The sequence below is a fragment of the Neolamprologus multifasciatus genome, chromosome 7 (assembly GCF_963576455.1).
Source record: "Neolamprologus multifasciatus chromosome 7, fNeoMul1.2, whole genome shotgun sequence".
NCBI classification, from domain to species: Eukaryota; Metazoa; Chordata; class Actinopteri; order Cichliformes; family Cichlidae; genus Neolamprologus; species Neolamprologus multifasciatus.
This window is the reverse complement of record NC_140445.1, coordinates 35,457,026-35,745,383: the sequence shown is the minus strand read 5'-3', so window position 1 is coordinate 35,745,383 and position 288,358 is coordinate 35,457,026. Positions and strand designations below refer to the sequence as shown.

Here is a 288,358-nt window from a genome sequence, read left to right as displayed (position 1 = left end):
CCTTGAAAGAGTAGTTGTCAAACAGCTAACAGATCATCTGCAGAGGAATGGTTTATTTGAAGAGTTTCAGTCAGGTTTCAGAGTTCATCACAGCACAGAAACAGCTTTATTGAAGGTTACAAATGATCTTCTTATGGCCTCTGACAGTGGACTCATCTCTGTGCTTGTCCTTCTTGACCTTAGTGCAGCATTCGATACTGTTGACCATAATATTCTATTAGAGCGATTAGAACATGCTGTAGGTATTACAGGTATTGCACTGCAGTGGTTTGTATCATATCTATCTAATAGACTCCAATTTGTGCATGTAAATGGAGAGTCCTCTTCACACACTGAGGTTAATTATGGAGTTCCACAGGGTTCGGTGCTAGGACCAATTCTGTTTACATTATACATGCTTCCCCTAGGCAGCATCATTAGAAGACATAGCATACATTTTCACTGCTATGCAGATGACACCCAGCTCTATCTGTCCATGAAGCCAGATAACACACACCAATTAGTTAAACTGCAGGAATGTCTTAAAGACATAAAGACTTGGATGGTCACTAACTTTCTGCTTCTTAACTCAGATAAAACTGAGGTCATTGTACTCGGCGCTGAAAAGCTTAGAAATATGGTATCTAACCAGATTCTTACTCTGGATGGCATTACCTTGGCCTCCAGTAACACTGTGAGGAACCTTGGAGTCATTTTTGACCAGGATATGTCCTTCAACGCACATATTAAACAAATATGTAAGACTGCGTTCTTCCATTTGCGCAACATCTCTAAAATTAGAAATATCCTGTCTCAGAGTGACGCTGAAAAACTAGTTCATGCATTTATTACTTCCAGGCTAGACTACTGCAATTCATTATTATCAGGATGTCCAAAAAACTCACTGAAAAGCCTTCAGTTAATCCAAAATGCTGCAGCAAGAGTACTGACAGGGACTAGAAAGAGAGAGCATATTTCTCCTGTTTTGGCTTCCCTTCATTGGCTTCCTGTTAAATCCAGAATTGAATTCAAAATCCTGCTCCTCACATACAAGGTCTTAAATAATCAGGCCCCATCTTATCTTAATGACCTTGTAGTACCATATCACCCTATTAGAGCACTTCGCTCTCGCTCTGCAGGCCTACTTGTTGTTCCTAGAGTATTTAAAAGTAGAATGGGAGGGAGAGCCTTCAGTTTTCAGGCCCCTCTTCTGTGGAACCAGCTTCCAGTTTGGATTCAGGAGACAGACACTATCTCTACTTTTAAGATTAGGCTTAAAACCTTCCTTTTTGCTAAAGCATATAGTTAGGGCTGGACCAGGTGACCCTGAATCCTCCCTTAGTTATGCTGCAATAGATGTAGGCTGCCGGGGGATTCCCATGATGCATTGAGTTTTTCCTTTCCAGTCACCTTTCTCACTCACTATGTATTAACAGACCTCTCTGTATTGAATCGTATCTGTTATTAATCTCTGTCTCTCTTCCACAGCATGTCTTTATCCTGTCTTCCTTCTCTCACCCCAACCGGTCGCAGCAGATGGCCGCCCCTCCCTGAGCCTGGTTCTGCCGGAGGTTTCTTCCTGTTAAAAGGGAGTTTTTCCTTCCCACTGTCGCCAAAGTGCTTGCTCATAGGGGGTCATATGATTGTTGGGCTTTTCTCTGTATCTATGAAGCGCCTTGAGGCGACATTTGTTGTGATTTGGTGCTATATAAATAAAATTGAATTGAATTGAATTGAATATTCAGTACTTACTTTTGACAGTTCACTGTTGGCGGCTCCCTTCTGACGTATTTTGCGGCAAAATTATCCACACCCACTGCCGCACTATGAATTGTGGGATATATGGGACCACGAAGCGTGCACCGGACCACGCTTGATATTTGGGGAAATCGACGGCACATTTGGAGTATGCATTTGAAGTACACTTCAAATTGGGACAGCCGTCGTCGCATAGCGGTGATGTAATAGCACTTAAAATGCGTACTTCAAGCGTGCAGACCCTGAATTGGGACACAGCCTTATATTGCCAACTGTTGCTTTGGAGATGTTTTTTTAGATGAACTTTGGGGGGAATGACCTTTCTTGTGATCTATGACCTTAGCAGAAGCATTTGGGCTGGGTTTATGATCTTTATCAATGGTTTCATATCACATTCTATTTAATAAGATATGCCTTTCATTTTGGACTGAAGCTTTACCTACATATGTGGTTGCAGTACTGTCACAATGCCACAGCTACAATGGCTTCATGGTGTTATGCTTAAGCCCTGAATGTCTTTATCTTTAAATTAATGCTAGAAGTATTAATTATTGTTTAACCTGCAAAATTATTTCACAAGTAATTGAATAATCGGCCAAAATTAGTGAGATGCTACCTGGTCTCATGGGTGGAGGCCACAACGCAAGCTCAGAGAAACAACACCTATATATCATGCGTAAGCCTCAGAGAACGTAGTGCCTCTTTAGTATAAGAATCGATGTTAGCCACAATCATTAAAAACGGCAGTACCCAGCAAGGAGTTCCCCATCATGAGAAGTTGTAATCCTGGTATTTATGAGCAAGGATAAAAGTGGCAGCTGCAAGGAGAAAATGTACCGCCGAGCTGATTTACTGTCCAGAAAAACAGTCTTCATTATTGATTCTTCCTTGCTTTCAGATCCTGCAGTCAGCCAAAGATTTCCTGTTCTTACCCTTTCAGTCTGTACAGCCTCCATCTCTCTGCCTAAAGCAGAGAAAAACTTTTTTTGGGCTGTATTTTAATGTGTTAGGAGGAGAGCTGACCAGCAAGTCAGTCCGGCACTAAACACTGTCACCAATAATTCAGCTTTTGCAGTCAGGACCATATAGTTGGACAATGGCAATAGTTCCAGATTTTGACCTCTTTACACCACCGTGAAAACTGGATAAAAATGGAGCAACTAAGATGTGATTGAAGAAAAGTCATAACCCTGAAAAGTAAACTGAAAACTAACTGATAAGTTAGTTACAAGCAAGATGTGGCCTGCTCTCTATTCATTTAGAGGAAATTAAGGAGATAAAAATCGAATCTGGAACCTTTAAGTGTTGAATCTGTATCAGATCGCTGTTCATCTCAATAGAAAAGACTCACAGGTTCCACACTTAAGAAAATAAACCTTGCAGCAGTTTGTGCAGTTACTTTAATTTTTCTGGTGAGGACAATATTGTAAAAAAAATATTGTTTTTAAAATAGCATTGTTAAGATATTATGAGATTCTTTGTATGTATGGTAGTAGTCCATGTTTGGCATCCCATGCCTTTGAAATCCCCCTTCTCTCTCAGCCACCCTCCTGTTTATCCAGCTGTAAATTATACAGACTGACTGGCTGAACAGAGCGAGACCCTTGAGATCAAATCGTTAACCTGAATGTGTCACAGCATCTTTATCCTCAAACCAAAAAAAAAAACTCCAAAAACTACAGAGAGTTTAACTATACACAGGTTTTTGACTGGTCGGTGGCACTAGTTTTCATTATTAACCAATTTACTGTTTTCTCTTTCATTTGTAAAGGCAATTTACCAGTTATTAAACTAACTGCATCAGTTAACAGTCTAATAACTGTGTTGATAATTGTAAAATATGGCATTGTAGGGAGCGCTGTTTTGAATTTAATCAAGTGAGCTCAGTCAGTCACAAGAGAGAAAAAATGAGAAAATGTTACATTTTGAGGATGTTTTGAACCAAAAAGCAGATTCACTTGGGTCCCTGACAGCTGCTAATCAGTCACAATACAACAGCTGCAACCAATTTTAAAGTATAGCACATCCAACTCATGTCTTAATGGAAGACACATTAAACATTTGTTAATATCTCACCAAAGTAAAAACCAGCCTTCAGTTACTTATAATATTTCTCTGTGATCAAGCTATGAATACAGTAGGGGTGGGCGTTATAAATGGTATATGGTAGAAACTATATAAATTTGGCCAACGGTAGAGATTTTGACTATACCGCTCTACCAGAAGCCTTGGATGAACCGGGATGTTCGTCTCCTCCTGAAAGCCCGCAAGACCTTTAGGTCAGGAGATGCACACGCCTACAGTACAGCCAGGGCTAAGCTAAAGAGGGTATCAAAAAAGCCAAACACCATTACAAAAAGAAGGGAGAAGAACACTTCTCCAACTCCAACCCCCGACACATGTGCCAAGGACTCCAGACCATTACAGACTACAGGACCACCAAACCCTGCCCTGCATCCTCTGATGTCTCCTTCCTCAACGAGCTCAACAACTTTTATGCTCGTTTTGAGCGAGGGAACCCCACAACCACAACCAAAGCAGACGTGACGCCAGACCACCACCCACTGACTCTCTCCCCCACTGATGTAGGAGTGGTGCTGAGCAGGATTAATGTCCACAAGGCTGTAGGTCCTGATGGCATTCCCGGGCGTGTTCTCAGAGCGTGTTCTGGGGAGCTTGCAAGAATGCTGACAGACATATTCAACCTGTCCTTGGCCTACGCTGCGGTACCGGCCTGCTTCAAATCCACCTCCATCGTCCCGATACCCAAAAATTCCAACCCATCAAGCCTCAATGACTACCGCCCAGTAGCCCTCACCCCCATCATCACTAAGTGCCTAGAGCAGCTGGTCCTAGCAGACTTCAAATCCTGTCTCCCCCCCCCACCCTGGACCCCCACCAAGTCGCATACCGTCAGAACAGGAGCACAGAGGATGCAGTCTCCATCGCACTGCACTCTGTCCTCTCACACCTGGAAAATAACAACATCTATGCCAGAATGCTGTTTATAGACTTCAGTTCAGCATCCAATACAATATTCCCCTCACAACTCATCAGGAAACCGACAGACCTGGGCATCAGTTCCCTCATGTGTAACCGGCCCCAACATGTCCGGCTGGATAACCACTGCTAATCTACAATCACAATGAACACCGGTGTACCACAAGGCTGTGTGATGAGCCCTTTCCTCTACTCCCTATTTACCCATGACTGCAGACCTGCCGATGGTTCCAACACCATCATTAAGTTTGTAGATGACACCACGGTGATTGGCCTCATCAATGACAATGATGAGGCCGCCTACAGGGAGGAGGTGGATCGTCTGGCTGATTGGTGCGACACAAACAACTTGCTGCTCAACGTCGAGAAGACCAAGGAGCTCATCGTGGACTATAGGAGGAATGTTGACCCACATCCACCCATCTACATTAAAGGGACGGCTGTGAAGTGTGTGAGGAGTTTCAAGTTCCTGGGAGTCCACATCTCCGAGGATCTCATCTAGATGACCAACTGCTCCAAGCTGGTCAAGAAGGCTCACCAGCGCCTCTTCTTCTTGAGGACTCTGAGGAAGAACCACCTGTCCTCAGACATCCTGCTGACTGTATAACAGTCTGGTACGGAAACTGCTCTGCCTCGGACCGGAAGGCATAGCAGAGGGTCGTGAAAGCTGCCCAGCGCATCGCCGGAGCACCACTTCCTGCCATAGATGACATCTACAGGAAGCGGTGTCTGAAAAGGGCTGGGAAAATCATCAAAGACCCCAGTCACCCATCACATTGACTCTTCACCCTCCTGCCCTCTGGGAGGCGCTACAGGAGCATCTGGACTAAGACCACCAGGTACTGTCAGACTCCTGAACTCTGCCTGGACTGAACATACACACACCCACTAGCACTTTATATAGCCTCTGTACAAAGTAGCCACATATTTCACTTATCATAACTGTACCATTGTATAAACAATCATTCTGTACAATACGATAACTATAATTCTACAACTGTTTATAACTTGCATATTTCTGCATAGTTTCATATCCTGTTTTTATATCCTGTTCATAGCTTGTATACCCACTGTATATACTTATAGCATATTCATAACATACCTTCATAACATACCTACTGCCACTTGTACATTGTAACATACCTATAACAGATCCATTTCTGTAATATATCTATATACCTATATCATTGCTAATATATATTTTGTAATATATCTATATCATGGCTAAAGCACTTCTGGATGGATGCAAACTGCATTTCGTTGTCTTGTACTTGTGATTGACTTGAACTCTATTCTATTCTACCACGATAGCGCATGTTGATGGTGTCATCAAGGTGCACCTGTTTTGGTCGAAAGCGTGGCAGCGGCTGCAAACAACATCATCTGCAAATTATGCCGGGCGACAGTAATAGCAAAGAGACGAAGCACTTTTGGAATATGGGGAAAGCCAAAAACTGCGCTTCCTCCACTTACGTACCATTGATTCATTAAAGCTGAATTCTCTCGCAGCTGCTCTATTCCCATGTTGCAGTATATTAATGACTAACCTCGTATTGTGGATGGATTATCTCAGTTGTTCTCCTGATTGAAGTTTGGTCAGTTTATAGCATCCTGCCATGCAATTGCATTTGCCACCAGAAACCCTCACGTTAACTTTTATCAAGTGGAAAAAAGTTAGCGTTCATCCTCCAGTTGCACTGTGCTAATGTTATGCTAACGTAGCTGTTTTGCTAGCGATCACGTAGCACATCATTATATACCAGCTAGTCCAACTTCAATAACCCTACAAAAGTCACTGCTGTTTAGTTTCCTGTCTTCATTAATGTCGGAAGTGAGAGCAGAGCTGTACTTTTTAATTTTTTTCAGAAATCTCTCAGTCAGAACATGGCATATCATGTTTAGGTGGAAACAAGCGAGCTAACTTCCTGTTAACTTCTAACTGAATTTAGACAGTTTTTAACTCTCAGTGATGCTTCAGTGTTCATTTGACTTTGGGACCTGAAGAAGACGGAGTTTTGGACCCAGATTACTCCACAAGGCTCCTGACTACGGCAGCTGTAATGCTCCGGCAATCCATCAAGCGGTGCGGCTTCGTAGCTTACCAAAGTTGTGCTAAAACATTTGACGACAGATAATAATAATAATAATAATAATGGATTGGATTTATACAGCGCTTTTCAAGGCTTTACAATGCCACTATTCATTCACTCTCACATTCACACACTGGTGGAGGCAGCTACAGTTGTAGCCACAGCTGCCCTGGGGCAGACTAACAGAAGCGAGGCTGCCATATCGCGCCATCGGCCCCTCTGGCCAACACCAGTAGGCGGTAGGGTAAAGTGTCTTGCCCAAGGACACAACGACCAGGACAGAGAGCCCGGGGAGTGAACCGGCGACCTTCTGGTTACAGATGCGCTTCCCAACCCCCTGAGCCGCCCCAGATTTCTGCGCGTCGTGTACTACAGCAAGCACAACCAGAATTTATACATAAGGCACTGTCGATTTTTAGAAAATGGGGGAAAAGTAAATAAATAAATAAGTGTAAAATATGTTATACAGAAGAAAAGACTATTGCGATATATATCGTTACTGCACACGCTTCAAATTATACCGTGATATGGATTTTAGGCCACATCGCCCAGCCCTAGAATACAGTCATTAAAACACCCAAGCAGAAAGATTAATCGCGTGTACTGCTTTAACAAACTATTACTTCAATTTCTGAATATGTTAATTTGTGTTTAATATGTGAACATTTTCAGTCTGTTTCAAACCACAGATCGGTGTTTAAACTCACCAGCATTTAAAATAATGGTCATGCCAACCAATATTAGCACCACTAAAACATCAAGCTAAAGAGCTAATGATTTAAAAAAAAAAAAAAAAAAAAAAAAAAAAGGGAAACTTAAATATTAGCAATATTAGCAAAAGCGGGTTCCTATTCAATTAAGTAAATCAAGTGTATTTCACTATCAATTAGATTTCACAACACACAGGAAGTTGGTGTTTTTTGAGACACTGAAAACACAGAACTGTTTATACCAAGGTTAAGTAAAGCTAAACTAAAAACTAAAACTAGATGTGACAACACAAGTCTAGTCAACTAAAATAAGAGACTTTAAATGAAAAATAGACGTTGTCACAGAAAAATGTGAAACTGAAATGATTTTGTGAACTTGAAAAATTAACTAAAATAAAAATCAGTCAATGAAAAACAAAACTGAAAATAATTTATGAAGCTTTAAGCAGACAACCATTGGATAGGTTTAATGGGAGACAAGCATTTGTTTGTGCGTGCATGTGTGTTATCTCTTGAGAACTTTCTTGCCACATTTGCCATTTTGCTTTGCTTTAATGCTCGAAACTTTGAGCCATCACCGATTCATGGATCCAGATAGAACATTTTTCAGGCTGGCTGATCATTTCGATGATCATTTTGGTGGCATCTTCTTCAGTGGTTTTCTACACATTTTGTGCCCAAGCCACACCAAAGGGAAAGCTAAATGGCTTTTAGGCGCACTTTTTCAAATCTGCGCTTCAATGGTATCGAAATCAGCCTTATCAGACACTTTCACATAACGTTGCCGCAGCACTCTTTTAGGGTTTTACTCAGTAGGGATGTTTGGGTTCCTAGTGCCTCTTCAGTTTGCTTCCTACCATGATACCATCAGCTCCTCTCAGCAGATGATACACTTGGGCTGAGAGCTTTTGACTTCCAATAGACCAGTAGCTTCACAATGTTTTTTACTGACAGTTTCATTTTCCACTCCACTCATACATTTTCTATCCTTGTGACCATCTCTCAGGGTCTTGATGTGTCACACTTTAATATTTTCGCCTCTTGAGTCACTGCACAAAAGAACATGGGTTCCTTATGACAAGGTTTTTTTTTCTTTAACAGCTTGCAGGCTATTAGCAAACGAGTGCCTGCAAAATACAGTACAGTAAATGAAAAGTTCCTTCATATCATTTTGTGCAATAATGTATGACTTACAAAATCCCACGGTACACCTGGACTCGCGTCAAGGCAGACCAGTGTGCCATAACACTCCATTTGGGAACTATTGTTGTACGATTTAAATGCCTTTTGAGTCAGTAATTAAAAGATAAAAATGTATACAGTGAAGGCAGGTTCGGCATCCCAAGGATATTTAACAGTAATCACTTTCAGCCCTGTGCTATCTCCACCTCAAGCCTTGCAGCCCTTCGGTGCGAGTCATTTAGTCTCTGATATGCAGCAGATGACTTATGCAAAGGAAGGTCCAGAGAACGAACTGGAATTCTAAAGTAAAAATAAAACTGAAGTGCTTCTGCGCATCATAAGCACATAAATTTGTGATAAATCACAGAGATACACTTAATTATTCATAACAGGTCTGGTGTGCCAGTCAGCTCTTTAACGCTGTAAAATAAACGTGGGATCTTTGGATCCAGCCAGCAATTGAGCTTCAACTCAACTCGATTATTTCTGCCAGGAAACATTTGTATAACTAAAAGTTAATTCTCCTGACAGACCATACTCTCAGGAAAGCCAACACGCAGACACCATGCTCGACCTGAAGAGGAGTGTTTCTGCAGCAAGGCCCTTGCTATCAAGTGGAAATCTTATCTATGCATTAATCATCTTAGGAAGGCTGAATCCTGCTGTTTCTGGTCGATACACTGCAGGTGGGTGGCAGGAGGGAGAAGAGGAGGAGAGGGAGGGAGTGACAGAGACAGAGAGCCAGAAGGAAAGGGCAGAGTGGTTAGGGAGGCTGTCTTGGAGGCAAAAGGTCACTGTGAATCATCACAGCAAAACACCTAACGTGAGCGCCCCTATTCTTCCTGGATAAACCTCAAAAGGTACCAACTGCATTTTCAGACTTTAGAACGGAAGCTGCCAATACAACTCGGGAAATGGCATGAAACTTCCATAAGCCTGTATATCTTGAAATCGGTCTAATCCAACTGTGATTCCATATGATTGCTACCTCAGAAATTATGGAGGACCAGAGAAAACTGTTAGCCCTCAAGTTTTTTCAAAAGCAGGACAAACTGTAAGCTTCCGCAGAAAACCCTTCCAAGCACCAAGAACACTACAGATAGAAAGAAAGATCCAATATCTAAGTGCCTTAAACCAGCACTGTTTTTAACTGACACCAGGTGGCAATGCCTGTGGTTGGAAAGCGATTTCTGGTGCTATTAAAGCCTACAGGGAAACTGCTTTAACCTCATTGACTCTCTTGACTGCTGGTTGGCACTGTGCTACTTTAATCTTAAAGTAGAGTTAGGAGTGAGAGATCCAGATCATGGAACCTGCAGATCTCAGATACCTCATCTTTGGTAAAACTGAAGATTTTGAGCCCCTGGGAATGAGAAAAGTTTGATGTTGCATGAACCATAAAACAGCATTTATAGCCCAGCCTAATGCACATTTCAGATGAGACTTTTAAATAAAGAGAAGTTAATGAAGGAGAGTACAAAACACAAACATGAAAAACCTGATTATTTATGACTTAACTCACTTTAAAAGCATTTCTGCTTCAGATTCAGTTGGGATAGTGTGAGTTTGCCCAGGTAAGAGAAATCATTTGTCCAAATTAGGATTTATTGACACCTTAAAAATTCCCACTGGACTCTCCTCATGTTACTGACCCAGAAACTGTGATTAACAGGTGAGCAACCAGGTCACTGACAACAAGATGAATTTAAAGGTTTCTGCACACAAATCTACAGACCTCTATGCTTCAGATGCATTACTATACTTAGAAAAATAACACTATGCGTGTGTCCACAGAGAGTGTCAAATGGATTCGGGCTGGTTGATATGTTCAAGTTTTCCAGTCAGCTGCTGTGATCCAAATATCCAGAGATTATGACCATTTTTCAAAGACGACAACCACGGAAAAAACTTTATGGTACAAAAATATCTAATGTCACCAGTTTATGATTATTATACATGGACCTAACCAAAGGCACTCAGAAAAAGGATGCCTTACAACCTCGAAATAATCAAGTGGCAACAGCACAGGCTTTTAAATGGAGAGGAAGTACAACCACACAGTTTTCTAAAATTGTTCTCAAACAAGAACTTTTCAGAAACGCTCACATTTTCCATTACATGTTACCTGGTATTTATTTAGCAGGCTAAATTCTGAAAAGGTCAGGCCATTAAATACAATAGGAAAAAAATAACCAAGCCTGCTGCTAGCAGCAGATAGCTTCACCAAAAAGTGTTCAACCCTAGCACTGAGTCTCATGGTGACAAAATTTCATGTCATGTGAGCTTCTTTAAGACAATGAAATGTGATGAGATTCTCTCTCTTACCTTTATTGTGACCTCATGTCTAAAGTCTGAATTGTTCATTTAAATCTTTATAACTGGATGATCGTCATAGATGCTGCTTGTGATCAAGAGGTTATGCCACAACTCGATAATGGAGCGTGAAATAGCAAAATGCCTCTAAAACACATGCAAGTTTGCTTTTACAACTCAGATGTGCCAGATGATCAATCTTTATATTTAACTCATTAGCTTCTGTCACAGACGAATCGCTGCACAAACGTGAAGTGTAACGCACGGGCTGTCATGTCATCTTCCCATGAACTGTAAAAGAGCCCCGTTTTACTCATATCCAGTAAATGGAATTTAACCATGTCCCATCTCAGAGCCTCCCTTTGTGGAAGTATATTTCATGCACCCACATGTCACACTGTGGCATTTCTGTGACTCACGGCTGATCTGTGGTCACATTTAGGGATTAATATTCAGTGAAATTCTACACGTTGTAATTTACATTGCACATTTTACCCCTCAGCTGAATTACTGAAATCTAAGAAGGATTTTTAGCTAACAGACATACACAGGCATTGCTTGGCTTTGTTGAAGATTAAAAATTCACTGACCAGTTTTTCTGTATCAGTAGTTCACATCACAGCAGACCTGACAGCACAAGCAAAAAGCAACTTTTCCCTTCGCCTCATTCGTCTTTATTAATTTGTCTTTTTATGAAATTTGACCAAATGAATAGCAACTCTAAGGAAGCCGAGGCCTTTAGTGTGCACACTAACACTAGCACAGATAACAGGCCGGCAAGTCAGATGTTATTTGTAATTTCCATTATGAGCCTATCAGCAAGAAATCAGCTTGGATTCACTCTGCAGAAACAATAAAGCTGCCAGCAGCTCGGGGGATGGCGACCGCATTACCCATCCAATAAAGGCTGCTTCCACTAATTACCTCTGCTCCTTCCATCTTTGTTTACAAACTGATTTATGAGTCAACAAAGACTCCAAGTCCACCTATGGGACAGAAGAAAATACTCATTACTGTCACACCTCCTCATCTGTGTGTGGACATGAAATATCATTTGCAAATTAGGTGAATTTACCTGGATTTAAAGCAAATGACAAAATTGTAATTGTTTGCATAGGTCAGCAAGACTTCTATTCCCTTTACCTTATTTAAATTATGCACATTGACAATGAGTAGGTAAGTCATTTTCATATTTTTGTTTAATAAGAAGATCTCCATTTGAGCCCTGGGAAGAGAAATGAATCTTTTGGGGTTGCATCAGGAAGGCGGAGGGTGTAAAAGTCTGCATAATCAAAAATGCGGAGCCACCCACTGTGGGGACCCCTTGTGAATAGAGTACCCACTGAAAGTGGCTTCTAAATTGTAGTAAAACTGAATATTAATTACCTCACCGGGACGTTTAACGCAGTTTGTCTGCGCTTGATTATGATGATCTTGTTTCTATGCATGCTTCCATATCGACATTGAGACCTCGAGTCTGTTTCACAATGCATTACAATTCATCACAGGTGGTTCTTTTCATACTCACCATTGTATCTTTTATGAAGAAGTGGGATGATGCTCCCTAGCAAACTGAAGAGAGGGTGCTTGTCTGCTTACCAGAGGGGCCGATGGCGCGATATAGCAGCCTCGCTTCTGTAAGTCTGCCCCGGGGCAGCTGTGGCTACAACTGTAGCTTGCCTTCACCAGTGTGTGAATGTGAGAGTGAATGAATAATGGAATTGTAAAGCGCTTTGAGGGCCTCGAAAAGCACTATATAAATGCAATCCATTATTATTATTATTATTATTATTATTACCTCAACTTGTAAAGTACCTACAATGTCAGGTTTCAGGACATTTGAACATCATCTGTAGCTCGTGTTCACACTGAACTTGGGAAAACTGGATTCAGATTCATTGCTGCCTATAAATGGAACAAGCTCCAAAGAGCTATTAAGCTGCATTCTCTGTAGGGTTTTACGTTTGTCTATCTGCAACTGTTCTTGTATGAGTTGGTCTTCATTTGTGTGTATAATGCATTTGTCCCTTAACTGTGCAGCTCTTTGTGTCAGTTTTTGAATGTTGCATGTGTATGTTTGTATGCAGTCCTCTCTTGAAAAAGAGAGATCTCAATCTTAGTTAGCTTACCTGTTTAAATACAGGATTTAATAATAAAAGGTTAACTTTTATGTTTAAATTCCATTATGGAAAAAGAGAAAATTTTTATACAGAAGATAAAAGGTAAATGGACTGGTATTTGTACATCACCTTGCTACTCTTGATCCCTTTGAGACACTTTCTTACTACATGCATGATTACAGTGCAGCAGGCCAAAGGTAGGAGTACACTTTAGTTGAGGTCGCCAGTCGATCACACGCTGATATAATTCCCATAAAAGTTTCTGATACCGATTCCTGCTGAGACTGTTGTTCTTCAGCTACAATGGTACAATTAGATTTAAAGAAATACATTTCTAAATAGTATTTCAGGGAGACAGAGGAGATGCAAACACATAACCTTCCAGTTAATAATGGCTGTCTATTGTTCCATGTTGATTCTAATAAGTAAATAATGCCAGGTTATCTTATACTTTCTGCTTTCTGACTTTAGCTCATATTCATTTAAGGCCACCCTTACCTCTGACTGAGTGCCCCTGGCAAACAGAAGGTTTGAACAGCAGGTGGGTGAGGTTTCTGTGCTTACAGCCAAAAGTAACATCATACAGAGCCAAGAATAATTCATTAAAATAAACTTTCGGAAACCGAGTCTTCTCTGCAGGCTGCACCAAACTGTGGTTCGCTTTCTGGTGGCTTCAGCAGGCCACTGCTTTGTGGAAAAAACAAAACAAACCCCACACATGAAAGGTTCAAAGCAAACTGTTGCCGTAAAGTTGGAGCACCGTTGTGCAAGACATCGCTTTATCTTTCGCATTTACCGGAAGCACAGCTTCAAACCTGAAGTTTAACGCAGCATTACTGAATTTCACTCTCACACACCTGACTGTCAGGTGAAGCAGCTATCACGTCACTTATATGCACGTGCGTGAACACCCACGCAGACTCCAACTACGATCACAGTGCACGCGGACTCCAAAGAGGAAAATGCACGAGAGTCGTTTGCGTAAATGGCGTAGAGGTGCAACGCTTTGCATGTACAGTGGGCTGATAAGAGACTGTTGGTCTGGAGGCTGCAGACACTTTGCTCCGCAGCAGATCCTCCAGCAGCCCTGCGCCGGGGCTATGACTCATACCGCCTGCCTTCTACCGATGCTGGACACGACAAGTAACACGCACCGAACACCAACAAACAAACACGCGTCTGCGCCAGGCACCAGCCGAGCCCGCAGGAAACATTCCGCTCTTTTCTTTTTGCCACTCACCTTTCTTTGACGTTACAGAAACAAACTCAGATCCTCCTCTCAGGTGTCTGCTTCTGCCTGGCCAGTTCGTCTCCTCCTCCTCCTCCGAGACGTCGCATCGCTCCCACAGTCCTGTTCGAGGGGTAAATCCGGGCACAGATTAGCAGCCTGCCCGGAGCGCAGCGTGATGTCCCAGCGGGCTATTTGTTGGAGCTACAGGCTGGGGACACCTCGAGAGTACCTCTAAGAGTCCTGCGAGTCTGATGGATGTCGCACGGCTTCCTTTAGGGTGGAGAATAGACGATCGAGCTGCTTTCAGGGACTCTCTGTGACCTCGGATTTTTCATCTTTTTGGCTAAGACGTGCATCGATGTGCCCATACTGTGACTAAATATCAATAAGTTTTTGTGTTGATATTATTATGTGATACGTTCTATATAACAAGCACGTTATTGGTAGCACACTCAATAATAAAAATACAACATATTGGTTTCATTATATGGAATGCCATTTATGCCAATTTAAAGGCATAAATACACAATAAATATTAGGCAAATAATTCTGGAACTGTGCTACGAAAGTCCACTTTGATAATGCTGATATAAAAAAGATACTTAAAGTGTAAAAAAAATGCTTGTATGAATGGGTGTAAATAGGTGAACAAGGTAAAGAGCGCTCCAGTAAAAGTAGAAAAGCACTACATAAAAACCAGTCCATTTACCGTACATTCAGTGCCTTCACACACACACGCATACCTTCATACATGTCACTACCAAGCACTTACGTGCAGAATCTCTCTCACACACACACACACATCTTTATACACCAAGTGACTTTTTGCATAATACTCCGTCTTTTGCACATTTCTATTGCACTGTAGTGTAATTGTACATTGCATTTTATGTAGTCCTGCGTTGATTGTGTGTTATATGTCATATGTAGCACAATGGTCTTGGAGGAAGGCTGTCTCGTTTCACTGTGTACTGTACCACTGCACATGGTTGGAATGACAATAAAACCACTTGACTTGACTTGTATTTATTCCAGGTTTTGGGGGTTTGTAAATGGCAAAAACTACAGTTTTTTTTATTCCATTTGAGAATGAATCCAAAAGCAAGTAAATTCCCAAAGATAAAGAAATCCCAAAGAAAAATCGTAACTTTACATCATTAAAAAGAACACCTGTGGAGGTTTAATATTTGTAAAACTTCCGAGTGTGCTGTCAATACAAGTGAAGCTGAACTTGCTGCGGATAAATATCAACCTACTTTACAGAAACACAGGAAGGGGATGATACAGAGCCTGCAGATGTTTGATTAGTGAATCATAAAACATGTTTTTGGGGATCATGTGACCTTTAATTAAACAAGAGAGGCCACCAAGACCACGCTCACCTTTAAAGGAATGCCATGATAACAATACACATCAATCAATGAAAGCAAAAACATAAAAAGCAAAATCAAAAGAAAACATCAACATAAGGGACATTTAAAGAAAACACATGCGTTCACACTGCTCGGTGCCCCACATGGGATTTCAACTGATTAAAAGGGATTAGCATATCTAATTTTACAAGCTTCTCCAGATTGTTCCACTTGTGTGAGGCACCGTAATAGGAAGCCAATTTGCTGCTCATAATGTGAACAGAAAAGCTTTTGAAACATAAGTTTGGTTGTTGTTGTTGTTTGTTTTTTTTCTTTAATCTACCAGTTCTGCTGTTCCTAAGCTTTTCTGTTGTCCCTTGATGTTTGAAGCTCTTCTACATAAAATCCACCGTCTTTATCAGGAAATGTAGCAGATGCTGTCATCTGACAATAGAACCAGGTTTCACGATTAGGGATGGGTATCGTTTAGGTTTTATCCGATACCAGTACCAAACCGGTACTTTTGAAACGTTGCTGGTGCTTAAAGAATAGAGAACACACACTTTGTCCAAAAACCTCTTATATTTAGCTGGTTTTTTTTGTAAAAAGATAACAATGTTAGCCTTTTCTGCAGCTATAGGGCATATATGGTATCACGCTGGGCTGGAAACAGTGCTTAATCAATGGAAAAAACACCAATTTTGTCCAAAAAACTCTCATGTTTAACTGTTTTCCACTTTTTCTTTGGTCATTTTAGGCTTTTTGGCCAGGGTGAAGGGAGTATCTGCCATCAAACAAGAAGACAGCCGCATGTAACTACAACGGTGTTTGCTAGTTCACCTTACGTATAATAACGTGGTTAGCCTACTCAACGTAAATTATACACAAACAACATTAAGCTACTCACTCAGAGAAGAACGGCTGCTGTAGCCTCATCATCCGTCATCATTTCTGCTACACTGGCAGGGCGAGGGGTCAGGACTCTCCTCTTCGGGTTCTTGGGGGATGTTGCTAACTCCGGGTCTGATAACAGGCACCACACCCACAGTAGATGTGCTCGGTGTGAGGTCTCGCAGCAAGCTATCAAATACGGCGCATTTCTCGGCTTTTAAAAAAAACACTATGCGTCGCAGGTGTTTCATCAGATTCGATGTGTTACCTCCTTTGCACAGTGTCACCTTAAAGCACTTGTTGCAGGCTGCTGAGTTTGCATCTTTTGCTGTGAAGTACAGCCAGACTTTTGACCGCTTCACCTTGGGCATTTTTAATCTGTAGCTCTAAAAGAATGTACATACCTGGGCCTGCCTACTATCCTTAGAAAGGTAAAATGATTGCCTAGAATCCAAAGTGTATGACATCTCAGGAAAAAAAGCACCGAAATAAAGCACCCATCCCTATTCATAATTACTATGCATTCTTCAATCCACTGCATTACATAAGGACCATAAAGGACCCTAATTGAACCCCGTAAAACTGCCCCCTGCTTCATACACCATAAAAAAGATGAATTGTTCAAGCTTAAATGCATATATCACATTGCATTTATTGTTTGAAGTATCTGTGAGAAAGCGGGTTCTTACATTTCCAAACTCAAAGCACAGATTAAAGAATCATCATAACCGAAAATAAATAAAATTTTAAAAATAATTAAATTTGACAGGAAACCTTTAGAAGTGTAAGGTTTAAAATTCCTACAGTACATGAAGGCACCTTGGTATGAGCGTGGTTGATACACATTCATCCCACCAGAAAATAGATGCGTTTGCAGGGTCCTAGCGCCTACATTTACTTTCTCATTCACTTTGGTATTAATGTTCAACAGGTGGAAACACATTTATTCTACTAATTTGTTTTTATTTTACATAACAAATAAAACAAAGACGATTCAGTAATTAGTGGCAACTCTTTTTACAAAAATGTTTGATATGTTAACCCACTATGCCGTATAAATATGGGATTATATCAAAATATGTAATTTGATTTAGATCTCAACACAAATCAGCTATGAAGGAGATGCTGCAATTTTTTTTTGTTTGCAAGCAAAACAATAAAATAATAATAAAGAATTTAAAAAAAAATTGGTGCACCTAAAGGGCTGTGCAAAAGTTGTGAGCCATGCCTCATTTCTTTATATTTTGATTCCAATCAGCAAGACTCTCTCGTAATCTTTTAAAGGGGTCTTGAGGAAAGTTCTCCAGGTTCTCTGAAGGTCTTTCATTTCTTCTTTAGACATTGGCTGCTTTTCACTCATTTTGTACCTGACCATTTTCAGCTATCTGAGGACTTTTTGTTAACTTAGCAAAGAAGAAATTTTAGCCTTTAACCAATTTTAGGCACTTTGTTACTAGCAGCCTGTCTCAAAAGATGTAGTTTGTTCCCATTTTCTTAGCTCACTCTATGGAAAATGCCAAAGACATCACAATTTGTCCAGATGCATCTGGACCTTCAGTTGATCCATCTACTGTTCAGGGAAGCCTCATCAGAAATGGTCTCAGTGGAAGGATGGCTGTCAATAAATAATTAAACACAAATTTGAATTTTTTGGCTCAAATTATTATCAATATGTACAGAGGAGGTCAGAACTGAGTGTCTACAGCCATATGTAAAACATGTCGGAGATGTTGTGTTAGGGAATCCTGACCAAACTGATGGAATTCCAGAAAGTACCGTCAGATTTTTATCCACCATGTGAGGGACCAAGCAGCCAAGGCATAGAGGACACAGGCAAAAAATATCCTCAAAAGGGGGTTTCTTTATTTTAACCCTCAAAAAGTTTAAAAAATGACAAAATTCAAAAACATAATTAGCAGGCCCATAAAAGAGGTCAACTATATATAACTCTAAGAAAAGCAATTTCCAGAAACTTAAACAAACAAAGTGGACACAACTTAACTCACAAACTGACCTAATTACAAAGACACATGAGGGTAGCTTTTATAATGATTTGGCCAAACCATTTACACACAATAGGGGGGAAACAAAAACACACACTAATATTAACTAAGCACAGAATAACCTAACTAAACCTAAAACACCCCTGCTCCTGGTAAGCCCATGGTTGGTCCTGCTGAGCAGGCATTTTGTTCCCAGAGTCCTCAGCCACGCCTTTTGCCCAGACAGGAAACAGCCACCGCCCAAACCCAGGTAACTCAAAGAAAGATAAACATAATTAATATAACAAAACATTTTAGAAAAACCACACAATGCTACTATGTGCGCGCCTCATAATATCAGTGTTAGGTTTAACCAAATGATTAATGAATTATATTAATGAAAAAAAAACTGCAAAACAAACTAATAAAGTGAACAAATGGACTGATTTACCCCTGTGTGGCTGATGCCATCACACACCATGAGATACCTCCTGGAAAGCATCTGATTAACAATATCAATTTCCAACATGGTAATCATCCCAAACAGTGTGAATGCAGTATAAGCATACCTGAATTTTTTTTTTTTTTTTTACAAAAACAAACAGTATAGAAAAACAATACATTTTATACATTTTTAGAGTGTTTTAGTGCAACTGACAAAGTAATTTTTTTAAGGAGAGAAGCTCAGGCTGCTTCCTTTCACAAATATCTAACACATTTAACTTTTTTACTGGGCTTGACTTTAGTTTTTCCTCAAATCTTAGTCTCAGCATCTACGTTGTCATGGATACCACATGTCTCTGTAAACGTGTGAGGTGCAACGTGAGCTAGGGAATTAAAATACAGAGACCTTTGGAGCGAGCTTTCAGTGACTGTGCTTGACATAGTGCTCAAGTGAAAGAGAGTGTGTGTGTGTGTGTGTGTGTGTGTGTGTGTGTGTGTGTGTGTGTGTGTGTGTGTGTGTGTTTGTGTGTTTGTGATCATGCATGTGCTGACTGAGTTCATGATTAAACTTTTTACCACCGCAAATTGTTACCATGGAGATGTGATTCAGAATGTCACGTTTCTCTGCTTAATTAGCTGGTAAATATGGACATACTTGGATCAGAGCCTGGTCTTCCATCAAAGTCAAAGAATAGGAAAAAAACAGTGAATAAAAGGAGAACTTGAATAGGTTCTTGAAACATCTGCTCATCTCCATTACCAGCACTTCTTACATAACCTGCAATAACTCCCTGCTGAATGATAAATTAAAAGAAAGACCTGCATAAAGAGTTCTAAGCCCCTGTTATGGTCGATGCCATAAGCACCTATACTCGAGTGTAACCTGTTGCAGTCCACAAAAAGAAAAAGATCACAGCTTCCGATTCCTTGAAAAATAACTTAGTGAAGATCTAAAGATCTAAGACTCTAAATTTACATGTTTACAAGTTTGGAAGGTCTCTTAGAACCATTTTTTAAACAATTGTAGATTCCAAGATCATCAGTTCAAACAACCGTACATAAGTATAAGTTGTTCATATGTGTCACCACCAGTGTTGGGTAAGTTACTTTAAATTAGTAACTTAGTTACATTACTAGTTACTTCTATCAAAAGTAACGCAGTTACTTCAAGTTACTCGTTACTTTCAGAGTAACTACTTACTAGGGAAAGTAACTTTGGTTTTACTCAGAATTCTCTTGTTAATGTGTTGCTTCCGTAACTGGATACCCAGCAAGATTGCCAGTCTTCTAGCTTGCTTACTTGCCACAAGTGCACTGTGTCACCTACCAATAGAAAGGAAAAAATAATGTGGACATTTCCACGAGAGAAATCCCACACCTGATTCTATCCTAGCCTGCTTTTTACATCCAACACAAAAACTGCAGTCGTGGTGCTTTCGATTGTACTCAGAACTCTGAAATTCTGCCTTCTGAATAGGAAGATGTAGGTAACACCAGACTGCAGATGAGCTGCTTACAGGGCTGGACTGGGACAAAAAAATCGTCCCGGGCATTTTGACTAGAGACCGGCCCACCATTATAGGAAAAATCATAAAGCCTTTGAATGAAAATAAACACTGTTGTGACAGTGATGTACACTGTTCTGATGGTATATATGCATCAATCTATCAATTGTTTGTTGTAAGACTCAGATAATTATTTTTTTAAAAGTGAGACATTTTAAATGAGAATAAGAAAGTATTTCCTTGTGCCCCCCTTTCCCCCTTAATGCCCTACATGGAACCCTGGCAACACTTTGCTAGACCCGCCCCTGCACAGTTACCAGCTGTCAGCTACTTAGAAAAGGATCCTGGTGTTATTTGTCTCTCAGAAACAGTTCATAACTTCAACTCATTCATGTCACCTAAAAGGTAAACCTGTTTCTTCACACAGCTCTGATGATTCAGTAAGGACGTCTCCTGGTTTCATCTTTATGTTTCCCTCTCACCAGATAACCAAACCGACATCATGACCAGCAGCTTTACAGCGGTGGCTCCAGCAAACATCAGCTGATACTAGAAATTAATATTAAATAAATTCTAACATCAGCTGATCAAGCTTAAACGTGCTGCCGTTGTTTAGCGCGACATCCGCTGGTTTCCTCTTTCTGGCGCAAAGTGGGCGATAAATAAACAAGAGAGAAAAACCGATCAGCTGATCATTGATCAGTTTCACGATTGAAGTAGAAACAGGAGACGGAGGGGAGATAATGAGAGAAGAAGAGGCAGCTGCAGCGTAAAGACAGAATAACTCCAGCTTTGTGTGTTTTTCCATTGTAGCTGAAGTCCGAGACAAACTGTGTTCCTTTTCACCTCAATAAGAAACGCGTAATATTTTCTCTGAATACGAGACGATTCCGTTTTTTAAGGGACGGTTGGAAACTCTAATAATTAACCTTATGAACAAAATAAAGTTCAACATCTTCATAGCACCCACCCAGCTGTATAGAAACTTCATGCTAGCTAGTACGCAGTACGAAAAAGTCAGCATAACGAATATAAACTCCACCTAAACTTGGTTTATATCTGACTCAGATACACTGCAGGTCATAACTTCTTACCTGAAGTTCAGTTCACCTGACACTCTCGGACCAGCGGCCGCTTCGGGTCTCTCCTCTTGCCTCCCTTTTCCTTCATCCACCTGCTGCTTCCACCACTTGCTAATGTTATTGAATCTGTGGAAGCTCCGCGATAGCCGCCACACGAAGTAACGAATAACGAGCCTATCTAAATCCCAGTAACGAGTAACGCGTTCCTGGTTTTGGCATAATAACTAGTTACCGTGCTCGTTACCACAATAATAACGTAGTTACTGTAACGCGTTACTTAATAACGCGTTAGTCCCAACACTGGTCACCACTATGGAATGAACTGTCACCGTCAGATGAGTGGGAATTGGTTAGGATGTGAAAGAACAACCAAGTAGCCACCAGTTCTCAAGACTGCCATGGACTGGAAAGTGCTGGAATGCCAGCATCACTGTGCACAGTGAATTGGGTTTCACATCACCGTGGACTGAAAGGGTGCTGATGAAGAAGTGCAGCTCCAACACCTTCAAGCTCGACTGAAATTTTCAGCATTCCACGTGGACAAGCTAAATGTGTTCTGGAGAAAGGTTTTTTGGTCAGATGAGACAAAGACTGAGATATTTGGCCACAATGACAAAACGTATGTTTGGGGGAGTAAAGGTAGGTCTTTCAAATCTATAAACGCTATACCAACTGTCCAGCATGGTGATGGTAGCATCATACTCTGGGGCTGTTTTGCTACAGGTACATTGCACAACGTGGATGGAATAATGATGCTGGACTGCCTCCAATTTTCTTTTTTCTTTTTTTACTTCACCTGAAATCAGCAAAATGTTTGAAACTTGGATACAGTTAAGTGTTTCAACAGATTAATGGTCCCAAATACACATCAAAACTGGGTTTGGAATGGATAAAGAAGGCTAACATTAAGTTCCTAGAATGGCCTTCGCAAAGCTGTAAGCATGGCAGGAAACCATAGCGTTAAATCTATCAATCTACCAAAAAAATGTGTTTAACTGTGCCAGGATTGTGCCAGAGGCTTGCTGATGGCTTCAAACTTTTGTGCCCAATTCTTGTTTTATAAAGTCATTAAAGATGCAAGCTGTAAAATCATTCCACTCTGAAAAGAAAAGAGTTAAATGAAATCATTAAAAGCCCCAAATTACCACTACATTAATGCCCCTGATGAGTGTATGTAAACCTGAGACCACACCTGGATATAAAAGATGGATGTGGCCTCCATGATGGCACTTATTTGTTTGAGGACTTCCAATTTGAAACCTTAAGTCGAGCATCTTAGCTGTGACTATAGTAGCTTTTTAAAACAAGATGTTACAAGCACACGGATCTCACTGACAAACTGTTAGACACTGAATGGTTATACAATAGATACTTGACAACTGACTGCAGGCCAGCCCTAAACCACACCCAGCTCATTTTTGACTATAATGGGTATCATGATTTACAACCTGAACACCATGCTGTATTCAGTGAGATTTAATCTAGCAACGGAGACCATATACAGAGCATGAATCAAGGAAGAAAGGGCTATTTTCCCACAGATTTCTATTCAGCTTAGTTTTTCAGCCAGAGAACATTCATCCTGTTGACTATTAGAAAGGATGCAGGATGAGATACTTGTAAATTGGTGTATGTGAAGACCTAAAAATTTTCTTTTTAATACATAGTAGCAAATTGGTATGAATGCATAAACGAAAGCAAACAACACATCTAATGTGTTGTTGTTGTTTTTTTAAGCAAACATGTGTGTGTGTGTGTATATATATATATATATATATATATATATATATATAAACCATTTTAGGGAAGCTATTATAGGGAAAGGGCCAACCTCGAAGAAATGTTGGTCACCTGGGAATTTATTTTTCATGTTTCCAGATTCTCAGAATAGTAGTTTAATGTACTGAGCTTGGTGACACTGTTAAAAACACATTTAACACTGCTGATGTTTGCTTTGAATAACTCAGAAAAGGATCAAAAGTGATAACGTGAATGACACACGGTGAAACTTAGGCAATGGGGACGCCTGGTGGTGAAACACGCAACATAACAAGACTCCACACCAAATGGATGGTCATGGTGTGGAGTCACAGAGCAATGAAGCACCCACCACAGACCATGACAGCCCTGACAAGATGTAAAAGGAATGCAAAATTGTGCCTACATCGGAAATCGCTATTTGATATAATACAATTTGTAATCTCATCCTTCCTAAAGTCTCTGTTACAATATATTTTTTATACTTAAGTTAACTAAACTAAACCTGCAAAATGTTGACCAAAATTAACTGCAGTTCTCTTTCAAACATTCGTTTCGGTGTCTCACTATGGGGAACGCTCTCTCAGCGTTGTCCTCAGAAGCCTCTATATCATTACTCCAGCCAGTATTGGCTGGCAGTCGTGACGCTTGCGTCAGGGAGGGGCCACCCTCCTCCCTATAAAAGGGTGTGACGCAGCGTCACCCGTCATTCAATTTCCTCTTCTCACTTCTTAGAAACCTCATCTCTCCTGACTGTGAATGTGAGTACTAGCTTAACTGCCCACACGAGCAAGCTAACACCTTGGTCACCGGGCGCTAGCACAGCTCGCGTTTCGAGTCGCCTGCTCTTCACCACAGAGCCAGGTCGGAGAGTGTGTTAGCTGCCACCACGCATCTAGCACAACAGTTAGCTGACCAAGCTAACTGTCTTTGCTACACACGGTCACCAAGCCAAGTAGCACAAGCGCTAGCCACCACATTAGCTAGGTCATACTAGCTCACCATAGCTACCCGACCGAGAGAAGAAAAGAAAAAAGATCAGCGTTAGCCGTCCAGCCATTCCAAGCTAGCTACACCAAGCTTCCTTAATATGGCAGACTGCAAACCGCTGCCCAGAATTTGCCCCTGGGGTTGCAAAATCTCAGGTTCAGATACACATGACGCGTGTGTGATGTGCCTCGGGCTGCAACACGCCCAAGCGGCTATTTCCACACCGGGTATATGCGAACACTGCGCTCGCTTCACCCTAAAAAGCCTTCGCCGAAGAAGGACCCAATGCTGTGTCCAATCGGCCCACCGATGGGCCACGCTGAGTCTGCCACACCAGGCACCAGCTGGGGCGACGAGATGGATATTGTCCTCCCGCTGGTGGATGATGCCGAGGTCAGCTGCGAAGCTATGTTGTCTGATTCCCTCGAGGCTAATGACGAGCTACTCAGCGAATCCTCTGAGGGAGCGTCGGAACATCTCGTCTTGGACGAGGATGACGACGTTTTCTTTGCCCCCTCTGGTCGGAATTCTGCGACACACGGGGCCGATTGTGATAACCCCGGCACACAGTCCCGGGCATGGAGCTATCTGACGTTGCAAAACGGGCAGCTGAAAAGCTGGCAATCCCATGGCCCGCGGTGACAACGGAGACCTCCACCTCACAATACGAGGGTGAAAGGCTCCCCAAAACAAAGCGCACTACTAAGCAGGTACTGCCGCTTTTCCCCGAATGTGTGGACAAGGTCACACGCTGCTGGGCAAAGCCATTTTCGTCACCCAACCCCGTGCTGGGAGCGGCGGCGTTTGACTGCTCTGGAATGAAAGAGAAAGGCATCTACCAAATTCCCACAGTGGAGAATCTGGTGGCTTCTCATCTCCACCCAAACCAGAAACTTTCCATGTCATCTGGTCCGTCCCTGCCCTCCAAGGCCAAACGCCTGCAGTCCTCCCTGGCTGACAAGGCGTATAAATTGGTTGCCATCACCGCGAGGGCATTGAACGCCTCATCGCTCCTGCTAGCCTACTCCGCGGAGCTCCAGGACCAGGCTGCTGCAAACCCGGATGCTAGCGAGCTGTGGGAAGAGCTGGGCGTAGTTACGGACCAGTGTCTCCACCTCACTAGAGCAGCAGTACAAGCGGCGGGCAGAGCCCTCAGCATCATCGTCCTACAGGAGAGGGCAAGATGGCTGAACTTGTCGGGGCTTTCGGACAGAAAATAACGTGACATTCTGGACGAAAGCATCGACCCCGCTGGGGTTTTTGGGACCGCCGTTGCCACCATGCAAAGACGGTGCGAGGAGAAAAAGAAAGAGGGAGAGGCCCTGCAGCTGTGTCTCCCTAGGAAGACCAAGGCTGCGCCTCCACCCAGTCGCCGCACGTTCGCTCAGGTCATCAGCCGTCCAGCCAGCGTGCCGACGTTTAAAATCCCTCGCCGCCCAGCCCCGCAGGTCACGGCCCAGGGTCCCCTAGCATCGCAGAACCCTAAGACCCACTGGCCCAGGAAACACATCCCGCCTGCTGCCGCTCAGGGTGCCCCAACACCAGCCAAGCAGTCAGACCGCAAAAAGAAGCGGACTGCCTAACATCCCCCACGGGGAGATCAGAGCCGGACCAGCCCGGGCTCCAAGTTCACTCCAGGGCTCAGTTCCGGAGCTTGTTCGGAGAAGTGTGTTCTGCCTCCACCTTTCAGCGCCTGGGACTTGAGTTGGATCCCACAGAGCGCATTTCAACAAAGAGATGACGAGACACTGTTCAGCTGAATCAAGCATGTCTGTCTCACAAAACACACTGTTTATTAAAAAACTCACCCGTTGCATCCAGGCATATTGCCAAGGGCACGGGAAAAATGTGTGAAAAACACAGAAAGTATGTTGAAAAACATAATGCCCCCACGCACCCAGACACCACCGGGGTTGATTCCCTCAGTGGTGTCCAGCCGCATAAGCGCTGGTCAAGCACCCGCGCATGCGCAGTCAGGTCTGGCCCGAAGGACCAGTTTCCGCCACAAGAGGGAGCCAGAGCTCCGTCTACTGTGGAGCGCCTGTCTTTGGGGCCGCTGTCAGCAAGAATAGAGAGATGGCGAGCTCTCGCTGTGCCAGAATGGGTTGTGAGGACATTAGAGCGAGGCTATCGTTTGCAATTCGCAACCACCCCTCCCAGATTTCACAAAGTGATTTTCTCTCTTGCAAAAGGCGAATCAGCCAGGATCCTGTAAGAAGAAATAACTACCTTGCTATCAAAGGGAGCAGTACGAGAAATACCCCAGGAGCAGAGCCAATGCGGCTTTTACTCAAAGTATTTTCTTGTGCCCAAGAAGGGAGGGGGACTGCGTCCGATACTGGACCTTCGGGCTCTGAATCAGCATCTGAGGTCATACAAATTCAGGATGTTGACGACCACCACTCTGCTGCATGTAGTGCGCCCAGGCGATTGGTTTACATCAATAGACCTGAAGGACGCATATTTTCACATCCCTATTTACCCGCCTCACAGAAAATTCTTGCGTTTTGCGTTTCAGGGCAGAATGTACGAGTACCAGGTCCTGCCGTTTGGTCTCTCACTGAGCCCTCGGGTATTTGTGAAATGCACAGAGGCAGCCATCATCTGTCACAGCCAGAAAGGTGGTGACCACGGACACGAGTCTCACGGGCTGGGGTGCCACTCACGAGGGCAGAGCAGTGAGCGGCAGCTGGGACTCACAACAGAGGGGTGCTCACATAAATTGGCTAGAATTGTTAGCAACATTTCTAGCACTGAGACACTTCCTTCCCCTGTTGAGAAACCACCATGTTCTGATCAGAACAGACAACACCACTGTTGTGGCATACATCAACAGATAGGGCGGGTTACATTCCCGTCCTTTGCACATGCTGGCTCGCAGACTGATCATGTGGAGCAGCATCAATCTGTTGTCACTGAGAGCTACTCACATTCCAGGAGCTCTGAACTTGGGAGCAGACTTAATGTCCAGGGGAAACCCACAGTACGGGGACTGGACCCTGCACCCACATGTGGTGACCCAAATCTGGACCTGCTTTGGCCAGCCACAGGTCGATCTGTTTGCCTCGAGGGAGAACGCTCAGTGTCCACTGTATTTCTCCCTGAGGGACCAGGAGGCTCCGCTAGGGGTAGACGCATTAGCTCACAACTGGCCACATGTTCTGCTTTATGCGTTCCCTCCGCTGGCCTTAATTTCTCCCACTCTAACCAGAGTGAGAGAGAGAGGTCTAACAATGATATTGATTGCCCCAAGGTGGATGAGGTCCCATTGGTTAGCGGAGATTATGCCCCTCTTGTGGAGCGAACCTTGGCCTCTCCCTCTCCGACGAGACCTAGTCTCCCAAGCCAGGGGGGAGATTTTTCACCCTCACCCCGAGCGCCTCGCCCTGTGGGCTTGGCCCGTGAGAGGTTGAATCTGAGTATGGCAGGACTCCCCCAGGGTGTTATAGCCACTATTCAGAGTGCTAGAGCCCCCTCCACAAGATCATTGTATGAGAACAAGTGGAGGGTATTTGAAGAATGGTGTGGAAAGTCTCACACTCTCCTTTCAGTGCTCTGTGACACAATTCTCTCCTTTCTCCAAGAACTGTTAGACAAAGGAAAGGCCTTTTCCACAATTAAAGTATATCTAGCAGCCATTTCAGCCTGCCATGTGGGCTTCGTGGATGGCCCGGTGAGCCATCACCCGCTAGTCTGCCGTTTCATGAAAGGGGCACGACGGCTCCACCCAGTGTCTAAACCTCTTGTTCCCACGTGGGATTTATCCCTGGTGCTGGGGGCAGTTTCCCAGCCACCATTTGAACCACTAAACCAGGTGGAAATAAAAATCCTGTCTTTGAAGACTGCATTGCTCCTGGCTCTCGCATCTGCGAAGCGTGTCAGTGATATTCATGCGCTGTCAATACACAAAGAGTGCACCCGATTCACGCGGGATAACTCTAGAGTCACACTCAGGCCAAATCCGGCCTTTGTGCCCAAAGATCCTTATTTCCAATGCACCCCATTGGAGCTGGAAGCTTTTTGCCCTCCTCCTCTCTCCTCCCCAGAACAGGAGCGCCTACATGCTCTCTGTCCAGTTAGGGCTTTATGTACCTATATAGAGAGAACGAAGGCTTTCAGGAGGTTGGATCAGCTGTTTGTTTCCTGGGCTAAACCACATCTTGGCAAGCCCGTTAGCAAACAACGCATTTCCCACTGGATTGTTGAGGCGATCCAATTGGCTTATTCCAGCACGGGTCTGCCCCCCCGGAGGGACTTTGTGCTCATTCTGCCAGAGGGATGGCAACCTCTTGGGCCCTTTTTAGGGGTGTCTCTATAGAAGAGATATGTGCAGCTGCGAGCTGGGCTTCACCTTTGACCTTTGCAAGGTTTTACAGGTTGGATGTCACTGCACCGTCTCTAGCCCACACTGTGTTAAGTGTGGGTCCCCACGAGACCTCCTAAATTGGCAGTCAGTCGTTCAGATGGGCTTATCTGGCAATACGGGAGTCTGCATATCCCCATAGTGAGACACCGAAATGAATGTTTGAAAGAGAACTTGAGGTTACTCTATTCCGTAACCCCCGTTCTCTGATAACATGAGTGAAGTGTCTCACCAGATCACCCTCCTTGCACGAAGCGAGGAAGAGGTGAGCTTATCTTGAATGATGGGTGACGCTGCGTCACACCCTTTTATAGGGAGGAGGGTGGCCCCTCCCTGACGCAAGCGTCACGACTGCCAGCCAATACTGGCTGGAGTAATGATATAGAGGCTTCTGAGGACAACACTGAGAGAGCGTTCCCCATAGTGAGACACCTCACTCATGTTATCAGAGAACGGGGGTTACGGAATAGAGTAACCTCAAGTTCTGTGTTACCACCACTAAATGTCAGCATACAACCATATTTAACTCTACATCAAAGCAACAGACACAAAATTTACCATAAGATTTCATTGGTTATTGGCTTATTCTGTTACAAGAATCATTATTTGGAAAATAAATACAGTGTTTAACCTTTTTTTTTTTAAATTTATTTTATCCACCTTACAAAATAGCCTCACCTCCTTTTAGAAAGACTTACAAAAGAGAGAGACAAAGAGCGAGAGAGGGTGGAAGGGTTGGACTTCTGTGCCTCCGTCATCGCACAAAGAAAGCCAAGTGCTTTCACAATCAACATTTTCACTTAGGACCACTCACTTCTCTTTCTTTGTCAATACTAGATGAAGACTTTATAAGGCAAAGACATGACTCAACAAGCTGAATTAAAATCTATGTAAGAACTTGGAAGATCCATGAATTTAAGTAAAAAGAAGAAGAAGAAGAAGAACTGCCCAATAAGAGCACAGCAGTGTTTCAAGATAGCTGTTTAATAGGGACTTGATTATTTTCTCTGTCGTGTCTTACTTTCTTTTCATTTTATGCACCACATTCAAGAGTCTTTATTGTCATTGTGGAAGCATAATGAAAATATAGTTATAATCCCTCACATGGTGCTACTCCAAACTTTTTTTTTTTAATTTAAGTTTGCATTCAGAGGCAGACATGCTGGTGTATTTTGGATCATTGTAATGTTGTATAACCCTAGTGCACTTCAGGAAGTGATGGTCAGAAATTTTTCTTCAGGAGTTTTTGGTAGAGAGCAGAATTCATGGTTCCATTAGTTATGGGAAGTCATCCAGGTCTTGAAGCAGGAAAGCATCCCCAGGCCATCACAATACCACCAACATGTTTGCTGTTATGATGCTCTATTTTTTTTTTATGCCAGAAGTAACAGGACATAAAACCTCCCAAAGTTCAAATTTTGGCCTGTCAGTCCACAGAATATTTTAAGTCTTGGAGATCATCAAGATTTATTTTTTAAAATAATTGTGTTCTTTTTGGTAAGCAGCGAATTTCACTCTCCCATGGATGCCATTTTTGCCCAGTCTCTTTCTTATTAGTTAGTTATTGAAACATGAACACTGACCTTAAGTGAGGCAAGTGAGGACTGCAGTTCCTTAGATGCTGTTCTGGGTTCTTTGTTGACCTCCCGGATGAGTCATTGATTTTCTTTTTGAGTTTTTTTTGTAGACTGGCCTTTCCCGGGAAGGTTCATCATTGTTATAAATTTTCTCACCAAGGTTCGCTGAAGTCCCAAACCCTTAGAAATTGCTTTGCAACCCTTTCCAGAACTAATAAACGTCAATGATTTTATTTCTTAGCTCTTTCTTTAGATCATGGCAGGATGTGTTGCTTTTTGAGATCTTTTAGTCTACTTCACTGATCTTGATTTCTTGATTTATCAGGCCTGGCAGTAATCAGGCCTGTGTATGAATGAAACTGTAGCTAATTCACGATTTAACAAGAGGGGCAATTACTTTTTCCACACATGGTGTTTAGGTAGGTGTCTCCCTTAAGAAATGAAATTATCATTTAAAAACTGCATTCTGTATTTACTTGGGTTATATTTGACTAATATTAAAATTGCCTTGAAGAGCTAAGAAGATCCAAGAAATCAGGAAGGTGTCAAATACTTTTTCACTGGAGTGCATCGGAGGGTGTAATGTTTCTTAATAATCTAAATTTCTATCTTTATTTGGGGGCTTTTGTCAGTCACAGGGCCTTAGTATTGTCCCAACTTCCCCTAAATATGGCACTCCTGTGTGGAGTCAAATAGCTTAAAGTTTATTTTAGAATAGTTTGATATGGCTGACAGGCTGTGAGATTAATCTACATCTAGTGTAGCATTAACATAACAATTAAATGGGCAGTGAGTTCATAAGGGTTCAAATGGATTATTTGAGCCCATCACACTGTGGCACACGTGGCAAAAGTAAAACATGATATCATGGCAATATTCATGTAAGTCTGACATAACTGGCTAAGTCCTGACTGGAGTGTTTAGGCATCATTGGCAAACTTGAACAGCTTCTATAAAAGGATAAAGTGTATTGCAAAAAATGAAACAAATCATGATGAATTAATTTTATGCGACAGGAATGTAAACACATGCTGCCCCTTCCAGGAAATGGATGTGACTAACTCCTTAGTCATCTCTGGATTCCTGTTACAGCCTCCCCCAGTGCAGACAGACCTTCACACCGAGGCCTGCTCTGGTGAAAAACACTGTCTTGGCAGAGTTAGTAGAAGAGCTGCAGATGACTGAACTCCAAGCTGATCACTGCTGCGCTGGACCTGGAGATGTGACCTTTGATGTCTGCACTAGGAGGAAGCTGAAAGCTACCAAATCCTGTCTGGAGCGTCTGGTCTCTTACTGTGGGCAACACTTCCACCCTCACTATGAATCCCCTGCCTATAAAAAACACAAGCTCATCAAACAATCAGGGAAGCTCCAGGGGAACAGCTGCTCTTGTCACGGTAAAGAGTTGAAGCTTTTCTGCCGCACAGACCAGAAGTGCATCTGCCTTCTCCGCACAGTGTATGAACACAAACACCACGACATGATCTTGGCCTCGGAAGAACGCAGTAAATGGGAGGGGGAGCTTGTTTCAAGTCAACAAAAGATTAAAAAGAGAATCCAGGACCGAGAGAATGATATGAATGTGCTTCAGCATGAGATGGATGCCATCAATTATTCTGCTGATAAGGCTCTCAAGGAAAGCCAGGAGATCTTTACCCAGTTGCTCTATCTTATCAACAACATGAGCTCTGATGTGAAGTTGCAGATTAAATCCCAGCGGAAGACAAAAGTCAGTCGAGGCAAAGAGCTTCGAGCCAAGCTGCAGCAGGAGCTCAGGTGGCTGAGGAGGAGAGATGTTGAGCTGGAGCAGCTGTCACACACAAAAGATCATGCAACGTTTATTCAAAATTACTCCTCTTTGACATGCATAAATCAGGGAACCAACCCACACAGGATTAACATGCATCTTCTGCAGTACTTCGAGGACGTGACACTAGCTGCGCACAAGGCCAAAGAAAAACTACACGTGATTCTTACCGATACTTCCACCAAAATCTCACTGATAGAGAAAGAAGTTAGTGTCTCAGTACCATCAGGAGAGCCTAAGACCCGAGCAGAATGTTTACAACACTCACAAGTACTCACACTGGATCCAAACACAGCAAACACACACTTGTCACTATCTGAAGGGAACAGAAAAGCAACTGTGATGAGTGAAAAACGGTTATATCCCAGTCATCAAGACAGATTCACTGACATGTTTCAGATCCTGAGCAGAGAGAGCCTGAGTGGACATCATTACTGGGAGGTGGAGAAGAAGTCATTTGAAGTTTCAATAGCGGTTACCTACAAAGATATCAGAAGAACAGGGTATGAAAGTGGATTTGGAAATGATGACAAGTCCTGGGCTTTAGAGTGTTTTCATAACAGCTATCAGTTCAGACACAATGCCACCAGCACTTTAATCAGAGGCCCTCAGTCCTCCAGAATAGGTGTGTACCTGGATCGCAGTGGAGGTATTTTGTCCTTCTACAGCGTCTCTGACACGGTGAACCTCCTCCACAGAGTTCAGACCACATTCACTCAGCCACTGTATCAGGGTCTTGGTGTTTTTGCTTCTTCTGATGCTGCTGCTGCTGCTGAGCTGTGCGAGCTAAAAAAAAAAAATACTAGTGCCTGTAAGTCCTGTGTAAGTTGTGCTAAAAATCAGTGATTTCCATGAGAGTAACTGAGGGACAGGCAAAGACTAGGCAGTAAAAGATGTATTACTATAAAAATTTAAAAAAACAAACAAAAAGCATCTGAAGATTATAAATAAGGATATGTAACAATAATCATGAAAAGCATAACTAAACTTGAACAAAGACACAATTTGGGGACATAGCAGTTCAAGCTACTTGTGCTAAAAGTCAGTGATTACTGTAAAAAGAAATATTTGTGGACACATATGGTTGTTTCTATGGTAGAAGAGGGTTAATGGCATAAAGAAAGCTTTTAGAAATAATTATTTGACCGTTTTATACAAAATACATAGATTCTGTAATGGGGACTCAAATGGCACTAAATAGTTTGAATGAACCAAACATAAAGTTAAATATTTTATTACCCATCACTGCCTGCATTGATTTAAATTTAAATAGTAGAAGCCTCACAGTGGGTCAATACAATATTTCTCTTTAAATTGCATCAAAGGTGATCCATTAGAGTCCAGTCAGGTGGCATGTTGGCCAGTTTTCATTGCTGCTTATCACAGCAGCTTTATCTGATTTTTGTCTTTGTTCCTGTTGTATAGCCACTAAAAGGGTGATGCTTTCAATGAACTGAAACAGAGGTAGGACAATTTTCTATGTAACCATGCTTCTGTGAATAATTTGACACAAACATATATATTAGAGTTAACACACTAATCTCCTAAAGAGAAGAAAATTCAGCAAAGCTTCTTCTTTAAAAAAAAAACAAAAAACTTAATACATCCCACCTTCATATTTTGCAACACTTCTGCTCTGCCTAAACAGAGTTGTGCTGTCATCTCCTGTTTACATTAGCAGGCATTCCTAAATCTCCAGAGCAATTAAATAAAGCAAACATGGAAGTGAGTCAACTAAAGTGATAGTGGGTGTGGAGGGGGTGTCAGCAGGTTTACAGAGATCAGTTTGTTTTGTGATATGTTCTCGTGCCTCTTTGGATTTGATAACTAAACTGTTAAATCATGTTTTTTGTTTGTTTGTTTTAGTTTTTTTAAACACATGTCAGGTTTATGATCATTATTAAAAAAATAGAAAAGCACATTTAAACTTGGACTGAGCTGAGACCGGTTTTAAAACCAAGTGTAAAGAAGATCCAGTGATTTATTTCATAGTTTGCTAAAGCACAAGACTTTGTGTGTTTTCAGACACAAGTCTTTTTTCACATGTTTACACTCCAGTATTATTAGCTTAAAATACAAACTCTGTAGTCAAAGAGCAGTTACTTTCAAATGTATTTTAACATTTGCACAGTGAAGAGACATTGCTTGAAATGTTTAAACCATGTGTTTTGTTGTATGTGAATATTTGCACAATCCTTGTTAAGTGTGTAACATCTTTTGCAATTAAAACCGTGATTTATAATCTTTATTTTCAATACAGAAATATGGATCTATTTTAAAGCACACAATTTGTGTTTGTGTCTTTGTGTTTGTGTCTTTTACTGTAAAAACGATTTTAATACAGTTTTGTTTTTAAATATTTGATTTTGTCAATTCTTTCCCTTCAGTTAACCATAAAGATGTACAAGACAGTATAGTTTTTATTTTTATTATTTTATTATTATTATTATTTATTTTATTTTATTATTTTATTATTTTTTATTTTTATTTTTATTATTTTTTATTTTATTATTTTTATATTCAAAAATTTTTTTAACAATTGCTTCTTATATTCACCTTTATATTTTTGATGGATGGGTCAAATGTTTAGCATGCAGGACAAAAGAGATGAACAAATTTGTTGTGTCATTGTATGCAGGGCTGCTTAACGATGTGTGGTTTCTCTTAATGTCACCCCAAAGACCAAGTCAGGCAACATATTTGACCAGGTTTTATTTTGGTTTCTTCAGAAACTTGGGGTGTGATTTTGTGTGTGCTCTGGACACCATTGATTGTGTGGAATATTTCTGCGCTGCTAAGACAAAGTATGTAAGAAACACAATAAAACTTGGAAGTGTCACAAAGTGTAATTTCTTTACTGGCCACACCAAAAGTCCCCCCCCCCCCCCCCCTCCCGCTTCTTGTTCTTTAATAAATACTCTAAGATTTTTAATAAGTCATCCATTTGAATTCTGTTTATCCAAAAGCTCAGTTCATATTCTTAAAGAACTGTAATGTGATTCTTCTTGCATAAGTCATGCATTTGGTTAATACGTGGTATTAGAAGTGTGGCCACTTTGAATGATCGGTATGACTATGGCCCAGGGAGCTGCCGGTGTTAGGTGTCTACAAGGCTGTACTCTACTAGTTGGAGCCACTGAACTAGTTAAGCTAACCGAGCATTTTAATGCACCTATCTTACAAAGAATATGGATTATTTGAGGCGCGTTGGATTCATTTTTCAGGGTCAGGGGTTGATTGGCTGCAATGGTCTCTGCCTTGGGCCTTCCGTTTTTAATATAGTCTTTATAAAAATAACCTAGTATTACACATTGGATTATTGATAGGAGTAAATACAGCAACTGCATTTAGAACAATGGCCTAAATTGAAAAAGTCCATTTCCACACAGGCGTCAATTTTCGCAGTGAATTACGTTTCGAAAGACAGAAAATGTCAGCAAGAAATGAAGAATAAATGAATATCTGACGTTTTGTTTTTCTTTTTTCTTTCAATCGTCAATTGAGAATTTTAAAACATTAAGCTGCTGGAGTGGGGACCTTCATATTGAAAGTGACAGAAAAAAATGTATTTCCGACATTTTCTAGGTCGCATTTATTTAAACTTTAGAAGCCCTAATTTACCGTAATAATTCTATGCATATGTCCTCCGCAGATATTATTAACTGTACAATGGAGTGCCTCATTAGTTAATCGTGATAATAAAATAAACGTACCGGAAGGCGGAACCCTTGTGTAAGAGGGCTGTTGCACTTACACGGAATGTTTTGGCGTGGCACGTAAGAACGCGGAAGTACGGCTGTGTTTCTCGGATTTGTTTATTTTTTCCTCTTTACCGAATTTAAGGGAAAAGTAATGGCGGTGAGCGCCGTCCACCTGGAGTCCGACGCCTTTCTGGTGTGCATGAACCACGCGCTGAGCACAGAGAAGGAGGAGGTGATGGGTCTGTGTATCGGGGAGGTGGAGGTCTCCCGTATTGTCCACATCCACTCCGTCATCATCCTCCGCCGCTCCGACAAGAGGAAAGACCGGGTGGAAATCTCCCCGGAGCAGTTGTCGGCGGCCTCCACGGAGGCGGAGCGGCTGGCAGACATGACCAGCCGGCCGATGCGGGTGGTCGGCTGGTACCACTCCCACCCGCACATCACCGTGTGGCCCTCCCACGTCGACGTGCGCACCCAGGCCATGTACCAGATGCTGGATCAGTGTTTCGTGGGCCTCATCTTCTCCTGCTTCATCGAGGACAAGAACACTAAGACGGGTCGAGTGCTCTACACCTGCTTCCAGTCCGTGCAGGCGCAGAAGGGCTCCGAGTACGAGCGTGTGGAGATCCCCATCCACGTCTTGCCCCGCGAGGCCATCGGAAAGGTGTGCCTGGAGTCGGCCGTGGAGCTGCCTAGGATCTTGTGCCAGGAGGAGCAGGACACCTACCGCAAGATCCACAGCCTGGCGCACCTGGACCCCGTCACCAAGATCCACAACGGCTCGGTGTTCACCAAGAACCTGTGCAGCCAGATGTCGGCGGTGAGCGGGCCGCTGCTGCAGTGGCTGGAGGACCGGCTGGAGCAGAACCAGCAAAGCATCTTGGAGCTGCAGCGGGAGAAGGAGAAGCTAATGCAGGAGCTGGCGGCTCTGTGAGGCATAGGACAGTCCGGAGATTAGTGCCAGCTGTCTGTCCCAGAGGACAAGAACAATGTGCTGCCTTTATTTGAGCTTCTTTTCTGTTTTCCTACCATCCAGATAGTGTCTGGGTGTTGAACCTCAATACTTTGAGTGAAAAGTTTCAAACTGTTGACATTAAATGTCTGCTCACTATTGAATTCTGAGCTGTTTATTTATAATTAGCTATAATTTAAAAATTTCTTCAGAATACTGACAGGCGTCCCACTTGATGTGAGACTGCACAGCATTTTAAATGCTTGTCTCCATGCTGCACATGTTGACACAGTGTCTCACATTTTTTTGATTGGCTCCAATCAAAATTAAAACATGCGAGCTGCATAACATGTTGCAGAAAAAACGTGTGTTCATCTCTGGATAAATCCATACTGAAATGAGACAGAATGAATTGGTTGGTTTTTGCAATGGAAAAAAGAGGAAGGCTATGAAAAGCAAGCAAACTTCTTTTTTTGATTTTATGGTTACTGTATTAACTCAGAGAGGAAGTCACGCTGAGTTTTTTAAGTTATGGGTACACAAAACTTAAAAAAGTCCAGCAACACTTTCTTTTGTTTTTGATGGTTTCTCAAGCTTTTCTAGTCACTGGGCCAAGAATGTGTATGAAAGGAATTAATACACACTTTTGAATGCCATTTCTTTTTCTGGGATTTATCAGATTGATCGGTTTGGATCTACTGATCTTATTAATATATTTTTAATATTAATATATTTAAAAATATATCATGCACATACAATTTGATGACACAGGAGGAAATAACTGTGGTTCAGTGTCTTGCCCAAGGACACTTCAGCATGTGGACTCTCTCTACAGTCTCTATGATGTGCAGGCATGCACACTAAATGCAAATCCACCCTCTCTATTCGTATTTCTATATCTGTCTCCATTTCTCTCCATGCTTTTCTCTCTGTCTCTCAGAAGGGGACCTGATTATCTTTAGGTACTTGTTAAACAAGTCTCCCAGCGAGACACAAAGAAAAAAGTCGGAGGTGAAAATGAGAGAATAAAAAGAGATAAATAAATGCAGATAAAGATGAGTGGCAGTCGAGAACCAGATCACTCTTAAACACCAGCTTAAATCTGTTTTACGTACGTATATACTCTTAAAACATGTAACCAGGCTTTCAGTGTTGCAAATTTCCTTTTTCTAGCTAGGTCAAATCCAAATTTAGTGTACAGGTCATACGATCATATAGAGGCTAAATCATGATACATTATGAATCATTTTCACATTTTAGTTGTAATAATTATATATTTCTTGTTTATTTTAGTTCTCATGTGGTCAAAAAGTCTAAGTCAAAATTCTCAGCATTTGCCAATTACAGCTTTTTAAGTTATATAGATATTTTTAATATTCTACTTCTCAGAAATGATTTACGATTTCCAGCTGTGAATTACATCTTATTTACATTTTTTAACATTATATGCTAGATGGAACTTGATGAAATGACCAATATAGATATATGCCCAGTAGCAGAATATCTTGTAGTTATGTTTTACTCCCCTCTGGTGGCCAAATTAAACACGAGCGTGCATATTTAATTAATAGTTTAATTTGTTGCTGATTAAAGTATTTTAGAGTTCATTTGGTGTTAAAATGACACTAGATGATCAATAATTCTTTTTAACTGCATAAAAATGAATGAAAGGTTTAATGAACCTGCCGCACAAAATGAAAACAGTATATATATGATAAACACAAATTATGCTGTTTTTAAATCTATTATGTATAAAATATAATGACCTAAAAAAAAAACCCAAAAAACAGTCATTTTAATTGCTAAGTCGTTTGGTTACTTCAGGGTTAATCTGCCTGATCACGTCTCAGTTGCTAGAGATTCCATAACATGTCAGACTGCACTAACCACTTTTATGCACTGTAAAATCTAATTAGTTCCCAGAACTCAAAAAAATTGAGGAAACTCGTTGCCTCAAAAAAATTGAGTAAAGCTTAGCTAAAAATGACTAAATTAGGACAACTTATTTATTTTGAGTACTCTGTACAAGCTCATTTGTTCCCAGAACTCAAAAAAATTGGATCAAGTTTACTTAAGATGACCAAGTTAGGGCAACTTACTCATTTTGAGTATACTGTACAGCCTTGTTAGTTCCCAGAACTCAAAAAAATTAAGGAAACTCGTTGCCTCAAAAAAACTAAGTAAAGCTTACTTAAGATGACTGTTAGGACAACTTATACATTGCAAGTCTGCAGTATTAAGAATAACTTGATATTTCTGACTGTACAATACTAATTGTTTACTTACTGACAAACATTTCAAGTTCAACTAAATGAAAAAACAATTTGTGGTAACCTGAATATGATTAAAAATAATTAACAACACTTTTTGTAATGATGTTAAAATCAGCCCAACTTTTATTTTCAAACACAACAAAGTATAACAGCCAACATACTGGACACTGTTCTGCTGAACAACAAACAATTATATTGCCATCACTGTTATAATCTTACAATGAAACAAAGTCTCAGATGTAATTATTCTGAAAATAAGTTTAGGCCTACCTCAAGTTTGTTTTGTACTTACATTACTTATATAATCAAAATAAAATATTTGTTGTTCTGTAACAAGTGCAGTCTCTAATTTAAACAACACATTTGTTTTTCATTCCAACACATGAGCTGGAATGTTGTAATATTTTAAGGATGGCTTGTTTCCAGTCCAGGCATTACTGCCTGAATGACTGTCATGGATCGAGGTGATCCAAATGTAGGTGCAGAAGAAAGTCTTTAACTTCCCTTAAGTACAGTGGCAGTGGATGTGGGTTGGAGATGCAATGAGCTTGAACCTGCAGGCGACCATCTTCACTGACCACACCATCTGTGACGGAGGACTCATCTCTCCTGTTGTCCTGCAAGCAAACAATCATATTTTTTGGAACATGAACTTAATTGCTTTCTTAAAACATTTTTTTCTGCATTTGGTATAAAACAGACTCCAATTTAGACAATCTCAGGCTCCCTCCCCACCGGAGAGGTGACATTCAATGTCCCAATTGTCAGTCTGGGTAGCCCTGACCACCACCCAACACACAATAATGTCATGAAAGCATCATTTTAAAAAGGGCTATGCAAACATGGCCAATAACTTTCATTCTAATGATGTGCAAAATGATTTGGGCACAAAACAAATTTTGCTGTTAGAAAACTTGCAGACTTCACTATATACAGTGTAGACCCTCTAAACTAAGTTTGGGGGATGTGATCTTTCAAGAAATGCAGACCAAACTGTTGTTGTTTGTTTACTTACACAGCATGTCTTGTAGAATTAACTGGAGTCACCAGCAACAGCATCGCGCAGTCATATCTCAAGTCTAATAACAGAAGACAGGAAAAAATCAGTACAGAAACAACTTCCCCAAACCAAAGCACAAATAAAACAATAAGTAAAACAGGCTGATCTAAAGTATGATTAAAGTTCAGCCTGATTAATATAAATGTCACTGACAGTGACCTAATATATTAGGTCCTAATATATTAGGACCTAATATATTTTGGTTTTCCAATATATTCCTAATATATTGGAATTAGGAGCACCAGCACTCCTGTTGTTGGACCTCCACTGTCCAACAACAGGAGTGCTGGTCCCGAGCCTCAAAGACAGTAAGAAGCAAGCAGAGGGAGAAAAAGCAGAACATTTTTCAGAAACCAATTTGATCCTTAATGGCTGTGCAATCATTGTAACATAGAGTTTGGTTATGTTGTTAAAGAAAGGCTAGATTTGACATTAATAGATGCCACAGATGTTCAAAAGCTGCCACAAAGCATGAAAAAAATGGACGTCTCCGAAAACGTCAGCGCATTTTTGCAAATATGTGATGTCTTGAAAAATCGAGCAGATATTTGAGCTTTACTCAGCTACATGCAGACAGACCTTCATACCGAGGCCTGTCCTGAAGAAAAGCACCATGTTAGCAGAGTTGGTGGAGGAGCTGAAAAAGACTGGACTGTATGCTGTTCCTGCTGATCACTGCTATGCTGGACCTGGAGATGTGGCCTGTGATGTCTGCAGTGGGAGAAAGCTCAAAGCCATCAAATCCTGTCTGCAGTGTCTGGTCTCTTACTGTGAGCAACATCTCCAGCCTCATCATAATGTAGATGCATTAAAGAAACACAAACTGGTTGACCCCTCTGAGAAGCTTCAGGATACCATCTGCTCTCGCCACAATGAGGTAATGAAGATTTTCTGCCGCACTGATAACAGATGTATCTGTTATACCTGCTCCATAGATGAGCATAAAGCCCACGAGACAGTCCCAGCATCAGCTGAAAGGACTCAAAGACAGAAAGAGCTCGATCCATGTCGTGAAAAAATTCAACAAAGAATCGAGAATAGAAAAAAAGAATTTGCTTAAGCAGGAAGTGGAAGCCATCAATCAGTCCGCTGATAAAGCTAAGAGGGACACTGAGAAAATATTCAGTGAGCTGATCCTCCTCATTGAGAAAAGAAGCTCTGATATGAAGCAACAGATCAGATTCCATCAGGAAACTGAAATAAATCGAGTCAACAAGCTTCTGGAAGAGCTCGAGGAGGAACTCAATGAGCTGAAAAGAAAAGATACTGAACTGGAGAAGCTCTCTCACACAGAGGATCACACCCAGTTTCTGAATATGTTTCCACTGCTCTCAGATCTCAGTGAATCTTCAGAGTCACGATGTCCCACAGCCTGTCCTTTGCTGTATTTTGGGGATGTGCCAGCTGCTGTATCAGAGGTGAAAGATAAGCTACAGAGCGTTCTTCAGAGGGGATGGCAAAAGGTTTTGCGGACAGTGATTAATGTGGATGTGTTGGTACCACAACCAGAGCCCCAAACCAGAGCTGAATTCTTAAAGTTTTCAACTCAGCTCACACTGGATCCAGACACTGTAAACACGAGGATGTTATTATCTGAAGAGAACAGAAGGGCAACATTTGTGAGTAAAAAACAGGCATATCCTGGTCACCGTGAAAGATTCATGAACAGGTCTCAGGTCCTGAGCAGAGAAAGTCTGACTGGACGTCACTACTGGGAGGTAGAGGGGAGTGGGTTTGATATGTACGTAGCAGTCGCATACAAAAGCATTATGAGAACAGGAGATGAAAGTGAATTTGGAAATAATGATAAGTCCTGGGCGTTAAGGTGTTCTTCCAGTCACTATGAATTAAGTCATAAAAGAGTATGTGAATGGTTTTCAGGTCCTCAGTCCTCCAGAATAAGAGTGTACCTGGATCACACAGCAGGTGTTCTGTCTTTCTACAGCGTCTTTGACACCATGATTCTCCTCCACAGAGTCCAGGCCACATTCACTCAGCTGCTGTATGCTGGACTTAGAGCTTATCATTTCTTGGGTGCAGACTCGTCTGCTGTGTTTAGTGAGCTGGAGCAGATGGACACTGTTACAGAATGAAGAATCAAATTACAGCATTTACATTTATGTTAGACTACTTTTAATTAACTGCTTTAGCCCACTTACAATGAAAATTTAAAAAAAAATCTAGTCATTGACCTTGATTGATTGCAGTATGTTAACACTATTGGAAGTAAAAATAACTTGAACTCCAATTTCGAAAACTTAACTTACTTTTTTTTTTTTTTTTATAAAGCTCTGACTTGTATTATGAGTCTGAGTCTGTGGTCTGGGAGAGAGTCTGTAACTCTCTGTCTGCAAAATACAGGATATAATGACCAATGTTGGGCAATTAATTATATAGTTACTTCTTCAAAAAAGTAACTCAGTTTTGCAAACAACCTAAAAATGAAGCCAAGGCGTTTTTAGAAATAAACATTTCAAACTATTTACAGAACAATCAGCTGTTCTGGATCAAATTTGATGCCACACAAATGATTTGTGCCACTCCAAAAAACAATTTCTGTCCACTATGAGATGAAGGAGAACAACAGCCTGATACCTGCAGGCCTGACAACAGGAGATGTATCACTGCTGTAACACCTGTAACATTCAGCAGTCGCCTCATTGTTCTGACACACACAACAAAACTATTGACTACACTACACACTAACTACACAAGATTTGCGCTAAACGTCTCAAATCTCTCACATCTCAAAGCACCGCTGTCACTCCTAAAACTTCCTCCCGTTTCTTAACAACTAGATGCCACGTTGCCATATAATTTTTTGATTGGTCGACATTGTACTTTTTTTGGACGAATAGGAAAGGGAGAGGGGGGTGGAGTTTGTTTTTGCTCTCAGGCTTTCAAGCCTTTTTTCTTATAAAACGCTGTTTTTACCGTTTCTTCCCGCAGTAAATATAAACAACGACAGTATTCAGCAAGGAAACCAAACAGTGCAGATATTTTTTATCGTAACTCGTTTTACGTGGCCTATCAACACAATTTAAAAACTGGTACAAAGTCCACACTTTTTCCGTCTATTGTTCCCTCTGTCCTGCTCACATCTCCAATGGTTGTACACGTTGTCATTAACGTGGCTTCACTCCACATCAGCCACGCCGCTTTGCTCGCTAAAACACCGGTGTCGGCACATAAGGACGCTGTCATAGCCCGTCAACGACGTTGATTAGCTGCGTATATACGAATGTGAATCGCATTATTGGCTGGACTATGGAATAAGGTGGCATCATTCTAATCCCATACGGGAGCAGCCAGTCACTTACTGACTTAACACTGCAAAACAGAATTGTTAAAGTTTTAATTTTAATTTCAATTCAAGTTAAATTTAGATTTTTTTTGTGCGCAACGCAGATTTTCTGTGCGCAGAAACCGTGCCAGCAGTGCGCAATTGCGCACGTGCGCAGCTCAGAGGGAACATTGTTCGTCATTAATTCATGCAGTCATAAGCAGTCATGTATGACTTCAGCATGACTTAAGTATATGATTTGCATACTTAATATAAAGTGTTAATATTTATCAATCCAGCGGAAAAGTTTGGGAAAATCACGGACAGGTCACCAGTCTATCACAGGGCAAACCAGGGGCGATTCTAGGATCAGAGCTTTGGGGGTGCTGAGCACCCAGAGAGCTGCACACCCAGGCAAGGTAAACTTTACTCATCACGATGAGACTTCTTCCCCGTCTCTGTCAGTCCCTGCATCCCTAAATGCCTCCAGTTGTCCCGAGTTCTCTCTGACTGCCTCCTTGGTGCATTTAAACCCCTGTTCCTCCCTGTCCTCATCGTCTGTTGTCTTCATCTCCATTATCAGTCATCATAATTTTACCATCTCTGTGCAAGTCTGCAAATTTCTTTATTAAATCATAAGATTCTTAAATTCATCAAGTCTCTCTGTGCCTGGGTCCTCATCACAAAACATGACATCACTGTTTTGTACATTTTAACACAATTTAATCCCCACATTTTTGAAAGAATAGCAAAACACTTTTTTGAAAACTCTGTAACAAAACCATCAAATCTGATCAAGGTTATTAAAATGCTGCCAAAGAAGAATGGATTGGAATTAAAAAATAAATAAATACATATCCTAACCTTAATTACTGGGGGAAAATGATGAATGATGCTCACATTGAGTAAACTGAGTGCATTTTTTGGACAGAGATTCACTTTTAAAGTGTATGTATAATATAATTTGGATACATAAAAAATACATTCCAAAAATAGAAGAGTCCTTGAAATATACAGAATATTATTAAAAAAATAGAAAATGGAGACACCTTGGCCTTTGGTACAATGTATACAATGTATGAAAAGATCTTTACTGCAGATACTACTATGGCTCTGCAGTTTCTTTCTTTTCTTTTAACCTATGTCGCCTCACCTTGAGGTTGGCAAATCTGTCTATCACATTTTGGTGGTCAAGTCTCTCAAGCATCTCTTTCTCAACTGACATCACAGCCAGGTGCTGGAGTCTGCTTTGACCCATGGTCCTTCTCAGCCAGGTATGGAGCTGACTTAAGACACTAAAAGACCTCTCACAGATACAGCTGCTAACTGGGTTTGTTAGGGCAACATGAATAACAGTTTTCAGTGTGGGGAAGATCTGATTATCCAGAAGATTGTACAATGTTAACATATCTGGAATGGCACCAGCCTCACTCTTGAGCTTTATAAAGTCTTTGGCAACTGTGACTTCCTCTGACTGAAGCTCAATATGGTAATGCAGTGCCAGGGCTGACAACCCAGTTTGTTTTGCAGATTCTGTTTAGCAGCTCTAATATAGGGAGAACACAACTTCCAGATTGTATGAGTAAAATTAGTTGTTTGGTTTTTTTTCTTTGCCAGTTTAACAGTTCCTGTTTTGCCTGTTAGTACTCCCTGTCTGTTTTCTTACCTGGTTCTTCCTGATTTTGTACTTTGTCCTCGTGTTCCCCTCTTTCCTCTCTTCCTCTTTGGACTGACAATCATACACAAATAGATTGTACTCAATTAGATTAAAAAAAATACTATTAAGATCACTAATAAAAAAGTCCTCTCTCAGTGTACTTTCAACTGAAAGGCAAATAACCAAACCACATGTACATCTAATAAAGGATACAAATATTGAAACACTGATCCAACATTATCCTTTAGTGATTCATTTGATCTTACACTTTTACCTGAATGTGGCTCCTTTTTTTGAAAAAACTTCCTCATATCCATTATGAACCTGGCTGTCTCTCTGTACACACACACACACACACACACACACACACACACACACACACACACACACACACACACACACACACACACAACAGGAGTTATAAGGTTAATGGGCATTCAGTCAGTTAGCTAGTTAGTACCTTGGGTTCAATATCAGCACATACACATATGACAAAATAACCAGTTTCTGTCATTACATTTCAAACAGGACAGTGGTAACAACAGCAGGCTACGGACAATGTTAAGTTTTAGATTTTAAATAGGCTGTATACATTTCAATGAGATCAACAGGGCAGTCAAATATCGCTGATTTTACTACAGAGCAAACATCGTCGGAAAACACATTTTCAACACAGCAGGTTACACGGCGTAATGTTTTTCAGCTAAAAAGAAACATGGTCTGACTCCTACCTAACTATATAAAGAGTAACTGAAAGTTAAATGCAGCTAATATGTCCTGTTTTAAGCCTGGCACGTACACCTCCGCTCTGCTGCGTCTCAGCCACTATCTCTCTGGCAGCTACAGCGCTAGAGCCAGAGCAGGGGAGAGGCGAGCTGGAACAAACCATTTTGGGAGGGGGGAGGGGTTATCTATACTTTTGTTGTTCAAATGTTCCATCTCAATTAAGTACTGTATGCTTTTTATACTTTTAGTAGTATGTCCCACAAGCAGCAAATATTTTCAAAAAAAGTAAGAAATCTTTGGGGGTGCTTTGATTCATTTTGTGCTGAAGCACCCCCAAAACTGGGTTTTTTTTAGATGGCAATTTCATTTTTATCAGTGTAGGAGGAACATAGGCATGCACAAATGCACACGAAGGTGATGTGATGCCCAGTAATAAAAATAGTTTCACATGACTGCATACCAGAGAATAATTGGTGTCTGTAAGGCATTTAAATGTGCACCATTGTGTAACCAAGGGCTGAAGAAGATCTCTAACTTGTAAATTTGGTTGTGAATGAAGCTGTTGAACCTGTGGAAAACCCCAAGGACACAAAAAGTACATAATGGAAAGTTGACACTAAAAGTTACCTGTTAGGTAACTTTCTTGTACAACTAAACCCGCTTGTACAGATTTAATAGCCTACCTTCTTTCAGTCATTTTCCTAAATGTGCTACTGCCTGGTAGCCAACACTGGTAAACTACAGAGACACCTAATGCTAATTACTACTAAGTCATTTATGCTAAGGAACAGGTAGCTTTCTTTGTTATAATCACTTTGAGGTGAGCCTGTTAACTGATGTGAAAATGTAATGTTGGTTTGTCTGTTATATATATATATATATATATATATATATATATATATATATATATATATATATATATATATACCTCTGGACATTAATAAGTAATATGCATAAAATTAATGAAGGACATTCTCCGTTTAATTTGCTTAAATGCAACTGCATATTTTAATGCCTGATTATTTTAAACATATCTCCAGTAAATGGTTGCCATAATAATTTGTATGTAAACATAGCCCTTTGTACAAAATAACCTTGGATGTACAGTTTATTAGATTTGACAGCACCCTCAAGTGGTCAGATTAGTTATGACAGAAGCAGAGATGAGGAAACATACTCAACATTTTTCTAACACTGCTGTTACATAATATTAACCATGTCCATGTATAGTTGCTGTTTTGTTTTGTGTGCCAGTTCTACTAGTGAATGTCACAGTTGCTGCAAAAAAGCTACCAAAGGCAGACTGCAGTGTAAACGCTGAGTGACACACCTGCTGTCAGACCTGCAGGTTTATCCCTGTGCTGTTCTCATCTGTGTTATAGTGGACACAAACTACTTTTTTTGGAGTGCCTTCTTATTTGATGCAGAACACCTGATTGTTCTGTAAATAGTTTTAAATGGTTATATTACAATGTCTAAGCCTTGGCTGCATTTTTAGGTAGATAGTACCATATAACATTGTTGTTTGCAAAACTTGTGCATATTTTTAAAAAATGTAAAATTTCTATTTGCATTTCAAGTTATGAAAATGATTTGTTAAACATGCTTGTGGTTTTTACGGTCAAAAATATCACTTTCTACTCGTATTTTAAATTTTGTCTGAATTTAGATAAATTGTGCTGATACAGTATGTCAAAATGAGAAAATAACAGATTGGCAAGATAAACAGTTTTTAAAGGTGAAATATAGAGGCCAAATCAAAAGTAGTCAGAAACGGCCAATTATACCCTGGACCCCAGAGGGTTAAAGGCTAAAAGCAAAGTTGTCACCAAGTACTGTTTATATTTGTGTGTATTGCTGCAGCTTTTTTGAGTATTGACTTGGTGCCTTTGGGTGAAATAATGGTAATATGAGGGACTGATCCATATGGTCACAAAGAATAGCCACTTGTTTCTGTGCTAGCAAAGTTCCCCGGCTTTCATTCAAACTGTGTTTATTGTCAGCACCTACACATTAAACTACTTAAACATTATAAATGTCTTCAAGCTCACACTAAGGCCTGTGGGACACTATCAGCCACTGAGACCGTACACACATATATGTGTATTTGTATATGAATATTTCATACTTTAATGCTGCCTGTTTATCTAAGGGAGATGAACAAAATACATTGGAATTGTACATAATAATATCATAGATGATAAATTCAATAGATTTTAAGTAGATGCTTGTGCATTCTTAAAGTCTTATATGTTGAATTGAACTACGTGATCTGTTCAAACCTCTCCCAATCAGTGCTGTTCTCCATGCCTGTCTGACTGTACATGATGTTATTAGCGCAAACACTTTAAAGGTGATCATTTAGGACTTCAGCAATAATACAGACAGCAATGTACAGGGTGGTCCATTTATATGGATACACCATAATAACATGGGAATTGTTGGTGATATTAAAGTCCTGTTTGTGGCACGTTAGTATATGAGAGGGGGCAAACTCCTCAAGATGGGTGGTGACCATGGTGGACATTTAGAAGTCGGCCATCTTGGATACAACTTTTGTTTTTTCAATAGGAAGTGGGCCATGTGACACATCAAACTTATTGGTAATGTCACAAGAAAAACAATGGTGTGCTTGGTTTCAACCAAGCCCCCTTTTGTTCTTAATTTTTATAGAAACATTGTCAGTGAGTATCAGATCAAACAAGGAGATTAAAGGTGTCATAGGTGGGCAGCAGGAACACAAACTCCTCCTCTATGCTGATGATATTCTTGCCATTATAACAGACCCACTTTTATCAGTGCCACATTTAATGGACACCATAAAGGCATTCTCTGAGGTGTCAGGTTATACTATTAACTGGGGAAAGTCTGAAGTAATGCCATTATCCCCACTATGCTATCCGTACATGGTAGAAAAATTCAATTTTAAATGAGTACCTAGAGGGATGAAGTATCTTGGGATTAGGCTAAGCCAAGATATGGAGGACCTACCCCCAACTTAATTTTGACCCAGTCCTTCTAAAAATAAAAACAAATATAGAAAAATGGGGCAAATTAAAAATCTCATTGTGGGGCAAAATAAATATTGTAAAAATGATCATAGCTCCCCAATTTAACTATGTAGTAATGATGTTACCAATTGCGATACTGCCTGGTTTCTTTTTTTTTTTTTCTTTCTTTTTGTGCCTGTCCCGTTTGGCTCTTTTGCCATCAGAATTGTTGTCTAAAGGCAAAGAAAGATGCCCAACGGATTTTCTTTACCAAATTGACCATCCCAGCTTTGCCGTAATGGTCCATTTGATTCACCTTTTATTATTTATTTTATTTTCACTTGCTGAATACGGGACAGACTTGACTGGGGGAAAGAAAAGGGAGAAAGAAAGAGGGAAAGAAAAACAGTTGAGAAGAGGGACGGGGGAGAAGGGCAAAAAACAAAAACCAACAGAATAAGCAGAAAAAAAAATACATATATCGATCACCTGGATTACCTGTTGAGAAAGAAAAAAGAAAACAAGCAGAAGAAAACGAGAGTAATAGAATAAACAACATCACAATGATATATGGGAATATGACAGTAAATACTAAATATTAAACATTATTGTGCAGCACGTAAGATCGACAGCACAGTGTGCTTTGAGGTAGGAGCCAAAAAGGGTGTAGTTTGTGTGTGATCACCTGTGTGTACACCTGTGAGCATGGACGCGCTTGTTTTTTAAAAGGTTCCTTCATGTAATGATCTGCTAGAGGGTGTGGGGGGCCACTGCCAGGGCATGAAGCAGGTATGGAGGAGATCAAAACTCCAGACATCCAGAGGCCCCCAGAACACAAGAGACCAAGGAAGACCAACAGAGGGGCAGCCGTGCCACTGTCCCAGAAAGAGCCGAGGAGAGTCCCAGATGAGGGGTAGCCACGGAGCAGAAGCCAGGGGGGGTTGCAGTGACGTGCCCGTGAGCTCCGCCGGCAGCCAGCTGTGCCTGAGTGACCGAGCCCCAGGCCGAGAGGCCGGGGGCACCCCACCTCCAAAGTGGCCCGAGCGAGCCCCAGGCTCCAGGCCCCGATAAGCAGCCACCAAGGAGTGAGCCGGTGTGTACCCGGACGCCCATCCCCGGACACAAAGAACCACCAACGCACCTATGTCTGAGGGAGTCCGCCCCTGGCAGGGGAAGTGGTGGGGGGAGATAGGCCTCCAAACCTTGGAGGGCCTGAGATGTCCACAGAGAGGTGGCGTCTGATACCCAACCTGACATATAGACACAGACATACAGGCACACACAGATACAAACATCCATTCCCACCCTCATGCTCTCATATGCACTTACTCCACACTCAACCAACGTGGAGACAGACATAAAGAGACGCTGTACACACAATCACACTCCCCAAGCGTACTCTACGAACCGGGTCTAGGTACCCTTGCCCCTGGAGGGGGGAACTGCACCCAGACCCAGGTGGTGCTACCCTTTTCCCTGCGGTGGGGAGAAGCAAACACACAGGTCCACATTCCGGACCCCAGTCGGACGGCCAACTCCTCCTCCTAGCCCCCCCGCTCCAGCAGGCCGCAGAGAACGGGGGTGAGAGAAGACTCCTAACCTCCCTCCACCCGCTCATTGTAGTGTTGATGTATGTGTGTTCTAAGGTGCATTTAAAACCCAGGAGGGCATGGAGCTACCTGCCAGAGAGCAGCAGGTAAGCGCATAGCCCCTCCTGCTAGCCCTCAATGTCTACGTGTATTTAAAATTGAGAGGTGGGCAACGACGCCAGGGGTGAGGTGTACACCCTGATGGTAATTTGGATTCCGTGTAGCGTGCCCACCCCCAAGATCCTATATGTATGTGTAATGAGAGTGTGAGTAATGTGAGTGTCTAAGTTGTGGGATAAAATTGAGGCAGAGGCAGCCAGAAGGGGGCGATACTGCCTGGTTTCTTAGTAGGAACAGTAGGAAGACTTAATTAAGCAGTTTCTATGGGATGGCAAAAGGGCAAGAATCAAGCTAAGTAAATTATATGCTCCTAGAGAGAAGGGGGGTTTAAGTTTACCCGATCCAAGATTATATTCAGTCTCATTCGAGGTGGCAAAATTGGTTAATTACTGGGGAAAAAATCAAGCCAGATAGGAATGGCTAAGTATAGAGTCTGAGATTTATACTCCTTTCGATCCAAAAGGTATGTTGTCTCAAAGCTGCACTTCAAAGAACCCAACTTTGCTTCACTCTACCCAGGTATGGCTCAATATACGTAGAATTCTTAAAATATCACCTCATGTGCAGTTTTACTCATCTATTTGGAACAATCCAGCAATTCGTATAGGGAAAAAATTGTGTTTTGGAAATTGTGGCAGTCTCATGGCATAAATGTTATTAGCGACTTATTTAAAGATGGGGAATTTATGTCCTATAGAGACCTTGTTCAAACATACAAATTGGAAGGGAAGGAAAATGTCTGGAGATATTTGCAAATTAGACATCGTGTGACGTTGAAGTTCAGAAGGGGACATGAAAATCTAGTTCTAAATTTTATAAATAAATGATGCGGAACCTTCTACCAGATTGCAGAAGTTGGAACAGTTTGTTGCCAGGATGGGACGGGTCCTTCAGTATCTGCGATGCTCTAGTCCGGCATCTCCTGGTGTAGGTGTCCTGAAGCGGGGGGAGAGCAATCCTGCAGCAGCGTTCTGCTGTACGGATCACTCTCTGGAGAGCTTTTTGGTCCTTCACACAGCTGTTCCCAAACCACGATGTCATGTTCTGTGTGAGGATGCTCTCCACAGCGCCTGTATAGAAAATCCTGAGGATCTTTGGAGAGACCCTGAACTTCCTCAGTTGTCGTAGGTGGTTCAGGCGCTGCCTAGCCTTTTTGGTCTGGAACTGAATGTGGGCAGACCATGTCAGGTCTGAGGAGATGTGGACACAAAGATACTTGAAGGACTGCACTCTCTCCACTGGAGCTCCATTGATGATAATGGGCTTGTAGTCTCTGTGCTGACTCCTTCTGAAGTCCACCACCAGCTCCTTGGTCTTGCCGACGTTCAGCTGGAGGTGGTTGTCCTGGCACCATGATGCCAGATTCTTCACCTCGTCCATGTAGGCCGCCTCATCGTTGTTGGAGATGGCACCCAACACCACTGTGTAGTCAGCAAACTTCACAATGGTGTTGGAGCCATGGGTGGCCACACAGTCTGAAGTGTAGAGGGAGTAGAGCAGTGGTGAGAGGACACATCCCTGAGGTGCTCCTGTGTTGATGGTGATGCTGTTAGAGACGCATCTACCCACCCTCACCACCTGAGTTCTGCCAGTGAGGAAGTCCAACACCCATGCACACAGACGGCTGTTAAGTCCCAGATCCCTGAGCTTTGTGAACAGTCTGCAGAGCACTATTGTGTTAAACGCTGAACTGTAATCAACAAACAGCATTCTCACATAGTTACCCTGTTTCTTGTCCACATGGCTGAGGATGGTGTGCAGGACATGGGCGATGGCATCCTCTGTGGATCTGTTGGATCGGTAGGCGAACTGCAGCGGATCTGTGGTGTCTGGGATGGAGGAGGAGATGATGTTCTTCAGCAGCCTCTCAAACACCTTCATTACTACCGAGGTCAGTGCAACTGGCCAGTAATCGTTCAGGGATGAGTAGGGATGGGTATTGATAAGATTTTCACGATTCCGATTCCATTTTCAATTCTGTTTAACGATTTGATTCTTTATCGATTCTCTTATAGATTCTTTTTAAAAAAGGAGAACACTAAGGTCGATTAGCTTAGAACTTTGTTTTATATCTTCTCTTTGAACAAGATAGAAATTTAGGAGTGTAGAGGAATTTCTTTCACTAAGGTATTAATCACATTATTTCATTGTTTTAACATGTCTGACACTCATACTTAAGACAAATGGTAGGGGGTGTAGCAAAGATGTTGGGGGAAAACAGGAACTCCAGAGGACCAGTCTTTTGTCTCTTGAGGACTCTGGGAAGTAGCAAGGGAGTGTGAAACAGCTGTGTACTGCCTTTTGTTCCTGGAGAAGGTATTTAACTGAGAGGTTGACTTTGGCTCAGAGAGACTCTGCTGACCCTGCCCCGTGGTCATGCAGGGGCTTCACAAGCTTGTTTATATGTTGTGTGCATGGGAATAAAAGAATGCTAGCTACCGCTCACCGCTCGTCTGCAGACTTTATTTAAGTGGAAAAACTTCCACAACAAAATGGCGCTGCGAGCAGGGTGGTCCGTGTGGTCGCTGAACAACGGTTCCGTGGACGGGCTGATCACCCCTGAGGGAAAAGGTACCTTTGTCCTACCAGCTGTTGAAGCAAAGGAAATGGAGGAGTCACGGAGCCGTGTGTTTCGGTCACCACCGAGACCATCGATTTTGAGGGGACTTCTGCAGATGGGTGAGTTGTAGCTAACTTGTATACAGTCATGGAGAGGTTTTTGTCTGGCCGAGGGGGGGAACGCTGGCCGACCCCGGAGTTCGAGTCTCCGGGAGGAAAACCTGGTGGTTTGAGGCCCCAGGCTTGTGTTGGGTACGGCTCATCACAAGGACAGTGGCTCGCGCACGTTGTTGGGGAGAAGCCGGCCCAGACCTGTGTTCAGTCCAAGTACGTCACAGGAACGGCGGTCCGGGTACACTGTCGGGATCCATCTCTGTGTACTATAGTGCACGGAGTGGCGGTGTTCGTTCCTTGGTCCGTAGAAGGCAAGGGCCTCACGGGGGACGCCTCGTGTAGTAAAATGGGATCTAGATCCAGTAGATCGGCAGACGTTCCACCAGGCGGCCAGAGACAAAACTCAATACGTGACTGTGGTAAGAATTGAGTAAATGTGTGGTGTGTAAGATTGCAGAGAATGGTTGTGTGGGAAACGTTGATGTGTGTGTAAAAACAGTGAGAAATGGGGTTTCAAAATGTTGAAAATGGGGAACAAAGAAAAAAAAAAAAGAGAGAGGAGTGTAGAAATGTGTGTAACAGTTGTTTCCAACTAGAGGGAGAAGGTGGTACTGCAGGCCACCAGCTCCCCTAGGGTGGACACACACAAAATTAGCAAAATTGTTGATAAAAATAAGCAAAATAGGAAGAGGGTTTGGTGTTTTTCAACGTAGAACAACCACACTCTCTCTGGGTTTTTAAGAAAGGGGAGTTCAGAACCAGAGAGGGGAGATGTGTTGTTTTAAGCAATGAGAAGAATGATCAAAATGTTTCAGTGTGTCACTTGCAGGTGAAGAACAGACCTGGATAAATTTTCCACGTGCAGCAGTCGGAAGAAAATTATAGGTTAACACCATTAGAAACACTCAAGCCAAGTTTTGGCTGAATTGTTTTCCAGCTTAACTTCCACGTGTTTGTCACCCTGAGAACACAAGCTCCAAGAATCTCTCCCTGAAGACAAGAAATGCAGTTTCAGAACAACGAGATGGATCTCAAGAGCTCACAGCAGCATCCTGAGCAGTGAAGAAAAGGTCCAGCAGCAACAGCTGGGCAAGACAGCAACAGCAAGGAGAAAAATGGCATCATCATGACTGGATGGATGGATGTGCATTTCCAACGAGCTGCAACTTCACTGTGTGAATGGACTTTTGAAAAGACTGCTTGAGTTGGACATTTGCCACTTTCAGCGCAAAAATGGCAAAATGAGACCGTGGAAAACAGGACAAAGCTGAAAGACAACTGACTCTCACTGGACTGCTGCAAGGGGGAGAGATGAGATGAGACCACAGTCAAAGGAGCAGGGGACAACATGGAGGAATGCTGTTGTAGTGTGGGAATGAAATTTGGGTTTAGGAAAATTGGGAAGGAAAAAACGACTGCCTTGCATGGAGAATTGAAAAGTGTCTGGAGCACCTCAAAAAGGAGAGGTACACAAAAATAACACAAACAGAAAAATGCATTAATCCTACTAACACAAACACACATGCAATGAAGCTCATGAAGACCAAATAGCATTTTAAAGCATGCATTTCTGTTACCGTCATCTTGTCCGGTTCACTTAGTGGGTTAAGCAGTGATACATAGACTAGTGAACTAGTATTATTTTTGGGGAAGGATGATTGAATCATTGCAGGGGTGAACAGAATGCTGCGGGAGGGTCAGATGAGTGGGGACTAATAGATTATTGAGTTTCTGGTTTCTGATGTGTGAGGGAGGTCTTATCATGACACACATCTGGGTACATGGGGAAAACAAAAACTCATTTTCTAATAGAATATTGCTGTTGTGTGAGGTGTGTGACTGGTGGATGAAAGTTTTGGGGATTTACTGATGCATTTTCTTTTGGTACCACTTTGAACCTGCCAATTAGTTTTTTTTTATCATTCTAAGGGAGTATGCTTAGACAACTTCTAAACTAGGCCTTCATATTTTTTGATTTTTAACAGTGCACTGAGATTTTGTTTGGCAATTTTCTCTTTTTCAAGCAGGCCTGCAAGATCGGGATCGAAAGCGCTATACAACATGTTGAACAATCGCAAGTGAGCTTCTCCAAAATTAAAATGGGCTCAGGAGAAAGCCACTTATTTGGGACAATCAGAAAACAAGTCCCTGGCAAAAAGGATTCAGCGAGGTAATCCAGTCTAAATTCTTTTTTATTTCCTTTTGAAATGACGTCATTGCTGGCAGTAGAAACTTATTGCGACACAAGAGGTTCTGCTATCAGCAATAAACACGGGGACTGACTGGACTGACAAAAACCTGACTGACTTGACACCAATATGCAAGATTGCACCTCCACCCAGAGAGACAAAAGGGTGGATGTATGTATGTATGTTTCTTTTTACAGGAGCAGAAAGGTGACAGCAACATCCTGGGTTGCATGGGCTTTTGAGCCGTGCTGACTTAACCTTTAATTGCCACTTTCTGTGTCTTTGTGAATTTACCAGCGGTGTGTTATTCATGACCTTGTATTGTTTACAGTGCAGAGGTCACTGTGAGAAAGTGTGCATACAGACGCGCTGCGCTAACATCTATATCACTTTCTCCACAGCAGAGGGCTAATCATATGATCTGATCACATGATTTACAGCAGGACACACCACTGGCTAATGTTTTTTTTTTTCCTTACAACAGGGCCTGGAGTAAAGCTACTTCAGGGGAGAAGCCCTGAGAATTTTTAAGAGACAATGCACAACTTTATTGTGCATGTCTAATTGTGTTAAGCTAACATAGGGCAAAAGAGGGTTTTTTCCGGGGAAGTTTTCATTTTTAAATTGCAGGAACCGTGACATGAGGGATATGGAAGGATTGACTGAGGCGCAGATGCAAACTGTGACTAGGAGACAACACTTCAAGTGGACCAGTGAGAAGCAGGGACCATCTGCAGGACAACAGACAAACGACAGTGGGCTTCCAAAGGATTGTCATGAGGAGATTTTGAACAGCAAAATCTTAAAATAAAATGAAAGAGTTTCGACGTTGACGCTGAGGAAGACAACTAAGGTGTACGACGTGCTCTGCCTTAAATCTACAGCCGCGTTGGAACAGAAATCGAGGGATGGAGAGAGCGTGCCAAGCTCCAAAAGTGACAGCGCAAGGAAGATCAGCGTTGGAGTTATGACTCTGTAAATGGCACAGACGCCAGGAGCCATGACTGTGACAGAGAATGACCACCTAATGCTGTTTCACTTTGCCATGCAAAGTACTTTGACACTCTGGAGAAGACCTTTCCTCTGTATCATTGTTGTTTCCATTTGCATGTGGGAGCTTAGATTGTGGGGAAGATTAAAGATGAACAAAGGGTGGTGGGAGAACAGTGAAGTGAGGATACACAGTGTGAAACTCCTTTAAGTGTACAATAATGTTGATGTAATATGCAGAATGTCAGGAAAGAAATTCTGGTTTAATGTGATTCTTGATTTTAGAATCAAAGGGTGGGATTGTAGAGGAATTTCTTTCACTAAGGTATTAATCACATTATTTCATTGTTTTAACATGTCTGACACTCATACTTAAGACAAATGGTAGGGGGTGTAGCAAAGATGTTGGGGGAAAACAGGAACTCCAGAGGACCAGTCTTTTGTCTCTTGAGGACTCTGGGAAGTAGCAAGGGAGTGTGAAACAGCTGTGTACTGCCTTTTGTTCCTGGAGAAGGTATTTAACTGAGAGGTTGACTTTGGCTCAGAGAGACTCTGCTGACCCTGCCCCGTGGTCATGCAGGGGCTTCACAAGCTTGTTTATATGTTGTGTGCATGGGAATAAAAGAATGCTAGCTACCGCTCACCGCTCGTCTGCAGACTTTATTTAAGTGGAAAAACTTCCACAACAGGAGTAACATGGCCTTACAAACCCAACAGTGAGATCTTAAGAGATCCAGCCTACGGCTCTTCAATGGGGTGTCACAGGGTCCCCAGGAAAAAAAATTGTAAATGTAAAATAATAAAATAAATATTATTCTGTAGCAATAACAAAGTATAACATAAATTATTCTGTAGCAATTACACAAGAATATCCAGTAATGTCCCTGCCTACAATTAAACACATTCACTTACCGAAAATCGGGGGCATCTGCTGTGGCAAATGTGTTCAAGCCTTTGACCACAAACTTAGTCACTGCTCGGTGACATTCGTCTATCCTGGCCTGAAAGGAGACGCTACCGGTAGACTGCAGCGAGAACTGCCAGCATCTGAGCCAGACTCTGTCTGTCTCTCTCATCATGGTCACCTAAATGCACAGTAATGGCAGGTTTTGTAATAAGGCAGATTGCGCTAACATAATATGCACTGTTAGTTGATTATTTACCTGCCGCATTAACGGGAGAGGACGTGCAAACGTTACCGCTGCTGCTGGGTTGAGATTCACGAGTTCGGAGCGGAATTAAAAACATGACATTCATTTAAGGTTATTGCGTGTTTTGTGAGCAAATGCTTTTGCATATTCGTAGTGTTTCCTCCCTTAAATGAAATATCTACTTTTCAAGTATTGCAAGTTGCCCTGTTGTCATCCGTTCTCGTAAAGTATAACCAAACTTTTGAGCGTTTGAGCCGCTTAGGCACCGTGTTTCCTGCCAGGTAAATGACGCTCCGCAACGTGGTGACGTCATTCGGGGCAAGTGGAATCGATAAGGGAATCGTTTGCAAAAATGGCAAACAATTCCAAGGAATTGAAACAGTGGGAACCGGTTCTCAACAAGAACCGGTTTTCGATACCCTTCCCTAGGGATGAGGGTTTGCTGTTCTTGGGCACAGGGATGATGGTGGATCTTTTGAAGCATGTGGGGACCACAGACTTCGCCAGGGACTCGTTCAAGATGTAAGTGAACACACCTGCTAGCTGGTCAGCACAGCAGCGCAGCAGACGGTCGGTGATGCCGTCTGGCCCCGCCGCTTTCCTTGTGTTCACTCTCCTCAATGCCGCTCGGACATCATGCTCCGCGATGCTGGTCACTGGTCTCTCGCTGATGACGTCACTGTCCTCGGTAGTCAGGCAGTAGATAGCATTAGCCGCCTGGCTAACCTCGAAATGGGCGTAAAACTGATTCAGCTCGTTGGTGAATGCAGAGTCGGCGTTGATCGGCGCAGTGTCCCTGGCTAGTCCGTAATGGTGCGTAGTCCGTGCCACATACTCCGTGTGTCGCCCTGGTGGAAGCGGGACTCCACACATTCCCGGTACCGGCGTTTGGCATCTCTCACCGCACGCCGTATGAGGCCGCTTTGTACGCGCTCATATCGCTAGTGGCGAGACCCGCGTTGTAGGAGGTGGTCCTGGCGTTTTCTGCAGTAAACTATCTGAAGCAAATTACTATCTGAAGCAAACAGGAAATCATGACCATATTATCGTAATCTGAAGGACTATTAACTGTGACCACCGGTCCAAATGTTACTTTACCGTCAATTTTATTTGCCCATTTCTGTGTTTCTTCTCTTGGAACCCACTGTTAGTTAGTTTCTCTTTTCTTTCTTTTAGACTTGTAAGGGCAGGGGTGCACACCAGCAGTTTTCTTGTTTTGTTTTGTTTGTTTTGTTTTGTTTTTGTTTGTTTTTTTTGTTTTTCTCCCTCTTATACAGGTTTAAGTATATGATGCAAAATCAATAAAAAACGTAAATGTCAAAAAAAAAACCCCGATAAGTTCAGGCTCCATTGTATTGCTATGTGTTCGCCAAACAAGAAACCACTATGCTATGGAGCAACTAGAAGCATGAATAAAGAAAATGAAACAACAAAACTCCACTGGTTATTCAAAACATGGAACAAAATACTCATGGTTCTAAATAAACAGACACACATACTTCATTTAAGAAACACATTTTTAAAGCAAATTTATTTAATGATGGTGATCAACTTGTGGATACATTACTACAACATTTTATGAAAATATTTACGAGTATTTACAAAATAAAATGAACTGCATTTCATCAATGAAAAACTGTAATGTTTTGAACAAAATGTATCTTTTGAACAAAATATTGTTCAAAAGATACAGAAAATGAAATTTAAATTTTTCAATTTAAAATCTCTGGTTAAAGCATGACATTTTTGTTAATTATTTTATTGCATGCAAATGTATTTTGTCCATATCCTCTTTAACATTCCAGGGTGCAACCAACCAAGGGCTATATATTTAATTTAAAACACACACACACACACACACACACACACACAATAAAAGCACAAAGTAATTACTTGATTCTCCCTACACAAACACAGCAGAGGAGTCTGATCCTAAGAAGTGACTTGCCCTCAGTCCAACATAAAGTGGCTGAGTGAATGTGGTCTGGACTCTGTGAAGGAGAATCATGGTGCCAGAGACACTATAGAAGGACAGAATACCTGCTCTGTGATCCAGGTACACTCCAATTTTGGAAGACACAGGGCCTGTAAACCTATAACAATTTTTGCCATGACTGAGTGAATAATTACTACTGTAACAGTCTAATGCCCAAGACTCACTATTGTTTCCAAATTCACTTTGATCTCCCGTTCTGCTTATGCTTTTGTATGCGACTGCTATGTAAATACCAAACCCGCTCCACTCTACCTCCCAGTAATGACGTCCAGTCAGACTTTCTCTGCTCAGGACCTGAGACCTGTTCATGAATCTTTCAGGGTGACCTGGATATGCCTGTTTTTTACTCACAAATGTTGCCCTTCTGTTCTCTTCAGATAATAACAGCCGCATGTTTACAGTGTCTGGATCCAGTGTGAGCTGAGTTGAAAACTTTAAGAATTCAGCTCTGGTTTGGGGCTCTAGTTGAGGTAGCAACACGTCTACATCAATCACTGTGCGGGAAACTTTTTGCCATCCTTCCTGAAGATCATCCTGCAGTTTATTTTTCACCTCTAATACAGCAGCCGGCACATCATCAAAGTACAGCAAAGGATGATGTTTAGTAAAAGGTATCTCTGTAGATTCAGTAAAATTTGAGAACAAAGGGAACATGTGTAGAAACTGAGTGTGATCCTCTGTGTGAGAGAGCTGTTCCAGTTCAGCATCTTTTCTTTTCAGTTCACTGAGCTCTTCCTGCAGTTTTTCCACAACCTGTTTAGCTCGTTTTACTTCAGTTTTCTGTTGGCATCTGATCTGTTGCTGGATATCAGAATTTTTTTCTTTGATGTGAAAGAAAATTTGTTCAAATGTCTTCTCAGTGTCCCTCACAGCTTTATCAGCAGACTGATTAATGGCCTCCATTTCCTGCAGAAGCACCTTAACATGTTCTTCTCTGTCCTGAATTCTTAGTTGAAAATTTTCCAGACATGGCTTCAGCTCTTTCTGCTTTTCAGTTCTTTCTGTTGAAGCTGGGACTGTGTCGTGGCCTTTATGTTCACCCATGGAGCACAGATAACAGATACACTGCTGATCAGTACGACAGAAAATCTTCATTACCTCATTGTGGTGAGGGCACATGTTCTCCTGAAGCTTCTTGAACGGGTTGACCAGTTTGTGTTTCTTCAATCCATGTACATTATGATGAGGCTGTAGATGGCGCTCACAATAAGAGACCACACAGTGCAGACACGACTTGAAGGCTTTCAGTTTTCTCCCACTACAAACATCACAGGCCACATCTTCAGGTCCAGCATAGCAGTGATCAGCAGGAACAGCATACAGTCCAGTCTGCTTCACTTCCTCCACTAACTCTGCTAACATGGTGTTTTTCATCAGAGCAGGCCTTGGTATGAAGTTCTGTCTGCACTGAGGACAGCTGTGGATGTGCTTCTGATCCTGTCCATCCCAGTAAATTTTAATACAGTCCCTGCAGTAGTTGTGTCCACAGGGAATAGTCACAGGATCCTTCAGTAGATCCAAACAGATCGCGCAGCAGAGTTTGTCACCAGCAATTTTAAATCCTTTCTGTGCCATTTCGCCCCATAGACAACGTGTCAGTGAATGCATGTGAATGTTTTACAGTTTTGACAGAGAGCAAAAGAAGGAGGGGTTTACATATTCTGATAGATTCCAGAAACAGGATCAGCAGGTTTGAATGTGTTAAGTGCATTGCTATGCACTCCTGCCTCAGTAACTGGAAACGCCTGAGAAATCATCTTCCACCAAAAACAAGAGGAAGCTTTGCTTATATTTTATTTAGGTTATTGTAATTGCATCTATATCATATATCATAATAATATATCTGAGAATGCTTCGGAACTCTCTTGCCCTCCTCATGTTACTATTATCATTATTATTATAACAGTGATTGAAATGCACCTAATTTCAAACATCAAATAATATTTACCAGGTGAGCATTTTCCTTTTGGTTTGAAGTCTAAGACATGTATAAATGTTACATATTTGTGAAGACTAACATTGTTTAAATATGTCAGGGCATCGCAGCAATGCACAGTTAGTCCCGTAGAATCAGCTAATGTCGGATGTCGGAGTGGAGGATCCCATCCTGTACCTCCTACAGAGAGCCCATTCACACCTGAAAAAGGGAAAAGGCACGGTCAGGATCCTGTTTCTTGACTTTTTGAGTACCTTTAATGCAATCCGGCCCTGTCTACTTCAGGAAAAACTAAACAGGATGCAGGCGGACCCCTGCCTGGTCGCTTGGATCTCCGACTACCTCACTGACAGACCACAGTACGTCAGGCTGAAGGTCATCACATCTGACACTGTGGTCAGCAGCACAGGGGCACCACAGGGAACTGTGCTTTCCCCTCTTCTCTTCACCCTGTACACCTCTGACTTCTGCTATAACTCTGAATTATGCCATATTCTGAAGTTTGCGGACGACACGGCCATCATGGGGTGTATCTGGGATGACCAGGAAGAGGAGTACAGGAGTCTGGCGAGGAACTTTGTCACATGGAGTCACTCAAACCACCTGCAGCTCAACACCTCAGAGACCAAGGAACTGGTTGTGGACTTCGGGAGGTCCAGACTAGGTCCACTGCCAGTTCAGATAGAGGGAGAGGAGGTGGAGGTGGTCAGCACATACAAGTACCTCGGGCTGTGGGTGGACAACAAACTTGGACTGGTCATACAACACGCTGCACCTGTATAAAAAAGGCCAAAGCAGACTGTACTTCCTCAGGAGGCTGAGGTCTTTCGACATCTGCACGAAGCTCCTGAGGATGTTTTACCAGTCGGTAGTTGCTAGAGCTGTTCTATGCTGTGGTGTGCTGGGGGAGCAGCACAGCAAAGAAGGACTCATCCAGGCTGGAAAAACTGATCAGGAAGGCTGTGGTCGGCATGAAGCTGGATGATGGGTCTGTCTAGCACAACCCCTCGCTGCAACGAGACAATTCTACTACAACAGCAGAAGGAAGACGCAAGTCACCAAAGTTCTTTGTGTTACTCGTGCACGAGGGAGAGAACTGTGACAAGTGTGTTCCTGTAGCTCACCCCAGTCTCTCTCGTCTGCTCCCTTGTAACACTGCTCTTTATTGAGGTTACATGAATATGCATAGGTTCATTAACATAGGATATCTTACATAGGCGTACATGTGAACAAAGAGTACCTTGTCTGTGTGTACGTATAGGCATGCGTGTGTGTGTGTGTGTGTGTGTATGTGTGTGGGGTCAAGATGTGACCCTGTGAACGACTTCCCTAAACCTGCTGGCCTGGAAGTCCAGCAGTTCATCTAAACAAAAGGCACTTATACTGAAACAGATATAGTTGTGTTTACCATACCATAAAACAGTAAGAGAAGGTATGACCTCTCTCATGACACCAGGATGTGTGTGTGTATGCCAGAGTGCTCTGGGAGGCACACAGAGTCTTTGCAGACTGCTAAGGATCAGACATCCTATCATTATGCAATCGATTATAAAACTAAGCATATATGAGTAAATATTTCTAAGCATGAATGACGATCCACAATATAAACCTGACATTGGACACTGGTGACAGTGGCAGAGAAAAGGACACTAAAGAAACTGCTGGACATTATGGACAATGCTGAGCATTCTCTGCACACTCGTAAATAATCAGAGGAGCCTATTCAGCGACAGTTTGCGTCTCCCAAAGTCAAGAACCAACAAACTTAAAAACTCCTTTGTCCCACACGCTGTTACGGCCCTGGGCTCGCTGTGTACCTCTGTTGTGCTCTGTGTCTTTAAGAGTCTACCCAACGGAAAAGTTTTCCCAATCCCTGAGGTAATTGAAAACCCCGTCAATGATTCTGTTTTTGTTTTTGAACCTGCCACTGACAGTCTGCCCTCTGTTTTTCCTGCCTGCGTTGTCACGCGCGCCCACAAGCGCAAATACGGTGATGTTGACTTGTCTGACTCTTTTCTATGTTCTGAAGCTGTTCCTGAGAAAGCTGAAAAATGCGTGTCTGATAGAATGCTACCTGCTACACCTGACCTGTCCTTTGAGGTAGACAAAACAGATTTTGTCCATGTGCAACAGAATGATCCATCTTTGGCCAAATGTTTACTCGCCGCCAGTGTTGGGTAAGTTACTTTAAAATAGTAACTTAGTTACATTACTAGTTACTTCTATCAAAAGTAACTCAGTTACTTCAAGTTACTCGTTACTTTCAAAGTAACTAGTTACTAGGGAAAGTAACTTTGGTTTTACTCAGAATTCTCTTGTTAATGTGTTGCTTCCATAACTTTGCCAGTCTTCTAGCTTGCTTACTTGCCACAAGTGCACTGTGCCACCTACCAATAGAAAAATAAATAAATAAATAATGTGCATATTTCCACGAGAGAAATCCCACGCCTGGACCGTCATTGACTGCTGCCATGATTCTAGCCTACGTCACAGCGTCATGTGCGCCTTTTACATCCAACACAAAAAACTGCAGTCGTGGTGCTTTGATTGTACTCAGAACTCGGAAATTCTGCCTTCTGAATAGGAAGATGTAGGTAACACCAGACTGCAGATGAGCTGCATACAGGGCTGGACGGGGACAAAAAATCAGCCCGGGCATTTTGACTAGAGACCGGCCCGCCATTATAGGAAAAATCATAAAGCCTTTGAATGAAAACAAACGCTGTTGTGACAGTGATGTTCACTGTTTTGATGGTATATATGCATCAATCTATCAATCGTTTGTTGTAAGATTCAGATAATTATTTTTTAAAAGCTAGACATTTTAAATGAGAATAAGAAAGAAAAGTATTTCTTTGTGCCCACCTCTCCCTGTTAATGCCCCACCTGGCGCCCCTGGCAAAACTTTGCTAGATCCACTCCTGCACAGTTACCAGCTGTCAGCTACCTAAAAAGGATCCTGGGGTTATCTGTCTCTCAGAAACAGTTCATAACTTCCCTTCAACTCATTTATGTCACCTAAAAGGTAAACCTGTATCTCCATCACCTGTTCAGCTCTGATGATTCAGTAAGGACATCTCCTGGTTTCATGTTTCCCTCTCACCAGATAAAAAAACCGACATCATGACCAGCAGCTTTTTTGCAGCTGTGGCTCCAGCAAACATCAGCTGATACTAGGAATTAATATTAAATAAATCCTAACAACAGCTGATCAAGCTTAAACGTGCTGCTGTTGTTTAACGCGACATCGGCTGGTTTCCTCTTTCTGGCGCAAAGTGGGCGATAAACAAACAAGAGAGCCGATCAGCTGATCATTGATCAGTTTTCATGATTGAAGTAGAAACGGGAGAGGGAGGGGGGAGAATGAAAGAAGAAGAGGCAGCTGTGCAGCAAAGACACAGAATAACTCCAGCTTTGTGCCTTTTTCAATGTAGCCGAATTACGGGACAAACTGTTCCTTTTCACCTCAATAAGAAACGCGTAATATTTTCTCTGAATACCAGACGGGACGGTTGGCAACTCTAATAACTTATGAACAAAATAAAGTTTAACATCATTAACATCATAGCACTAGGGTTGCCAACTCCCTGAGAAATAAATAAGGGACACCTGGTGGCCAGGGCCGGGCGACCCAGTTGTCTTCACCCTTCCCAGTGTGGTGAATTTTTTAGCTCTTTTTTTGTGTGTGAAATTATTTTTTTAACCATTTGACTTGAATTTGATTTAAGTAGATGCATATTCTTTGTGATATCAACACATGGGAAACTAAAATCATTTAGCCATTTATTTTTTAGCTCAAAATGACAACATTAACACAATAAAACAGGTCTCTTTCTTAAACAGAAGCCTGTCATACTTAACTTTTGAGAATAAAAGTAAATCTTTCTTTAAAAGAACTCTGTCCTGCTTAACCTAAAATTATATAAATTAATAGAAAACAATAGAAAGAAAAATATTCTTGTAACAGTGCACATTTAGTGCATTTAGTGCAATTGGCTTCAGTAGAGGCATTTTTTCAGCTTTTGCTCCCATTTGTAAACCCACTTGTTCCCATGATTACGCATCATAACTCATCATCATTATTCATCTATGTATTACTTTTATGTATTACTCATCTATTTGTTGTAATCATCTATCCTTGCAGTTGTTTATTACACAAAATAAATTATATTATCACACTTCTGGCCACATAGCGCTGATATTCACTGCACATGCCCATTTTAACCTTAACCAGAGGGTTTAAAAACAAACAAACCAGTGTTTACATACCATATCTGCTTCTGCCATGGCCTGGTGGACAAAAATTGGTTAAGGGTTCCCCGAGCTTTCACGCCCCTCATGTGCCCACCATTAGAAGCATGCCTATGGAAAAAGTGCGCCGGCACACAGTGCAGTGCGCTTTATTGGTGTTATCGTGCACTTTTCCAGCCAGGTGTTTTCCTTTTCCCATTCTTTCCTGTACTTTTGTAGCCTTTTTTTCTTTCTCTGAGAGGAACAAACATTGCTGGTCTAATGCTGGGCTTACACTGTGCGATTTTTGGCCCATTTTGAGCCGATTTTTGAGTCGTGCGACCAATTTGGTGATCGGCCCGATTTTGGCCTTCATCGTGCATCGTGTAGTATACGTGGGGTAACGAGAAGCGATTAACACCTCACGACCAGCTCCCGATCATCAATCGCTCGTGAGGGTGTCACCGCAGCCGCTCACACTGCTCACACGCAAACACGTAAACGTCGGTGAAAAAGACGGAGCAGCACGGCTGTGCGGCGTGTGATCTGGACACAAGCGATGGAGGCACAACTTGTAGAACTTTGGAAAGCTCATCCGAGCCTTTTCGAAGTGGCATCACCAAATTATCACGACCACAACAACCGTGAAAATAGTCGGATTTACATTGCTGCTCAATCACAGCTGCCTGATCAGTGTTTTTCATTAGCAATTTAGCAAAGTTGATGGTGGTGTGTGTCTGTGTGAGTGAAAGACAGAGAGGGAGAGCGAGCGACAGATTTTCTGTTATAACCTTCATTTTATGGAGGCACAGTGTGAGCACTCAGGTCGCATCAGAGCATCGGGCGGTATAGTGTGAGACCCTGCATCGTGACCTACGAACTTATAACCCATGCGAGCCAATCGTGCAGTTTGAAAATCGCACAGTGTTTGCCCAGCTTCAGGTGTACTGTCGTCTGAGACCGCAGTGTCGGCGTTTGTTTCCCTGTTGGCCATGCTTTTTGTTGTGGTCATCTGTTGTCTTCCGGTATTTTCTCTGCAAGCGACCTTTCCTCAACCAATGAGATGAGCGGTAATCTGAATTGTCATACTCGAATTGTCATAAGTGTGCTGTCAGCTCATTGGTCACAAAGCAGGAGCGGGGCTGGGAATTATGTTTTCAAACAAAGTGTTAATTACATTAAAACTTATAGACTACTTTTGATTCTCACTGTATTACGGGACAAAGTGCGTCCCTTTTCAGCTCAATACGGGACGTGTACTTTTGTTTCTAAATACGGGACGATTCCGTTTTTTAAGGGACGGTTGGCAACCCTACATAGCACCCACCCAGCTGTATAGAAACTCCGTCATGCTAGCTAGTACGCAGTACGGAAAAAGTCAGAATAACGAAAATAAACTCCACCTAAACTTGGTTTATATCTGACCCAGATAGACTGCAGGTCATAACTTCTTACCTGAAGTTCAGTTCACACTTGGACCGGCGGCCGCCTTGGGTCTCTTTTCCTTCTCTTCCACCTGCTGGCCTCCACCACTTGCTAATGTTATTGAATCTGTGGAAGCTCCGCGATAGCCACCACACGAAGTAACGAGTAACGACCCTATCTAAATCCCAGTAACGACTAACGCGTTCCTGATTTTGGCATAATAACTAGTTACCGTGCTCGTTACCACAATAATAACGTAGTTACTGTAACGCGTTACTTAATAACGCGTTAGTCCCAACACTGCTCGCCGCAAATTCCAGCGATCAGAATCCCCGTGTTTACAGTGTTAACCATTCATCGCCGTCAGTCCCCTGACCGTGGTCGGGAGACACGAGGGGAGATGCTTCCTCCAGGGCCAAAGTTTGTCCTCCTTCGGGGTTAACTCCCTTCACTTTTGTGGAGTAGTGAGGCAGACAGAAATCAGCCGAGGCACCGGAGAGTACTGAAGAGATGAGGCTTTTAATAACAGTACTGCACACTTCAAAAACACACTGCATAGGCTGTAACCCGTTAGAACGCTGCTCCCGGTCGCCCTCTCTACCCATGACACGCACTCTCTCTCTCTTTTTTTTCTTCCGCTCTCCGCGTTTCCTTCACGCGCATGCTCACACACACATCACATACACGCCTTACTGCACCCAGCCACACACAAGACAGCAATTCCCGCAACACTACCCCCACTCTGGATGGCAATTAAACAATAATTCCACTCCAGCATTGTAATGCATAAAACTGGTACACAATCCCCTTTACCACTTGGAGCCCACAGGAGATAAAAGTGTTAGCCATTACCGCATATAAGGTGAGGTATAGTATCAACTAGTGCACTTCAGTGACAAAGACGTTGGCTCAAGTAAGGTGTACATACATGTGCAAAATAAAGCATTTCAAGTGCTGTTAAGTAGAAAAGAAATTACACAATTGTAACTATTACATGGCGACCGGGAATAACTAACTTATCCTAGCATCTAGGAAGGCACAAATACAAATGGATGAGTGCATGTAGATAACCCCGTAGGTCCTTCAGATACTTTACTCACTTTTTTTCAAATGTAAACACTGGAACAATGAAAAATATAGCTCTCTTAAGCCATTGTAGCTAACAGTGTAGGAGGCTGAAACAATTTAAACTTGAACTGAATCTTCAGTCCTACTTGGAACTGTCCATGGTAGGTAAACCAAGCTAAGTGATCCACACCCCATACCGGTGTGGAGCTCTGCGCCGACGAGACGAAACTGCTGGCCCAGGTGGTCTGGCTCACCCACCACACCCCCACCATTCTCATGGTCTACATGGGAAGGGGACGATGGGATAACCACAACCGGAGCGGGATCAGCTGCGACTGAGACAGATGGCTGAGAGGAGCTGGGGCCATTGCCAGTTGCAGTAGAGAACAGACTGTGCAGACCCAGATCACGGTCTGCTGGGTCATCCTCTAAAGCTGGTGGTGGGACCTCTGTAGGTGACCACTGACGAGCTTGATCAAGGACCCAGGTATTGTCCAGGGGCTCGCGGCAGCGATAATGCTTTAGCTGGTCATGGTGGACAACTTTCACTTTGATTGATTGATTGAATCTTTATTTTGAACATGTTAAAAAAGTACAACAACATAGAATTAAAAGAGACAAATAAACAAAGCAAAACAAAAAGAAAACGAGCAACCACAACTACAAATATATTTTATGTTCAAAAAGGAGCAGGAAGAAGCATGATCTTATTTAATCCCACCCCTTTTCCACTATCTAGTAATTTATAGACTACCGAAATACCTCCTTGCAATCACATTATATGTCATATGTATTTTTTTTTTTAATTATTATTCTTTTTTTTATTTATTTATTTTATTTTATTTTTTATTTTTTATATATACATATATGTTTCTATCTATCCATACATACGTATTTACACATACGCACATATACACATTTTCAATAACCCCATTAACACCTCAAAGGATACACAACCTACAAATATATATATACCCATACCAACATACCCGTGCACCCGCACACACATGAAAATATTAGACAAGAACACCTTATCAAATCTCTACCTCCCCCCTGTACCCTGTAAAAACCATCTCCTTAAACCGCTTTTTAAACTGTGCCATGCTCGGACATTGCTTTATATCTTTACTTAGTCTGTAGGTCACTTTAGACCTTGGGTTCTTCTGGATCCGATAAACTAGGTCATCCAATTGCCCCAAGGCAAAGAATGGTCCTTCATACGATGGGAGGAACTTTCTGACCTTGTTCTTGATGTGACGTGTTCCTTTGATGAGATACCACACAGGATCTCCAGTCTTATACTGTGTGTGGCAACAGTTCTTGTCATATTGCCTTTTTGTGCACTTGACTGACTCACCCAGTGCTTCCCTGGCGATGAGGTGGGCCAGCTCCAGCCGCTCACGCATTTGCCGCACATACTCTGGAGCTGAGGGCTGGTTGTCTGGATCAGGAGGTAGACCTGCGACAAGGTCCACTGGCTCACTCAGTTCTCGGCTAAACATCATGAAGTTTGGGGTGAAACCTGTAGCACTGTGTTTGGTCGCCCTGTAGGCCATAACAGCGTACGGGATCATCAGGTCCCAGTCCCAATGGCAACGCTCTGCTGTGGAGGCCAGGATCTTCTGAAGAGTGGCATTGAAACGTTCAACTTGGCCATCTGACTGGGGTCGGAATGGCGTTGTATGAGTCTTGTCTATGCCAAACAAACTGCACACCCCCTGGAACACATCAGATTCAAAATTGCGTCCCTGGTCACTGTGCAGTGCTTGAGGTATCCCGTAGCGGCACACCCACTCAGATGCAATGACCTCGGCAACGGTTGCAGCCTGTTCATCTGGGATAGGAAAGGCTTCAGTCCACTTTGTAAAGTAGTCTTGTATCACAAGCACATATCGGTTTCTGCGCTCCGTCTCATTCAGTGGTCCCATAATGTCCAGCGCAACGCGCTCCATTGGGGCTCCTACCCGGACAGTTCCCATCGGAGCTTGCGGTGTCTTCTGGGGTCGGGCCCTGGATGCACAGCTGGTACAAGTACGGCACCAAAGAGCGACGTCTTCCCTCATGTGATACCAATAGAATCGGGTTCGTAGTCTGGCCACAGTCCTCTCAACACCAAAATGTCCACCCACTGGCCCTTCGTGCATCTGGCCCATCACTTCTGGTTGTAGCTTGCGTGGCAGTACAATTTGGGGATAGAACTGGGTCTCGTCAAGGCAGTAGAAGCGACGGACCAGAACTCCATCTCTGAAGTAGAGCCGTTTCCATTGAGCCCAGTATGTCTTAGTGGCTGGGCTGCATGGTGAAACAATAGTCCATGGGGGGCGCTCACTGCTGGCCTCCATCCAGGCGCGTATGGGTGCAATGTCTGCATCAGTGTTCTGGGCTTGGCTCAGCTTCCCCATGGTCCAGCCGTGAAACAGAGAAGCAGTATAGAGGGTTTTAGCCACATATACTTTCTCAGTCAGCTTTACAGTGTGTGTATTAGTGGAAATGTTCTGGTGTGATATGTCTGTTCTAGTGTGAATTATCTGTTCTGAGTTGTCTGTGTTGGTAGGAGTGTTTTGACATAAAATGTCTGACATAGTAAGAGCAGTTTGGTCTAAAGTCTTTGTTTCTGGTGTAGTGGTGTTATGACCTACCCCCACTAGGCACACCGCTGTAGTAGCCGGTTGTCCCTCCACCCTCACCGGACTCAGCAACAGGGAGCTGGTGTCAGAGTCCAACTCGCATTGGACCGCCTGAAGATTGGTCCCCCCGAGATGCTTGGGGGGGGGGGATCCTGCACTCTGCATGGACAGGACTGGCGATAGGGTCTTCTGGAGAGGCTATCAGCATTGGTGTGCACTCGACCTGGACGGTGAATGATCTCAAAGTTGTACTCGGCAAGCTTCTCGAGCCATCGAGCTAACTGTCCCTCTGGCTCTTTCATTTTTGTTAGCCAGCGCAGGCTGTTGTGGTCTGTGCGCACTTTGAAAGGCCGTCCAAGGAGGTACTGGCGAAAATGGGACGTGAAATCCACGACGGCTAGTAGTTCACGTCGTGTTGTGCAGTAGTTTTGTTCAGTTCTTGATAGCTTACGACTGCCATATGCCAGCACACGTTCCACGCCCTGTTGCATCTGTGACAGCACCGCACCGATGCCAGTGTCGCTGGCATCAGTGTCTAGTGTCATTTCTCCATGGTCAAGTGGATAGCCAAGAACAGGAGCAGAGGTGAGTCGACACTTCAGCTTGTCGAAAGCTGCTTGGTGCTCAGCATGCCACTGAAAATGTGCGTTCTTCTTGGTCAGGTTGTGCAGGGGTTCGGCTATGGAGGCAAAATCTTTCACGAACCGGCGATAATATGAGGCCAGGCCGATGAAGCGTCTGACCTCCTGGATGGACGTAGGTGTGGGCCACATCTGAACTTTTTGAACTTTGCTGGGGTCGGTAGCCACACCATGCTCGGATACCACATGGCCAAGATAAGCAACTTCGCGGCGAAAGAGGCAGCATTTGGCAGGTTTCAGTTTCAAGTTAGCTTGTTGAAGTCTATAGAATACCTGGCCAAGCCGTTGCAGCATCCCCGACACATCCTTAGCCAGCACGATGATGTCGTCCAAGTAGACCAGGCAGGTCTCCCACTGCATGCCACCCAGGACACGGTCCATCAGCCGCTGGAACGTCGCCGGGGCATTGCATAGTCCAAATGGCATGACGTTCCACTCAAAGAGGCCTGTCCTAGTGCAGAAAGCGGCGGCCCTGCATGCTCTAGGCGTCAGCTCAACCTGCCAGTAGCCTGATGCGAGGTCTAATGTGCTGAACCATCTGGCAGTTGAGAGCATGTCCAGCGTGTCCTGGATTAGGGGCAGCGGGTAGGCGTCTGTTATGGTGCGGTCATTGAGAGCCCTGTAGTCAATGCAGAGACGGTATGTCCCATCTTTCTTACGCACCATAACGATGGGCGAGGCCCAGCTGCTGCAGCTGCGTTGGGCAAGACCGCTCTGTAGACTGTCGTAGATCTGCTGATCAGCATTTTGCTACTTTTCCCCTGCCATTCTTCGTGGATTTTGTTTGACTGGGGCACCAGGACGGGTTATGATGTCATGCTGCACAAGGCTGGTTCGGCCCAGGTCAGCAGGCCCTGTAGAAAACACATGTCCATAAGTGCAAAGCAAGCATTTCAGTTGGAGCTGTTCATAGTCATTGAGGTCTGTGGAGCTCTGGGCATAGAGCTCCTGCAGGTGCAGAGGAACCACGGGAGGGCTGGTCAGAGAGTCTGCAGCTGGGGAGACCATGGAGGGTTCCACGGCCTCAGCTGGCTGGAGGAGCCCGGCCATGGATCCTTCCTTAATTGTTACTGCTTTACTGCCAAGGTTAAAAAGGTGAAGTGGGACAGCTTTAGAAGGCTGTGCGTTGACTAGGACTCTGGCGATAAGTACTTTGTGCTTCTCAACAAAACCTTTGGTGGGACTAAGCAGCATGTCACCTCGAGCTGCTGCACCAGGATGCACATTGCCTTTCACCATATACTCTTGCCCCAGTTCCACCACCACAGTTCTAGCTATTCTCACTGCGTGTGACTTTGTATTGGCTTCGGTTTGGTAGTAGAGCACCTCTTCACCGAACACGATGATGCAGCGTTTGCCGAAATCAAGACGTGCTTCAGCTTGAGTGAGGAAGGGATGCCCAAGCAGCACCTCATTTCCTGCTATATCTGCCACCAGGAAATCAACATCCACCTGTCGATTGTTGATATTGACAGGTATCTGGGCTTCACCTAGCACCGGCACGTCCCCAGGTCCCACACCAAGCAAGGTCTCAACAACTGAGGGCTGTAGTGGTGGCCTCACGTCTGGGTGGATGGAGTTGTAGTAGGGCAGCGGCAGCACGCTCCTCCGGGCTCCACTGTCCAAATCAGCACATACCTCCACTTCGTAGAGGCGCATGGGGATACTCATTTATTGGCTTTGGCACTTAAGGTGGAGCACGGTGGGTTTTGGGCTGTCCCAAGGGCTACTGTTCAATGTTAAGGCCTTGGTGGTTTTGTGAGGGGAAGGGCACTACTTTTGGACATGGTTGTGGCAGGTTCGCTGCCACAACCTTGACAGTTATGGCAGCGAACCCCACTCCTTTTAAAGTTTCTGTGATTGTTCGGTGTTGTCGAGGGTGTGTGTGGGACAAAACGATTCGGTGAGGGGCTAGCTGCAGGTGCATGCTCAGCAACAGTCTCCTCTTTATCTTTTTCTCTGACGACGGCAACTCGGGGCCGGCGTTCAGCTGCGTTACGGGCTCCTTGCTGCATGGCACTGGTTACATAAGACGCAGCCCTTTTAGTAGTTTCATGTCGGTGAGCTATTTCGTATGCACAGGCTGTGTGGCTGGGTGCCTCTCTAACAACTTCTGTACTATTTCTGCATCACCCAGCCCATTGGTGAAAACTTCAACAGCTATAGAGTCTTGTTCAATTTCTGCTCTATCACCATATGCAACAGCCACTTTCCCATAAATGTCATCTCTGAAAACATGCAGGGCCTCACCAGGTTTACGCACTCGCTGCCTCAGTTCTACAGCAACAGCAGCTGCATGGTCAGAAGAAGGGCCATATGCAGTTTCCAGTTCATCCACCAGGCGGCGGTAATCCCATTTGGATGAGCGGGGATTTCTGTGGATAATGGCCCCTGCTGCTCCAACTAGGCAGAATTTAAGCTGAGTTGTCATTGTTTTTTCTGACCAATAGTTGGCTTCAGCGCAGCTCTCAATCCTGTGCAGAAATTCCTTCCACGGTGTGGTGCCGTCATATTGGCCCGGACGTAGGGTGGGGACTCTCTCTCTCTAGGATCACCATCCTCTTCACTGTCAGATGGGGGCTGACGGGGCACACAGCGGGTCTTGCCTGGTTTCGAGCGGGGTTTATGCTGTGCAGTGGTTTGCCCGCAGCTTATGGCTTCATTAAGGCTACTGGAAGGCATGCATTGCATGGGTGTATTTAACATTGCGTTAAATTGAGCCGGTGTGCTGTGTACAAAACTGTCCATGTGAGCGGAGGAAAATGGGTTTGAGTCTGGATAGTGGATTTTCATTTGGGGAGTAGGAGCTGGATAATAGTTCATGCTGTTGCCTGTGTTTCTCTCACGGCCGTAGCTGCGGCATTCAGCATCAACGAAGGGATTCGTGCGGGAAAACTGTGGCTGGGCAGGACCATCGGACGGCGCGAATACACCCTCTCCATTAGCATGTGTGTTAGCACAACTTTCGGCACACGGGAATGGGTTCATATGTTCACATTCAGTCACAGCTCTGTCTGTGTTAGCTTCCCTAATGCTCGCGGCACCCTCGGAGACACTGGTCAGCGATATGAACGGGTTGGAGTAATTGGTCTCAAGTCCGTAGTTTTCACGAGAATGGCGAGCAGCGGCCATCGCGAGTTAGCTTAGCTACGGGCTAATACACTTGTAATTATGGTCACTCGGCTTTATCGCTAGCCGCTTTAGCCTGTCGGTTTTTCTCAGTGCTCACCACTCCTTTAACAACATGAGAGGGTCCCTTCGTGGTCGCCAGTGTTAACCATTCCTCGCCGTCAGTCCCCTGACCGTGGTCGGGAGACACGAGGGGAGATGCTTCCTCCAGGGCCGAAAGTTGTCCTCCTTCGGGGTTAACTCCCTTCACTTTTGTGGAGTAGTGAGGCAGACAGAAATCAGCCGAGGCACCAGAGAGTACAGAAGAGATCAGGCTTTTAATAACAATACTGCACACTTCAAAAACACACTGCATAGGCTGTAGCCTGTTAGAACGCTGCTCCCGGTCGCCCTCTCTACCCATGACACACACTCTCTCTCTTTTTTTCATCCCCTCCCCGCGTTTCCTTCACGCGCATGCTCACACACACATCACATACACTCCTTACTGCACCCAGCCACACACAAGACAGCAATTCCCGCAACACTAGCATTGAAAATGATTAATGCGTACATGGCATCCTCTCTCATCTAGTGATCTTGGCTGGAATGTATTTCAACAGGTAGTTGTAAAATTCCGACCTCAAGTACTCAGCCTCGCACATGACAGTTTCTCTGGACATTTAGGAATTAGGAAAACGTACCAACGCATTCTGCGTCACTTTTTCTGGCCAGGTTTGAAGTCTGATGTAACCAAGTACTGCCATTCATGCCACATTTGCCAGGTCAGTGGAAAATCCAACCAGGTTATTCCTCCCGCTCCATTGCATCCAATCCCGGCTTTAGGGGAACCGTTTGAGCACATAATCATTGATTGTGTAGGTCCGCTTCCAAAAACTAAGTCAGGACATCAGTACATCTTGACTTTGATGTGCGCCGCCACAGGCTTCCCCGAGGCGATTCTGCTACGCACTATCAAAGTCAAAGCCATCGTCAGAGCATTAGTAAACTTTTTCTCCACTTTCGGGTTGCCTAAATCAGTTCAAACGGACCAAGGGTCAAACTTCATGTCCAAAATTTTCGCTTAGGTCTTAAAATCGCTCGGCATAAAGCATCAAAAATCCAGTGCGTATCATCCCAAATCACAGGGTGCACTTGAGCGTTTCCACCAAACATTAAAAGCCATGATGAGGAAGTTCTGCCTCGAGTCAGGAAGAGAGTGGGGTGAGGGTCTGCCACTTCTCCTTCTAGCGGTGAGAGAGAGTGTGCAGGAGTCCACAGGTTTCAGTCTGGCGGAGCTGGTGTTTGGACACACAGTGTGTGGTCCCCTACGGCTGCTTAAAGAGAAATATCTGTCCGACACGGCTATCCCCGAGCAGAACGTATTCAATTACGTAAATTGTTTTAGGGAGCGTCTGCATAAGGCCTGCGAAATTGCACGCTTTCCGTGTCTCAGGAGAAAATGAAAATGAAATTTGATTAAGAAGTCTGTGCAGAGAAAATCTGAGGCGGGTGACAAAGTGTTGACTCTCCTACCCGTTCCTGGATCCTCTCTCCAGGCAAAGTTCTGTGGGCCCTATGCTGTTCAAGAGAAACTGAGTGACACAGATGATGTTATAGGTACCCCAGACCGTAGGAGAAAGTGTTGTGTGTGCCATGTTAATCTGATGAAGCCTTATGTTGTTTGTGATGCAGGTGTAAACTCCTCTTCATCCCCCTCTTCATCCACCTCTTCATCCCCGCTGCGCTGTGCTGTGTTCCTCCTGAAGGAAAAAAGAGGGAACACGCGCATGTAAAGGAAGCACTCAAAACGTGCAGCTATCCTAAATGGGCGTTCTTAAAGTCAGCAAAGAGGCACAGAAAAGAAGATCAGACACCAGCGAGGGAGGATAAGAAGGACAGACGCAACAACATTGTCATCCCCTATGTAGCCGGTGTATCAGAAAAACTCAGGAGAGTTTTCTCCAAACATGACATCACGGTGCATTTCAGACCCAGCAACACACTCAGACAAAAACTGGTTCACCCGAAAGACAAAACGCCAAAACACAGACTTAACAATGTGGTGTATGCCATACAGTGCAGCGAGGAATGCCCAGACCTCTACATTGGAGAGACCAAACAGCCACTTCACAAGTGCACGGCACAACACAGAAGAGCCACCTCCACAGGACAAGACGCAGCTGTCCATCTACATCTTAAGGATAAAGGACACTCTTTCGAGGATGCCAATGTTCACATTTTGGACAGAGAGGACAGATGGTTTGAAAGAGGAGTGAAAGAAGCCATCTATGTCCACTGTGAGCGACCATCTTTGAACAGAGGCGGTGGTTTACGACACCAACTCTCTGCCATCTATAATCCAGTTTTGAGATCCCTTCCCAGACGCCTTAATGCCCACTCACATCCTGGGCCATCTGACCTCAGGAATTTGCATGATAAGGTGGGGCCAGGTTTCACAATGAACTCACCCGAAACTCTGGCTGATTGGGACCCACACCCAGTTTCACACCTTGGCTCAGGCGATTAGAGGATCATCAGGGGGTCCTTTTGTCCCTCCGTGGGGGGATACTCCCACTAGATTTATATCTGGGACTCTCCACCATTTGACCTTAGAACTGAAGAAGCTTCTCGGATGAGAGGTGAAACGTCTTCAAGTAACTTAAAGAAGTCCAGACGCTTTTCTTTGCAAGCTCCTTTGACTACGATGACCTGGATGACTGAGAACCTTCACAGACATAATTGTATGGTGAAAATTATACTTTTAGTTATCTTGATTGGCAAAAGAAAAGTAAATACAAAATCTGCTTCTCACATATAGGGCATTTCCAAGATTTTTTTTTAAAAAACTTCTTCAATTTCTTTCATTACAGCTGTCCTGTGCCAGATGTTCTGTTGACCCACAGTGAGAGGCATCATTTCAGAAACACCAGGAAGACGGAAACTCATTGCCGGGATCAAGCAGGGCTCGTGATCTTCACCAGCAGCTCCCTCACAAGAAGGATAAACCCAGCATTTCATGAACACTGATGGAGACCTTTGCTTTGTGTAATGTTAGAAGTACTCAGATAATCCTCAGAGGGTCTGGACTTTTACATAATAGAATAGAATTCAACTTTATTGTCATTGCACATGCACAGGGCAACGAAATGCAGTTTGCATCCATCCAGAAGTGCTTTAGCCATGATATAGATATATTACAATGTATATTAGCAATAATATAGATATGTAAGTATATTACAGAAATGGGTTTATTATGGTATGTTATAATGTACACGGTATGAAGTATGTTATGAATATTCTATAAGTATGTACAGGCTGTAGTGAGTACAAGCTATGTACAGGCTATGAACAGGATATAAATATGAAATAAAAAACTATACAGAAATCTGAGATATAGTTATACAGAAATGTGAACTATGCAAGTTATAAACAGTTGTAGGATTAAAAATTATCGTATGTACAGAATGATTATTTACACAGAACTATAGTAGTGCAGTTGAGTAATAGCTATAGCTATAGTAATAGCTTTAAGTCCTGTAGAAAGTTAAATATATGTTGTGCTCTCTGGTTACTCTGGTATGAATGACTCTGAATTACTTTATGATGAATAACACACTATTGTCAAAAAAAACAGTGAAAGAATTCCAGATCACAAGTTTTTAGTTCAAATACAAGTAACAACCTTTGACTTTAATCAGGTTTTATTTAATTGCGTCAGAGAAAACATCATGTGCTCTTCATGTAGCTGAGTACATTCAGTGTTTAAAACAGAAGTTGTGCAGGTCTGAGATCAGCAGTTTTCTGAAACACCAAACTGAGGTACTGTTAATGCTGATGTATAGTGACACAGTTACAGGGGTGATTAATCCTTTTGACTTTTTGTCTTTAAATTTATCAATAAAACAGCTGCAGCTTTCACTGACAGCACATGTGGTACTTTAACCTTTGTACTGTTTTCTTCAGTTAATTTTGGAGTTACTACAAAGATTGAAGATATAGGATGATCTGTCACTGGGTGGTGCTGAGGTCTGAATCTGAGACAGCTCCTGTAATCACAAACAGAACAGAATCATCACAAACTGAAATATAAAGTGTATCTCTCAAATCTGAAATAGAGCTGATCCTTCTGTCCTCACACACTCGGAATCTGAAGTTGTTCAGTCCTACAGTTCTGCCGACAGCTGTTTATTTTTTATTTGTTTTAAAGGCCTTATATACTAACACATTTTCTAATATCATGTTTACCTTTGAGTTGTTGATGCTTTATAAATGGACATCTGCAAAGATGAGATGATGGAGCAGGTTTCAGTCGAGGTTCAGTCTGCTGCTGCATCCTGGTCACAACATACAGAGGTGTTATCAGCTCAGTATTGAACAAGAAATATTAATGTTTCAAATTATTTGTCCTAAAGGATGCAAGCTGTACAGAGTACTGCACATGTGACTTTGTGAACATAATTCATTAAAAATAATTTTTTAACCTGAATATTTGTAACAAACTCAGTAAAAAAAATGCTAAAAAAAAATAATCAGAGGAAAAATGTAACATTTTAACTTAAGCTGACAAGCGGAAATAGTTGGTTTCAGTACATAAGTATCGGGCTTTGCTATTTAATCCGTAGCTATTGACTAATGAGGGGTTACTGAAGTGCCAGGTTTTTAAAATTGGCGTTAATGTCGTTCCACATGTGGAAAGCGACAGAAAACATGCTGCTGTTTGCACATATTTAATAATCAGCTCTGCACAGGAGCAGAAGCAGAGTCCAGCCTGTTGCTCTTACAGTATAATACTCATAATAAAAGTACAGTAACCGTGGCTGGTCACTAAGCAGCCCGGTGCGTTTCTCTTGATTTCTTTAGTCAGGGTAAATTCATTCACCTGCACGGGTTAGCTACACGAACTTTACAAAACAAGTTTCCCCGACAGCCGAGTTCTCGTCTTAGCTAGCTAGGTACCCGCGTTGTCAGTGTTTTCTCCAGTCATTGGTCAGCATTATAATATATGCAAATACATGCGGGTCGGAATCCCCCCCCCAGCGCGCCCCCGGACGCCAAAACAGAGCCAGCAGAGTGAAACTGAAAAATGGATTGAAACCGGAAAGTGGGTTGAAACCGAAAAAAAAATGGATTGAAACCGAAAAAAAATGTAAGCGAAAACAAAAAAATTACAGTTTCAAATAATTGTTTTTCACTATCAATTTGTTTTTTCGGTTTCAATACAAGATTTTTCGGTACATTTATTTCAGTTACAATATTTTTTTTCGGTTTCGTTTCAAGGTGGCATCATTCTGATTCCATACTTATCACCTATTCAGGTTGTAAATCGTGTTTTTAAAAAGTAACTAAGTAATTAATTACTTTTGAAAATAAGTAATCATTAAAGTAACAGGATTACTTTTTTGGGGGAAGGAATCCGTAATTAGTTACTGATTACTTTTTTCAAGTAACTTGACCAACACTGATGACCAACACTTACACATGTGCTTAACAATAATTAATAATCTTCGACTGCTTTTTCATTGCACAAAGATCCTCCACTCAACATGATGTGGAATGTTCAGTGCTTCTGTTTCACAGTAGAATATTTAGATTGTTTCAACATGAAGGAAATAAAGACATAAAAAGAGCTTTGTTCATCAGCTGACTATGAACTAACAATCTTACAACATCTTATTTTCAATTTCACATTTTTTTAAAACTCTGGTGGAATGCATAATCTCAGTCTTTCAGGTTTTTTCTTTACATCAGGCTTTTCATGCTGACAGTTTCTATTTAATTGTTTTTACATCTTTCAGTTTCAGCTCTTTTTACTGTTTCTTTGTGTTGTACACTAAGGTTAGAGCAGCACAATAAATAAATCACACAGACACAGAGATTACTATTTGTGTTTGCGTGCCTCTGATGGCCAGCCAGGTTGTAGATTATATTTATTCCCAAACAGGAATGACCTTTACACATGTATGGATGTAAGCATCATCATCTCATTAAATTATCCTTTTGAATATTTATTGAGTGTAAACCCTCCAAAGAGCATTCTTTCACCACCAAAATTTAATCACCTCATCTCTATATAATATGAAAAATATAATAAAATAATATACTTTATGGAAATAAAGGAAAATAGGTAGTTATTTATAAATGTATTATTTAACCCGTCCTGCAGCACAAGGCTGTACGATGTTTTCATTTTTTTGAAGAAACTCAGATATGTTATATGTTTCTAAAATATTATTTTGTTTTAACTTAATGATAAAAACATTACAGTTGACAGCTCAATGTTTATTTCATTTCATTTATTTCACTTTTATCTTAACACATTTTAGTGACAAGTATTTGATTTTTTTAGTTCAAGCAAAAGGAAAAAAGACTTTTATTCCTTACATTTATTTTTAAAGAGACTCATTTTAGGCATCTTTAGCCTTTTTTGCAGGATCTTCTCCAGGTCCTCCAAAGACATCTCCTTCACATCATGGCCATCTTCTGTGTTTTTTTTCACATTGTCATCTTTACTGTTGGGATCATTTCTTCCCACTGCAGCATAAGTAGGAAAGTAATTCTGGTCAGGTCCAGCTGTGAACGTTGGGCAGCAGTAAGCAGTCCAAAAGTACTCAGGAACAGTCACCCTGTTATTGATCTTGGGTTCATCTTTCTCATAAGGCATGACTCCAGTGATAACATACATTTTTGATTTGCAGACTTTAAATCTTTCTGCCATCTTATCTTCCAGATTGTTCCAGGGGCCGTTATTGAACTTGTCCATTTGAGGAGCAATATTTGTCAGGGTGAAGGTAGCCTCTTTGTCTTCTTCTGTCTTTTGGTGACCACTGGGGGCGAGATGGCCTCTGGTATAACCAGAGTGTTTATAGTCTTCATTGACTGCCTGGCTGTTCTTCACATATTGGTCAGGATGTTTTTGGTACTGCATTCCTGTGTCGACTTTGTCCGATACCAGCTGAGTGACAACAAAGACAGACTTTTTATTTCTTTAGAAGCTACAAAGAGTATTTATCATTCTTCATACTGTGTGTGCAAATTGTGTTTCAGTGTGAGTTTGTGGGAATGTGTAACACTGAGAGATTACTGTCATACTTCACAGTCATGTCATTTTAAAATGTGAGAGAGCAAATAAAATCCTACAGCCTTTTTTTAACCATTGTTTTATTAAAGATCATCTAATTTTGTGTATGTGTTCTTCTTTATCCTGTCCTGTTATTTATTCAGTTATTTTTGTGTTATTTAAGTTATTACATTATATGTGGTATAGTATGACAATATGTAAGGCAGGACAGGCAGGAGGAAAATAACTGCTTTAAATGTGTTGCATATTGTTTGAGGTGATGGAGAACAATGTGGCAGTAAAATGCAGAGAATACACACTTCAACAAACAGTTAAAATCCAAACAGAGCAATTTTTTCACACTGTAACTATTGTTTTTCATCCTCTCTAAGAAAACCATTTTTAAAATACACCGTATCAGACAATGTTCTTAAAAGAGAGCAGTTCAAATACATGACTGTCTTTGAACATCACACAGTGATATTTTACACAGCTTACCCGTGGTTCAATCATCCAGTTTGTATTTTTGGGCCATTGTTCAATGCATGGTTTAAAGTCAGTAGTGATCTCTCCATAGCAGAGAACACTGATTAAGTTAAACAGTGATAAAAAATAAATAAATAAATAAATTATCCACATCCTTCCTTTGAGACTGTCAGGGTTCCTGGGTCGGTGACCCAGTGTTTTCAGTTTCCCCACATCAGTGTTTTCACTTCCTGTTTTTTCCCCATGTCAGCTTGTCTCTCGTGTCATTAGTCAGATTATGTTCAGCCCTGTACTCACCTGTTTCCAATCAGTGTCATCATTCAACCTGTGTATTTAAGTTCCTCGGTTTCACCAGTTCTTTGTCGTGTCATTGATGTTCGTGTGATGTTGTCCTCCCCGTGTTCTCTCAGTTCAGTCAGCCATTCAGTGATCCAGCCAGTCAGTGTCCGTTCACCCTCTGTTCCTCCACTCCTTATAATAAACCTTCACCAGTCTTCACCTACCTGTGAGTCCTGCGTTTGGGTTCCTTATTCCTCGCCTCCACACAACGCCTGACAGAATGACACGACCCGTGCCACGAAGACACGCTTGGAACCCAGCGGACTCGGACCTCTACGAGCGGCAGGAGGCAGCGCTTTCCCGTTGGGCAGAGGAACTCAGGGGAAAACAGCGGCTCTTCGCGGAGAGAGAGCACGTCTTCGAGGGGACTCGCCTGGCTCTGGGCGGGCCTCGGAGACGCCGCGTTCCCCCACCTGCTGCCCCGGAGCATTTGCCGCGGAGAGTGGACGTTTCATGCCGCGTTTCGGCCGCTCCCTCTCCCGCCGCTCCGCTCCTCGCTCGCCCGCCAGCCATTTCACTCACCGGCTCTTCCGCTTCGCCATGGCACAGCGGCTATGCCTCCAACCTCGGCTCAACGGAGGTTACCGCGCCAGTGGCTCAGTTGTTTACCCCGCCCGCTTCCTCTTCCCGTAGAAAGCGGCGCACACGCCGTCACGAATCGGACTATTGTCAGCAACTCCCGGTGGTGAGTTCCACTAACTGTTTTCCACATCCTTCATCTGATTATTCACATAAAACACATAACAGATCCACCACCGATTCATGGGAAGTTTCCCTCCTGGATGATGTAGACTGGGAAGATTTTTTTCTGCTCTGCTCCCGCAAAGGCTGTAAATAGTGGTGGCAGAAAAACCAGAACCATCCCCAATAAACCGGCCTGTATCACACACCCAGTCGTTATTTCCACCCCTATCAGTACGCCTACACCCAAACCGGTGCCAGCTCCCAGGACGAGGGCAGCTGTGACCCAGTCTACCTCCACACCCGCTCCTGTTTCTCGGGTGGGGGTGACTGGTGTCCAGCCACCTCCCATGCCTGTCCCAGCGCCCAGGCTGAGGGCAGCCTCAACCCAGCCTGACCTCCCTGGAGGCTTGGAAGAGCTAACCGGTCCACCTGCGACTTCACCACTTCCTCCACCTCCTGACCCAGCCTTTCACGCCCTCGCACTGTCCCTAGTTAGATTAGCTGACCTGTCCCCTGCTCAGGCACCAGCTTTACTAGCCCAGGCTGTAGCTCTATCTCCTTCGCTAGCTCAGTCTGTAGCTTATCCATTAGCCTCCTCAGTCCAATCAGTTCACACTCCTGCTCCAGTCCAGCCTGCAGTCCAGTCTGCTCCAGTCCCACCTGCTGTTCAGCTTCCAGTCCAGTCTGCTCCAGTCCCACCTGCTGTTCAGCTTCCAGTCCAGTCTGCTCCAGTCCCACCTGCTGTTCAGCTTCCAGTCCAGTCTGCTCCAGTCCCACCTGCTGTTCAGCTTCCACTCCAGTCCCCTGTCGTCCAGTCTCCCCCTGTCGTCCAGTCTCCCCCTGTCGTCCAGTCTCCCCCTGCCCTCCAGTCTCCAGTCCTCCAGTCAGTCCAGCCTCAGACTCAGCCTCAGCTTCTGCTTCGCCTGGTCCAGACCCGGCCTCAGCCTCAGCTTCAGCTTCTGCTTCGCCTGGTCCAGCCTCAGACTCAGCTTCAGCTTCTGGTTCGCCTGGGCCAGCCTCAGCTTCAGCTTCTGGTTCGCCTGGGCCAGCCTCAGCTTCAGCTTCTGGTTCGCCTGGGCCAGCCTCGGCTTCAGCTTCTGGTTCGCCTGGGCCAGCCTCGCCGTCCGCTCCGCCTGGGCCAGCCTCGCCGTCCGCTCCGCCTGGGCCAGCCTCGCCGTCCGCTCCGCCTGGGCCAGCCTCGCCGTCAGCCTCTGCTTCACCTGGTCCTGCGGCTGCCGCGCCGTCGCCCCAGCCACGTTCTGGACGTCATCGCCGGCGTGGCCGCCCACCGGACCTGCTCAGCGGCCGCCGCCACCTTCCTCGCGGCCGCCCACCTGAACTGCTCAGCGGCCGCCGCCGCCGCCTTCCTCGCGGCCGCCCACCTGAACTGTCTCGTCCCGGCCGCCTTCCTCGCGGCCGCCCACCTGAACTGTCTCGTCCCGGCCGCCTTCCTCGCGGCCGCCCACCTGAACTGTCTCGTCCCGGCCGCCTTCCTCGCGGCCGCCCACCTGAACTGTCTCGTCCCGGCCGCCTTCCTCGCGGCCGCCCACCTGAACTGTCTCGTCCCGGCCGCCTGCCTCGCGGCCGCCCACCTGAACTGTCTCGTCCCGGCCGCCTGCCTCGCGGCCGCCCACCTGAACTGTCTCGTCCCGGCCGCCTGCCTCGCGGCCGCCCACCTGAACTGTCTCGTCCCGGCCGCCTGCCACGCGGCCGCCCACCTGAACTGTCTCTCTGTGGACTCCGTCCCTCCGCCCACCCTGTTCTGGTCTTTTTCTCTTTTGGCCGTCGGGTGCCGTCCTTTGAAGGGGGGGGGGGGGGTACTGTCAGGGTTCCTGGGTCGGTGACCCAGTGTTTTCAGTTTCCCCACATCAGTGTTTTCACTTCCTGTTTTTTCCCCATGTCAGCTTGTCTCTCGTGTCATTAGTCAGATTATGTTCAGCCCTGTACTCACCTGTTTCCAATCAGTGTCATCATTCAACCTGTGTATTTAAGTTCCTCGGTTTCACCAGTTCTTTGTCGTGTCATTGATGTTCGTGTGATGTTGTCCTCCCCGTGTTCTCTCAGTTCAGTCAGCCATTCAGTGATCCAGCCAGTCAGTGTCCGTTCACCCTCTGTTCCTCCACTCCTTATAATAAACCTTCACCAGTCTTCACCTACCTGTGAGTCCTGCGTTTGGGTTCCTTATTCCTCGCCTCCACACAACGCCTGACAGAGACGGCTCTCACAGCAAAGTGGAAGGTAGACTGAACCTTTTTCCTGAAAGTGAGGGTTGGAGTTAAATACTGTCAGCCTCTGGGTGGTGGCAGTGATGGTGGCTGGTACTAATGCGGTTTTCGGTTTCAATATTTTTTTCGGTTTCGTTAAGGTGGCATCGTTCTGATTCCATAGATAAAGTGATAGATCTTTCAGCCCAATTCTACTTTTTCTGCATAATCCATCATACAAAATGTAATCAAATGAAAAAGTCTTTCTAAAACTTGTTTTATTTGTTTTAATCTTTTAACTTTATGCATCAAGCAAACATTAAATTATATGCAACATTCTCTGACTGGAACATTTAAACCTATTTTCTGCACATCCCAGCATATAAAATAAAATATTTTTTTGTGTTTACACTCACTCTTTCAAATAGATGCACGTAAAACACAGCAGAAAATAAATAAAATCAAAGACTCAGCGGTTCTGTTGCACTATTTTCACCTGTATAGCAGGCGGAGGTTTGCCCTGCTGCAGGTGTGCTGCAGCGGTCAGTGGAAGAATCCGCGAGTTTGTCTGTGAAATTTCCATTCCGTCGTAGCGTATTCAGTGCTTGCTCGGAAGTTAAGTGGGTTTTTTGCTGTTAAGTTTTCTTCCCACGCAGTGAACAGCGGACGCTAATGTTTTTGTCACTTTTTACGGAATCAAACTCAAAGTAAGGTTAGTACTTCCACGCTTTAAACGCTGCATGCTCATACTCTCTCCCGCACCATTGTTGATCTGCACACAGCTGTTGTCACGAACGGCACACTGGCTTACATCATTGTCATGAGACACTTGCAAAAAAGTCACGGTATTAATAAAGCAGTAATGCAGTGTGCTTACGGGAAAGTAACGGTAATCTAATTACCCGCTTTGCAATAGTAATCCCTTACATTACTCGTTACTTGGAAAAAGTAATTGGATTACGCGTTACTGCCCATCTCGGTTGGTCACACATGTTCACATGTTATCCTAAGTGGCCAAAAGAACTGATTCATTAAAATGGGCACAAAACAGATCATTTAAAAGTCTCTTGAACCAATTTCAAGTAATCTTTTAAGGCTTTAGGAAGCAACTTGAAAGGAAGAAAAACACACTTATAATATTAAATAAAAAGGGCTTAAATGTAAATGCACACTTGAAGTTTGAGCTCTTCATCTTTGTTAAACCTCTTTTTTGTCTTTATTTTAAGCAGCTGTATAAAACCACAATGTTGGTGAAGCAGTCATATGCAAGCTGGTATATTACATGTTGACAGTTTTAGTTCCCACACTGGGTTCACATCTGCAGACTGCAGCAATTTACTGACAAGACACCAAAAGAGCAGGAAAGCTGAAGAAGAGGTGAGTGTCGAACATATCACAGAGAAGTGACACGGCTTAAAAACTGAATTTACACGATCAACATTTAAATGTATAATGTCAACATCAATGTTTTGTTTTTTGTTTGTTGTGTTTGTGACAAAGCTTATAGTCAGGGTTGGTGTGGTTAAGGCTCCTCTTTTCTTTTCCCTTCAAACCTGAAACACTTCCAGCAGATGGCAGCACTTCCCTGATCCTGGTGCTGAGGAGGCCTCTTCCTGTTAAAAAGGAATTCTTCCTTTTCCTGTTAACATTATAGTCTGAGCAATCAAAAATGAGCTGTGGGAGCCACTAATAAACCTGCAAACCAAAGTGTATGAGTAGGAAACACTGAAATACAAGAATGAAGTACATTAAGATAATATTAAGCAGTGTATTAAATAGTTGTAGTAGTTTTTTATTTTAAAGAAAGTATTTCAGACTATTTTCTTCAGTATAGCTGAAGAACAGATAGAAAAGATTTGTGGGTTTCCTGCTGACAGATAAACTCTGTTTAACATTTAGATCTACCTTCAAACATGACTGTGGAGGTGTTGGGAACATGTAACTCAGTGGGTCTGGGGAGGCACGAGTTTCGTTTAAGAAAGGACTCTGAACGTCCTGCCGTCGAGGGGTGACACCATCAGCCGTGCTGAGCCCGGGGAGTGGAGGGGGCGCCACTTGTTCCTCCAGAGCACCGTGAAGAATCTGGACACGAAAAGGATGCACGCCAGGACTAGAGTTGATGTTTCGACGGACTTTGGTCTTGGTTTGTCTCAGTCTTAGATCCCTCGGTCCTGTCTTGGGCTTGCTTTCTCAGATCGACACAGTGGTCGGGAGATTTGGAGTCAACCATCGGCAGAGTGGGGGGGGGTGGCGGCTTACTGGGCTTAAGCCCGGGTCATTTTTTCAGAAGCCCGGGGTCTTTTTGAGTGTAATTTGTTTCATAGTTAGATGCCTGACTGACAACTGTATAAAACAAAAACTACACACAATATTCGAAGCACATAGCGCACAGTCGTAAAATTCCCCCTAATTTTGGTATGATCCGAGCTCAGGCACTAGGCGACTGAGCACAGCACTAGTGATGGGATTTCCGGCTCTTTTTAGAGAACCGGCTCTTTCGGCTCGACTCACTAAAAAGAGCCGGGTCTTTCGACTCCAAATCGACTCTTCAGGTTGTTTTGTTGCTTTAATTAATTTATTATTAACAATAATATAAAATTATGCACAAAAGGAATTACTAATGTAAAAAAAAAGTGGTTTATTTATATATGTTTATATATAAATATATGCTGTGGCCCCTAGAGACAAAGCATGTACAAATTCCAAAACACATTTCTAGCGTTAACTGAACTTCCAAAACAGAGCTACCTAGATCACTTAAATTACATAATTGAAAGCATATGTGTATTCTTTGTGTATTTATACACAAGCACTCATATATATTTAAATAATTAAAAAAAATGTTAATTTACATGTTACTACCACACACCAAATCCGGTCGTTGGTACTTCCTGGCTTGTGTAGCCACCAGAGATGGTCAGTAACGCGTTACTCGTAACGCTGTGTGCAGATCAACAATGGATAATATATCGAGTGCAGGAGAGAGTGTGAGCATGCAGCGTTTAAAGCGTGGAAGTACTGACCTTATTTTAAGTTTGATTCCATAAAACGTGACAAAAATATTAGTGTCCATTGTGCGTAGGAAGAAAACTTATTTTTACAGCGAAAAAAAACTTCCAAGCAAGCACCAAGTGCGCTACGACGTAATGGGAAATTCACAGACAAACTCGCGGATTCTTCAACTGACCGCTGCGGCACACCTGCAGCAGGGCAAACCTCCACCTACCCCACTCCTGCTATACAGGTGAAAATAGAGCAACAGGACCGCTGAGTCTTTGATTTTATTTATTTTCTGCTGTGTTTTACTTACATCTACTTGAAAGACTGAGTGTAAACACAAAAAAATATTTTATTTTATATGCTGGGATGTGCATAAAATAGGTTTGAATGTTAAACAAATTTCTTCCAGTCAGAGAATGTTGCGTATAATTACATTTTTGCTTGATGCATAAAGTTAAAAGATTAAAACTAATAAAACAAGTTTTAAAAAGAGACTTTTCCATTTGATTACATTTTGTATGATGGATTATGCAGAAAAAGTAGAATTCAGTTGAAAGATCTATCGCTTTATCACCTATTAAGGTTGTAAATCATGTTTTTAAAAAGTAACTAAGTAACTAAGTAAAGAATTACTTTTGAAAATAAGTAATGACTAAAGTAACGGGATTACTTTTGGGGGGAAGTAATCAGTAATTAGTTACTGATTACTTTTTTCAAGTAACTTGACCAACATTTGTAGCCACTAGGTAACAAAACCTCAACACTGCCCCTAGCATCCTGGAGCACTTCTGTTGTCTTTTGCACATGCTTCAGAGTTTTTACGTGTTTTGGAGATTTTACATGTTTTGAAGTTTGTACGTGCTTTGTCTCTAGGGTACCATAAATATACTTTTATTTATTCACTCCACATAAAATGTAACAAATAAATCATATAATACAAAAACCAACTATTCACATTTCAACTTTTAACCATTTAAATTTTCAGCTTTTTCCTTTTAAACAAATTTAAAGTGAAACAACACAAAACACTGCAAACCAGAATACAATTAAATAGAAATTAAAATATGAAAACAAAAACAACATGCACATTCTCTGTCATATGGGCCTGCATGAATAAATTTTCTGAATCCTTTATCATCTGCAGCTGAAAATAGTTGTGGATGATTACTATACCTTTCTAATGTGACGTTGTTGTCCCTGACTCTCTTTCTCTCTCTTTCCCTCCCGCTCTGTTCCTGTGCTACTGCGAGTGTAACTACCGCCCCTCCCCCCTCTTCCCAGCGCAAAGCACAAGGCTCACGTGCAGAGTGAAGCGGAAAAAAAGTGCGAGAGAGAGGGTGAGAGAAAGAAGAAAAAACCCCATGGCTCGCAATAAGGAGCCGGCTCGCTTCGTTCACGTCAAAGATCCGTTTCGTTCGCGACCGACACATCACTATTGCCTATTGGGGACAGATTTGCCCCCTTCCCAATTTCTTACTTTTTTTTTCATATTTGACATGGTTATTTTAATATAAAAAATTTGTGTGATGATCTGAAACACTAAAGTGTGACGAATATGCAAATCAAATAAATCAGGAAGGGGGCAAATACATTTTCACACTGACTGTGTCCTACCAGTACTCTGGGAAAGATCAGGTCTTTGCGATAGTACATCTGTAACCAGAGTCTGTAGTAATCTGTGGCAAAGCAACAGAAGAACAGAGTGGTGTAGGCTGAAACAACTATCAGGATTAAAACGACCAAAGATGCCAGCATTATCCTGGTGGTCACCCATGATGAGAAGGTCGCTGGATTAGTGGCTGCCCACTGCTTCACTGAGTGAATGTGTTAAATTCAGAGGAGTAATTTTCCTACGGGGATTAATAATAATTAACACTGAGACCTGGACTAAGACATGAGTTTGACACTGACAGAAGATAAAACATGGAGACAAGAAAGGAACAGAATGAAAATGCAAAAGGAATTCATACATTAAAAAAAAGGTTTTTGGCATGTTTATTGGAATTCAGTTCAAGATTATTTATACAGCTCCAAATCATAACAACAGCCTCTTTATACTGATAGGTAGAGACCGTGCAATATTAAAGGAGCATGATGCTTTCAGATACATGTGAATATAGAACAGTGGTAACATTCTGGTTACCACGGCAACATTAGCATTTCTTTTCCTTCACATTAACCCTTTAAAGCCGGTTGAGCAGGCACGCTCCGTTTTTGCATAACTATTTTTAAATCCCGGTAGCACTGCAACCACATAAGCTAGGGCAATAAATTTTTTTGCATATGAAACCGGAGGAGTTGTACTTACATCTTATGCCATCAGCTTGTCCTTGGTCACAGATTCCTTCCACATATGGCTTTACAAAAACTGCATAAAAAGCACTTGCAGCAACAAAAACATAATATTCCAGAAACATGCTTTGTCGCTCTGATCAGCTGTTTGTAACACTTCCTACGTCCATCAGCACGAACTATCGCATGTCCGCCATGTCTTGCCCGAAACCGGAAGTGATGCCATTTTGAGGAAATGTAGTTTTTTACTATCAGGGCCTTATGAGCCTATACTGGTGTTTTTAAAAGTTATGTTTGAGTTTATGACTTTCTGTGTCGTTTCTGGGATGCTTAGGACTCATATTGCACTGCTGGAAATAGTTTATTTTGATGCATATGCTGCTTTTTTGCAAATTTGCATTATAATATTTATTTTCGTTTTTCCTGCAGTATATAAAAATTGGTGTATTTCAAAAATAAAACTATGAAGATACTCAAAATAAATTTCCTGTGGTGGGAAACTATTTTGTGCAACTTTTTTGTATTTACAAAATTTTGAGGGATAAGCCTCCCTAAATTTCTCTAACTAGAAATATATGTTAAAAAAAACATTCAATTTTTTTGTAGTTTATTGCACTTTTTTGCAATTTATGTAGTTACTATGCACTTAATGCAGACATATTATTAAAATTTGGGCTATAATGGTTGTATTGATGTATATCAACTTGAAATACTCCCAAACATGGCACTACAGCATGTAAAAATATAATATAAGCTCTGGCGGACTTGGTTCTATGGTAGGTCTTAAAGGGTTAAAGCTGCTTAGTTTCTCAATTACTGCTTCACATGAAAAACAGAAGTGTTTCTTATTGTCTTTGCCAGGGTTGGACTGGGACAAAAAATTGGCATGGGCTTTTTGACTAGAGACCGGCCCACCAGGTATTATAGGAAAAGCCATAAAGCCTTTGAATGAAAACGAACACTGTTGTCACAGTGATGTACACTGTCTTGTTGGTATTTATCTATGATTTCTATACATTTTACATCTGATGACCACTTTGGTTATAAGATTCTGATAATTATTTATTCAAAGCTAGACAATTTAAATAAGAATAAAAAAGAAAAGTATTTCACCAGTGAGCATGTTGACATTGCTGGTTTAAAATGAGGTTGCAGCATCTTGTAGTACAAAGTGATATTAGACAAAAGTACTGCTCAGCAAGACTTCAACATTTCTGCTGACATCTCTTCAACATGCTCCACAGACGTTTAGGACAGGAAATAAGAGCACTTTTTCTTCACAGTTTGATGATAGCTTAAGTTAATTTGAACACTTTTTGGTCTTTTGGTCTAACTTTTGGTCTTTTGACCAAAAGGCTTCACACTTTTTAAATAGAGAAATTTTAAATAAGTGCCTCAAAGGAGTCTTTAAGTAACCATTAAAGACACATTAAACCAGGAAGTAAACCAACTGTTTGTCTTTGCTGCACAATAAATGCAAGGGTTAGGTGTAAGAGTGTATGACTCCAGAAACCAAGAAGGTAGTGCAGAAAGTTTTGAGCACCCCTGTGCAGTCATAAATGTACAGTAGCAAATCCCTGCACAACACATGAGAGACACAGAACACACAAACAAACAAAAATACAAACATACGTATGCTACAGTCACAACAGCATGATGCTATGATTGTGTCACACTATTCTAATCTTGTGTTCCAATCTATGCTATGACATTCCATTAGTTGCTCAACTTAACTGTAAAATATACAAATCTATAGTGTTGTTAAACAAATATTTGTGTAGGCAGTACAGATGTTAGCAATCACAGAGCCCCAGTCAATGTTTATGCAAAAGTTGATCAACATTGGTCCACTTGTGCAGGAAGAGAGAAAGAACATGCAAACATACGTACAGACATACGCTACGATCATTAGACCACAACAGACCACAACAAGTCCTAATGAGTTACAGTGTATTTATACACCAATCACAAAACACAGGAAGCTACAGTTAAAATATGGCTAATCTTAGCAATTCTTTGAAAGAAGCAGGGTTGACTGCAAAAAGGAACTTTTTACAGATGTGACTGGCCACTCCAACACTCCACTGTCCCAATTACCTATTTCTTGATGAGCTGTATTTTTGGTCACAGTGTTGTTCTACAGACTGCCATTTTATGTTTTTCTCTACTCTATTGAAGAATCGGGTGCTTCAGTTTGACTCGGCAGATAGCACTGCTGTGATTAAAAAAGCTATATATCACCACTGATGATACCCAAAGGAGTGGGAAACATCAAAGTATCTTGTCCTCTGACATACATACTGTATAAGCTTATCTGTGGTATCTGTGGCACCCATGGTTCCGGCTTGCTGTGTAGACCTGTTGGAGTGCAAAACAGCAACATTCTATATGAACAACTGAGTTTTATTGTGACACTGATATCGCTTAAAAAATATGCAAATCTTTTTTCTTTTTTTTTAAATAATGTTTATTTGAATTTAAAATTATTTCTATAGCTCAACATCACAACAACAGTCACCTATACTGTCAGGTAAAGACCCTAAAGTATTAGAGAGCATCCCAACGATCTAATGATCCCCTATGAGCAAGCACTAGGCAATGGCGGAGAGGAAAAACTCCCTTTTAACAGGAAGAAACCTCTGACAGAACCAAACTCAGTGAGGGGCAGCCATCTGTCGCGACTGGTTGGGTTAGTTTACCTGTAAGATAAACCATTTTTAACTGTTGTTTGTATGATAAGAGCCTAAATAACATCATTACAGCCTAATTAAGATTGAGCCAATTTGGGGGGTTTACAGCAAGTTTGGTTTGTTGGATTTCTCCAGGGAGTCTCTTACAAAAACATGTAAGAGACTCCCCGGCGCTTCTTTCGATCTTTGACACAAGCCACTTCCACAAGTCTTCCTTTGATATGGTACCAAACAAGCAAATTTAAGCTTTTCGCTTGGTGATATTGAGGCTTAATGCATCTAAAAATCAGATTCTTGTCTTTGAAAATCCAGCATCCAACACTTTCATTGTTTGCTCTTTTGTTACAGGCCAGGGAAATTAAAATTTCAGATTTTTCATTTTTCGCCTGTTCATTTTTTAAGTTAGTAAGTACAAGGTTTACTAAAGTGTTAAGTATTGCATGGAAAATTGCAATTGGTGTGAATATAATTACAATAAAAAGTGGAATTACTATCTTGCTTCCACGAAAGGTAACAGCAACTTTTGTTGTCACTAGTTGTTTTGCAGCCATTCTGATTCTGGAAATCAGAGCTGCAATTCTTTCCCAAAACCGAGAAAAAGAGCGTCTAATTGTTGCCAGGAGCATGTTAAACAACGCCACAACTGCCCTGCATGAATTATTGATTGTTGTCCTGGTGATGTAAATTATTGCATGAGCCACAGACAGAGCAGCAGCTCTTGGTAGGGAAGAGAAATATGAGAGTTTTGTGCAAACTCCAGATAAAATAGATTTTCCTGATTCTGTGTGAGTATTTTCTGTTTTGTTTCCCTGATTTTCACTGACTAACTCCAACCCTTTGGTTGTAGAATGAGTCAGTGACCTAAGTTTTATGTAGCTGACGAGTGTGGGGTCAAACTCACCATTAGTTGGACAGTAGTCTGGTGGAGCTACGTCACATGGCACATCTTTTGTTTGGTGGGCAGTGGATGAATCAGGATGATCAAATCCAAGACTTGATCTGATGACATTTGCAGCACTTCTAGCAGCCCATGAAATCGCAGACAAAAGCAGGAGGGGCATGTCTGCTTATAGTCAGTTCTGTAGAAGAGAAAGAAAATTTGTAATACAAATGTTGTGCCGATTTTTACGAAACGTAGCAGTAAAGCATAAAATACCTGTTTTATGGAGGAACCAAGTGCTGTGAAATGAGTCCAAACCTCTATATAAGAATAAAGAAAGATGAAAGGATTCCAGACATCAAAGCCATCTGAGTGACATCATGTGTGATAAACTCAAATGACATCATGAAGGAGCATGATGTCATTAGAGCATAGAACAGTGGTAACATTCTGGTTACCACGGCAACATTAGCATTTCTTTTCCTTCACATTAAAGCTGCTTAGTTTCTCAATTACTGCTTCCCATGAAAAACTGAAATGATTCTTATTGTCTTTGCAAAGCACAACACAATAAATGATTAAAAATCATAAAATTTGTAGTAGAATGTATTTATCCATCATGAGTAATTATGTTCTTAGAAGAATAAAAACACTGTAGATGTATAATACAGTGTAAAACATAGAGGACTTTATTCCATGGAATAGAACTCTAAAGGCACATCATAATTTGATTAATTTATTTATTAAACTTGTTTTTGACAAATTAACACTATCACTACCAAACTCATTAAGACAACTGAGTAAAAGATAAATTATTGAAAATATTTTACTGTAACTTTTTATTTTGTTTTGTTTTTGGACTGTTTATTTGAATTCAGTTTCAGATTATTTATATAGCTCCTAATCAAATAACCACCTCACGCCTCTCTGTACTGTCAGGTAAAGACCCTAGAGCAGTCTTTCTCAAATAGTGGGGCCGATGTCAGGGGGGCGAGGAAGATGCTTTTATCGCCATACTAGAATAAACTGTAATTGCATATCCACTACAGTAGGTGGCAGGGTTTATTTTTGCACCAAGCATGTGCACGCACACAGCACAGAGCAGGAGAAATGAAAGTGCAGTAAATAGTGATGTGCCATGCCACTGATTTCCTTTCTGATCCAATACCAAGCAAAATTCAGGGTGGTGTCGCCGATACTGATCCGATACCGATACTTTGTACAAAAACATAACGTGTTATTGTATTTTAAATTATATCTTCATAATAATTACAGGACATCAGACTACTTGTTCCTATTGTTGAATTATCATATAGAAATTAAAAACTGAAGTTTTTTTGTTAGTTGATGCTATTTGAACATGCATATCCTGTCATTTAACACACACACACTGGCACACTACAAATGTTGGTATCAATCTAATACAAAGTAAACACAGGGCCAGTATTGCAGAAGTTATTCGGGCAGCTAATTGGAGGAAAGTAGTGTGCCATGACTTATGAGATGAATTCCCAATTTGCAAATTTTGAACACAATTTAAACACAACTATATGACTGTGATTGTTAATTTCCACAACAATTAGTTAACACAACAAAACACACCTTTCACCTTTTCATGTGTTTTGAAACTGGGTTTTTGGAGACCTGGAATGTACATTTTTCTGGTCTCTAAAGCACACATAAAGGTTCGAACATTTTTCATAGTGCAAGTTTGAGGTTTATTTTTTACAAAGAAATAATTAACACAGTTCAGTGGGCTGCATACTGAACTGGATCGATTCAATTGTGCTAGTATCAATCAAATACCAATAGCAGAGTTGGTATTGATACTATTTGGATCGATCCGCCCACCTCTAGCAGTAAACAAACCCTCAAGATAAATGGAAAAATATTTAACAGTAACAAAAAGAAAGGCGGAGAGAGACAGAGCTAATGAGACAATCCAAAGTCTCCCGAAAGCTAAGACAAGGAAATATAACCAGTGTATGTAGCTTGGCTTCACTGTGACTACATGCACTTTAAATCTTTTCTGTTACAGACTAAAAAACAATATTCGTAAAGTTATTCTTTGCTTTAAGTTGATTTATATTTCTTTTTTGTTTTCTTTAATGTTAATAAGGCTACAATGTTATGCAGCGATGTACTTATAGTAACAAATTTGTAGACAAATGATACTATTTATAATTGCCGGGGAGAGTGGCAATTATAACATGAACAACCAGTAGATGACGGTGGGGAGGAGAAACTGATTTGTGAATGAAAAGCACATCAGAGCCTTTGCAGATCCAAAAAAGAGAACTTTGCCCAAAGTATAGATAAAATAGATCCTGATCCTGTGTGAGGATGTTGTTCCCCTGAGTTTCACCGAGGAACTCTAAGCTTTTGGTTGTAGTATGAATCAGTTTCCTAAGTTTTGCAAACATGACGGCTGTGGAGTCAAACTAGGCTGTAGTTGGACAAGAGAGCTACGACACATGGCAAGTACTCTCAGAAAAATTATGCTTCTTAATGTCTTCAGATGTCTTTATGGTTCTTTAAAGAAACATCATACGTCAAAAAACCATTTTATTTTTTGGATGGCTCTTCAGCCATTACAAATGGTTCTTTAAAGAACAAAAGGTTCTTCATCCCTAGCTATCTAAGTTTGATGGTGTAAAATGGCAGAAATATTTATTCACTAATGGGGGTGTGAATTATACTGTGGGAAATCCTGGTCTTGTTAGGAGAGACGGCATCCATCCCACTCTGGATGGAGCAGCTAGAAATATGGACAAATTTATTAAACCCCCAATTCCCAATTCAGGGTCTGCAGCCTTAAAGGCTGCATTTTAAGGCCGATTACGTCAAAACTATGCGACGAAGGCTGTCCTAATTCAAAGGCTGCTCAAAACACAACAAGCTGAAAGTCAGTGATGCTGCTCGGTTTGCAGTCCTGAATATCACGGCACAAGCAGGATTCACTGCACTGTTAATGTTAGCTATGTTATATTGCTGCCTCTGTTCGGTGGTGTCGAGCCAAACGGACTTTAATGTGTGTTTGAACGAGCTGACGGTTCACTCGTTAAGCTGAAAGAAAGATGCTTTAATCACAGGAGTCACACATGTGTCCACTGTACCATCTGGGAACTCTTCTTGTTTAGCACTCGTAATAACACAAACATTAAATCCTCCTTCTCTTGTGCTGTTTTGCAGCAGTGTATACACCTGAGACTGTCACCTGTCCGTCTGTCCTGCACTCTCTCTCTTTTTCTTTCTCTCTGATTGTGGAATAAAAGTATGAACATGTATTTATAAGTTACTGTCACAGTTCTGGATCAGTTTTGACCCAGTAGTTTAAGTTCTCATGTTTTTGTGTAATTTTGCATTATGGATTCTTTTCTCATTCTCTTGTGGTGCTTTGTTGGTTGTTATTATTATTATTAATCTATGTTTCAGTTACTCTTGTTAAGCAGTGTTGGGTAAGTTACTTTAAAATAGTAACTTAGTTACATTACTAGTTACTTCTATCAAAAGTAACTCAGTTACTTCAAGTTACTCGTTACTTTCAAAGTAACTAGTTACTAGGGAAAGTAACTTTGGTTTTACTCAGAATTCTCTTGTTAATGTGTTGCTTCCATAACTTTGCCAGTCTTTTAGCTTGCTTACTTGCCACAAGTGCACTGTGCCACCTACCAATAGAAAGGAAAAGATAATGTGCATATTTCCACGAGAGAAATCCCACGCCTGGACCGTCATTGACTGCTGCCATGATTCTAGCCTACGTCACAGCGTCATGTGCGCCTTTTACATCCAACACAAAAAAACTGCAGTCGTGGTGCTTTGATTGTACTCAGAACTCGGAAATTCTGCCTTCTGAATAGGAAGATGTAGGTAACACCAGACTGCAGATGAGCTGCATACAGGGCTGGACGGGGACAAAAAATCGGCCCGGGCATTTTGACTAGAGACCGGCCCGCCATTATAGGAAAAATCATAAAGCCTTTGAATGAAAACAAACGCTGTTGTGACAGTGATGTACACTGTTTTGATGGTATATATGTATCAATCTATCAATCGTTTGTTGTAAGATTCAGATAATTATTTTTTAAAAGCTAGACATTTTAAATGAGAATAAGAAAGAAAAGTATTTCTTTGTGCCCACCTCTCCCTGTTAATGCCCCACCTGGCGCCCCTGGCAAAACTTTGCTAGATCCACTCCTGCACAGTTACCAGCTGTCAGCTACATAAAAAAGATCCTGGGGTTATCTGTCTCTCAGAAACAGTTCATAACTTCCCTTCAACTCATTTATGTCACCTAAAAGGTAAACCTGTATCTCCATCACCTGTTCAGCTCTGATGATTCAGTAAGGACATCTCCTGGTTTCATGTTTCCCTCTCACCAGATAAAAAAACCGACATCATGACCAGCAGCTTTTTTGCAGCTGTGGCTCCAGCAAACATCAGCTGATACTAGGAATTAATATTAAATAAATCCTAACAACAGCTGATCAAGTTTAAACGTGCTGCTGTTGTTTAACGCGACATCGGCTGGTTTCCTGTTTCTGGCGCAAAGTGGGCGATAAACAAACAAGAGAGCCGATCAGCTGATCATTGATCAGTTTTCATGATTGAAGTAGAAACGGGAGAGGGAGGGGAGAGAATGAGAGAAGAAGAGACAGCTGTGCAGCAAAGACACAGAATAACTCCAGCTTTGTGTCTTTTTCATTGTAGCTGAATTACGGGACAAACTGTTCCTTTTCACCTCAATAAGAAACGCGTAATATTTTCTCTGAATACCAGACGGGACGGTTGGCAACTCTAATAACTTATGAACAAAATAAAGTTTAACATCGTTAACATCATAGCACCCACCCAGCTGTATAGAAACTCCGTCATGCTAGCTAGTAAGCAGTACGGAAAAAGTCAGAATAACGAAAATAAACTCCACCTAAACTTGGTTTATATCTGACCCAGATAGCCTGCAGGTCATAACTTCTTACCTGAAGTTCAGTTCACACTTGGACCGGCGGCCGCCTCGGGTCTCTTTTCCTTCTCTTCCACCTGCTGGCCTCCAACACTTGCTAATGTTATTGAATCTGTGGAAGCTCCGCGATAGCCACCACACGAAGTAACAAGTAACGACCCTATCTAAATCCCAGTAACGACTAACGCGTTCCTGATTTTGGCATAATAACTAGTTACCGGGCTTGTTACCACAATAATAACGTAGTTACTGTAACGCGTTACTTAATAACGCGTTAGTCCCAACACTGTTGTTAAGAGATCAGTTCTTAGGTTTGTGTCTCATGTTCAATGTAGGTTAAGTTCTGTCTCTAGTCTGCGTTTTTGTGGAGTGGTTTCTTGTTTCCTGTTTTATTGTGAAAGTCCGTATCTTATGTGAGTGTATTCAGATATGCCTCCCTTGTCTCCTCTCGTCAATTACATTCAGCTGTGTTCCCCACCTGTATGTAATCTCCCTGTGTTCTTCTGTGTGTATTTAAGTCATGTCTTCTTATGTTGTAGTCGCTGGTCTGTCTGTGAATCTGCTGTGTATCGTCCCTGCTATCAACCATCATCTACCCCTGTCTACTTTCCTTCATGTTCTGGTTTGCAGTTTTGTAGTTTAGTTTTTTCCCAGTATAGTTTAGCGCTTGTTCCGTTCTGTCATTGTTCATCCCGTGCTTTATATTTTCAATAAACCACCTTCACATATCGGCGAGTGTCTGCATTTGGATCCTCCTTTATTTTTCCCCACACGGCTCATCCCACTCGCCGTGACAGTTACACTTGTGTTTGAATCCCGCAGCTTATCAAATATTTGATTTCCATGTGTGACAACTGCAAGTGTCCAGAGTGAGGACAGACTGAGGGACCCACTGCTGCACATCATCTGTGAGGCTTTGCACCCCTGATGATCCACCAGGACAAACTCAGCAGTGTGTGAGGAAGAGGAGGAGGAAGAGCCAGCAGCAGCTGACAGATGGAGAGAATAGACAGACTGTTCCCTGTTTGTGAAGGACTGCTAGAAAAGTTTATGTATTATTGTAGGGTCTACCTTACTATATAAAGCACCTTGAGGCGACTGTTGTTGTGATTTGGCGCTGTAAAAATTAAAATTGAATTGAACTGTAACCACATACTTTCATAACGGTTAATAAAGTTTTGCGATTGTGATTCTGATATGTTCAGTGATGCCACTCTATAGAAGGTCTCCTTCCTTGTTGTCAGCACTGTCAGTCTCCTGCTTTGTTGCTGGCCCCCAGCTAGGCCACAGAACGTGCCCCATCGCCTTCACTTTCACTGTCCCCAAGAGATATGTTTTGAAAAACAGTTATTTTGGTAACGCATTTGTTATTAGAAAAGTGACTTTACCAATTATTGACATGGTATAGACAAGCTAGCTATAATTGAGCTACAGCAATTACAGCTAGCTTGTTTTTCAGAATTTTCAATTATTTACAACACTGGAAGAACAACAGACTTTTCATGTACTAAATATGTTTAAAATATGGTTAAATATATTGAAATATACATTTATTTAATGAACATATGATTTGATGAACATTATATCATTGTAATATTTTTGAAATCATTTGCATTGTTAAAAAAGAAAATAAATGAAATAAACAACTATCTGCGACACCTAGTTTTACACTTAGATCCATACAGGTCCATGCAGTGAAAGCAGCATTGCATCTATTTATTAAACAGATTAACTGAAAACTGCACAAGGAAAATGTAAAAGTAAGCAAAATCAATATCTGACTGTGATGATAATAATGATGTTAGAACCAATTCATTAGAATAAACCAACCAGATTTAGAATAGTTAAATAAAACTCAAGTAAAACTAGGTTATTGCCCCTGTAAGGTAAGATTAAGAAGAAAGTATAAGGATTATAAAGAAAATGGCATCGACAGAAAACAGAAACAGCATCATCACAAGTCAGCCCATGCAAACCGCTAGAGAAGCAACAATGGCGAGTAATTAAAAACTGAAAGAAGAATCATTCCAGTTCATTCCATAGCAGCTTCTGATTTCTCAAGGTCACAGAACACAGCAGAAGAGCCTTCACCTAAGAAGTGATTAGCCCTGAATCCGGCATAGAGCGGCTGAGTGAACGGAGGAGAGTCATGGTTTGCTGTAGGACAGAATACCTGCTCTGTGATCCAGTTGCACTCCAGTTCTGTAAGGTGGAGGGCTTGACATAGATGTAAAGTATTTGTCATAAATGAATTCATATTTGTGCGAACATCGTTATGCCCAAAACTCACTGTTGTTTCCAAATTCACTTTGATCTCCCATTCTGCGTATAGTTTTGTATGCAACTGCTATGTAAATACCAAACCCACTCCACTCTACCTCCCAGTAATGACGTCCAGTCAGACTTTCTCTGTTCAGAACCTGAGACCTGTTCATGAATCTCTCAGGGTGACCTGGATATGCCTGTTTTTTACTCACAAATGTTGCTTTTCTGTTTTCTTCAGATAATAGAAGTTGCATGTTTACAGTGTCTGGATCCAGTGTGAGCTGAGTTGAAAACTTTAAGAATTCAGCTCTGGTTTGGGGCTCTAGTTGAGGTAGCAACACGTCTACATCAGTCACTGTGCGGGAAACTTTTTACCATCCTTCCTGAAGATCATCCTGCAGTTTATTTTTCACCTCTAATACAGCAGCCGGCACATCATCAAAGTACAGCAGAGGACGGTGTTTAGTAAAAGGTATCTCCGTAGATTCAGTAAAATTTGAGAACAAAGGGAACATGTGTAGAAACTGAGTGTGATCCTCTGTGTGAGAGAGCTGTTCCAGTTCAGCATCTTTTCTTTTCAGTTCACTGAGCTCTTCCTGCAGTTTTTCCAGAAGCTCTTTGGCTCGATTTACTTCAGTTTTCTGTTGGGATCTGATCTGTTGCTGGATATGAGAAATGTTTTTCTTGATGAGAAGGAATAGTTGTTGAAGTGTCTTCTCAGTGTCCCTCACAGCTTTATCAGCAGACATGGCCTCCACCTCCTGCAGAAGCACCATCACATCTCCTTCTCTGTTCTTGATTCTCTCCTGAGTTTTTTCACGACTTGAGTTGACCTCTTTTTGCCGTTTCAGTCCTTTCTCCTTTCATACAGTTCATACAGTAGCTGTGTCCACAGAATTCCTTGCTGCGTCGTTTCACCTCTTAAAGACAGTTATGTGAACTAGTTTAATTTTCTAAAATAGTTATTATTTAAATTACTTTATGTTAATTACACTCTTCTAAGACAAAGTAATTATTTTTTTAAATATCAGTAGGATTTTAAAAGCTTGGAGGTTTTTTTCTTGGAGGCACATTTTGAGGATAAAAATCTCCAGATATCAGATCACCTCTCTGTCTCTCTGAAGCTAACTGTGGCTAAATGCACAGTTAGCTTCAGATCATTTCAATGTGAAATTCTTCATGATAGCTGTTTAGGCATCAATTATGATCCATATTTATCAATTATCAATTTATCAATGACCTTAAAAAATGCACACATTGCAATATATATAGATTATAGATAATAGTAGAATTTATGTATGTGCTGATAGTACAAAACAACTTTAGCAAATACATAAAAAAAAGAGCTGATGTTGGTATTTTGATGGGTTTCGGAAAACAGGTCAAAGCTTAAAGACCAAAAGTCTAGTGCTTGTCTTTAGGCAGAATCTCAGACAGATCAATGTTTCAAGATACTAATCCCCCAAAAAAGGACAGTATGGAAAAGACGCATGTCAGGATTCCATGTACAGTGGAACCCCAACTTACGAAAGGAATTTGTTCCACAGGGTCTTTCGTAAGGCAAAATCTTCGTAAGTCGAAGCACCTTTTTCCATTGCCTTATGAGTGAGGCGATGCTGGCTGAAGACAAAGTTCTTGGTGGAGGAGGACCTCGCTCATATTTATCAATAATTCCTCTCTTTGTTTCCATCGAGAGCACTTTACGCTTCTTCTTTTCACTCGAATCACTTGCATTAAGTTTTTTCGGCCCCATTATGAATGAAAGATAGGCTAATTGCAAACGAAAAGCACACAAAATAGAGCACTGCAACAACAATATGTCTTTGTCGATGGAGAATTGTACTTAGTAGTCAGTATAAACTTTTAATGATATAAGTTTGCATATAATAGAATACTGCATGTTGACCTTTTGATGACTTAGACTGTTGTTCACTCCAAGACTTGTTCTGTTCTCTTTTATCAGTTTCTTCCCACAGCAATAATAAGAGCTGAACACTCTTATCTTCACTCCCTAACAAGAAGAGGGGCCGCTTCCTTCAGAATCTCACACACACACACACACACCTACATACGCACAAACATTCCTCTGTCTACGAACAGACGTATTCACTATTGTATTACCCTTGTATATAAATGAAGACGAGCAAAATTAGAGCGCACATCACAGGGCCCCCACTCTCGTGTGAGCGCGCTGTGACTGCCCTTGCAAGTAAAAACTGCAGCGTGTGTTTGTGTTTCTACTCTCAGCTGAAGAAGTGTCTTTAGAATACATCTCTTGACAGTCTTTCGTGTGGAACAGCGAAACGCAAGTACGAAAACCAAGAAGGCATTCTGGGCTCAGCCAGCGGATTTCGTTATGCAGGCATTTTGCCATACCACAGGCAGAAATATTGCCGTTAAGTGCCTTCATAACTTGAATTTTTCGTTAAATGGGGTATTCGTAAGCCGGGGTTACACTGTATTTTAATCTTTTATGTAAGAAGCATTATGCTTTTATGAGAGCTTTTTACATTATCTTTGTCATTAACTTTTTAAATTTTGTGAAATTTATCAGGCCATGCCAAACTGGAATAGGCTTCTTCTACACTTTTCTTTTTCTTTTTTACAGAAACCAATTGCACATGCAAGCAAACCAAAAATTAATAAGCAAGCCCTTTGTATGAAAGAGCCAAAAATCCAAAAGTAAGTATCAAGAATCAAAGCAGTTAAGTACTCAAAAAACCTTATAGACACTGAGGACTCATGGACAACAGGAAACAAAATCTGAGACTACAAGATCGGTCCACGGTTAGGAGAGAACTGGGTTTTCTTTTAGAGACATCTAAAATAGGAATTTTTATTTTTCAACTCGTTGTTGCAAAATAGGCTGAGCGTAAACCAAGTCCCAACTATCATCCTAACCCTAGAGCCATTGACTTGGCATTGGTACTTACTGTATGGTCAGTAGCAAGTTTTGTTTGCTATGAGTGCTTCAGTTTGTCTTTTTTTTAAACATTCTTCCCTGCAAAATACTCTGTAAGGGTTAACTCATATCATGCACAGTTGCCTTATTTCTTCCTGGAGCATCATTCTTGTCAAGATCGCGTGGAGGTTGTGGTGTGAGGACCCTAATGCAGATGAACGAGGCAGAACTGAACTTTAATAAAAAACAAGCCTTTATTGTAGCTAAGAACAAAACACAAGCCAAACAAAGGAAATAACCAGGGGAGAAACTAACATAAAACCTGAACTGGAAAAACTGAGTACATGAAACATGGAGATGCAGGAAAGGTTAACAGATGAACGGACAACAAACATGGGGACCTCATAAATACACAGAGGGATGAAGAGGGAAGAGGAAACACATGGGTAGCACAGCTGGGGTGAATAAACATAAGGACAAAACAGGAGGAAGCAAAAGTGAACACACTGAGCACAGAACACTTGACTGTCAAAATAAAACAGGAAGCACAGAGACGCAGACCTAAGAGAAACACAGGACAAAGACACAGGGGGGGTCTTTAACAGTCCAGGTGCCTTGTGCAATTGAGTTCTTCCTCAACATCTGAAGTCATCTCTATCACACACACTTACTGAGGTAATCAATTTCTGGCAATTTTTGTTTTTGCTTAAATGGGGAAGCTGTGACACACTGTCTTCTCACCTCCAGTTAAAGATTTTTAATTACTTTTTTAAATTTCTTTGTTAATTTTTATAGCAAGTAACACAGACCCATGCCACATCACTGCACTTATCATTTGTGCTATTTTCCAATGCCCAGTCCTAGAGAAAAAATCCCAACAATAAAACAGATAGAAAAAGAAAATAAATTAAAATGACAAAAACTTATCATCTTTAATTTCCTAAGAACATGACAATGGTAAGATCCATTAGCTTCATGTCCAAAATTTTAACTTCCCAATTCACAATTGGTGCTTTTACAGGCTTTTGCAATATAACTTTTAGCAACCAACAACAAGTTCAAATGTCATTCATTTCTCCTTTGTTAAAAGTAAAAGATGAGGAAAGAAATAATGGTATATCAGACTGCATCAATAGGATATATATATATTAAATGGATATATTTTGCCTGACCTCTTTAGGAGAGACCTCTTTTTCTAGACTACTTGAGCTCACACAGCTCAACACACGATCCAACATAAAGCCAAAATCCAGCGTAGAGCGGCTGAGTGAATGTGGTCTGGACTCTGTGCAGGAGAGACATGGTCTTTGAGACACTGTAAAACGACAGCATACCCGCTCTGTGATCCACGTATACTCCTATTCTGGGTGACTGAGGGCCTGAAATGACAGTTCTGATTTTGTTATGCCTCAGTTCATAACCATTTTTGAAACACTCCAGTGCCCAAGAACTGTCATTGTTCCCAAACAGACTTTCATCTCCTGTTCTGCTGATATTCTTGTATGAAACTGCCACTGAAAGTGCTCCTCCACTCCACACAACCTCCCAGTAACAACATCCAGTCAGACTCTCTCTGCTCAGGACTTGATGTCTGTTGATGAATCTGTCTGAGTGATGACTATTTAAAATTTTTTACTCATACATTTGACTTTTTTGTCCCCTTCAAATAAGAGACTTGTGTTTGCTGTGTTAAAATCCAGCGTTAGTTCTTGTGATAGTCGGAAGAACTCAGCTCTGGTTTTGGGTTCAGGTCGAGACATTACTGCATCCACTTCCCCCTCCGACTGTGAGACTGCGGCGCCAAAACGGATTTCCTGTAGTTTACGTTTGAACTCTGACACAGCTGTCATCACATCCTCAAAGTACTGCAAAGTACATGTTTTAATGTCGAGTGATCCAACAGATTCATGCACATGTGACAGTGAGGTGTACGTCTGGAGAAAGTGGGTGTGATCCTGTGTATGAAAGAGCTGCCCCAGCTCAGCATCTTTCCTCTTCAGCACAGTGATCTCATTCTCTATTCTGTCCTGAAGCTCTCTTGCACGACACACTTCAGCTTTCTGATGAGATCTGATCTGCTGTTTCACATCATTAAAGATCTTCTCACTGTCCCTCACTCCTTTATCAGCAGACTGAGTGATGGCTTCCACCTCCTCCTGAAGCACCTTTATGTCTTTTTCTTTGTCCTGGATTCTCTCTTGGATTTTCTTTCGACTCACCCCAAGTTCTCTCCGCTTTTTATTCATTTCTGCTGTAGCTGAAACTGTGTCGTGGCCTTTATGTTCATCCATGGAGCACAAATAACAGATACACTGCTGATCAGTGCGGCAAAATATCTTCATCACCTCATTGTGTTGAGAACAGATGATTTTCTTAAGCCTCTTTGATGTGTCCACCAGCTTGTGTTTCTCAAAGGCAGTAGATTCATAGTGAGGCTGGAGGTGCTGCTCACAGTAAGAGACCAGACACTGCAGACAGGACTTGATGGCTTTCAGTTTCCTCCCAGTGCAGACATCATAGGCCACATCTTTAGGTCCAGCATAGCCATGATCAGCTTGGAGTTCAGTCTTCTGCAGCTCCTCTACTAACTCTGCCAAGACAGTGTTTTTCTTCAGAGCAGGCCTCGGTATGAAGGTCTGTCTGCACTGAGGGCAACTCTGGATGTTCTTCTGATCCCCTTCATCCCAGTAGCTTTTAATACACTTCATACAGTAGCTGTGTCCACAGGGAATAGTCACCGGATCCTTCAGGAGATCCAAACAGATCGAACAGCAGATTTTTTTCTCATCCAGTCTGCTTGTTTGCCGTGCCATTATCGCTCTCAGATAACAGAATGATAAAAATAGTACTACCGCATTAAAATTAAAAACGATTTTTTTAAAAGCAAATTACACAGAAACGACATCTTCTTTATGTGTGCTTCATTTCTGCATTGGGGCTCGTTAGTAACAGCATCCTGATGTCTTAACTTATGAGAAGTGAAGCTGTAGAAAAACACTGAGACTGAACACAATTGGTTGATTTTGTGAATAGTGAGTTTTCAGCCTGCAAGTCATGCCACGAAGCCACAACTCTTGAGAAAAGCACCATGTGGTTCTACCCACTGTTGACAACACAGAGTATAAGATGCAAATACTAGTCACCTTACACAACCTTAACTCAGTCCTTGACAATTTGTAGACAATTTCAAAATAACAATGTTCTTTAAAATGGATCAGTGAGTACCGCTTTGCATTTATCACTCTGTCAGATCCATAAGATTATCATTGGGTATTTCAATGCTGATTACAAACTCATTTGAGGCTAACAAATGGAAATTAGATCCCAAATTAAGAGTGGAGTTTAAGATCTTGGGAGCGCTTCACAGGGAGTGGGACTGAGGCTGCTGTTACTGCATAGATGTCTCCAGGAAACCAGCTACATTTCTACTATCAGACCACCCTTTCTTGTGTCAGAGTATAAAAACATGGGAACGCATAGTTTCAGAAAATAAGAGCCCACACCTAGTGAGGAATTTCATCTGTCAGAAAACACAAAAGACCTCAGCTGTGCAGTCCAATAATACAACAGTCAGTTTGGATATTTTAACGTCCCCACGATCAAAAGGATGAGCTGCTGCAGCTGCAACTAGCTTGTTTTAAGAAACTTATTACACTGGAAGACCAAACACTTTCAATTAATGGTGAACAAACATCTCTATTTAATGTGGGTTTTCCAAAGTATGAGACTTGAGAATTTTTGTGAACATATTTTCACTTAAACTGTTCCATTTCCATAAGCTTAAATGTCATGCATTTAACTGTATTAATGAATATGTATTGAGTTTAAATACTCCAATATTATCCTAGAATGCAACCAACACACATTTACAGTGGTATGCGAAAGTTTGGGCGCCCTTGATTAATTTTCATGATTTTCCTTCATAAATCTTCAGTTGGTTGGATCTGCAATTTTATTTAAATGTATCATATAGCAGAGGAACACAATGATATCTGAGAAGTGAAATGAAGTTTATAGGATTTACAGAAAGTGTGCAATAGTTACTTAAACTAAATTAGGCAGGTGCATAAATTTAGGCACCCTTGTCATTTTATTGATTTGAATACCTTTAGCACTAATTATTGGAACATAAAATTTGTTTGGTAAGCTCATTGACCCTTGACGTACATAAGAAAGGGTATTTAAGGTGGCCAATTGCAAGTTGTTCTCCTCTTTGCATCTTCTCTCAAGAGTGGCTACATGGGAGCCTCAAAACAACTCTTAAATGACCTGAAAACAAATATTGTTCAACATCATGGTTTAGGGGAAGGATACAAAAAGCTATCTCAGAGATTTCAGCTGTCAGTTTCCACTTTGAGGAACATAGTGAGGAAATGGAAGAACACAGGCACAGTTCTAGTTAAGGCCGGAAGTGACAGGTCAAGAAAAATCTTAGATAAGCAGAGGCGAAGGATGGTGAAAACAGTCATAGTCAACCCACAGACCAGCTCCAAAGACCTGCAACATCATCTTGCTGCAGATGGCGTCACTGTGCATCGTTCAACTATTCAGCGCACTTTTCACAAGGAGATGCTGTATGGGAGAGTAATGCAGAAGAATCCTTTTCCACGCACATGCCACAAGCAGAGTCGCTTGAGGTATGATTAAGCACATTTGGACAAGCCAGCTTCATTTTGGAATAAGGTGCTGTGGACTGATGAAACTGAAATTGAGTTATTTGGACATAACAAGAGGCGGTATGCATGGCGGAAACAGAACACAGCATTCCAAGAGCTAGCCACAGTAAAATGTGGTGGCGGTTCCATCATGTTGTGGGGTTTGTGTGACAAGTGCAGGTACTAGGAATCTTGTTAACCCTCTGACCCTGTTCAAAATCACTACCCTTTCAGCTTGTTCGTGGCCAAAAGTGGCCACCTACAGATTAGGTCTGTAATTTTTATTATTTTTATGTTTTTTTGCCATTTTTTTTGCATAAAGCTTTTAAGTAACTTCAGTTCTTTTCATAAATATAAAATTATTATTACTTTTTACATTTTTAACCCTTTAAACACCAGTTTGTTTGTCCACTGCACTAGCTGGAAGACAACCTCAAATCTCGCAATTTTATATAATTGCATTGCTACTGAAATTTCTTGTATTATTAATAGTAGAGTCTGGGGCATGTAATTGATCCACATCAACATTGATTATAATGCATTGTTATTTTTGTGCAGGGAGAGCAAAAACATAAAAACTTCCTCTCAGCTTGTTCGTGGCCAAAAATGGCCACCCCTTGTTTACGTTTACAAAATGCTATAAAATTCATATATATTAAGAAAAATTCCCACTTTTTTTGACATGATTTTTTAGATTAGCACCAGTGCTGTTCATGAAAATCAAAATTTCATTCAAATTCATAATTTTAACCCTTTAAATACCAGTTAGATCACATAATCCTAGGAACTCATAAATGGAAAAAAATCACAAAACCCCAATTTTTTTCCAAATAAAACATGCCATCTGATTTACTTTCTAACCATGATGGAGGTTAGATGCATAGCAATAATTAACAGTATCAATGACTTTTATACATCTTTGTTTTTTTGTGCAGTGACAGAAAAACATAAAAACTTCCTCTCAGCTTGTTCGTGGCCAAAAATGGCCACCCCCTGTTTACATTTACAAAATGCTATAAAATTCATATATATTAAGAAAAATTTCCACTTTTTTTGACATGATTCTTTAGATTAGTACCAGTGCTGTTCATCAAGACCAAAATTTCATTCAAATTCATAATTTTAACCCTTTAAATACCAGTTAAATCAAATAATCCTAGGAACTCATAAATGGAAAAAAATCACAAAACCCCAATTTTTTTCCAAATAAAACATGCCATCTGATTTACTTTCTAACCATGGTGGAGGTTAGATGTATAACAATAATTAAAAGTATCAATGAGTTTTATGCATCTTTGTTTTTTTGTGCAGTGACAGAAAAACATAAAAACTTCCAAAAATGGCCACCCCCTGTTTACATTTACAAAATGCTATAAAATTCATATATATTAAGAAAAATTTCCACTTTTTTTGACATGATTTTTTTAGATTAGTATCAGCGCTGTTCATCAAGACCAAAATTTAATTCAAATCCAGACTTTTAACCCTTTAAATCACAGTTAAATTACATAATTTAAATGATTTACAAAGGGATAAAAGCATAAAATCCCCATTTTTTTTCTAAATAATACATGCAAACTGATTTATTTTCTAACCATGATGGAGGTTAGATGCATAGCAATAATTAAAAGTATCAATGAGTTTTATGTATCTTTGGTTTTTTGTGCTGTGACAGAAAAACAAAAAAACCCTCTCATTTTGTTCGTGGCCAAAAATGGCCACCCATGTTTACGTTTTCAAAATACTATAAAATTCATATATATTAAAACATTTTTCTACTTTCATTGACTTGATGTTTTAGATTAGTATCAGCGCTGTTCATCAAGACCAAAATTTAATTCAAATCCAGACTTTTAACCCTTTAAATACCAGTTAAATTACATAATTTTAATGATTTACAAAGGGATAAAGAGATAAAGGGATAAAAGCATAAAATCCCCATTTTTTTCCTAAATAATACATGCAAACTGATTTATTTTCTAACCATGATGGAGGTTAGATGCATAGCAATAATTAAAAGTATCAATGAGTTTTATGTATCTTTGGTTTTTTGTGCTGTGACAGAAAAACAAAAAAACCCTCTCATTTTGTTCGTGGCCAAAAATGGCCACCCATGTTTACGTTTTCAAAATACTATAAAATTCATATATATTAAAACATTTTTCTACTTTCATTGACTTGATGTTTTAGATTAGTATCAGCGCTGTTCATCAAGACCAAAATTTAATTCAAATCCAGACTTTTAACCCTTTAAATACCAGTTAAATTACATAATTTTAATGATTTACAAAGGGATAAAGGGATAAAGGGATAAAAGCATAAAATCCCCATTTTTTTCCTAAATAATACATGCAAACTGATTTATTTTCTAACCATGATGGAGGTTAGATGCATAGCAATAATTAAAAGTATCAATGAGTTTTATGTATCTTTGGTTTTTTGTGCTGTGACAGAAAAACAAAAAAACCCTCTCATTTTGTTCGTGGCCAAAAATGGCCACCCATGTTTACGTTTTCAAAATACTATAAAATTCATATATATTAAAACATTTTTCTACTTTCATTGACTTGATGTTTTAGATTAGTATCAGCGCTGTTCATCAAGACCAAAATTTAATTCAAATCCAGACTTTTAACCCTTTAAATACCAGTTAAATTACATAATTTTAATGATTTACAAAGGGATAAAGGGATAAAGGGATAAAAGCATAAAATCCCCATTTTTTTCCTAAATAATACATGCAAACTGATTTATTTTCTAACCATGATGGAGGTTAGATGCATAGCAATAATTAAAAGTATCAATGAGTTTTATGTATCTTTGGTTTTTTGTGCAGTGACAGAAAAACAAAAAAACCCTCTCATTTTGTTCGTGGCCAAAAATGGCCACCCATGTTTACGTTTTCAAAATACTATAAAATTCATATATATTAAAACATTTTTCTACTTTCATTGACTTGATTTTTTAAATTAGCACCAGTCCTAGTCATGAAAACCAAAATATAATTCAAATTTAGATATTATACGCTTTGAACTGGGTGTGATTCCCAATCAGCCAGAGTTCACACCCAGTTTCACACCTTGGCTCAGGCGATTAGAGGATCATCAGGGGGTCCCTTTGTCCCCTCTGGGGGGGGGGGGGGGGGGGGGGGGGGGGGGGGGACACTCCCACCTTCTTGCCATATTGCCAGAATAAATGGTCTGGAAGCTGTTAGGTTGACTTACAGCAGTAGCAACGTCTGCACCTGCATAAACTCCAGGACACGTTTACAAACAGTGTTTGTTGTTGTTTGCGCTGCAGCTGCAGGTTTGAACTGTGCAAAATGTCCTGTGATTGGGGTTTTTTTTGTTTTTGTTTTTGTTTCTAGAGTTAATATTTTGGGTATGGTCTCTTTTTATGAAAAATACAAGAGTAAAAGTGCTTTTCACATGTGCTTCAAAGCTAAGTTTGACTGGGAACCTCAAAGCTCAATATCCTGCATCCACAGGAATTCACTGCAGCCTATGTAATGTTTGATGCGTCATTATTTATTCCAGTCTATCTTGCAAATACATGTTTGTGCTGCAATGTCATGCACAAACACAAACTATCAGATCCTTAAGACCAAACCTATGTCAAAATTGTTTCATTATATTGGTCCATTGGAGTGTGGTAACCCATCAACCCCACCTAGTGGAAACCAAGAATATTACATGAAATTGCTTGCTTGGCAGAAAATGGGCCAAGGATCTCATGTGGTAGAAAAAATGAAAAACTACAATTTTCATGTGTTGAGTTTAGAATGAAAGCAATTTTACCTAAATTGCATGCTATAGTACTGCCAGTAACAAGGAATCAAAAAAGGTGGTTATAATGGGTTTCAATTGGCCAAAAATGGCCACGATCAGTAAAACGGGAACAATGTGGTGTATAGTGAATATTATTGACATTATTAAGGAGCTGATGTTGAAAAATAAAAAATTTTAATAAAATGCACACCTTTGGAAAGTTTCATTCCATTTGCATTAACAGAACAAAAATGGTTGAAAACCGAAAAGTGAAGTGGCCACCGTTGGCCAGGTTAGAGACCAGAGGGTTAAAGTTGAGGGTTGCATGGATTCCAGTCAGTATCAGCAGATTCATGAGAACAATGTTCAAGAATCAGAGACAAAGTTGAAGTTGCACCGGGGCTGGATATTTCAACAAGACAACCACCCTAAACACTGCTCAAAATCTACTAAGACATTCATGCAGAGGATCAAGTACAACGTTCTGGAATGGCCACCTCAGTCCCCAGAGCTGAATATTATTGAAAATCTTAAGTGTTACTTAAAGCGAGCTGTCCATGCTCGGAAACCATCAAACCTGACTGAACTGGAGATGTTTTGTAAAAACAAAATGGTCCAAAATACCTTCAACCACAATCCAGACTCTCATTGGAAGCTATAGGAAGATAGATGTATTGGATCCATCTGGATTGATGTAATTTTTCTGTGAGGGTGCCTAAATTCATGCACCTGCCTAATTTAGTTTAAGTAACTATTGCACACTTTCTGTAAATCCTATAAACTTAATTTCACTTCTCAAATATCATTGTGTTCATCTGCTATATGATATATTTAAATGAAATTGCAGATCCAAAAAACCAATGATTTATGAAGGAAAATCATGAAAATTATCAAGGGGGCCCAAACTTTTGCATACCACTGTATACATTTAAATAAAACTAAACTAAAAAATTCTTACTGAAAATGAGGTTGGCGAAACTCATGACACAAAAAAGCAGCAAATTTAATGGAACAACATGTAAACTTGTGCATTTTACTGAACAGAGTATGAACAGAGTATAATGAGCTGATTTATATGCACTAAATAACAGCGTGAGTGTTTCACAGTCCTGGAAGAGGAGCACCTTGAACTTTGAACACGACTGCTTAAAGATTTCTATAGTTATGATAGTCACAATCTTTATGATCACCTTACATCCTGGTTGGATTTGCTTCAATAAAACATCTCAAGGCCACCTGACATCTGATTGATTTTGATTCTGACTTCACTTCCACATTTGTTGATTCAGCATCATATTAGTGAGGGATGCTTGGGCCTAAAAAAAATCACCTAGTACCCAGTTGAATGAAATAGATTCAAAAGCCTGCTGGAAACATTCCTCAGGGATTTTGCTAAGATCATACAGATCTGCCGGCCATATGTTGTTTACACCGAATTTTGACCCTACCCTCTGAATGTTGCAGAAACGGAGACTCTTGAGATCAGGCAGCACTTCACCAATCTTCTATTGTGCAGTTTTGGTGAATCAGTGTGAACTGAAGCCTCACTTTTGTATTTTTAGCTCACAGGAATGGCACCTGGTTTGTTCTTCTGCTGCTTATCGACCTGATAGATTGCCAGTTTCTGAAAATACCAGCCTGTCTCGCACCAATAACCACGCCACGGTCAAGGTCACTTTCATCGCATTCTTGATGCATGCTTAATCATCCAGGTCAGTAAACCCCAAAAAGTTGATTCTGTTCATTTGGACGTTGCATTTTCAGTTGGAGAGCTGAAACGTTTATCCACCTGAAAACGCTACGTCCAGATGAACAGAATCAACTTTTTGGGGTTTCATCACATTCCTCGTTCTGATGCTGTTTGAACTTCAGCAGGTTGTCTTGATCATATCTACCTATCTAAATGCATTAAGTTGCTGCAATATGAATGGCTGATTAGATATTTGCACTAACAAGCAGCAGACCAAGTCTACCTAATAAAGTGGTCAGTTTAAAAAAAAAATCTGTTATTTTTCTGATTTTTTAAAATCATTTTTACTTCTATTATTACAAATATAAGCTTTAAAAAAATTAAATTAAATTAAAGCTGCAAGCAGCGTTATGAGGGCCCTCGCACCCCGGCGTGTTGAGCCATGCCCAACACCTAAAACCAGCACGTCCGATCTGATGTCACATTGATGGAATTCATGCATTTAACCACCAGCTAAAATTTCATCTCATTCAATCATGATTGTAGTCGTCCCAGTAGGTGGCGCTCTAACCATTACTAATGTTTTGAAATTTTGTAGGGGGCGCTGTGGAGCAATTTCGCGCTATTCAATGAAAATGATCACATAACAACAAAACGTTCGTCACATTGGAGGTGTGCGCCAAATTTCAAGACTTTTTAAACTTTCCAAGCCCCTCAAAAGCCACTTCATTTTTCATGGTGAACTACGTTACCACCAGGGTGCACCGTTCCGTTTAAAGTCACAATTTTCTCACTGAAGCATCACGAGGGACTGATGGTGATATTCACCGCTTTTGAGGTGGCCATGATGAACCTGTGAAAATCAGTACAACAAAATGAAAGACATGACATTTTCTGTTGCCACTAGGTGGCGCTCTGCGTATTTCTGACAATGGGCACATCAGTCTGACATCATGCCTGTAAAGTCTGGTACTGATCAGACTGGATTTCATTGAGTTACACTAATTTGTTCCTTCATGGCGAGACATCAAAGTTCGCCATGCTGCTGGGGTCACACCCTTCCGCGAAAACTCACAGTTTTCACTGTAACCCAAGACCAACTCCTTAAGGCTTTCCTGGACAAATTTGAGGCTGCAGATGTCACCCATCACTATACTGTACCCCAAAATGTAAAACATGACATTTCCTGTTCCCACTAGGTGGCGCTGTCCCTGATGTCAAATATGGCAGTTGAAATATGTTCAGGGGTGGAGCCTTATCATATGTGTGCTCTTTGGTCCAGATCGGACAATGTATGACAGAATGAGAGGCAATAAGATTTTCATGGCGAATCATCGAAATTCGCCACGGCCTCACCGTATCCCGAAAACGTTGACACTGACCAAAGATGAAGCTTATACGACCAAATCCCAAGGAGGAGTTCGAAAAAGTTCGAGGCATGGAAACGGCAAAATTAGAGCCAAAATGTCACCTTCACTTCTAAATTGCGGACTTCCTGTTGGGTTTGCGCCAATGGTCCCACTGACTTTTTTGTTCGTCTTGGCATGATACACATGTGTGCCAGATTTCATACATGTAGCTCAAACGATGTGTTCGTAGGGCTGCATTTAACAAGGCATAGGTGGCGCTCTAGAGCCATTTCCTAGTGCTCATATGTGAAACCATTAAAATACAAAATTTTTCACCAGATCTGGCATGTGTGCAAAATGTGTTAAGAGCACCAGAGCACTTTCCCATTCTTTTAATCATTGATTACAAGAAGAAAAAACATGATACCCATATTACATATCAAACATGATTTACATTACACTGAATTGGTACATCATCATGTTTAGTATTTCATGAATCAATTTAGGCCACAAACTGTTCAATGAAAACAGATCTACAGACCCATGGATCAACACTACAGCCAAACCAGTGATGATTTTTTTCACTGGTTTGGTTCTGCTTTGTTTTGTCTGCAGGCATTTTTATATCACACTCACTCTTTTCTATTTCTAACACTCAGGACATAAAAACACCCCCTGTTTTGTGAAACCACTCCTCTTCCTGGAATTATCTGAACCATAAAACACCCTCCCCCTTCTTCCTGTTTGCCCTTTGATCAACATAACTTCCTGTTTTCTGATCCTTCCAAATATATGCCAGAGTGCAGATGTACGTAATTAACATACCATAACTGACAAGATAGCAAAGCAAGAAAAAGGAACTGAGTTTTGGTTTGGATCGGGTGGCAGGAAGTGAAACTCTCACACACTCACTCTCCCTGAGGTAAAATGGCGCAGCAAGGAATTCAGCTCGACCAGGACAAACTCTGCTGTTCGATCTGTTTGGATCTACTGAAAGATCCTGTGACTATTCCCTGCGGACACAACTACTGCATGAACTGCATCAAATGCTGCTGGGATAGAGATGATCTAAGGAAAATCCCCTGCTGCCCTCAGTGCAGACAGACCTTCATACCAAGACCTGCTCTGGTGAAAAACACCATGTTGGCAGAGTTAGTGGAGGAGCTGAAGAAAAGTGGACTCCAAGCTCCTCCTGCTGATCACTGCGATGCTGGATCTGAAGATGTGACCTGTGATTTTTGCATTGGGGAAAAAATGAAAGCTGTCAAGTCGTGTCTGCAGTGTCTGGTCTCTTACTGTGAGCAGCACCTCCAGCCTCACTATGAATCTCCTGCCTTTAAAAAACACAAGCTGGTGGACCCCTCACAGATGAGGATTATCTGCCCTCGCCACAATGAGGTGATGAAGATATTCTGCTGCACTGATCAACAGTGCATTTGTTATCTGTGCTCCATGGATGAGCATAAAGGTCACTGCGCTGTCTCCGCTGAAGCAGAAAGGAAAAAGAGGCAGAAAGCACTTGGGGCAAGTCATGAAAAACTCCAGCAGAGAATCCAGGAGAGAGAGGAAGCCAAGAGAGTGTTTCAGCAGGAGGTGGAGGCCATTAATCACTCTGCTGATAAAGCTGTGAGGTGCAGCGAGAAGATTTTCACTGAACTGATTAAAACGATTGAGAAAAGAAGCTCTGATGTGACCCAGCAGATCAGACTTCAGCAAAAAACTGAGGTCAGTCGGGTTAAAGAGCTTCAGGAGAAGCTGCAGCAGGAGATCTCTGAGCTGAGGAGGAGAAACACTGAGCTGGAGCAGCTTTTCCACACAGAGGACCACACACAGTTTCTCTGCACTTACACCTCACTGTCACACATCAACGAATGGACAGATTCACCGAGCATCAACATCCGTCCTCTGCGCTACTTTAAGGATGTGACAGCAGCTGTGGCAAAAGCCAGGGATAAAATGCAGGAAATTTTTAGTGATGTTTATACCAACATCTCACAGACAGTGAGTGAAGTGGATGTTTTACTGCCACAACCAGATCCCAGAACAAGAGCTACATTCTTACAGTATTCCTGTCAGCTCACACTGGATCAGAGCACGGCAAACTCATTATTGATATTGTCCGAAGGGAACAGGAAAGCAACAGGAATGCCCACTTTGCTAGCGGCAGTGCAACTGGCAGTGGATTTATATGCCAACAAACCAGAATCACATGCTTTCACTAACAGGTTTCAGGTGCTGAGCAGAGAGACTCTGACTGGACGTTGTTACTGGGAGGTGGAGTGGAGCGGAGGAGGGGTTACAGTGGCAGTCATATACCGGGATATCAGCAGGAAGCAGCAAGAAGAAAGTGATTTCGGACACAATGACAAATCCTGGGCTTTGCAATGTGTCAACCAAAGATGCTTTTTCAAACATAACAAAAGAAAAACTCCCATTTCAGTCTGCTGGCCGTCCAGAGTAGGAGTGTACCTGGATCACAGAGCAGGCATTCTGTCCTTCTACAGCGTCTCTGGCACCATGACTCTCCTCCACAGAGTCCAGACCACATTCACTCAGCCCCTCTGTGCCGGACTCGGACTAGATATGGGATCCACTGCTAAGCTGTCTGACCTCAAATAGACTGGAGTTATTTAACAGCTGGTGTGAGTGGATAGAAGCTACACTAATCATGATGATGTTTGTTATGCTTCTATGATCATTTCTTTGACTAAGTACAGTAATTTGTGGGAAGTTTTGATGCATGCTCAAACATGCAGGTAAGGAAGTTCCAAAAAGTTGATTCTATTCATCTGGTTGTAGTGTTGTAATTTGTGGGGTCAAAATACAGAAATACTACATATTTCATAACTTCATTTATGTTTCTAATCATATCTCATTAAATAAGTGTCCCTGTGCTGGGTGCTTATTCATTTAATGTTTCTTTAGGTGTGTTAATAGCAGAAGAGCAGAAGAGAAAAGGTGATGAGGGTCACTGAAAAGCAACAGTCCATGATTATTAAGCCTTATTGGTGTGCAAAGTGTTCATGATATAAATGGGTGCATGTATATTTCGTACTCTGTTCAGCTGTGCTATGTGGACATTCTTTATTTTCCAGTGTTGATGCTGCCTATGGGGGTGCGCAAGGGGGAAAGTGGTGGCAGTCTGGTCTGATCAGGGGGCAACATGTGACCCCCTTTGCACGACAGGAGGTGGATCTCTCTCCTGAGGGCTTCAGCTTGCTGAGACTGTTTTATCACCAGGTCTTGGAGATTCTGGATAGCCTCCTGGTCTGTGCATCTCCTGTAGTCCTGGAACTGTTGTCTGCCCTGGATACATTCACACATATATAGATTATAGAGTATATAGGCAAAGTAACACATGATAGCAACAAATATTTTGTATATTTTGTACAAGTCTCTGGATCTGAATGAGAAAAGCAGAAGTGCATAATTATAGCAGGATTCACTTTTTATCCGGAACAAAAAGGAAATATTAACATATTAAAAGTATTTATGTTAAACAACACTATTAAAATAAACTGTACACCAGGTGACTGCATTATTTATTTATATATGTGTGTGTGACACCGTGGATCCCAGGCTCATCAGCCTTGCACATTGTTCACCATTTTCTTTTGGCTGGTGCTGAGTTTAAGCTGTAGCTCCTTCTTCTGTTCATTCAGACTCGTTGCACTGCGGAGATGCTCCGTATTACACGTGGTCACCTCCATCACAGCTTGACGTGCCTCTTCTACCTTAGCCTGAACACACACACACCCCAAGTAGAAGATTAAAAAAACTTAACCCGAAGTGGTTTTAAAATGTTCACTTTGCAAATGATCAAAACAGCACAGATGTAGACATCTCGCACACACACAGACAAGCATACATCCCACTGTCTGATCTCCTTGGCATATGCGGCTTCTTTGAGGAGTTTTTCCTGCTTCAGCTCCTCCAGCCTCCTGTTCCCCGACAGCATCTGCAAAGCTTCCAAATCCACGAGCCTCCCAAACTTTGTTCTCATCAACTCGTTGCATTGCTGCTCCAGTGCTGCACCAAGATACAAGCAGGAACCCAACAGATCAACAAACACATGATCAAATCTACGCATGAAGAAAGTCACAGGAATGTTTTCTTGAAGCCATGTGGCAAATCCTGCAACACAAATCTGTATTTGTTTTCATCTGTATGTGTGTTTTCTTTTAAAGCTAATGTCTACATGTGACCTGTGAACTTCTCGTATATCTTTACACTTCAGCTCTTCCATGTCAGAGACTCTTACTCTGGATCGTGGCAGCCATGTTTCTGCGGTCGTGGATGAGCTTGGTGTGCTGCTGGCGAGCTTGACGGTGCAGATCTTTCTGATGGAGCTTTTCCCCCTGCAGCTGCTGGATGCGCCCCTTCAGCCTGTCCAGCTCACTCTTGTCCAGCACCAACGCCTCGCTCAGATCTGACGGCACTGAGCCATTAACAACATACTCAATCTGGAAGACACAGAGTGAAAGTGGAAGGAAGGAGAAAACAAAAAGAAAAAGTTTAAGAACTTCTGTAATATACACTAAACTGCACTGTAACCATTTATTTTAAATAAAACATCACAAGTATTGCATGGAAGTCTATTATGGTGAATATTCATAATAAAAATCTGTAAAATCCAAGAAAATGTTTTGTTTTAATCCTGTTTGGCTTTGGATCAATAAAGATCAATAAAATCACGCATGCAAAAGAGTGTTCTTCTACTTTGTTTCTTCATTTGAATTTTTGTTTTATTCACTTTATTTAAAGACTTAAACATCTGTGCAACTCAATAACTCTACGAGGACAAAAAAACCCATGTACACAGAATGTTTTTTTAATGGCTATTAAATTTTGTGGATATTGTGTGATCGCCACGGTCCAAATGCCCATTCTGAGAAAAACCTTTTATTTTCTGCAATATCCATCCATCCATCCATCCATTCACTTCCGCTTATCCTTTTCAGGGTCGCGAGGGGCGCTGGAGCCTATCCCAGCTGTCATAGGGCGAGAGGCGGGGTACACCCTGGACAGGTCGCCAGTCTGTCGCAGGGCTAACACACAGGGACAGACAATCATTTGCACTCACATTCACTCGCACATTCACGCCTAGTGGCAATTTGGATTATCCAATTAACCTATCCCCACAAGCTTGTGGGGATATTTTCTGCAATATTCTTTTAAAATTTATAATTTGGATTTGTATAGATTTTGTAAAAGCTTGGATATTTGGTGAAATGGACTAATCAATTGTTTTTGTAGAGACTGAGCTGGTTGTACTAAGTGCACTATTAACCATCTGTTATGTGTTGTTATGACTTGCTTGAAGCAGTTTTGTCACCAGAGAATATCCAGCATGACATCCCATTTACCTGGTGCAATCTCAGAGGAACCACAACATCCAGTTCACTGATTTTCTGCAGTTTCTCCCTGTTGATTAAATCCAAGTCGTCTTCTAGTGCAGCCCGGCTGCTCTTCACCGATTTCTCCTGCAGAGCAGATCAAATCCACGCAAAAACACAAGCACAATAACATGAGTGCAAAACACACGAGTGATAACAAGAGGAAGGTACAAAAAGCCCAACAGTGATGAAAACCGATGAGTTTGACCTTTTTTGCGAGGTTGTCGTTCTCCTTCTTCAGAGCTTCGGCGCTCTTTTTCTCCTCTGTTAACAGTTCCTCCAGGTCCAGTCGACGTTCACGCAGCTGCAGTGTGTTCTCAAACAGCTCAGGTTCACAGCCTGAGACACACAAACACAGACTTATGCTTAAAGTCAAATTAAAGAGACCTATTTTCAGGCAAAAAAATGAAATGACCTGAAATATGTCTTTAATGGTGCGTTTCAAAGTACTGAAACGTTTCTGTGCTCCTGCTGGAACAACAGAAAAGTTTTCACTGTTAAAAAATTAAAGGAGATGAATGTTTTTCACCACTTTACTGACCTTCAGGGCAAATACTGTCATTCACAGCAGCTCCTCCTTCTTCACTGTCATAATCATCATCCCAGTCATCGTTTTCTTCAGAGTCTCCCTCACTGTCCTCTTCTTCTACAAACACACACTGTGATCATAAAGTACTGATGCACACATCGTTACACACACTGTGTTACTTTCCCTCACCTTCATTTCCCGTCTGCTCCTTCTTCTTCACACGTTTGATCTTCTTCTTGAAGACTTTGGTCAGAAACTCTTCATACTTATTGTTTTCCCCGAGCGAAGCCTGGAAGGCAGTGGTCAGAGCCTTCTCCCTCTCCTGCAGCTTGGCTATGTCTCTCCTCTTCATCTCCAGCTGTTCATTGCACTCTCCCAGCTTTGACTGTGAGTGATCAGAGGAAGGAAGTGTGAGGACTACAATAACTGCAGGCCCAGTGTTGTGCTTACACAGTTTTTTGGCAAACAATGATTTCCAGGCCACCAGTGTTTGGCAGCAAACACTACACAGTTATTGTAGTTATGTGTGAAAAAATGAATTGCAAATTTGAGTCACAAATCTGAGCCAGTGCAGACTTGCATGACTGCATGGCAAGAAATATTTCCTGTTTAATAAAATCTTCATGCTTCAGGTCTGTTTTCAAGTCTTTTTTATCAATTTAAAGTAAGTCAGTGTTATTTTAAAGCACATTTAGCAGCAGAAAAAAATTTGAACAGAGAAAAAAAATAAGGAATGTCACTGTAAAATAGCAATGTATGAAGCCACCAGAAGCACCAAGAGTACAACAACTACTGATGAATGCAAGTGACAAGCTTTCTAAAAGCTGACAATTGTGCCGACCCTAAACAAACAAACCACTTGCTTCCACGTCTTCCTGTTATGACAGTCACCTGCATGCCCTCTGACACTAAAAACCTCCTCTTTCTCTTTCTCCATCTTTAACATCTACCTTTCAATAAGCCCAACATCTCTCCCCTGCTCGTCGCCAAATGAGCCACTCTGTTTTATCCCTAAACTGTCCATTCAAAATAACGATGCATGTGGATGTGCAAAGGTGAGCTAAAACATAAGAACGCTGCTATATCCTTTTAAGCCGATTACTAAAGCGTATTATTAAATAAAAACACCAACTCCAGGCTAATTCAATCCACCTACTGTGATGCTGTTCTCCTCCGTAATGCAGGTGTTGAGCTTCCCATGTAAGCCTCCCTCTCTCCTCTGAAATTGTTTGAGGAGCAGCATCTCCTGAAAGAGCGTCACCAGGCGGAGGTCAGCCAGCTTCAGCCGCCAGTCCAGATGCAGCTTCTGTTGACACAGCAGCAGCAGCTCCGCGTCAAACTGACAAACCGCAGTCTCCATCTGAGGATAAAATCCATCCCCACATCAGTTATTATCGAGAAGACATTCCAACTAGTTGGCCTTTTATTCAGTTAAAAATCAAATTAATGACAATGACCTCCTCCAGCAGAGTGTTCTGCTCATACAGCAGTCTGATCTCCTCCTCCTTCTGAAGCTCCTCCTCCAGCTCGCTCAGTTCAGATCCTTCGTCCACTGGTGTCTCCTCTTCTTCTCTGGTTACAGATGAAACACACAATCTGGGAGTTTCTTCTACATCTCTCCTCTGCTCTTCTTCCTTTTTATCCGCCTCCATTTCTTTCTCCAGCTGCTCCAACAAACTCGCTGCTCCCTCCTGCTCCAAATCTCTAAACCTTTTTAAAAACAAAACAAAACAAATCTACAGTTTTTGTTTTCTAATGTTTTTCATGTCATTGTAGCAACAATGTCAAGCAAACCAACTGAAACCATTTAAATTTTTGGTTTTCAAAGAACAGCCATCCTCTGTACCTCTGCTCCCTCAGTGACCGGTATCGCTCCAAGATGGAGTGGCTGTACCGCAGCTTCTCCTCTGGCACTTCCTCTGTTAACATGTTGGGCAGGATGGGTGGAGGCCGGCGGAGATGAACCGCCAGGCGCTGCTGGACCTTCTGCAGCCGCTGAGCCCGAGCACGTAACCAAGACACCAGACGAAGTTTGGAGTCCCGCAATGCCACGATCTGTCTGTTCACCTCACTCTGCTTTTCATGCATCTAGTGATGATGGAGTGAGTCATTAGATTATCCAGATAATTTAATAATGACATTTAAGGACCATAATTATATGCCTGCACGTAGGTGTGAAATAGATAGCACAAAGTATATTTAAAGCAGATGTGAACATCTGGGTATTAGTGTGAGTTTGTACATTTTCCTCCAAAGAAATCAGTTCTTCTCTCTTCATCTCCGCATTCACCCGCCGGTGTTTCACCCCGATGTAGTCCCCGATGTTCTCTTTGGCTTCACAGATGGCTTCCACGTCCTTCGGATCTTCATAGTCCTCACTTGGTTTCTCTGCGTAACTGAGACACCAAAAATCCGAACACATTTTTGAACCAGCGTCATAGTAATCATTTAAGCCCCAGCTACTCCTTAGTGGGTTAACCTGACACTACAGTCACTCACATTTGTGCCCATTCCTGCTTCTTCTTTTCTATTTTGGCTCGAGCTTGCTCAGCTTTCTCTGCAGCCTTTCGAAGTCTCTCTTCCTGACGATCTCCCAGCTTGATCTTTGCTGTACGAATCACTGGGTGGCATAACACCTCCTCCTCTAGATGCACACAGGTGACAATGCAGGTCAAGATATATCTTTGATGTGTAAAACAAAGACACAATCACTTTCTTACCGTCAATTTTGGTGCTGCCTTTTGCAGTCTCTGCTCTGACTTTCCTACAATCTAGTGCAGCATCTCTGTGTCCAACAGGCTCTCTGGTTGTGCTCCGATGCCTGACCTGAGCTGAAAGCTCGGCAGGCTCCGGTAAATGGTAAGTGGAGACTCTGTGGCTGGTCTGGGTGGCAACCACAATGACTATTTTTCCACCAAGAGAGTTCCTGAACCTGACATCAAGCATAGGTGTTTGTCAGTTGGCTACATACACTATTCTAAAGATACACGCTCATATTTCACTTGGCCAAAGTTTCAAGTAATGAAGTCTGTGCAGGTCAGTGGTCAGGTCAGGAACACAGCTTTGTCCCACCAACTGTTCAAGCTTTCTGTTTGAGGGGCAGGCAGTCAGAATCAGAACAAAGCTGGCTGAAAGGGAGGCTAACCTTAGAAGGAGAGGAGCTAACAGTTTGTTTCACACCAAAAAGGCTCTTTTTAAGACAAATTACTATTTTTTTGATTTGTGAATAATATAAATAGTTGTATAATAAAAACTTGCATGTACCAGTCCTGTAGTTTTTTGAGTGCTATGCTGCAGCGCTCCTGCTCCCAGGCTAGCTGCTTCCTGACCTCCATCACACGCTGGGCTTTTAGCCTCTCTGCCTGTTTGTAACATCGCTGGTCCAGCTGCAGCTCCTACAGACACACACCAACACATACATCTAACAACAATTTACTGTGTCTATCCCTTAGTAAAACATTCCAGATCAGATTATTTTTCAGATCTCATTGAATCTCAGTTTCAGTGGCAAGGCAGCTGAATTTCCCAACTCAGGGATAGTGCACACATACACATCCCAGATTTGCATTTGTACCTCTGGTTTCAGGCGAATGTGCTCCGACAGATTCTGGTTGTCATTCAGCACTTTCTTAAATTTCTTCTGGAGTTCACTCAGGTTCTTCTGCTTTTCAGAAACCTTTAGCTCAGCCTCCTTTTGCAGTTGGTCATTTTGCAGCTTTTGCTTAGCCATCTCTAAGCTGGAACAAGGAGACATTAGAAAGTTAGAAGAGAGAAAACTTGATATTTTTCATGAGCCACAGCAAAGTTTCATTGTGAAGAGTCAAGCTTTCACCACCCCTACTTTGGCAGTTTATAACATGATGTCATGAGCTATGAAACCGAGGAACCCTGCACGCTCATATTCTGCCTTCTTGTCAACCCTGTAAAGTATGTGTAACTCTGATGTCCAAAATAAACATAATGCATTAATAAGACTTAAAAGTAGTGACTGAGACCATTAACTCATCAGGAAAATGTTTACTTAGGTCACAGATGTGATGGTTGTAAGGTTATTTTCTTTCTATGTCTTTGTGAAACAGGAGTCTCCTTCTACTGGCCATTAGAAATAATGCAGGGTTAAGGTATCTTCGTGTTTCAGATCGGGTGATCTATGTTCATCATATACAGGTGAAACTGAATTTGAATATTATGCAAAAGTTAATTTATTTCACTGATTCAACTTAAAAGGTCAAACTAATATATTATATATACTCATTACATGAAAAGCAAGATATTTGAAGCCTTTATTTTTTATAATTGCTTCAATAGCGGCCTTCAGCTCTTCTGCATTGTTTTGGTCTCGTGTCACTCATCTTTCTCTTGGCAATGCCCCATAAATTCTCTATGGGGTTCAGGTCAGGTGAGTTTGCTGGCCACTCAAGCACAGTAATCCCATGGTCATTGAACCAGGTTTTGGGTACTTTTGGTAGTGTTGGCAGGTCCCAGGTCCTGCAGGAAAACAAAGTCAGCATTTCCATAAAGCTTGTCTGCGGAAGGAAGCATGGAGTGCTCCAAAATGTCCTGGTAGATGGCTGCGTTGACTCTGGACTTAATAAAGCACAGTAGACCAACACCAGCATGACATGGCTCCCCAAATCAACACAGACTGTGGAAACTTCACACTGGACTTCAAGCATCTTAGATTGTGTGCCTCTCCATTCTTCCTCCAGACTCTGGGAACTTGGTTTCCAAATGAGATGCAACATTTGCTCAAATCAGAAAAGAGGACCTTTGACCACTGAGCAACAGACCAGTTCTTTTTTTTTCATTTAGCCCTTTTTCTTCCATACCTTTCCCTTCCACATAACTTTCTATTAATGTGCTTTGATACAGCACTTTGGGCACATCCAACTTCTTCTGCAATTACCTTTTGAGGTTTTCCCTCCTTATGGAGGCTGACAATGATGGTTTTATGCACAACTGTCAGGTCAGCAGTCTTCCCCATGATTGTGATTCCTATGAACCAGACTGAGAGAGCATGTAAAGGCTCAGGAACCTTATGCAGGTGTTTTGAATAATTAGCTTATTACAGTGTGACACTTTGAGCCTAAAATATTGAACCTTTTCACAATATTCAAATTTTCTGAGATTTTGAATTTGGGGTAAGCTGTAAGTCATGAGTCTATATCATATATTGGTTTTACCTTTTGAGTTGAACTACTGAAATAAATGAACTTTTGCATGATATTCAAGTTTTCGAGTTTCACCTGTATATATATATACAGTTTATGAGAGTCCCAAAAAGAGAAAATGGTAGATATACAGAGCAAGAAATTATTAATTGATACGAAATTATAACTAAACTTGCTATTTATTCTCACCTGTAGGCTGCTGGATCTTTAATATCCTCAGTCTCATTCCCAAGAGTTATCTAAATCATGCAAAAAAGATGATATTGATACAAACTCACATATATAAAACAATTTTATTAAACCTTTTTTTTTGGTGGGGGGGGAGGGGGGGGGGGTGTCTGTCTTCCACTGAACTGTTTTACTTGGGAACACGTGACCACAAGTTCAGCATTTAGGCCTATAAATTGCCCCTTTAGAGTTAGACTTATGAACTAGCTCAATTTTAGTCCCTTACAAACTCAAGCTGATTATTATATAACTGGTTTAAAGACAATAAGCCATCAAAATGTGACCGACCTTGGGTGAAGGAATCTTGGCTCTCTTTCTCTGTAGGCTTTGCTGCATCTCCTCTGGAGGAAGCAGGCTGAAGGAGAAGATGTTCCCGTCATCTCCCGCTGTCAGCACATACAGGTCGTCGTGGCTACAGCGGATGTGTCGCAGGTGTCCATACTGGTTGTCGTGGATGCTGAGAGTCCAGTAAGCCTGCATGGACGTGAGGCTGTGATCACCAGGCTGCAGGGGATAAATCCTGATGGACCCCGAGTTCATGCCGCAGAGAAGCAGCTGTCTGTTGGAGCTACAACGCACCAGGAATTGCACTTCAATCACCACCCTTTTCATTCAAAACATGTAAAGTGTAAACAGCTGCACAAAAGTTTAGAAAAGCTAGTCTCTCCTCAGGCCACCTGAAGGTGATGGAACAGATGGGGTCATCCTCTGCGTTATCTACAGGCAGAAAGCTGAATGGTTCATCCTGCCGCTGCTCAGAATCCTCGTCTTGATTCTCAGAGAACTTACAGTGATATAAGAAGCCTGAGTCAAAGCCTCCCTACAGGGTTCAGAGAGACAGAAAACAGTTAGTCGTGAAGAACAAATCACACTTCAGGATATTTACCTATATCTCATAAACTTCCAGAGCTAAACAGATATTATTAACTCCTTTCTATAAAACTGCATGGCTGGTAACTGATAAATAGATACCTGCATAGGATTAAACAGAATCTCTAGACAAGGCAGGGTTTTAGCCAGAGCCAGCATTGTAATAAAATCAATATAAACCTGTTTTGCTCATTGTTGATTAAGTTATTCAAAATGCGATTACCTGCCCAGCTCTGTTGTAGAATTGACCCATCATCTCGTTCAGTTTAGTGCTTTTCATTTGTTGCAACTTTCTGATGCAGAAAGTTAGACTGATGCTTGCTGATGAATGTGACTGTAATGTGTGGCCATTGCATTCAATTACACTAAAGACTCTCGGAGTGTACAATATATTTGAAAGTGGAGATGAGTTTTCTAGTCTTCTTGTTTTTTGGACTATATCTGATATTGCACAATGGTTTGTTTTTGGAAAGATTTGGTACCTCACCCTTTTAACTGTGGATTTTACATGTTTTTACTCACTGACAGCAAACGCAGGTTGTAGTCTAGTTTATTTTCTACTTTTGTGGGTGAAGGAACTTGGTATCATATTCCTGTATGACTGTAAGAAACAGACACATTATGGGTGTGTGTGTGTTTGTGTTTGTATGCATACCATGGAGAGCCAGAAGTGTCCAGGCTGTGAATAGAAGCCACAGCAGAGAGGACTTGGTGGATCAGGGATATAGATAGGAGGTAATTCTTCCTTCTCCTCTTTTTCTTCTTCTTGCTCTACATCCAGCTTTGTTGTGTCTTTTAACTGTTCTTCTTTCGCTTTCTTCTTCTTCTCCTTTATGGCTTTATTTCTTGCAATATCCTCCTCTCTCTGAAACACAGAATTTAAAATGCAAAACATCTGATCTGAAATTACGTTTCCATTCATATTCGAGCAGCAGTTCTTTTAAACAGAGTAAAAAGGCAGGAAATAAAGAAACACCGAGTACAAAAACACAGTTAATGGAGCCATAAAAGTTAAGAACAGCGGCCGCACAATTAACCTTAGCCACAGTCTTGGTAGATAAAGTTAGTGGTTACACATCCAAGTTGTAAAACTTACATACTTAAGCTTTTATAGCTGGTTAACGTGCTCACAGTTACTGTGAACCTGCAAGCCTCTTCACCACCCACTTCTGTCACAGCTCAGCTATTGCTGACTTGGAGCATCTGGACTTCTTTAAGTTGCCTAAAGACGTTTCACCTCTCATCCGAGAAGCTTTTTCAGTTCGGCAACTGAACTGAAGAAGCTTCTCGGATGAAACGTTTTTAGGCAACTTAAAGAAGTCCAGACGCTTTTCTTTCCAAGCTCCTTAGACTACGATGACCTGGATGACTGAGAACCTTCACAGACATATCTGTAATTATTAATTCCTTTTCAGTTTTTCACTGGGGGGGGGGTCATAGAAGAACGAGGAGGTCCCAGCACAGAGCTGTACTGCCAAAATATGAACACTCGCAGAAGTGAATGTTGATCTTTTTTTACCTGACAAAAATGCATTTATTTATTCAAACAGACTAAAGTCAAGAAAGACCACTTTCAGACCTTGATTCGAGACTTGATGCTTTTAAACTTGAAGGATCTTCTGGGCAGCTCCGACAGATGAAAGGTGTTGGTTGGTTTCTGAGTTGCCAGATCAGGACTGTGCACCTCAACCACATGACCGCTCTGACACAGGATGACCAGATTGTTATCATTCTGTATAAAAAAAGTACAAAAAACAACGTTATGCAAATCTATCACAGAGACCCTTCACATTCACAGCAGCGATGATTAAACACTGAGCTTACGTGAGAATGCGGTGACCACTCCAGCGCCTGTACCGGCCCAGGGACGTGGATAAAACCGATGGGGTTGTAGTTCTCTCCAACAGTGAAGAAGAACACAGTGCAGTCAGCACTCTGAGGAGAAAGATCAGAATAAGAAGAGATATCAGAAAGATACAACAAACACCAAAACTAACCTTAAACTGATAAAGTGTCTACAGAAACTTTACAAACTTCACCTCTAGCTAACTTAGCTCTAGCTGAACTTTTAATGGGTGGAAATTCCTTCTTGCCAAAGCCAATGAATGCTGACAAAACCTAGCTTTGTGTAGCAGATGGATTTAGCCTATCTGAAGAAGCCTTGTTACTGGTACTCCATATTATATGCTTCCACAGTAGTAAACTAGAAAACCGCTTACCCCTGTGGCCAGGATCTCTCCATTTCGTTCATATGCCACAGCTGTAACAGCAGCATCATGTGGTTTGAAGGGCTGTCTAAGGCGCAGCTTGGCATCTCCTTCGGGGCTCTGTCCTGTGATAGTTTGCAGCCTCTGAGGGTTGTACAGCTCCAGCAAGCGTACTACTCCATTCTCAAAGCCGGTCACCAGTAAACCTCCACTCTGGCTCACCTTAAAGCCAACACCGGAGCCATTGTTGAGCCTTTTGAGTCACACTGGAAGAAGAATTCTGTTTTCACTGACACACTCACCTTAGCTGGAGCCCAGCATAGAGCAGTTCCTCCCTGATTAAAGCGTCTGGTGGTCAGTTCTCGTTTTGCCAGGAAGTCAAAAACTTTGACAGAGCCTGGATGGCATGGACAAAATAGAAGCTCTTACAGAGTTTGTATGTGTTTTCAAATATATAGTATATTTATATAAACTATATATCTATAGTATTAGCTCTTGAGAACAGGCATGTGTGATTTTGATGATTTTTCTCATATCTACTGACATGAAAGTGGTTCCAAATCTGGGCCCAATAGCTTTGGGGTGTGGCGACAGTTTAAGTGTAACAGCATTTTTTTTTAAAATGCATGGAACTGCTAGTGGTTGATTGGCCACTAGCACTGAATCAATGGAAAAGGAGAGCATGGTACAGGTATGTAAGCACACATGGACTCACAGTCCAGAGTGGTTGTTGCCATCAGGTGGGATTTCTTTGATACGTCCAGGCCTTGAATCATCCCACCATGGAACGAAAACAGGCACTCTGGATCAGGACTCTGCACACAAAAGACTTTATTACACAGGCCGGAACCTGCATACTGTATTATGACACACAGTGGTTTAATGAAGTTCCTATGAAGAACGGGGAATATAACATTTTGGTCTTTATCAGTTACAATCCATCCATTTAGAAATGTCTGCACTGTTACTTGTTCATTCAAATCCCCAGTAAACAAATTGCTGCATTTACATAGCTTCTCCATAGAAACAAAAGATGCAGGAAACTTACTGTGTTGGTGAATGAAAGGTCCAGTTTCCAGATGGCTCCATTAGAATCCTACAAGTTCACACAGGAGAGTGATCAGGACCGAGGTGAGTGTGGATCATGTGTTATGGTTTCCAAGTGCAAACCTTTTTTTCTGACCTGGGCAAACCAAACGAAGGAGTGAGGCAGGGAGCTCCCCCTCACCACAGAGGAGAGGCACACATTGCGTCCGACCACCAGCTCATTATTGGGCTCCATCTCAAATCTACTGCCGTCGCTGTTACTGTCAGCTGTGTTGATCCTCTCAAAGTCCCAAACCTGATGGGAAAATTTTAGTTTTGCTATTCACACATTGATACAATTTTACAACTAGAAAGAAAAAAAGAATGGTATTGATAAAAATGGTCATGGTGAAAGTATTACAGAAAATTGGTTGTACTGTAAGCACCAGGATTATCTTAAAAGAGAATGTCAGCATTTTTTTAAATAACTGCTTGACATGATCTCAATAAATCCATCTACTCAAATCCACGCTCAACACAAATTCCAGTTTCTTTAAGAGAAAGATAAAGTGCCTCAATATTTCTACTCTAGCCCTTAATTTAAAAATGTATGCTTGTCCAATAAAGTACTAATAATTAACAATAATGTATTTTAATTCACTAGGGCAATAGTCCCCAACATAGTTTCCAAAAGAATAATTATTTCCTCCTTCTTCAGAAAAAGTTCATTATTAATTTTAGCTGTACCAAATTGACTTGCAGTGGCAGTAGCCTTGGTGGAACAAGCTGAAGGACAAGAAGTATCTGCTGGCAGTTACTACTGTTCACACCCAGGGGACACATGGCCATGCTCTGACAGGTCAAATGTTTTTGTTTTTGGCAAAGTAAGGGGACTCTATGGTTTAATGTTGTAATTGGTGTAGCAAGGATCTTACCCTGACAACACCATCAGAGCCAATCGTCATCAGCTGTCCATCTTCTAGGGAAAACGGCTGGACCGTCCCTGCATGACAGGTCCGGCCATCATTACGGCAAATCTCCACCTTGATGGTGTTCCCATCCCACACCAGCAAATTGCCCCAATCTGTTCCTGACAACACCTAAAAGGAAAAGATGAAGTGAAATATTAATTCTCTTGTACAGAGCCGATCTCGCAAAAGTTCATCTTCATTTTTTTGCTCCAATGTCCCTTGCGAGGCTCCATACTCTTGACTAAAACATGGAGTGGTATGTAAATACTTCTTTCTGAGCGTCACTGACCTCTCAAAGGACTTTAGACTAAAAGCTACATTTACCCATACTTTCATACAGAGCTTTATTTCATGCACTTGTATAATTCAATCTACCTCTTATCTACAGTTAATAACAAATCACCTGTTCACTTTAATTTACACATGTAATCAATACTATAGTTGTAAAAAAGTAAAATTCTTGCTTTTTATCTGGAGACTTCACTAGATGATGTGTGGCCAGTTTCAATTTAAATGGATTAATGGGAACTTAAGAGGCTCTCTTGGAGGTAGCCTCTGGCTCTCGAGTACAGACCTTTCCATCAGGAAGTTCCACGTAGCCCTCAATATCAGTTGATACAGTTTTCCCAAAATGTCCTATAAGTCCTTGTAATTTAGGACCTGTGAATGTGTTTGCCATTTTCCAAAACCTAAGAGAGAGAGAGAAAGAAAACAAAATCATTCGATATTGCAAAAGGGTAAAAACCTCAACTCTGCAGTCAGAAATGACTGCAGAGTTATTTTTTGTTATTCTGACCCCAGAGTTTACCACAATATCCTCTGCATAAAACAAGAAACTAACTCAAAGTTGTTTTTGCAACATTTTCAGAGGACTATACTTTGACTTTACTTGATGTGCCCAAATCCAGACGTTGTGAGGATTCCTGGGTTATATGGGGAAAAGCTGACTCGATAGACCTCCTGTGAAATGGCCTTGCAGCTAAGTATCACCTCCTCCTGCCTCCAGTCCCACAGCGTCAGCGTGTAGTCAGGTTCACTCCCCACACTGGCCAGTATGCTTCCGTTGTGGTTAAACTCGACAAAGCTGTACTCCCGCTCAGTACCACCTACAGACATGCAGGTTAACCTCTTAAGCCCCAAGCCTACCTGATCTCCTGCTTTTAGGCCCCGTATCAGGGGGCGTTGGGGCTTAAGAGGTTAAATCAAGAGCATCAAAAAACATTAAGATAATAACTGCAAAATGAATCCGATTTACCTCTGAGGATGCGGTAAGGTCCCAATGAAGGATATTCATAGACTATGATGTTGGGCTGTTTTCCCTTCTCTGCTACAACAAAGTACTCTTTGCCAGGGTGGGCCTTTAACCACACACACACACACATGTCTGAGAAAATGCAGTCATCAAGTGATTAATTATGCAACTGGACCAAATGTATTTTATAATAAGGGATTGTAAATCTTCCTGTAAATACTGCATTAAAACAATTGAGGTATTAATTGTGTGTACCTTAATCATTTCTGCTTGAAAACTGTAGGTGCATAAATGTACACTTCTGCAGGAAATCTTTGGAGTGCCTACGATATAACCCACATAAGCAGCCGACCAGGTTGCTGGCATTTATCCTGGAGTTTTACATTTGATGCTAGCTGCACTGTTAAATTATAAAACTACAGCAGAAACGTTGCTGGAAATGCATAGGAGGAATTTGCGGTAGTAGACAGGCCAATCATATTAGTTGCGGGCTGAGTCAACATGATGTGTAGTTACATTTCTAGAGAGGTGCATACTGGGTTACACCGAGGGCTTTCAGAGGAATTTGGGGTTACGATGTAGTTGTGCCGTAGATTTCCCACTAAAGCTTAAATCCCCAGTAGCATTATTTAACTCCTCAATGTGCCTGCTGTCAGTCACAAAGATTGCAGATTCCGTGGGACAGTTCACTTGCATGATGAGTAATTTCCCCTTACCGTGATTGCTCCGATTCCCCCTCCACTGCAGGAGCGCAGGTATCTCTGCTCCTTGGTGTTCACATCGAGCAGGACGAGCATGTTCCCCGCTATAAAAATCAGAGTTCTGTCATCCAGCAGCTTCAGGTTTGCCCTGCGTCCACAGTCATAGCCAAAGGAGTGACTGATTGCATCATTAATTAAGGATATCAAAGTTAAAATTCACATCAGTGTTATAAAAAAATGTTTTTTAGCAAAAGTCCCATGAAAATGACAACTGCTTTTTTATAATAATGTATAAATATACTAATATCTCTGGCCCACATACTGTTTATACATACTATTACTTTAGAAGCATTAGTATTAGCAGAAAAATATATGACACATACCATAAGATAATGGCACTATAAAGCTACTGTATTAAACAATATTACTGCTTAGTCTATACTATATATTACTATATATTACTAATATATATTACTTACAATATACACAACGCATGTTTAAATGTACAGTATATTATACTGAGCATTCATACTTACACATACACTTATATAATACAAGCTAAACATATAATGGCTGCAAACATCAGCACGATATAGAGTTAGGTAGTGTTTATAACATATTTAAATAAAATCGTGGAGTGTTTACCTTACAATATAAAGTGCCTTGAGGCAACTGTTGTTGTGATTTGCTGCTGTATAAATAAAACTTAATTGAATTGAATACATAAAAGCTGAAGTTAAAAACTACTCAAAATAAACTATGTGCACTATTCTTATAATGGAAGGTGTAAAAATATTTTTCAGCAAAGGATACGAGAGATGCAGGAGGTTCTCTGGGATTTCAGAATCGGGTGTGATGTACGGTCTGGAGTGAAGCTCTTCATATTTGTAGTACATGTCTGCAGGGAGTTGCTTTTTTGATTGGCTCCCAGCCTCCTGCTGCATTGCTGAGTGCTTGGTATCACATTCTGCGAGGAAGGAAAGATGTGAAAACCGTCTTTAGTCACTGGTGACTTGTACCATTTAATTAACTTTATTTTTCCAGCATTTTAGCACTCATAACTTAGGAACTACAGGGGACAGCCACATTTTTTAGTGCTTAATCACATTTATGTATCAATTTTACACCCACTCCAAGTGTAACAATCTACAGCCAAGGAAAAGAGGAAAGGTCGACCTTTATAAAGTAAATTAAAATAGCTGACATAAAAAAAACCAATTATTAATTAAACTTGGGGGAAAATAGCATTAAACTGCCTGACCTTCATGTGAAGATGTCCGTGTGCTTTCAGTCTGTTCACTAACAAAAGCTCCGTTTTCTCCCAACATTTCCTGTTTGTTACCTGCTCTGTGAAACACACACAGACAGTCTATTATTCAAAGGTATTTATAGCTTGAAATGAAGGAAGTTAAACTTTAGAATATGATAATACACAATGCCACCAGGTGAATTTAAAGTCCTATCTTCTGGATATGGCTCCGTAAAGTCTGTTGCTACGTTGCCGGGCAACGGGGAAAATCAGTGAGTTGCAAAGCCTCGTTGGTTATGTAGTTCTCAACCGTTGTCTTGCGTTTGAAGCGTAATGGGTCGTAATTTTAAAGAAAATGACATAATTTTTACAAACATGATTAACTTTAATATTAGCTTAAACTAACTTGATTTTTAAGGAATTTTAAAAAATGTCTATTTCTAATTCACATCGATGTAACCACAGTAACGAGGTCTGCCCTTTTAAATGACAGCCTGTAAACAAACATGGCCGCTCGGAGCTCCACAAATCGAAGGAAAGAAGTTCACTTTTTGTCGGTACACTTTGGGACTGCACAACCACTCAAAGTGTTAAATATTGGGAGCTGAAACGAATAAATCTATCGGTGCGGCGTTTTTGGGCGATAATGAATTGTCGCAACAACCAACGTTTTACGGCAGTGGAGTTTCAGTTTGATTGGACGCTTTGTGCCGTAAACCGTGTCGGTTAAAGAACACATGGGACGGAGCTGAGGTAGCATGTACATCTGAAATGTGAGTTAACCGCTCGAAAAAATCACGTTTACGTCGTTATGTTATAACAAAATGCTATTTTTATTTGCGCAATAGCAGTTGCTAACTTGTGTTATATATGTTATTAGCTAAGTAGCTTGGGTAAAAGCACCAGAAGCGCTTTATGGATCGAAAACACATTTCGACTGATGGAAAAGCGGTTTGTTAATATTAAAATTTAAGCAGAGTTTCGTCATTAACCGGTTCTAGATTAACGCCTTAATTTACAAAGTGAGGAATCAAATAGTTGGCAGAGCCAGTAAGTGTATCACAGGGAAAGCTCCCATCTGAAAGTCTTCTAAAATCTACATGAATCTACTTCTGGTGTCCTAAATGTGAGACTTGGAGAAGGTTTTGAAAAAACTGTGTTCTTGTCTCAGAAGCTCGGCTTTCTGTTTATTTTTATTCTAAAGCTAAAAGCCCAGGTCAATGTTTCTAAAGCTAAAATTGGACCACCCAGTTGCAATCACAGAACCAGTCTTCGTGATTCCAGTTCGTACAGTCTGTTGGTATCACCAGCTGTAGTGCTGCTTCTCCTGTAGATCACAGCAAAGTACACCGTACTTGCAGTAACTGATGGATAGAAAATCTCATCATCACTTTGCAGCACACAGCGAAGGATTGTGGTGCCTGCTAAGCCTCTTGTTGTATACAGCCCGAGTGTGACAGCATGAGCGGTCACTCACGGGTTTGATGAGTATGAAAGAGATATTGATCATATGCTACACTCTCCATAACCAACAAATTTCAACCCAAATAACCGCTTGTGGAAGATTGGCGTTCCATCCTTTCCTTCTTTCTTTCTTTCTTTCTTACTTTAATTTGTCACCTGTGTGTATGTGACATGTTAATCTTCCTACTCTTGTCTCACTTTCTCTCTCAGACAGACATTAGGATGGAAACTCAATCAAAAAAAACTTTTTCTCCTAAAAATGGGAAGAAGTTCATGCAGAAAGGAAAAGGTAAAGCATCTTTTACAACAACGCTTCCAAGCTTCATCACATCAAATGAGTTTTGTGATTGCTGTGTCTCATTTTGCCCAGATTCCACAGGGACCAAATTTGGTGGAAAACCGGGCAGCAAAAAGACCTTCAAACAGTACAACAACGCAGAGAGGAAGAGCCGACCGGGGAAGGGCCGGGATGGCGGCAAGAAACAAACAAAGTTTTCTTTCTCTAAAGGAGGGAAGAGGAAACTGACAGATGCTAAAGATGAAGGAGGAGAGGGTGAAGGTGAGGAAGTATCTGCTCTTTCCAGACCAAATCTGACACTGCCTGTAAACATTGGAGTTGGTTGTATATCATGGGCTGAACATAATTAACACACATACATTCTGCACATATACACCACATGTTATCAGCGCACTGCTTGTTAGTTTTAGAGTAAAAATAAATAAATACATGAGACAGACTCTCTGTGCTACAGCGTGGACAGTCAGACTGCTGAAATGACACATTCTGCTCTAAATCACTGATTCTGTGTTTGGCTTCTCCTGAGAGCCTTTCTGTTAGAGGACAGTCTTCAAAAGCAAAAGTTGTATTTCCTCTTTTATGTGAGATCAGGTCCTGGGGCTAAGAAGGTGAAGAAGGGTGGGTTTAAACCAAATGAGAAGCTCACAAAGGAGGAGCTGAAGAAGAACAGGCAACAGAGAAAGAAGGACCTGAAGAGGAGTCGACAGGAAGCTGAGAGGAAGGACATGTATGAGATCATCAATCAGTCCAAACATATGTGGGGAGACCTCAGGAGGTACATGTCCACACACACACACACTCACAGGGTCGGAGACAAGGCCGTCGTTTGTGTTGCTGCGGTCGGTTCAGTATTGGATGTTTGTGTTAACAGGAAGAACTGCGAGAAAGACTTGAAGAAGAAACTGCTGAGAGAGCTTCGTGATCTGATCCATGGAAAAGTCAAACAGGTTCGTCTGTTTGTTAGAAACTGCACATTTGGATTTTCTTTATTTTTAAACCTGTTTAATTTTTCTTTAAAATGAACCCATCCTCAAATGACCATATTATGAACATTCACTCTTGTTGACGTCATACAGAGCCAAGAGTGGGGAAAAAACCTCCTGAAACCTAAGCATTTGGCTCACAGGGATTACGTGTACATACACTAGCCTAATCATATATGACGGAAAATAAGAACAAACAGGATAGGCTTCCAATAAGATGTACCTTTTTAAAATGTAGTTGTCTTAGGATTGTTCATCATGTCTGCAATTGACTCAGAAAGAAAAGAGGCTTAAAAGTGGACACATGGATCATAAAACATCATAAAAACAGAGGAAAACAAGCAGTTTCTTGCATTTTGTTTTAATTTTATGGAATAATTTGGATTGTTATGTGACCGTGCTTTCCTTCCTCCAGATGGCGTTTGCTCACGACGCCGTGCGAGTGCTGCAGTGCTACATTCAGTTCAGCAACCACGAGCAGAGGCAGGAAGTGTTTGAGGAGCTCAAAGGTGAGCATCATAGTTTCATCTACTGTCTTTGGAAGTGTTACAGTGTGCGTGTGAGTTTCCCCAAACTCTGAGCTTTTTCATCACCAGTTAATTCAGAGGTGACGTCTAGAAAATAACCCAAATACAGACAGAAAACTCAGAATGGGCTGTGGGCATTTAGCAGTTCTGGATTTTAATGTGACAGTGGATAGTTTTCCCTTTATTTTTTATTTTTTGTTTGTTTTAACTTTTTATTCTTGCACAGAAGAAGTTTTAGAAATGGCAAAGAGTCTTTTAGCAAGAAAGGGAAATCACAAATTGACCACACATGGTGCTTTAACCAGCCAGAATCTGAGAAAACCCTGGCGTGCATGAGTAATGTACGTTCATTTTTATGCTGGCATAAAAATTCAGCACACAGTCCAAAGACATATATTTAGCAGGGTTAGGTTAATTGCTGTTTCTAAATTGGCCATAGGTGTGAATGAGAGTGTGAATGGTTGTCTGTCTTTCTCTGTTAGCCCTGTGACAGACTGGTGAGCTGTCCAGGGTGTACCCATGCCTCTGGTGCCCGGGACAGGCTCCAGCCCTCCTGCAGCCCTGATAAGGATAAGCGGAAAAGGATGGATGAATGGGAAAAATGTCTTATATGTTTGAGTAAATGGGACTACAGACCAGCATTGATGACCAACTGATTAAAAATATTAGAATTCTAGTGAGGTTCCTTTGGACCTTTTCAAAACGCATGCAGGAACGGCCCTGATAACTTTGCTGGTGACGAATGATTTTTGGGTCCAGTGGGTTTTCACTGCTACTTCCCTCCAGAAAATTTATATTTTTGTCATTTTATCAAAACCAACAGAAATCTATCAGCGCCAAAGTCATATTTGTTGGTACTGAAACTAGCTTCTGCCGCTTTTTTCAAAACACCTCATCCACGGATTATGAATAGGCAGCACATTTTCCCTTTTACATCAAAATTCAATAAGTAAGATGTGAGTAGATATAAAAAGATCCGGTTATACGTCTGTGTCCTTGTTTTCTTTTAACAGATGACATCCTGAGTTTGAGCAAGTCACAGTACGGCAGACATGTGGTGAAAAAGCTGCTGATGTACGGGTGAGTCAGCTTAGAGGGTTTTTTCCCCTTTCTGCAGATGCCTCTTGAAACAGGTGTTTCTATTATTTTGTCCAACCAGTTTAAATGAATTCAGCTAAATGTGACAGAATAAACTGCAATGAAGTTCTGCAGTAGATAAGTGTAATCTTAGGTGTATTTATTATTTATGTATTTACTTTCTCCACAGGAACAAAGAGCTGGTGGCAGCAGTGATTAACAGGTTTAAAGGTCACGTGCGACAGATGCTCCGGCACGCCGCTGCCTCGTCCATCATCGAGTATGCGTACAATGACAAAGCGGTGCTCGCACAGAGGCTCATCCTCACAGATGAGCTATACGGCAACACCTACACTGTCTGCAAGGTAAACACACACACAGAGGCTTAAAACTATTGTTTTGTATCAGCGCCACCAGAGGGCAGACAAACAGGCCGACCACTATTGTGATTATTATTTTTGAGAGGTGTGTTTATTAATTGGTGTTGTGTGTCTCTTTGTCCGTGTCCAGTCATACGAGTTCAACACCCTTGAGAAAGTTGTAAGGACGAACCCGGACAAGCTGAACAACATCATGGACGAGATGAAGCAGATTCTCACACCCATGGCCCAGAAGTAAGACCAGGAAAAGAATCACCTGCAAAGTTTGATTATGAAGTCCTTTACAAATGTTTTCTGACAGAGTGTGGTTAAAGCTTTCAGTTTTGTTATACTAATGAATAAAGCAATTCACATTAAGTTGAGGTAAAATGGCAAAAGATTCAATAAAAACATTGTTTAAAATGTTTTTCCTAAAGATGAGAACAAATCTAAGCTGATGTGGAAACTTTGATTTGGTTTGAGACGCATTTATGGTCAGAATTTAATTCTTTTAGATAAATTAGATCCTAAAAGAAAGTTAAAGTTATAAAATTTCATTACTGAACTTAAAAGTTACAAATAAAACCTTGAAGTCTATTTGTCCACGTATATTTGAGGTTTTGTAAGTGAGTGAGAGAGATGTTACATGCTGTTTTAGACATTTGTATGCACACAAAGGTTTTTGAAAGTCAGAATTATCGAATTGGTGAGCTGAACTTATTCAGGTTTGGATGTACGCATTTGTAAAATAGTTTTAGGTCAGATTTGGTATTTCTGTTTTGTATTTGTGGATTTAAACACGCACGTGTGAGTCCTCAAAAGTTACACACAAATCATTGTACACATTTGTTAAACTTAATTTATACTTGCAGATCATATTGTACGCACTGAGACACATTTCTCTCCATATTTCGGAGTCCTGTCCATCTTTGGGTTCGTATACCTATGCGAGAAGGTTTTCTCAAACATGAACTACATGAAGTCCAAACGGTGCTCTTTCCTGACTGATGCCACTGCAGTACTGCATTAATATTACAGCCCTGATATGGAGAAGCTCTGCAATGATGTTCAGAAACAGAAATCACATTAAAAGAGCATTTAATATGCTGTTATTTTTCAATAAATATCTCTATATTTTTGACCCTGAGTTGATATAGTTTTACGTTCAGGGCTGGACCCCAGACACAGACACACGGCTCTGTTTCTCCTAGTATTCAGCCTGAGGGGCTAAAATGTCTCTTTGGTGCCCTGATTCAGACCTAAGTTACTGTCATTCTTTTCACTCAAAGTCTGCACGTTGTGCATATGGGTGGAAGAAGGAGGTGATTTTATGTGTTTGAATCATAGGCCCCAGTTTTGACAAATGAAGCACTGGTTTAGTTCTAGGGTGAAAGTGGCCTACATCAGTTGGCACCACTGTGGATTTTCTACCATTAGAAGTTAAAGGTTTAACCTCTTTTGAAATGCCACAAATATTCTGTCCAAACTTTTTAATCTTCAGACCAAAGCTCACAGAAGCTATCAGATGGATTTTTAGATATTTTTGTATTTCAGGGAACAAGTGATCAAACACTCTCTAGTCCACAAAGTCTTCCTGGATTTCTTCCAGTGTGCTCCTGAGAAACAGAGAACGGTGAGCCTCTTTTTAAAGTTTTCATGTATTAAAGAACAGAAGCTGAATATCACTGCTTCATTGGAACTAAAAATGGAATAATAATTGTTTCTCCTTGCTCTGTTTGTTGTGATTCGAGCAGGAGATGATAGAGTCCATCAGACAGTCTGTCGTCTACATGGCCCACACTCACGACGGAGCCCGAGTGGCGATGAACTGCTTGTGGCACGGCACAGCCAAGGTGCGCACACGCTCAAATGCAACAACTGCACGTGCACATGCAGGACTTCTGTTGTTACAGACAGTTGAGAAGCAGCCTTCACTCTTTTCTTTTTTCCTCCATGGGAGTCATTTAAAAAACTCTGCTCGAAAACAAAACTTATGGGCTCAAAGTACACGAAGAAGAGAGCCTGATCAGATTTTGTTTGCGTAAAGTCTCTTGTACCCAGTTTAAAATCGGTGGCATAAATGACCTCAAGTCATCACCTGTGTTTATTTATCAGTTCATTAAGGTTAGCAGGAGGACACACAAACCCAGGCTTTTACCTGTACTAGTAAGCCAGTACAGGTAAAAGGGTTGCAGGTCCATCCACTGTGACCCCTTGGGAAATAAAGGTTAGGCTGAAAGTTTTTTTTTTTTTTTATTATTACCTATTACCTATCAGAATTGTTCCATGTACCACAAGCCCCAGGGTAAACTGATATTGTGGTGATCAAAGAGGTTTTCTTCTGCGGTGTAAAAGCAAAGCTGTCAGTTCAGTGGTGCATCTACACTCTTACCCTCTAGTTCTGGGTAGCAACCAAAAGATGAGGGGAAATGAGTTTCCTCTATAAGATGCAAGATGGCCTGTTCTTCATTAGAATAGGGGTGAGCTCAGAGTAGAGCTGCTGCTTTATTCTTTGAAAGAAGCTAGTTGAGGTGGTTCATGCATCTGATTAGGATTCCTGATGGACATCAAGTGGCAGAAGATGGATGATCATAATTATTTCCTAACGTGCCAGCCGCACATTAAAGCTTCTTCAGTTCCCTATAATCTTTAGATTGGCACCATCCAAACTTCATATATATTTAACTAATGTTGATGACTGGCAGGAAATGGAAGCGTCTGCTTCACAAAGTCATTGTTTTATTTTTTGTTTCAGGACCGAAAAGTCATCATAAAAACTATGAAGACCTACATGGTGAAATTTGCCATGGTGAGTTCATTTAATCACGTGTTGATTGATTAAACCAAAACCTACGTTTATATGTTAACAATTCATGCAAAGTGTCTGCAGGTCAATTAAAGTAAGTTATAATCAGTTTGGATGTTTTTAGTGTAAAATAACTTTATGGTTGTATGTTTGCCAAAAAATAATCACTGTCAGTGTGTATTTCTGTACTTTGTATTCTCACCTCCACTTCTACCTCTCATTAGTCTTATTTTTCTTGTGGATTTCTGTCAGTGTTTCAGAAGTTTTGTGATGAAATTCTCTGTTCTTGATGTATCTTCTAAAACATCTCAGACAACTTGTTATGTGCACAATTGTTCAAAATTAGAAAATAGCAGCTGATTATTAGATCTCTTTAAAGATACATTGTTCAGAAATTAAAATTCCTCAGAGTGAGTAAGAGTGAGGACTGATATATGTATGTATCCACAGGGGGAGTTTGCTCACCTGGTTCTTTTGGCCATGTTCGACTGTGTGGACGACACCAAGCTGGTCAAACAGGCCGTGCTCTCGGTAAGTCAAATGCAAAATACTTCATTGGTATGCAGACTCAAATGGTTTTGGAGCCCAGCAGGAATCTGCAAACTGACTAGAGAGTGTAGAGAAAAATGACTGTGAGTGGCCTGAGCCAAAGTGCAAATCTGTCTGAACAGGAACAGGGCAGACACACACTGCCACAGCAAAAGAAACCTTAGCTTCAGACTTGGATGGTTCCTGGACTCATATGCTCCTGACTGGGAGGGGAAAGAATGCAAAGCATGACATGTTTAAGAAGTATCCCCATTAAAAACTCATTTGTGTCCCACCTTTCCAGGAGATCCTAGAATCTCTGGATGAGGTCGTAGGTAACAAGTACGGTAAAAAGGTCCTGGTGTACCTGCTGAGCCCCAGAGACCCGGCTCACCTGGTGCCGGAGATCATCAAGGTGTTGGAGCAGGGAGACGGAAACACACACAGGTAACAGCAATATGGACGGTTTTGTTTAATCCAAGAAAGTAAAAATAAATAGTAATGCTGACATATAAAAGTCTGAGATGGAGTGAAGGTCACATGTTTCTGCTCTGTTCAGTAAAAAGGACACAGCAACTCGGAGGAAGGAGCTGCTGGAAGTTGTCTCCCCACCGCTGCTGGAGTACCTGTGTAACAACGCAGCTGCCATGGCGATGGACAAGGCAACCAGCGTCACCATCAGCGACATCTTGGCGTCGGCCTGTGGGGACCTGCGGCCCGCCATGACGGCTGTGGCTCAGCTGGCCAATCAGGAGTTGGTACCAGGAGGGATTAAAGGCGAGGTGTGTGTCAGCAGTTAGAAACAGAGCACAAAAGTGTCAACATTTAAACAACAAATATGAATATGAAAGGATTTTTTTTTTTACTTGGATATTCACTAAAAGAAGCTTTGATGGTGACTTTATGTTTGATGCGCTGTGCTCTTTGTGCCCTCTGTAGCTTCACATGGCAGAGCATCCAGCAGGACACCTGGTGCTGAAGTGGCTCATAGAGCAGGACGTCACGCTGGCAGAGGCCGGCAAGGAAGGTAAGGACACTCTGACACACACACAGTAAACTGGTTTTAATGAGAATGTTGTTGAATTCAAGGTCATTTCTGACAGTGTGCTGAGCATTTAAAAAACCTGTTTAAGTGGGTTTCTTAGATTAGCTTGAGTCGTTTTCACACAAACTCCAGATATTTGCAGGGGAATCAGGCTGGGTTTAGATGTGTTCACAATGCTGGGAACACTGTGTTTTTTAGACAAGCAGGCAGGACACATGACACCTGCTTGGAAGCAGCAGCTATAAATAAATAAATAAAATTTGTCAACAGCCTAGCTGCAGCATTTTGCACAACCTGTAGACGATCCAGAGAACCTTTGCTTAGACACATAAAGAGAGTTACAATAGTCCAAGCGTGAGGAAATAAATGCATGTATAGCAATCTCCAGTTCAGGGTGAGATAAAATAGGGCTTAACTTAGCCACATTTCTTAAATGATAAAAACAAGATCGAACCAGAGATTTCACATGCCCATCCAATGTGAGAGTCGAGTCAAAAGTTACACCTAAATTCCTGATAGAGGATTTGACATACACTGAAAGAGGACCAAGGGCTTTCACTGTCTGGGATAAAAATCTGTCAGGAGCGCATACCAGGACTTCAGTTTTCCCCTCGTTGAGTTGGAGGAAATTTGCAGCCATCCAATGTTTGATGGAATCTAAGCAGTCATTCAGAAGCTGAAGCTTAGATAAATCCTGGGGCTTAAAAGAGATGTACAACTGAATATCATCAGCATAACAGTGATAAGAAATGTCCTCAAAAGAACCCATTATATGCTGGAGGGGGAGAAAATATATTAAGAACAATAAAGGCCCCAAGACCGAACCCTGAGGGACACCACAAGTAAGGGAGGTAGAAGATGACCTAAAATCGGAGACCACCACAGAAAAAGATCGGTGATGTAGATATGAGGAGAACCACTCGAAAGCAGTACCCGATACACCAACCCAATGTTTAAGCCTTTCAAGGAGGCTGCGGTGGTCAGCAGTGTCAAAAGCTGATGTTAGGTTCAACATAAGTAGGACTGAGCATTTTCCTGCATCATTACTCATCAGAATGTCACTTGAGACCCTAAGAAGGGCTGTTTCTGTGGCGTGAGCTCTGCGAAAGCCAGACTGAAACTTATCGCAAATGCTATGTTTGTCCAGAGCTGCTATAAGTTGCTTAGCCACAACCTTTTCTAGAAGCTTAGCAATTAACGGTAATTTAGAGATAGGTCTGTAGCTGCTCCAAAGAGAGGGAGTCTAGCTGAGGTTTTTTTAAAAGTGGGAGAATAGCAGCATTTTTAAGATAAACCGGAACTATACCAGATGCCATTGAAGAGTTGATTAGAGTGAGCACAGATGGACCAATAACCTGGAAGACATTTTTCAATAATGATGCAGGAACAATGTCAAGTGGACAAGAGGATGCTTTCACTGAATTCGCTAGTTTTACCACCTCAGGTAGTGAAACGGGAGAGAAAGTATCCAAAATGGCGTGCTGAGATGGGGTTGAGATCGACATAACAGGTGCTGAATGAGAAAAATTCATTCTTACGTTCTTCATCTTTGCAAGCAGAAAAGAAAGAAAACTGTCACAGTCGTCCTCATTGGATGAAATAGGGGCTGCAGGAAGAGCAGGAGTAACAATGTCACTAATTGTGTTGAATAGCACCTTAGGATTACCTCTGCTCTTTGTAACTAAGTGTGAGAAATAGGCAGCCCTCGCATCTCTGATAGCATTATTAAAAGAAGCTAAATGGTCCTTTAGGTAGAGGAGATGAACATTTAGATGGGTTTTCCTCCACCTGCGCTCCGCTTTACGACAATCACGTTTTAGACCGCAAATACTGTCATTTAGCCAAGGAGGAGATTTGCAAGCAGAAACTCTCGTTTTAATCGGACAAATTTCATCTAAAATAGAAAGGCAATAATTATTCAAAAGATTGGTTGAATAATCAACATCATTATGAGGAGATAGTAGGTTAAAAGCATCCGCAAATTTCTCAGCTGTGGAGGAGTCTAAGATACGAGAGCTAAGTATCCGTTGAACAGGGGACAAAAGCTCATTAAAAGACAAGTTAAAAACAATAACATGGTAATCACCAGGGTTTTAATAGTTTTGCAATTTTCATTAGTTTTTATTTTTATTTAGTTTTGACTTCAGATTTTCAATTTTATATCAGTTTTAATTAGTTTTTACCAATTGTTTGCTAGTTTAGTTTAGTTTTTATTTTTTTGAAAATCCTTAGTTTCAGTTTAGTTTTGATTGTGTTTGCAATAATTAAGTGTAACAAAATCCCAGTTTCATCATATCAGTCATTCTGTTCATCCTTGGGTATGTTGCTATTCCGGCTACCATACTGCACCCTGGACAGGTCGCTTGTCTGTCGCAGGGCTAACACGCAGAGACAGACAACTCACATTCCCACCTATGGGTTCTTTAAATAAATAAATAAAGGCAGATGAACAACCATTGATACCAGGCAACTATAAAATGTATATCTTGGCCCCAATGAGACTATTAACTCTCGCAGCACCGGGTGTTCGTAATTTTGGTTCAAGTGAATTGATAAACTTTTTGAAGGCAATTGACTCACACAGTTATGTAGATATCCCCGTACTGTTGTCTCGGGATGCATCACGCTGCCTTGCCTGGGGTTAGCTTCTGTTTTCTGGGGATGAGGGTTGAGTGTGCTCCCTTACCTTCTCAAGGTAAGCTAGGTTAGCCTTCTTGTGTGAGCTTTTCAAGTGCACTTTAAGGTTTGTGGGATTTTTTTCCCTTTAGAAATGTCCCTCATAATTTGTCTCTTTCCACTACAAGACACTTGCTTTATCCAAAACACAGTCATATTCAAAGTAATCCCAAATTGGACTCTGCTCCCGACTTTTCCTGACATGATTCTGCGCGTGGACGGAGCAGCAACACAGACAACTCGACTAACGTACTTGCCACCTGCTGGCATAATTAGACAGCAAGAAAAAAATCTGGAAACTAAACTTCATTTTCACCCTTGACTATTGTATGACACGCACACATCAATGAAAACTAAACACATTTTTGCTATAAATTCAGTTAATTTTAGTTAGTTTTGTGAACACTCATTATAGTTTTAGTTAGTTTTCCTTTTTTTGTTTTCCTTTTTATTTCCGTTAACGAAAATGTTTTTTCACTTCTAGTTTTCGTTATTTAGTTAGTTTTCATTAACGATAATAACCTTGGTAATCACAAATAAAAATGTCCTCAGAGCAAATAATATCAATAGTTATACCCAAAGTAAAAACGAGGTCCAGTGTCCAGCTGTCACACTTTTAGCATACCGCCAGGTTAAAGACCAGCTAATGATTCAACTGAGCTGGACATTGTGTTCTCATTGGCAACTCTCTAGAGCAATGTCTCCAAATGTTAATGGCCACATGTGTGAAAACAGCTTAGTGCCTGTCCCCTCTAACCCGATTGAGGATTTAGTCAGTTATAGCTATGGATCAAAAGAGAGAAGTGAACTTTTTAAAAACATGAGTACGCTAGAAGCAGACAGCTGGTATTCAGTGGACTAAAAGCCAAACACACAGCTTTGGAGTGTGTCTCTGCTGAACAACAGAACCACAAACCACCACAAACTGCAATACTCCTACATACCTGCAGGAAAATCATTTCACATCAGAGCTAGAAAGTGGAAACTATATATCTTCTTATCTCTTATCTCTGTATCTTGTTAATCTCTGCCTGTCTGTTTTACCCTCTCAGAGCGATTTGGGAGGATCCTCGTGGACACAGTAGGAACAGATAAGATGAAGAGCTGGGCCAAAGTCAACAGAGGAGCCATGGTGCTCTGCAGGTCGGTGAACAAACACATTTCTATCACTTCAGAGGATGTTTCTTGAGGGTTGTATAACAACTGAAGTTCAGCTCAGATAGTCTTTTTATTAACTGGCTGGACAAAAACTCAAACCCCAGTCAGGGATGAAGGGTATCATGATGTCAAATGTCACATGACTCTTCTTTAGCACAAAATAACCTCTGAGTGCCGCCTACTTCTATCCTAGATATTATCAGATGATGATGATAAAATGGTGATTAAAAATCTATCAAGAGCATAAGAATCTAACCGTAAGAGCAGATAATCGATACTGATTTTAAAACATGGCACTTCCAGCTGATTTTAAACTGAAGATAACCATGTGTTTGTTCTAAGGACCAACAGGGGGTGACTCCGGTATCAGAAAGAAACAGTTTACCCTCTTTTTTTGTAAATTAAAGTTTTTTTGGGGGGGTTTCTTTGCAGTTTGCTGAACAGCTGTGACAAGTCTGTGGCTGCGGAGGTGAAGGCGGCGCTGGAGTCCATCAGGTCGGAGCTTAGCAGCATCAGCAACAACAAAGGCGTGGAAATCCTGCTGGAGAATCTGAACAAGTAGACCTTTTTCTTCCAAACAAACTGCTGATGTTTAACCCATCGCTGCCTCTGTGGCACCAACACCTGCATGACTGTGAGCGAAGCAGCAAATGGGAACATTTTTCAGGAAGTGGATACAACCTGACACACTGCTGTGTAATTACAGTGGATGGGAATTTTTTTGGAATCTGGGAAATTAGGAAAAGTGTTTGGAAAAATGGTCACCGCTACAAGAAAACAGATTACAAACATGGAAGGACAGCACACACAAATTCTCAGATAATCAGTTTCGAGTCCATTACTGTCTTTGAAACTCAGCACTTCATAATTTACATTAAACAAATCTGGACAAAGTGATGGGTTTCATGGACAGAAGCTAAAATGTTTAGATACAGAGCTGATTAGTGAATGGGAAACAGCCTCTGTCTGCGATTGATGAGCTTAGCATGACTGAATGAATCATGACGAGATCTTCAAGAAATGAACAGAGGTCTCTTATACTTACTGTAATTATAAGAAAAAATCCTGCTTTTTTTATGCTTGGGGTCTTCTCCAGTTGACTTGATTTTAAAATCTATGTTCAGGCCAACACTCGTCATTAAAAGCACAGAAAAGGTGTGACAAGTAAAACCATGTGCATAACATGACAAAGCCCAAAGTTTTTTGGTAATTTGTGTGAACTAGGATTCATCTGGTCAGCCTTCAGATTTGTAAGATTTTATGTTGTAAGCATAAGCTACAAAGTTACTGTGTTTGCAAAATAAAGACTATTGTGACAATTATAATATGAATTATTTTTTTTAAAATAAGATATTTATTTGTGTGAGCAAGCAAGTAATCAACAAGCATAGTCAAAGTAGACTTTAAAATGTTGGTTTATTTCAGTGAGCAGAAGAACCTGTCACATTTCTGCCATAGATATTGTTCCAATGGTTGGTGCTCATGGTAAATGGACTGGTAATACCTGTAAGATAAATAACTTTGAACTCTGAATCATGCAAAGCCACTCCTATAGAGCCTAAGAATAAAAATATTTAGGGGGAAATGAACATAATCTTTGACAATGTCATGCATGTAATTTGACTACATCACTTTTTTAAAATGTTGCTTTCCTGTGAAAGAACCTGGCTCAATTCTTCTTTTTGCCATTTGAAGCAAGAAATTGCTTCAAAAATCTGATATTTTATAAAAGAAGGTTGCCGGCTCCAGAGATACAGTGATTCATATTTTGAGGATAGAAATTTCTGTACACAAACTGTTGAAGACAAGATGATGAGAAACCATTTCATTCTTACAGAGACTCATGCGGCAGATAAACAGGTCTCTCAGGCACTGTCCAGATGTTGGATGATTCAATGTTATCGGGTCCCATGTCGGGGATGGAGGCTTTAACAGCTTCACCACAGACAGGTTTGGAATAAATAAACCCCTTTAATTCAGAGGACATTTTTTTTGACTTTGAGAATTGGAATTGCAATTTAAAAAAACAACCTTGTACAACAATAATAAGCAAAAGTGACACTACATATAAATTTGGCCACAGCCCCCCTTCAAGGTTATCTCCTTTTGCACCACTGAACTGTTTCCAGTGCTGCTTTCAGTTTGGGTCACTCTAGAAATCCTGTCCTGATCATTTTAAATCCCTTCTGTGTAAAACTAACCGTTGACTTTTGTGCCAAGGATCATTGCTTGTGAGAGTTGAGACCTGGGATACTTCAGGTCAGGAATGTGAGCAGGAGCAATTGTGGGAGTGTTCATGAACAGAGGCAGATATGCATCTACAAAAGGTATTTAAACCTTGGTTGAAAATAAATTTGGGGGCTCGTCCAGGATCGGTACTTCTGGCCTATGACCTGAATTTTTGTTGCTACCCAGCTCACAAAGCTAAAACATAACATTGAGACTGACATTGGGTCATTTAGAAATCCATCCATCCATCCATCCATTCGCTTCCGCTTATCCTTTTCAGGGTCGCGGGGGGCGCTGGAGCCTATCCCAGCTGTCATAGGGCGAGAGGCGGGGTACACCCTGGACAGGTCGCCAGTCTGTCGCAGGGCCAACACACAGGGACAGACAACCATTCGCACTCACATTCACTCGCACATTCACACCTAGTGGCAATTTGGATTTTCCAATTAACCTATCCCCACAAGCTGCATGTCTTTGGACGGTGGGAGGAAGCCAGAGTACCCGGAGAGAACCCACGCAAACACGGGGAGAACATGCAACTCCACACAGAAAGACCCCGGCCTGATGGTGGAATTGAACTCAGGACCTTCTTGCTGTGCAGCAACAGTGCTAACCACCGTGCCACCGTGCTGCCCACTCATTTAGAAATGTGAGTTTTTATTCAATTTCTAAATAATCTAAGTTTACACACAGAAAAAGAAATTTAACCACTGTAGCCAGGAGAGCATGACCTAGCAAGAAGAAGTGGTGGCGCATTAAACACCAACTAAGTCAGTTTATCAGGTCCATGGTTATCTGTTAAGGTCATACACCCCCACAGGTTTGCACTGCAAAGCCAATAGGAGTTGCAGGGAGCACAACAGAGCAAGAGTATCCCGGTCATTAAGTCTGACGTCACTAGCCATTTCTGGGCCTAAACTCCGCTGCAGGTCCATATATCAAACGATCACTATGGCATTACTGAGAGTTGAAAAACTGTCTAAAGTCTTTCATCTTTAATAAAATGATCAGCGTTCTGCTCTACCAGGTGTAACAATTGAGTTTAACATCCAGGCATACATGAAAACGGAATTTATGACATTTAACGGAGTTAGAAGTTAGCAGGAAGTTAGCTCGCTAGCTTCTATCTAAATACAATATAGCATGTCCTGACTGTGGGGTTTTGGAAACAAATTAAAACGTACAGCTCTGTTATCACTTCCAACATAAATGAAGACAGAAAACTATACAGCAGTGACGTTTTTGGGTTACTGAAGTTTGGCTATAGCTGGTATATAATGATGTGCTACATGACCGCTAGCGACACAGCTATGTTAGCATAATATAAACAAGCTAAGTTTTTTTCCACTTGATAAAAGTTAACGTGAGTGTCCTCGGTGGTCAGGAACAAATGTAATCACATGGCAGGATGCTGTAAAAGGACCAAACTTCAGCAGGAGAACAACTGAGATAATCCATCCACAATACGAGGTTAGTCATTCATATACTGCTGCATGGGCTGGGCTGTAGTTACATCCTAAGGTTCTAAAAACTGTGCTTAAATAAATGATTAGCGCTAATAAAAGCCAAGGGAGGTCAACAGTGATCACTGACAGTTTTAGGAGCTTTTTGAGATTAAATAGAAGAAAATACAAAACATTAAACATGTTAACAACACAAAAGCCATATGAAACGCAGACTACTTTAGGCCCGGAAGTAGGATTCGTCACGTCATCACTTAACGACCTGATGGTAACCAAATTTGAACCACCTGTGTTTTTTTGGGTTTTTTTAATGGGCGGGATTACATCATGTATAATGGGAGGATGGATGAAAGTATGCATAAATAAACAGGTTTGCCAATTCTGTGGCCAGAAAGTCCTCAAGTTTGACTTTAAATGGCTTCTGGAAGTTGTTTCACTGAAATGTCTCTTGCCACATTAGTTTCCACTTCCACCAGTGCTGGCATCTGAACAGTCAAATAGTTCTATTATGAACAATAATATTGCTCTGAACATTGTGAGAACAATTTGTAAAAATAACTGAATAACCTGAAAAAAGAGGTAGAATGACAAGTACAATTCCTGGCTTCTATTTACCTGTACACCCCCTAACTGATATCAGAAAAGTGTTGTTGGTGGAGGAAGTTTCCAGCAGCATCTCACCATCCGGCAGTTCATCCAGATAGAGTCTAGCTTATATGGAAATTTCAGGTACTGTCTGCAGTATGTGTGATCAGGAACCTACCACACATGTCACAAACACATGTTTGTAATTCTTTTCTTAAAACTTCTACAAGCTACTGTCATCACTTTTGGTGAATGGTGTCATCGCAGAACTCTGAGAACTTCTTTGCTGCCCTCCTGGCAAAGCCCACCTTCCCACGAGCCTTGGTCACAGCAGTGTACTCATGGGCCTTGAGCTTGGTGTAATAATCAGAGAATTTGTTGTAGAGGACGGAGATGGGCATGCCATTGAGAATGATGCCAAAGGAGATGCAGGCGAAGGCAAAGATACGTCCAAGGTTGGTCTCTGGGTACATGTCGCCATAGCCCACTGTGGAAATACTCACCTGAGGGGTGAAAGAAACAATAACTAAAGATGCAAAGGTAGACACAGAGATTGAATGATCTTAGGTAGGATTTACTGAAACATATCTTTCTTTTTTGTCCCACCACACAAACACTTACTTGTATACATTGTTATGTGTTATGTAAAACACTGGTTCTAAAATGAAGTGTAAGATCTTCATTTCGTGTACGTTGAATCAGTCGATATGAGTTAAAAGTCATAAATAGGGGTTTCATGTCCAGAAACACAGACATTAACAGATGCCAAGAGGCAACAGTACATTTACTGGTACACCTTGCTTGTCTTAATTGGCAAAGATTCAACAAGTTGCTGGAAACATTCCTCAGAGATTTTGGTCCATATTAACATGATAGCATTAGATTTGTTGGACTTACATTCCTGATGCAACTCTCCTGTTCCACCACTTATTTGCATTAATGAGCAGTTGAGCAAGTGTACTTAACAAAAATTGTTGGTGTAATTGTGTATCGACTCACAGCAGCCCACCACCATGCGTGTGGCATGGAGGTGAAGTTGGTGTTGTAGCTATCGTGCTCCACTGTGTACACCATGGCTGAAAACATGAAGATTCCCATGCCAATAAAGAGCAGCAAACATCCCACCTGGAGAGATATTTTAGAGCAATTTCAGCATTTAGTTAAACACTTTCTTCATATTTCTCTCAACCTGCAGATAAACCCTGACCTGCTGGTAGCACTGTCTTAGCGTGAAGCCAAAGGCTCTGAGGCCTGTTGAGTGACGAGCCAACTTCAAGATCCTGAAGATTCTCATCAGACGCATTATCCTCAGAACCTGCCCAACCTACAGAGAGGGGAAAAAACACTACTAAACATGGATAAGACCACCATATTTAAAGTTTAACAACAACAACTCTCCCGTCTTTTCTTTACCTTCCCGACACGTGCTACTGTCTCAATGTCTCCAGAGTGCACATGGATGTCCTTGTCTTCAAAGCATTCCAAGATCATCTGCAAGTAGTGTGGCAGGATAGCGATCAGATCAACTGTGTTCAGCATGCTGCGTCCAAAACATTTCAGGTCAGGGGTGGAGATCAGGCGCAGCAGGTACTCCAGGGTGAAAAAGGTGATGCATAACGTCTCGACGTACTCGCCGTAGAACCTGCCGCTGGACTCACCTGATGGTGTCTAGAACAGAGAATATAAAGATAAAGATACAGCTTCTGTTCTGAAACAATAAAGGATCAGTCATGGTTTTAGTGTTATAGACACCTTGTACTGCATCTCCTCCACGGTGTTGAGGGTCATGGCGACCAGCGACACCAGCACAAACATGGAGGATGCGACTGCCACAAGCTTGGCTGTGATCGAGGAGAATGGCATCTCCATTAGGTTCCAGATTTTCCTCCGGGTCTGCCCAAAGGCCATGCCGTTAAATAACACCTCATTCTCCTCGGTTTCTACCTGCAGGATGGAAATGCATGAGCAACAGGATACAAACAGCATTTTTTGTTTGTTTTTTAGAGGGGAGTCAAACTTGATGCTCACTAGAAACAACCAGAAAAATAGGCAGTATAAAAACATCTTATTTTTCATTGAGGATAAAACTAGACGAATGAAATGTCAGGACAAGTCACAAAGATGAAACGCGCTTGAATTAAAGTAAAAAACGGGCACAGCAAACTATAATGGAAACATCTGTATAAATCTGTGCCAAGGAAAAGCTTATTCTCTTCTCCCCATCTGTCAAGACAGCAGAGCAGAGCGCTGATTTATAATGTAGGTCAAACAGACTCAGAGTCAGCCAGCAGATTACTGCTAAATCAGAGTTAAAAAAATAACTGCTGCAGCAGTAGGTGATGAACCCGTGACATTTTATTTTGCAGCACTGTTAAACATATGGAGTCGAACCGGTGGTAAAATAAATAAAGTCACTGATTACAAACTGCCTCCCGTGTCCTGTGGATTATCCACTTCTTACGGAGAAGGGTCTAAGTTTTCTAGGCTGTGAGGGCTGCAAATAAAAATCCATGGCCACGTATGTGTGTGTGTGTTACATTTGAAGACGGAAATCCCAAAAGGGTCACAAGATAAACATGAGGGATCCTGACATGAGATCTTGCACTTATTTTTCAGAACTTTTATAAAACGCAGCACATAAAAGATATGTTTCCTATTTGGTCCTCTAACATTTAGCATCCATGAAAAAAGCCCCACCCACCTGTAATTCAAAATATTTATTTATGAGGGTCAGCCAATTACAAGAAAACTGGTTTAAAGAAAAGAGACAGGGAGCTATAAAGGTTGTTTCAGACAGATGGTGAACTGAGCGCCTGTACTATGGTGTGGTGTAAGATAAATACTGTGAATCATGCAAAGGTTTTTTAAGTCTGTTCAACTGAGGTGAACTTGAGCACAATAATGTAAATGTTTATTTATTACACACAATTTAAGTAAAAATGCACAAAAAGTGTGACATTACTCACCAGATCGCCCATCTCTGTAATCAGCTGCTTCTGTATTTTCAGCTGCTCGTTCAGCTCGTCCTGCCTCTCTTCAAAGGAGATGCGGCAGCAGCGCTGGCTGTTTTTGATTCTGACCCCCCAGTAGTTTATCTCCTCCAGGAAGTTTCGGGGACACAGCTCGTCTTTAATCCACAACACTCCAGTTCTGACAGAGAGGAAAGAGACAGGAAAACAGCATCCATGATCATTCCGAGATATCACAAAGGAGTGTCCCTGTGTTGACTTATAACCTCACGTCGTTTTATGTCACCTGTAGAAATTAAAGATGTTGTGGAAAATTGTTGGGTCGCGGTCAAAGAAGAACTCGTTGCGCTGGACGACGTAGTCATCACAGAGGTCCAGCTTCCTGCTATGGTCTGTGTATGTGGCCAAGCGACCGATCCGAGTCTTCGGATACCTGGCGGCTAACCTGTAAGGTAGGTGATACACCTGAGAAATAAAAAGAATTAATCTCTTCTCTTTAGCATAGACATTTGAAAAAACATGGAAAACAATTTCATTACAATTACAAAATGCTAATATCACAAAAAACATGCAATGTACAAAACCAGTTTAAAAAAATCCAGTTTTTATTCATTGCTCACAACTAGTGCAATTGTAAAACTTATAGTAGCTTTGTTTGGTGGCCTGTAGGTGGCGATATTTGCAGCTCTTCAACTTTCCAACCAAATTTTCTCTAGTGAACACTTACAGGGAGTCCCATCCCCACAGACGCCGTTGTTCTAGTCAATAAAAATCCTAGTATTTTATTTGTCTGATGCTCTACTGTGTGCTGTAATCTGCTGATAACACAGCACTCCACTGGTGGCCCAAAGACTAAGGATGAGACTTCAAAATGCAGATTTGAAAACCAGTGGATGATATCATGGGGGCTACATCCATCTTTTATATACAGTCTTTGGTTTTAACACTCTCTGATGACTGCGAGCTTTGGGTAGTTACTGGAAAAAGTCAGAGTGAACTCAGAGGAGACCTCCTGAATCTGTAAGTTTCTATGGGATTGGATCAGAACCACTGATTCCACGGGGTCAGCAGTAACATCTGAGCAAGACGGCTGTGACAGATATGCAGCTCACAGTCTGATAATGACGTATGAGTGCCACCTCTGCTGCTTGTTAATAAGTGTCAGGTTCAGTCCTTCTAACAGTAAAATAAAAATATTAGCAGTTATGCAAAAGTTTAGTGGAGTTACCGTTCCTCCAACATTGATGTTGAGAATGAAGTGTTTGGTTGGAGAATTCAGCAGGCGGGAGGGAGACACTGGCAATCGATCCTCCACCTCCTCGTTTTCATACTCGGCATAAATATCGTAGATGTCTCTGCCAAGATCCTTCAAAATATAACAAAACACAAAATGAACAGAAAAACTGAAAAATATCAGCTTAGATATGATCGTAGTAAAATAGTAGATTTGTTTTTGCTCAGAGTTTGCTTTGAGTACTTCAGCAAATTTAAATAGAAGATTCTGAACTGGCCGTGGATTTGAGGAAAACAGTGCAGATGGAATACTAAGTCCAATTCCACTTCCTGCTTGGCATCCTTGCCAAAGATTTCACTGAAGAGCTCCACATCTGTATATTTAAGTTCCAGTTTTACTTTAATGTTGCTGTTGATTTGTTGCTTATAGTAGCCTGTACTATTTTTATTCATTACCGTTCTGCTGTGAGACGACAAGTTCCCCTGTGGCATCAATAAAGTACCCATTTACCTCTCCATATCTATCCATCCATGCATCCTACTTGATCTTATATTTGAGAGTCTTAGCTTGAGCACTAGAATGTGGTTCAATGGTGAAAAAACACAACGGCCGTAAAACCATGGAAGCTGTCTCAGCCTCACTGAACTTGATGAATCTGAACAAAAAATAACCAAAATCCAAAGGTATAGCTCAAATGTGTTTTTTAAAAATAGCTCCATCAAATCAAACAAATCCCAAATGGACCGAGTGACTGACCTGCATGGAGTTCCATGGTTTAATGAAGGCGCTGATCAGGTCCAGATGTTCCACCGTTTCTTTGACCTCTTGAGTCCGGCTGCCGGGCTTGTAGCTGGAGAATAAACTCCTGCTTCGAGCTCTGAGGTGGTTAAACATGATCGCTGCTTTAAGTGTTAAGTGTAAACTGCACAGAGACACGTCGCATTCACAGACACATTCAGTAATAAAGAAATCATACTGTTCACACACATGCACGCAGCTGACAGAGAGATATCACACGCAGAGTGATGAGGGAAGTGATTCTCCATGCCTAATGCTGCTGACTGAGATGATCCGGGTGCTTAAAGTTTTAAATACTATTATCCTCTGTCCATCTCCTGATCTCTCAAGCTCTCCCTCTCCTCCCACTTTCACATAAGTTTACAAATCTGGTAAATTAGGGTCATAAATGTGATCATTTTAATACTATTCTAAGATGTCAGTCCAGTCCACTGCTTTGTACAAGACAGTATTTGTTTACAACCGCTAGTTTTGTTCAATACCCAAAGAAAACTCTTAATTTAAAAAAGCATCTGAAACGTAATGATACTGAGCAGCTATAAAATGCAGTTCTGACATTCATTGCCAACGGATAGCATAAGAAAAAATTAGAGTAACAATTTCTTTGTAGGTGACTGTAGGTGTCAAAATCTCTGTACCCTAGAGAACACATGCAGATCTAAAGTTCTGTCATTGTTATACTTCACTACACATGGACATTGATCTGGTCTGTAAAGTAGCTGAGGGGATTGTTGATCAGTTTCATCTGCTTTGGTGTACATTTTAGTACAATGACACTACTGTTAGCGATACCTGGACCTTACAGTGTTTCCAGAGGGAGCCCAATTCCTCCAGGCTGGCACATCAATACATGCCATTGCCAGAAGGTTTGCCGTTTCCTCCAGCACAGTCTCATAACCATGGAGGAGATTCCAGGTAATAGGCAGCAGAGCTGGGCAGGCCTGCAGAAGGTACTTAACCCATTAGCAGGACCAGTATCTGCTCCTTTGTGCAAGGAGCACAGTTGCATAATGACCTCCAGCAGGCCACTGGTGTGAACATCTGACCAAGCAATCAGAACATCATCCTCTAGTAACATCCTCTAGTAAGCTCTGTGCTCACTACACCGTGGAGTCCGACTTACATTTGCCATAGAAGACCAGAACTGTTAGATCTGCCACTAGTGGGACGATGAAGGAAAACCACTGACTGGCCCCAAACTCCCCTGTGTTAAATCCAATAGAACACCTCGGGGACATTATGTTTCAGTCTAAATCTGGGAGATGATCCCCTTAGACTTCATTCACTGTGTCATTAGGAGATTTCTCCAACATTGACAGGCACACATACAAGCACATGGTGGGACAAAGAGTACCAATGCTGCCAGGCTGCACCTCCATTCATCCCTGGTCCTGACCTGGGATTTTTTTTTCTCCCCACTCAGATCTGATTTTTTGTGTTCTTAAAATGTTCCTTTAAGTTTTTTTGAATAGCGTAGTTTATGAAAGAAACTTGTGAGCTACTAACTCGGCACTAGCTTGTCCAAATATGGTAATTTCTGGCTCATCAAAAATTGTCATTATCAATGATTTGACATAATGTTGCAGCATCTATGTCCATCTTTTATGCAGTACATTGTTTCAAGCCTCACTTCACTGAAAAATGTATTTTGAGGCTCGGAGGGGAAGCGTCGCTCCTTTGACTCAACTGACATGAATCGGGCATCTGATCATTTGAGGGTTTCCAGCTTGCAAGAGATCCAGAAGACACTCAAGGATCCTCCACAGTATGGAAAAACTAAATTAACCCCCCTGTTATGTTGGTTTCCAGGAACACCAATTATGCTCCTGGGTTAATTTGACCTGGGGCAAATTTACTCATCCAAAAGTGTCAGAAACACTGGCATTGATTGTTTTACGATTTTCTTTTATAATTGATTTTTTTCCGTTTTCTGTAGTGATGCAGATGACATGTGACATCTCTTCTGTTCTGGGTCAATCTGACCCGCAACATAACAGGAGGGTTAACCTGCTGTCACCTTGAGCCAACGGTGGATGAACAGATGGATTTTATGTAGTAAATAATATCAGTTTTCTAAAAAAACAAACAAACAAAAAACTGGAAAGCAAGGCAGTAGATGCCTTGCTTTCCAGTTTGTTTTTTTTCCCAGCAGTGAATTAAAAGACATTTTTGGTTTTAAGACACAAAGTTTGGATATTTCAGTTGATACGATCTTGGGAAAGTATTTCCCGTTGTTCAGAACGCTCCTTAAATGCATCACAACAAACCTCGATTTTCAAATATCTGATGTAGCCTTCCTTCAGATGCCACAGAGTTTCGCATTTTAAATCTCTGCCTTAATCCAAGTGTGTGCGTTTGATGCATTTCCTGCAATTATAACTCAAGTAGTTAGGTGAAGATTAATCCTTCCTGCAGTTAAACAGGGATAATAAAAAGATGGAGGCGAACTCAGTTTCTCGACCCACTTCCCTTTACATACACGCATCCTCATGTTTGCCCCTGATCTGACTGAGGGCAGATTAAACTGTGCTGGAAGCAGAGGAGGAGAGTTTAAGTCATTACATACAGAGTCAGTCCTGCTTGTGGTGATTGCTTCATGTCATTTGCTGCTAAAGAAAATGATAATTTTAAAGGAAAGCTTTAAGGACATGGCAACTGGTAGTTCAGGGGCTCCCTAATTATTATCTAGGAAAATGAGCATTTATCTGATCCACCTCTAACTCGCTGTGTGCTGCTGAGGACTTGAATAACTGCAGCGGCAAGTCCCTAGACTTAGATGAAAGTTGTTCTGTTACTATTACCTGTTCCTCTCTGTCTAGGAGGGGGGTGCGCACACACATGCATTAACATTTTTAGTTCTCTTGCACCCAAATTTACCCTTATAATTTGCTTTGAGCATGAAAAAACTAGATATTTTTGGAGTTATGCTTTCAGTAAATACATTGCAACTTTAAACAACCCCCCCCAAAAAAGCACTTAATCTCTGCCATATCCATCTGGCCAGTTTAGTCAGAGTTGGTTAATCAGCTGGTTTTGTTTTAATGAAGGTGCACTACAGGGGCAACAATGGGACAACCCCCAAAACAGGAATAGCTTTACAGGTGGAGGCCAATCACATATTTCCCCCTCATCGTGTGTGTGTGTGTGTCTGTGTGTCTGTCTTTTGGAGGGAGTTTTGCATTTAGCTAAGGTCAGTGTCACTACTGGAAGCCTGAGACTTTACATGGACCCTAAAGAGGTTGTGCAAGTAGTCCAATCCTCCAGGATGGCACATCAATGTGTGCCATTGTCAGGTTTGCGCTCCCTCCCCTTACAGATTTAAGGGCATGGAGAAAATTCCAAGGGAGCTGGGCAGAAGCAATGTTTCTGCTCCTTTGTGCATTGAGGAACAGGATGAGCACAGCAAAATGACCTTCAGCTGGGTACTGCAGAGAATGTCTGAACAAACAGACTGACTCCATGAGGGTCGCCTGAGGGCCCAAAATCCTCTAATGGGCCTACTGTTCACTGCCTGGGATTTGCCATAGCATAACTGAATTGGCACACAAAACTGATCTTTTGTGCTTTTCACAGATGTGCTCGTGGCGAACCGGCATTCATGTGAATGACGTCTGGAGAGACCATGGAAACATTGCTTTGCACCACCCGTTTGGTGGGTCTGTGATTGTCTGGAGAGGAATACCTATGCAGGGACGTACATATCTTTACAACACCACAACTGCAATCAAGTATTGGGATGAAATCCTTTGACCCCATCATCCGACCCAATGCTGATGCAGTGGGTCCTAAGCTCCAGGTTCCTGCTGGTGCACAACATTGCCCAGCATCATGCAGATATAGTATGGCTGTAATGGTTAACCAATGACTGTTTTCTACAGTCATTGGTTAACAGACAAAGTTACAACTACTGTTGTAATATCAGTCATGTCAAATCAGCAAACGTAATGTTGTACTTGCCTTGTAGAATAATCAGCTCTGCTGAGTGAAATTCTGGTATTTTGCCTGCACCTATAGTTTTCTTGATAACCAAGATTTGACAAAAATGATTTGTACAGCTCAGGAACAGGCTTTAAAACACTCCACAAATCAGTGGGTGAGGTCACAGAGGCCATGTATCACAAAACATTTATGCATGACAAAAAACAAAGAACAAGATTTTCTGAGCAAAGTTGTGGATTAAATTTTAATTCCGAAGCGATTCGCAGATCAGTTTCTTCACAGATACAGAGTCTTCCCATTTTATTGGTGTCCCCCCTTCTTTGTACAAGGCTAGAAAAAGTTCACAGCAACAGCACAAACATACAAAATAGTTTTACCAAATTCATTGTGTTTTGTTTTTTCCTTTTTAAATACATTTGAGCCGCTGGTATGACGCCCAACCATAGCAAAAAAACTGATCAAGTCAAATGTATACAATCTTATTTACACAAGGAGCATTTGATCAAAGTGCATTGAAGAGTCCTGATTGACGATCATGTCCAAAGGATGATGGGCAAATATGTACAGTGTTTACAAAAGCTGTAACCATGGTTATTTCACAAGCATAATAATAATAATAATAATAATAATAAGCCTGTAAGAGGTGGTGATGGCAAGAAAACACTTAAATTAATGAAAGGAAACTTAGATTTGAGATATTACTGCCCAAACATGATCGTACATAAATATTCACATCTGAGGAAGCAACAAATAAAATCTGGACCGCATCCTCTCCTTATTAAAGCCTTACTTCTAAAGGACCCTTGACCCCTCGTGTTTTGTGCAGCCTTCAAACATTCGCCGTGTCAGATTCTGGGAGCCCAGATGAGGAGGAGATCAAACTGACAATTCATCCCTCTCAACTGTTGTGACACGATGCCAGCAAGCTTCTTAAAGAGGGCGGGGCAAAGAAATGACTGGAAAATGTCTGCGGCCCAAAAATAATGGAAAAAACAAATCCTTACAACTTTGGATGTGAAGTGAAACTAGTCGGGACAGAATTCATTGCAATATTTACATAATAAATAACATTTCCTCTTCACCACACACAGTGGTTTAATGTACTTCAGAAGGCATGTGGTCGTACTATAAGGTCTGCTGCTGCTGCTACGGTCAAGCGTCGGCACTGGAACGAGGCGGCGCGGTGTGACCGTGAAAAAATAAAAAAGACCCAACACGATCAGGATAAATCATCCTCTGTGCTCACTATCGAAATCTGAAGGAAGATGAAGGGAGGGGGAGGAGAGAGGAAGACCGGTTTAGAAATGCTCACAACAACAGCACTTTAAAGGCTCGTTCATTCCAAGCTGCACTGTCTGCTGCATTCATGAACTAAGACAGTGTGCTGGTTTAAAGGGAAGGCGTGTGCTGCAGGTATTGAACTCATGTTGCCTTTTGAAACATCTGCTGCAGCTGTGAGGGCGACAGCAGAGGCTCGTGTCCATCTTGTGGCCCCGGTTGGGCTTAGGTTAATCGGTTTAATCTGTATACGCGCTTTGCAGACGGCCAACAATGAACATTAAGGATTACTACGGGCCACAAGGTCATGGTGAGAGTGGAGGTCATTAACATGCAGGCTCCATCTTCCGAAGCCTGGCTGGAATCATTTAAGCTGCTCAGAAACTGCAGCTCGTGGTTATTTTCACCTTCGCTGAGGAGGTTACGTGACTGGTTCAGTTCATTTGTTGGGAGGATTACACAAAATACTGGCCAGGTGTATGAGGGGGTAAAAAACAGACAGGCATTGTTGAGGACAACTTCACAAGGACTCGAGTCCTTTACCACTGCCCACGCCTGGTTACCTACTTACTGATTGCATGTGCAGAGTGATGGTATTGTTTGCATAAATAAGCAGCTGCGTGTTTTAGTTACTCTGGTGATTTGAGGCCATGGTTTATTTACAGCTCCAATAATTTATGAGTAAATTGAGCTAATGATTGATAATTGTAAGTGATTGCTCACAACCTAAGGTGACAGGTGCACCAAGTTATTCCTGGGTTGTTTTTATTTGCTTAGAATGGTTTATTATTTCGATGCCTTGCACACCAACATGTGAATAAAGCTTCACCAACAAAATGTCTCAAGCTGAAATTTCCAATTTCCCAGTCTGAATTGTCATCTGGAACGAACTGTTAATCACTACCCTGAGTTAACAACGGTGTTCGTGGATTCTTCACTCACCGCGGGGTACGTGTGTCCTACATTGGCGCCATGCCTCGTAATGTCAATGTTGAGGTCTTCTTCTGTGGTCTTCAGGTAGACTGGGTTGTCAAAGTTCATGCTTTTCTGGTTCTTCAGCTGCCAGTTCCTCCACATCAGGTAGCCGCCTGCTGCCGCCATCGCCAGTAGCACTGAGAGGAGAGACTAACAGTCAGGAGTCAACCCCCCCCCAAAAAGTGCCAAGGATCTGAAATTAGGATTTTAATTAGTTTGCGCAAGTGTGTGGGCGGCGTCTACTCACAGACTGGTAGTATGGCCCAGGCAGCAGCAGAACCTCTGGCTGTCGAATTCACTTGAATTGATGTGCTCACATTGGCTTCTGAAAGACAAAACAAGGCACATGCCAACAGCCAACATGTTTAAAAATATTTCCTTAGACTTTGACTACCAGTTAGGTTTCCAATCAAGAAGCAGAATAAAGTGAAAATCCAAAATCATTTTGGCAACTGGTTTTTAATCGTTTAAAGAAAACAGCATCTGATGAGTCCATTTCATTTCCCCAGTCTACTTGACTCAGTGTGTTCTTGTATCAGTGTCAAGTGAGGGTGGAAAAGAAGCTTTGCTGAATGCAGTAACAGACCTCAGAAGAGAAAGTTTGATTCGCTTGTACTACCAGCTGGCCCGCTTTGCTATCACTGTGAAACTATTAAATTCTTGCAACGTGTCAACATTTTGGTTCAGAGTAAAATATTGAAAGTACTCCTGGCCTCATCCTTTCAATGAATTCATACCTCACCCTTCAAATTAGTGTAAACCATCATTTTGGAGTGCTGATCGCATATGTGACAAAATCAATAGAGGTAATCAAAGTTCAATCTGTCCAAATCTTCGTTTTGATTTATTAAAACTAGAACATCCTTAGCTTCACTTTGTTTACCAAATATCAGCTCCAATCATTATGTTGCAATAAATACCTTGTCTACCAAATCAAAGCGAAACGCACAGACTCAAGAAACAGTCTTTGTGTTCAAAAAGATTTCAGTCTGAGATCCAGGTTCACTTGGATAAAGAGACTTTAGGGCATTTTGTTTAGCTTTTGTGGACAAAGTTATAAGCTCAGACTTCTCTTGTTCCATGTGGGACACTCTGAATTTATTCTATTTATAAAAAACAAACAGAAAATGGTAAAGTTCTAAAATTCACCAGCATACATGGTTTTTAAAGTTTAGTAGTTTCTATAATGTGTAAAAAAAAGTCAGGGGTAAAGTGGAAGCTCTTTAACTGCTTATTACAGTTTAAATAAAGCATTTATCAGCAGAAGAAAGTGTGTTTGGAGCCACGTCAAACTAAACTACAGCCTGTGTCTTTATGGTAATGAAGGATATCAGAACAATGCAACAGTGTTTTGCAGCAACAATGGAGCTCAGTGACAGAGGAAGAGGATATAGCAGGCTTTGGATACTTGGGCATGATTTCGTAGGAGGATTAATTCATTGTTCTGTCGTTTGTTGATAGTCTATTTTTCTTTCTTTGATGTTTGACATCCTGCAGCAGCTCATCTAAAAATAGGACATTAATCAAAATGTTCAGGACTGCAAGACTTCTTTGACTCTTCGTGTAAGCACAAATGTTATGCTCTCCCAAGAAAGCTGAGATCACAGTTTGAAAAGAAGCGTTGGGGAATGAGGGGGTTACAGTCTGAGAATTGCTGATTCCTGCTTCTCTTGCACAACTTCATTTCTTGATGATGCTTGAAGGATTTGTGCTACAATCCCTTTGTGTTGCAGTAATATAACAGTCATGTCTTAATTACCAGATTATGCCAAACTTTAAATGGGAAAGTGATTTTAGTGATGAAGCTTCCTTGTTCCTGCCACTAGGTGTTGCTCATGTGCTGTGCTCTTAATAGTGTAATGAACTGTGGTTTAATCAGCTGAAACGGAGGCAAACAACAGCTTTTACCTCCAAGTACAGCATAAAAAACCCTCCGTGGTCAAATTGCCTATATGAGATTCATGAGAACAAGCTCCACTTTAGAAATGGGGAGGATCTCATCAGCAGACCTTGTGTTTCTGATTAGGGTTGCTGTATGCATTTTTAGCATTTTACAGAGGATTAGAACAAAGTTCCTGAAGTTGCTAGAGTTGTTTATGCAGTAATCACATTTTAGACCTTGTGAGTCTGATGTTTGACACATGGCCGACAATTCACACATCCAACATGAGAAAAAGTGCAGCGCACTGCCCGCTTAGTTTCCAACAAATGTTAAACATGCAACAAGAGACCTGAGAGGACTTCCTCACACAGTCCTACATTACATTTATCTGAACAAAACAATGAACCTGAGATTAGAAGAAAAGCACATTCATGCAGCTGAGATTTAACAAAATTCTTAAAACCAAAAACAGACAAATATAAAGAGGTTAAATTACATTTTAACCTGAGGAGTGAAATCAACGAAATCTAGATAACATGACCTGAAAATCAAATTTAACAGCACAGGAGATGAAAATATACCAAAGTTGGACATAATCCTAGTTTATTATTATTATTAATAAACGAATAAATTGTCAAAGGAGCTTGCAAAGAAAAGCGTCTGGACTTCTTTAAGTTACTTGAAGACGTTTCACCTCTCATCCGAGAAGCTTCTTCAGTTCTAAGGTCAAATGGTGGAGAGTCCCAGATATAGACCTAGTGGGAGTGTCCCCCCACAGAGGGACAAAAGGACCCCCTGATGATCCTCTAATCGCCTGAGCCAAGGTGTGGAACTGGGTGTGGGTCCCAATCAGCCAGAGTTTCGGGTGAGTTCATTGTGAAACCTGGCCCCACCTTATCATGCGAATTCCTGAGATCAGATGGCCCAGGATGTGAGTGGGCATTAAGGCGTCTGGGAAGGGATCTCAAAACTGGATTATAGATGGCAGAGAGTTTGTGTCGTAAACCACCGCCTCTGTTCAAAGATGGTCGCTCACAGTGGACATAGATGGCTTCTTTCACTCCTCTTTCAAACCATCTGTCCTCTGTCCAAAATGTGAACATTGGCATCCTCGAAAGAGTGTCCTTTATCCTTAAGATGCAGATGGACCCACACCCAGTTCCACACCTTGGCTCAGGCGATTAGAGGATCATCAGGGGGTCCTTTTGTCCCTCTGTGGGGGGGACACTCGCACTAGGTTTATATATTTGACCTTAGAACTGAAGAAGCTTCTCGGATGAGAGGTGAAACGTCTTCAAGTAACTTAAATAAGTCCAGACGCTTTTCTTTGCAAGCTCCTTTGACTACGATGACCTGGATGACTGAGAACCTTCACAGACATATTGCTGTACATTTTGGGAGGAACACCCTTCAACTGGTGCAGGAGTATGAAAGAGAATCAAGGAAACTAGCGGATTATAGGAACCATCTCCGTTTCAACCTAAGATGTAGACAAACCAGAGTTGTTCCTAAGAGCCTGCGTCTTGGATCCACTGTCAGGGGATACAGAGCAGACTCTACAGAGAGCACAAAATCACCTTTTAAGTGAAAGGATAAGACAGGTCCATTTCACTATAGATGCCCTCCAGATCAAGATCAGCCAGACTCTGCAGGAACTGGAAACCCTTCTACCCTCTCCAATCTTAGAAGAGGTTTACAAGTTTGTGGACAAGGCTCAGCGGGCCCAACACTCGAAAGGAAAAAAAAGACAACGCAGGAAATTTCACACCTTGCTTTCAAAAACACACACTCCTCATTCTGAATCTGAACCTACACAACCCATAGAAGAAAACACACCTGAAGACAGTCAGGAGAAATGGGTTAAGAACTTTTCAGACAGGAATCTCACTGAACCTGAAAAGAGAGTATTAGCCAAAGGACTCAATTTTTCCATTTCTCCACAACAGTTGCCCATAGTGGACCTCATCACAGCCACAGAATCCGCCATACGGATTAATTATCACAGACAGAAGCAGAGCAAATCAGGATGAAAGTCTCAGCCACCCTCTCCAGTGCCAAAGTCCCTCCGTCCAACCTCACAATACAGGAAAAGAAGGCCGTCACTTCCCTGAGCAAAGACCACAACATCACTGTTTTACCAGCTGATAAGGGAAGATGCACCGTGGTCCTAAACACTACAGATTACCATACAAAGATCACTACTCTCCTCAGTGACAACAATACCTACGAAGCCTTAAAGCGAGACCCCACAAGCAGCTACAAAAAGAAAGTTATAGCTTGCCTTCAAGACTTGGAAAAGGACAAAATCATTGACCGCCTTACTTATCACCGCCTTTACCCAGGGGATGCCATACCCTGCATTTACGGACTTCCAAAAATCCACAAGGAAGCTGTCCCACTCAGACCCATAGTCAGTAGCATAAACTCAGCCACTTATAACATTGCAAAACACCTTGCTACCATCCTTGCTCCTCTCGTGGGGAACACCCCACACCACATCAAGAACTCCACCGACTTCACTGACAAGGTCCAGAAACTTACCCTGGATCCAGATGAAACCATGGTGTCCTTTGATGTAGTCTCTCTCTTCACTTGCATACCCACCACGGAGGCAGTGGAGACTGTCAGAAAACGACTACAAGAAGACAGCTCCTTGGAGGACAGGACCAACTTCACACCCGATCAGATTTGCACTGTTAGACCTCTGCCTCACCACTACATATTTCAAATACAATGAAGGCTATTGCAGACAAAAACATGGCTGTGCCATGGGCTCCCCCGTGTCACCTATTGTAGCCAACCTTTACATGGAGGAAGTGGAAAGGAAGGCTCTTGGCTCTTTCAAAGGAAGAGTACCCAGCCACTGGTACAGATATGTAGACGACACCTGGGTCAAAATCAAGACACAAGAAGTGGAATTCTTCACTGCGCACATCAACGCTGTCGATAAAAACATCAAGTTCACCAGGGAAGACACAAAGGACGACTGTTTGCCTTTCCTGGACTGCGCTGTGCACATTGAAGAGAATGGAAACCTCAACATCGAAGTTTACCGGAAGCCCACACACACGGACCAGTACCTCCTGTTTGACTCCCATCACCCTCTGGAACACAAACTTGGAGTAATCAGGACCCTACACCACCGGGCAGAGCATGTTCCCTCTAAGCCTGAAGGGAAAAAGAAGGAACACACACATGTAAAGGAAGCACTCAAAACGTGCGGCTATCCTAAATGGGCGTTTTTAAAGTCAGCAAAGAGGCACAGAAAAGAAGATCAGACACCAGCGAGGGAGGATAAGAAGGACGACCGCAACAACATTGTCATCCCCTATGTAGCCGGTGTATCAGAAAAACTCAGGAGGGTTTTCTCCAAGCATGACATCCCGGTGTACTTCAGACCCAGCAACACACTCAGACAAAAACTGGTTCACCAGAAAGACAAAACGCCAAAACACAGACTTAACAATGTGGTGTATGCCGTACAGTGCAGCGAGGAATGCCCAGACCTCTACATTGGAGAGACCAAACAGCCACTTCACAAGCGCATGGCACAACATAGAAGAGCCACCTCCACAGGACAAGACGCAGCTGTCCATCTACATCTTAAGGATAAAGGACACTCTTTCGAGGATGCCAATGTTCACATTTTGGACAGAGAGGACAGATGGTTTGAAAGAGGAGTGAAAGAAGCCATCTATGTCCACTGTGAGCGACCATCTTTGAACAGAGGCGGTGGTTTACGACACCAACTCTCTGCCATCTATAATCCAGTTTTGAGATCCCTTCCCAGATGCCTTAACGCCCACTCACATCCTGGGCCATCTGACCTCAGGAATCCGCATGATAAGGTGGGGCCAGGTTTCACAATGAACTCACCCGAAACTCTGGCTGATAGGGACCCACACCCAGTTCCACACCTTGGCTCAGGCGATTAGAGGATCATCAGGGGGTCCTTTTGTCCCTCTGTGGGGGGGACACTCCCACTAGGTTTATATCTGGGACTCTCCACCATTTGACCTTAGAACTGAAGAAGCTTCTCGGATGAGAGGTGAAACATCTTCAAGTAAACTTAAAGAAGTCCAGACGCTTTTCTTTGCAAGCTCCTTTGACTACGATGACCTGGATGACTGAGAACCTTCACAGACAAACTAATAGATTCTTTGTACCTTTGGATGAATTACGTTTTTTCTGTGCAAAATGTATAGTACTCAAATATATTTAGAGACTTATATCAGCTCATTAATGTACATGCGCAGATATTCTCAGACTAAGATTTCATCAGGTCAAGAGCGACTCGTCTGTTACTGAGTTACTGTGTCGTTTTGGCTACAGGTTACATCTGGGAGTTCAAAATAGGCATTCTGTTAAGGAGCTTATTGACCTGCTGGATGTTGAGAGGTGAGCAAATATTTTGTGGCCCAGGCATTTTCATATTTTGTTAAATATGTGTATATACAGAGTTGACTGTCCCTAGATTTGGGTTCCATAATTTATATTTTGGACAAAGCCAAGATGAGTTCCCATCATTTTCTGTGGGCAGCAATAAGGGTAACACTGGAGGAATGGACTCTAAAATCACTGAGCACAAATACCGCTATATAGAGACACTGATGCAACAACTGCCCGTTACACTACGGTTATGTGTCTGCAATTCTAATTCCTGCAAGCTTATCAACCAAGTGCGTTACAGTAATCAAAGGCCAATTAATCACATTTGAGAACTTAAAGATTCATGCAACATTAATGGCCATCCTCTTTAGGCATGAACAGATGAATAAAAGCCATCCATCCATCCGCTTCCGCTTATCCTTTTCAGGGTCGCGGGGGGCGCTGGAGCCTATCCCAGCTGTCATAGGGCGAGAGGCGGGGTACACCCTGGACAGGTCGCCAGTCTGTCGCAGGGCTAACACACAGGGACAGACAATCATTTGCACTCACTTTCATTCGCACATTCACACCTAGTGACAATTTGGATTATCCAATTAACCTATCCCCACAAGCAGATGAATAAAATACTTGAGAAAAAAAAATCCTGATTGATGTCATAATTCATGCATGACAGGGTTAGATAATAATTACAATGACACACGTCACACATCTATAGTAAAATTAAACGACCAGTGGGTGGCAGCGTATGGAGTGAGACATCAGTGTCCAATGTAGTGGTTTATGTGCAGGAATATCATCAGCACTGATACCAATACAAGAAAACAGCCTTTGAATAGCTGTCCACTGTAGTGACCACTATGCCTGAAAGGGTTAATATTGACACCCGCAGGCTACTTTACTACCTGAAATCATCCCACTGTGTTATTTTAAAAACAAAACAAAAAACCAAACACATTTTGTGCATCTTTAGCACAGATAACGACCAAAGCACAAGCAGAAGCTAGCATAACAGACGTGGAAAAAAAAAGTAAGCCCCAAGCGGTTAAAAATCTCCACAGCACCATGGACACAAGAAACCTTTAATTTTGGCTTTAATCAAACAAAAAGCTGATTAAATGAGTAGGTTGGGGGAAGGATGGGATGTACCCAAAAACATTTAAGACAGATGTTCCCCAGTTAACAATTCAAATGAAAATGCCTCCTTGATCCATGGTGAGTGAGGATAAGCCTTTTTTTTTTTTTTTACTTTATTCATTTTTGAACCAAGCCCAACATTCTTTAAAGCGAGCCATGAGCGAGCTAGAGACAAACGCAGTGCAGCCAACAGTTTTACCTGGGGGTGGCTGTATTAGAGCTTTCCCAGCATCCTTTGAAGGACCTTTGAACGTAGGGTCTGTACAGAGAGTCAAGAATCATGCTTTTGACACACACACAAAACTTAAGAGAGCGTGTCCTATTTTTTTAAAAACCAAGCAGCACACATGCAAGTAGGCCTTCTTTGAATATAGACCAGATCTCAGGAGACAAAGCTAGTAAATAAATGCTCTGAAGCACTGATCCATTTTTGTTCAGTGAGAGGAAAGCCAAGCTAAGTAGAGAACCATCACAATTGCAGCAATGTCACATCTTTAAATTAAGATTACCCTTGTGGTTCTCCTGCTTTGATATGATGAATGCTGGACGAGTGAGAGGACGACTCAAAGGCAATTTCACAGATTCAAAGCTGCAGCGCACTATAAAAATGCATCAATCAGGACGTCTCTACCAGCATCTGTACAACCAGGAAGGACAGCTACAGCAACAATAAAACCTTTATAGCTGGATCAATATGATCTTGATTAGCAGAGGCAGCAGTGTTAGGATGTCTCAGGGCTTGAAATGAACAAGTCAGACTGAAAAAGCAATATTAACACAGTCAAGACCAAACTAAAGCTGTTTCCAAAACCTTTATCTACCACAGAAAAACACTTTCAGATCAAATCACTCATAAAACTCGCAAAGATTAAAATTGGAATTGAACCGCAGTAACCTTGTGTGAGGGCCATTAATTATTTTTTTTGCAATTATATTGACTCAGACTTCACAATATTTTTGGCCGTTATGATGCGACTGTCAGGTTGAAACTTCCCTTTTCCATAACAGACCACTTTTTCTATGACACTTGTCATATGTTATGAGGAAGGTGGGGCTAGCTGGATGGCTATAAACAGTCAATGGGAAACAAAAGCAAATGTATAATTGGGAAGCAAAATGTACACAGCTGTGGTTTCACATCATTAGGCTCAAATGCAGTCATTTTAGAAAAAAAAACCCCAACTCAGATTGCCATCATGGAAAAACCTGCTACATACGTAACCCTGAACATTGACGGGTTGATCAAAGTCTCAGGTATGATATACAAGCATCAACTAACATAACCCCGAGCATAGCCTTAAGTAGAGATGAGCAATGTGCTACATGTGTCTGGTAAGCTCACCTCTTTCCTTCCAACACCAAATCTCTCCTTTCCAAAACTATCTCCAGACCCTAGAAAGGTTTTATACTCCAACATGTCAATATGTCCCCAAACACACAAAAAGGAAAAAGCAAGCACCTGCAAACTAAGGATCATCTTTGAGGCTTTGGTTCAACTTTACTTTTTGGGCAAACAGGAAAAGCCAGGAGCAAGCTTTCAGCTTTCAAATCTGCAGAAGGGTAAAGCACGTGTTTGCCACACTCCTTTGACTTCACATTTGACTTTAATCCAATAATCAGTAAATTCCAAATGCAATGAAAACGTATCTGATAAAAGGCAAGGAAGTTTAGGACAGTCTGTAAAACAGTGGTCTCAGTATGCATTTTGCTTAATATAAACAGCCTGTCATTTTTATAGGTTTGTGTATGAACGGCAAGAAAAAAAAAGCATATTTAATTAGACAATGTTTGATTCAGATAATTGAGAAATTTTGGATAAAATAATGGCAGCTTTATAGAAAGATGGGACCTGTGATGAATGATACCAAATGATAAACAGTGGAATAAGTCTCAGCAGAGTTGGAAAATCCATGAAACGCGCTGTATTTCAGCCTGAGATGGTGCAGTCTGAAGGAAAAACACTCCCCAGTTGCCTCTAAAGACTGTTATACAAATCCCTCGGTAGTAGTTTGAGGTCCAAACCCTGAAGTGAAGAGCAATGCTCATTACTCTCTCCCCCCCCCGTGCCACACTAACAAGATTAGTTAGTGTGGCACGGGGGCTAACTTATTGGCAACTTGGGGCTAACTTGGCAAACTGCAGCCGCACAATGCTCTACAGTTCCCCATTCGGTCCAGCTGTGACTGCTGTAAAATGGGATAAATGTGTTATCTGCTGGTTTAGTAAAGAGCAACAAGGCCTTTGACAACGAAGCCTTTGAATACGAGGAAGGTGGAGGCGCTTTTAGCAAGTGACAGACATCCTATTTTAACTCCTCCCACACTATTCTCACTCTTTATTAGCAGGATAGACAGGCGTGAAAATACAGTTTCATATAAAGACATCAACAAAAAAGAAAACTATATACAAACAGGTCTGTACAGAATCTGTCTCATAGCTGCAAATACAGATGCCAAGGAGATAAAGACAAGTACGCACTTTCACATCCCGCCAGTCAGGGTGGTACTTTCTGTTATTAGAGTGGCTGTAAAGAGTCTGGAGACAGCTCGAGGTTCCCTAACAGTCTATGAGATGGTGACTCAGGCTGCAGGGATGCTCACTACACGAAGGCCTTGTATATCTGCAAAGAACCCAGGCTGTAAAGTCTGCTGCAGAGCACCAGGAATTTATTTGTGCACAGTTCATGGCATCAAAGCTTTAATGACCCAAATGCCAACTGGGAATATTCATAACCACAGTATTACCCACCACCATCATGCAGAAAACACTGTTACATGCCCCTCTGCAACCCCAGCAGCATCAATCTGCATGCTCAGCAATGTCAGAGGCTGGACTAAAATTTTCTAACTACAGCAGTGATAACTCCATGTTCTACCCCCCCTGACACTATACAGCTGTGGTTCAAGCTTTTTCTGAATGACCCACCAAAAGCTGAATTAGAGCTCATGCCCCACACTTGAATTTTTAAAATCAAATGAGCGAAACAAAAGGATCCAAGTTGAATTCAAGTTAAAACGCTTAAAAATTTACCTGCACTTTTCTCTTTTCATTCTAGCTGACCATCTAGAATTCATCTTATAAGTTACAGAAGAGAAACTGAACAGAGAATCTGAAGAGAAAGGACCTATTGTGGATACTTCATCTTTTTGCACTGGGAGCTTCATAAAGTGTTCTAAAGGGCCACCACTGTGGACCACACTGAGAACTATGGGAAATATGCTGAGAACACAGAAATATGCTTGAGTGCCCACTCAAGCATATTTAAAATCAGCTGGAAACTGTTGAACAGTTTTATTTGACTGAACCAGCGAGTTTCCTTTAACAAGCTCCCACCTTTAACCTTTAGACCATTACAGAGCTGACCTGCTGTGCATGAGGCCAAGGGACTCTGATAAAACTTCAACTATATATTAAAATAAGAGTAAAAAAATAGATCTGAGGAAAATGAAACTTGAACCACCAGATATTGTACACTAAGAAAGAAAAGCTGTAAAACCTGTCAAACCTCCCAGAACTCAAAAATAAGGAGGGCAGTGGAGAAGACTCTTAAAGAAAGCCGAACAGGCTAACTAGAGAGACTTTCACACTGGAGGACAGGAGTGCAGAGAGTTGTCACAGAGATGTTCCAGTACTTTGTGTACACCAGTGTCTTGGTCTACAGCTCGAGTCCAATTAGGAGAGAGTTTGTGTGCTGAATTCGGCTGTCAGGTTCCTATCTGACAGTGCTTCACTATGAAAAGGATAATCTGTGGGAGCAAAGAAAGGAGCTGGACTGCTCAAGACAAACAACTAAGGGAAGAGGACAGCGTTTCTAGGCAACCTTTCCCTGGCAAAAAAAGGAGGCAGAAGGAGAGAAGGGCTGCAGTTTGATTTTTTTTTTTTTTTAATTTTTATTTTATTTTATTTTTTAAAGTGCACTAGTTCAATTCTTACATTCTCACATCTAACAGTAACAAGCACACTGGTACTTGGCCATTTCTGGTGTCCAAACTCCTTGCTTTCGAAGTTAAAATAAATCTTAAAGTTGATGGAAATTTGAGTGCCGATGCAAGCAGATGTAGTCTTGCTCTAGACAAACACTGAAAACTTATTTTTGCAAAATTTGCAGTCACATTAAAGCCATCTCAGCTCTATTGTCAAAGTACAGAGACAAGGTTAAACTACAGTCGTGCTACTGGAAACATCTGAAAAGGTGTCAAACAGTGGGAGTGTGGAGTTCTCCAAGGACCTGTTCCTGAACCTGCTTTCCCTATAATATCTCAGAATATGGAATACATGCAGGTCCATAACTAAAGTCAGAGTTACTGAAGAATGCTGTGAAGTGATTAGGGTCCCATATAATCGTTAAATGGTAGCTGCCTGAAAATATATTACATGTAGGTTCCATATACAGGCTTGTTAGATCCATCTCAGCACCATGCTGTGCATCTTAAAGCATGAGCCTCAGTAAAAGAAAGGAACAGGAGTGTCTGCCTTCATTTTATCAGTATGCCACAATGTAAGCTTTCTCTGCAGCCCTCAAAGAAAACCAAAAAAACTGGACAATTTAAAAAATAAATAAAAATCAGCCAACAGTCTCATCCAGAGCACAAAGCACACTTCAGTGAAGTGATTAGACGAAAAGATTGCTTTCAGGGAAAATGTTCAATGCTTTAATTACTAGTAAGTAAAGCTGTGTTGCACAAGTATGCAATTCAACGGACCAATAATAATGAATAGGAGATGTTTATTGCACCACCACATGTAATGCTTCTGCTCCAAAACTACCCCCCTCATCTTCTCAATAATTTCAAACTAAACTCCAGTTCTGCAATAGTTACGCTCAATATTTACTGAAGTCTACAGAAGTTCTCAAGCAAATAATGTGTCTTATGTGGTTTAACTAGATGTCTACAAAAGGGGAACCAGCAGTTAAACAACTGGAGAATATTTGATCCCGGTGCCAAAATGATCAAAAGACTGTTTCTTTGAGTTAATGTGAATAAGAGGCTCCAGTCACTAAAGAGGAGTCATGGAACCGGTGAAATCCTTCATAATCAAGCTTCAAAAGTCCAGAGTACAAGTTTATTTCCTAAGGATGTCGCAGCAGTGACACTGTTGTGGTTTCCTCTTCTGATGTTCATTTCACAATACTGTGCAAGTCTTTCATGAAGCGCAATCAACCTTTTCCATTATTCATGTCAAGATTAAGCCAATCCAGCATTTTTTATTTATTTATTTTTTAAACCAGTCATCCCATCAATCTGTAAGCATAGTTCAACTATGACAGTCTGGTTAATACTGAAAGGAGGGGGTTACACACAGTACAGTTTGTGTACTTGTAGTTGTTTTTAGGGCTTCTTCATAATTAATGTTTCTTTGGTTCCAGCTTTTGTTTTGGGTATGTAGTTGCATTTTCTAAGTTATTTAATAATATCCGTCCCTGCTTGGGGATTGTAGATTGAAATTAGTAGCCAACTTCATCTCTCATGAAATTAAAGTTTTAGTTTTATTCTTCATCAGAAACAAAAACAAAATTTCAGCCTGGGGCCATTTTCATAATTTGGACCCATTAGGCTCAGCAGTGGTAAATGTCTTGAATTATAATTACACTATGGTAGGAGTTTGTATTTGGCCCTTTTGCCCCAGTTTCACATAATGCTGCCGGTGTTACGAGCCAGGCCCAGAGTGATGTGGGCTGTGGTATGACTGGTATGCACGGAGCCTTAACTAAGGATGTTGAATTAAGAAAAGCTTCATTCATCCATCAAGGCTGGCAGGTTTGTGTGACAACTCAATTACACACAAGGCCTTTTCATACAAATTCCATTTTCAGATTTTGCATTCAGAATCAGAGACAAGACAACTGCACTGCATTTGTAAAAACCTGTTCATGCCTTTTTATGATACCAGAAATAAATCAGGATTCAATAACTTGGTCAATAAAGAACAAGGACTGATGACGGCAATAGTATCGATTAAATCATTGTCCCAAAGGGTTGAGGTCAGAGATCTGGAGGGATAAACTGAAGCACTGTCTCTGAACCAGACCAAATCCCTGCAGTCAGCTTCCAAAATCTTGTGGCAGATCTTTCCACAGCAGCCGAGGTCAGCCACAGACTTGCTCTCATGATTTAAAAATGAAAACATTTAACAATCTCATGGTTGGTGTTGTGTCCATTCAGCTGCCACAGCACTAACAGTCACACTCCACTCAGTGCAGAGAAATGAAGACTGCACAGGGTGGGACTGAACCCCCACGGGGAAAACAAACCCCCCCCCCCAAAAAAACAAAAACAAAAACAAACACAAGAGCTCGGGGTTACTTTCAGCAGAAAAACGCAACAATGGAGTGGAAGAGGGATCAACGTCAGGATCCGACACAATTCAGCTGTCAGGATGAAACACTTCCCAACGCAGGAGGAGACTAAGCTGCAGCTGAGATGTGAAGGAGGACGATGTTGAGACTTGCCAAAAAGGTGCTGAAAAACTGGATCACAACACCGAGTGACTCAGCTACTGTTCAGCTGTCGGACTACTAATACAAACAGACAGCTGGGTTTTTGGCTGGCATGGATACAGATAGAAACCAAGACACACAGTGGGAGCACACACCACCGAAACATGCTTGGAAAACCGTAGAATTAGACGGAATTTATTCCGTCTTCCAGCTGTTTCTGTGTTTTGGTGGCTAACCTGTGAAACCTAAGCTCCTTTTTACCTTTTCTTTAATAGAGTCACATTTGAAACGAGCAGCAGGGAGTATGAAGCAGAAAGGAAGGGAAACTATTGGCTTAACAAATGGATGTGTGAACACAATGAGGTGGTGTACCCATTCTCAGAACCGCTGAGGTTTGGCACCTTCCTGCTTTCCATTTTTCCTAATACTTTCATGCAGTATTAATGTTTTACTAATTGTATTGTGTTTTAGGGCTTCAAATGTCCAAACTACAAGAAACAGCAGAGCTTCTAAAGCCACTTTGCTGGAGATTCACAATAGTGACTGAAATGAGAACTGACAGGAGTGTGCACAATTTTTTCACAACTCATCAAGAAACCACTCTACCTCTGATGGGATGTTCCTGTTGCTGAATAATTTGGTTTCTCTTCATGTAAATCTGAAGATTTACTTTTCCCTCCATGTTCTCCTTCCATGTTACAACTAATAAAATATTTCATTTTGTTTAGATTAACACTGCATTTGCATTTTTTAAGATCATGCAGTCCAGGGTTTTCATCAGCATATTTCAAGCCCGGCAGCCCACAGAACCAAAGCACTGGGAGTGGTTACCATTTATTTTTAAGATGCTTTAACATAAGAGCTACAAGTTCAGGAAGTAGCCAAGCAAGCATTCACTTATGTTCTTGACAACCCTACATTACTTTTTAATTCATGCTGCAAGTGGGGGAAAAAAGAAAAAAAAAGGTGTGCTTGTGAAGAAGCAGTAATGTGAGAACCACAGACAGCTCTGCTGTTCCACTAATCCACACAGTATGTCATGTGGTTGGCTATGCAGCTTTTATTGAACAAGACCATCTGACCAGACTAAAAATACTTAAAAAAAAAAAAAAAATTAAATCTAGAGGCTGGACACTGCCCAAATACTGCATGCACCATCTCAAGCCATCACTCATAAGCATGCAGTGTTGTGTTTAACATTAATGACAAGTTAATGTCATTAGCTCACCAAGTGTGTAGCTAATGTTTGTGCAACAGCAGCAGCATTGTTTTCACTAGCAAAGATCCACCCTGTCTGGTTTTTGCCAGGCCTGTGGTACCAGTCTCCAGAGTCTTGACTTCCTGTTTATAAATGGTGGCGTCAACTAAATTCTGTTGTGTATACAAATTAATGACAGTTGCTAACACGAGAAAACAAATGCAGAGAACAGAACATCGCCTTTGCATGGGATAGATAATAATTACAGTATGTGTGAAAATGCTTGTCCAAACATGAGGAGAGATCATTAAAGAGCTGGATGAAGTTCATGTCACCAAAACAAAACCGTATGGCATCTTTACGAGCGCTGGACCATTTTACAGTACAAGCTTGTATGCAGATCATGACTTGTACCATCAGACTTTATAAACAACTGCTGCTGGCACATTTCAGATATATCTGAATACTGCCCGTACTTCAAATGCTCACAAATGAATCATTAGTATTTGTTTCAATTATATAAACATGTCAAAATTTATGTTGTAGCATTCAAGTTTGCAGCTTTGGTGAGATTTGCTCCGGGGTTCAGGTGTAAACACACAGATGAAGTGCCAAAACACAAATCAAGCCCGCGAGGGTGCCGTGACTCACCAGGTCTGCAGCGCAAGCCGTCAGCAGTCAGCTCCTGGCCCTCGGGACACACGCACGTATATTTGGGGGAGTGTTTGTTGATCTGTGGTGCAGGCAGGCACATGTAGCTGCAGCCTCCATTTTCACCTTTCTCTGAGCACCAGTTAGTACCTGCACACAAAGGTTAGCAGCTCTGATCAGACTGGTCTGAGGGGCAAATTAAAGCTAATCAAACCATTTCAGTTAACAAGTGTAACATGGGTACATTAAATCCACAGTGAAAGGAGCTTTAACGCCCTCTTCTACTATGAAGTATATCCACAGGTTGACGGAACAAAATTAGGGTTTAAGTATAATCCATAGTGTGATCGTCGACATTTTCATCCTATGGATCTTTGCACACATGATTGTTATAAACCAAGAGGACACATTTTGATAGACTAAGTGTTTAAATAAAGTTTAAATATTACAGATTAACCACAAAATATCAAGAAACGAATACTGTACACTTAGAAGCTGTAAAGTGGTGGTATGTATTGCATACATAAGTATACTGTACATCACGGAAACAAATACTGCTGAGTTTCTATACAATGACTGGCCACTTTATTAGGCCCATTTAACATTCCTGTGTTGGACCCACTGGTGATCTCATTGATACAGGTATAGCCCATTGACAGAGCTCAATGGTCATGGATCTTTACCTTTCTTATGAGAACTTTAAGAGGATTGACTGGCTTATGTTTCCCTTTATAATCCAATCAGAGCACATGTGACTTTAAGGCTTCACAAACATGTGAGGATAAATTACAGATCGGGGCTCGACGTACTAGCCTCCTCTGTTCAACCCTTTACATGATTCTCAACTTGGTTGCATCATTAGCTATTAAAACTCGTGTCAATTATGGCGACATGATCACAGCTTAAAATTATAATTATCACTAGCACTCCTTGTACCTTGATCACGTGTAATTACAGTAATTTCTGATTACTTTCCCCTCATTAGCTTTCATTAACTCAGAAGTGACATCAGCTCTGATACTGGGGTTCCTGTGATGTCACCGAGCCTGCAGGAGTAAAGATTTCCAAGCTTAAGTATTAATATCCGTCAGTTCCTCCTCTGCTAGTTTCAGCTCCCTCCTTTCTTACCTGACAGCTGAATGAGCTCATGGTACACTATGATGTCCTGGGGGTCGTTCAGGTTGCTGGCCAGCGTAACCACGTCGGAGCCTGTGAACTTGTTTGCACCGTAGATTGCTTCCTTTTCCCCATCAGTCCAGAAGACTCGATCCTGGACAAAGGGCAGAAGAATAAACAAAAAACAAAAACTTTAACGCTGAAGAAGTCTACTCCTAAACATCACAGCAATACAAGACTTCCATAAATCACTGTCATCACACAAGTGCTTAAGTGCCATCACAGACTTTGCTGTCAGCTTTGTGTCATTACAAGAAAACTTGCTCCCATTAAGATTTGGGCAGATTTGTAGACTGATGAAAACTTTGGCTTTATTCTGCAATTTTGTAACAGAGTTAGCACTAAAGCACTAAGTAGCACAAGAAATGTATTCCCTTCAGGAAGCAATACATGACTTCTTAAAAAGTAAATCATAATTTGAGTAAAGTCCTCCAACACCACGTTTAATATGCCCCATTAAATTATCAGAAACAATTTCAGTGGCATAACATACCAACATTTATATATCTTAGAAACAATTACATGTCATTTGTTGTGATATTGTTTTATACCAATATAAAATAAGAGTTAATTCTACAATAATCTGTAAACTGAGTAGCCCCTCATCAATTATAAGAAATGTATGAATCCACAGTAATATAAGTCACATCTGCTCAGATCATGTGTGGTGTTCCTGCACTGCACGCTGCAAAGTTGCATCTAAATATTCTGATGAAGCTGCCACTTGGCTTTTGATGCTTACGTTAAGCCCGTTCATGTGTTAATATATTAAAATTTAAAGGACGAGGACTTTTCATAATGACTGAACGCGATTTAACCCCTGAAGAGCTTTATGGACTCTAGATATCAGCAAAATTTTGCTTCAACATAAATGTTCCTGATGATATAAAATGGATAGATTTTTATAAACTGTGCTGTTAGGAGAAATCTGATGATCGTTTTAGACCTCATGCCATTGTGTGAATAAATGTGCCATCTGTCTGAGCGAGAACATGTTAACACAAGTGGGTGTAGGTCAATTAGACAGCCAGAGTGCTACATATAAATGACTGTGCTTCCAAAGGTTAAATGTGGAAGAAGTGGTGTGAATGCAACGAGGAACCCAGCTTTGGAAACAACCAGTTCTGTTAGGATAGTGATGCAATTATGGCAAACACCATAATCTTACAATTAATTAACTTTGATGTGGAGCCTAGACAAGCATGTGTTTTTGACCTCAAAGCAAATCTCACACAGGCAACAGCAGAGGACTTGTGCACATGGAAAGCTGCACAGCGGACCACTAATCGACACCTCAATCATGTGCTGGCAAGAGGGGACCAGGTGAGAGACCCTCAGAGTGGTGTCTTATGTCATTTATGGTTGCTAGAGTTTCGCACTTTTAGGAAGGTTACCCAGCTCTAATTGTAATATCAGTAACCTATGTAGGGCTAGGTTCACATCTATACTTTTATACAGAATACCTGAAAACCCCACACAAAAACACACGGGAAATTCTTTATTCAAGAACTGGAAGGTAAAAATGTACACAGAACACTCGATTTGAAAGGTAATATCGTCTAGTTGTTTTGCATGTTGTTAAACACAAACAACATCAAGTGTTTTGGTGGATACTAAAACATGTCAACACTGTACCTGCACATTTCAGTTCTATAAAATATGCAAGAAACAGATTTTAAAAAGAAAAAATTTGGTTCATTTTCCATTAGTCTGCATATAGTGGCTGTGTGGGTCATTGGCAGATCATGTACAATACATTGAGGGTGACTGGGTTGATTAAGGATTTTGTGCAACAAAACCCTTTATCATACTTGTACATTGTTTGAAGCTGGGAGCAGCTTTTCCTTTCGTGTGTTTGATTTTTGTAATTTTACTTCTTAAAACTAGGACCAGTTCGTTTCGGTAGATGAAACGCCATCAAGGACAAGGCAACTGGCACCAAAGACGCATTTAAAAACATGCAAATAAACTCGTGTACACAGGCGATGAGGTCAGTGGCAAATTTTCCCAGACAGATTTCTTAAATGCAGTGTGCAATAACTGATTGTGTCATGAAACCAATTTCCTGGATCAGAACTACATTTTGAAAACGTTTTGTTTATTATCCTGAGATATGTGATGTAAAGCGCTCTGATGCCCAACATACAGGTCAGACAGTTCAGAGAAAGCAAAAAACACATTCATCTTCCAGCTGTCAACATAAACTGACCCAGACTGGTTTAGAGAAAAGACAAATGCAGTACCTCAAAAACTGTGAGAGCAAAGGGGTGAGCGAGGTACTCTGAAGACTGGAGCACTTTATTCCTGTTGTCCCCGTTTAGGTCGACGCTACAGAGCATGTGCAGCTTTGAGTCGACCCAGTACAACCTGCCTTTGATCAGATCTGGGGTAAAAAGAAAAGAAAAAAAAAAAGCAAGCAGAAATTAAATGGGAAGACTATAGAAGGGAGAACAATGGGAAGGAAAGTGGAAAGCAGACAGAAAAATAAGTGGAATGAGATGAAAGAGATTAAATTGTTGTACTGATGATTCTTTAACAGGATGAATCAACTGACTTTTAGTCTTAATGGTGAAAACGTCACAAAAGAAAGCCGCACTGCAGTTTGTTTACCCATTTCTTTCTGTGAAAGGTCACTGTCCAAGTCAATTTAAAACACTTCAAGCATTTTCTGTAAGGTATTTTCAAGCTTTCCAGCACCTTGTAGTTATTGTAAGTAAATACTGAGATTACACCATTTTACTAGAAACGATGTAACAAAACAATCAGACGAATGAGAACTTTTTAAAACATTAACCTAGGAGTTCTGAAATTTTTGGAAACAATGTATAAAATGAACATGTTGGACTCAGACTGGTTTGTACAGGCACATATTTGAAACCGTATTTCACCAGAAAGCTTGACTAACAACCTACAAGCATCTACAGCTGCTACCGCAACATAGCCATCACTTCACAACACACCCCCCCCCCCCCCCAAAAAAAAGAAGAAGACTAGCCTATTGACTAGTATTACTATGAATTCACCAACTCTGTTAAACTGAATACATCATGACTTCAGCTTATTTAATGTAAAATTCCCTAACTGCCCTCTTATGTTGTAACCTGGTAAAAAAAGACTCCTCTTAGAGACTGCACAATTGGTTACTCAGTTTAGCTTACAAAATTGATTGAAAAAGAGGCCAAAGTCAAGCCAAAGTTCATTCAAATTGCATGTTGTGAAGTCCCACACACTGTTCCATCAGAGGGCAAACATCAAAGACTGACAGATCACACAATAGACTCAAACAACAGCAAGCCAGGCTCGAGCAGCGTCCTCTTCAAAGATTCTCTGCAACTCATTTCTTTAACCTGCTAAGACCCGAACTCTTCCACGACATGCATTTTTAATTTCTCTTTGATATTTGGTCATATTGGGGCCCGATGAATGTAAAAACAAAGAATTACCAGATTTTTTTTAACCTTATTTTTGTTTTTAAGAAAAGAGCCAAATATGAGGGATATTTGTTTAAAATTTTGATAGAACAGTAGCAGTATAATGTCCTCGTAAGTGGATATCAGGTCCTTGTAGAGCAAAATTCAGTATTTTGGTCTAAATAACCCAAAATGTGATGTTCACATATGTGGACGCCAGGTCCTAGGAGGTTAAAGAGTAACTATTCAAATACCAAGTGATTTATAGTCAAAGTATTAAATTCACAGGCAGCTTTAAGTGCTTGTGCTGAAATTCTCGCAGTGACATCACTAAAATTTAAGACCAATCCAGTCTGAATTTAAGATTTTTATGACCTGTAGACCCCCCAGACTTAAAGAAAAACGTGCAGTGACTTGTTGGTTTGTTCCTACCCAGTGTGATGCCATTAGGCCACTGGATGTCTGTCGCCACCAGAACCTGTCTGTCCACTCCGTTCATACCAGATTTCTCTATCTTGGCTGGCTCTCCCCAGTCAGACCAGTACAGAAACCTGTAGGACCGACACAATCATGAGTAAAAGCAGACCATTAGTGGGAGATCAGAAGGGTTTCATCCAACACCAAAATGAGCCGTCCACTTACCCAGACAGCGGATCCACCGCAATATCGGCCGGTTCTTTGAGGCCCCTGTTGAACAGAACTTTCTGCTTGGTACCATTGAAACTGGCCACAGAGATTGTTTTGGTTGCGAGATCAGACCAGTACAAGTTCTTGTAGATCCAGTCCACAGCGATTCCCACTGGAGTCTGCACGTTGTCAATGACTTTCTTATGGGTGCCAATGTCTACACGCTTGTCCAGAGGAGTGCTGAGTGGAGAAGAGTTCAGCATCGGACAGACACGTAGAGAATTTATCCATTTATACAGTTTTTCAGATGCTGCTAGGACTCCCAGTATATTATCCTTTCAGTCTGAGACCTCTATATCTCATAAAATTCAAAACTATTGCAGGCAGAAAAACGTACTGCTTTAACAGACCAGAGGAAAAAATTTAAGTTTACCTTACAAATAAAATCCATTCACCCTGTGAAGTTACAACTACATTGTGCTGCACTGTCAATGCCTCCCATAGTCCTACAACAATACTCTATTGCCCGTTTGCCTGTGTCATTCCCTCTAATCACCTACTACCCTACCTGTAGATTGCCTTCTGGCCCAGGTCAGCCCAGAAAATGGTCTGCTGGTCAAAGTCTGCATCCAGAGCCACTGCGTTTCTCTGCTGCTCCACAATCTGAGTGTACTCCTTCCTCTCCAGGCCCAGACGACGGATATCACGGCGGTTGGTGAAGATCAGGCAGGGCTCCTTACCTGAGGACAGGAAAGGGGTTATTGAATGATGACGACGACCTTTCCAAAGTGTTTTATGCCTTCCATTTACTGTTTAGGACAAATTATTGGTCAGTTCTTAAAACTAAGCCTGCTTTGAAAATATACACCTTTAAAAAAAAAATTAAAAAAAAATCAATTCACCACCCAGCTCTAGTGCCAACCCATAATTTTCCCCATTATTCCACAGAATTGTCATTCTGCTGGATTTTTTTTCCATAACTGTAAGCACTGGTTTAAATGCAGCTTTCAGCTAATTAGCTTCACCCATTTAATACTAATGCAATCCAACAACAGCCCTGTGTTAAAACGCTGCCTTCCACTCTGAAAGCCTTTCAGAAAAGAGAAACACCATTTCAACTTGTGGACCTTCATATGCTGTAAACATCCCTCTTCCTGACATTAAAACAAGTGTTTGTTTGTTTTTTTTAGGGGCGAACAAGCCTAAATGTTTAATACTGATTTGACATACAAAGGCACTATCATCACTTTGCATCCGCAAATTATGGACCATTTTGAGTCAATGGCGTGAACTTGCTGCACTTCGGAGTGAGAGCCCACAGTATACTGGTTGAACTCTATCACTTAGTTCTTTTGGGCTGCAAACTATATTACTGTTGGCAATAAGGGAGCTGGAGAATCTGAGTGAACTCCCCCCCCAAAAGAACAAAAAGATCTGTGGATCCCAGTTTTGAGATCCCTTCCCAGACGCCTTAACGGCCACTCACATCCTGGGCCATCTGACCTCAGGAATTCGCATGATAAGGTGGGGCCAGGTTTCACAATGAGCTCACCTGAAACTCTGGCTGATTGGGACCCACACCCAGTTTCACACATTGGCTCAGGCGATTAGAGGATCATCAGGGGGTCCTTTTGTCCCTCTTTGGGGGGAAACTCCCACTAGGTTTATATCTGGGACTCTCCACCATTTGACCTTAGAACTGAAGAAGCTTCTCGGATGAGAGTTGAAACGTCTTCAAGCAACTTAAAGAAGTCCAGACGCTTTTCTTTGCAAGCTCCTTTGACTACGATGACCTGGATGACTGAGAACCTTCACAGACAGATCTGTGGGTATGTTTTCAGCACTCTTACCTCGATGTATCTGAAGCAGTTAGTCAACTAAAACCTCAAAGCTGCTGGTTATAAGCAATGACAAACCAAATGCAACGCCTACAATTTTCTCCCACACAGTCTTCAGACACTGAGTGTGAATCACTAGATGTTTTTCTGTCTGGCAGCAAATCATACGCACACCAAAGTTCATAACCCTGATCAGACATGAAGCTGCCAGTTCAGTCACATCAGCAATCTGTAAGAGTTCAGTGTCATCCAAAGCCACTGCAGCACAGACACACTGGATGCAGCCGTTTGTGAAAAGTAGGAGTAAGTGAGGCTCAATTTTGGATCACGATGGACAAATCCAAGTTTTTGGGTCTGTACTGGACAGACGTCTCCATTTATAACCAGTTACACATGTGAGCATCAAAGTGACTCCGCTGCCCCCCCAGTACATGAATATATCCTGAAATGTCTTTTCTGCCAAGAAGATGATATTTCACCATAATCTTTCAAAAGAGCCCAAGTTTGCATTGCTCAGGGATATTCCTGCAGGATCTGAGGGGTCAGCTCAGAGTATTACTCTGATCAGGAGAAGAGACCCATTTCCACAATACTTTACGAGACACCAAAATTTTGTTTAGCTCGAGGGATGCAAAACACCATATTATCCAGAGATTGGGACCCAGACAGTGGCAGAACCAACAATATAGACTAAAATATGATCAAAATGTTGAGGTGAAATTTTTTTAATAAGTTCACCCAGCTGCTAACTCACCAACAGCCTTGCAGACGCCAGTGGTCGGATCCATCTGATAGCCGTTGTGGCATTCACACTTGTACCCTCCCTTCAGGTTGATGCAGATCTGACTGCAAATGCCGGGATTCATGCACTCATCGATATCTGCAGAAGAGGAGCAGAAAGGCGAATCATGAGGCATGTGTGAAGAAAGAACAGCTGTATGTGGCATGTTTAATCTATCAAATCTGCTAAATGCCTCAGTTTGAATAATCAAATCTTTCTATGGGGGCTCAACAGCTGTATAGTCCGCGTGTATTGATGAAAATTTATCTTGCTTTTCAAAAATAGGATGTTCCTGGGATTCCCACTGCATGAGATTATAAAGTGATTTGAGCCTCGAATACACAAAATGCAAATTAAAAGTTGCTTTAATTGCCGCTGATGTTTTGCCAGAACACTCGACGAGCTGCTCTCATCAGAATTAGATGTAAATTTATCAAACGTTTTCCAGTTTAGTGATCATTCTACATCCTGAAGTAGATTAAACGCCTCTGTGGAACCAGTGGGGTTCATACAGATGGGATTATACACGTTTACCAAATATCCAAAGCAGGGTTTGAGGCCAAGATTGGCTCAATAACAGAACTGTGACGGATCAGTGCCTCCTAAACGTAACCAAGAGGATTTCTGCTTTAGGAAAACAGATTACAACACGCCCAATCACATTACACGCCAAACCCTTCAGAGGCCAGAAGTGCACAACACCACCAGCCCATCTGACCCACCCCTGTGATTAGATATTTGAAGGCAAGCATAATTAAATTTTCCTTAAGTCTTAAAGGTTTTAGATTGAATTCAGTGTATTAAAGTTGTTTGGTTTTTGGATGGATGCCTATACTTGTGTTCATTCAGACAGTCTCACACTTTTGAACCCTTTTAGAAAAATGCATTCATCCGGTGTTGAATAATAGCTTCCCAATGCTAAATACTGAAGTGTTGTCAAAACTGATTTAAAATTTTATCTTTTAGCATTTTTCACCAAGCTGTGTAATGCAGAGATCGCATACCTCCGCAGGTCTTGTGGTCTATAAGCTGGAGCCCAGGCGTGCAGTCACACTCGTAGCCAATCACCATGTCTTTACAGATGTGCGAGCAGCCACCGTTGTTCAAGAGACACTCGTTAAAATCTGGAACACAGGAAACAGCTCTGTAGTTGTGTGTCCAATTAGATCTAAAAGGTTACGATAAGGTGGTTTGGGAGAAATCTGAGTCAAAGCTAAGCGAGGATTGTATTCATTTGTTAGTAGACTCAGAGGGTGGAACACAATATGGAAAAGCCCCACAACTTTCAAGAAAAATAAAATTTAAAACCAAAAAGGCTAAAAACGCGCATCAGTAGTTCATCAGTAACCTGTGTGGATGTGAAGCAATGTACTGTGTAAGGTAGCCAGAAGATAAGCAACCAATTGGAAAACCAGAGTGATGACAAGCGACTGTTCAGCCATTCCCAATTTTTAATATTTTGCTTCCAAGGAGAGACACTAGTTATTCTCAAAGCTTCAAAATGTCTTTTAAAGGTTCTTTGGACACCAACTGCTTTTTTACTCATTTTTCAGAGCAATGTTTGTTAAGACACTTACAGTGGGGCAAAAAAGTATTTAGTCAGCCACCGATTGTCATCATTTTAAGTGGGGGAACTTGCACAGAGGTCAGTAATTTGCACCAGAGGTACACTTCAACTGTGAGAGACAGAATGTGAAAAAAAAAATAATCCATGAATTCGCATGGTAGGATTTGTAAAGAATTTATTCGTAAATCAGGGTGGAAAATAAGTATTTGGTCAATAACAAAAATACAACTCAATACTTTGTAACATAACCTTTGTTGGCAATAACAGAGGTCAAACGTTTACTATAGGTCTTTACCAGGTTTGCACACACAGTAGCTGGTATTTTGGCCCATTCCTCCATGCAGATCTTCTCAAGAGCAGTGATGTTTTGGGGCTGTCGCCGAGCAACACGGACTTTCATCTCCCGCCACAGATTTTCTATGGGGTTGAGGTCTGGAGACTGGCTAGGCCACTCCAGGACTTTCAAATGCTTCTTACGGAGCCACTCCTTTGTTGCCCGGGCGGTGTGTTTTGGATCATTGTCATGTTGGAAGACCCAGCCTCGTTTCATCTTCAAAGTTCTCACTGATGGAAGGAGGTTTTGGCTCAAAATCTCACGATACTTGGCCCCATTCATTCTGTCCTTAACACGGATCAGTCGTCCTGTCCCCTTGGCAGAAAAACAGCCCCATAGCATGATGTTTCCACCCCCATGCTTCACAGTAGGTATGGTGTTCTTGGGATGCAACTCAGTATTCTTCTTCCTCCAAACACGAGTTGAGTTTATACCAAAAAGTTCTACTTTGGTTTCATCTGACCACATGACATTCTCCCAATCCTCTGCTGTATCATCCATGTGCTCTCTGGCAAACTTCAGACGGGCCTGGACATGCACTGGCTTCAGCAGCGGAACACGTCTGGCACTGCGGGATTTGATTCCCTGCCGTTGTAGTGTGTTACTGATGGTGACCTTTGTTACTTTGGTCCCAGCTCTCTGCAGGTCATTCACCAGGTCCCCCCGTGTGGTTCTGGGATCTTTGCTCACCGTTCTCATGATCATTTTGACCCCACGGGATGAGACCTTGCGTGGAGCCCCAGATCGAGGGAGATTATCAGTGGTCTTGTTTGTCTTCCATTTTCTGATGATTGCTCCCACAGTTGATTTTTTTCACACCAAGCTGCTTGCCTATTGTAGATTCACTCTTCCCAGTCTGGTGCAGGTCTACAATTCTTTTCCTGGTGTCCTTCGAAAGCTCTTTGGTCTTGGCCATGGCGGAGTTTGGAGTCTGACTGGTTGAGGCTGTGGACAGGTGTCTTTTATACAGATGATGAGGTCAAACAGGTGCCATTCATACAGGTAACGAGTGGGGGACAGAAAAGCTTCTTACAGAAGACGTTACAGGTCTGTGAGAGCCAGGGATTTTCCTTGTTTGAGGTGACCAAATACTTATTTTCCACCCTGATTTACGAATAAATTCTTTACAAATCCTACCATGTGAATTCATGGATTTTTTTTCACATTCTGTCTCTCACAGTTGAAGTGTACCTCTGGTGCAAATTACTGACCTCTGTCATCATTTTAAGTGGGGGAACTTGCACAATCGGTGGCTGACTAAATACTTTTTTTGCCCCACTGTATTTGCCTTTTTATGTAGTGTTAACTAAAAGGCACGAACCAGTGTTGTGTTGAGGTCTTTGGAGCATCACAGTGCAATAATGAAAGCTGGGTAAACAGGTGTGGCCTAATTGCTTTTAAATCTGCTTTAAAACAAAACCACAATTTCATCCTCTTGTATTAAAGGAATCTGGCTTTCTGAAGTTGTCCTTATCTTGTTCTTTATACATCAAGCGTGTGAAAGCAACAGGCAGCAACAAGAACCAACAACTGGTGTCCTTGTCAGGATTAACCTCCTTTAACATGCACTTGGCTGACCATCATTTACATCAGCAAAAAGTCAAAGGCTGTACTTACAGCACAAAGACCATGTTTGTAATTAGTGCGCTTGTTGAAATCTTAAATTGCACAACTGTAATTGTTACGAGAATAAACCAAACAGCAGGGAGAGACTGATCTCCCAGAACCCTGCAATCACAACAGTAAGCACATGTGCATGTTCTGGGTGGTCAGAGCAAATCTCTATCTCAAAACCTCCCAAAGCTGAAATAGGAGAAAAATGAACCAAATGCATGACAAACTGAAGAAAATCCCTCAGCATGGCATCAGCTTAGAAGAAGCTGGCGTAAACTTCAGTTCACGGTGCTTTAGTTTGTCTGTGGGCAGAGAGCGTCAGTACAGAGATGGCTGAAATTCACCATCATTAAGCACATACAGAGTGATTTATTAAGGTGTAAGGCTTAATGAGTCACAGGAGAACATCCTTTCACGTGCTCAAGCTACAGCTGTTATTCATTTCTGTTGGGGGTGAGGATGTCACCATTGCTTTTCATTTCCATTTCAGCACTCTGAACACTTGTTTGGCCACCAAGAATAAGTTTTATGTACCCCAATATGCATTTTGACAATATACACTAGTTCTGTACAACAATCTGTAACATTCTTACATAAATAATCACTAATTGTCATGCAGATTTGTCAAGGTTTCTTCATGAGTGATTAGGGATGGGTATCGAAAACCGGTTCTTGTTGAGAACCGGTTCCCACTGTTTCAATTCCTTGGAATTGTTTGCCATTTTTGCAAACGATTCCGATATCGATTCCAGTCGCCCCGAATGACGTCACCATGTTGCGGAGCGTCATTTACCTGGCAGGAAACACGGCGCCTAAGCGGCTCAAACGCTCAAAAGTTTGGTTACACTTTACGAGAATACTTTACCTTTTTTAAAAATAATCTATAAGAGAATCGATAAAGAATCGAATCGTTAAACAGAATTGAAAATGGAATCTGAATCGTGAAAATCTTATCAATACCCATCCCTATGAGTGATTGTAGATTTCTTTTTATATTATTTGCAGATCTTTTCATCTGTTTGAGCTGCAGGCGAATTCATACATTTAGTATTCTGATTGTGGAAAGCCTGATAGTCACTTTTGGTTGAGTTGTTTGATCCATGAAAGAGAATTATTTAGACCTGAACTGTAGGACGCATGAAAGATTCATGGACTGATTTACGTCAAAAAAAATCCACATATTATCAGCATAAATCCATGTGTAGCACAGAGGAAGGAATGTCATTGCCTGAAATAAACTCTCCCAGATACTTTCAGGCCCACGGGAAAAGACATCTGAACTCGCTGAAAAGCAAGTCATCTCCTGAACACGTTTCATCTTTTCATTGCAGTGAAGCATCAATGTCAAAATCAGCTTTCTGGAAACTCCAGTTTAGACGTTTGACATCTTTACATCACTGATGTTTGGAAGTCTCAACTGGGAAAATATCAGAAGACGTTTACAAGTAGTGACATTTTCACATTATACAAGACTCTGGGATGACTGCACCTGAAATTAACAGCATTGTTTAGATCTGCAGATTATCAGGGAAATCTGAAAACAAGGAGAAAACGCAAACATTTTTATTTTGGTCACGTGGTGTGTCACTGATGGGAAAACTTCAGGACCTTGATGCTTTGACCACTAAAAGTCACTGCTGCCCAGAACCCACTGAGATGTTCATGCTGTTCTGGGGGGGGGGGGGGGGGAGAGAGCCTAAGAGGGGCATGATCCAGACTTAAAATCAGTCATGGATGAATTCAGTTACATTTTTTTAACTTAAAAATGAACACTTACTGCATTCCTTGATCGGTTCGTCACTCCAGTCGGGACAGTCTCTGACCTTGTTGCACACTTTGCTCATCTCTATGCACTCCCCGCTGCGACACTTGAACTTCTCTGGACCATTACACTGAGTCACTGCAGGGAGGAGGAAGGAGTAGGAGGAAGAAGAAAAATAACCTCATTCAACATTTGGATGTTAGGGTCAGAATTAAAACATGAAATCAGGGAGTTCAGGCTAGTTGTGGTTGTGCGATGATGTAGGGGATATTGTCTGGGCACACTCTGGGCTCCTTAGTACCAACTGAGCATTGCTTAAACATCACAGGCTGCGTGTGTATCGCTGCTCCATCCCTTTAGGTCTACAATGAACTCATCAGATGGCTGCTTCCAACAGGACAATGCACCATGTCAAAGCTCAAACTGGTTTTTGAACATGAAAATTTGTGACACTTTTTTAGTACAGTGAACTCAGCTTCTAGCATCATCTGTCAGAGTAAATATTACATAACAAATGTAATCACATCGGTTTCTAAAACTACACTGGAGCAAAATCAGCAAAACAAGATAATTGCGTGTTTGTTTTTTCACCGAATATACATCTTCTAGATTAGGACAAAAATGAAACTGCCACAAATCTGGAGAGTGACAGCTTTCCTTTGAAGAAACAAGGAGCACCACCTGAGGTTGACTGTTACAAAAAACCCTGAAAAATGTCAACATTTGCATGCCCAGAGCAGCTTTAAAATTAAACACTGTTGGTACCTCAGGTGCGCCTCAAGATGTAGAAATGGAAACTTACATGTTGGAGAAGAATCCCCGCCCCCCAAATAAAAAAAACAAAAGCAAAAAAAAAAAAAATGCACTCAGGTGATAAGTTTGTGAACATTCACACCAACACGCAACACTTACTGTTTCTACAGTTTGCCTCGTCTGATCCGTCTGCACAGTCTCTGAGGCCATTACACTGTCTGCTGCCCAGGATGCAGTTTCCATCGTCACATTTGAACTGATCCGACCCACAGGTGCGAACAGCTGCCAAGGACACAAACATGTGTTACACATGTGCTGACATGGACTACTCTTTAAACACTAAACATTTGTGAATATTCAGTGAACCATTTAAAATCCATTCATCAGTGCAGAATAACTAAAATACCCAAGTTTGAGTTCAGCCAATTTGTGATAGCTGTTCACTCAAAGATGAGTGAAAAGAAAATCATCACTAGATAATTATGTTTGTATTCATGAGCACCATATTAAAACTATCAGCCACAAAAGCTCTTGGAAGTAAAAAACAAAGCCAATTAAAAATGTGCAGAAGACATCTTGTTTTGTTTTTTACTGAATCCTAATCACAGCATGGATTAAAGTGGAGAGCATTGGACTGATAGGCAACGAACAGATTATCAGGTAATTAATGGAAGAAACGTAGGAGTGTAGCACCCACAGCTGGAGGGTTTGTTTTATTAAACCTCTTTTTAACACTGAAATAATTTAAGCCAGTTTTTACCAAACAGTTTTCTTTGATACAGACAAAACAAAAACAAGTGAAAGCCAAGTTTTCTACAGAAGCAATACTGCTAATCTGTTCTGTAGAAATTGATACTCAGCACTTTTGTTAGAACAGCTGTTTGATGCTATATCCAAGTGTGCATCCACTTTCTGCCATTTATCTGCGTTTGGCTAACAGAGGGCAGCGATCTGAGCAGAGACGCCCAGACCTGGGCATGGGTGTTGGACTTCCTCACTGGCAGAACTCAGGTGGTGAGGGTGGGTAGATGCATCTAACAGCATCACCATCAACACAGGAGCACCACAGGGATGTGTCCTCTCGCCACTGCTCTATTCCCTCTACACTTCAGACTGTGTGGCCACCCATGGCTCCAACACCATTGTGAAGTTTGCTGACGACACAGTGGTGTTGGGTGCCATCTCCAACAACGATGAGGCGGCCTACATGGACGAGGTGAAGAATCTGGCATCATGGTGCCAGGACAACCACCTCCAGCTGAACATCGGCAAGACCAAGGAGCTGGTGGTGGACCACAGAAGGAGTCAGCACAGAGACTACAAGCCCATTATCATCAATGGAGCTCCAGTGGAGAGAGTGCAGTCCTTCAAGTATTCCACATCTCCTCAGACCTGACATGGTCTGCCCACGTTCAGGTCCAGACCAAAAAGGCTAGGCAGCGCCTGAACCACCTACGACAACTGAGGAAGTTCAGGGTCTCTCCAAAGATCCTCAGGATTTTCTATACAGGCGCTGTGGAGAGCATCCTCACACAGAACATGACATCCTGGTTTGGGAACAGCTGTGTGAAGGACCAAAAAGCTCTCCAGAGAGTGATCCGTACAGCAGAACGCTGCTGCAGGATTGCTCTCCCCCCGCTTCAGGACACCTACACCAGGAGATGCCGGACTAGAGCAGCGCAGATACAGAAGGACCCGTCCCATCCTGGCAACAAACTGTTCCAACTTCTGCAATCTGGTAGAAGGTTCCGCATCATCCGGGCAAGGACAGACTCAAGAGGAGCTTCTATCCCCAAGCCATCCGGGCCCTAAACACACACACACCCGCCCTCTCACATCATCCATAAGTGACTGAGACAGGACTCTTCTAGACACTCTAAACCCAGGCACAATGTACATTTCAAATTCCTTTAATTTTAAATATGTTTATATGGTCTCTTATTTAATCCACTTAATGTACAGAATTCACCTGCTTGCTGCATACAATGCTACTACTGCACATTCATCTAATGTATATAATAGTTAATGTTCTTCCGCTCTCCCCCCTTTTGCACAAGTCGAGGAGCGTGTCACTGTGTTATACTTGTATAACTATGCATGTGATGAATAAAGAACCTTGAACCTCCCCTCAGAGGACTACAAAGGCATTCCCAAGCCAGCCGAGACACTCTCTCCAATGTGTCCTGGGTCTGTCTCAGGACCGTTTCCCCTGTAAGACATTCCCAAAGCTACTCAACTAGGAGGTATCCAGCAGGCATCCTAGTAAGATGTCAAGCACCTGAACTGCCTTGTTTCAATGTGAAGGAGTAGTGGCTCTATGCCAAGTGCTGCCAAAATGGTGGGTGATAATCATTGTGTGACCATTTCACTTTATGTGTGAACAGAAGCTCCACCCGCTGGCTGTTGGGAAAGGCTATCCATCAGAACAGCACTGGATCAAATGGAGCTGGAAAGGAGCCCAAACTGCTTGTTTCAGATAGAGGATAAACTACAGCTTACTGTCCAGTATCAGCTAAAGATTATTTGGGATTGTGAATCACGCAAAGCTTATGTACATACGACAGTTCGCTTCGTCACTGCCGTCCTTGCAGTCGGAGTCACCGTCACACCTCCACTTCTTGTGAATGCACTCTCCTGAGCGACACTGCATCTCGCTGGGCGAGCACTTGGCTGGGGGTGTTGGGTGTCGACCACAGCGGGATGGAGACTCATCTGATTGGTCCTGTTAGGACACAAGGTGACTTTTAGGGCACCGCAAGAGCTGATACTCATTTACTTTACAGAGAAACTGACATGATCATATTACAGGACCTCCTGATTGGTTAAGTAGTGTTAAAGTGTGTTAAAGTGTTTTGCAATGTTTATTTCAGCAAATATTCAGTTTGCAAAATTTTCTGTGCGCCGTTTTCTTGCCTCTTCTAGCAATTTTCTGGAAGGGAGCCTGCCATATCAAGTCAAAGTAAATACCAGTTACAATGGAAAACAGGTTATAATAAAGTGTTTGACCTTACGTGACCATCAGATAAAAGACTGCCAGCAGGAGCAAAAAGCAAACATGTACAGTCTAAAAAGGACATTTGTCTTCTTGGTCAGTGCTAGTTATCAAAAACACACTACACAATTTAAATGACTGTTTAAAAAAAAAACAACAAAAACAAACAAACAAACAACCCCAAACAAACCACAAATTCCTGAATTCAAACCGCTTCTATTTGACGTGGTCTTTGGAAGGGTTTGGAAGACTTGTCTGTTGAATTGTGTTGAGTTTAAAGTTAAGCACGGCCATGCCATGAGAATAAAAGCACTTCAAATTTTATTTCAAACCACTGCCTTGGAGTTCTTTGATTTAGCATATATAATTTAGTCAGTTTTACACTTTCAATCTGGAGCTTTCATTAAGAATTGAAGCTTTTGAATAAATCCCCTGGAAATGCAGAGTGCTGACCAAAAATACATGTAAATTATATAACGAAAAGCTTAAAAAGCTGGAACCATTAAATTTCAATGTGCAACTCTGCAATACTTTTACATAATTTAAAAGTCTGAGGTGTTGGTTGAAGAAAGCATCATTGTAGTGGTGTCAGACTCCGCTCTGGGACTGTCTTTTGGACTTTTGAAAGCTACAGAGAACACCTGTGGGAACCATTCATCCTTTCAGTCAGGCAAAAATCATAATTCTGGAGTTTTTGGGGACTTGAGACTGCTTGTCAGAGAAAAAAAAAGTTAATAGTCTAACAAGCAAACAGCTGTTGTGCCACCTTTTCAATTAATCACAGCATCACCAGTTGCCTGACAGAGAAACTCCCAATTTGCACAGCAGTACAGCAACATTAAGTCCCTCCAGCTGATCCAAGCAGACAGAAAAAATCTGCCAAGCCAGGTGTAACAACACTGTTTGCCACACACGAGCAACTCATGGTGACAATATTTTATTTTTAAAATGATGCCGACTGACAAAGCCTCCAAGTAATTTCACTGAGGCATCCTGGAGTATCAACAGCTGTGGATGATGGAGCTTGGGGGGGGGGGGGGGGGGGTTTCTTTACATTATTCCAGTAGACAGGAACAATCTGAAGGCACAGACTGCCTCCCTTCACCATTCATAAATACAACAGGTCTGAACTCTAGTTAAAGAGTTAACTAGTTGACTCTAGTGAATTTTGCAGAGAAGCAACATTGAGTGCATCATCCTAAAGTTTTGTTGGCAAACTCCCGACTCAACAAAATTGTGAGTATCTAACTTAAAGCTAGTAAACCTGGCAGGGAGAGCTGATGGCTCAGACTCAGTTCACCTATCAGGCAAGCCGACTGGACAGCCATTTGCTTGTCCAGGCTACTGATGATGTTCCTGGCAATGACAGGTGTGCTTTTTAAAAAAACAAAAAGAGTTCTCCGGCCATCAGCAGCTTATTTCATATTAAAGTGTGAAATTGAGGTTCAAGTCACTGTAATCTGAAATACAATGTCTGACTAAAAAGCAAACTTTATTCCTTTATTAAACCAGCTCTGAAACAAGTTAAAACAAGCACATCTGTTATGTAATACTTTAATACAAACTTATTTACTAGGGTCTGGTTTGAGTGTATGAGAAACTTTTGTCAAGCTGCATGTTAAAGGTCATTTGTGGATTTTATAATTCTAATGAGACATTTTAAAACTTTTAAACCAAGTTTTGCACCATCAGCCACTGAAGGACAGAGCCCAGACACATACACAGTTCCTCTCACACTATTATTTACATATGATCTGGAAGTGGAGGGGGCATACAGGTCACAGATGTCATAGCCAGAAGCATTTAGCACTAAGATCTGATGATTAGCTCATTAATTAGAATTAATCTCTGCCAAACAGACCAGAACAGGATCAAGAGAAGCAGCAGGAAGGAGTTTCTCACACTTTCATCATCTCAGAAAGTCACCGAGTCTCATGGGAGCAGATTAATGGAGTGTGAGAACGCATGTGTCTGCTGCTCCGTAATACTGACACAGGGCAGGCGGGGTGTGAGGAGCAGAGGGGGAACAATAACGACATTCCCACTGAACACAGCCCTTTAAATATTTGTGGGTGTGAGTGTTTGTGTCCGGTGAGCCAATTAATGGGTACGCAGCATATTGTTGCATCAGTAGAACTTGTTCTGCAGTGTGTGAAAATATTTGTGAGTGTGTATGAGGCAGATCAGTGGCTGCTGGGTGGTACGAGAGAATTAAGCTTGCAAAACTGGTGTGCATGGATGTGCGCGCCTAGGGATGTCATACTGCTTTCTTTACAGTGAGGCTACACCCATTTAGGAAATGAGGGAGTGAACTTGTGCATCTTTGCCGTACACCTGCATTGAATTTCCCACATGCATTTCAGGTGTACAGCAACAATGCACAAGTTCACTCCCTCATTTCCTAAATAGGTGTAGCCTCACTGTAAAGAAAGCAGTATGACATCCCTAGGCGCGCCACACACATCCATGCACACCAGTTTTGCAAGCTTAATTTTCTCGTGTTGTTGTTTATTTAAACTTGAGCATGAACTTGTACAAAATGCAGCAAAATATTTTAAAAAAACAGTTTTATTGATTAAAAACACACTATTGGATTCATATCGTATCGGCAGAAATCCAAATTTATGATATCGGTATTGGACATAAAAAAGTAGTATCGTGCCATCTCTACTGCAGATACTTAAGTCTCAACAAAAACACCTGAAGACAAAGTGAAGATGCAAAGCCAGAGTCAGGAAACCCAAGTTTGAACTCTGCATGTCCCAGTCACAGATTTTGCCTATTCAATGTAGGATCTTAAAAGTTTTAATGTTATAAAAGACTGATTTAGAAGAGACCAGATTGTATTCATGTACAAAACTGAGTTTCCTCATAAAAAGGAAAGAGCGAGCTTAAGCTTTTATTCATCAAGTGAAGAACATCAGTATTTTAAGGGTAGACTAAAGTTTGAGTTAACTATGCATATAAATGGTGAAGTATCACAAGAGCAGAAAATGATTTAATACCTCTTCATGAATACGTATTTTAAGTATCAGTTAATAACTATAGTGGGGTGTTAAATATTGTACCATTTATTGGCAGTCTGCCTCAAATCCTCAAATTAAGACAGTATTCCTACTGCAACCCTGACAAAAGGTTCTCTTTTTAATATCTTGATGTAAAATGATTTGTCATGTCCATCCATTTCATGGAGTTTGGCATTATTCAGCGCCTCTGAGTCAGATTTCAGTTCTGGCATTCAGTGTTCTCTAGCCAAGTCAAAATGGTCCTCCAGAATAAAGTGCAAGATCAGATTTGTGTCATCTGACATGTGGCAGATGCATCTCCCCTCCAGCCTGTGTGTGGGTGTGTATAATGCTGACACAGGAGGAGCCCTGTGACCAGTTAACTCAGTGAGTTTGCAGTTTCTGGATTGGTGCACTCGTTGTCTGCAGCCGACATCCCCCTCATCTCTCTCCTCACCTCTACTGCTCCCACTGAAGAGCCAGCATTCATTTCTCCGTTTTGTCCATACGACGGTTTTAAAGACAGGCGTTAAAACGGTGACATCACCCACTGGGTTTCAACTCCACATTTTGGCACTACATCTGTAGTATTTCAGTTGCTGTCATGGTAGTTTGTTTGGTACCAGAAGTAAGCATTCTTAGATCCAAGGGTGGTGTGCACTGTGGCAGTTGAACAGCAAGCTGGAGTCATAGTATGGTTGTGCTGATGGCTGTTGTTAGTGACCAACAATGGTCAAAAATAATGTCAATTATATCAAGTGTTTGAGCCACATGTGTATGTAATTCTAATTAGTTCAAGATACTAACACTAGTATTTCACTCTAAACACAACTTCATCACAAACTCTTGGACAGATCATTACACAGCAGCCAATTCTATTCTAAAATCCAGTTTTAAAGAACACGAGACTCTGGAAACTGCTTTTGGCACATCTGTGTCGACTTAATGTTTTGGCCCTGGAGGTTGCAGCTGGGTTGTATTCATTAGATTTAATAAATTTGGGTCCTAAAAACAAACACTGATCTGGGTTCAACACATTCTCATAGTAAGTAAAAGGCAAGTTTTGACAGCAGTGTTGTGAGATTAAGCAAATAAGTGCTAAAAAGCTACACTGGTCAAAGGTCAGGTTTACTGATCAGAACACCATAAGAATTTAATCCTACATGGGTCGTTTAGTTTGAATCAGCATAACACCAAAACACTTTCCTGCCATGCTACCATACTTTAGTCAGACTCTAATCATCTGCTCCCATTAATAAATAACTGAAAACAGGCTGGGTCACAAGGACCATATTCAGTTAAGAATTGTGTCAGAGTGCATGTTGCAAATTAGTCTGTGGTATTCTTTCTTACCTGGCAGTCAACGTCATCATCACACACCCAGCTAGCCGGGATGCATGAAGAGTTTCCACACTGGAACTCACTGGGCCCGCAGGAGGACGGCGCGCACTCCACCTCATCCGAGCCATCGCCGCAGTCATCCTCGCTATTACACACAAAGTTCCGGGAGATGCAGCGTCCACTGGCACATGTAAACTCATTTGGGGCACATGTGATGTTTCCTGGAGAGGGTTATGGGAAAAATGTGAGTGTGCTGTGAAAGGACTGACAGCACAGAATTTTTAATGCAGTAACAGTAATAAGACATTTTTTTTAAAGCTAGAATTTATTTATGACCTCTGTTTACTGTTATTACAGCTTAAAAACAATAAGCTAAACTTAATAAGTATCAAGCTTCAGCCTTATTTGGTTTCCCTGGACAAGCAGCAGAGGACATGTCTCAGATTAACAAGCACAATGCCACGCTTCAGCTGGAGCAAAACATTTGTCACATGAACACACAGACCAAGTCCTGAAAAGTTCACACAGGGCAGAAGTGAGTCAACAACTTGCTGTGTGCCTGTTAACGACTTCCATCAAAAATATTCAATATTTAAAATACTGCGTTTTGTGTTTACAACTCCAGCTTGATGACCAGTTCGCAGCCATTTTTAAAACCTCAACCGCAAAACCCATCATGTGTGCACCTCTCTGCTTTCTCTAATAACACCAGTGTTAGTTTAGTGCAGCGACCGGAAGCAACTGGAAGCTCCAAGAATGCGCGAGACATTGAGGTGGCACGATTTTGATTTACACTGTATTGTGGCAGCTCACCGTCTAAGCACGCTACACTGCAGTAAATCATCTCAGCACACAGTTCAAGGACAACAGGGGTGCAGACTCAACAGGAACAAACAATTAACCGTAGCTGAGCATTGAGTGTTTTCAGCTGCTTCAGAGCTGATACTAAGCAGTATTTAAACAATGATATATGTATAGTGTCACACATTAGTGCTAATGCTCAAAATTGGCACCTTTTAGACAACAGGAGTCATGCACTCAGCACAAATGTGGAAAGCCAATTGTTAAAATCTTCCAAGATATTATGGCTTAAAAGTATGTAAGCCATTTTAATGTGTATGCGAAGTAATCATTTGCCCTAATTAAAAATCTAAATGTCTACAGGGTGCTTCACTGTCAGATTGTGTTATCGTTCAGACCGGGCTGTGCAGGAAAAGCCGTTAGTGTGTTTATGCAAGAATTTAGGATAAACAGCTGGAGGAGGCAAACTGATGCCAGCGATTAGAAGCAGTTTTAGTACTTCAATAAAAGCTGGAAACCAAATGCTACAAGTAATAAGCAGTACTTTGAACACTTCTGAAACACTTAAACACACCAAGAACTTATGGTGCACTTGTGATATTAATGAGATGGCAAAGAAAACTGCTCAGCTTCAGCTCTAAAGGAGACTTCAAATGGCTTCACAGTGATTGTCTCAATTCCTTAAGTCCACGGCAGCATTTCTGCAGCTCCCAGCATCACGGTGCTCATCAATGAACAGCAAACATGAGAAATGAAGATGTCACTGCTTAGCTGTGACAAACTACACGACGAGTGTTTGATGGCAACCTGGGAATGTTTTAAATCCCAAAGGATTTCAAGACCACTGAACAATCCTCATCACTTAAAATTAATTTAGAAATGAATAGCCAGTTTTTGAAATCAACTGAAGTCATGTGCACTCCAAGCCAAACAGCGTCCACCTACCACAGTTGACCTCGTCCTCGCCGCTGTCGCAGTCCTTCTCACCGTCACATTTCCAGAAGACTGGGATACACTGGGTGGAGCCGGCGCCACAGCTAAACTCATTCATCCGGCATGTCCTCATGTCTGTATGGAAAGAAAACAAACAGATCTTAGATATTTTCATGTTCTGTCATATATTCTGTATCTAATTTTTTTTAAATGTTAACATATTTTGTGTTGGTGCTGGTGCTGTTCCAATGAATGATGTATTCTACGGGGATATTAAAAAGGACCAATTTAAGCTGAGACGGCTCAACTATCTGCGTGCTTTTTGTAAGCAGAGGTAAGAATGTAAAACTCCTTTACATGAGTTTAGGAAACGATGCACATCGTGTTTACGTGATGAACAGAAACACAGTATCATCTAAAGGCTGCAGCGACTCCGTTACCTTTTAGGTTCATTCGTGGCGGCCCCAATGACAGTAACTGACATTTTGTGAGAGATGGAGGGCTCGGGGCAACGTTATGCTGCCTGAGGTGCGACTGAAAACAAAGTCAGATGTTCACAACACCTCAAGTACCACACAACTGCAAGCTGTTACATAATCCATTTAGCTGGAACAGCAACAGCTTTGATGCAGCAAAATCAACAGTGTTGAGATTCCTTTCATGTTTACGGTGCAAATATTTTCCCGGTTAATCTGTCAGAATGTACATCATCTTTTCCATTGTCTTGGGTTTGGTTTTAGCATTGTCAACTTTCTTGATCATGTACTTTATTTTAAAAGCCAGCTACTAATACAATACAATCCCCTTTATGGCCAGAAAAGGGGTTAAATTCCATCTCCAGAAATGCGACTCAGAATTCTACCGAACTATCAGGAAGCCCCTTTTTCCTCCCCCAGGGTACATATTCCCCTAACAATACTTTCTTCCATAAAATTTCACTTCAAGATCAAGTTTGCTTCTTATCCCTTCATCTCACGCTGGAGATAAGCAGCATGCACATAAAACTGGCCGTGCAGTGATAAGAGCTGCTCTGTGGAGCAGCAGATGAAGGTGAATAGAAGAGTGACTCCCATAGATGTATGAATTATTGACTATGAGAATTGTAGCTTGGCTGGTGATATACTGACATAATTCTGAACCCAGTTTGGTCTCTCAGCTGCACACTGTAATGACAGTGCACAGGAGCCAGTGTGCGCACTAACACTTATCCCCATTACTGACTAGTTGATTTTGCAGTCTCCTCTTCACTCTTAAGGATACGGGGTGAAAAGTTCCAGTTCAGTTAATTAATTAATCAATTAATCAGTAGAGTACAAGTTTCTGCATAGTCTGCACACTGCACGCGCACACAGTACTTGAGCAGGCTGGTTTGATGTCTGCATCAGAATGAAGGTTATTTCACTGACTTTGAATGTGGCATGCTTGTTGGTGCCAGACAGGCTGACCTGAGCCTTTCAGAAACCACTGATATGCTGGGATTTTGTTACCCGTTTAAGTTCAGAATGTGGCTGCTGGGCTCGGGTTAGCATTCACTCAGTTTTCTTGGCTAGCTTAACTTTAGCATGCTGGCTGGCCGTGCAGATGACTGCAAATAGCTGAAATTGTGTTAGCAGAAGAATGCAGTTTTTTCTGTCCTGGATGCACCACGCTCTCGTCCATGCTATAAACTGTGCCATTATTTTCCCCCTTAGACATGAATTGAAATCAGCTGATTGCAGTGGAAGTGGAACCAATAAGCAGAATCTATAGGCAACCTATAGGCCAACTAAAGCTAGGCAAACACACTGCGATTTTTTTTTAGTCGCGTTATTCAGCTCCTGCTCAAACTGTACGACTGACTCGCAGGGGTTAGAAGTTCCCAATTCACGATGCAGGGTCTCACACTATATGGTGCCCGATGCTCTGATGCGACCCGAGTGCTCACACTGTGCATCCATAACATGAAGGTTGTAACAAAATCTGTCTCTCTATGTGAGTGACACACAGACCACACAGTGATGTTTCCACAGTGAAGCTGGCTTTGAAAGAAACTCCATTTGGACCCTTCCTTCCAACCTTCGTGGCAAATGACTGCCTCCAGGTAAAACCTCCATTGCCTGAAAATTCTTTATATTTTATTAACTCTGTAAAGTCTGAACTATGAAAAACCAAACTCTTGTTTTGAATCCAACTTTACTTTTTATGGAATCTTCTGAGGAAAGAAAAGTCTTGAAAACTGAAACTCATGTACACAAAAACACACCTGTTGGCTTAATCTTTGACTAAATTCTGTGATTAAATCAAAGACCAAATGGCAGCTCTGTGTCGTCCATTTGTCTTTACTGATCTTGAACGTAGCTCTGAGCCCCTCCAAGCTAACATACACATGCAGTTTCCCCTCAATACACTGATACGTGCCCCCAGTAACCAATTACATTACAATCATTACAATCTGAAATGAAATTGAGACTGGTATATCAATAATACCACAAGATTAAATACATGTTAACACTGTTTAAAGGACACAAGCTTTAAATTATTAATCTTATTTAATGCTACTTCCAATCATGAACACTTTCCAAGCTTCGAGTTTACACCAACTTAAATTTCTTTCGTTAGCCACATAAAAACTTACACTTGAGACAAAGCAAACATGGAATAATCCTGCCAAGAGCCACATAGTGAAACTAAGCCTGTTCTGCAAGGCATGTAGCCACTCATAGACGACGTCACTCTGTTGCCTGCTGTAAAGTCAACAGCTGGTCAAACAGTACAAAGATAACTGCTACAGTAGCAGTGTTGACTGGCACGTACACCACTGTAGTTATGACTGGAACTTCTCTCACACAGACTGCAGACTGATATCCCTGTCAAGACCTTCAGTTGACCGAGACACTTTTCCAAGTGAAAAGTGAGACACGCACTACAAGCTTTTGTAGAGCATAAACCCTACAAAAGCTCAAGCTGATTTCAGAGAAAAACACTTAGATGAGTTTCATGATTTCAATCAGGAGAGAAAGAAAAAACAAATAAATAAAAAATAAGGGGGAGGGGGGGCAGTTAAATGGCAACTGAAAGTTACTTTGTTCTTAAACTTGGGTGGGGTTGGCTCCCCAACCCACCGGGCCATACTCGCACCTGCCAACATTCCCGTTTATCCTGGGGTTGTTATTCTCAAATGTGTTACTACAGTAGAGAGTCTCACCACTTCAAGCTTCTCTAACAACTCGTCAGTTAATGTTCATAAATACACAAACAACGCCTCTTACCACTGATTATACATAATATCTATGAATGTGAATTTTTAAACACCAGTTATATACAAGTTCCCATTCATAAATATTTTCTATTCCATTGGTTTGTGCTCAAACCTTGATAATGTTGCAATACAGACCTCTAACATTTGCTTGCTGGCCTACGTATGTGCTGCATATGTTGCATTTGTAATTGCATTTTGTAACAAGCTAGTGGCTGGACAGACAGACACTTTTTACGTACGCACAACTTTATAATGAGAGCTGCTTTTTGACAGGAGCGATTTAGTTCCGAAAGCACTCCCAAATACTCTCCTGTTATGTTGGTTTCCAGGAACACCAGTTATGCTCCTGGGTTAATTTGACCTGGGACAAATTTACTCATTCAAAAGTGTCAGAAACACTGGCATTGATTATTTTACAATTTTCTTTTATAATTGATTTTTTTCATTTTCTGTAGTGATGCAGATGACATGTGACATCTCTTCTGTTCTGGGTCAACCTGACCCGCAACATAACAGGAGGGTTAACCTGCAGCTCACTAACCTTGTTTGCGCCCCCATTATTTTAGCGTTTTGCCTGACTGTCCTTTCGTGTCCTTTGGAGCCCCTAATGGGGTTTCGTGCTCTTGTATTAACAGTAAAATAATGTCCAGTGTCAGTTTTTACTGTTTACATTGTTGAGTATTGATACTTTTAAAAATTGGTGACCTATAACTACTTTTTCCACTTGTGGTCCAATCCAATACATTGTTACGGGCATTTGTATACATCTGGTACAAATTCATTACCAGCGCTAAAATATGAAGTCCCCGAATCATTTTATGGCTAAAACACAAAGTTCAACTTTGATTTTGTTATTTAGTAAAATAACAAAATCAAAGTGTAACAAAGGTCTTTAAGATGACATCACTTATGCGTTTGCTTTTATTTAGGCCAAAACTAAACAGGCCAAGGATAAATACAGTGAAAGAAAAACAGCAAGTTATTTTTCCCCTTACTGAGTCTTTCGACTGCTGTATCCTGCTGTCATTTACAGTCACCATATTCTCCTTTTCTTGCACCTCAAACCTGCGTTGGTGTGTGGAGCTGACAAAATTCATCTGAAGTCAAATTATATTTAATGGTGTCACCACAGCATGCTGTGTTACTATAAGTAACAAAAGCTTCCCAACCGGTGTTCGAACCAGCATCCATCAGGCTTCTGCTGATGGATGCGACTGAAAGGAAAAACACGACTACTGTTGGATCTTTTCAGCCATGTCCACTTGCTTCACTACAGTTGGCAGTTGAGTAAAAAGAAAACCTTGTTACTCCCAACATTAGTCTGCTTTAGCCAGAACACCGAAACCTCACAACTGTCCAAACTAGTCTAATCATTACTTTGTCACATTCAACATGATCTGCTTTACACTGGGTCAAAATGTAGTCCACAGGCAATAAGATGTTTATTGTCAAATACACAGAGAAGGGTTTGTCTTCAATTCATCCAACGCGACCTGGCTGCTTAGTATTCCAAGACATTCTAGTTCTCATTTGTCCCATCTGGGAAGCCATACACTGATTTGCAGTTACTCTGAATGGATAACAGCAGGTAGTCAGCCAAGTCTTGTTTAACAGTGGTTGTATTATACAAAGTTATTTCAATGTTTGAACTGATGCACAGGGGGATGAATTAGAGATTTAATTCCTTTTCATTCATTTCACTGACGACTTTACAGTGGAATTTCTCTCCATTTTATAGGCCTAAAAGTCTTTTTTTTCCACTTCACCCACTTTGTCTTTCTAACTCTGTAGGAATTCGGTTGGAGCCTTAGCAACACCTAACAGCCAACGGCTTGGAACAACTGCTGCTGAAACGACTCCCCAACGCGTCCCGCTCATGTTTTGGCAGAGAGCACCAAACATCCCCTCACAGGAGTGCAGAAGGGATTGGCCCCAACTCTAAGATGTTGCTTTTCTGCTGGTTGTTACTTTCGTATCGTTTTCAGGTTTGTGCACTGAACCTGCTGAGCTGAAATACTGCAGTGGGAGGAAAGGGACTATACCAGACACACCACTGCTCATTGTGAAAACTCAGAGCTGGTGCGCAACCCTGTCAGACACCCGAGATGCTCTGCTGCCCCAGCAAATCTCACTCCAAACACTGACAAAAGAAGTGTGGACACCCAGTGTTCGAAGTTAAATTTAGTGCCTGGTTTCATAATTGTAACATTCACCATTTATTAACGTTTATAAATGTGCTCTAGCATGAGTAAAGGCAACTGTGCGTGAAAATACAAGTTCAGCCACTCATCAATTTAACTCATTACAACTGAAGCACAAACTTCACCAACCACATCAAGCCATTAGTCACTTTAAGACATTAAAATGCACCAAGACTTACAAATGACAACAAAACCGTTTCTGTACCAGGCTGCAAGCATGCTTTTAATACTGTAAAAGGTGGGCCTCAAATGGGCATTACAGGACCAGCAGCAGGAGAAGCTGCTCCTCGAGCCAATGCAAACCTAGTACTGTACCAGGCAGCAAACCAAACATGCAAACTAACATGCATAGACATTTGATCATAGGTGCTTCAACGGTCAACTCCAATCTTAGAATTCATTTCATATTTTCACTTCGTTTTTAATGCATGGTCTGGGATCCCACTCACTACCAGTTATGGGGAAGCAGCTTTAGCTTTCATGCACCAAGCTGCTGGAGCAACAGACTAACTGATAACACATTTAAAGACTAGCGTTTAAAACCACAAAAGTCAGACGAGCCATCACTTTTACATCAAATTTGGGTTTTTGAAATCATTGTGTGTCATTTTTATCAGTCTATTGTTGCCTTTATCATCACTGGTTATGATTCTATTATTAATTCAGCTAATTACACTTATCAATTCTGTTTTCCATAATTCATATAGTGCAACTTTTGCTTTTTGGGGTGACAATTGACTTCCACCTCAACTAAAATGTGGTATAAAAATAACGTTTTGCTTGCTTGCTAGCTATAAGTGTGATGCGTGTTTGTGTCTGCCCCAACCCCATAGGAGGAAGGCCGACCTGTCTGTGGTGGCCTACATCCTTGTGGCTGATGTGAGCCAGTCACAAGGATGTGAGCCAAAGAAGGCTGGACAAACAATTTTTAGGTCAGTTTATCCTCGCTGTTTTTTTGGGGGCTGAACCTACAGTTTCCACCTTTCACAGAATTAAAGTATCTCATGCTGCTTGACCTCTTGAGAGAGATGTGTATACAAGCTCAGGTTTCACATGTTAATGTTCATGATATTGTTCCTTGTCGTTAATCTTAATCTGTGTGATGGCTGCTGTGCAAACCTGTGAATGAACCCATTTTCCTCCAAGTAATTTATAAATTAACAGGAGTAACCGACCTGCATACAGCAGTGTTCTCTCCAGCGGCAGATACAGCAGGAACAATAATCAATCTTGCAGCATGCGAACCTTTTACTCAGCACTAAAAAGACTTCATTTCTGGAGCTCTCACTGTGCGCTATTGAGGCTGATTATTTAGACCCCAAGACCAATTCTTTGCCCCATTGGTCTTATAATAACCGTACTCCTAACTGCTGGGGAAAACTAAAAGCACCACCCCCTTCCTGTTTCTGTTACAGCCAAGCCTACATTTTCTTAAAAGATTTACATGGGGTTGCAGACCGAACAGCACATTGAAATGACCACCAGCACGTTAAAGTTGGTGACATTTCATATTGATTGCATTGTGAAATTTACAATAAAGTAAGGTTAATCTAATGAGATAATCAGGCGTTTAGACAATTACATTCTTACAAACTGAAAGTTTCCACTTTAACAGCTTACAGGTTCAAAACTAAATTCTTACCGAAAGATTCATATTTACTTTAGTTGCACATGTAACACTTGACTGTTGGTGTAGCGCAGCGTTCATCGAAAATCATCTACTTACGGCAGATGTCCAAGCTTTCATCAGAACCATCTTCACAGTCTGGCTCCCCATCGCAGTGCCACCGCTTCGGGACACACTGCCCATTGTCACACACAAAGTCCAATTCCGCACAAGTCTTTTTAACTGAAACATGGGAGAGAAAATGAAATAACTGTTTGAATGAAATGTCTCACATTATACAAAGAAAAACACATAATATCAAGGGAAAGATCAAATCCATACTAGCACACTTCATGAATATGAATTCATTTTTGCTCCTCTCCTGTGAAAAGGTCACCAGTTTACAACCTGTTCTGATTAAGCGAGAGTCAAACACTACATTTGCATAAGGAATGCAGTCAAAACAGTCCTCGGGAGGTTTGAGTGTCTCGCTCATTTTAAATCAAAGGGAGACTGAAGACAAAAATAAACTCATTTTTATTTGGTTGTAGGTCTGTTGTGGGACAACCCTTCAAACAGAACAGAACATATCAGTGACAGTCATGAAAAGGAAGCAGCTCTCACACTGCTTTAGCTTTACAGATTTATTGCACCACAAACATTTTGACATTTCAAGCACCGCTGCTTTTTACACTACAGTGATGCAATCCTATACTGAAGCTACATGCCCCCCCCCAAAAAAAAAAAAAAAAAAAAAGCAAAACTGCCAACACATGTTTAAACCCAAATCTTCATGGTCCAACTAGAAACTACATTAGTTCACTTGTGTTTGAAGACAGCCAAGCACAATAGATGCGTGCTATAGCCAAAGAACCATGAATGCCCAAAGCCTGTAAATGGTTGTGAACGACTGGCTTGGTGGTTCATTCCTTTCCACTTTTATTTTATTCTCCATTAATATCAATAAAGTGCTAAAACCATTTAAAGCCACGAGCTTTCCCCCCATTTTAGTGACCATATAAACATAAGGTTTACAAAACTAGGTAATAATTATGTAATAATTTACAGGTCTGTCAACTTCTACAAACAGTATATATGCATAAGAGCACTCGGTGCAACTCCACCCAAAGGGCGAGGGTTATAATAAAATGTGATTTTTTTACGTTGTTAGCATTGTTAATATGGAAATTAGAATGACAAAGACGCTGGCATTGGCACAAATGCTCTATGAAAACAATGCAGATGTCATTAATGTTTTACGATCTTCATTTGAGCTCATTATGTCCCAAATAACTAATATTTCTTTAAGAGGTTTGGAGAATATCCACTTCCTCCCCAATTCGTGTGACTCTGACCCTTGACTGAAGCATTACATACCAAAAGGGTGAATTTTATCATCATGATTGGAGCAGAACTAGCTGAAATCTTGGGCATTCGATTTTGACCTTGGCTGCAAACAATGAATTTCAAGGTCAAATGCTTAGGCCTTGTGGGACATGAGTACCTAGGTCGGCTATTTTGTTATTAGCCTCTACATCACAGTATTTGAAAATGCTGGTGTAGCTTCCAGTTTTTAAGCTAGACTGCAAACAGACAAACTAAACGATCACATACTCCCTTTGGGAGGAGAATATTGTTCCTAGAATTTCACTTAAAGTCTGGAGTATAATAGTTTGTCCTTTTGCCATGTTAATTATGTGGTTACACCTTGGACTTTCATAACGCAACCTTTAAATTATTCTCGGTAACACTCTTACATTAAAAAGGAAAATACACCTTTATGCAAGTGCAGTCTCCAGGCTATGTTGGATTGATGAATCTCAAATAAACCAAAGTTTCAAAGAATCTGATAGGAAAGACAAGAAATTTGGGGAAGATGTTAATTTCTCATGTCTGGTAGAAAAGACAGAAATGTTTCCAAGAAAACTTGTGAAACAACAAACTCCAACACTAGCATCTCTACTGGAGGCTCAAGAAAACACTTCAGCCCTCTTCACCGTCTGACCAGAATACAAATACAGACTTCAGAACCAACTCCAATTTGAAGCTCATGACAACAGCCAGCCACAGTGGGACTCATTACCAAACTCTTCTTTTATTAATTAAATCTGGATTCTCATCTTTCACGCATCAGTGAGCCTCAGTTCAGTCTGGGCTGAAAGTAAAACAGCTCTGATCTCCCAGAGAGAATAACAGTCTGAGACGCAAATACAACAACACGTCAGCAGCTGAGAGAGCGTGAAGGAATAAAACTAATTTTTAGTTTTCAGTTCACCATCACTGTTCGCAAAACCAGTCATCTGCTTCTGTTCTAACTGGCTATAAATAAAACCCCAAATCTTCCCTGCAGTCACTCTCGATGCTGTGTATAATGTACATTTCCACAAAACCCATTTGAAATAAAGTTCCCAGTCTAATTAAAGTTGGCCATCAGGAAATCCTGCAAAACATTGTTGGGAATCAAGTATGGTCATTTAGAGAGTGCTAAAGCACAGTATTGTATACCGATAAACCTACACGCTCTTAAAAAGGAACAATAATCGTTCCATCTCAATTATCTTGTTTTTAATAATTGTAGGAAGTAGGGATGGGTATTGATAAGATTTTCACGATTCCGATTCCATTTTCAATTCTGTTTAACGATTCGATTCTTTATAGATTCTCTTATAGATTCTTTTTAAAAAAGGAGAACACTAAGGTTGATTAGCTTAGAACTTTGTTTTATATCTTCTCTTTGAACAAGATAGAAATTTAGGAGTAACATGGCCTTACAAACCCAACAGTGAGATCTTAAGAGATCCAGCCTACAGCTCTTCAATAGGGTGTCACAGCGTCCCCAGGAAAAAAAAAAAAAAATTGTAAATGTAAAACAATAAAATAAATATTCTCCTATAGCAATTACACAAGAATATCCAGTAATGTCCCTGCCTACAATTAAACACATTCACTTACTGAAAATTGGGGGCATCTGCTGTGGCAAATGGGTGCAAGCCTTTTACCACAAACTTAGTCACTGCTCGGTGACATTAGTCTATCCTGGCCTGAAAGGAGACGCTAACGGTAGACTGCAGCAAGAACTGCCAGCATCTGAGCCAGCCAGACTGTCTCATCATGGTCACCTAAATGCACAGCTAACATAATATGCACTGTTAGTTGATTATTTACCTGCCGCATTAACGGGAGAGGATGTGCAAACGTTACCGCTGCTGCTGGGTTGAGATTCACGAGTCCGGAGCAGAATTAAAAACACGACATTCATTTAAGGTTATCGTGTGTTTGTGAGCAAATGCTTTTGCATATTCGTAGTGTTTCCTCCCTTAAATGAAATATCTACTTTTCATGTATTGCAAGGAATTGATATCGGAATCGTTTGCAAAAATGGCAAACAATTCCAAGGAATTGAAACAGTGGGAACCGGTTCTCAACAAGAACCGGTTTTCGATACCCATCCCTAATTGGAAGCCATAATTTCAATTAACAGCAAAGCCCTTCCTCTCCCATCATCCCTTGTTTTTTTTCTCCCTCCTAGCACCATCACATGACCCAGATAGATGAAAGTATAGGAGACACACACACAGCTGTAACTATATTTAGCTCTGCTCTATGTGCCACCTTGACATCACCAGGTCATCATGTCCCAAGGGAACCTAGCAAAGCTCCTGATGGGGACTGAGCCAACGTGGCAGGTTCTGAATGTCATGAGATTATATTCATGTGTGCAAATGTTAAGAGGAGGAGAATAAGCCATCAACTCCACTCTTAAAACTCAGTGAAGGGTACGAAAGGAGTGGACGATGTGATTCAAATGCATTTATCTGCATCAGACAAAATGCGTGCAGCATTCGTCAGGTCCTTTTATGACTTAAATACTGGTGGATGTATTTGAACCTCCTACGTCGCTTTATTCAAGTTCTTACTTTCAAACTTAGGCATCCATGGTGCCCGCCTACCCATCTAGCATGGTGACGACAGTCTTTATGGCTGAGGGGTAAAAGGCAATTTTGAGGGATTTTTAAACATAAAATGCACGTAATAAATTGATGGGATAAACAATCTTTCATTTCAGTTTGAAGAATGAAAGCAGTAATCAGCAGGTGTAATTAAAAAAAATATAATCTTAATACATAAAATTAATAATTAAAATCAATTCAAATCTGGCACCCTGTGAGCTGACCTTTACAGACAGCTCAGACTCCATTTCCTGCTTAATTTACATGTTGTTCACATTGGCAGGAAAACGTGTTTAATTGCAAGCAAGGAGGACTGTCGTTCAGTCACCCACACTCCAAAAGGCCACAAATGGTGTAAATAATTTGTTTCCAGCACAGTTACAGCAAGAGAGACATAAATGGCAACTGATCCACAGAGCAGTGCAGACAAGCTCCAGGCAAACATTGACGCTGAGGGCTTTCAGGAGGTGAGCAAGTAAGGAAGAGACATTCTCATTAGACTGATGACAAATATATAAATCAGTTTGTTAATCCATCTGATTTTTGACTGTTACACTGCCTGTGGTCTGTATTGAGAACAAGTGTCTTTGGAGTAGTAAAAAGAAAAAAAGTCAGTTTAGAAAGCTCAGATGCGTCATGTTCACACCGCAAAACTAAAAACCTGTTTTGGACTCTAATGGTTAAAGATTGAGCCAATTTGATGATGAACTCTGAAGCTTCTTGGACACATACCCGACACTGGGCAGGTAGCATCCCAGGAATGTAGTTGCACATTCCAGAGACTGAGACCTCAACTACTGATGGGTCTATTTGGTAGCAATATGCAGTGTAAACTGTATTACTGATCACTGGAAGGACAAGAACGGCATGAAAAGCATCAGTCACTTGTTCACTACTCTAATAACCAGGATTCTAACAGTGTTTACGAGACATTTCTCATTTTCACAGCTCTGACTTAAAAATCAGTTAAAAGTTCTTAGTAAAGTTAACAGTGAAAGATCAATGAGCTCCAAGTCCAACATTAGCAGCTCAGCTTCACTCATAACAACAAGAATACAGACAAGTGTGCAGGTATAAATGTTACCTGTGTTAACGCGATCTAAGCACAGAACCAACCCAGCTACAGGCTGCAGCACTCTCAGAAAGTGTCTCCGAAAGAGTGTGGGTGATGAATGTAACCACTCGACATCACCAATCCTTTTGTTCACAAAGTCGTGCTGTAAAATCTCAAGTTGAGCACATTTGCAATCTTTGTGTTTGAAACCTTTGAGTCCACCAAGGACTAATTTGCAAAATGATCTCCTCATAAACTCGGAAATAAGGACTCAGGACAGCAAAGCATTCATCAAGGTCAGAGCAAGGGAGCCGAGGTCCATTTCAAAGATTTCTATAAATGTCCACAGTGCTTGCTGGTCATTAGAAAACTAAAAAGTCTGTCCTACAACAAATGGCTTTTCAGAGCCAGAAAACCACATTCATCTTTTATAGTCTACAGAGTTGGTACATTCTGAAAATATCCCTTTTGCCCCAATAAAAATTCCTTCAGAACATGCAGTCAAGAGAGGAACCCTCTCTGGGAGGCACGCAGATCATTATCCAAGTCTGTCAAGGAGGAGAAGAAGAAAAAAAAAAAAAAAAACTTCACGAGAGCACTGTTCACCACAGGGTACAAACCAGTAAGTTTCAAAATAAGGCCATTGCCAGAATTTGTCAAAATGCATATCTAAAAAAAATAATGTAGGATTAGCTCCAAAATGGCATTGATTTTAGAGATGACAGAAGATCAGTCAGCACAAGGATAACTGGAACTAGTAAGCACTGCGGCGGCTTTGAATGGGCATGATATGAACCATACAACAGCCTCATTAGAAAGACAGTGGAGGCATGTCTATGCGATGCATGGGCATGTGCAGCATCGTACAGAGAAGCTGGATGAATTCTGATGTGCATCAGAACATTTAGCTCAGATTCAGCCAAATGCAGTAAAGTAGTTTGGACAGTGCCTCTCAGTACCAACCGATAACCACCCAAAGACATAGCAGCTTAAGTGGAATATTCTTCAGTGTTCAAGTGCAATACATTTCTTCAACTACTTGAATTAAAAGTTTAGAGTGTGCACTTCAACTCTATCTCGATCATTTCCACTGTGGTGGTGTACAGAGGTAAGATTGTTGAATTTTCTTAAATACACTTTAGCCAGTTTTCACAATCTGGCATTAGCTATATTCAAAAGATCTTCATCCAAAGAACACAGATGAGAATTTGTGTGTGGCAAAGGTAAATTACATTTCCTGACATATGCAAAGGTCTGATGACCTGAATGTTTAAATTCAGACTGTAATCTATTACAGTCTGGGAAACCATTTACTTCAGTGATTCGTAACTGAACAAATCTGGCCACGTGCATTAGTCTTAGTCCTTCACACTTCAAGTTGTTGGCATGGCTGTGTGACAGCAGAGTGTTTTTCCCTCACCACATGAGTTCTCGTCGCTGCCGTCGCTGCAGTCCTCATCTCCGTCACACTGCCACACGGACGGGATGCAGCGACCGTTTCCACACTGAAATTGATTGGCTTCACATTCTGTCTTCGTACCTACAGAGGACGACACACAGACAGTTTTTGAGAGAGAAGAAGAAAAACCAACAACAACAAACAAAACGCGCAACTTAGTCCCAAATGTTTCCACAAATAATTTTGTGTCTGGGATGTCATTGCCATTTTGTTTTAGTTCCATCAAGCTCTAGTGCTTAAATCTCCTTTTAAAGAACATTAGTTGGCACATATTTTGAAATTCACAGTAACTTGTTTCACAATTCAAACTTCAACAACTAAAACGTAACACTAGTATTTCACAAAGAAATGACAATTTCATGTCAACTGGAAAACATGTTCAAAAGTAAAATGAGGTGCTTTGCAACTAACAGTTTAATTACAGCAACAACTGACTCATCGCTTAAGATAACAAATTGTGCTCGTTTTAACTTCACCAATACGCTCCTATTTTGTCTTTAAGTACAGTGGAGCCTATCCTAGCCGCCTTAGGGTGAGAGGCAGGGTACACCCTGGACAGGTCGCCAATCTGTCGCAGGGCACAGACAACCAGTCGCACTCACATTCACTACTGCAGGCAATTTAGAGTTATCAATTAACCTATCCCCATTAGGGCTGGGCCATATCATACCGTTCACGGTAATACCGGTATAATTTTGGGCAATGATAGGAAAATGAAATATCGCGATAGAATATGGGTAAAACGTGCATGCGCAGTGCCTATGTTTTGATACATACATGGCGGAAAAAGCGTGCCGGCAACGCAGAATGAGAAAGGCGAAAGCGGATCATTGAATGAAACTGATGAACAAGAATTGGTTTGTAAAAATGCTGCAACTTCAGTGGTGTGGAACTGGTTTAGCTTTTGTCCCTCAGATACACAACAAAGCACTATTTTTGGTAGAGCATGCTAGCGGGCCCTTGTTATTAAGGTTTTTTGGAAAATACGGCACACTTAAAATCCTTTGATTTTTCTGAAAATCGGCAGTGCCCCTTTTAATCCAATGGGCCTTATGCTGGTTGTGTTTACTGACCTCGAAACGATTTTATGTCGTATACGGCGCTCGACAATCTGTCAAATGTTTTAGTACGACTTTGCTAAGCTACGAAGCCGCACCGCTTGATGGATTGTCGGAGCATTACGGCTATCGTAGGCAGGAGCCTCGCGGAGTGATACGTACTGTGCTTCAACATAATGTTACTGTTTTGTGTGTGTGTGTGTGTGTGTAACCTCTTTAAGTTTTGTGGATATTATACATGGTTATGGTGAGGAGGTGTTGGCCAATTTCCACTGGAAATGCATTTTGGTTAAACTGTCAAGCAAGGAATTTGCATTTGCACTGTTAAATTTATATAACTTTAATGCACATAAAAAAACAGCTGCTTGTTTAAAGTGAAAATACGTTTTGTTTTGTGCACGAATAAAGTTGTGGAGTTGTAAAGTATCTTGTCTAGTGTCAATTATATCGTCAGTCATATCGTTATCGCAAATTTTCAAGTGTATATCGTGATAAATATTTTTGGTCATATAGCCCTGCTCTAATGCCCATTATCTGCATGTCTTTGGACTGTGGGAGGAAGCTGGAGTACCCAGAGAGAACCCACGTGAACACTGGGAGAACATGCAAACTCCACACAGACCCCAGCCTGAACTCAGGACGTTCTTGCTGTGAGGCAACAGTGCAAACCATCGTCTCAAGGTCAAACCATCACCCAGAAATATACAGCGAGTAACTTTAAAAATCTGAAATAATGCTACCATGCAGAACTGATTTAATACTATACAAACAGGTTCTCTTTGCTAGTGGAAAAAGGGATATATTTTTAAAAAAGATCAAAAGAATATGAAAAATTTAAATCGTTTTTTTTTTTTTTTTAAGTAGGGTTAAATTTTGTTAAAACATGGATTTCCCCACAGTGCCTTAACTATAGGAAGCTCTTACGTGCTTGGACGGCTCCAAAACCCACCAGTTCCCCCACTCTTATCTTGAAAGTATAATGGCTGCAAACCAGCCCCAAGGCATTCTTATCTAGCCCTATAGCCAAGTACCTATTGTGTTCGGTTCTTTATATCATTCAGATGCTTCCCCTTAGAACATTTCATCCCCATGTTTGACTACAGCTGGTGACTAGTTCTACGCTCCCAGAGGACTGCTCTAACCAGACTCTGAAGCTGAGAGCTGCCATCCCCAGTGGCACTCTGAGAAGCAGCTAATATTGCAGTTTGCTGATGTATGACAGTATGATGATCGGTCAGTGGAGCCCAAACAGCCAAGATTACCATGTTTACCACATCACTATAATTTAGTAAGCTGGAATAAATAAGTGGAAAAAAAATAAAATAAATTGATGGCTTAACCAGAAGAATGACTTCGGTTTCTCCATAAAAACCAGATTCCAATTATGAGTTTTAAAAGTCTACTTTTGTCCTAAATGACAAAACAATCCCACTTTCAATACACTGTAATGCACCTTACCCACAGCCTGTGATGAGATATCAAAGCCGCTTAAATAGAGATATTAAAATGAAAACCTTAAGCTCATTTTGACACTTTACAAGTAAAACAGACATAAGCAAAGCACCGATTTGCAGACAGTACTGTGAAGTGCAGTCTATTACTAGAGTACTGGAGGCACTACTCCAGGTCTTAAAATACCACAGTCTGACCTTACTTTAGTGTGGACTGCCTGCCTGACCAGGTGGATAACTGGAGCACATGATGATCAAAAGCAGCCCAGAGGAAGTCACGGTTCCAACTGAATCTGTATGCCACTGAGGTCAATGAATTTAAAGATGTATGAAAAAAACGTTTGCCCCCGATAAAACTTGAGATGTGTATAAAACATCAAAAGCACTGCAGGAACGCACACCAGAATTATAGCCCTGTCAGGCCAGAAAGAGCCTCTAAAAACTGCATTCAGACACTGAAACGCCATCTGAAGGATACTTAAGTGGGTCAGCAGCTCCTTTAGAGAGAAAAACACCCCACACTGATTTGAACCTGAACAGCTTCGAGCCTTTAGCTGAAACTGCAACACTTTATTCAAGATCTACATCAATGAAACCATGCCACAGTTTCAAGACGTGCTGCAGCCAACACCAACGACTGATATTCAAATGTTTTGCAAGAGGCCAGACACTTTAAAAAAAAAAAAAAAAAAGCAAAGCTGTCAACTTTAATATGTCACTGCTGGCATTGGGGGGGGGGGGGGGGGGGGTGTCATGACGCGAGCCAGCTTTACACTCTGGCAAGACGAGTCCATTTGATAATTTTCTACAAACAGTCACATCCAATTTATGCTTTCACTGATCAGTAGGTATGGGCATTTCAAATCTGACTTCTCTTCATTCTAAACCACTCATGTGACTGCAGAGTTGTGGCAGATTTTTGATGCTTGAGCATTTTCAGCCACACATCTTTGGCTTCTGACATTTCCCACTTACATAGCATATGAAATGGCAAGGCTAAGTTCCACGTAGTTGGTACATATGTTGAATGTATTATAGCATTATTGTTTTTTGTTTGTTTGTTTTTTTATCTAACAAATTCCAGGGCTCGCAAAATTTCAAAATCCCTGGTAGCCCTTCGGGCAGGCACTTTTTGGTAGCCCAAAATAAATTTAAGTAGCCCAAATAAAAAAAAAAATTTATTGTATAATATATTAAAAACAAAACTTCAAAAAAAATTGTTAAAACACAAATTACAACAACTGTATAAACATTATAATGTTTGAAAAAAATGCCACTCGACGTTGAGGGCATAGCATCTCCTTCATCAGCTTTCTCTTCCTGTGCATTGCCCTCCATTTCACTGCTCTTTGTTCTTGTCGGGGTTTTATGATCCAGGTGTCTTGAACCTTTTCCAGAAAACATCCAGAAATGAATCGACTTGTCAGGGCAAAAAGATTCAACTGTTTCCCCATTAATGGAGAGTTGCATGCAGTCATTCAGTGTTTCAGGGTGTGGAGAGGTACGATGTGTTGTCTTCACTCTGTTCATGCAAGAAAATCCTCTCTCGCAGATGGCTGTTGATGGACTTAGTGTCAGCATTAATTTCACCAGCAACAAGATATGAGAGAGGTGTTCTGGATTCTCAGAGAGGAGATCTCTGTACAAGCAACCTACTTTGCGACCCCGGCGTTCTGCAAGCCACATTTTTAGATCCATCCAGTCTTGTGGAATTTTCTCTCTCTTCTGCATCTAGCAAACAGGCAAAATGTGTGACAAGATAATCCACCTTTTCATCCCCATAATTTGCTAGTTCTTCTCTGGGGTAGGGAAGAGGGTCAAAAACCTTGAAACAAGAGAGGCTTTTCATTGAGATTTTTAAATCTGTTGTCCATGTAGTTCACTGTGTTGTCAATAATCTTCTGGATCTCTGCACCAAAGGTGTCTTTGTCTGTTCCCTCACCTCTTCTAGCAGGTCGCTTACTTTTTGTTAGCGGAGTTCCACAGTAGGAAATGCTACCATCCTGGTTCGCTGTGAACTTTGCGTCCAAGGTTTTCTGATATTCTCCTGGTTTTGTTTTTAGGCTGAGTAAGCGTGATGTTGTGCTCTCAACTAACCGATTTGTTCGTGTGATGTTTAGGTTATCATGCTGAAAATCAGTACAGCACTTGGATAAGATGGTACTGTAGTCCAACATGAAATGCAGGAAGCGAACAAATTTCTCAGTCTTCATCTCCTGCACCACCCCCTTAGCCTTGGCTGCATCCTCGGCTTTGACATCACTTCCTTCTGCAATGTTCTCCATATGAACAACAGTGGGAGTAATTTTTTTCCACAGCCTTTAGACATCTCAGCCAGCTTGGAAGCCACCGTGTGCTCTTCAGGCCACTGAAATGTGCCAGCTTCTCATTTAGCAGTTCACTTATTTCTGTCAGCTCTCTTCGCTTCTTTGGGGAATAGTAGTACATCTTAAAGATGGTTTTCAGTGTATCTTCAAATTTCACCAGGTACTCACAGCCTTTCACGCTATCCCGCACGGCTAGCTCTAGTTTGTGTGCCACACAGTGGATTGTTATGATGTGGGGTATCCTCTGTTTCAGTCTCCCAGCTACTCCTGTTTTCTCACCCATCATCACTGCAGCACCATCAAAATTTGCACACACTACTTTCTTTTTCCATGTGTCTTCTCTGATACCCATGGTGTTCACTGCTTCATCAATAGCCTCTAAAATACCTGCAGCATTTGCACTCTTGACTGGCTGACATTTGATCATGTGGATATGTCACCATTATCCCTCACATACCTGACGTGAACCAGCTCCTGTTCTATTATACCAGTGTCTGTACTGCCATCTGCAAGAATAGATAAGAACCTGCTTTCTTGAATTTCCTTTTCAATCTGGTCTCTTGAAGTTTGTGCTATTGCTCCAATAAACTCTCTGCAAGCATGGGCACTGAGGTAAGTGGAACCAAGATCTAGGCCATTTGCTTTCTGAAGTTTGCAGACTGCTAAATTTTGCCAGTGGTAGTTCACTCATTGCCACATAGTATGCAGTTCTAAACAGCTTTTTCAAGACTTCTTGTTGTGCTTGGTTTATTTTTAGTATGGTTTTTGCAATTGGTGTTTGTTCTGGGACAGATGCTGCTGACTGAGCACCAATGCATTTCTTGTGATGCAGAGATTTCTCATGAGTTCTAATGGGGTCTTTCCTAAAATTACTGGTCCCAGTAACAAAGGCGCTTGTCGACTCAGAAATCGAGGGAAACTCACGGCACACCCGGCAGAACATCATGTTATTTACCTTGTCATATTCCAGCCACAGAAATTCTTTTTTCCATGAAATCAAAAAACTGCGCTTTTTTGCCTCGTAGTCTGATTTGTGGTAAGCCTTTCTTTGCCTGTCCCTTCTTCATCCTGACCCGTCTTTTTTGGCTCAGCAGAACTAAAATACCTGCGTAAATCCATCTTTTTTTACACATGCCAGTGATTTATTATTATTATTATTTTTAATTCTCTGCGCAATCAACCTCTAGCACGTTTAAGCTTGCCACGTTTGAAAAGTAAGCTAGTGAGTGATGTTGTGTCCTGTCTGACTATACCATATTGCACCACTAGAGGGTGGTCGTGGAATAAGAGGAAAGTGCAGTCGGGAAATTGTAGAGTTAGAATATAGTTAAGACGGCTAACTGATAACTCTATGAGTCTCGCTGTTACCTCTATGATCTAAAGTTATGTGCTGCATTTATTAAAGAGCACTGTTCTTTGATGAGGACTGGTTTATTACCTGTTGCTGCTACAAATGATAACAGGATTGCAGAGGAATTGGTGCACAATTAATCATCACTCACCAATCAGTACTGCCACTCTATACACAGTTTGCGTGATCGCAAAGTGAAACTGAAGGTAAAAAACAAGCACAAATTCAAACGCGATTTCAATATGGCACATATTGACAGAGGCTCATCGATGCCAATGACATAATTACTCAGCTACAATTGCAAAAGAAATTGACATATATTTTTACTTCCTATGATAGCCCGACGGGCAGGGCTGAGAGATTCTGGTAGCCCGACTGGAAATATTTTGCGAGCCCTGAATTCTTCAGAGCTTAATACATCAGCTAAAGTATCCATGTAAGATTTTACAGGGAAAATATTGTAAGTTACAGAGCTTTGACAAGTTATAAAGCACAGGAGGCGGCAGCATTTTTTCAGGGATAAAAACAAAAACAGCTTACTTTAAAAAAACAAAACAAAAAACAACAAACAAACTCCAACCGAATCAATAATACACCCAAGTAGGAAACAAAACACTTGGGAAGGACATTCTTAATGAGTCAACAGGGTCAAGTTAATCATAATCAAAGCTCTCCTTTTTTTACAAACACAGCCTTGTAGATTAAGGGTGTGACTAAAGGCTTTATATCCCGAAGTCAAATTTACTCTTGTCAAACCATCTACAGAGATGCTAAACACAAGCACAGCGCTGCACTAACAAAGCAAAGACTTGAACGCTTCAGAGCATGCTGTTGATCAGAGTCCAGCAGCTTCACCGTACAGAAGGACGCAAATACACAGCCTGCAGACATCCATCCATCCAAGACTACACCACCTGTACTTACAGAGTTCATTTCATTCATTTTCCATTACATAAGGAAAGTATTTTCACCATATTAAAAATATAAATCATTAATCTAAAGAGACCAAACAATCATTAACCAAGACAAATCACAGAAAGGAGGAAATGTTTAGAGAAAAGGTCAGCGGTAAAGGCAAATTATTTTAAACTGCAAACATAAAAAAAAGTATATTTCTCAAAACATTCATAGCAACTGTTTTAATGGTGGAGGGCACTGTGGGAAACCTACAATGAGACAATAAGATCCAACAGCTTTAACCTTCATATTACTGATAGGAGTCAATTATGACTGCAGCCACATTTATACAGGCCATTGTTCCAATTTTTGAAATTTTAAATAATGTATCCCACTGTGAACCTGACAGGCTACACCATAACTTCACTCATTGATATAGTACGGCTCTTGTTACCATTGCAGGCTTCGATTTTATTAACAGCCTTTTATAAGCTTAATTCCCAGTCTTCTGCAGCAATAAAGTATCTTTCTCAAAAGTGACAATGAAAAGAGCCCAATTGAAGGAAATCAGTCAGGTTGATGCCTTTAATCAAACTGATTGGAAAAAAATGAAAAAAGGCAATAGATCATTTTATAATGTCTGTAAGAGCGGGAGGAAATTTATAATTTTAAAAAATGCTATTTTTAAAAAGGAATGATTAAATGACTCCACATGTTATTGTGAATTTGCATAACTTCTTTAAAACCTTCCTTTATATATCCTCATGGCCACATTTGTCACAAGTTTCATTCGACTTGACAGTGACATATGGACTTTGATAACGGGCAAGATGATTAGAAATGATAAGAGACTAAGATTCTGTTCGTATTAAAAAAGTTACTACAAGAAGATCCATCCAAAAACAGGACTCCTGTCAAGATGTTTTGTTTTCTGATGACTTGAGAAAATAAAGTCCGACCATGACAAATACATTTCCTGGAAAAAGGAGAAAATGCTAAATGAGTCAAGCAATTACATAAAGACTTCCCATTTTTAAGATGACCAAAACAAGCTGGGTAAAAGCGGACAAAGCTGAATAAATAAAGCACTCTGAGAGCCTCACTAACATTCACATTGGATCTGGGAATTCACTGAAGTCTTTAATAAGCACTGCCAAGCAAAAGTGTTGAGGTGTTAATGAAAGAAACAAAAAAAATAAATAAAAAGGGGGGGGCTTATTCAGAACCTAGTGTTTTCTTTAATCCCTCAGCACGGCAGTGTTTCTGGGAAGAGCTTATATTTTATGAAGGAAATTAATCAATTAAACTGTTATGAAGCCAGAGACATTGGCCATCAGCTCAATGAGCAACAGAATCCATTAACAACTGGGTTCAACAACTCCCGACCCATCTTCTGAACATATTCACATCTACGCAAATGAAAATACACAAGCAGATAGAAAGTTATTCATGATTTCTCCAAACTTCCAACATGCCAAGAGTCAGTTTGTCTCAGAAGAAAAAATGTCAGGATACTGTGCTGGAAAACCCCAGCAATAGTCATTTAATGCGCCAGTAGAAAGTTAAGCTGAAATATAGTTCATAGAATCATTTTAGTCTATATCATTTTCCTTACTAAGACAATGAAAACCAGTCCAATGCAAACACGGTCTGGTAAAGTTGCTGTTACAAGTCTACACCTATGCACGCTTTGTGAGAGCAGTTTGTGGACAGGTGTGATTGTCAAAGAGTAGCTGAATAGATTTTTCCAGTGAATGTGAAATGTGGCATTTTCGCTTACCCTGACATAATAAATGCATACAAGTAGGGCTGGGCAATATGACCCAAAATTCATATCTCGATATTTTTTAGCTGGATGGCGAACTCACCCGAAACTCTGGCTGATTGGGACCCACACCCAGTTCCACACCTTGGCTCAGGCGATTAGAGGATCATCAGGGGGTCCTTTTGTCCCTCTGTGGGGGGACACTCCCACTAGGTTTATATCTGGGACTCTCCACCATTTGACCTTAGAACTGAAGAAGCTTCTCAGATGAGAGGTGAAACGTCTTCAAGTAACTTAAAGTCCAGATTTTCTTTGCAAGTTCCTTTGACTACGATGACCTGGATGACTGAGAACCTTCACAGACATATCGCGATATTTTTTTTTAAAGCCACAAGGTAAGAACAAGAAGAGAGTTCTTAGTCAAAGCTGTGTCCCAGATGTCACACGGGCACTTTTATTAAATACAGCGTAGATGTACATGAAAAAAACTACTCAAAAATAAATTATGAGCATTTATTAAATAATAATGTTGCATAAATAAAAGAAAACAATGTTGTTTTTGTGCATTACAAAAAGCTCACAATTGTGCAGTCAAAATGTAAACTAAAAGACGCTGAGCATAATAACAAAGACAGATTTCACAGCTGCTCTGTTCCCAACTTCTACTGTGTGACTGACAGCCTGGAGTTTGAAATCCTCTTTGTAACCATGTCTCTTAACAGGTGCCATTTATGGCCCTTATACACACACACAATACGGTAATATTACGTTGAAGCACAGTACGTATCACTCCGCGAGGCTCCTCGGTAGCCGTAATGCTACGACAATCCATCAAGCCGGTGCAGCTCCGTAGCTTACCAAAGTCAAACTAAAACATTCGACAGATTGCTGAGCGCCGTGTACCACATAAAAATCGGTTTGTGGTCATCAAGCACAACCAGAATTCATACATAAGGCGGGCTGTCAACTTTTGAGAGAATGAAAGGATTTTAGGCCGTGCATGGCGTTAGCGTGGTTAGCTCGTTAACACGTTGACGCCGTCCAGCCCCACACACGGGGCGATGCGCAGTAACTGGTTAACGGAGATTTGCCGTGTCCATCTTGTCGCTGCCTGCAGGTGAAGCAATGGGAGGGGGAGTTGTGTTCAGTGAAGGAGAGGCGAGGCCGAGTAACGTTGCGTCAAGACAAAAGCGGACGAAAGAGGCAAACTTGTGGCTCCACAACTATAATTATAACGTAACATAGACTATATCGATATAAAAGATATTGTCACATCTTATCTCGTATAAAAATATATCGATATTTTTAAAAAACTCGATATATCGCCCAGCCCTACATACAAGGCTTGATTTTCAGCGAGTGATTACACATATTGGGCACAGTTTAATCAATTCTGTGCAACTGCAACTACTCTAAGGGCAATGATTACAGCAGTATTTGTATCTGACCAAGAAATGCAAACCAGCAACTTGCAAGTTACTGATCTCCCATGCCACCCCCCAACAATATGACGCACTTTAAGCAACCGCTTTGGCAACATTGGGAAGGGAAAAAACCCTTTTAATAGGAAGAAACCTCAAGCACAACCAGGCACAGGGGTGAGGGGAGTTGAGGAAACGAGTTGGGGTGAGGGGAGGAATGAGGAAACGAGATAAAAACCACAACATTGATATTAGTCACTCATAAGGCTCATTCACAATTCAAATGTAGCCTTGACCTTGTGCACAATGATCACCCTATTGGTTTTCACCCAAACTGTGCACAAGTTTCACTAAAATCTGACCCAAGCAGCAACAATTTGTGAATTATGAAATGACAGCAGATAGTTCTTCGGTCCTTCAACCAGATAAGTTAATAACCCTGAGAATGACCTTCACTCCTCAACACAACCCCAACATGGTGGGTGACTTTAGAATAAGTCTACTAGTCCCCTTCTGATTTATATGGCCTAACACTGAACACGTACTGTTTATGTCCCCTAAGTGTCCATCCTTTTACAGTGTTCACCTTCATACTACTCAGCCCAGTTGTTCATGTTTCATTTCAAGGGGAAGAAAAAAAAATGGGGGGGGGGAGGGGTAGTAGAAAACCCAACCTTGGACAAATAACTGCATATCTGCATGTTACAGGAACAAAAGTCCCGACTCATCACACTGCTGATGTACATTTAATGCCGACTGAGGTAAAGAGTGTGATTACATAAAGAGAGCCTCTGGCACCCAGTAGCTGTTAATTCCAAAACAAACAGTCACCATGTAAACCAGAGAAAAATCATAAAAGGTCCAGCAGCAACACTGATGCAGCTTTGGCACTTTGAGAGTCACCTCCAGTTTCTGTGGGACTCTAAAGTGAATCCAAAAAGAAACCAACAGAAGCCCAAAGCACAGTGGAAATATAAAAAACATGCAGCATTTGCTAGTATAAACATGAGGTGTAGTAAATGGGGTGCAGCGGCGCATACAAGTAACCATGAAGCCAAGCTGCAGGGAATGGTAAATATATTCCTTTTTTTGGTTTCTTTAAGAGCGTATCCTCCTGGGTTACTATTCCAATATCTACACAGAAAACCATCGACTTGCTGTCTGGAAAACTGCACTTTGATCCACACATCGCAACAACACACCTCAGTAGTAAGCTCGAGTATACAAACCTGTACGAGCTCTTTCTCCCTGCAGTGTCAGATTCAATTTTGAGCTGAGAGTTGAAGCCTGAACCCTCCAGACTGTACAGAGTGAAGACTACCGCTTACAATGACACGAGAAATGTCGCTCTGCTTTAATGTCATTCTTTGTTCGCACCTTTACATTAAATATTTTAACATGACTAAAGATCACATTACTTGGCCATGTTTTACAGACTCTGCATACGTCAGCTTTTTTTTTTTTGAAGCCCAACACGTCCAAGAAAAAAAAAAAAAAAAAAAAAACCTGGCCTCTGATTGTAGTTATTTAAATATTGCTGCTCGCCAGCTAGTCTCACTTTCAACCATCTGGTATATAAAAACTTGAGTTCTGATTTGCCGTTTACTTTTGTTTGAGCAGCACAGAAGCAGGTTCAGATTGGTCTGTCATTTTCCAGAATACTGGCTCGAGCGCACCGACTGCAGTTTTCCACCAAATCGAGTTTATAGCTTAAATTTATTTTAAGTTCCAGTTGATGCATGCGTTTTTAAGTGTGTGCAGCCACCTCACTCCCACAATATTCACAGAATATTTGGTTAGTAGCAGCACTGGAGTATTTGAACAACCATGATTGAAAATGTTCAACTTTTCAGAACAAGCAGCATGAGCAAAACTTTGGTGTAGTAACAGATTATGATACCTGGAATACAAGTATGATTTCTACATAGTTGCCCATCCATAACTCCAAATGGCTCCTGTGACACGACACTGAGTTCAGAGACTGCAGCATAAAATAATTTGAGCCAAATTTAAAAGCTTTTGCTCTGCAAAAGGAAGACTACCCTCACCAGCTGCTGTCCAGCACAACTGAACCCTGTTGAATCAGCACTTACAAAGGCTGCTGGTTTCTGTGTTCTGTTATTCATTGTCACAAAACAGACGTGGTATTCTTAATTGAAGAAAAGGACCTATGTGCATGGACACACTGCCACAAACTCTACTGCACTAATTTTCTGTTGCGCAGCCACTCTCCTCAAATATATTAAAAAAAACCTTTAAAAAGCCCACACCTAAAAAAAAATTAAAATGTATTATTTTATTGACTTAACCTGTCACACTGACCTCATTTCATGTTTTGTGCAATACAGATATTGGTTGCCACCTTTCTCATTGGCACCTACAGTTAGATGCTTAAGCAATTTAGATTTTTAATATCGTGTACACCAGTTAACTGAAATGTAGCAATGCCATCTGCCACCATCCAAGTCGGCATTCCTGGAGAAATCAGAGCACTTCTCCATCACTGCGAGGTGGAAAGCATTGTGAACCAGCACTGTTCTGCATTACTTGGCACAGAGCACGAACTGTTTAATGTCTCAGTAAACTGTCAAAAACCACAATCTGGACACTAACATGTGATGAATGAATGGCACTGCTGCTAGCTCTGCAAACGTCAGCCATTACATGTATGCATGGAACAAAGCAACCTTAAAATACACACAATGTTAACATGCTTGACTAGATTTAGACCGTTCAGTTCGTTTCACTACTTTAAGACTAATTTACAGAATATTCTCTATTACTACTGTGAGAAATACAACGCAACTGTGTCGGCTAAGGATTTTGTAGACTCATTAAAAAAAAGATTCATTTTAACTAAAGACCTAATTATTTTGGCACACTTTAACTGAAGACATAAGCTTAACGCATTTTATTTCTCATGATCTGCTAGTAGTAGTACTCCCCCTAATTTAAACCACAGATTCAACAGGCATGGAGCTGTAATGAACCGTCTCCTGCCCAAAATAGCAGCTCATTGTGTGCTATAGAACTGCTTTCACAGTTGAGGTCATGGTGATGCAGTTTTCCCCAGTAACAGAAACGTTTGCAGTGCTCTCCTCCTCCTCCTGTCCACCTCCCCGCCCACTTCAAGAATCAAGCGCACCCCCACATAGCCGCCCCCCCTCTATAGCTGAGGATCTGGGTCTAGCATGGTATCGCAGTAACCATGGAGGGAAAAAAATACATCCATTTTAATCAGGCCAGGGTTGCCGCTGCTGATCTCGCTGTTGCCTAATTTGCGTGGCATCTTGTTCAAATAGGCTCACACGGTCTGTGTGTGTGTGTGTTCATTCAGGCCTGGTGAGAAGCTGAGAATGAGACAGTGGTGGTGGTGGTGGTGGGTGTATTGTGTGTGGAGTGTGTGCGCATTACAAGCACTTCTGATTCACCAGTTTTCCCCCAAAGGCCATTTTTCCACAGCAGGCTGGAATTCAAGGAATGCATCTCTTTCAATAACTAGGAGTCATTTCATGATTAAATTTACTATTTCGTGCACAGGTTAATTTTATTTATATATCGCCAGCTCACAACCACCGTTTTATGGAGCCTTTTTATTATAAATCTCTACAATAGAGAGAACCCCAACCATCAAACTACTGATGGAAGGAGAAGCTCCCTTTAACAGGAAGAGAGCACCAGCAGAACCAGGCTCAGGGAGGGGCAGTCACCAGTGGAGGGCGTGAAGCACAGAAAATATTGCCATTTCTTTTCTTCGAATGCTAAATACACATTTAAAAAATAGAATAATAAAAATATAATTGGGGCCAAAAAGGAAATGCTTAAATTCCTTCAACAAGCACCAACCAAAGAAAATATAAACCAACCAAGTAGTGTCTCAAAGCTGCACTAATGGTCAGCAGGGGACAACTGCTCTTACTGCCCAAAAAAAAAAAAAAAAAAAAAAAAAATTAAAAACAAAAAAAACAAGACTATGGGGAAAAAAAAGCCCTCACCTTACTCTGACCTCAGTTGACATTGAGCTCATGAGCTCAAGCACCAGTTGCAGTTTTAGAGTAAAGCACTAAGTTTATTTTCTAAATTCTGGTCAATATTAGAGCCAATAAGGAGAATTATGAGGGTAAGTCCACTGCCTTACTACTTGTCACTCAAATGGTTAACCAGTGATTGTGCTGCATCCACAATTTCAAAGAGCTTGCTGAAAGGATTATCTCTTGATTGGCCTGGGAATTCCTTAGAGATCTATTCAATTCAATTTTATTTATATAGCGCCAAATCACAACAAAAGTCGCCTCAAGGCGCTTCATAGATACAGAGAAAAACCCAACAATCATATGACCCCCTATGAGCAAGCACTTTGGCGACAGTGGGAAGGAAAAACTCCCTTTTAACAGGAAGAAACCTCCGGCAGAACCAGGCTCAGGGAGGGGCGGCCATCTGCTGCGACCGGTTGGGGTGAGAGAAGGAAGACAGGATAAAGACATGCTGTGGAAGAGAGACAGAGGTTAATAACAGATACGATTCAATGCAGAGAGGTCTGTTAATACATAGAGAGCGAGAAAGGTGACTGGAAAGGAAAAACTCAATGCATCATGGGAATCCCCCAGCAGCCTACATCTATTGCAGCATAACTAAGGGAGGATTCAGGGTCACCTGGTCCAGCCCTAACTATATGCTTTAGCAAAAAGGAAAGTTTTAAGCCTAATCTTAAAAGTAGAGATAGTGTCTGTCTCCTGAATCCAAACTGGAAGCTGGTTCCACAGAAGAGGGGCCTGAAAACTGAAGGCTCTCCCTCCCATTCTACTTTTAAATACTCTAGGAACAACAAGTAGGCCTGCAGAGCGGGAGCGAAGTGCTCTAATAGGGTGATATGGTACCACAAGGTCATTAAGATAAGATGGGGCCTGATTATTTAAGACCTTGTATGTGAGGAGCAGGATTTTGAATTCAATTCTGGATTTAACAGGAAGCCAATGAAGGGAAGCCAAAACAGGAGAAATATGCTCTCTCTTTCTAGTCCCTGTCAGTACTCTTGCTGCAGCATTTTGGATTAGCTGAAGGCTTTTCAGTGAGTTTTTTGGACATCCTGATAATAATGAATTGCAGTAGTCCAGCCTGGAAGTAATAAATGCATGAACTAGTTTTTCAGCGTCACTCTGAGACAGGATATTTCTAATTTTAGAGATGTTGCGCAAATGGAAGAACGCAGTCTTACATATTTGTTTAATAGGAGCGTTGAAGGACATATCCTGGTCAAAAATGACTCCAAGGTTCCTCTCAGTGTTAACTGGAGGCCAAGGTAATGCCATCCAGAGTAAGAATCTGGTTAGATACCATATTTCTAAGCTTTTCAGCGCCGAGTACAATGACCTCAGTTTTATCCGAGTTAAGAAGCAGAAAGTTAGTGGCCATCCAAGTCTTTATGTCTTTAAGACATTCCTGCAGTTTAACTAATTGGTGTGTGTTATCTGGCTTCATGGACAGATAGAGCTGGGTGTCATCTGCATAGCAGTGAAAATGTATGCTATGTCTTCTAATGATGCTGCCTAAGGGAAGCATGTATAATGTAAACAGAATTGGTCCTAGCACTGAACCCTGTGGAACTCCATAATTAACCTCAGTGTGTGAAGAGGACTCTCCATTTACATGCACAAATTGGAGTCTATTAGATAGATATGATACAAACCACTGCAGTGCAATACCTGTAATACCTACAGCATGTTCTAATCGCTCTAATAGAATATTATGGTCAACAGTATCGAATGCTGCACTAAGGTCAAGAAGGACAAGCACAGAGATGAGTCCACTGTCAGAGGCCATAAGAAGATCATTTGTAACCTTCACTAAAGCTGTTTCTGTGCTGTGATGAACTCTGAAACCTGACTGAAACTCTTCAAATAAACCATTCCTCTGCAGATGATCTGTTAGCTGTTTGACAACTACTCTTTCAAGGATTTTTGATATGAAAGGAAGGTTGGAGATTGGCCTATAATTAGCTAAGACTGCTGGGTCTAGAGATGGCTTTTTGAGTAAAGGTTTAACTGCAGCCACCTTGAAGGCCTGTGGTACATAGCCGATTATTAGAGATAGGTTGATCATATATAAGATCGAAGAATTAATCAATGGCAGGACTTCTTTGAGCAGTTTTGTAGGAATGGGGTCTAAAAGACACGTTGATTGTTTGGAGGAGATCTCCAAGAGGAAAGTGTTGCATGAAGGAAGGACTGGAAGAAAGTCTGGAAAACCCTGATGTTCCCACAACATGACTTCAGATAAGTGGATAAAACTGATCAAAACATACACATGGGTCTTTTTAGGCTTCTTAAAGGGACTGATACATTTATAAATTACTGAATTCTTAAAATAACTTTACAAAAATGCTCGACTACAATGTAGCCATTGTCACACAAAATTACTAGTTTGATAGATTCAACTGTGCAATAACCCCTAAAGCACAGCATTTAATGCTTTTCTTTATTATACATAATGGTGAATCTGGGTCTGTTGAGCAAACTAAAGATGTAACTGATCAGTGCATTTCACTTCATTTTCTACCAGTGTGCTGCATACTGCCAGGCCTAAGGGACTAACACAGAATTTTCAATTTGTAAGACAAGTCTATAGACACAATTTAGAGTACAATGTTACCAAAACTGCACATGAGATACTGCAGCTGCTCAATTCTGTAAAGGTAACGGGTATTGTTCAACACCCGACCTTGGGGTTAGGATAGGAAACAACTGATCTCATCCAACAGTGATGAAGCTTAATGCAAGTTGCATGAGGACAATGAGATGCCAAGTGGCATATAGGCAAAAATATAGGACAAACATCTTGTCTTCCTGGACTTGAGACTTTACAGCCTTAAATAAAAGCACTTTAAATAGTTTAAGAACATGATGTGATGCCATAAAGACCTGTTAAAAGTTGAGGCGGGGGGGCAAGTTCAAAAGCCAATGAAAGCATCAATATTCACATCCCCCAAATGTTTAAATGTTAATTGCGAGATTGACTATGTTATGTTGTTATTAGCTGCTAATAGCTTATGTGTGTGCTTCTGATTAGCTTACCACATTACTAGGACAAAGTTTGGGGTTTGGGAAGTTTTCAGACAAGTTTTAGGCCTTTGGAAATGAATCATTTAGGGGTTCCTCCCCGATTCCTAAACCATGCTTGTAAATGACTAAACTTAGCATTTTGCTAGTATTGCCATAGTTGCTGAAAACTTTAAAAGCATTCTGAAACTAACCAGATATTGTGTGTTGACAAGGCTTAGGAAAATCTCCAGTATTGGCTGCAACATTGTGCTAAAACTAAGCTATCCACAGTGCACAATTATGAGAGAAGAAACTAATCACTGACAGTACTTACATATACCGACATGTGGACCAGAGTCATGTATGCACCTCAGTTTAGACCAATATGGATGGATGCATGAAACAAACTCTAGCAATACTGAAGCACTTTTTATAATAACCTACTTTCAGCTGCTCCGTTATTCCCAAAACAATCCCAAAGGACTTCAGTCTTCTCTCAAGATCAAGTTGGTAATCTTTCTTTTGTTAGGGGCGATCGTGGCTCAAGAGTTGGCCGTTCGTCTTGTAATCGGAAGGTTGCCGGTTTGAGCCCCGGCTCGGACAGTCTCAGTTGTTGTGTCCTTGGGCAAGACACTTCACCTGTTGCCTACTGGTGGTGGTCAGAGGGCCTGGTGGCGCCAGTGTCCGGCAGCCAGGGCACCAGTGTGTGAATGACTGAATGTAGTGTAAAGCGCTTTGGCAAACAAAGGGCAAACAAAAGCCCTTAGGGACTAAGTAAAGTGCTATACAAATACAGGCCATTTAGCATTTTGTTAGGCAAATGTGATAACCATTAGACTATGAAGTCATCGTAATCAAGGGGGGAAAAAAAAGACAAGATATGTTCTGGATTTTGCATTTTGAGGCTTCATCACAGCTGCTGCCATGCTACACTGATGACACTAGAATATTACTTAAACATTAACAAACCTCAAAAATAAATAAATAAATAAATCACACAGCAAGCCATGTTATTTGGCAGCCAATTCCATTAAAAATGCTCCAAGCAGCATGAAGTTCAGTGGCTCTAATTAGATGAAGTGAGGCCCTGTAACAGACAATCTGTTACAAAGGCCTGTGTTGGGACATCTGATAGATGAGTTATTAAAAGTATAATGAAAAATAAATAAATCACCTTCTCTAGCAGTTATTAAAGGGGGGAAATCCACCAATAGAGATCAAAATCAATATGCTTAATTCTCAACGTTTTAGCACTTCATATTTTCAGTCACAGATGTTGCCAAAAAATGGATGCGTTTACTATTTATGGAAAGCCATATATAAATTCTAGAGGTCCCTCTACATCTACGCACAGAATTTAAGTGAGGGGTTTGTCTGACATACAAATATTACTCCCAAAAAAGTTGCTCATATATTTGAGTGTATACAGCCCAGTTGTGCTTAAATAGTCCACCTCCACATGCCCATTTCTGAACCCGAAACAAACAAAAGCCCTGCAACTTTTTAACTTTTGATTATCGCTATGCTCTGAACTTGTAACCGACACTCCGTGACATTTTCTGTCAATCTGCAGACCAGAGCGCTTTCTCCATTCCACAACCAATCATGAAAATCATCAACAGCTGCAACCCCAGTGCACACAGCTCTACAAGTACCACCAGCTGCTAACGGCTCGAGCTTGGCCACTTTGCTCTTAATTGGGCCTTCACTGGGATCCCCTGCAGTACGTAATTTGCGCGCCCCCCCCCCCCAAAAAAAAAAAAAAAAAAAAAAAAAATCCGTCAACTGCTGATACCCCTTTCCCTAAACTGCGGGGCTGCTTACTACCCTTATTTGTGGCTTTTTCTCTCCGTGTTAACGCACTGTGTCCACCCTTTTCAGCCTACCCACCCCCTTTCCCCAGTCCGCTTCCACTTTATGAATAAATAAATAACGAAGCTCGATGGGGGTGGAGATGACAGGAGAAAATCCCAACAGTCTAAGTAAAGGAGAAATCAGGACGACAAGGGTTTACAATTTGAATGGCTGCGGGTCTCCAGGGCTAAATTAAATGACCGTGGGGCTAATTGGCCATCAACGAGCAGCGCTGAACCCACCGGGGCCACCCCCCCTTCATGTAGTTTCCAATAATAAATAGAGCTAAAATAATGCAGATTCAGATTCATTTAAAGCGCGTATTTCTCATTTTGTCCCCTTAAGAAAGACGCAGTTTGAGAGCTTTCCTCGATTGGAAGCGGCAGGGGTTGAGTGGCCCAAGGTGCAGCCAAGCACGGGCTTTTCTTCAAGGGGCAACCAAGACAGGTGTGCAGCTCCGTTTAAGGTTAGCTAACCTCACCGCAAAGGGTGCGCGGTTCGCCGCTACGGTGACTCCAAATGCGCGCGCGCGCACACACACGCACACACAAAAGAAATGGTGGCTCGGGACTTACCGTGAACGTTAACGAAGCGCTGGAGACATATTAGCATCGGCAGCAGAAGGATCCCCTGTGTGGACGTGACCATCTCTGGCAGTGCGAAAAAAAAAAAAAAAAAAAAAAAAAAGCGTGCAGCTGCTAGCTGGGCTACCTCAACACTGCCCGTCTTCCCTGTCGCGCGCTGGCCTGCTTTGCTCTCTGATTTTGCCGGTTCACACGCAAGCCACACATGCGCACACAAAGAATAAGTAGAGTATAGCAGAAGGGCCGCTTTTGCCTGCTGACGCCACACAGACCTGAGTCCGGCCGAGGGGAGAGGAGCGCTGAGAATAAGACACGGAGGCGTCCGCGCGCACACCACGCGTCTTTTGATCTCCTTCTACAACCGCGAGCCGTGCGGGCTCGCGTCCTGTCCTATCAAGGCTAAATCCATTTCCCCAAATTGACGGTAACGAGCGGAGACCGGTCAGGTCGTTAGGTATTGGTGCCACAGCTGAGGATTTTTTTTTTCCCCTCCTTCAATACGTCTTCGGCACATTGTTAACCCTTCGCTACCCGCATGAAGTAATAAAACAATAAAGCACATTTCATATGGCAGGAAACACTTCAAAGAAACTGGTAACTGTGTGTCATAACACAGCAGTTCTATCTTAAATCAAAGATAAATTAAGACACAGTTGGCTCCTTCAATATCCATTATGAATATATTTTTGCATATACTTCAAACATAAGGGCAGTAACTATGACTGCGATACTTATATACAGCAAACGTGCTGTATATAAGCTTTGTTTTCACACTTAAAGAGGTAAAATTATTATTGTTATTATTATTAATGGTAAGTGCTATCTGTGAAACAGCATAATCAAAATTGCACATCCTCATTGGTGTGACATGGCATAGGTGGGTGGGGCTAGCATCAAACATGAAGAAACTATAGGCTGAGATGTCATCAGCCTGAGTAGTGTCTGTCATGTGGCATATCAAAGATAAAGGGCAAACCACTTATGGAAACATGAGTTTGATCTACTCCTGCAAGAAAAGCAGTAAAAAATAAATAAATAAAATTAATGTGAGGTTATGATGTGTCTGTTTATGAATCTAGTTCTCATTTACATTGATTTTAGAAGATTGGGCATGTGTTAAATGGTCTTGTACTAGAATAGAATATGTTATGTTTATGTTCTGTATTCTCTAGATCAGGGATGTCAAACTGTTGGGCACATACTTTTATCTTTAATGGACTACAACAATGGAGCTCCACTTCTTAGTTTAACTACACATTCAATCTCTGAGATGTCCTAATATTAGAAGAAGTAGTGCAGTTTCATCTCAGTTTTTTTCCGTGATTACGAAATTATGGAAAAAGGTCTGATAGCTCATTGGCCAGGCTATTCTGTCAATATTAAACAGAAGGTTTTTGGTAATTTGAATAATTTCTGTAGTAGATAGTCAAAAAGCATGAATGTACTTTGGTGTCGTATGAAGTGCCATGGTGGTCTTCATCATTAAGAAAATCTATTTAAAAATCTCGTTTTCCAAAGCCATCCAGGGGAGCCAGATTACTGTCTTTGTTGAGACAATTCCCTTGTGCCTTATGTTTGACACTCCTGGTCCAGATTACTGGCTCCAATATGTTGCACAGACTCTAAATCAACAAGTTAATGTTCATGCGCCAGCCGAATTCTGTGAGAAAGATATTGCTAATTCCACACCACACCTTGCTAATTTGGAGGATGGGTGGTCACAAGTAGTGCATCTGGGTTTTTTTTTTTCTTTTTATCCAGCCGTCCATCTTCTCCCACGTCACATGGCCAGCAGTCTAAACAGAAATTCCCAGACCTCCTTCTCCTCAGCCACCACCTCCAGCTCTTCTGGTGGGACCCTGAGGAGTTTACAACAAATCACATAATCTCTTATGTCTCAAGAGACATGATCTCCTGAGTGTTAGATAGACCTAACACTCAGACACGGCCAAAATACATAGGAAGTTTTCGGGAAGCATCATTATAAGATCTGCTGAACCCTACTGTCTTTATTAGTCCACTAAAATCAGGTGGTTGTAGCTAATGTAGTAATGCATTTGAAATCCTTTGCCTTCACCAGTGAGGGTGGCAACACTTTCCAGCTCACTCCACTGAAAAAGGAGTTGTTGGGATCATGAGGAAAGCAGCTTTATACTATTAATACTATTATAGATTCATTTTTAAACCTTCAACAATAACAAAGTACAAGGATAAAACAAATTGTGCTACACATGTCCTAAACCTAGACAAAAATGTGTCTTGTGTTGGGCTATTTTTTGTGTTCTGTTTTTCATTTTCAGTCTGATTTCATTAAGTTACCAATCCTTTGGATTACTGATAGAGTTATAATACACCTTTTTAGTGGAAAAGTCACAGCGCTCAGTTAAAGAAGCAATGGAAGATTTTTTCAGCTACCAACCCCCACGCGCCGCTGTTGTTTCTCAGTTTAATAGTGCACTTGCACTGCAAAACAAACACAAAAGATCCTAAAAGGACTCCAAAGACACATAAAAGGCTCTATTCGTCTGATAGAGACTTAAAATAATGACAAAGAGACAAAAAAGAAAAGCAAAACAACTCCTCCCTAAAAATCTAAATGACTACATAGAGACATTAAGTAACTATAAACACAGATAAAAGAAGCAATACAACTAATGACTGCAGTATATTACTTTCAGTCTATACCTTCACAGACATATTTCAGTCTTTCTTCTTCTAATTATCCTGATTAGAAGAAGAAAAAAAGACCTGGGCAATTTTTTTTAATGTATTGATAGGTTCACAAAACAGCAGCCTTGTATTGTGTTCAATATATTTTTCGACTTTATTACCAGTGCAATGAAGTCTGCGGGATATACTCGTGTCCTTTCAGTAAGAAATCACTGCACCATTTGTTTAACAGCGGCCCCTGTGGCCACATGTGGTAATTATAGAACAATGGCGCAAAAAAAAAAAAAAAAATCCCAGTATTTCTTTTCAGCTCTTCCTTGACTATTTTCAAAGAGGAAATAAGGCTTTATCTATAAAACGTGATACATTTGAAGATTATATAAGTACTGAATCCAAATACCCAAATAAGAAAAGCAGAAGCTATTCCATTTACACATTTTTATATGTGGAATGCCTGGAGATCAAATGTGTTATCATTTCAGCACGGAAAGACTGAAATCACCTAGCACCTCAAGAGCACCATGTGTTGGTTTCACTGCCAGTCATTTTGTAAGAGCATATGTCTCACTTTCCAAATACTGAATAACAAATTTCCGAGCCATATTCAGCTGTAGGTTTTTTTCCTCTCTTAGTCTGATACTATTCCCCCCCCCATTTTGATCACCAGGCCTTTGGGATTTCCACAGGGCTGCGTGGTGCCAGGTTTTATAAACTCTCAGAGTTGTTATCACAGGATTGAACCTCATTCTTAGTGATGGCTTTTGGCTGCTGATACACCCCTAGGCTCACTCTGTCCCAGATTTTCACGTCCCCTAAAAACACACACACACACACACACACACACACACACACACACACACACACACACACACACAAACACACAGAAACCACTGTATAATTCTGTAACAGGAAGTGCTTCTCTCTGATTGTGTCTTTCTTGTAGTGTCGTGTTCAGAATTTTTGGAAGGAATCTCAGGAGGAAGGTTTGTCTTTTAAAAAAGATTTACTTTGCTTTTGGCAGTTGAAATTACAAGTTTACACAGTGCTGTAGACCTCTACGTGAACCAACAGCATATTTCACAAAAAGGATGACACTCAAGTGGGCTGTACAACATTATATAGTGAGACAAAAACATAGATTATAGCGGCTATCTTCCTCCCGCACAGACGTGGCAGTCTTGGTGTCTGCTCCGAAGCATACTCTTATTTCCGTGACTTCGTCTGGTATCTGCTTCCTCGTCTGTAAGAGACAGAAAAGCAAAACACCTCTCTGCCTAGCCTTGATAATCTAATGTTATTATCCATTGTTCTTCTAGTGATTCAAAGTTGGTTTAGAATATCATGTCCGGGACTCTCTGACCTAGAGAATTATTCTAATCACAATCTATGTGTGTAAGCATGTTTGCAGTTACCCCTCTGTTCTCTAAGTCCTTTCCTACAATATATCAGTCCAGACAGTCACACCGAATGAAGCTTATGACCTTCAGAAGACTGAGTGCCAACTTATTATGAGCACATTTGCAGTAAATGTATGAAAATGATTATAACCATTTTGGTAAGAGAAATCAAACATTTTCAATCCCAACAGCAGTCATCTCCAAACATCCACAGACTGATTACAGATCTAAAGGTTTAGAAATCTAGTCTGGTATGAGATACAACCTTCGAAGTAGTATTTTCCACTTTTAGAAAATGTTCAGAATTTATTTGCCAGGCTTGATGCTTATTTCTTAAAGTGAGTCATTTTGAATGCTTATCAGACACAATAGCATTTTGCAACAGTTTACAATACTGCACAATACAATTTCACAACTCAGGATACAACGATCATCTTTCTTTTACTCTGCATAGTGCTGATTGGCAGGTTAGTTATAAAAAAAAAGCCCATTGCTATTGATCTTAATCTGCTGTAATGCCTGTTTCTATCTATTTGATTTGCCAGCTAGTGCAACTGTAGATAATTTTGCAGAAGACAATGGAAGGTGCACACTGGTATTTCTACTGTGTCAACATAATAGCTGCAGTAAAATAAATGTGAGTACTGTGTTTCTTGTGCAACCCTAACTTTAAAGGAGTATTATGACATTTTGGAATGTTTTTTTACACCAGTGTTGCATCTGTGCACCAAATGAAATGTAAAAAAAAAAAAGGTTTTAGAGGGATTTACATGTTTCCAATCTTGGAGATTGATTTCCTGGAGAGGAAACCTCACAGTGACAGCAGGTTTTCTGTCACAAGAATAATCTTTATAATATTGTCTTAAATTACCCTCTATTTCTCTTACTTAAAGTACGCATTAAACTGAGATTACACACAGTTACTTATGTGTTATCGTCATCCGTTCCCTAACTGAGTAATGTTGCTGACCATGTCCATACTTTTATGACCACAGTGTGCCCATCCTCTGATGGTTGCTTCCAGCAGGATAACACACCATGTCACAAAAGCTGGTTTCTTGAACATGAGTTCACTGTACTCACATGGCCTCCACAGTCACCATATTTCAATCCAATAGCGCACTTTTGGGATGTGGCAGAACCAGAGATCCACATCATGAATGTGACAAATCTGCAGTAACTGCGTGATGCTGTCATATCAAAATAAACCAAAATATCTGAGGAATGCTTCTGGCATCTTGTTGAATCTATGCCATGAATAATTAAGGGAGTTCTGAAAGCAAAATGAGGTCCAAATCAAATCCACGATGAGGATATGTCTGTGTCAAGCATCAGATAGCTTAGTAAGCTAAAATCACTTCCTGGTGGCGAAAAGAAATCAGTACACCCCAGCCATTTATACTGTGTAAAAAATCCCGCAGGTGAAAAAAATATGTCAGCATCAGTAAGATAACAAATGCTTTCTTTAGCCCATATTTATAGGATATAATCAGTAGTGTCAGATGGAAAGATTGGCTGCATATTCTGAAATAAAACTGAGTTGTACTATGTACTATATTTTTTAAAAATGTGTTATCCTAAGAATCCTATTTCACAAGTCTGGCCCAACCAACTAAACCATCTTCTAAATATCTCTAACTATGCATATAAACCAGTGTACATGGACAGATGCACAAGGAACTGTTATGTCAAAGTCTGAAAATTAGACATTAACCATAGATAAAATTTTATTCTAATAGTGACTGTAATCATAACTGCCTGTCATCTGTTCACTTTCAAGAAAGTTCAAGTTGTGCGATAACTTACTGATGTCGTCGTGATTTTGGCATTAGTCACACTTTCATGTTGAAAATGAGCCAAGCAGTGAACAAAGTACACACACAAGCAACAGGATGTGACCTCATCTCCATGTTTGAAGAATCCAAACATGTAAGATGGGTAATATTTACACTTGTCTACATATAGACGTACGTACCAATTTCATATCTGATATGTTATTGTTGGTTTTCACATTTTTATCCTTTTTTTCACAGAAAGGTTTGAGATTAATAGGTTAGTACGTTAATTTGAGTTTAAAATGAAAGTTTCAGTGCTAAAGTTTAAAGTATATTTGACATTTGACATTTAAAGATAGATTTGGACTTTATTAACTTACTAAAAGATCAATTTTCTAGGGCAAAAATGTTAAAGGAGTTTTCTTAACTCTTCTGAAACAGGAATATATTAGCACTCATGCAGTAACATGAACATGTAACTTTCAGAGTATGGACATAAAATCTTTTCATGGCAGGAAGAAAGGGGGATGTTCATCTGACAGTGAGGATGTGAACTTGGTGAGAGCGATAGTGAGGAGTGGATCTCAAAATGATGTTTGAGGAGCACTTACAGTAGGAGGTCAGGAGTCAATTAAGTGTCACTGTTGTGTGCCTGAATGTCTCACTGGATGGTTATGACTGACTAGAAGACCCCAAACTCAAAAGTCCTCCGTTTCACATTCATCAGCATCTGTTCCCGACAGAACAGTTATCAATGTCAGACATAATCAAACCCACAGTAATATGTACAATCCATTACACAAGAAGACTAGCCCATGTATACATGCATACCCTTGGATTTTGATGATGTATACATTAAAAAGCACTTCTAGGCTCCCTAAAAGTAGGATGAATTATTTTTTCTTCAAAAAAATGAAAGTCATGCCATAGAGAGTTGGATGACTCTTTTTATTTTCAGTGTGATACAGATTCTCTACCGGAGAAATATGTTTTATACATGTAGCTTGCTGACAACAACATCTGAGGTGTCTGCAGGAACATGGAAGGCCCCAGTCCATGAAATCTTTAACGTACACCTCCAAAACCCAAATCCAAAAACTCAAGCTTCAGTTGAAAAAATACATTTACCCAGTGAAATAATGCAGCCTGCATTAAACATAGGTAAGTCCTAAAAATATTTTTAATGCACAAAATATTAGCAGGTAACGAGCTGACATTAGGCGCCTTTTAAACTCATTCACTGTAAACCAGAAATCTGATTGATAGGTGATCAAATACTTATTTCCTTCATGAAAATGCAAATTCATATATAAGTTTTTTGAAATGCTTTTTTGGGGACTTTATTGTTATTGTTCTGTCTCCCACTGTTCAAATAAACCTACCACTGAAATTATAGACTGATCATTTCCTTGTTAGTGGGCAAAATTACAAAATCTGCTGGAGTTCAAATCATTTTTCCATGACTGTATCTGGTGTGTTAGCAGGGTAGTGATGAAGGCTGTCAAATTTGATCATAAGACAAATTATGGCTAAACTGCTCACATGTGGGGCATCAGTCCCTGTTGCTTAGTTTGTCATTTATTTCATTTGAGCATTAAAAAGCAGGAAAGAAATTAGGAATTTTATATAGACTCCTTGAGCAACGGCAGCTACAAAGAGATATCTAACTTCAACTCATACCCTTTCAGAGCCTGGTTCTGCCAGAGGTTTCTTCCTGTTTAAATTGTGTTTTTCCTTCCCACTGTCACCAAGTGCTTACGCAATTTTTTTTACCTTTTATTTTTGGAGTTTTCCCTCTTTTGTTTTAGGGTTTTTACCCTACAATATAAAGGGACAACTGTTTTGTGATTTAATGCAATATACTCATGTTTTCCCACGGCAAAATCAATTGCCCAACCTGAATCTATACAGTAAATTACTGGATTTTTCCATTTAAGTCATTTTATTGATAAATTAACATCTAAAAACGTTAGTACATCAGTTTCAGTCTTAGGATTTTTCTGGATTATGTCACTTTTTTTGCCTTTTTTGGATATGTCTGCTTTCCTGGAGTGTGAGTTAAAGCAGGAGCACAAAGAGAAATGTGAAGTGACAGAACAGCTTTGGTTACACAGAAGAAAATTTTAAAAAACGTTAGGCAGCTTCACACACTTTTTCAAACCCGAGCCCAGGAGGCTTTTATTTTTTACATTTTAATCTCATCATGTAAGAAATATGACCCTGTTCTGTTTGTTCAAATCCAGCAGAGAAATTGCATTTCTTAACCAGAGCGATACACACAGCCTACAGATACCAGTGCTTCCTCAGACCAAATAGCTTTATCCTCATCTCCCCAGGAAGCTGTGAGAGCTCACCACTGGCTGAAAGCAGATATTTAATCATGGTCAGATCTGGGCCAGGTTTCTGAAGATGTTTGTTACCAAAGGGGGAGCGTTTTTATCTCTGTGAGAAAGCAAAAAGCTGCAGCCTCTCTTGAGGATTTCAATTTTCTCTACCAAGCCTTCCGAGAAAGAGAAGAGAGAGGGAGTTTGTGCTGTGATCTAATGGCACACCGTAATGACTGATCTCATCACTATAAGCTAAATATATACACCAAAGATCTGGAAACTGAAAATCTCGACAAAGGATAGGAAATCAGAGGGGTGTGCAGGCTCAGAAAGTGAATACAAGCCTCAGATTAACACAATATAATTGGTTAATGTGTTCGTGTAACATTTGTAACTCGTGCCATATAATAAAAATATACCAAACGTATGTGCTTAACGCAAAGAAGCCAAAGGAACGCTGTGTCACTGTGTTTGGCAGTGTACACAGAGCAGCATGGAAGAAGATTATGTCAAAAGAAGATCTTCTCTACCTGGGTTGTATCCAGAAGTCATTTAAATAAAAGGAATAAACATGATCTTTCTTATCAACTTGTTTAGTGCTGATGTTTGCCTTTTGGGTTTTTTGTTGCTGTTTTTGAAAGATTACTTTTTTCATGTAAGTAAAACTAAATTCAGGCGAATTTGGTTTTACTTTGTGGTTTTGTTTCCGTCCTCTGTGATTATCTAGCCTGCCCTCATCACCTGTGAGCTAAATTGCTCTGATTTTTCTTTAATCTTTAATGAAGTGCTCTTTTATTGTTCTGAGAATTTATGTGAATTTGTGTATTCACTTTTCTTTGCTTGTAGCATTTGCTGAATGGCTGTAAAGAAAGGCTGTCATCGTGGGTCACCTGCAGATTAATATGCCAGTTTTTTTTTGTTGTTGCCTGTGCTAAACCCAAGGTGGAAATCTGCAAGTCATCATATAGTCACAAGCTGCACAAGGTTTTGTGGTATACGATGAAAAGTACCTTACATAAAGGGAAATGCAGCTACACTGAAGATGACAAACTTGTGATAGGTGTGTGAAGAGATAGAAGGTGATTCTCTAAGGAGAGTTTTTCCAGTGTTTTTGTCAGTTAATTGAGGATCTCACAAGAAATTTGTAATTAAAAAAGAGATGTACCAGCTGATAGATGCTTCCCCACTAAACCCAAATGATTACCACATGTAACGGAAACAGAAAAAACAGTTATTTAACAGTTTATAAAGGTTATTGTGATTAATAAAAAGAGAATATGAGAAGGCCGTATTCATATATGTATATATATATATATATATATATATATATATATATATATGTATATATATACACACACACACACACATATATATATATATATATATATGTATATATATATATGTATATACATACACACACATATATATATATATATATATATGTATATACATACATATATATATATTCAATTCAATTCAATTCAATTTTATTTATATAGCGCCAAATCACAACAAATGTCGCCTCAAGGCGCTTCATAGATACAGAGAAAAGCCCAACAATCATATGACCCCCTATGAGCAAGCACTTTGGCGACAGTGGGAAGGAAAAACTCCCTTTTAACAGGAAGAAACCTCCGGCAGAACCAGGCTCAGGGAGGGGCGGCCATCTGCTGCGACCGGTTGGGGTGAGAGAAGGAAGACAGGATAAAGACATGCTGCGGAAGAGAGACAGAGATTAATAACAGATACGATTCAATACAGAGAGGTCTGTTAATACATAGTGAGTGAGAAAGGTGACTGGAAAGGAAAAACTCAATGCATCATGGGAATCCCCCGGCAGCCTACATCTATTGCAGCATAACTAAGGGAGGATTCAGGGTCACCTGGTCCAGCCCTAACTATATGCTTTAGCAAAAAGGAAGGTTTTAAGCCTAATCTTAAAAGTAGAGATAGTGTCTGTCTCCTGAATCCAAACTGGAAGCTGGTTCCACAGAAGAGGGGCCTGAAAACTGAAGGCTCTCCCTCCTATTCTACTTTTAAATACTCTAGGAACAACAAGTAGGCCTGCAGAGCGAGAGCGAAGTGCTCTAATAGGGTGATATGGTACTACAAGGTCATTAAGATAAGATGGGGCCTGATTATTTAAGACCTTGTATGTGAGGAGCAGGATTTTGAATTCAATTCTGGATTTAACAGGAAGCCAATGAAGGGAAGCCAAAACAGGAGAAATATGCTCTCTCTTTCTAGTCCCTGTCAGTACTCTTGCTGCAGCATTTTGGATTAACTGAAGGCTTTTCAGTGAGTTTTTTGGACATCCTGATAATAATGAATTGCAGTAGTCTAGCCTGGAAGTAATAAATGCATGAACTAGTTTTTCAGCGTCACTCTGAGACAGGATATTTCTAATTTTAGAGATGTTGCGCAAATGGAAGAACGCAGTCTTACATATTTGTTTAATATGTGCGTTGAAGGACATATCCTGGTCAAAAATGACTCCAAGGTTCCTCACAGTGTTACTGGAGGCCAAGGTAATGCCATCCAGAGTAAGAATCTGGTTAGATACCATATTTCTAAGCTTTTCAGCGCCGAGTACAATGACCTCAGTTTTATCTGAGTTAAGAAGCAGAAAGTTAGTGGCCATCCAAGTCTTTATGTCTTTAAGACATTCCTGCAGTTTAACTAATTGGTGTGTGTTATCTGGCTTCATGGACAGATAGAGCTGGGTGTCATCTGCATAGCAGTGAAAATGTATGCTATGTCTTCTAATGATGCTGCCTAGGGGAAGCATGTATAATGTAAACAGAATTGGTCCTAGCACCGAACCCTGTGGAACTCCATAATTAACCTCAGTGTGTGAAGAGGACTCTCCATTTACATGCACAAATTGGAGTCTATTAGATAGATATGATACAAACCACTGCAGTGCAATACCTGTAATACCTACAGCATGTTCTAATCGCTCTAATAGAATATTATGGTCAACAGTATCGAATGCTGCACTAAGGTCAAGAAGGACAAGCACAGAGATGAGTCCACTGTCAGAGGCCATAAGAAGATCATTTGTAACCTTCACTAAAGCTGTTTCTGTGCTGTGATGAACTCTGAAACCTGACTGAAACTCTTCAAATAAACCATTCCTCTGCAGATGATCTGTTAGCTGTTTGACAACTACTCTTTCAAGGATTTTTGATATGAAAGGAAGGTTGGAGATTGGCCTATAATTAGCTAAGACTGCTGGGTCTAGAGATGGCTTTTTGAGTAAAGGTTTAACTGCAGCCACCTTGAAGGCCTGTGGTACATAGCCGATTATTAGAGATAGGTTGATCATATATAAGATCGAAGAATTAATCAATGGCAGGACTTCTTTGAGCAGTTTTGTAGGAATGGGGTCTAAAAGACACGTTGATGGTTTGGAGGAAGTAATTATTGAAGTTAACTCAGAAAGATCGATTGGAAAAAAAGAGTCTAACTTAACATCAATGGAACTAAGAGTAGCTGTAGATAATATTACATCTGTGGGATGATTATTGGTAATTTTTTCTCTAATGATAAAAATTTTATTTGTGAAGAAGTTCATGAAGTCATCACTAGTTAACGTTAAAGGGATGGTTGGCTCAACAGAGCTCTGACTTTTTGTCAGCCTGGCTACAGTGCTGAAGAGAAACCTGGGGTTGTTCTTATTTTCTTCAATCAGTGATGAGTAGTAAGCTGTTCTGGCTTTGCGGAGGGCTTTCTTATAAAGCAACAAACTATTTCTCCAGGCTAAATGATGATCCTCTAAATTTGTGACACGCCATTTCCTCTCCAGATTACGAGTCATCTGCTTTAGGGTACGTGTTTGAGAATTATACCACGGGGTCAGGTACTTCTGATTAGAGACCTTAGTTTTCACTGGAGCTACAGTATCCAGAGTCGTACGTAGTGAGGAGGTGAAATTATTAACAAGATAATCGACCTCTGTTGGGGTAGCGTTCAGATAGCTGCTCTGCTCTGTGTTGGTACAGGGCATTGACGATGATAACAGTGGCTGGATTATATTCTTAAACTTAGTTACAGCGCTTTCAGAAAGACATCTACTTTGATAAAGTCCACTCTCCACTGCTGCGTAATCAATTATTGTAAATGTAAATGTTATCAAGAAATGATCAGACAGGAGAGGGTTTTCAGGAAACACTGTTAAATGTTCAGTTTCTATGCCATATGTTAAAACAAGATCTAGAGTGTGATTAAAGTGGTGGGTGGGTTCTTTTACATTTTGAGAGAAACCAATTGAGTCTAACAACAGATTAAATGCCATGTTGAGGCTGTCATTTTTAGCATCTACATGGATGTTAAAATCACCCACAATAATTATTTTATCTGAGCTCAGAACTAAATTAGATATAAAGTCTGAGAAATCAGACAGAAACTCTGTGTAAGGCCCAGGTGGACGATAGATGATAACAAGTAAGACTGGTTTCTGAGTTTCACAGCTGGGGTGGACAATGTTAAGCATCAGGCTTTCAAATGAATTAAAAGTCTGTCTTGGTCTTTCATTAATTAATAGACTGGTGTGAAAAATTGCTGCCACACCGCCCCCTCGACCTGTGATTCGAGATTTCTGGTAGTTAGAATGACTCGGGGGTGTTGATTCATTTAAACTAACATAATCATCCTGCTGCAACCAGGTTTCTGTAAGGCAGAGTAAATCAATTTGTTGATCAATTATTAAGTCATGTACTAACAGAGACTTGGAGGAGAGAGACCTAATATTTAATAATCCACATTTCACTGTTTTACTCTTTGGTTCAGATGTGGATACTGTATTGTTCTTTCTTTGTGATTGTTTAAGTTGTTTGTTGCTGGTTTTTAGTTTGTTTTTTGTCTTTTTGGAAGCAGACACAGTCTCTATGGAGATGGGTTTTTGGGGGGGTAGCAGGAGGAGAGAAGCTGCAGAGAGGCGTGTAAGACTGCAACTCTGCTTCCTGGTCCCAACTCTGGATAGTCATGTTTTGAGGGGTTTAATAAATTTGTCGATATTTCTAGAAATGAGAGCTGCTCCATCCAAAGTGGGATGGATGCCATCTCTCCTAACAAGACCAGGTTTCCTCCAGAAGGTTTGCCAATTATCTATGAAGCCCACATCGTTTCTGGGACACCACTCAGACAGCCAGCAATTTAAGGAGAACATGCGGCTAAACATGTCACTCCTGGTCTGATTGGGGAGGGGACCAGAGAAAACTACAGAGTCCGACATTGTTTTGGCAAAATTACACACCGATTCAATATTGATTTTAGTGACCTCCGATTGGCGTAACCGGGTGTCATTACTGCCGACGTGAATTATGATTTTATTGAATTTACGTTTACCCTTAGCCAGCAGTTTTAAATTTCCTTCAATGTCGCCTGCTCTGGCCCCTGGAAGACAATTGACTATGGTTGCCGGTGTCTCTAGCTTCACATGTCTGAGAACAGAATCACCAATTACCAGAGTTTGACCCCCGGCGGGTGTGTCACCGAGTGGGGAAAAACGGTTAGACACATGAACGGGTTGGTGGTGTACCTGGGGCTTCTGTTTAGGACTACGCTTCCTCCTCACCGTTACCCAGCCTTTCCCCAGCTGCTTGGGGTCTGCCGGGGAACAGCTAGCGGGGCCTACGCTATCTTCGGCTGCACCAGCTACAGGGGCCTGGCTAGCTAAGGGTGAGAGCAGGGTGCAAAGCCGAGTCTCCAATTCAGTAATCCTGGCCTCCAGAGCTGCAAATATGCTACATTTGTTACAGATATCATTACTGCTAAAGGAGGCCGAGGAGTAACTAAACATCTGACACAATGAGCAAGAAAGTGCAGAAGGGACAGGTGAAGTAGCCATGGTGCTAACGGGTCGGCTACGAGCTAAGCTAGCGAAACAGTACAGAGACAGTGAGTGAATACTATAAATTAGGTAGTGAGTACACAGAAAGTGTGCTTCGGATGAAGCACGTGAAGATTATACTGTGAAAAAAGAATGTATTTAAAAGTTGTTAATTAAACTGCTAAGCAAATAAGCTACTCAGAAACACCACTGTGTTTGAGCAGGAACAGGAAACGATACTATACCACAGAGTGAGCGAGCGAACACCAAGTGACCATATATACCAAACCCTTGGTCACTTGGTGACCAAGGGTTTGGTATATATATATATATATATATATATATATATATATATATATATATATATATATATATATATATATATATATATATATATACACACACACACATATATATGAAAAATCCAGCGAAAGCCCAGCCTTACACCTCATATTATATCTGTGGTGAGGCCTGAAGACAGCAGTTCAAAGAGGCTTCCCATTCAATCTAATAGAGCTTGAAAGGATCTGTGAAAAGGGATGAAAAAAACTGCCTGAATCCACGTGTGTGAGACCTTTACGTGGTCAGGATGACCAAAAGCTATATGTGCTGCCCAAAGAATGTGAGTACTTTTGTGAATGAGAGATCTAAGTTTTGGCTTTTTATTAAACTTTTATTAAAGTTTAATATTTTTTATCTACAGAGTAGATAAGCAATACTTGTTTTATCCATGTAAGGCAGGGGTGTCAAACATAAGGCCTGGATGCAGGAACCATGGCTCAATCCACCCTGTCTGATTGCTTTGGAGAATGTAAAAACTGTCCAGAAAAACAATTTATTTATTTATTTTGGTCAATTTTACAATATTGTCAAATGTAAGCCCAAATAGCTGTGCTGGTAGGTTTCTTTAGATCATTTCCCAAAGTCAAGAGTGCATGAAAACTTTATTTAAAAGTCATAAAAATCACAGTTTGTTGGTTATCAATTGTTTGTGCTACCCAGTCATATGCAAAGTGTTAAGGCCAATGTGTGACCCACCTGTCACTGAGACAAAAACCTCAATACAGAGCAGTAAATTTAGGCCAGACAAATGACGAATATCAAAAACTAACCAACCCCAGTTACCATTTTAATTCACTTTTTTTTTTCTATATATAAATAAATGAATTGCTGTTATTATTGAGGCCCACCTGCAGTACCTTTGTAGTCCACTAGGGCCCCCAGGCCACACTTTGGGAACCACTGCTTTAGATTAACGGAATATTTCAGTATAACATAGAGACATGAGACATATTGTCGAAACTGCACTTCACTTTCTTAAGACATCTCAGGGATTTGTATGTAGTTAAACATCTTTACAGTGAAACAAACGGGGACGATTTGGCAGTATCTTTTTAAAGGTTATTAGGCAACGGTTCATACTGACTAACAATCAAATTGGGCTGTACCTAGTGATTTTGACACCGTTGATATAAAGTCTTAACAAAGGGGTCTGAATGCTTCCTGAAGCAACTATATGATCTAAACAGATAAATTCAAGCCGATTACATGGCAACAAGCCAATGGAAGACAACCTGCTGAAGTTCACACCGAGCATCAGGATGGGGAAGAGAGGAGATTTAAGTCACTTTAAATCTGACATGGTTGAGTGGTTTGAGAAAATGAGAAACTGCTGATGTACTGGGATTGTTCCAGTATATAAGGTTGACCTCTCCAGTCACCAGATCTCAGATCAGTAGAGCACCTTTGGCATGTGATGGGAGAATCAGACAGTTCAGTTAATAAAGCAAGTGAGTGTATTTGAGAACAGCTGGAAAAAATACTAGTGATGTATTCAGGATCTAACCACTGTTGCTGTGTGTTATGAACGAGACACTCCAAGTTTTCTTTTATAATAATCTCTAATAATATATTTAAGTAAAAAAAACAGAATATTTACAGTTTAGATACACTTTTTTTTTTTACAAATTAGAATAAGATTTACATATAAATATAGAGGAACATTTTATAGTGCTGTACAAACAGAACACACAAATACACAAAAAAAAGTCAATTACATCAGTTTGTTTTTGTAAATAAATGAGTTTTTTTTTTTTATTGACAGTGTTGTATGTCGTTGTTCATTTCTGAAAGAAGAAACCTGACAAAGAGAACATTTCTGCCTCTAATGTTCTACTTTTTCTAATGTTAATTCAGTTCTCATGGATAAGCATACATCACAGCCACTAGTTTTGGACGTTGCACCCAGAGGAAAAAGTTTGCCTGCAAATGGCACAAAGATGAAGCTGATAGTTTGCTATGATTTTGACACTTGCGCATCAGTTAGTTGCATCTGGTTGGGACGACACACTTGGGACAAAGTGGACAGACTGGAGTCTTTTTGAAGATAAAGGACAGCAAGTCTGTCCCAGTATCCACGTTTACACCTCAGTACCTCCAGATAGTCAGAAATCTATTCAAACCAATCAAGTTATCAGCATTAAACGAACTGAATGTTTACTTTTGGACCAACTTTAAGAACGACTGAATATTATTTAAATCTAAAGAATTGTTTCCATCATCATCGTTTTTAGTCTCACAAATTAAAATATGTTAATCCTCATGAGATCGATACTAATAATATATATCTAATGATGTGTTCTGGTTAGTATGAGGAGCACAGACGGTCACTGAGAATTATAAGAATGTATTTTTTAAAATTAAACTTAATTAATTATATGTAATAATTATCTTAATTACTTTTTTAATACTATTCAACTTCTGTGCTGGCATCATTAAAGTTCTTCTTGCTCTCATCCATTTAAGCTCAATATTAAAGCTATACTTTATATCATTTTCAAAACGTGTAAACCATCCATCCATTTCCCTTTATCTATGCGCTGCAGTGCTGGAGCCTATCCCAGCTGTCACAGGGCATGAGGGAGAGGACAATCTAGGCAGTTTGTTAGACCATTGCTGGGCCAACGCAGAAACGTCAATGTTTTTTAATGCTAGCATTTGGTGTCACAGCGCCCCTTTGTGGCCAAAACACATCACAACCATTGCTCACTTTACATCAAACATCAGGAATTTGCAGCAGATTTCTGATTTTCTTTTACAGATGTTTGATCCCTTAGAGAGTTTGGTAGATTTCTTTTTAGAAAGTTTGCCATGATGGAAATATCTCACTGAGTGTAGATTTGTCAAGGTGAGAGTCTAGTTTGTATAGTTTTCTCCATGTTTAAGGTGCAGCCCAGTGCACCGTCTGAGTCTTCTGCACTGATTTCAGCTGCTTTGGTGTCCTCTGGGTTCAGCTACAGTTCAGCAAGCCGCCTGTGAAAGTGCTCACGTCTTTGTGTAGGGCTTCTGGAGACATAGTGAGCCGTGGTGAGGAAGAGGTTGGCAGTAGTAGTGTTCGATCAGTGTAGACAGATTGGGGAAGGTCAAATCAGCTTCCAGAAATATACAGTCACCCTGCCAAAACACCCAACAGAAAGCTTTATTAGTCTGACGTGTAACTTACTTACAAAACATAATAGGCACTTATACCATACAGCTAAAATACAACAGCAGGTTTCTTACCTCTTCAAACAGTCTGTAGTTTCTGGCTTTGCCTATACTGATGTCCCACACCACCAGCACCTGGATAACACACCAAAAATGATTTTATTTAGGCCTAGATATCAGAAGCTCTTTTATTATTATTAAAATAATACTGTCTACCCAAAAACTGTAAAAAAATAAAAATGAAGTATTCAGAAAATGTACACATTTATTGATTAGATCATATTGACTGTTGCTGTTTACAATTATTATTAAACCTTTTACGGCAGCGAGATAGATTTTTCAGCCCAGAATGACGAAAGATATTTCATATATGGCAATCATAATCATTAGCTTTCAGGAGCTGGTGCTTCAGAGTTACTTAATGTTAAGCATCTCTCAGTAACACAAATTTCCATTATGCTGTACTGGAAACTATTATTTTATTTTATAATTTTTTGTTATTAAATATTTTTATTTTTTACCTTTGTTGTTTTGGTTCCTGATTTTCTGATGGCGTACAGTCCATCATGTGGAGGAGTTGGACTCTCTTTGAATAACCTACAAACAGAAAAATGATCACCGGTTATGAGTTATCAGAGGAAAACATAAAGCAACTGCCCCATGTTAAAAGTAAGGCACTTAAATAAGTAGTAGTAGTTCAGTTAAAACTGAAGTGAGGCTCATAGAAAGAAAAACACAAGCAGAAAGAAATGCACTGTTTTGCCACTAGAGGGCAGAAAAAACAAAAAGCAGCACTGCTTAGTTTACTGAAGAACCGTTTCAGCTTCCAGCTCTAAATGTAAAAACTAAAAGTGAGATACGTACTTTTCTACGAAGCTGGTTTCATTCGAATCAATGAACACAGAGTCTGGCAGCTGGACCTGCAGATACAGAAACAACTGATTAAACTCAATTCATTACTGTTACTAGGCTCTCACGAGGCTGAGATCTCTGCTCAGATATACAGCAGTGAAACATAAAGAACAAAATTGTGTGTTATAATAACTACACAGGTCACATAAAGATACTACAGTTTAGATCATAAGCATGTCGGCCTGGCACTGCCTATAACAAAGCATGGCTCAAATTTCAATATCTTGTTTCAGTGTTTAATAAAAATTGAATTGCTTCAACTTCATGATTTGAAAAATTGGCATAAAATAGTTGTTTTAGCAGAAAATAAGATTATTATGATTGGATTATGACTTCCTCCCACCTGAGCGCCTCAGAATCAGCTGATGCTGTGATTTTTGTTTCTTTTTCGTTTGCTTTAGTGAATTTTGAAGGCAGTTCATAAAGACTAATATGCAGCCCAGATAAAATGACTTTTAAAACAAAAGGGATTTCCCTGGGCTCAGTCATGATGATACAAGCGGTTATCTAAAGCAGCATGTATTTCCACAGTAATTTAGCATTTTTATCAGCTGACACATCATTTCAGTCTCTCTTACATTCTCATAGTCTTCGTCAGAGTCATACGCGGTCGAGTCTCGTTTCCTCCTGAAAGCTGCAGTTTCGTCGTTGATGGAACGGAAGCTCTGGCCCTCTGGAGATGTTCTTCTGGTGAAAAAACATGCCTTAGTGATGCAGGGAAACTTTTATGTTGTCTTTACATACCTATTTTATACATGAACCAATAAAACAGTGTCAGTAAGACAGCTTTAGAATGATTGTGGATGTTTTCCTTTCAATTAATTTTTTGATCATAAAAATCAACCTGAATTTCACTGTTTAAGTCAGACTTACTGAAAGGGTGTTCCTGGCGACTTGGGCTTGGGTGGAGGCATTGATGGCTTGACTCCTACTAAAGGTAAAGGAGGTTTGGGTATAGATGGCTTATTGAGTAGTCCAGGTTTAGGTAGCGGGGAGTGTGAAGGGTGACCAGGCAGTGGTGGGTGACTGGAGGACGTTAGACTGAGAGATACATTTGTGTTTGGGCATGGTGGAACAGGCATGTTCGGCTTATTACGGCGGTAGCTGTTTTCTAGTGACTGGCTCCCGCCAGAGTGAGGGGGACAGGGGCCATTTAGGATAAGCCTGTCTAGTTTTTCACAGATGGGCAAAGTAGCTGGTGACTGGACTGAAACAGACGGCGTAGGCCTCCAGTCTCTTTTGTCATTTGCTGTTACTCCCACGGAGGTTGACCTGCCTGGTTTCTTTGCATTGGGAGGAATAGGTGGAGGTGTGGAAGGAAAAGGATTCTGTAAGTGAGGGGCAAAAGGTAAAGGTGGGGGTGGGCCTTTGGTAGACTCCTTCTTTATGCACGGAGAGGGTGGACAAGGTGAAGGTTTCCTGGGGAGCGGAGAGGTAGGGGCTTTCAGTTGTAATGGGATGGGAGGGAGGAGGCTTTTTTGGCCTGGACTGGAGTCTTGACGGTGGGGGAATGTCACTGGCACAGGTGGAGGAGGGTAAGAGGGCGGTGGACCTGTGGGTCGACCTGACGAGGTAATGAATAGAGAGAGTCAGTATTGCTTCCTGTTTCAGGTAAAGATCTTTGTGTTAAGGAGCCATAAGTACAGGGAAAGAGGTTGAGGTGGTCACCTGGAGATGTTGGCGAACATTCACTGTCTGGCTTCAGATAGTCCTCCTCATCGTCATCATCATCATCATCGTCATCGCTGTAATCTTCACATAGAAAGAAGAGGTGCAACAATTTATTAATGCACAAATGCCATATAAGCTTATATATTATCCATGGATATTCATTGTTGTTGTCTTACTAATTTCGGTGGTATCAACAAGATGTTTCACATCCATCGGCCTCTCGATTGTGCCATAGAAACTGTCTGCATCTGAATCTGAGTCACTGTCACAAACAAAGATGGAGACATAATTAACAAATAATATGCCAAAAAATGGATTTTATTGACTGTAGGCTCACTGAGATTTCAATGAAAGTACGCGAGCCAGAAAAATCTACACTGAAAAACGTAGATGACTAATGAAGCATAAATGGTATAAAATTATTTTTAGACATGTTTTTCCATTATTTTTTTTCTTTCAGCTTTTATAGAGGTGGTCGCACTTGCTGATGATTGGCTAATTGTGCATTTAATTGACCACACCTGGCTGCTATTACCTCTTAATTCCTATGGAAGCAGTAAGGCTGTACTTGGGTTTTCACAGTACTAAGTACTTTATTTGTCCCATGTCTGTAGTTTTCTTACAACAATACATGTATAATCTATATTTTTATAGTGTGGTGAAATATGATCGAGTTCATTGAGGTTACCTTGGTAGGTGGGCCTCTTTCCTGTCGTTATAGTGGTCTATTTCTTTCCGAAGGTATCGCATCCATTTCTGTAAGACATCAAGCAAAATACAACACGTGATAATGTGAAACTGCAGCATTTAAATTGAAACAAACCCCAAACAATTTTAGCATAAATACTGAAATAATACCATAGTTGAGACAAAGGCAAAGACTAAAAATTCTTCTCAGGCTCTAAAGTTATGCTAAGTTCTCAATAAATCGCTTGGCAGGGAGGTCAAATTTTTGTACTCTTACCCTCCTCTCATCCTCACTGGCTGCTGAGAAGAACCACGTCCTGTGTTTCTTACTGAAGTGGACGATCTTGAAAGGAAAAACATTGCTCGATGTTGTCTCCTCTGCTGCTCTCATCACTCTGAAGAAGAGGACAAATGTAAGATAAGATATATTAGTGCTCCACATTATTTGATGTCATGGGAAATGTGCAATAACAACAACAAAGTACACCTGGGTGCTGCTAATGAGCCCCCTGTAATTGATATAATTACAACCTTATTTGGATGTAATATACATAAGTATGAAAAAAATCAAGGAGTTTGTTGTAAATAATTTTAGTCTGAATTATTGCTGAATCACTGGCATTGATTGAGGCTGGGATCAGACAACCTTCTTCCCTCCTTAAACCCCATTCACACATACTGTATAGACTAGGAAATGCAATAAGATGGCAATCACTCTCTGTGGGGAAGCCCTGAAGAAACACCCTGAGCTTCTTGACCATCCCTTCATCAATCAAATGTCACAAAGCAGCAAACATGAGGGAATCTAAATACAGTGATGTTTTGATGGGGATGTTTGCCACACTTTTTGTGAGGCAGCTGTTATGTGCTAAGTGTTGCTTCCTGGGGAGTTTTTCAGGTGCCCTGACAGCTGCCTACTGTAAACACTCCCTCCCTCTCCCTCTCTCTTGATGGCAGCCTGGTCAGCTATCTACATATATTTGTTCTTCTCAGTTTTAAGAACACTCCTTTATATACCCTTGAGCTCAGGTCTAACATTCCTGGAGCTTCAGGTGTACTCGGTACTGAAGGCCCATTTTTAAAGCAAGTACTTAACCTTTTCCTGCATTAAACCTTATTATTTACAATTACCATTTACATAGATGTCATGCTGTAATAAAGCTTAAATTAAACCGGTGGGATGTGAGCGTCGATGGGGCTGAGTCCCAGAATAATAAAGCCCCGAATAAGCACACAAAACATTATGGGTCCAAAGGAGAGAGTAACAGTCTAATCACAGTCGTCAAAAAACACGTGGGTTTCTGCGGCTCAGGAGGAAGTGACACCCATGTCAGAATCATTAACCTCAAAGTGCACCTAATCTTCACACAACAATATATAGACGTTGGCACAGGCTTCACCCTTGAGCCTGAAGCACTCAGTTTAGTATGTTTATTTATGTAGGAAAATGTCTTCTACTGACCTGTTGTAGCCATTGAGAGAAAACGCCCCCTGTGGTGCAGCAGAGGTACTGCTCTTAAAGTAGTACACGCAGCCCTTGTGGATGATGATGTACCTCAGTGGCCCTGGAAGGCAGGCAATACAGTGGGGCAAAAAAGTATTTAGTCAGCCACCAATTGTGCAAGTTTCCCCATGTCTTCCAACATGACAATGATCCAAAACACACCGCCCGGGCAACAAAGGAGTGGCTCCGTAAGAAGCATTTGAAAGTCCTGGAGTGGCCTAGCCAGTCTCCAGACCTCAACCCCATAGAAAATCTGTGGCGGGAGTTGAAAGTCCGTGTTGCTCGGCGACAGCCCCAAAACATCACTGCTCTTGAGAAGATCTGCATGGAAGAATGGGCCAAAATGCCAGCTACTGTGTGTGCAAACCTGGTAAAGACCTATAGTAAACGTTTGACCTCTGTTATTGCCAACAAAGGTTATGTTACAAAGTATTGAGTTGTATTTTTGTTATTGACCAAATACTTATTTTCCACCCTGATTTACGAATAAATTCTTTACAAATCCTACCATGTGAATTCATGGATTTTTTTTTCACATTCTGTCTCTCACAGTTGAAGTGTACCTCTGGTGCAAATTACTGACCTCTGTCATCATTTTAAGTGGAGGAACTTGCACAATCGGTGGCTGACTAAATACTTTTTTGCCCCACTGTATGTATTAAGAATGTTTTCATGGTGGTGTAAAAGGTGCTGTATCAGTGATGAGAATGTAAGTAGATATTGCTCTTTCATGTCTGCCTTTCAACTCACATTTCATTAGGCTGAATTGACTGCCTCCCTTCTTGTGGAGGTATCCTGCAGTGGTTACCCCTCCTGGCATGGTGAGGAGGTTCTGAGCCCCAATGGCTCGCATTGGCACCGGCCAGCACATCTCTGGAGATGACATGGTTCTACGGCAGAGCAGAGGACAGAATATTTTTCTGTCAGTCAGGTGAAACTGTAATCTCTCTAGTCGCACAAGATCGCAGAAATGTTTAGGAAATGAATGCCAGCATAAATAAGCTAACAAACAAAAACCAAGTAGCTTTGAGGAGGCAGCACAGAGGCAGGACCACATCCTCTCTGCTAGCAAACCTGCTTCCTATCCCCTTTAGCTTGAGGGCGTTCTGAGCTACATCAGCTCTCACACAGAAAACTAGAAGGCACTCAGCAGTTCATAACAAAACAAATAAATGACTTATTTGTTCTCCCATATACCCTGAAACATATTTGGAGCAGAGATGGCGATAAGACCACCCCAGACTTAAGACCGGCCACTCAAAACATCCAACGGCGAAGCCTGTTTTTGGGCTGTGCACGCTCATAGAAGTGGAATTATAAAGTGATGAACAGATTAGTACTCATAAAACACCTCTCTACTCAGCTGAGCACTCAAAGCAGCTTCTACTACAAGTCTCATTCACACAGTCACACATTCATACTGAGCTTTTATCCAAGCCTAAGTGCTTTCCAACATTCATGCAGGCAGCAGGGGAAACTCAGGGTTCAGTATCTTGCCCAAAGATAAACCGTCCTGGAAACACCTAAACCAAATAACTGGTCCTGAGCAAACCATTTCTCAACAGCTTTTAAATACGAATTATTTCATGATTTATATCATCAATAAAAAAAACAGCATTTATTTTGTAGAATTAAAAATCGGTTAGTTAATGACTGCTGGATAAGCAGTCATGACAGGGAGTGAGTAAAACAAAATGACTATTTCACTCCTTTTCTGTTAAACTAAATTAAATTACATTTATTACTCAGTCAAATTCCGTAGTAACATGAGTAATGCTCGGCTACTCGTCTGGTGTGGATAGGAATCTCTAATCATTAGTTGTGAATCAAAAGTCACAAACTAAAGACAAACAAATTGTGACACTGTCAGAAATGAAGGATCAACTAAGATAACATATCATGTGCTATGAAACTCTATACTGCTAATGGGACACATGCCAGTGGACTAGCAGATGGAGAGTTATAGCCTTGCTGTGTCCACTGTGCTGCTCAGGAAATGCTGCCTGGCTTGGGTAGCTCACCACAGCTGGACAAAGATCACTAAAAGAATGAAACATCTTTTTGTCAATTTCAAAAACCTTTCTTCTGCAAATTCCTGCTCTTACACCTGATGCAGGTGTTGCCTACCTCCTGTTGAGCTTCTTGGTGAAGATCTGAATGGCAGCGTTCTCCCTCAGTATGCTGACTGTGGAGGCTAACATAGTAGAAGCTAACGCTGGCAGGATATCCATAATAGAAACAAGAAACCTTTTGTTTCTGTCCTCTGTGGCATTTACTTTCCCATCAAATCCAAACTGAGGGCAATTTAGCCATCCAATTTTTAAGTCTGTCTCATTTTCTGCTTTTTGCCGCAGCTCTCTCTGATGGCCTCTGCTGATATCTATCTGTCTCACTCATAAAGACACTCAGACTAAGGTGGTGGACCTACGTAACAGGAACCTTGAATTTTTGCATGGGCAAAGGCACATATTTAGTTCACGCAGGAAATGCATAACATCCTGTGTCCTTTTTTGAGTTTTCAAGATGTAATGTGAAAAAAAAAAATGTGGGTGTGATAGAAAGAGACAGGGGGGTGGGGGTAGTGAAAATAAACATTCCTTCATGATCTAAAGTGTTTATGTATAACTTGCAGTTTATCACCAGCATCTGCTAGCCTGAGTTGGAAAGAAGTCAAGGAATGAAGTATTTAGGAAGATTTAGTTGGTGCCAAAATCCACCCCCTTTCCCTGAGATAAAAAGACCTTGAGAATTAAATGGGCATGCATTCATTTACTGATGTTGAAGCGCAGATCCTGGCAGGGCTGCTTTAAAAAAACAAGACACCTTGAAAATGACTCATGCCAAAGTCAGTTTTTGTGTTATGCTTTAGACTTCAGAGTATTTCAAATAAACTAGGTGAGGCGATGATGAATGAATGAGGATAAACACCCCACACTTTAGAGTAAAATTTAATTACATGCAGGAGATAAAAAAATAAAAAAAGAGCCCGAGACTTAAAGCTCTGCTTATTTCTGAAGGTCTGTTTTTAGAAAAAAATAAACTGTTGCAGGAACGTGGGCCCCTTTGACTCAACCAATGACAATGTGGTTTCCAAGACATTGTTTGAAGCATACTGTTGATTCAAGCATACTGTTTGATAGTTGGCTAACCTGCTGTTAGCCAACTAGCATGTTTACATACAGTATGTCACACATGCTAGCGATTAGCATGCCAGCTCATGTAGTGAACTATTTTCTCTAATCTGTAGCACCATTTAGGGTGTGCATAAGAGCTCCTCCTCTGTTAGATGTTTTAGTGACCAGGTAACTGAATCATTTAAAATCAGCCTCAGTCTCTTATATACCAAAGAGATTTAGAGGAAATGTATTTATTCTGCTCTGAATATTTTGAATGGTGAGAATATGATCGAACATAATGAAGATGAGGAATAGAAATATTGCAACAGCTTAGACTGAAGAAGCTGTGGTTAGGGCAAAGTCTGCCAGGACTGGCAGCAGCTCCCCCGCTCTGGCAGATTTGCTCCACATCACCACACCCTGGTCATAATTCAACCAAAGCAGCCTACTTTGAGAACTAGAACAAAATGTATTTGCACGGACAGATGGAAGGAATTAAACCTGTTAGCTGATAACACATGCAGGCCTCAAATACATCACAGGGTGAAACTTCAGCCTGTTTATGACCTCAGTCTGCCCTCCTTCATATCTGTGTATGTGTGGGGGACTTCAAAAAGACATACCAAAGCTATCTTGTGGTTTGTTTTTCGCCTGGGCCCATGTAATGTTTACTGATAACTATCCGATACAGACCTCAGCACAGACACAAACGAACAGGCACGCCAGACATTCTGCACTTCATCTCATCTCAGCCCGAGTGAGGTCAGCTGCCGCTTATTGTCCGATAAGGATTTCATGAAGTCCTCATCCTCACAACAGAAACAACACGATGGCGATGTGACTGCGTACTCAACACCTTTATATTCCCTGGGAAATGTGTTAATTCTTTTTCCACTGACAGAGGAGAAAGATCAGAGTCAAAAGTAGTAGTGGGAATTTGTGGGAATTAGCGAACCCCCCAACCCCCCACTGGTTTCTTCTGCAGTTCTCTCCTTGAACTCATGTTTTGTTGTGTCTTTTGTTCAACTCTCATAATCTGCATGGCCGTCAAACTGTATTTAAAAAAGAAACCAAAACATGCATCCATCCAAACATCCATAAGCTTTGTATGATACCTAAACTTAAGTTACCTAAGCTACTCGATCATCACTGTAGCTCAGTTTGCACACAGTTAGCCAAACAATCCCACAGGTAGCACTGAATATTTGGCCCAAATGTGGCCCACATCAGCACATCTTGACTTGGTTGCTTCAACTTAGCCTAATAATTCAACTTTGCTCTCAAAAATCATATTTAATATCATCCAAATGAAGACATTCTTTAAATATAGCAGAGCAGAGACGGCATGGAAAGGAAATCCTGTCCAAATAAATAAATAAAAAATTCCCCTAGTAGTGTCGCATTAGATCACTTCCTAACAAGTAAAACAATGAAACACAAAGTTTCCCCATCAGCACGCTGACAGGCTTTCTGGATGCTGATATCACATTTGCTTCTCCCATCATGTGGTTCTTGCATGACTTATTTAATGACCAAAATACGGTGACCAGAAAAAACCCCATTAAAAAAAACAACCTTCTGCCAAATACAACCGAGCTTGCCGTGGGTTCATCCTGAAAGAACAAACAAAAAAAAAAAGCGGTGTGATTTAGCTTCAAACCCGCTCACCTCACCTACTGCTTTTTTAAAGTTCCTGAAGAGATGCTAATCAGAGAACTGCTGTTTCTCAGGAAGAGACGCACAGCCCACATACCAGACACATTCAAACACATTTCCTCTCTGGACACAAACACAATGTCTGCCCCGAGCGGTAGTTTAAAATTATCTTCCACATTTAAACTGTGTGCCAGTGCCTATTTGCTCTTCACCTGAGACGGAAGTTAAAGTTTAGTTCAATGCCTGCAAATTAATCAAGAGTAGAAATCAGCAGACATCGTGACAAAGTAAATAGAATCCAGCTATCATTCACGTAGCATCTAAATTTGTCTTCCCGAGAAGATGACTGTGAAAAAACTACTGCAGGAAAAAGACAAACACAATTACGAAACGCCGGGCCAACGATTCAAGTCGTACACAACGTGTCCTCATCTCAGATATGCTCTCCAGCAAGCTGAAGAAACTCAGAAGGGGGCATGAAGACACTATAGGCTGCATGGTGTAATGTGTGGACTCATGTTAGCAGGCTGACTGCTCATTTTCAAACTGAAATTGAAACTAGTTCAGTTTTTGAATGGAAATCCCCCGATGATTCAAGTCCTAGGAACTGTTTGTGTGAGCTCATAGAACAGTGCTGTTGCAAAGGAATACAAGCAAACTCTTTCTAATTAACAGAATACAGCACAGTATGTTCCACTGGATGACATTAGATTTCAAATTAAATGGGTTAAAGTTTTAACTTATAATGATACAATATAAATTAAAACAAATGCAGAGACTTTAACATAATCTTTTTATTGAAGTAGCTTTCTGTGCTCAACCTAACTTATCCTCATATTATGGGACCTTTAAGGCACAGCTCAGGGGAAGAAAACCTTTACTGCCAAAGTAATCCATGATTGAAAAGCCTCGTGCATCCACCAGCATGGATGTGAAAAGCCTTAAATTAAACCTGAGAAGGAATACTTCCCCTCTCTAATGTTTTCATTGGGTTTCTGTGTGTTTGTGTACACCAAACCCCAGCCATGATAGAAACACCGCTAAGTTCCACGAATGTAATGCGCAATGTTAATCTTGTGGGACTTTAATCAGTAGTTTAACTTGATTGAAAATCATAATCACATTTCTGATGTGTTGCAAGGCTTGTTATATAAAGATATCGAAAAAAGCCATTCCTAGATACACTGCACATACAGATAGTAGCAACATATCAGTATCATATGAGTAATTATATCCTGTTTATTATCTGTTTGACTGTAATGGTGACCATGTTTCAAAATGCCGCATGATATAGTAACAAATTAGAAATTTAATTCTCTACAGAAGCCGTAAACCTATCAGGACTTGACAGTCATAGATCAGATGAGAAAAATTGTCGTTCTCTCATAGACTTCTATATAACCACAATTGTTTACACAACCAGGGGAGTCGCCCCCTGCTGGTCTTAGGAAAGAATGCAGCTAAATCCCCCTTTTATAGCAACATCCCAATGGGATGTTGAAAATTACCTGGGCATCCCAATAGGAGGTTGATTGGCCTGCCTATCCTGGAAAGACTGTAACTGGAGCATACAATACAACAAAATACAATTAACTGGAAAAGTCCAGGTAATTTTCTTTGTTTGATACGTCATGTCCACTAGAGCTGTAGTGGACAGATGGTGTCATGGTAACAATGATGTCAGGAGTTGGATTTGTGAGCTGCACACACAACTGCTATCAAAACCAAAAATCAACTAGAGGAGAGGCTTGTGTAGTTTTTCCTGTTGCGTTCTTTTGTTGTGAGCTATCATTTTATTCACAGACCACAGATCAAACTAAGTGTCACGGTTCTGGGTCAGTTTCAACCCAGTATTTTGAGTGTTGGATTGTTAGTTTATTTTTGAATAATTGTCGTGGTTTTGGGCACTATGGGGATTATTATTATTATTAGAATTCTATGTTTCTGTTTATTCATGTTAAGGATTTGTGCTCGGTTGTATCTCACATTTAGTTTAGGTTCTATGTGTCATTCTGTCTGTCTGTCTCTCAGGTCTGCGTCTTGGTGTAGTGTTCTCGTTTCCTGTTTTATTGTGAAGGTTTGCGTCTCATGTGCGTGTGTTCAGTTTTCCCTCTGTCTCGTCTTGTTGATTATTCCCAGCTGTGTCCACCACCTGTGTGTAATTCCCATGTTTCTCTGTGTGTATTTAAGTCGTGTCCTCTGTCATCGTAGTTGCTGGTCCGTCTGTGTTTCCACCCTGCTTCATCCGTGTGTTTCCCTGCAGTCTACCGTCATCTGTTTCCACCCGCTCTCATTCATGTCCAGGTTCGTGTTCTGTAGTCAGTTTGTTCTCAGTTTAGTTTAGCCTTTGCTCCGTTCGCCGTTTGTCCATTTCCTTTTTGTGTTTAATAAACCACCATCACACCTTTACAAGTGCCTGCATTTGGATCCACCTTTATTTTCCACACGGCTCATCTCACTCGCTGTGACAGTAAGATGTGCACAGACGCATCACTGTCTACGTGTCATAGATCTCAGCAGCTGTCAGGTGTCTACAACAAAAAAAGCACGCCGCTAACCAATGTCCACGCAAAGTGCGTGCTTCGTGCTTAGACCAGATAACAAAGACCCTCACTGCTCACAACCTCAGGCTGACTCAAAGGTCACAGGTAACCGCTGACACAGCTGCAGCCGATGCAGATTGTCCCATCCAGGAAACAGTGTCATTGTGCTGTGTTTGATGTCTGCAGTGCACTGCACCTCCCCTATGACCGACCACAATGGTTCCTCCATTAGTTCAGCTTCACTTTTTGCAGGTGTGAACACATGAATAGAAACTTTGGGTTTATCTCAAGTCATCAGTGTTCTTTTACTCACTTCTGTGAAGCTGTCCAGGTGATAATGATTAACACAGCTAAAGTGTTAACGGCACAGATCATATAAATTTGCTTGCTGCTTTTTCCACGGATACCTTCTTAGAGTTGAGAATACGTTTTATAAACACCATCATGTGTTACTTCCAGGAAATAGCCCTAACCAGCCCTAATCTGGATATATCTGTAACTTCAATAAAAGATGGGTTTCTTCTTTTTGGCATGTGTGATCTTTCATCAGGTTTACGGCCCAGATGCTGAGCAACCACCGATTCTAAGTGCCTTTTTTTATTTTTTATTTTTAAAGCTTTTATTTTAAGAAAAAATCTACAATCATTAAGTTAGCCAATGTATGTACAGTTTAAAGAAGTTAAAAATGGATTAAAGAACCAGTCATTAAGATCTTTAGCCGTTCAGCTGATATGTCTACTAGTGTTAACAGGGGAAAGAGCTGCTGTAGATTGGGTACAGTCAAAATTATTGCAAAAATGTGCAGCCCCCATCAAGTGACTTTGTTGTCTCAGCATGGTAATAAAACAGCAATAAGACTGAGTCAGCTATCACTCTGCTATCAGTTTAGAAGTGAATGGGGTCAAGTTAGCAACTTCATTCATTCTGCTTGTGACAACATAGCAATTAATAGTCATGAATTGGAGAAAAGCGCATATTTGTTGCATATCTCCATACACAGAAATTCAAATTAACTAACTACATTCAGAGTCCAGGATTTTAAACAGATATTCAGAAATTCCTCCAAAAATAGTGACCTTGTTGCTGCAGAATGGCAATTTAACTGCAAGACCAGAACCAGAATACAACCAGCGGGCAGCCAATAGACTCCAGTCCTACTCTACTGCAAAGAGACGCTTGGCAGATGAGTGTTTTCAGTACAGTCAGTGAAAAAACGATCATTTGGAGACAGGTTGCCGGTTGATGATCTGTGCAATCACCTTGTGATCAAAAGTGGTTGGCACAACTGCTTTCAATCGGACACCAACAGCAAGAGCATTCGATGGAGTTGCTGCACAACCACTGTCAAGAAGTTGCTATAATAAGCTCTACAGTGCTCTATAGTGTGAGACCTGTACCTGCAGGTTAACCATTAAAACGAGTTGGATTTATATGTTTGAGAATTAGAACAGCTTTAGCTTTCAAGAAGCAATACTTTGTGTATAATTTTGGCACTGTAGCTTGTGGAAATGTCTGGCCTTTCCAGTATCATCTCCTCGGTTTTTAATGTAAAATGAATTCAGAGAACAAGTGACCACCGGTGTGTAGGACTGTTTGGTTTTTTATTAACACGGAAAATTGGAAAAGCAGAAGAGAAACAGAAACAAGTCTTTTGCTCTCCACACACACACCTGCAGTGATGGGCTCATAGAAAGCTGAAATAGTAAAAAGCAGGTCCTCTTTCTCTACCTGCATCACTCCTTCCTGTGTCCAAATATGGCAGTGCCACTCAACAGGAACTACACCATCGTCACACTTCTGTAACGGCTGCAGGAAGGATTCCTCTCAGACTGATGCACACAAACACACAGTCTTTAGTTGGAAAGATTCTAAGGGTAAAAATCCTACAGTAGCTGTTTGTAACAAATTACAAACTGTAATTTAGCAAGAAAGAGAAAAAGCGGTGAAGAGAAAGGTACACCGGATGAAAGGAAGGAAGAGAGATAGGATGGAGATTCTGCTGTCTGACTGCATGCCCACCCTCCCCCCATAACGCAGGGGTCGAAAAATGAGAACTCATTTCCCGTAAACGTCTCCTCGTTCTCTGTCTTTCTAACGCAAACCTTGCTGAGGAAGTACCGAGGTCACAGCTGATGGCCGTCATGGAAGCTTATCTCCACTGACAAATAAAGTGGATTTTTCTCTGAGGAATCACCAAAGCTAACAGACTTGGTTTAATTTACCGTACAAAATTCTTTTTTAAAAGCAAACATGGGCCATTGGCAAAGTATCGATCGCCTGTTTTTAGAGGTGAAAGCAACAGATTACAGCTAGCCCTGTTTTTGTAACGAATTCAGGCTATTTTTTGGATGCAAATACTCAGGAAATACAAGTACTTACATTACACTTTGCATGCGTCGTTCTTCCTCTGTCCCCTCAGTGTGCAACAACAACATTCCTGCTTTGACTTTGGTTTTTGAAGAAAGTTGGCATGAAAGTTTCATTTTAAAGCCTCACACCTACGTGCTTTCAGCCTCACCTCTGTGTGTCTGCACCCTCCTGTTTCTCTTCATCTCTTATGCATTCTCTTGCAGTTTACAGTCTCACAAACACACTAGGTGTGATTTATAACTGATGACTTGTGTTTGTTTGACTGAGAACCTTTACAGTAGCTCAGCCCTGTTACTGGTTGCTCCTGCATAATGTTATGTAAAGCAGTCCTCTCTCGACAAAGTATTCCCAACTGTCTATGTTGTATTTTTGTTATTTACAAAATTTTATGATAATGATACCACCATTTCTAGCTCTGTTTTCATACTCTTGGACTCTATTAAAGTAGCTTTGCATAATTCACAGTTCATAATAATTCTTAATCATCTTATGCTGGAATTTTGGTGAAGTTTTAACCTTTGCGAACAAAAGGTTTAATATCGATCTCTCCTTTTGAATGAGTGCCTCTCATACATGTAATAAATTAATAATATATATTGCATCTTGTATTTCTAATTATGTTAGGATATTTATTGGTTATTTAAGTTAAGTTATTTAAGAGGAAGTTTTGTCTTAATGTCATTATGCTTGCATAATGTCGACAAAGAGTCCCAAATCTTGAATTCCTAATCCTGATAGAGCACAGAAGCAAGTTATATTTATTATAGCACAGATTATTTTTTTTGTTTTTTTGCACCACCATCTGTGTTTGGAAACCAAATCAAGCTCTGCTGGTAACCTTAAATTAAAACACGTTCCCTTCAAAATCATTTCTGTTGGTCTCACAGATGTTTTCTGTCTGTCCTGAATGAGAACATCTGTTTTGGAAACGTTGTGTACTTGTGTACATTGTAGTTAACTTCAGCTGTGGGGTACTGAACTGTTTTTCATTTCTTATAGTTTTACGGTAATGTTGGTTTGTCAAATGTTCCTATGTCCCCCCTGTTACGAATAAAGTTTCCTTTGGCGTTGGAGCCACGGCTATGGTGGCCGCAGGGTGAGAACAGTTTCATTTCCTGCGAAGCTCGTGTTAGAAGGCTGGAGATATGGTGGGCGCAGATGTCCGTGTCCTGCTGTTGTAGTTTTAGTCAGGATGATTACTTTCACAAAAAAACTACTCAGCTAGCCTTAGGAGAAACCTCCCTTTTGAGAAAAATGCACCCAGGTTGCATGTTAAAAATGCTAAGTTGGGAGTGACACACCTGTCTCACTACTGCCATAACCAGGTGCATCAAAAGACAGATTATGCATAAATAAGCCTTGCCTGATTACCTCAGAGAAAAGAGCGAGCTGGATAAGCTTATAAGATACAACAGCTTTAACACCCCCCCCCCCCCCGCCCCCCCCCAAAGCATGTGTTTTTGAGGTTTTGTGAATTTTAAAATACCAAGAACAGATGACTGCATTTTTTGCTTGTTTTGCTATGTTCAACCTCTAGACATCTCAGATGCAAAAATAACTGCTCAGGTCTCCAAGAAGTGAAATTACGAAAATGAAGAACTTGCTCTCCCTAATCTCCTTACAAAACTCACTAACAGAGAAGCAGGTAAAATGCTTTCATACATTAATATATCACTCATCAAATAATGCCACTCACTGTGGACCTTTCATCTTGAATTAGCATCTATCTGTAAATAATGTGACTCAGTTTTTTCGAACGTGGAAGTGTTTTTTTTTTCTTGCTGTTTACATTCTTGGACACGTATCCTCAGCTTCAGTGGGTAAAGTCTGTCATTCACCTTGTGAAATGTACCTACTAAAGCTCAGCGCGTTCTAAAATAAGACATGACCTAATGTGCCGTGTACTGTCATGGTATTTTGTAACTTGGTTACATCATATCTAGTCTCACTGGGTATGCTCCTGAGTGCAAACATACGCTCTCTCACATCTTTTCTTTTTGCTTTACTGGAAAAACATTACATCAGTGCTATTTTTTTTTTTTATTCCTGATTGTTTTAATTAATAAATAAAGCATCTTGTTTGTCCAGTATTAACTTGATACTCTTGCCATGCTGTTTTTTTTTTTTGACTGCACAGGGACAGGGAGTGCTAAAAGTGCAATATGTACTACTTTCACTCCCTCAGAAATATTGCTCGAAATAAGCCAAGTTAATGTTCGTTTTATTGAAAAGTTGTAAAATTCATCTGTTTCAAATGCAGTGTGAAAAATGTAGATGTTTGTTTTCCGACTTCTAAACAAGATTTTAACTTTTCTCAGTACTTTAGTCTGAAATGTTGCACTTCACTTAGGAAATCTTAAATTTGCTGTTTACACATTTCAGGCAGCAGAGAACGCAAATTCCATTAGTTAGATTATTGTAACAACCAGATCAAACAGCAGCCAGTAAAGATGGTACAAACCTCACTCTTACTTGCGTGGTTTTGCACACCTGAGACCACCGATGATACTCAAGATCATTCAAAAGAACCACTAAATACCAGATATCTGCCACTTGATAAACACAAAAACCAACTAATGAGATAGTCACTACCTCAAACAAGTCTCAGAGCTGATCACCAAACTCAGGCTGGTGAGGACGTGTTCAGTGAAAAAATAAAGATACCAGAAAAGCAGTGTCAGACCCAGCAGTGAGTATAATGTCTGAACTTACATGATGTCCCTTTGTTCCCGAATACACATCCTGGTGCTTGGTTTGGAGCTCCGTGCAAACGACTTCTTCTTCTTTACCGAAGGAGCAGACATGTCGGCGGACATGACAGTGGCAGTACAGGATAATATACCACCATAATTTTCAACCCACGTGGAGAGACGGATATACGGTTGAATGGACTCAAAGTAGAAAGAATCGAGTCAAAGATTCACAATCATAAGAGTTGTTATGGGTGGAAGCATGAAAACAGAATGCAGATGAATGGAACTGGAGCTGGAGAAAGGTGTTAACGAAGAAAGAAAAAACAAAAAATAATGAAAGAAATGGATAGATGAGCAGAGAGAACAATCAGCTGTGTCGATTAGGAAGTCTGTTGATGATCTGAACCCCTGATACTCCACCAAGCGTTTCCTGAGGGGGGCTCCTCCTTCAGCTCTGGCACCTCATTGGCTGACTGCTTTCAGCATGTTCCTTCCTGCTTCCTCAAAGACCGCATGCGATAGGCTGCTGCTTGTAGCCCACACTTCTGCAAACACACAGCTCACACACTTGGACACCCAGCTCCTGTGAAAGAAGCCTGGGGACTTTCCGTCGCACAGGACTGGAACAATTCAGAGGTCAAGCGCACGGATGCAGACACACGAATGCATCTGAAAACACACACTGAAACAGAGCCGTTCCTCTGTGAGGTTACAGGTGATACTTTCTAGTGTGTAGTAATTCTAAGAGACCCTAACTTCCTTTTGACTCTTAAAACCGACCTGTGGGCACTTTATAAAAGACTAAAAAGGCCTAAATAAAACAGATAAGGTGCTTAGGCAGAAAGCTTGAAGAACAACAGGATATATGAGTGTGGCAGTGCATAAATTTGTTACTGATAATGTCTTTCAACTCAGTTTTAATGATGTAGAATAGCAGTGGCAAACATAAGGCCCGGGGGACTAAAATTGGGCCGACAGAGACTGGAATCCAGTCTAATAGATGTTTTTTTAAAAAGTGAAGGAGGGCATAAATTTTGATCTTTAAAAATACAGGTCAACAACAACAAAAAGGTTATTCTCTGTGAATAGACTATGTGCACGTTAGCATATGCTACTTCCGGTGCGGAAACTCCTGTGGGGAGCTTTGTTTCCGGTGTCCTATTCGCGCCCTGTTTACGGTCCAAAACAAGTTAAGCAAATTAATGAATCAAGCGGAGATTTACATTTCTATAGATGTCTTGGGCATTTACCCAATATATCTGTAAATGATGTTCATCGACTTGTCGATATTTTTCCCCCGCGCCTTCAAATGTTATATTTCTCAGTATCTGTACAGCGGTCCCTCGTTTATCACGGGTGTTATGTTCTAAAAATAACCAGTCATAGGTGAAATCAAGTAGCCAATTTTATTTTTTGACAGTGCAAAACGTTTCGTGGACATCGTGGACATACAGTACTGCACTTCAGAGTCACACTGCTAGCGATTCTGTACTGTACAGGAGAGACGTCACGGAGGAGATCGTCTGCAGTGATCAGGACGCAGGACACAATGTGATGTAAAAGTTAAAAAAAAAAAAGCATGCAAACTTGCACTAAAAAATCTGCGAAACAGCGAGGTGAAAGGTGAACCGCGTTATTAGCGAGGGACCACTGTAATTTTGAAGGTAAGTCACAACATACCCTTCGTAAATACTAATGTACAGAAACCCTTACCAGCAATCATTCATTTTTTGTGTGGCTTTTTTTCACGGTTTGTTAACATGCTGTGTAGGTGTGTATTTGACTAGCTGATCTCGACATAACGGGGGAAACATCTGGTTTGACTATTCTTCACCTGTAGTTTGAATGCTGAACATTTGCCTGTTTAAATCATAAGACCAGTCACTATACAGAGATGTGCTTCTGAATGTGGACGATGTGTCTTCTGCTGCAGTAATGCAATTCTGCTTGTGTTGAGTGATGTAAACAACTGATCGATCTAAACTCTTTAAACGTCAAAATTGATCATTAGATTTTTTATGACACTGAGTGTTCCCACCTTCTGCTCTTTGTAACTTAACGCGATCTTTCCGTTTTCGAGTTTTGGACATGATTTTGGAGGATATGTTCGCAGTAGCGATTGACCGCAAAGTAAAGCTACCAGAAATGTACAACCCCACATCCGGTCTCAAACCAGGAAGTTAGCATTTTCTCGTGCACAGGGTCTATTAGACTGGGCAACAAGCTACCAGAACTGTTTCTTTATTTTACACAGGTATTTCTCCAAGAGTCGTGCTGACAGATCGTTTTTTCTATTTACTGTTGAGTATATATCCATAGTGTTGCAATTGCACTGCAAAATGAGTCTGACATCCCTGATCTAGACCCTAAAAGATTAAACAGAGACAATAAACCAGTCAATCAGACATGGCTTAGAGTACATCAGCAAGAACTTGGTGATGGTGGGGACGAGATTGCCACTAGAAGCCATGGGCTACAACCGACTGGGAAGTGAGGGAAAACATGAGCGCAAAGAGAAGCACAGAGAAACTGACAATGAAACACAAAATACTGGTGAGAGTGAGAAAAGATATCTTTGGAGGAAAAAGGCTCAGTGCATCATGGGAAGCCTGAGCTTGTAGCACTGAAGCTACAGGGTGGTTCAGGGTCAGTTGATCCAGCCCTAACTTTTAGTTTGAAGCTTAAAAATAGAGCAGGCATCTCTATCCTAAACCCAGACTTTCTCAGTCTCACTAAACATTTGCTTCCTCAATACTTCCTCGTGCTTATTGTGTTCACAAATTTTAAAGACTAACATAAAAACAATAGTCTATATTTTAGTTTAGTTTTAATTTTCTTTATTTTTTTTACAAGGCTGGGTTGAGCCTTGTGTTTTAGTTCACTAAAATAACTTTTATATTGTAGGCTACAGAAGTCTGGAAAGTTCACCTCTTTTTAAATCCACAAACCTCACCAGAAGACAGCTCTCTGACTTCTTTTTTCCCCCCAACATACTACCGTGAACGCACAGGAAGCACCATGATGTCTAAAACCACCATACTCCTCCTGTACACTACTTGTAAGTGAGTTCATATTGCAAAAAGAACTGAACTATTTAAAAAAAAATAAAAAATTACTAGCCCTGTATCAGTTTCTCTTTAAACATTTTTCCTTTACGTCTCGTATCAGTTGTACATTTCCTAGTTTTGTATTAGCATTTGTGTTTCCACTCTATCAGTTTTCCCCTCCTCTTCTGTACCCTTTTCTGTCATTGCTTCAAACAGCCACAAGTCACTTACAAGTATATTAGGCTGGGCTCAATCAAGGGTTCAGTGAGTTATTCTGTAATATATCTGAATACAAAAATGTGAGAAAATAAAAACCCACTAGAGTGTGCCATATCACTTGGGTGAGGTTTCTTGGGTGTTGATTCAGGGCCAAGCATGTGTGCTCTGAAGCATGTTAGTGTATTTGTTACCCACTGCAATTCACACTGGCACAGGAGATTCGCATTATTGATGTGCAGCCGACAAATCTGCAGCAACTGTGTCTGACGCTATCATGTCTGTATGGATCAAACTTTCTGAGGAACGCTTCCAGCAAAGGGAACTCCAACCCTGTACTACTTTGGTATACCTAATAAAGTGTCCTGCAAGTGAATGTATCAGGTTGCACTTTGTGATTAGGTTAGGATGCTCCTTACATGTATCATGGCTGTATCTGCCCATCATAGCAGCTGCATCAGTTGCAAATCGAACACGTAGCAAGCAGCTTGTTAGCAAGATGTCAAAGTGAGAAGCCCCAGAGCAAGACTGCAAATCAATGAGTTAAAGAAGAAGAAGGTCACACGATTTTGGGGAATTTTTATGTTGTTTTTTGTGAGGATGCTATAAAATATGATCTTAATCTACTCTGAAATAGGTTTGCTATCAAAGCTTTCATACACACTAAAAAGAGGAAGCTAAAAATAATGCCACTCCTTGTGTAATGTCTCTACTATTGTCAAGTTCCCATCACCAAAAGGGGCGGCTAAGGTTACGCGGTCATCATATCAGTTAGTCTGAAGTCTCAGATGACCAACTGTTTATGCACACAGATGATGAGGCCATCTGCTGACAGAAAATAAAAAAACACTCCTTTTCACACAAGTTTGGTACAAAACAGCTTTCATGTTGCTGCTGAAGTTTAACCAAGGGGACTGTACTGTACAGTCGTGTGCTGGTTGGCAGCTTTGAGGTGTGATGTCTGCACCACTTCTTTGAACGTAACGTTAGAAAAGGCCTTCTGTGAAATGGACACTTAAGGTGCTACTTAATGCTGAAAGTGCCATTTCAGGTGTAAAAACATGTATTTCCTTGTATTTGTGTAATCTGCATAGCTCTCCTCCTCAGAGGAGGAGTGGACAGTGACAGTGCTGTTGCTTTATAGTGAAAAACAAAATATTAAACATGAAACGAAAGGACGAATTAGACTGAATATGAAAGTATGTACACCAAACCTCTTAATCTTTGAATTCAGTCTCATTGCCACAGCAATCCAGCATCTAGCCATTCAGTCGGCCTATACGAACATTAGTGACAGGCCATGTAAAATTACACAGCGGGGCCTCTTAAGTGTGTAAATGTCACCAACGCTCTGCTGACCCAGTAACTGCTTTAAGCTTTAAGCCTCCTCGAGATTAAAATCAGCACAAAAACTGTGCACTGGGACCTTCATGGTCTGGGTTTCAATGGTGAGCACTCTTGTATCACGTGATATTAACATTTCCATGTCAATATCACAAATAACATCTGAAATTTTTTGTTATTGTTCTTTTTTTTTCTTCTGGCAATGTATCTCAAGCAGTGAAAATCGAATATCTGCTGATGTTGGTTTCCATTGACCCTTGTTATGCCATGTTTGTCTAGAAAAAAAATACACAGTGTATATCAATAAAGATTTTCGACTCGAAGAGGATCAGCAAGATCTGATGTATGATGTAAGTGTTCCTTATTTTGTTCCTTCCTCATATGTCAATAAAGCCTCAGCTAATTTAGTTTGTAGCTCTGGTTAAGTGCAGCTGCTATTTTCAGATCTCTTCCTAAAAGTTCTTTTCATGCCACCTATGCTGACCGTGCTGTGATTTTGCCGCAGACCACAATTCATGTTTTATACTGACACCAACTTTTTATACATTGAAGGGTGCAGATTTCAGGAGTTTTCAGTTAAAGAGGCCACAGTTAGAAGGCTGCATGCGAGGGGGTTTGTTTTTTATCCTAATAGGGGGAACACTGTGAATCTATCGCATTGGACAAGGCTGCTAACACGGACTACTGATGTAGTGCCCCAAAGCATCTGAGGAAGAACATTCAGAAGAAATACTCTGATGTGGTGCATACCAGCATGCTCAAAATGCCTCATCACCAGTTCTTCCACTTCATTTAAATGAAAATCAAGTCAAAATATCAGCATTCAGCCCTGCTGAAGCTACCGAGCGCTGACCTGCCAGTTGTTTCCCTTTTCCAGGAAGTTAGCTATGCATTAAATTTGCTATAAGCAATTTATGACCAGTGCCTTTAAAAGCCCTATGCACACCTTTATAGGAAGATACTGGTTTAACTAGAATACGAGCAATAAATAAAAATGAAGATGGGAAAAGTGACAGGATTTTTTTGTTGCATTAGTTTCAGACCTTCACTGATGTACCAAGCATGCAGGTTAACCACACAACCTGCAGCAGCACGTAACAGCTGACCAAACTCACTGTATGGTATGAGCCAAACAGAATGACTTGCAAGGCTGTAGCAGTACTGTTGCTCACTGTGAAAGGCATGTGGTGACATTTAATATTCATGCAAGTGGGGACTGCTGGTCCCTGTTGCACTGAGTCTGAAACCACGAGGGCTTTGCTTGACAGCAAAAAACACAACTGAAATGGGTCAAAGCAAAACTCAAAAAGGAAAACAACCAATGAAACTTGAGGATAGCTGCTGCTTTTACTGTATCTGAGTCAGACAATGACTAGTGACCTATACTTGATACCAGTGTAAAGTACTGATGATGTCACCAGTGGTTCAGAAAGGTGATTAGAACCAGTTCTTGTCATGCTGGCGCTGCACGACACTTCTCAGCCAAAACTACGAAAAAGGAATCCTCTGCTAACCTGGTTAGCCAGTTACCTATTCCTAACCTTATTCTGCCTTATCTAGTATATATGGAAAGGATATGCAAGCCCATTTACTGTGCTGTGTAAATTTAACTGTAAAGGGAAAGCTAAATGAAAATATATTTGTTATATTCTTAAATAATATGTTAACTGTCAAGCGACCAAGTGGTTTCGCAACTGGACAAGTGTGGCCACGCTATCATTTTTTTTCCCAATGTCTCTATTGGTGTTTACCATACATATATGTTTCCTCATCTATGACAGATATTCAAACATGTTCTATGGTTTACAAATATGGTTTTCAAGATTTCTGGAACTTGAGCTATTTCCATCATCATTTTGGGGCCTTAAGTGTGACTTAAGTGTGACTCCTAGAGCTGTAAGTCATGGGTCACTGTGCTAAATTCCAATACACCGAATAATAATTGGAAAATTACAATAAAATCAAAGTCTATAATGTTTAAAATATACATATATTTACATTCAACAATTATATTAACCACGCTAATGTGCCAACCCCTGTAAAAAAAAGAATAAATACAATTTTTTTTAAAGAGAAATAGACTGAACCATGTCATGTTAAAAAACTCAGTGGAAAAAGTGTTGCATTGTAGATAATGATGGACATATAGTGAAAAACATCTTCTGACTGTAAAAGTACTGCACCGTCGCTTGAGTTTGACTATAGAGACAACAGCAGTGGTTAAACTACGTGTACCATAGTGTAGTGTAAAGATATCACACATTTACAAAGCTCTGCTGCTAAAGTTCAAACTCCCTTCATATCTTGTAACTACAGTTTACGACCCAGTAGATCCAGTTAATCACAGAAGGAGGAGCTAAAGGTGACAGACTGACTGACTTGGTCTGCAAAACCTATGATGAAATATGTATGTTCAATGCCAGAATACCACTGCTGCAGAAACAGCCCTGAAGAGCAAAAAAGATGGACAAAAATCTGATCCTTTTTGAAGGTTATGCAGCAGATTAACTGCATCAATAAACAAAATAATCAATAGAAACATTCTTGTTAGAAAGAATCTTAAGAAAATATTCTATTATTTTAAGTCACATATGGCTAGACTGTGGTTTTACATGACTCCACATAAAGCAGCACTTCAAACACTGTCATTCAAAGCGTAAAGACATTTTATAACATTTTCTAACCCAGACTATTCTATAAAAACTCAGAAAAGACTTAAAAACTGAACCACGCTTTGCTTTAACCCCACTGTGGCACTACCACCCGCACAGTTAGCATGGCTTCAAACAGACATGGGAGTAAACAGTAAACTGACTTAATATTAACAGGAGAGTAAATGATGGATCAAACATGCAGCTTTAGTTACATCGCAGTACGACTGGGAAATATGAGTCACTGCAGAAATGCTTATGAGGATGTTTTCTGTTCTGTAAGGGAAATGGCTACAGAATAGTAATAATATGATTCTGGGCTAAAGCACTTCTGTCTTACTGTAATTTGTGTAAGCAGATGCTACACATTAGCACGTAGAGTTTTTATTTTTGGTACAGGCTGCATAAAGGCTGCACAAAGTTAAATTAAGAGTCTGTGTCAAATTACTTTACACGGCTACGTGCATGTTCCTGTATTTTAAGTTAGAATAAGTAAATAAAACTTCACCAACATTTGTATTTATTATTGGTTTGAACAGGTTTTGGTGGAAAGCATGGAAACAGTCTGAAGAAGACGGATTGCTTTTACCAAGTGCATGCATGGCAGCATGTTAAAATACTCTACTGGAGGCTAAAGTTAGCTGCTAGGTTAGTGATTTCTGAGGCTAAATGCCGAGACGTAATCATGAGCTATATGACAATACAATATAGTATGTTAGCGCCAAAAAAGGAAGTGTTTCGGGGCTGTTATTGAACTGTATATCATTCAAGATTTAGCACTGTTCAGAGCCACACGAGTTCAATTATTACAGAAAGTGTATCAATGTGCCTCTGTGGAACTATGGAACTAATTGAGCCTCTGTGTTGCTTGTGTTAATAAGAAATCATGTCTTTAGCAAGGCTACAGAAAGGAATATATATATATATATATATATATATATATATACACAAAATATAATTCATAATTTTTTTTAATGTAACTTCTGCCTTGAAAATTTCGGATCTTCAACTGTTGTCAAAGAACCAGATGCTTTGTAACTGATCTAAGCTCCAAAAGTGACCTTGTTTATGGGATAAATAGAGACATCCCACCTTCACAATTATGACCTACAGACATATGAAACCAACCTTGAAACAAAAACTTCAGTCATTAGTCAGTGAATTGTTAATTTGGGCAACAGAAAATTGTACAACAATTTAAAAGACATACCACTGTAGAAATTCTCTGCAAGATGTGAAGCCTCACACTTTGCTGCATGCTTGTATGTGTACAGAAACTCACCACCTTCACAATTTTGACCTATAGACTAAATTTAAGTATAGTGAGAATACATGCATGCATTTACCTTGAATTTCTGGTGTTGCGTTGATGTTTATTTATGTAGCTCTATTCAGAGATACATAAAGCCAAAAAGACCAAACAGCAGTTAGGGTTAGGGTTAAAACACTGACTCATTGAAAAGTTATCTTGAAGAGGAAAGGGAACAACAGTAGAGTTTGACATTTAGAGGAAGAAATACAAAAAACCCAAAACTCCCTCACCAAAGATAGGCAAAACAACAAATGTGATCTTGACCTTGAATGGAAGTTGGGTGAAGCTTTATTAGGTTATCACTGAATGTAAAGCCCATTTTCAATTAGTACCTATTCGGATCGGCTCACCACAGTTTTCAGGGTTTTCTGTTAGGTCATAGTATCTGGTACCAAGTACTTTTTAGTGCCTACTCTGCCAGGGATCCAAACTGCAGACAGACTGCATGCCATGATTGGCTGGTCAGTGGCATCACTTGATGAGTCATCAGTGCATCTCCTTCCCGAAAATCAAAATCACCTTTTTTGAAACGCAGCAATGAGGGAAATGGCAACAAAAAAACAATGCAGTGATCCCTGAGTCTGGCAATAAGCCACAGACCAAGAAGAAGGTATAATCGTTACCTCTCCGTCCACCTTTTTTTGTGCCATTCATGCTGCATACTAATTACGTCATGAGACGCTAGGCCGCATTGCTGTAACGACCTCATGCGCATTAGGTGGCCTTCGACTGTAACAGAAAACAAGTCGAGGGGAGTTGTACCGCCTCGTGTCGCGTTGAACAGAGCTGAGTAGCTACCAATGGAAAAGGACTTAAGTTTAATTAATTTCTGACCAATGTTTTAGGAGGAAACACTGGTTACATTTTGCAAACTTGTGGATGGACAGACAACAGACGCATTGCCAGGGACTGAGCTCATAATGTCTATGGCTGGATGAGCTAAAAATGGATCCATGAGAAGCACAAACAGTAGATACAGTGGAATTTTGACTTTTTTGAACACTCAGTTTCACTTCACTATAACAATTTCTTTGAATATTTTAACTTTAACTTTGTGTCAGAGGCTTTGCTAAAAGACAAACCATAACCCAAATATGAACATGGGTAGCCCATAAAAACAGCTGTTCCATATCTTTTTGATACTGGCACCTAGTGACAGCAGACAACAACAAAGCTCTTAACAGCATAGACAGACAGTATAAAAGATTAATGTAGCTTTGAAATGAAGCCAGTGTGGAAGTGCCATTCTTTTTCATCACCAGCTTTTGCAGCCACACGCGTGGTTGCAAAAAGACTTTGTCCCTATAGAAGTCAATGCAAAATTGGCCCTTGGGTTTGACCTCTGGTAGCACTTTCCGTTTTTAGCCTCAGTAGTAGTAGTTTGCCTAACACACCAAAGATCCACAGTTTAAGGCACAAGAAGTGCCACACAAGAGGCAAACACAGTTTCAAGGGGTCAAAAGGCAGTGTACTCCTAGCGCTACTTCCAAGGCTGGATAAAAAGCCTTAGAAAATACAGGAGGGGAGATGAAAGTATCTACCTACATAACAAGTAAAATATACTGTTTATTTTATAAATTATAACTTTTACAAAAGAAGGAATATTCAGAGTATGCTGTCTAATGACTAATGATTGACGAGCTGTTAGCCAATGAGCATGCAATTACAATTACAATATCAAAACCTTGACCTCAGACCTCAGTGGGCCATGTCACAGTAGCTACGTCCATCTTTTATCCTGTCTGTGGTACTTGGACTACCAACACACTATGACATCAGAACCTTAAGGTGGGGTGGAACTTGTGTGGCACGTGTTAAACATTTTAAAAGTAGTACTAAACTAAAACTATCATCTTTTCCAACCCTCTAACCACATAGTTTTGGTGCCTAGCCCTAACCAGCACAGGTGAAACTGAAAGGAAACAGTGGCTGAATACAAACCTTAAAATAGTACCTAGAAAGGCCTAAATTCCTGTGACCTTGTCAAAGTCAGACTTAGTTATTCCACTGCTATAGGCTATCAGTGATGAATTCCTGCTTATGAAGTGGTGTCAGGTGTTTGGAAGGATTGACTAATATGATCTTTTCTGCCGGTGGTCAAAAATATCTCCTCTCTCTGTGTAAGTGTACAGTACCAGGATTGTCTGAGTTATATGGAGGCTATCTGCACTGAGACCAACCTTGAAACAAAAATTTCAGTCATTAGTCATTAAATTGTTAATCTGAGCAACAGAAAATTGTCCAGCAATTTAAAAGACATGCCAAGGTAGAAATTCTCTGTAAGCCTCATGTGAAGCCTCACAGTTCACTGCATGCTTTATGTGTATAGATCTTTTCTCTCTGGTACTGAGTGAATCCTTCAAAACCAAATACATAACACATATAAGAACTCACAAACTAGTGAAAGCTATCTGAGCACTTGCATGTGGGGTGCTATCTCGTTCTGATTAAAGAGATCTGATAGCCCCGCAGCCTTCCCTTAGCATATACATTGAATAGCCAAAACATCCCATACTGCAGACATTTTGGATAAACTGTTGAAATATTTCATGAAACTTACCCATGGATTGCCGCGTCAGCTGTGTAGCTCCTTCGTCTGTGTCTGTGTCATCAGTGTGGTTTGAGCCTTGCAGAGCTCCACTTCAGCCCAGTTCACTTCCTGGCCTGCCTTTTTTAAAGCTGCTGTACAAAGTGTCATAACACCCTCCCTTAAACCACAAGATGCAGCGCTCATTCAACACAGACAAGCAGACATACAAGGCCAGCATTAAAAAAACAACCAGAGCGGGTATACTTACCAGCAGAAACTACTGAACCCTGCTCCTTTTCACGATTATGGTGTGACCATGATTAACTCTTCTTTGGACTTAAAGGTTTGAGTTGTTTGAATCTTTACAAACAGCTAACTACGTCCTTACACTAGTGTAGACATACTCGTGTATCAACTTTCATTGGTTGTATGACTGCTGCATGAACTACACAACTAACTTCCCCTTTAGAGCGCAGATGGACCACTCCTTCCTCTGGTCACTAATTATGTCACAAACAAACACCAACCTGCAGCCTGCTGCTGTGCATATAGCTTTCAGTGTGCTAACTAAAAAATTAAATTTGGAGTTTTCAGGAGCCTAAAATCCACAGTGTTTATCATATTTTAGGATCACGTTAGGATCATGTTGAAGCTGTGTAATTATTCTTACTGGGCTATCTGCTACACAGCCTCTGGACAACATGTAAAAAAGATGATTCATAGTCCAATGTGACATCATTCAGTAGTGTGTGGCCTTTTGAAGTCAATTGATCATTACGCCGTGCTATTTTGTTTTTTTTAGCACCAAAAGTGACTATATTTGGACAGCAGATTGGAGAGGAAACTCTAACTAGCTTAGTTAGCATGTATAGGATCTATAGACTGTATATGTCCAGCACACTGATAAAGAAAACTACTAATTAGTGCTAAGCAACATCCATCCATCCATCCATTCGCTTCAGCTTATCCTTTTCAGGGTCGTGGGGGCTAAGCAACATGTAAACAAATAAAATATCCCACTTTCGGTCACCACACATGAATCACAGACCTTTTGGACAGGTTGTTAGTATAAGATATCATGACCAGCTAAAGGGGCACTGACGAGAAAGAAGACATATTTTCCTTCTGATGTACATCTGCTACTTTCGTCCACTGCTGTCCTTACTCTGCTCTGAACAAGAGAAGAGGTCACAGACACACTGCAGGAGGACACTCCCATTATTTTGTAAACCTTTTCAGTATTTAGATTAATTTGCTCAAACTGCTAAATGAGAACAACTATGACCAGCTGGGTTACTGATGTTCCCTGCAAACATGACTCTCACTACAGTATTATTATAGGCAAAGCAAGGCAGGCTTATTCATATAGCACATTACAGGTAAAATCTAAAATCAAAAAGATAAGAGTAAAAGAAGAAAACCTGCCAGAAATAATACCAGAAACAACAACAATAAACCAGTGCTTAAATACAATCATAAAAAAAGCTGTTTTGGCTTCTTTTATAAATATGTAGTGTTGAGATGATCTGACCTCGGTGGGTTGTTGGTTCCATCTATGGGTAGCACAGCGGCTAAATGCCTTTTCACCCTGTTTAGTTTCAGGTCTGTGCACTGCTACAGTGGATGACCAGATCTTGCAGACTTTAGAGACATACTGGGCTTGTATCTATTCAACATCACAGATATTTCACCCATTCATACAAATATTTTATAGTCAGACGTTTATTGATTAATAAACAATCAAAAATACTTTAAATCAAAATCTATATTTCACTATATTCATATTTCAATCTTATGCAGGGAGCTGAGAATTGGAGTGATTTGCTCTCTCTTCCTGGTTCCTGTTAAAATTCTAATCACTGTAGACTGCACCACTATTTCCTCCTCTGGCACACAAACTGAGCTCAGCTGGTTGTAGCACAAGTATAAATATAAAAGACAAGCAGAATAATAATTCCAAGGAATTCAATTATTGGGATTAGGTTCTTGTAGAGATTCAAATCCCTGAACCAAAGTCTTCGTATAGAACATATTATCCTTATGAACTGAAACTTGAAAATTGAAGTTTTTTTTGTGTGTGTGTGTGTGTTTTTTAAAGGATTGAAACATTTTGTTCAGCTATATGTGAAACTATGCCCTCATAAAGTAATACGTGTGTGCGATATATCTAAGCTGGACCACTGGAAACAATTATTGAATGAGCAGTTCTATATATGAGTGTGCTTGTTTGGTCCTGTGACGCATTGATTTTGTCAACAGTGATTAATGGGCCTGTCATTTGTTCCGTGTTTAGAGACATTAAAGTTGTCTTTATGTCACTTTACTAAGGCTAAGCCTGTTTGAAGCAGATGGTGTGACTTTATCACTTACAGCACAGTGACAAAGTGATTCATTTTAAAGCTTTCCTTTTTGATAAAGCATATTAACCCTGGGTCAGCTTCCCTTAGTTATGATGCACTGAGAGTCCACTCCCTCTGCTTGCAAACCACCATGCCTTTAACTATTAGTTATTAGTAAATCTTCTGCAGCCCAGCCAAAACTTCAATCAGCTGTAATCATCACATGAGCCTAAAATGAAATATTTCTGCTTTTGTGTTTTCATAGATTCATTTTGATCTTGTTCAGGTCGGTTCTCGTTAACAGCTTTATGTCTGTTTGCTGAGAGAGTTACTTCCTTGGAAATTATGATAAAGGACAGGTTCAGGATTAAAAAGGGTGAGAAAATAACATCATCTTAAAACTTCAAATTAAATTGCATTATTTTATTATATATATATATTTTTTTACATTTTTCCTTATATATGATTACATGGCCCAACCCTGAGCCTAAACCCACACTTCTGAAATACCCAGAATCCCCTGCCCACACTTTTAGAATCACCAGTTTTAATCTGATCTCCCACTCTTTCTAGTTCTGTGGCTGGTGGTGACCTCCAGTCATGGGTGTGGTTGTTGTGTTGGGAGTTCAGGCACCTTTGATGGTGATATGATCTGTGTGGTAATGTTTTATCAGTGTAATGCTTTGCTCTGTTCATAAATATTACACGACCCAGCAACAGCTGGCTGACCCCGTGCAGCTGTGCTACTACTCTTCTCTTTCCTTCCTCTCTGTGACACAGTTTTGGTGAATGTTTAAATGTTAGAGCTCCATGGCAACCAGTGGTGTATTATAATGTAACTAAAACGTTGATCTGCTTACTCCAGGCAAACATATTTTTCATACATAAGTTTATTATTTTATTCTATTTATTTGTTTAAATTCAAACTGCAGTAACAATGATTGTATCATAAGTGTTGGCATGGACATTCCCCATTTCTCCTGTGATCTCTTTAACTATCTGTATAAAATGTAACTTAATATAAAGACAGGTAGCCTAGTTAATGTAACAGAAATTTCTATAATTAGATAAACTGCCCTTACACATCGAAAGACCTGTCAGTGAGTCAAATCACTGCTTTGTGGGGCTTCAGAGCTCACAATGGAAAATTTACCCGCAAAATGTAGCTTTGTTTCATAGCTATTTAACAGGGCAGTCTATTCAGATTATTAAAAATGAATACTCTCTAACCGTGTTTCCCAAAAGTCCCCACAAACAATTTTAAAATAATAAGCTATGATGTTTGCATTGCACCATGATTCTGCTGGACTTCTGGATATGATGACTGTTGCTTTAAATGTGCATTTGACAGGAAGGGCATATTTGGCTCGTCTTCTTTGGTGCACAGCGGGTAATCAGACTGAAAACAGAACAAGAGCTCCACCGCAGTTCATCTTCCTGCAGCATTTGCAGAGCCTGGTGCTGATTTGAAAATAATGGGGGGTGTTTTGGCAAAAGAAAATGAATATCTGCTCTAATACCAAGCTGCAGAAACCAAGCACACAACATGTACTATTTAAATAAACAGGTTGAAACTAAATATGTCCTTTTTTAAAGGTGACCCAAGGAAAAACTATTTAGGCTAATCCCCTTCTGGCATTTTGCACATGGTTGTGCACACAAATGAAACGATAGTGAAGCTAAAAGGGAGATTTATGTTTGGATCTGTAAATCAGACAAGTGATTTTGGTGAGTTAAAAACCTTTTCTTGCTGCATGGTTTAACAGAAAAGTATCCACGCCCATACAGTAGTGCAACCGCAGGTGCAGTTTCAAAAATGTTTGAGCAATTAAAAGATCCCAAACTAAGGGCACAGTGTATCCCAAATATCTATTCTTAAACATCTCAAAATCTCAGTAGTTTGACGACTTTTGTTCTTGTGCCGATAACAGATTGGTTTCTGTTTTTTGCCTTTGTGGGACAATATCAAGCCTCAACTCTTTAGCTCCTCCACTTCAAAAACAGGGTCTCAGAGCAGATGCACTGCATGAATTTACAACCACTTGAAAGATCCTACCACTCTGCAATGATATCTGCCAGTATGAACCTTACAGGGTGAATACCCACAAAACTCTCACTTTTATTTTGTTTCCCCTGTCACTGGGGGAAAGCTCAGACTGATGTGGTGGTGCCTTGATGGGAAAGTCAGATAGCGTGCCTACTTTTGCCTCTCTGGGAAATTCCAAATATGCAGACGTTATCTATTGCGGTGCTGTGTTGTCAGTTAGAGTCCCCCCGTGTTAAACACAAAGGTAACTGTTAAACAACTGTGAAAACATCTGATCTTTGATATGAATTAATAGAACTGAATCAAAATTACTAACAGATAACACTTTTTATATTATGGTTGTTAGAATGAGAACAACAGAGGCACAGCCAATTACACATTAGTCTTGAAGTTCAACAGTTTATTAAATCATTAAAAGACTTTTATTCAAATTAAAACAACAATTGTGCGTTCTTAATAATAATCTATTTTTTATTACTTTCAGCATCTATTGGGTTTCATTCGTGGCTGTTGAACCTTGTCAAACCTCCTTTCCACGATCTGCAAGTGGTGGGAAAAATGTTTTGGGGATTTTGACTTATAACATTCAAGTGTAATATTGTTAAGTGCCTGTGTAGTAAACTAGCACATATAATTTTTTTTACCCTGCCAAGTTGATAATTAATTAAACTGAAAAAGCAGTAAAAAATGGTGATGGGGGATTGGTGGTGGTGGTAGATGTTTAAATGTTAAAAGTGAGCCATTGTAGTCCATTGGTAGGTGGTTGCTAGGCATGTATAATTCCAGTTTTGCAAATATAAAGGTGAGGTGTTATGAGATGTAACTGTCATGAAATTGAAATAATACAATGCTTTTAAAGGGTGTCTGTTTAGATGCAAAACGCTAAAAATGTGTCACACCAATAAGCTGAACTCAGATCTGCTCAATATTAAAATAATTAGCATTTATAAGCTAATTACCTTTCACAGCAGTCCCAATTTTTTTAATGTGGCCGCTTGGTTAAATGCTTAACCCTTTCTACACTATCGGGGTTACCTGAGTGTCAAGTTTGGTCACTTAGCTTTTGATGATGTAGAAGTCACAGATCATCCAAAGGTGTAACCTTTGGCAGCCAAAGAAAGAAAGAAAGAAAAAACAAAACACACAGGTTTTGTATATTATACTAAATAAACTGAAATTGCAGGCAATCATCAGTAATGTGCGAAGTATCACTTCAAAAAACTAAAGTCTAAACTTATCAGTGACTTCAAGGCATTCTTTATGTGAGCAGCAAAGAGGAAGGGGCTCAAATGTAGCATTCGAGTTTCAAAGTTGGAGAATCAGAATCAGAAGAGAGACTGTGTAGAGCATAGGTGGCCAACCAATGGGCAGAGGACTGGACTTCCTTCATTCCATACTGAGCTGCATACAAAGAATACATGTCATGTGAAAAAGTATTTTATTTTTCAAAAAAAATGCCACTTCTGCCCACACCTCACTTCTGCAGTTTTCCCCCATGCATCAGTAAGTCTGTAAGCGAACCCATGCAAAAATGACCCCAAAATAAATGTCACCGGAGAACTCCTTTAAAAAGAGAGAAAAAGCCAAAGATGAGACACCAGAAGGGTCTCAAAGAGCCAACAAAAAGAAAATTGCATTTAAAAGAAATCACTTCATTCCACTCAGTCATTAGTTGTCATCTGTTTACTGAAACGACTTTATATAGTGCCAAATCACAAGAACTGTTACCTCAAGGTCCTTTATATTGTAGGAAAACCCATATATACCTAAAATTACCTCCTCAGCATGTCTTGAAGTTCTCCAGAGGCCTGGTAATGAACTAATCATTTGATTCAGGTGTGTTGACCCAGGGTGTTATCTAAAACCTGCAGGACACTGGCCCTCGAGGCCTGGAGATCGACACCCCTGTGCTACATGATTGCTAGCGACACAGCTATGTTAGTATAACATAAACACAGTGAAGCTGGAGGGTGAGGGCTAACTTTTTTCCACGTTAAAAGTTAACGCAAGGGTTCCTGATGCTGTAAACGGACCAAACTTCAGTCAGGGGAACAACTGAGATAATCCATCCACAATACGAGGTTAGTCATTAATATACGGCAACAACACGGGAATAGAACAGCTGCGAGAGAATTCAACATTAATGAATCAATGGTACGGAAGTAGAGGAAGCAAGAAGAATGAGTTGAGCAAAGTTTGATCTGATTTTGTTTCGTGTGAGCAGAGCTTTAATCCATGAGTTTTTTCATTCCTCACATTATCTCTTGGTATAGATGTGTAGTTTCCTTCATTTTGCATTACGTAATAGAATAATAGTTTTTACAGAAGACAGGAAAATGAATGATGATAAAGCCCTATTAAACTGCTTCAGCTGCAGGGTCCTGGTATTGCCAAGGCTTACACAATGAACACTTGTGAGAACACTTGAGCCATGTCTAAACTCACAGTTCCTTCAATTGTTCGACCATGTATTTAATGGTTGCTCATAAAATTTTCAATCAGTCGACCACCATTGTAAATAAGGGCAGTTTGCACCACCACTTCCTGTTGGGGGAGTTGTGGAGGCACTGCAGCTAGCATAGTGATGAAAAACAAAATGCAAATATATTGACACTT

The 288,358-nt window shown here is 41.0% G+C and overlaps 11 protein-coding genes, 2 long non-coding RNA genes and 2 pseudogenes across 24 annotated transcripts in view; 5 read left to right on the top strand and 10 right to left on the bottom strand.

The window, feature by feature from the left end:
- The window catches only part of LOC146514693 (uncharacterized), a 332,360-nt gene extending 317,974 nt beyond the window's left edge, over positions 1-14,386 (bottom strand). The window contains exon 1 of the long non-coding RNA XR_014875058.1: positions 1,728-14,386. This is a non-coding gene — a long non-coding RNA (uncharacterized LOC146514693). The remainder of the gene's footprint in view (positions 1-1,727) is intronic.
- rab27b (RAB27B, member RAS oncogene family) overlaps positions 1-14,671 on the bottom strand; it is a 76,560-nt gene extending 61,889 nt beyond the window's left edge. Inside the window, exon 1 of the mRNA XM_085166110.1 lies at positions 14,393-14,671. The gene's annotated coding sequence lies outside the window, so the exon portion shown is untranslated. The remainder of the gene's footprint in view (positions 1-14,392) is intronic.
- Positions 14,672-26,988: 12,317 nt separating this feature from the next.
- On the top strand, positions 26,989-34,568 carry LOC146514691 (tripartite motif-containing protein 16-like). Its single transcript, XM_085166103.1, has one exon. The coding sequence runs from the start codon at positions 31,505-31,507 to the stop codon at positions 32,978-32,980; it is 1,476 nt and encodes a 491-aa protein (XP_085022229.1). The 5' UTR covers positions 26,989-31,504; the 3' UTR covers positions 32,981-34,568.
- Positions 34,569-35,875: 1,307 nt separating this feature from the next.
- brcc3 (BRCA1/BRCA2-containing complex, subunit 3) lies at positions 35,876-36,951 on the top strand. The gene has a single exon (XM_085166106.1). It carries the CDS (start codon positions 35,987-35,989, stop codon positions 36,767-36,769), a length of 783 nt encoding a protein of 260 aa, XP_085022232.1. The 5' UTR covers positions 35,876-35,986; the 3' UTR covers positions 36,770-36,951.
- A 1,293-nt stretch (positions 36,952-38,244) lies between these two features.
- Positions 38,245-40,270, bottom strand: LOC146514689 (uncharacterized). The gene is made up of 2 exons (XR_014875057.1): positions 40,076-40,270; positions 38,245-39,677 (listed from the first exon to the last, which is right to left on the bottom strand). It is a non-coding gene; the product is annotated as an uncharacterized LOC146514689 (long non-coding RNA).
- A 330-nt stretch (positions 40,271-40,600) lies between these two features.
- LOC146514688 (tripartite motif-containing protein 16-like) lies at positions 40,601-42,306 on the top strand (annotated as a pseudogene).
- Positions 42,307-59,391: 17,085 nt separating this feature from the next.
- Positions 59,392-61,092, bottom strand: LOC146514687 (tripartite motif-containing protein 16-like). The gene has a single exon (XM_085166095.1). The coding sequence runs from the start codon at positions 61,090-61,092 to the stop codon at positions 59,392-59,394; it is 1,701 nt and encodes a 566-aa protein (XP_085022221.1).
- Positions 61,093-79,495: 18,403 nt separating this feature from the next.
- LOC146514686 (endonuclease domain-containing 1 protein-like) lies at positions 79,496-82,226 on the bottom strand. 2 transcript variants are annotated; one of them, XM_085166107.1, is made up of 2 exons: positions 82,078-82,226; positions 79,496-81,474 (listed from the first exon to the last, which is right to left on the bottom strand). In XM_085166107.1, exons 1-2 carry the CDS (start codon positions 82,216-82,218, stop codon positions 80,893-80,895), a joined length of 723 nt encoding a protein of 240 aa, XP_085022233.1. In that variant the 5' UTR covers positions 82,219-82,226; the 3' UTR covers positions 79,496-80,892. The 2 variants fall into 2 exon arrangements, with proteins under 2 accessions (XP_085022233.1, XP_085022235.1); XM_085166109.1 differs by lacking the exon at positions 82,078-82,226 and having other exon boundaries at positions 79,496-82,064.
- Positions 82,227-100,747: 18,521 nt separating this feature from the next.
- Positions 100,748-109,132, bottom strand: LOC146514685 (E3 ubiquitin/ISG15 ligase TRIM25-like; annotated as a pseudogene).
- Positions 109,133-116,672: 7,540 nt separating this feature from the next.
- LOC146514684 (tripartite motif-containing protein 16-like) lies at positions 116,673-118,364 on the top strand. The gene has a single exon (XM_085166096.1). It carries the CDS (start codon positions 116,673-116,675, stop codon positions 118,362-118,364), a length of 1,692 nt encoding a protein of 563 aa, XP_085022222.1.
- Positions 118,365-118,810: 446 nt separating this feature from the next.
- On the bottom strand, positions 118,811-135,569 carry cfap44 (cilia and flagella associated protein 44). 2 transcript variants are annotated; one of them, XM_085166083.1, is made up of 34 exons: positions 135,358-135,569; positions 134,910-135,063; positions 134,112-134,274; positions 133,399-133,501; positions 133,033-133,249; positions 132,718-132,832; positions 132,108-132,272; positions 131,330-131,488; positions 131,195-131,242; positions 130,862-130,961; positions 130,449-130,543; positions 130,159-130,368; positions 129,764-129,874; positions 129,519-129,671; positions 128,595-128,804; positions 127,747-127,889; positions 127,358-127,637; positions 127,031-127,080; positions 125,245-125,407; positions 124,935-125,065; positions 124,391-124,602; positions 124,170-124,314; positions 123,913-124,066; positions 123,517-123,758; positions 123,128-123,380; positions 122,827-123,030; positions 121,860-122,055; positions 121,683-121,784; positions 121,350-121,480; positions 121,112-121,228; positions 120,007-120,208; positions 119,614-119,774; positions 119,351-119,485; positions 118,811-119,051 (listed from the first exon to the last, which is right to left on the bottom strand). In XM_085166083.1, exons 1-34 carry the CDS (start codon positions 135,422-135,424, stop codon positions 118,830-118,832), a joined length of 5,313 nt encoding a protein of 1,770 aa, XP_085022209.1. In that variant the 5' UTR covers positions 135,425-135,569; the 3' UTR covers positions 118,811-118,829. The 2 variants fall into 2 exon arrangements, with proteins under 2 accessions (XP_085022209.1, XP_085022208.1); XM_085166082.1 differs by having other exon boundaries at positions 121,683-121,787; positions 135,358-135,568.
- Positions 135,570-135,856: 287 nt separating this feature from the next.
- Positions 135,857-150,279, top strand: pum3 (pumilio RNA-binding family member 3). Of its 2 annotated transcripts, none has more exons than XM_085166094.1 (18): positions 135,857-136,118; positions 137,024-137,098; positions 137,180-137,368; positions 137,699-137,882; positions 137,979-138,054; positions 138,506-138,599; positions 139,631-139,697; positions 139,885-140,059; positions 140,205-140,308; positions 141,608-141,686; positions 141,808-141,906; positions 142,809-142,862; positions 143,310-143,390; positions 143,692-143,834; positions 143,947-144,169; positions 144,327-144,414; positions 148,161-148,251; positions 148,699-150,279. In XM_085166094.1, exons 2-18 carry the CDS (start codon positions 137,032-137,034, stop codon positions 148,826-148,828), a joined length of 1,944 nt encoding a protein of 647 aa, XP_085022220.1. In that variant the 5' UTR covers positions 135,857-136,118; positions 137,024-137,031; the 3' UTR covers positions 148,829-150,279. The 2 variants fall into 2 exon arrangements, with proteins under 2 accessions (XP_085022220.1, XP_085022219.1); XM_085166093.1 differs by having other exon boundaries at positions 137,020-137,098.
- Positions 150,280-150,291: 12 nt separating this feature from the next.
- On the bottom strand, positions 150,292-158,595 carry kcnv2a (potassium channel, subfamily V, member 2a). Of its 3 annotated transcripts, none has more exons than XM_085166100.1 (9): positions 157,503-158,595; positions 156,741-156,878; positions 155,799-155,977; positions 155,510-155,693; positions 154,296-154,487; positions 153,957-154,211; positions 153,751-153,867; positions 153,510-153,668; positions 150,292-153,046 (listed from the first exon to the last, which is right to left on the bottom strand). In XM_085166100.1, the coding sequence occupies exons 1-9, from the start codon at positions 157,638-157,640 to the stop codon at positions 152,783-152,785; spliced, it is 1,626 nt and encodes a 541-aa protein (XP_085022226.1). In that variant the 5' UTR covers positions 157,641-158,595; the 3' UTR covers positions 150,292-152,782. The 3 variants fall into 3 exon arrangements, with proteins under 3 accessions (XP_085022226.1, XP_085022224.1, XP_085022225.1); XM_085166098.1 differs by having other exon boundaries at positions 153,543-153,668; positions 157,503-158,122; XM_085166099.1 differs by lacking the exon at positions 157,503-158,595 and having other exon boundaries at positions 153,543-153,668; positions 155,799-155,957; positions 156,741-156,867.
- Positions 158,596-161,699: 3,104 nt separating this feature from the next.
- Positions 161,700-236,077, bottom strand: vldlr (very low density lipoprotein receptor). Of its 2 annotated transcripts, XM_085166702.1 has the most exons (20): positions 235,608-236,077; positions 215,833-215,952; positions 209,529-209,651; positions 202,376-202,498; positions 200,642-200,850; positions 195,851-196,013; positions 193,451-193,573; positions 192,554-192,676; positions 188,266-188,385; positions 187,235-187,360; positions 185,211-185,382; positions 184,658-184,882; positions 184,448-184,566; positions 182,849-182,988; positions 180,558-180,699; positions 179,430-179,579; positions 171,341-171,400; positions 163,984-164,061; positions 163,704-163,873; positions 161,700-162,738 (listed from the first exon to the last, which is right to left on the bottom strand). In XM_085166702.1, exons 1-20 carry the CDS (start codon positions 235,678-235,680, stop codon positions 162,703-162,705), a joined length of 2,595 nt encoding a protein of 864 aa, XP_085022828.1. In that variant the 5' UTR covers positions 235,681-236,077; the 3' UTR covers positions 161,700-162,702. The 2 variants fall into 2 exon arrangements, with proteins under 2 accessions (XP_085022828.1, XP_085022829.1); XM_085166703.1 differs by lacking the exon at positions 171,341-171,400 and having other exon boundaries at positions 235,608-236,076.
- A 15,423-nt stretch (positions 236,078-251,500) lies between these two features.
- sh3bp2 (SH3-domain binding protein 2) lies at positions 251,501-286,905 on the bottom strand. 6 transcript variants are annotated; one of them, XR_014875190.1, is made up of 13 exons: positions 258,629-260,123; positions 257,837-257,939; positions 256,652-256,769; positions 256,376-256,443; positions 255,864-255,949; positions 255,685-255,768; positions 254,890-255,580; positions 254,595-254,703; positions 253,969-254,024; positions 253,626-253,701; positions 253,180-253,239; positions 252,584-253,071; positions 251,501-252,158 (listed from the first exon to the last, which is right to left on the bottom strand). XR_014875190.1 is itself a non-coding variant. In XM_085167243.1 (13 exons), exons 2-13 carry the CDS (start codon positions 258,762-258,764, stop codon positions 252,943-252,945), a joined length of 1,716 nt encoding a protein of 571 aa, XP_085023369.1. In that variant the 5' UTR covers positions 258,765-258,768; positions 281,387-286,905; the 3' UTR covers positions 251,501-252,942. The 6 variants fall into 6 exon arrangements, 5 of the variants coding, with proteins under 5 accessions (XP_085023369.1, XP_085023368.1, XP_085023367.1 ...); XM_085167243.1 differs by adding an exon at positions 281,387-286,905 and having other exon boundaries at positions 251,501-253,071; positions 258,629-258,768; XM_085167242.1 differs by adding an exon at positions 270,276-278,429 and having other exon boundaries at positions 251,501-253,071; positions 258,629-258,768.
- Between the last annotated feature and the right edge of the window lie 1,453 nt (positions 286,906-288,358).

Bases quoted from the DNA above. Each gene is read 5' to 3' on its own strand.
- brcc3 (XM_085166106.1), top strand. From the start codon at position 35,987: ATGGCGGTGAGCGCCGTCCACCTGGAGTCCGACGCCTTTCTGGTGTGC.
- pum3 (XM_085166094.1), top strand. From the start codon at position 137,032: ATGGAAACTCAATCAAAAAAAACTTTTTCTCCTAAAAATGGGAAGAAG. The intron at 137,883-137,978 runs GTACATGTCCAC...TTGTGTTAACAG, and splicing joins ATGTGGGGAGACCTCAGGAG to GAAGAACTGCGAGAAAGACT. The intron at 143,391-143,691 runs GTAAGTCAAATG...CCACCTTTCCAG, and splicing joins TCAAACAGGCCGTGCTCTCG to GAGATCCTAGAATCTCTGGA.
- LOC146514686 (XM_085166107.1), bottom strand. From the start codon at position 82,218: ATGTGGATAATTTATTTATTTATTTATTTTTTATCACTGTTTAACTTA. The intron at 81,475-82,077 runs GTAAGCTGTGTA...GTTGTCACTCAG, and splicing joins ACTGGATGATTGAACCACGG to CTGGTATCGGACAAAGTCGA.
- LOC146514684 (XM_085166096.1), top strand. From the start codon at position 116,673: ATGGCGCAGCAAGGAATTCAGCTCGACCAGGACAAACTCTGCTGTTCG.
- sh3bp2 (XM_085167239.1), bottom strand. From the start codon at position 258,935: ATGTGGTCCTGCCTCTGTGCTGCCTCCTCAAAGCTACTTGGTTTTTGT. The intron at 256,444-256,651 runs GTAAGAGTACAA...GATGTCTTACAG, and splicing joins CCAGTGAGGATGAGAGGAGG to AAATGGATGCGATACCTTCG. The intron at 255,950-256,375 runs GTAACCTCAATG...TGTTTGTGACAG, and splicing joins AAAGAGGCCCACCTACCAAG to TGACTCAGATTCAGATGCAG.
- LOC146514687 (XM_085166095.1), bottom strand. From the start codon at position 61,092: ATGCATTCACTGACACGTTGTCTATGGGGCGAAATGGCACAGAAAGGA.
- cfap44 (XM_085166082.1), bottom strand. From the start codon at position 135,424: ATGTTGGGAGAAAACGGAGCTTTTGTTAGTGAACAGACTGAAAGCACA. The intron at 123,759-123,912 runs GTACAAACTCAC...CATCATCACTAG, and splicing joins TGATTTCTTTGGAGGAAAAT to ATGCATGAAAAGCAGAGTGA. The intron at 123,031-123,127 runs GTCATTGTCATT...TTTTATCCTCAG, and splicing joins AGAACACTCTGCTGGAGGAG to ATGGAGACTGCGGTTTGTCA.
- kcnv2a (XM_085166100.1), bottom strand. From the start codon at position 157,640: ATGTTTAACCACCTCAGAGCTCGAAGCAGGAGTTTATTCTCCAGCTAC. The intron at 154,488-155,509 runs GTGAGTAATGTC...TCCATCCTGCAG, and splicing joins TTACAGAGATGGGCGATCTG to GTAGAAACCGAGGAGAATGA. The intron at 153,669-153,750 runs GTCAGGGTTTAT...ATATCTCTCCAG, and splicing joins TAAGACAGTGCTACCAGCAG to GTGGGATGTTTGCTGCTCTT.
- vldlr (XM_085166702.1), bottom strand. From the start codon at position 235,680: ATGGTCACGTCCACACAGGGGATCCTTCTGCTGCCGATGCTAATATGT. The intron at 209,652-215,832 runs GTGAGGGAAAAA...CCCATGTTTCAG, and splicing joins CAGCGACGAGAACTCATGTG to TTAAAAAGACTTGTGCGGAA. The intron at 188,386-192,553 runs GTAAGTGTTCAT...CCTGTGTTCCAG, and splicing joins CGAACCGATCAAGGAATGCA to ATTTTAACGAGTGTCTCTTG.
- LOC146514691 (XM_085166103.1), top strand. From the start codon at position 31,505: ATGACTGAACTCCAAGCTGATCACTGCTGCGCTGGACCTGGAGATGTG.